The sequence below is a fragment of the Anthonomus grandis genome, chromosome 7 (assembly GCF_022605725.1).
Source record: "Anthonomus grandis grandis chromosome 7, icAntGran1.3, whole genome shotgun sequence".
NCBI classification, from domain to species: Eukaryota; Metazoa; Arthropoda; class Insecta; order Coleoptera; family Curculionidae; genus Anthonomus; species Anthonomus grandis.
The window spans coordinates 2,939,959-3,228,316 of NC_065552.1; the positions used below are offsets into that span (position 1 = coordinate 2,939,959).

The 288,358-nt window shown below is 34.1% G+C and overlaps 6 protein-coding genes and 2 long non-coding RNA genes across 19 annotated transcripts; 5 read left to right on the forward strand and 3 right to left on the reverse strand.

Annotated features, from left to right (window-relative positions):
* Positions 1-384: 384 nt before the first annotated feature.
* Positions 385-72,737, forward strand: LOC126739016 (fasciculation and elongation protein zeta-2). The gene is made up of 10 exons (XM_050444547.1): positions 385-602; positions 684-1,041; positions 11,122-11,420; positions 42,610-42,712; positions 54,457-54,588; positions 54,875-55,004; positions 55,072-55,322; positions 65,052-65,127; positions 65,181-65,246; positions 65,305-72,737. The coding sequence occupies exons 2-10, from the start codon at positions 877-879 to the stop codon at positions 65,319-65,321; spliced, it is 1,239 nt and encodes a 412-aa protein (XP_050300504.1). The 5' UTR covers positions 385-602; positions 684-876; the 3' UTR covers positions 65,322-72,737.
* Positions 37,941-54,565, reverse strand: LOC126739023 (uncharacterized). Of its 2 annotated transcripts, XR_007661524.1 has the most exons (4): positions 54,446-54,544; positions 38,790-38,892; positions 38,599-38,712; positions 37,941-38,549 (listed from the first exon to the last, which is right to left on the reverse strand). It is a non-coding gene; the product is annotated as an uncharacterized LOC126739023 (long non-coding RNA). The 2 variants fall into 2 exon arrangements; XR_007661525.1 differs by lacking the exons at positions 37,941-38,549; positions 38,599-38,712; positions 38,790-38,892 and adding exons at positions 52,200-53,087; positions 53,223-53,788 and having other exon boundaries at positions 54,446-54,565.
* Positions 72,738-74,002: 1,265 nt separating the features above from the next.
* Positions 74,003-133,809, reverse strand: LOC126739019 (dnaJ-like protein 60). Of its 5 annotated transcripts, XR_007661521.1 has the most exons (9): positions 133,628-133,809; positions 133,434-133,527; positions 133,151-133,377; positions 124,419-124,586; positions 124,226-124,291; positions 123,955-124,136; positions 94,442-94,528; positions 76,146-76,261; positions 74,003-74,473 (listed from the first exon to the last, which is right to left on the reverse strand). XR_007661521.1 is itself a non-coding variant. In XM_050444553.1 (6 exons), exons 1-6 carry the CDS (start codon positions 133,699-133,701, stop codon positions 123,956-123,958), a joined length of 810 nt encoding a protein of 269 aa, XP_050300510.1. In that variant the 5' UTR covers positions 133,702-133,809; the 3' UTR covers positions 123,909-123,955. The 5 variants fall into 5 exon arrangements, 3 of the variants coding, with proteins under 3 accessions (XP_050300510.1, XP_050300511.1, XP_050300512.1); XR_007661522.1 differs by lacking the exon at positions 94,442-94,528; XM_050444553.1 differs by lacking the exons at positions 74,003-74,473; positions 76,146-76,261; positions 94,442-94,528 and having other exon boundaries at positions 123,909-124,136.
* LOC126739014 (proton-coupled amino acid transporter-like protein pathetic) lies at positions 77,078-122,675 on the forward strand. Of its 5 annotated transcripts, XM_050444542.1 has the most exons (8): positions 77,140-77,210; positions 79,843-79,888; positions 96,492-96,749; positions 105,802-105,986; positions 106,038-106,160; positions 110,885-111,119; positions 116,284-116,465; positions 116,538-122,675. In XM_050444542.1, the coding sequence occupies exons 2-8, from the start codon at positions 79,850-79,852 to the stop codon at positions 116,956-116,958; spliced, it is 1,443 nt and encodes a 480-aa protein (XP_050300499.1). In that variant the 5' UTR covers positions 77,140-77,210; positions 79,843-79,849; the 3' UTR covers positions 116,959-122,675. The 5 variants fall into 5 exon arrangements, with proteins under 5 accessions (XP_050300501.1, XP_050300499.1, XP_050300500.1 ...); XM_050444544.1 differs by lacking the exon at positions 79,843-79,888 and having other exon boundaries at positions 77,078-77,210; XM_050444543.1 differs by lacking the exons at positions 77,140-77,210; positions 79,843-79,888 and adding an exon at positions 80,103-80,251.
* A 963-nt stretch (positions 133,810-134,772) lies between the features above and the next one.
* Positions 134,773-145,125, forward strand: LOC126739020 (ras-related protein Rab-30-like). 2 transcript variants are annotated; one of them, XM_050444557.1, is made up of 5 exons: positions 134,773-134,981; positions 135,048-135,318; positions 135,379-135,562; positions 139,035-139,186; positions 144,577-145,125. In XM_050444557.1, the coding sequence occupies exons 2-5, from the start codon at positions 135,142-135,144 to the stop codon at positions 144,670-144,672; spliced, it is 609 nt and encodes a 202-aa protein (XP_050300514.1). In that variant the 5' UTR covers positions 134,773-134,981; positions 135,048-135,141; the 3' UTR covers positions 144,673-145,125. The 2 variants fall into 2 exon arrangements, with proteins under 2 accessions (XP_050300514.1, XP_050300513.1); XM_050444556.1 differs by having other exon boundaries at positions 134,774-134,977.
* Positions 145,126-167,519: 22,394 nt separating this feature from the next.
* On the reverse strand, positions 167,520-271,658 carry LOC126739018 (activating transcription factor 3). Of its 2 annotated transcripts, none has more exons than XM_050444550.1 (6): positions 271,401-271,658; positions 192,762-193,222; positions 192,474-192,707; positions 174,803-175,011; positions 174,604-174,742; positions 167,520-169,023 (listed from the first exon to the last, which is right to left on the reverse strand). In XM_050444550.1, the coding sequence occupies exons 2-6, from the start codon at positions 192,999-193,001 to the stop codon at positions 168,781-168,783; spliced, it is 1,065 nt and encodes a 354-aa protein (XP_050300507.1). In that variant the 5' UTR covers positions 193,002-193,222; positions 271,401-271,658; the 3' UTR covers positions 167,520-168,780. The 2 variants fall into 2 exon arrangements, with proteins under 2 accessions (XP_050300507.1, XP_050300508.1); XM_050444551.1 differs by lacking the exon at positions 271,401-271,658 and adding an exon at positions 231,897-231,921.
* On the forward strand, positions 221,737-223,393 carry LOC126738697 (transmembrane protein 245-like; the record flags this gene model as incomplete). Its single annotated transcript, XM_050444136.1, is given in 3 exon segments — positions 221,737-222,046; positions 222,049-222,333; positions 222,336-223,393. Coding segments are annotated over 3 exon segments (1,548 nt in total), but the record flags the coding sequence as incomplete, so codon positions are not given.
* On the forward strand, positions 245,353-251,477 carry LOC126739022 (uncharacterized). Its single transcript, XR_007661523.1, has 4 exons — positions 245,353-246,994; positions 247,051-247,320; positions 247,524-249,752; positions 250,785-251,477. It is a non-coding gene; the product is annotated as an uncharacterized LOC126739022 (long non-coding RNA).
* Positions 271,659-288,358: the final 16,700 nt, after the last annotated feature.

Here is a 288,358-nt window from a genome sequence, read left to right on the forward strand (position 1 = left end):
CTGGGATATATATATACCTTTCTTTGTCTTACTCATTAACATTAATCTTTGACACATGTCATCTTTCAAGTGTTCATACTCATTGTACTGCAAATATTTGTACAATTCTCTTATTTTATTTACACCTGAAATATTATCTATTCAATATTAGCAGGTGGTTTCTTAATGAGTACCATACTACCATATTCTTCAGCCCAGCACCATAAATTTTCAGGTAAAATTATACCTTTTAAACCTTTTCACTCGGGGCAAGGACCACCCTGTATGCCTCGCGGGCATCTTATCGAGAATCGGAGATGCGGCTTTCGCACAGCATTCACCGCGCAAGAACATACAAAATGCTGCACTTGCGTCTGTCGTCGGTCCGCAAAAATATCGAACCGCACCGTGAAATTTATGAACAGCATATCGGTATTGTACTAGAAGTTGTACATATTTCGTTTAATTCATTACGTAAACAAATGAAAATTTCATAGTTATGTAGTTTATCTATTGATGTAAAAATGAAAGTTCTTGTGCCATCTTAGAAACACGACGTCGCCATTTTGTTTTGACAGTTGGAAGTGCAATTTTTACGTACTATCCAATTAACGGCTTAACAGGTATCTAACAATTTTTACTGGCTAGAACTTTTGTTCAAATTTTGTGAAAAAAATCACAAATAAATTATTAATTATTCTCAGGCACGGTAATAATTAAAAATAACTGGTTGTACAATTGCGAGCGCACTAGTACAATTGGCCTACCCTGCCCGAGGAGAATCCCACGGTCAAAATCGGGCGCCTCCACACTCGACAGTGAGAAAAATCAGTAAAGTGAAGACGCGCGTGTCATACGGTCCGACGAGTCGGTTCATACGCGTTTGTACATTTAAATATGCGGGACTTGGCCGCTAAAATGGCCGAATTAAAGTTTGAGGCGCCCCTCGCGCAATTCGAGGAGACCGACGAGTGGGGCTCAAGCGAGTTTCAATCGTACAAAAGTAACGAGAACGAAATTAATAACATAAATAGTAACAAAAAACTGAAGGATTTAAATCAGGTAAGTAAGTACAATTATAAATTGTACTAAATCGACTCATGGGGGATGAAAGCTTCCACCCTTAGTATGCCACTTTGTTTATCAAATTGTACTATTAAGTCAAATTTTTTTAAACAGTTTAGGGGCTACTATCCTTATTTTCTTTGTATATGCCTGTAGTAACACATAGGGAAACAAGAATAGAAATAATGAGATAAAAGGAAATATGCTTCTTCCTTATACCACGTTGGGTGCCACAAGCATCTTTAGTGCCAAACATTGTTTTTTTTCTCTTTTTTTTATAGTACTATTTGTCTAAAATAAAGTGTACAATTATAAATAAATCCAAGGGTTGGTGTTCCAATATCTTTATTTTAAAACTTCCTTCTTTAAAATAACAGTTTGAGGGTGAAAAATGTAACAAATAAAATTGTACTAATTTATTTTTGAGTCACACATTGGGCACCACAAACATTTTTTTGTACCTGGACATATTCTACTATATGTATATTTGTTTTAAAAAAAATTGTACACTTTTAAGTGTCAATTGTCAAAATTGTCAAATTTTGAGTATTTATCTTGCAAAAAAGAGCAAAGTTTGAATAGCAATAGACTAGACTTCACCTTCTTGGAATATTATTGTAACCAGTTTTCAAAATTTTATGATTTTTAATTTGATTTAATAAAAGATTCCACTAGTGACTTATAAATACTCATTATGCTACTCATTGACATGATTTGCCTTAAAATATAGAATTTATGCTTAAGTTTGCATAGTTTATTGCATACATATTTTGTATGGCAGTCCTATTTTAAGTGATTGGCCATTACAATTAAGATCATTGCCTATTATTGTATTGCCAGACCTGAAGGTAACAAATTGAGGTCAATGAAAATGAAAACATAGTTCTAATCACTCTATAATTATTATTACAAGCACTTGTCAAGAAGATTGTACTTACAACTAGTCAATCTAGGATTTTTTGTCAAAGTCAAAAATAGCTTTATTGTTATGTAACATCATCTGTTGTTAACAAAGCATTATATAAAATCTTAAAGATAGTTGACAACATAATGTTTTACAAAAATATAAAAATTTTAACAATTCTTACATACATAGAATATAGAACATACCCAAAAAAAGGGTAGTAAGAATTCACATTGCGCTGCGTAAAACTCTTCACTGTCAAAAAATTGTATTTAAAAACTCGTCTACAGAATAAAATGCTTTAGCAAGCAAGAGTTTCTTTATATTTTTCCTAAAACGTTTTTCACAATTTATTAGCCTTATATAAAGGGGTAGGTGGTTAAAAAGCCTTCTGCCCCCGTACACAAAAGAGGACTTAATCTGCTCACTTTTTGGGATAGGCAGAGGTAAAGAGAAGGTTGTTCGGAGATTGTAACCCGAGGAGGGAGGGCCAAGCTGATGGCCATATTTTTTGTGGATAAGACAAACAGTCTCTAAAATAAAAAGGCATGGCAATGTCAGGACAGAGTGTTTTAGAAATAATGGCCTATAGGGGCTACGAAAGGGAGCTGCACACATGTAGCGTATGGCTCTTTTTTGCAAAATAAATAGAGAGCTGAACAAATACTGAGAGCACACACCCCAAAACACAATACCGTATCTCAGATAAGACTCAATAAGAGCATGGTAGGCAATTTTGACCACATTAAGTCCCAGAGAATGTGTTATTACTCTAATAGCAAAACAGTTGGATGATAACTTCCCTAATAAAGAGGAGATATGATTTTCAAATTTTAATTGCTTATCAATCGTCAGGCCCAAAAATACATTTAAAAGTTAAAATATTAGTTTTAGAAATATTAAAAGTTAATCTATTAGATTCACACCATGACTTTAAATGAATTAAATCTTCATCAACGATATTCCTTAATCTCTTGGTGTCAGTGTCATGCCAAAGTAATGTTGTATCATCCGCAAAGATAGTAAATTTGCCCCTAATTGGAATTTGAGAGATATCATTGACATATAGCAGGAACAATATTGGTCCAAGAACAGAACCACATATTTCATCGTAATTTCATCTGTAAACACGCGCATTCTTACGCTCCGCGAATTTGCTTTATTTTACACGATTAGAAAGAGGTAGACTTCAGATTCTTACATATTTTCTGCTTCTTGGCATTGTCTTTGCAATATTCTGATCTGGTGCTGCTGGTGATTGGTGGTTCGTGAGTAATTGTGATTTTCAGTGGAAACAATAGAAATTCTCAGATAACAATACGTTTTTTTTTGTGCGTCTATGAGAATCAATACCTGAACATTCTTGGTATTTATTTTGCCGCTCTGCTTAAGCCAACGAGTTTGAAGAATTGGATTTGTTGACTTTAAATAATAATTTCCAAGTCAACGTGTTTTCGGATTTGGAGTTTTTGGGAGCCTGTTGAATTGCTATTTTGATCTATATCATGGCTTGCGGAAGGTGTGGTGCAAGTCTAACAGATAGAGAGGTAAAATATAAGATTGTTTGCGACTTCTGTAGTGTCGTGCATTGCTTATCATGTTCAAAATTTACTACATCAGAGGCTCAGGTCACTCAAATGAAGACTAGAGTCATGTGTTTTGTGTGTTCTGTGTGCAAACCCAGCTTGCGGATAACCAGCACGGACAACAGCTCCCCAACAAATGCTGCTATTTTTCTGGAAGCTCAAATGAAATCCTTTCAAAACACAATCACCAACCAAATTTCTTGTGGTTTTCATGATGCTAATATTGCATTCCAGGAGAGACTTATGAGATTGGTCGAGAAAGGAATCGGAGGAAAGAGCGTTTCCGCCTCAAACAGTGATTCTGAATTGTTAAAACTACTACAAGCAAAAAATGAAGCGCTAGAGGCCAGGTTGACAACACTGGAAGAGGATTTAAACATGCTCAAGGATCTTATTCCATCAAAGTCATCCTGCCCCCCAACTAATATAACTAATATAACTTCTCTAACATCTTTGTCTCCGGACAATACTGTGTCTTTGCCGATAGAAACAGAAACAGTAGCCCATACCTACGCAAAAAGGGTAGATCCAATCAGATCAAGGCCTAGTAGCTCTTCAATGGCTGGCGCCAATTCTGAAGCAAAATCACAGAATAGGTCGACACCACAATCAATCCATCGAACTAACCCTGGCAGACAAACAGTCATCATTGGGACTTCTTCTGAAGCTTCTTCACTGTCTGCAGCTGATAGACGTCAGTGGTTGTATTTGGGCAGATGCAATCCGGACACTACTGAGCAGCAGATTCTAAATTACCTTGAGAAGCAACTAAACATCTCAGATGTCAAATGTGCCATATTGGATAAGAATGAGGATGTTGTATCCTTTAGGATAGGGGTAAAAGAGTCCCTACTGAAGGGACTACTTGACCCGAACCTCTGGCCAGCCGGTATAGCGGTCAAGGAATTTCGTCCCAGGCGCACTCAGGGCCGAGGGGCGAATTTTCAGTTAGACCCAACACTGTCTCAGCGCCCACAGTAGACGATGTATCGTTCTTTTATCAGAACGTGAGGGGCTTAAAAACTAAACTAAAGGGATTTCTCTGTGCGGCCCAAGCAGAAGACTACCACATTCTTGCCCTAACTGAAACTTGGCTGGATCCTACAGTCAACGACGGTGAATTCCTTAGCTCCAACTACTGTGTGTATAGAACGGACCGCAACACTAGTAACAGTTCAAAAAGTAGAGGCGGGGGTGTGCTCCTAGCAGTGAGCAACACCCTAAAATCCCATCGTTTGCCAACTGCTGACAATTCACTTGAAGAAATCTGGATCTCTGTGCGTCTTGGTGATGGCGAGGATTATTGCATTGGCTGCATTTATGTTCCTCCATCCATGGATCTATCTGTGTATGCAGCGCATTGTGCCTCTGTTACCAAAGCTTGCGAGAGCTTTAATAATGTTCTTATTGTTGGTGACTTTAACCTTTCTAATATTTCATGGTTACCTAGTGATGATCATTATGGCTTAACCCCAAATAATGTTACATCTGATAAAGAAAATCTTTTATGTGACACATTCACTTTTCTAGGTTTAATGCAGCTCAATGCAGTGGTTAATGATCATGGAACAATTCTTGACCTTTGCTTTACAACTTTTCATTCCACTTTAACAACTAAATGTAATGGTTTAGTCGGGTCAGATCCTTACCATCCTGCTCTTGAGCTGCAACTACCCAATAGTAAGTCCAATTACCTGGAACTACCTATAACTTATTTTTACAACTTTAATCAAGCAGATTTTGTGTCTATAAATAACTACTTTTCTACATACAACTGGATGTCAATAATTGTTAACGATAACTTAAATACCACTGTTGCAAACTTCTATTCTGTTGTTTATGATTGTTTGAATCTGTTTGTGCCAATAAAAAAACACTCTCCCAAGAAACATTATCCACCATGGTTTTCTAGAGAACTAAAAAGTCTAGTTATTCAGAAAAAAATAGCACATAGAAGGTACAGACAGTCAGGATCAAATACTGATTACTTAAGTTTTAGTGTTCTGCGCTCAGAATGCCGTTCATTATCTAGTGAATGCTACAGACATTACATTGAAAGAGCCGAAAATGCAATAGAGAACGATAGCAAGACCTTTTGGAAATTTGTAAGACTTCAGTCCAATCAAAGCGATTCTACCGTTCCAGATGAGATGTTCCTTCATGATCTCAGGGCCGATACTGGTATTTCTATTGCAAATCTCTTTGCCACCCACTTTTTATCTGTATTTAACAAGAATACTAACCCTTCTAATGCCTCGGACGGTCTCGATACCTCATGTAAATTTAACCATATCAACCACATGTTCCTTAGTGCTACTACAATTGAAACAGCATTAGCTAAACTGGACAGCAGAAAGGGAGCGGGTCCCGATGGAATTCCAAACAGGCTTTTGAAAGAATGCAGCCATTCCCTTTTCCTTCCACTTTTTCATATTTTCAATTTGTCCCTAACTTCTGGAACTTTTCCAGAGAACTGGAAGCTATCTCATGTATGTCCTATTTATAAATCTGGGAATAAGAGTGACATAACTAACTATCGTCCCATTAGTATCCTCTCTGCAATTCCTAAGCTGTTCGAGCACTGTGTAGAGGTGGTTCTATCTGGCACATTTCGGGAAATAATTGGAGATCAGCAACATGGATTCACCAGAGGTCGTTCTGTGGATACAAACTTGTTTGTTTTTAGCAATTATATCTTCAAATCTTTTGCCGACGGTAATGAAACACATGCGATATACACGGACTTTAGTAAAGCCTTCGATAGGGTCAACCATAATATTCTTATCTCTCATATTTCAGATCTCGGCATCAGCGGATCTCTTCTACTTTGGATCAAGTCTTATCTGATGGATAGAGAGCAGCGTGTTAAAATTGGTGGTTTTTTGTCCAACCCATTTTTGACAACTTCAGGGGTCCCTCAGGGCTCCCATTTGGGACCATTGTTATTCAGTCTCTTTATCAATCACCTCGGCTCCCTACTGGAGTCTGAGTTTTTGCTCTTCGCTGATGATTTGAAAATTTTTCGGCGGATTTCCTCCTCTCAGGATCAGTTGGTGCTTCAGAGAGATATAAACAGAGTGTTTTCCTGGTGTAAGTCAAATGAAATGTCATTGAATGTTGAGAAATGTGGGTTTATGAGGTTTACTCGTTTAAGGGTCTCCCCTCCTTGTCAATATGTTATTGATGGTATCCCCTTGAAGGAGCTTGACTCGGTCAAGGATTTGGGTGTCTTTCTGGACCCGAGTCTTACTTTCTCCCACCACTTTGAAAATACTGTAAATAGAGCTAATAAACTGCTTGGTTTTATCAAAAGATCTTGCAAAGACTTTACTAATGTGTCAGCATTGAAGACACTATATATTTGCCTGGTGAGATCTCTTCTCGAATTCTCCAATATTGTTTGGTCACCTCATTTTCTGATTCACATTGAGAGGCTTGAAAATATCCAGCACAAGTTTATCAGGTTTGCCAGATATACTCTTATGAAGTCAGGCCTGGATCTTACCTGTTCAGAGACCATGTCCTACCTGAGCATAAACTCCTTATCAAGTAGAAGGCAGTTCTTTGATGTTTGCTTTGCGTTTAAGGTTCTGAATGGTATTGTTAGAAGTCCGGAATGTCTGTGCCTTTTCTCTTTGCATGTATCTTCTTACACAACACGAGGTCAGGCGCTTCTCCATATTCCCTTTTGCAGAACATCCTATCTACTAAACAGTCCTATAAATAGAATAGCTTCTACAGTGAATAGATTTGCAAAAGATCTTGATTTTTTCAGTACATCTTTAAATAAATTTAAGTCGTCAGCTAGGGCAACTATCTTGGGATAGTGCCCTACTCCCACTCTTTGGATTATGTTTAGTACAGTATTGTTTATTAGTATTATAGTTTTTACTTAAGACTACTGTTAATTATTAATAAGTACTTGAAATGTTATATACGTTGATGAATAAATAAATAAATAATAAATAAATAAAAAGAACCCTGGGGTACACCAGCGTCCATATCCAGACAGGATGACATATCATTGTCAAAGAATACTCTTTGTGTTCTTCCAGATAGGTAAGAACGAAACCAGTCGAGAGCAACTCCTCTGAATCCATAGGTTTCTAGCTTCTGTAGCAGTATTCTGTGACTTACACAGTCAAACGCCTTAGATAAGTCACAGAACACCGCCGCTGCACTCTCCCCAGCGTTCAACCCCATGTACAGACTCTCCAAAAAATTGAAAATAGCATTAGATGTACCCAGTTTCGTCTGGAATCCAAATTGCTAATGGTTAAGAACATTATGCCGTTTCCGAAATTCCATCATCCTAGTTTTTACCAATCTTTCTACAAGCTTGCCAAGCGTGGGAAGCAGGGCTATGGGTCTGAAATTTGATGGGTCATCATAGTTTCCACCCTTAAATAATGATATAATCAAGGCATCCTTGAGTAAATGTGGAAAGGACCCACTTGAAAGTGAAACATTTAACACCTCAGTCAAAGAATCAAGGGTTGGTAGCGGTAGCGCTGTTAGGACCTTTAGTGTCCCATCCAGAGGAGTTCTTATTTTTCATTGAGGATAGAGCTTCCATTATTTCACTAGAATCTGTTGGTCTAAAGAAAAATGTTTCAGGCACCTTAATGTTGTATAAGTATGAGCGCGGATCTCTAACAGACTGAGGCAATAATATTGATAGACCCAAAGCAACACCCTGGAAAAAATGATTGAGTGTTTCGGCCGACACCGTGCTATTAGATACAGAAGGGTTCCCACGTTCGCCTCGTAAGTCATTAACAATTTTCCAAGACTCTCTAGACTTATTTCTTGATTGGTTTATTTTACTTGAGTAGTATAAGTTTTTTGCCAATTTCACTGTATCGCAGTAAATTTTGCGATATCTATTAAAGTAGGATATGAATTTGGAGTTATCCAGGGCAATCTTTCGTATGGAGTGCAAACACCGAAGATTTTTACGAGAAACTAATAGACCCCTGCTATACCAGGGTCTTCTCCTTTTTTCCCTAATTGTCACCATGGGGAAAGTTGACTCAAAAACATCCACTAAAGTTGAATGGAAACTCTCAAAAGGATCACCGTTGTTAAATATGATACCATTCCAGTCTATTGAATTACGACATTCTTTAAACTTACAGAAATGTTTTCTAGTGAACAACCTTCCGCACTTTTTTTTTCTTGAGATACACTTTTTTTCACTTAGAAGAAAGGAACATAATAAGGCCTCATGATCAGACAACCCGGCATTTACAATTCTACATGCAACCTGCGTTTCACAGAGAGTAGAGCAAACATAATCTAAAAGTGATGCTGAATTAGTGAATTAGTGAAAAAGTGATGTCAACATGCAAACTTAAATTAAAAGATTTCAGCACTCTATGTATCGACAAATGATTGTTAGAGTTATTGCAGTCTAAAAAATTTACATTAATGTCACCTGTCAATATTAGTGATGCATTTACCGATATTTGGCTTAAAATGTTATATAATTTATCAATAAAACTACTAAAATTACTCGAGGGTGACCTGTAAAGGCCTAAAATGTACAAATTTAATTCTTTAGAATAAACAATGCAAAATTCAAAAGTTTTTTCTTCCAGGAGATACTCAAACTTGGTTATATCAACAAAGTTATATCTTTCTAAAAACTTATTCTCTATTAATATCAAAGTTCCACCATGATTATACTGAGTACGGGAATAGATGGATGCGAGAGCATAACTTTCTATAAAAAAAGGTTCACCCTGTTTGAGCCAATGTTCAATCAAAACAACAATGACAGGGTTATCTTCATATGCTAAAAATAAAGAGAGTTCATCAGATTTATTTCTGACTGACTGAATATTTAAAAGGGCTAAAGCAAAATGGACTCCGACTGAGTTTGGCCTAAAAAAGTTTTGTTGTGTTCCAGAGGTCCACTATTCCATGTTACATACAAGGTATAGTTTTTGATAGTATTCTTAAGGCAGAGTGAGTGGTAGATATATATAATGATAAAATATCACAAAGTGATTTCGGTGATAGCCGATGTGATGGCCCTTCAAAAGCATTAGTGATAACTCTCACAGATAGGTTTTTATTTCTTATGAATGAATTGATGTATTTAAGAGTCTTAAAGTAGAAGCGACTGTGACTGAAATTATACTTAATACACAAGATAAGATTAGTACTCTTTCCTATAAACAACAGATTATTTAGACTAGACAGTGTGACCTGCGTAAAACTTAAGTTAAGACATACAACTACATTATCTTTACTATTATAATTAATGACATTGCCAAAAAGGTCATTACTTAGTCTGTGAAAAGGGGCGCCAGTCATTACTTTTCCTGATATATCATAGCAAGCACCTGACAATTCCCTGAGAATAGATGATAGACGTCTGGCACTAGAGTCTCCATAAATAAAAACTCTGTATTTCTTAGGTAAAGAGAGGCGTGTTTTATTTGTATAGGAGCAGCTATGTTTATATGAAGATGGTTCTTTTGACTTGACAGAATTATTTGTTGGTTCCACCATATACATAGAGTTGGTATGTGGTTCAACATCATCAGAGTCTTGGATTACCATTGGAGTCTTTGAGATTTTAAAAGACAGTAAATTATTTCTAAGGGAAGCTATTTCACAAGAGTAAGAGTGATTTTCAGCCTCAAGAAGTCTAATAGAAGTGATAATATTTCTGCTAAGAGCATGTGTTTCCTCCAGGTCTTTTTGAAGTTGATTTATTTTTTCCTTCTGTTCTGAAATGAGCTTGTCAAAATCCTTCTCAGTCTGGGACATCCTGTCAATATCAGATCTCAACTTTAAAACTTCTTCTCTCTAGCAGTTTAATTCCACGACCATTTTTCTTTCCATGTCCAATATGTCTTCCTCAAATTCTTGAGTTTTTTTGCGCTGCTTTTTGAAGGCATTTTCCTTAGATTTCAATTCAGTATAAAGATTATCCATTTTTTTCTCCAGAGACAAAATTTCTTGGTTGTGTAAAGTTTCTAGCTGCTCAAAAAGAATCCTCTTGTCATTTACTATGGTTTCCAGCCTAGCAACCTGTTTAAGGGTCCTATCATGTTCTGTTGTAGATATCCAACTGGATGTGGAAGCTGATGCCTTACATGTGTCAGAGCAGTATATCTTTGCTTGTTCGAGTTTTTCATGGGTCCGAAAATCTCTTTCCAGGCAGCTGGGGTGAAAAAAACCCAAGCACTGAATGCATAAGTAGTTATTGAAGGTTTTATTTGCACAGCATCGAAATTTACTTTTGGGATCCATTACAAGATTATCAATCATCATTATCAAAGAAATTAATTCACCAAACAGCAACACAGCAAAAAAACCATGGTGGACGTCTTCACGCCTTACGCTATCGCTAACGCTAAATTTCAGGAGCTCTCTCCAGTTTAAAATCTACGGGAATGCGACATAACACGATAACCATACAGAGGAACCACGATCAAAAAAAAAGTTCACCTGCTGATAACACAATTGAACTTAAATTCTTACTATTGATAATTTACGACGGTCACACTTTTGCACTATAATTGATAGTTGTAGTCCTTTAGGTATTACTAAACATTAAAATTGCTCTTTCAGGTGTTAAACGACCTTAACGAAGACCTGACCAATAACTCTAACACCCTAAACATAATCTCTCCCAAATCCACCTTCTTGCTAAAAAACGAACAAAATCTGACCCAAAACAACCTGAACCAAGACCCCATTAACAACACCTCGGACGATAACTTCACAGAGACGTTTTCTGGCTCTTTGGAGGATCTGGTGAACACTTTCGACGAAAAAATCACAAAATGCTTCGGTAACTATGAGGAATCGGTGGAGAAGTTGGCTCCGGTACAGGTCAGGAGCCAGGAGGAGATCATGAATGAATGCCAGTAAGTGAACAAATTATTTTAATAAAAGTTTAGTAATTTAGAGACCGAAACTTACCTCATTAAGGATATTTAGTATCTTAACACTTCCTAATGCTTTAATAATAACTTTGACTAATCAATATAGTGTTCCTGGCACTAATCTTTCATATAAATCGTTTAGTATGATGGCATCGGTTTATTTTTTCTGCATGAAACATAGGGTATGATTTATAAATGTTAAAAATAAACTGTTGAGCCAAAATCTATTGAAATTATAGTTATCGTTCTAATGTCAGTAACATATCCCAGGAGTTTTACTGTGTAGTCACGTATAAATGATTACCAGAGTCTTATTTTCATTCCATACATCGCGAAACCACTGGGTCACAAGTTGAAATTAAAAATTTAGCAATTTTTTTAATTAGAAATTTTGGAAATTTGCATTAACAAATACAATAAACAAATCAAATAAAAAAAAAACCAAAAGTTGGGTTATAATACACTGACAGCTGACACATCAAACGACTAATGAGCCAATGGAACAGTCCATTATATGTAGCGCCCTCTGTATGTTGAGGTGTAGTACTAACAAAGTAGCGGGAAATTTAATTTTTGAGATTTAAAAGTGCTGTAAGTATGTATCACAATTTATTTATGAACATACAATTTTTATTGTATATTATCACCATCAGAAAGGCAATGTCTAAAATTGCAGTAAATAAATAACATTTTTCCAAAATTCGTAACCCATTGGTTAATATCGTCAATATTTTTCATAAATGATTGTATATTAATGATATTTCCTTCCAATTGAACTTTGAATTAACAAATACAATAAATCAACTGAGAACAATGCAAAAGTTAGGTTATAATACACTGACAGCTAACACGTCAAACGACTAATGAGCCAGTAGAACATTGTATAGTCGATTAAATGTTGCGCCCTCTGAATGTGGAGTATGTGTAGTTCTAACATAGTAGCGGGAAATTTAAAACTTGATTATGCTCCAAATTTACTCTACTATGCTAGGCGCTTAAAATTAGTGGGAAATGTGTGGCTCTTTCAGAAACTATAGTACGAAAATAGAAAAAGTCTTAATTTGGGACGTTTTTGTCTCCATATGAAATGCCATTTATCACTTTTTCTATTTGCATGCTATAATTTCAAAAAGATCCATAAATTTGCTACTAGATACATAGGTCTGGGGGTAGGAAATCAAACAAAAAATTTGCACAAACTGTATTACTATATTGTGAAAAGAAATTATAGTACAAAGTTATACAATACAAATTAACATTTATAGAAGTTTGAAAAACATTAAATAAAATATCAAAACCCGTTGTGTAAGCTCCCAACTTAATTTAAGTTCCTAAACTTTGCTGTATAAAGAATAAAGTTTAGAAAGTGTCCATAATTTATGTATATTGATGTTACCAAAGGTTATATTATAGTAAATGTATAATGTTAATAAAAATTTAATAAAATCACCAAGGAAATCTACTCAATTAACTTGATTAAGTCTTGTTGTCATTCCATACATCAAGTTATAGTGGAATATGAGCAGACCTAAGGTAATCCTGAGACTTTGAAAATTATTTAATTTCTAAAGTTTCCATCTATTCCCTTCTACTATATGCCAGCCGAAGGTGGGATACTAGAACTTTTCTTCCTCCAAAAGGTTGTGCCTAAATTCACATAATCTTTTCTTCAGAAATTTTACTTAAAAAAAAAAACAGATAATTTTATTGAATACCTGTGTTCTCGTGGGCAAAATTATTACCGAGCGGTTCTCCTTCGACCGATTTTTCCACGTTGTGTAATACACCCGACTCGTACTTCCATACATGGACATATTTATTTACATTACCTACATATTACGCTTATTATAATTTTTTTTTCGTGTCTTTTATGCACACGTTTGTTACAACTACAAAACGAAAATAGCACACGTTATTACATATATACATATTGATTTTACGACTTGTTTTGTTTATTTCGAAACGACCTTAAACTGGAAATGAGGTCGTATCTAAACTTATTACATTTTTCCTTAAAATGCACCCCAATACTATATGATTCATCCGGAGCGGAAAATATTGATTTTCCTTATATAGGAGGGATGTTAATGACCTTTGTGCTTCTTGTTCTAGCATGCGCCCTCCCTTTTGGGCCAATAGAATTTTGGAGTAAACAAAAGTAGGACCATTTTTTCTCTCAATTTATAGGACATGTGTCTCCATATTTCAGACAGAACACATTGTCTATACTATCTAAGAATGACCAGTACGAAAACCACTATGATCTTCACTCCTATACTCAATCTTCTTTTCATTATCTTTCCATTACAATTTACAAAATGAGTTAGTTACATTAAGGCCTTTGTTCCTGTACAGATTGCTAATAACTTCAATTTTCCATTCTGGGGATGCTCCTTCTCCTTTCAAGAATAAATTAAAGCCAATAATAGCTGAAATAGTTTATCAGGACCATTCCCAGGACATGTGTTTTGATTTTATTTACTGGTGTTATCTCAGTTTATTCGTAGTAGGATATATCACATTTTTCATTGTCAATATCTTGATATTCTGCTCGATCTTCTATGTCAGCATTTTACAATATGGAGTCACGTCTGTGTAAGTGGGATTTATCAATTAACCCATCAAAAACAGAGCATGTTGTGGGGAAAGATCACTCAATCAATAGTTTATTCATGTCAGTTACATAAAATATGTTTACACATGTCAAATAATATGGACAAATAGGTCCTAAAAGTAAACTATAATAAAGATTACAATTTAAAATATAAAATACACACGAACTGCTACATATTAAGACTAATACAAGAAAACAGATCTAGAACTATCACAATAAATTAAAATATTCTTCATGGGAGTAGAAAGCTTGACTAGTAACAAACCTTTTTATATGAGTTTTAAATAGAGACATTGGCAACTCGAGAATGATAATGAAGGAAGCTATTTAGAACTAAGAGACACACAAATCAAAAATACTGACAGCTATAAATATCTCAGTAAGCATTACAAATGATGGTCATAACACAAAATGAGTGTCAATGAGAATTGGACAAAATAATTCAGCAATAGGTCAACTAAATTATATACTCTAGAATAACCACATCACTCGGAACACAAAAATGAGAATATACAAAATTATAGACAATATTGATACATAATATGATAGAGCTTTATATAATGAGTAAAAAAGAATGAAAATGAACTGCTGAGGTAGATGTTGCTAACTAATCAGAAAAGACAGAATAAGGAATACTAAAATTAGAGTTTGTATGGGCAAAAAGCTGAAATGGTATGGTCATGTCGAAAAAAATGAATGATCAACAATGGCTAAAGCGAATGCTACAGTGGGTTCTCACCAACCACAGGAAAGGGTGTAGACCAAGAAGATCATGGTTGTTATATACATATAAATAATTGTCATATCTCGAAATTGTTGAATAAAATAATAGTTATGTCTATCTTGGGTCAAGTGTTTTATATTCAGAATTCAGATATAGAGTGTTTCCTATAATATGCTAAAAGAATAACAGGAATATGTGATATAGCTTGGAAGTTATAGGGAAAAATGTCCAGGAATAATAAAAATATTGAAGGTTTTCGAGTTTGTTCCCTAAACCCCAAATCAGATGGACACTGGGTCTCGGAGTCCACAACTGGGTATAGCTCAAAATGTATTACACTCAGAAAAGTGGTTTGTATATGAAATTATTGCTCAGAAAAAGCTTTTTCTTCAAGTGATAACCTCATTTAAGAACCTCAAAAAATTATCAAGTAATACTTAAAAATGTTCAGTAGGAAAAATTACACTGAAACAAAAATAGCTCTAGTTAAGCCAATTTTTAACCTAGAATCAAGTTTTTTGTATAGAATTAATCTGTCCAGTTATTCTTATAAGATGCTAAAAGAATAACAGGAATATCTTAAATAGATTGGAAATTATAAGGAATTTAGTTATAGGAAAACGTCCAGTAATAAATAAAATATTGAAAGTTTCGAGTTTGTTCCCAAAACCCCAAATCCAGTGGGCACTGGGTCTTGGAGGGCATTATTGGCCCTAACTCAGAAAGTATTTTACACAGAAAAATGGTTTATATATGAAATCGTTCCTCAGAACACGCTTTTGCTTTAAGTAAAAACCTCATTTAAGTACCACAAAAAATTTTTAAGTGTTCTTTGAAAAAGTTCAGCAGGAAAAATTACATTGAAACAAAAATTGCTCTAGTTAAGCCAATTTTTAACCTAGAATCGAGTTTTTTACAATTAATCTGTAGAGTTTTTTCTATATTATACTAAAAAATAATAGGAATATCTTTAATAGATTGGAAGTTATAAGGAAAAATGTTCAGGAATAAATCAAATATTGAAAGCTTCGAGTTTGTTCCCTAAACCCCAAAATCTGGTAGGCGCTGGGTCTTGGAGGGCATCAATGGCTCTAGCTCAGAAAGTATTTTACTCACAAAAGTGGTTTATATATGAAATTGTTCCTCAGAAAACGCTTTTTCTTTAGGTAAAAACCCCATTTAAGTACGTCAATAAATTATCAAATGAGGCATATAAGATCAAAACCCGCTAAATCCACTTTACTTAAATTTTCAGAAAAATCCAAAAACTATTTAACTAACTTTAAAATCAACTTTAGGATTAAAGTTTTGTTTATAGATTCTTCGATACTATTAGACTCTATTTAAGTAAAAGAAAATATCCTGAATTTTACCCGAAATTCAGAAAATGGAAATAAAAAATGGATTTAGTGGATTTTGAAACCAACCATTGGATTTGGTGGATTTTGATCGTAAATAAAAGTGTAGTTTGTGACGAAAAAAAGTTATAATAGAAAATTAAACCAAAGAAAATGTAACAGATATAACAAAAAGAAATATAGGACTACTTAAAGATGTGTTTTTAAAGTATCTTCAGATCACAAAAAGACACACTTCAAATAAAAAATCTAAACTACTAAATCCGGAACTATCTCTACTGGTTCACAGAGATCGTTTTGGTCGTCCACATCGATTTCATAATTTTCTTGCGGATAAGTCCCTCCTAGATATTTTTCTAACACTAGCTTATAATAATCTAGACTACCAAAATCTTTCCACTGGGCTCCATAATGTTTAATTAATAGCGATGACACATCCTGTAGTTTATTAATTTTTGGTGGTACTCCAGTTTCTATTGGCAAGGGATTTAAGGAATCTAGAGATTTTCCTTTTTTACAGAGAGATTTGCGCTGATTAAGGTCAGACATATAACTTTGTTCTCCCCTTATGGTCACGGTATTATTCCTCCCTCTTTTTAATATGAACCTTTTGGACATATTGAATTTAAAATTCCACTTAGATGGGGGATTTAAAACTTCCTGTGAAGCAGATTTCCAGTCCATAACTGGCACATCTTTACCCAGTTCAACAACTGTTTCATGTTGTCTAAATATATCCAGGTATTTTATAGGTTCTACTATCTGTTCAATATTTCTAATGGATTTCTCAATATCACCAAATACCCGGTCCGGAGGAATATACGAGTGTCCAACAATAGGAAAGACAAGCTCTAGTTCTTTTATAGGTGCAGTACTCAACCATTTAAAACACATTGCCAACATGATGCTGTTCTTATTTTGTCCTCCGCATCCATCAGCGACAAGACGAACTTTTTCAATACCATCAAAATTACTATGGTTTAAAGTATAAAAAACAGCAGATGCAATTTCATTTGCTCCTTTGCGATGTTTATCCTCAGTCCATGCATAAATCCGAACATTTTCTGGAGTAAGTGAAGAATGAGAGTCTCCTGTGACTGTTGTGAAGTTATACATATACAGTTGTCTGCTGTGGTATACACTCTGATCTGGAATTTTGGGCAGAGTTAAATTCTTTTGACAATCAAAACTTATTATTAGCACCCCTTCTTTTTTTTCTCTTAATTTTGCAAAAAAAGCTTTTGCTCTCAGTTTGTGAATTCGAAGTTCAATCATTATCTTGTTTTTCTCACTCGCATCTTTTTCCTCTTTTAGCTTTTCTCCAAGCTCCAAACATTTTGAACATACATCAGTACATGGAGATCCAAACCCTGTGTTAAAATGGGTATTAAAAATTGATCGGAAATAACTTTCTTTTACCTGAAGCTCCAGAGAAGCCTCGCTTTTGTATAATTTCCACAAACGCCGAATATTTAGGCTGCTGGGTAAATAAACTCGGCATGCTGTTTTGATGCGGCAGTAGTGAGACTCAATAGCCTTACATTTTTTTATAAAGCTAATTATTGCATGTCTTCTAGGCTGAAATAATCTTTCTCTTCTATTTCCACCTCGCCTTTCTTTTGCCATATTACGACTTGTGAAATGTCGATGCAAAACACCTTTTACTCTATCTGGGCGCAGGCAAAGTACACCTAAAAAACTTTCATGGCAAACTGGTACCAAATTATTATTTTGATTCTTTGGGATGAAATTCTTGCACGCAAATTGTCGACTGGATGTTCCCTTGTTATTTCGACGGCGACGTGGTACCTCTATCTGGGAGAACTTTATGATAAAGTTGTCTTGACCCACCTTAGTTTGGTTCTCGTAAAAAGCATTATGAAACTTTTTAATATCTAACATTGTCAAAGTACTGCATCTATAACTTTTAGTACAATGTTTACATTTTGAGTATTTTGGTAGAGTTACAGCAGAATATCTAAAAGAAGAACACACCTTATTTCTTAGCATACACATCCTTAGTTTTTCTTAACTTTAAAAATGTAAACAAAACTCATTACCTTCTGGTCTTTTCCACATTCCTTTTCCAATTTTCTGGAGCTCGCTGCCTCTTTCTAGCCTTATTTTGATTTACTACGACGATATCTTTCGTGTTATCGCACATTACTTTTATTATACTTTACTTTTTTAAATTAAATAAACTTTGAAAACATATTGATGTCAACCGCAAACGAGACGTTTCTGACAGCAATTCAAAATAATAATATCAACGGAATACTATTTTGACCACATGACCACCTAGCTGAGTATCTGATATCTGGCTAATTTGGATTTGGCGGTATTTGAAAATAAACCAAGTTGGATTTAAGGGAATTTGAAACTGAACCGAGTTTTTAAACTATATTTTATAGTGGATTAGATGGATTTTGTTACTGAATTTCTGTTCATGTGGATAGATATTTTTATGATGAATATATTCATGTATATAACATATTTTTGACTAAAATCGGATTTAGCGGGTTTTGATCCTATATGCCTCAAATGATCCTTGAAAAAGTTCAGTAGGACAAATTACAGTGAAACAAAAATTGGTCTAGTCAAGTCAGTTTTTAACTTAGAATCGAGTTTTTTACCTAAAATTAATCTATAGAGTGTTTCCTATAATATACAAAAAGAATAATAGGAATATCCTAAATAGATTGGAAAAATGTCCAGGAATAATTGAAATATTGAGTTTGTTCCCTAAATCTCAAATCTGGTGGGTACTGGGTCTCGGAGGACAAAACTGGTCCTAGCTCAAAATGTATTTTACTCAGAAAAGTGGTTTATATATGAAATAATGACTCAGAAAACGCTTTTCCTTAAAGTAAAAACCTCATTTAAGTACCTCAAAAAATTATCAAGGGTTCAGCAGAACAAATTACATTGAAACAAAAATTGCTCTAGTTAAGCCAATTTTTAACCAAAAATCAAGTTTTTTAGATAGAATTAATCTATAGAGTGTTTTCTTTATTATACTAAAAAATAATAGGATTATCTTTAATAGATTGGAAGTTATAGGGAAAAATGTTCAGGAATAATTAAAAGGTTTAGGTTTGTTTCCAAAATCCCAAATCTGGCGAGTGCTGGGTACTACACTAGGATATTCGATATACTGGATGAAATTTTGACATACCTGCTATTTAAATTTGAAGTCTATTAAAAAAGGATGATTTTATTAGTTTAGTACAAGGTAAAAAGAGAAAACATCTTGATTTCCAGTGGTACCAAAAATATGACTCTTTAAATTAGCACTCTTTTTAAGCAGTATAAGCTAGAGAGAGAAAACACCTTGTTTTTTGAGGTAGTACCATATATATAGATCTTTTTTAATCAGTACACTTGAGATTTTTTTTTTACTTCATATATTATGATCTTACCAATATGACATTAATTTTTTTTTTTAAATTATTTAATGGATTATTGGCAATAATAATTTTTTCTTTCAGAATAGAAAAAGGGTCTACAGCTATTTTTGTATAACGGTTTTCGAATCATTTAAATGCATATTTTAAACGATGATTGATTGATTAGTGGTCAATTATTGTTGTAGGTACCAATGGACACATTTTTGTTGACCTTCTTCCTGTATACCACAATTTTAACAGTTACAAAACAATTAGCCTAGCCTATATATAAAAACGATTTAAATTAAAATATAGACCACTTCCTTCAAATGTCGTTTTAAATTTCATATCGCATTTAATAAAATGTTCGACTATTTTTATAGATTTTTTGACCCACTTACCCCGTTTTTATTTATTTTTTCCAGTCAATGACCTCATGACGAGTGTTTGATTTGATATTGTTCATATTTTTACCCGTGGGGACAATGTTTATTAAATAGATACAGTGAAATCTCCCATTAGCGGACATTGACGGTACCAAGTTTATTGTCCGCTAATAGGAAGTGTCCGCTAATAAGAAAACCTAAATATGTAAATGTAGGTACATAATTTTTATTAACTAACATGTATTGATGAAAATTACAAGTATAAACAAACATAGGTACATTGCTACCTTAAATACCAGAAAAAGAAAACTGAAATTTAAAATCCTTAAAAATTTGTTGCAAATTTCAGATCTTATACCTTAAAAAAGTCAGATATTTTTGCCTGCTTCTTCTTTTTCATTTTTTCCTGAAAAAGGCAGGTTTGAAAATGCGATTCGATATTTTTATGGTGTTCAAAAGCGACAAAATCATTTTTTGTAAATTTTTTTAGATCATCAACACATTTTCAAGCTTCTTCCCTTTCTTCCTCTTCTTCCTTTTCTTCACTATCACTTTCCAGCAAAATTGTATTTTGTACCTCATCAGCAACAGGATTACCGGAATTAGTAAAATTCAACTTTTACTTAATTACATTTACTGATTTACTTAAACTTACTCACTTAATCATGTTCTTTTTTTTATTTTGAACCAACAACGTCGACAGTTTAATTTTCTTTTCTTGTTTTATTCATATTAATATTAAGGGTGTCGAGATTCGTTTCTGATGGTGGTTTCCGGTGGCATTTCAACAAATGGAGGGACACTAATGTTTTATGTGCATAAGTTTGTCAAAAGTTGACCATACGAGTTGTAAGCAATTATAGGCAAAAAGTTCAGTTAGGGTTGCCAATTCTACCAAAGAGAAATATTTACTTTATTACCTAATATCAAACATCTCAATAAGGCAGAACTCTGAGGAAGAAGTTATCTTTGCATAAGCATTTGATGCATAAATAACAAACAAGCAAAAAAAAAAATTAAAGCTAAGTGGTTTCTGTATAAACATGAAAAGGAAATACCTTGACCTCATATAACAAGAATTAAAAGCTGTCAATAATAGCGTTGATATATGTCTTAATGTTTATTAATTATTGTGACACATTTTTTGTTTTACAAAGGCATCTTCAGTGCATTAGGCTAACTATAGCAAATAAATTCGCCTTTCTAGTGGGAAGCTTGGGTCGTCATAGTTAAAGAGAAATAAATATGATACTATTAATTTGTGCTTATGCTTCTCATGATAATGCCAATGTGTCCATTTGTTTTCCTGGTATGGTTTTGTATTGTTTATTATTTGGTATGGTATTTGTTTATTGCATTTTTTTCATGGGGTGGAAATTTTAGTTGATTTTCAGTTTTTCTTGGATTGGAAATTTTCATGAAATATTTGAGTTCCCATGAAGAACATTTTGTCAAATTTTTGATTTTCATTTTTTTTGAAGTTTAGAATGGAAATTTTCACAAATTTGATATTTTTTCCATGCACGAGAAATATCCCAAAATTTGAAAGAAGTTCTTGCTTTTCCGAGAACGAATATCCTTTTACAAACATTAATAATAATTAACAAAATGTCGAGTTTCACTTTTTTTTTGTAACTCTCGAGAATTTTACAAAATTTAGATTTTTCTGATTTTCATATTTTTTTCAACAACATAAAAATTTCTACCAAATTTTCAACTTTTTCTTCGTTTTTTCCAAGCACCAAAAATTTCATTCGAAAATTTCAATGAATATTTTAGGTTTTTTTGATTTCTCCAGATGCAATTTTTTTTTAATTGACTAAATTTAGATTTTTATGAAATTTCGTATTTTTCCAGGTACAAAATTTAGATTTTAATTTTTTCCTGGACTGGACGTTTTCATTAAATTTTTTCACCTTTCATTGACTTTTTCTTTGGTACGAAAAGTTTTCCATAAATTATTATTATTATTTATATTGCTTATTTTTTTGTTGGATATAGGCCAAAAAGCTACTTCAGATATCAAAACGTCGACAAAACTACAGTGAAATCTCCCATTAGCGGACATTGACGGTACCAAGTTTATTGTCCGCTAATAGGAAGTGTCCGCTAATAAGAAAACCCAAATATGTAAATGTATGTACATAATTTTTATTAACTAACATATGTTTTATTAATAACATAATTTTTATTAACTAACATGTATTGATGAAAATTACAAGTATAAACAAAGGTACATTGGTATAGGTACATTGCTACCTTAAATACCAGAAAAAGAAAACTGAAATTTAAAATCCTTAAAAATTTGTTGCAAATTTCAGATCTTATACCTTAAAAAAGTCACGATATTTTTGCCTGCTTCTTCTTTTTCATTTTTTCCTGAAAAAGGCAGGTTTGAAAATGCGATTCGATATTTTTAAGGTGTTCAAAAGCGACAAAATTATTTTTTGTAATTTTTTTTAGATCATCAACATATTTTAATGCATCGGCATAAGAATTCACAGTACTCAAAGCTTCTTCCCTTTCTTCTGCTTCTTCCTTTTCTTCACTATCACTTTCCAGCAAAATTGTATTTTGTACCTCATCAGCAATGGTTTCTAGACCTCCTTCAAATGTTTCCTCCGTATGAAGTTCTTGGTCCAATATAATAAAGTCATTATCTAATGCCTTAGAAATTTGGCCAACTTCCTGACAGTTTTTCCAGAATTCCGCTAAAGTTGCCAAAGGTAAGTCATCTTCTGGATCGTAGTCTTCTGCTCGAGTATCTCCTCGAGGTGGTTTTTGGAAACCAGCTTTGACAAAACAATTTTGTATAGTGCGTGGGGTAACCTTTAATAAAATATAATGCCTCCAAAATGTTAATCGATTTTGATAAATCTGAAGCAGACGATACATCATCCGTTTTTGATAGGACGTGCTTTAAAATCTGGCTTCTATAAAATAATTAAAAATTTTGTATTATACCTTGGTCCATGGGCTGACATACAGAAGTTGTGTTGGGAGGTAAAAAAAGTATTTTGATATTTTTAAGGTCAAGTTCTCTTGGGTGTGAACCGGCATTATCAAGAAAAAGTAAAGTTTTTCGTTTTTGACAACCCATTCTTTTATCAATACCAAAAGCCAGTCTGTCATGATAATTCTTGTCATCCAAGCTTTTTTATTTGATGTCCATGTAGCCGGCAATTAAGTGGTAAATTTTTTAAGGCTCGTGGGCGCGCAGCTTTTCCAATAACCAAAAGCTTTTCTTTGTCACCAGCCATATTGGCGCAAAATAGTTGTTAATCGTTCTTTTGACATTTTGCCCCCTGTGCACTTCTCACCTTTAAACATTAAAGTTTTATCTGGGAAAGCTCTAAAAAATAAACCGCTCTCATCTGCGTTATAAATGTCCTCTGATCTATATCCTAGCAACATTCCTGGTAGCCTTTCTAAGAACTGTTTCACATCTTCTTGGTTTACATCTGCCGATTCCCCTGAGATGCACTTATATTATGCCTTCTTCTCTACTTATTCAGCCAACCATCAGATGCGCTGAAATTGCGATGATGCCCCAATTCAATTGCTACTTCTTTCGCCTTCGTTTTTATATATCTTAGGGGCCCTGAGATGGGAATTTTTTGATTTCTTTCGCGGGCAAACCACTCAAAACAAACTCGATCTATTTGGGCAGCTTCACCTTTCAATTTTGCTGATTTCTGATCTAAATTTTCTCCCGATTGCCATTGTCTTCGAATAATTTCTTTATTTTTTACAATCTCCGCCGCTTGACTTTTACTTATATTAAACCTAGAATAATATGTACATTGTGATCACAAAATACAAAAATTAAAATCCTACACCCATACCTTTCTCCCAGTTTACGGACATTTAAACTTTCCTGTTCTGCAATATTTACAACCTCCATTTTTTGCCTCAGCGTTAAAAAGTTTCTAACGGGCGCCATGTCACCTGCTTCAATTACAAGACGGTACTAAAACAATACATACGTGGATACTAAAGTGGCGTGATTTTTTTCCTGGAGTAATGTAAGGGTCATTTTTGTCCGCTTTCGGAGATCCGTGTCCGTTGTTGGGGAATTTTGCGCGTTTTAAACTTTTTGTCCTTGTCCGTCCGACAGAGCGCCCGCTAATGAGAATTTATTTAATAGGAAATTGTTCTTTAAGGCTCCGCATTACGGCCATGCGAAAATATCATTTTAAGGGTTTAGAAATCCGGGTATAATTTGAAAACCGTTAGACTTTTTGACTCCATTTTTTTTTTATTTTATGGATAAAGGATCAACACATGTCCGTAATTATATGAAAATCTAAGGATATGCCTAGAAATATATAAATTTGTTAATCAAACATTGTTAATATTCAAACGCCATTTAAGAGTAATTATAAATTTTAAATTAAGTTTAAACATAATTATAGACGTCGACCAAACCTTTGTCTAAAGGCTAGTCAAATTTAAAAAAAAAAAGTTAAACCATTGCTGAAATATTCGCGGATTTCGAGAGCCTTACAAGTGCATTTTTACTAGCAGCGACGTGGCGGCCTCTGCTGATTGTATGAGTACTTGATACTTGATGAGATGGGAGGTTTTCAGGTTCGTATTCTAAATATTTTATTTAAATTTAAATATAAGAGTCATATTGGAATCAGATCTATATGTTAGTCAAGGCATATTTGAATCAACTAGGTACCTACTATTTTTTAAGGAAAAAGTTATTTTTAATCATTATGATTTTATGAATATGGCAGTAAATTAATTTAATAAATGTATTAAATTAATTAATTGCGCTGATAATAAAAATTCAGATTACTAAAGCCTATTAAATTAAATCAACACTATTATTAAAATAGCCTAAAAAATACAGGATTATTCCAGTTTTCTATCAATCTCTCTTAAATTCCAAATTTCTTGGATGGTAAAAATTATATGAATTTAAGGGTTTTATTCTCTATTTGGCAATTCTTAAAAAGGAAGTGATTTAAAAAAAAGGAACTTATTGTAGTGATTAGGAATATTTAGGAATGGAATAATATACGGGGTGACAATTTAAAAACTTGAAATGACCATTTATATTAGGAACGAAAAACTGGAATAAAAAAACGCTCAAAACAGTTTCGATAACACGAAGGGGGAACAAAAAGAAGCATATTATCCCACCTTTATCTGCACCCCTTGGACAGGGTGAGATACACCCCTAAAATCTTAAATAGAAAGGGGGTCGAGTAATAGATCATCTTGAAGCTTTTGAAAAATGCTTTCCAATGATACCATAGAAAGCCACATTTCAGAAAATTGATGTCACTTAAGTGTAAAAAGAAACAACTTTTGTTAATAACTTTTTTTTATTTTTTTTTATAGTTAACAAAAAAACTGGTGTCCATTTAAGTGGAAATTGGGTCTTAATCCCTAGAAAAAATAGAATAAACAAAAACATTTTAAATTCTTAAAATAAGAAATACATGCTTCATTTTAAACTAACATTTTAAAAATAAAAATATAAAAATGTCAACATAGCTTAAGAATTCAGAAAATATTATATTTTTGCATACAACATTAAAAAAAATACAAGTTTTACTGAAAAAAAAACGAAAAATGCAGTTATTTCAAAATTGTTTAGAATGAAATTCTTTGAAACAGTTTCTATTGCTTGCTATGCATAAAAAAGTTTCGCAAGTATCACAATAAAATTTAGTTTTTCTATTACAATTTTTTAATTTGCATCTTACAGAATTTTTTATCTCAGAATCTATTTCAGGAAAATGTTCGCGTTTTTTTCTATTAGTTGAATTTGGAGATAAAGAGTCAACCATGATATTTCCTGCTGGGTTTTTTCTAGTAGCCATACTTCGTGGCATATCTATTGCAGCATCAGGCTGTCTTGTTAGCAAGTATGTGGCAATCTCTATTTTGAATTCAAGAAATTGCTGAACTTTTCGGGGATGTGTTTTAAAAAATTATTTATCTCTCCGATAAAGAACCCAAGAGTTTGCCATTGCCAAATCAAAAAAATGGAAATTTGTTCTTACTGTCCATTTTCTTGACCTTGCTTGAATTCTGTAGTAGCTGATCATTCTATCTATGAGATCAATTCCACCCATGCAGTCATTGTGTTTTGCCACAATTTCAGGTCTTGAGACTTGGAGTTATTTTCCATCTTTTTTAACCATCGCTTGCACTCATTGATTGGTTGACTTCCTAAAGCCGTAGATGCCATTAGAACAGATTTTAAATCATACCATTGCATAACAACCAACTTGCCATCCTCCCTTTTAAACTGTTACGAGGTTCCACGAGCCATTTTTGCCAACGTTTTGTCAGGTGTCAAGTGAACAGCTGCTGGTATACGTGACTTCATTATGGTACCAGTGCTATACAAATTCCGTTCATGGAGGTATTCAATCAAGAAGTGGAATGGTTGTAAAATATCTGTCGTGGTAAATATGTGATCCTGGAAGTAAGGTCTCTACCAACCGAACAACAGCAGACGGCCCAATGCCAAGATTTTTAGCTGTATTTTCCAAAAATGTATTTTTGCCTTGCGCCTTATCGCAAAAAATCTGTCTCTGACCATAACATCTGCAATCGCTGAAACTCTAGTTGTTTTGGCCCAGTACAGTCTAATCCTTGGATACTTTAAACAGGACATTAGGCATACTACGCCAAAAAATTGTTTTATCTCATTTAACGTTAAGTTTCAGAGATAATCCTTTTAATTCAACATATCTAGCATTTGTACAGTCACACATTGTTTGAAAAAGTTCATCATTAATATACATTGCGAGGTAGTCTTTTGCGGCCCATGTACTTCGACTTTCACAATCAGATTCAGCAGGAGAGGAATCTCCAAATTCCTGAGGTGAGAATACAGGATTTTTCTTCCAAACAGCTCTCCTTGAAGAAATTGGAACTTCATTGGAAGTTGTTAAATTATTTTTAACGACACTAAGAGGAAGGTTGTCCTCCTCATCTTCACTGCTAGACTCAACATTTTCAGCCTCATCTTCTTGCTGGTTGTTTTCAATATCCAGATCTTCAGTTTTCCCTTCGTCGTCGGACATTCCACAGTCTGAGTCGTCCTGGATAAGATTCAAAATTTTGTCTAACTTTTCGTCGTCTTCTCCAGGCCTCAAAAACTATTTTCGGCCGAATACACCTAAAACAAACAAAGACGGTAATAACAAATTGTGGTGATTAAGTCCCAATGTCTATTAAAATGGACAGGTAATGTTTAGGCAGATTAAAGAAAAAACAAAGGACTAATAAAAAAACTATTTACGTTAAATTGTTAAATAAACATGATATTTTAAATTTCTCTAAAATGAACAATGCGCACGTCATGATTCTGCCAACATAGTGCTTCGGTGCGGATCGTACTTTTTTTTATTTCTTACCAAAGAGCAATAGTAATTTAACGGAGATTAAAAATTATAATTATGAAATCAAAAAACATTGTAATTACATATATACTTACAATCTGTCCTTTTTTCGGACCTGGGCGTTTTCTAACTACATTTAACCTAAGTCGGCCTTTTAATCCTTTTCTTTTAGCATCCATATTTTACAAGTATTTCAAAAAAAATACTAATGAAAACACAGGAACACTTTTAAGTTTTTCAGTATGTAACCACCAAAATAAAATGCAAAAAATGATCGCAACGAAACCACACGGCTACATCCCGGAACTATCACGCACTAAACAAAAAAAAAACCAAAATGCATAATTATATAATAGCATTATTAGATAGTAATGCAGGTATATAATTATACTTGCATAACCTGCACCAAATTTATGTAGGCCAACCCTGAAATTACATCGGATCCCGGCGTAAGAGGGTGCCTGAAATTTTATCAACCGTTCTAAAATAGACATTTATTACTACCGCGTCTCTCACCGCTGCCCCTCAGCTGTGTGGCTAGAAGATAGGTAGCGGAGCCTTAAAATCTGGTGACAAAAAATAGGACAATTACATACAATAGGACAAGTCCAGTATTGAGAGCTGTCCGCTAAGAGGAATTTCACTGTATTAAGGAACGTGTTATGCCATATAGGTAAAGTTTCGTGTATTTCCGAATATGTATTCGAAGAAGATCGACTTATTTGATTTTTTATAGAGGCAGTCGTTTTTCTTCTTCTTGAGCTGGATGGCCTTAGCAAAATATCATTTTGATTTGACAGAAGTGACACTTTGAAAAAAAGGAGAAGAAGAACGACATTTGACATCCGTGGTTATTGCATTCTAGATACTGCTTGACAAAGATAGTGAGACCTTATGACGTAAGTCCCAAATATTTCATCTCTCTCAGCACTGCTTCCTCACTTTCCTAACACAAAATAACCGTAATTAATCCCGTTTTATTATGATTATAATCTACACATTATCCAACTTTTACAATTAAAATACAATATGTGCGTAAATAATTTCACTTTTTATGGTCGTTTCGAAAATGCAGATCCGGTAGTTGGCCACGTGAATTAATTAAATGCGGCCGATTATGTAAACCGATTGTTTTGCTTGGTCGACATTTATTCAGTTTCGCATAATAATAGTGCTGCTAAATTGCCCCTCTCCCCCTCGATGTCAAATTTATTTTAGAAATATAAATAAATAAATAAATAAATAAATAATGGCTTTATTTGTACTTTTCAATAGTGTACATAGGCGAAGTCTAGCCAAAGGCTAATCTACTTAACCTATTTAAAAAAAGTAAGCAAAATTATTTTAGATAGCACAACAGAAAGAAAAAAAATTAACATTTGTAATAGTAACACTAATATTAATATAAAAATAAACAGATATACACCCATTGGTCCATAAAAATCAAAAAATTATAAAATAAGAAATACCTACTGACAATTTAGCTATTCTGTTTTGTTAAAAAATGCAGCTTTAGTTTTTTCTTGAAACCCGCTACTGACATTTCTTTTATAGGATTCGGAACAAGGTCATTGTAAATTGCCACAGCATTATACAGAAAACTACGACGAAAGAAGGCTGTTCGATATCTAGGAATTGACAACTTATTTATAAATCTCAGATTTGCATCATGTAAATTTTTCCGAAAAGTAAGTTTTTTGCGGAGGTAGGGAGGAATAGACGACGCTAGCAGTCTATGCACAAAAACCGCCAATTGCAAAGAGAATAGATTTTCCACGCGCAGCCAACTAAGTTCACATAGCCTTGCAGAGACTCTATCATACTTTCTCAGTCCATAAATAAATCTGCAGCATTGATTTTGCAGCTTTTGCAATCGGTACGCAGTGATTTTGTCTAAACATGGATAATAAACAATATTGCAGTAATTCATAATAGGTAATACTAAAGACTCACACAGTTTTTTCCTTACCTTAAAATTAATTATATTTCTGTTTGCATACAATGGCTTTAAAGAATAGTATGACTTTTTAATAACATTAGAAACGTGTAACTTAAAGCGCAATTCATCATCCAGAAGCAATCCAGGTTTTTTTGCACATTTAACCATACTTAGCTGATTACCTCCCACAAAAAGCTTTAAACCGTTCAATGCTATTCTTTTTTTGTTCTTAGAAGTAAAGCACATAACACAACACTTTGAAGGATTGAGTTTTAAATTATTTTGAGAGGAAAAGAAGGAAATTCTAGAAAGATCGTCGTTTATTTTATTTGATGCCTCCAATACAGATTCAGCTTTAAAAGAATGATAAATTTGCATATCATCCGCGAACCCCTGGATCTGGCAGTGTTTTACAACTTTAAACAAATCCGAAACATACATTAGAAATAAGAGAGGTCCCAAAACAGATCCCTGAGGTACTCCAGATGTTATATATTTGATATTTGAAAAAGTCTGATCTTCCAAGACCACCATTTGCCTTCTGTTGGATAAGTAGGATTTAAAAAACATTTGGGAAACATTATCAAAGCCATAATAAGCCAATTTTGCCAAAAGCAAATGATGATCCAAGGTGTCAAATGCCTTGGAAAAATCAAGCATTATAAGTGCTGTGGAGTCTCCTCTATCCATTGCAGAAATTATCTCTTGGGTAACGTTTAGTAAGACAGATGTCGTGCTATGTTGTTTTCTAAACCCAGATTGCTTATGCGGAATAATATTATTGGAGGTGAGAAAGTCATAAATTTGCTGCTGTATAAACTTTTCCAAAACTTTAGCGATGACCGGGATAATTGAAATAGGTCTAAGGTCGCTGAAATTAGTTGGATTATTAATTTTAGCCAAAGGTGTTAAGAGAGAAATTTTCCACATACCCGGAAAATACCCAGTTTCTAGGCAACAGTTTATAATATGCGTAATATGTGGAGATAGCTTTGGAATACAGTGTTGCAACATTAACGCTGATATTGAATCACAACCGTGTGCATTTGATTTTAGGCTTAAGACTATTTTAGAAATTTCCTCAACTTTGGCTAATCGAAATGAAAAATTTAGATCATGTTTGAACTGTTTGTTCTGAAAATTAGCAACTTCTTCGGGGCAACTACCTAACGGGCTATAAATTGAAGCAAAATAGTCATTAATTTTGTTTGGATCTCGGAGATTTAAAGGAATAGAACGATTAGAGACATTTTTTAGACTTAGATTATTAATAGCTCTCCATAACTGTTTACTATCTCTGATGTTCTGATGAAATTGCAGATAATTTCTTTTTTCTCGCCTAATCATTCCCACCACAAGATTACGCATCTGTCTATAATATGCCCAATCAGTCAAATTTTTAGATTTTTTAAAACTTGACAATGCCTTATTTTTTCTTTTATAAAAAGCTGCACATTTGCAGTTATCCACGGGGTATAAGGCTTAGAAATTTTTGACGTCGTAAAGGGTGCATGTCTATCAAATAATGAGCAAATATTACTAGTAAGATACTGAATTTTTTCGTCTAGATTATTGATATAGTACACATTATCCCACACAATTTTATTCAGGTCCTTATAAAAATAATTTTTTTATTAAAATGTTTAAAATTACGATAGAGTTTTGTTTTTATCTCCCTACTCCGTGCCGCAATCTCGATACTGCAGAATATAGCTTGATGGTCACTAATTAGATCAGCGTTAAGTACTGCTGTACTTGTAACATTTGAGGGTTTATTAAAATAGATAACATCAATGAGTGTTTGTGCCATAGCAGCAATACGAGTAGGCTCATTTATTAACTGAGTAAAATCATAAGCTGTAAGACAATCAAGTAAAATATTATTTGTAAAATGATTAACATTAACATCACCCAGGATGATAATATTCTCATACTGTAGACATGCATGTGATAATATATCATCAAAACATTCAACACAACGCCCTAAATCTGACCTTGGTGGTCTATAGACTGTTCCAACAAGAAAAATTGTTTTGCCTATATTTACTTTAATAAATAAACACTCTAAATCATCAGAAAAGTCAATGTCAGCAAAAACCAAAGAGCTTTCAAAAATCTGTCGTACATAGACAGCCACGCCCCCACCCCTACCACGTCTATTCTTTACAAATAATTTGTAGTTCGGGATCAGAAAATTATCAGCCTCAGAATCGCTCAGCCAGCTTTCAGAAATACACATAATGTCAGTATTGGTTAACGTAATTAAATTTACAAAATGATCAAAACCTGTAAACAGTGATCGGACATTTAGATGCCCAAAATTAACATTTTTAACCGTATTAGCTTCCATATCAGTTTACCAAAAATACACAGCAGACCAACAAATTATAACAAAATAAAAGAAAAACAAATCAAATTAAAATAAAAAAAGGAAAAAAAACTTCTAAATTAGGTTAAATGGGCACAAGTATGAAATCTAAGAAAAAATAAACAAAAAGAAGAAAAAATAAACAAAAAGAAGTTTATCATAGGTTTAATAAAATATGTTGGCAATGTTCAAAATTTCTTGGCAAAAGTTCCGCGACATCCATGAAAAACGCCGATCGATAATGCAGACGTTAAATTATTGCAACCTTGGCCGAAAAGTTCATCACATAGTGCCAACACGATTAAAACGGATATAAGTAGGCGCTAGGACGTACGTTTTATGCCGTTTTAATGCCGGAAACAGACGTACGAATGTAAACGAGTTAAATCTCGAGGGCTTTGGCTTCTTTCCCCCCGCCATGAATTTAATATAAATAAAAACCGCGTGAAGGTGGTTTATTATTAGATGCCCCTCATGATTTATATCAAGCGTTTGGGGCATTAACTAGATTTGGATTTAAGAAAAATAGAATATATTACATGCCAAGAACAATACTGATGTTAAAAACTGTCAAAAATGAGAACAAAAAAATGAATATAAGAGTTATAAAGATTTAAATTTTCTACCAATCCGACAAAAAGTGGCCAATATAATTTATTTATTTGTCAAATCTAAAAGTTCATGGCATTCTATATAATGTCATTTTAAATAAAAAAGGCGTGGAGGTTACAATAGACAAAAGTCAGATCCTCCCAAATGAGAAGGAAAAGAAGAAGAAAATGACATTGTTGACATTTGACCACCATAACCAAAAATAACTGCTGCCTCGTAGCGGCCATTTTTATATTGGTTCTTAATAATAATCTTAAACAAATGCAAGAAAAATCTCAGAGCTAACGCAACTGTCTTAAATTCTTAACTAAATGTAACTCTCTATTTTGTTTTCGTAAAAATAACCTCCCAAAAATTACTAATTATTTTGTTTTTCTATAGTTGACGTCACTGATATTTGTCAGAGTGACCAACATAATCACGCAAAATGGCGGCCACCTAGTAGTGATCATTGACTTCTCAACGGATTGGCAGTCCATGTATATTTATGAAGTTCGTGTAAATAGTAACATTTCTGACAAAAAAAAAATCATAGAGAGAAGTGATTGCTTTTATGTCTTGTAGACAAAGTAAGAAGAAGAATACTGACATTGTTGACGTTTAGCTGTCGATTATGTCAATCATCCTGGCAAGGTGTATAAAGAAGAAGAAGGAAGAGAGGCTGTTGAAATTTTTGTTATTTTTTCACTAAAAATTTCTGTCAAAAAAAATCATATAATCATATCAGATATGGAGAAGAATACTGACATTGTTGACGTTTTATGGTTCTTAACATAAAGCCAATGCTAATCTGTTTACTATGCAGTTAAGTAAAAAATGTACTATAATACCATGAACTCTAGAATCCCAGGACGTTCAACGGGCACTGGTGGGGAAAGCTATAATCTTGCAGTTTTTAGCTTTAAAACCTGAAATATAGACTAATTATAATACATAATCGTAATACAAAAGGTTTGGAAAATTACAGCGGATTTTGGAAAATAACAAAAATATTTAAAATTACTGAAAAATTTCTGAATATGCGTTAAATTCCTGAATTGAATTGAAAATTTCCGTCAAATATCTGGAATGCGGTAAAATACGATTCCAAAAGTCTGTATGCCTAAGCATTTTGGAAAATTTAAAATTCCTGAAAGATTTTAAAAACATTATCTAGAATTCCATTACTAGTAATCATTTTTTTTTAATTACAAATTATGTTTAAAAATCCTCCCTATAGCAGAATACACTCTTCAATTCAGTTGTTTTCCAATATGGCGCCATTTTCAAATTTCAAAACTGTCTTATTTACGTCATATAATAATCATAATTTCTTTCTTGCTTTCAAGATCAAATTAAAATAGATAATAGCAACGTCACAAAACAAACAAAATTAAAATTTGATAACATCTACACAGTACATACTGCTAATAAAAATAGTAAGAACAAAAAGGTAATGTTGGACATAATAATGGGTGCATTACCTTACCACTTGTATCTCAAGTATGATACATTATGAAGATAAATAAATTAGTAAACAAATTTAATATTAATCATAATATACATTTAAAATAAATGGAAACTATAGATACACTTGCCCAACAGATACCTTGCAGTGTCTTTCCTAAACTTCATGATATTTTTCTCTTGCCTTAGGGCGAGAGGTAATCTATTATATGTTTTAATAGCAGCAAAAGCAGGAGATCTTTGAAAAAAGACAGAGTGATGAGTTGGGACACTAAGTTCAGCTCTCCCCCTTGTCACAATAGACATACACTCAGCATAATGATCTTCATTAGTTTGAAAAAGATGCAGGTGTTTCTTTGCAAAAATAGCTAACATAAGAATGTACAGAGCTGGAACAGTGAGTAGACCAAGCTTAGTAAAATAAGTCCTACAAGACGTTTGTGGTGTGAGTCTGAGCATGCATCTTATGATGCGTTTTTATGCTATAAAGACTGACACGGCGTCAGTTGAAGATCCCCAAAACATCACACTATAAGTGATTAAGAGATTGGACCGATGCATAGTAAAGTTGCTTCAGACAATTTAGGGAAAGCTCTTCTCGTAGACGCCTTATTAACGCGCAGAAACTATTTAGTTTTTTGCCAAGAGTGTCTATGTGTGGGACCCATGTGAGACAGGAGTCAATTTGTATACCAAGGAATTTTAAGGAAGCTACTTTCAAAGAGACTTTTTTTCAAACTTTACTAGTAGGGAATTTTGAGGTAAAATTTTGGAGAATGTCAGTAGCCCGGTTTTATCAGCATTTAGCTTCATAGCATGATTGTCACACCACTCCTGCATCCTCTCTACCACCTGAGAAGCTCTGACAGATAGTTCTTCAATCAGATGTTCGGACAAGATTATGGAAGTGTCATCAGCATATTGGTTGATAAAACACCCTGGAAAACACTCACTGAGACCATTTACATATAATATGAATAGTGCTGGGCCTAGAATTGAACCCTGAGGCACTCCCTGTACCACCAAGGATGACGCTGAGTAAACATATGTACCATTACCAGAGCCAAGGCAAACTGTTTGTTCCCTCTGATCTAAATAAGAGGCTATATAAGTCTGGCATAGTTTCCCCTCAGTCCATAATTTTCAAGGATTGACAGCAGTAGACCATGGTTGATTGTGTCGAATGCTTTCGATAAATCGAAAAAGAGTCCGGCAACTTTTTCTTTTTTGTCAACATTTTCAATCACAAAGAATATAAGCTTGAAAACTGCCAACTGGGTTGAATGATTGGGCCTATAAGTGAATAATTAGGTCCTATAAGTGAATAATTGGTCGATAGTTTTCTACATCCTGCTCATCACCCTTATTTTTAAAAATTGGAAGAACTTTCGCCTTTTTTAGTTTAGATGGAAAGATTCCCATGTGCAGACAGGCATTTATTATGTGAGCTAGAGGCACATTTATATGGTGACTATAGCTTTTTTGAGTATGTTTATTGGTATTTCATCAAGACCAGCAGAGTATTTATTTGGCAAGGCCGATAGAATATGCTGAACTTCCTTTGAATCTGTGGGAAAGAGGAAAATAGTAGGGATGTGACTTCCTTTAGGCAATTGACCAGAAAATGAAGGAGTAAGAGATGAAGCATTAAATTTCTTCAAAAATATGTTAGCTATCTCATCCAAATTTTCAATAATTTCATTATTGCTAGAATTTAGGGTGACAGGTTTAGATGACCTTGACTTATTTGAGCATTGATTGAAAATGGTCCAAGCAGTTTTAGTTTTATTATTTGAACAGATAATCTTGTTTTCATTTAAAGAACTTTTATAGTTAGAAATAAATTTTTTATATTCTTTTTTTCCTTTTTTATATTGATTATAAGCTGCCTCACTATTTGTGTCCTTGTACCATACATACAGATCTTTAATATGACTAGAATAATTTTTAATTTCAGAGTTTATCCATTTTTTATCAGGATCCTTTGTTCTATGGCTACTTAGAGGAAATGTTACATTAAAATAGTAATAGAAAATATTATAAAAACAATCTTCCCAGGATTCATGTGTTAAAAGATTAATAAACTTGTTAATGTTGTTTTCTGTGTATGAACGTTTCTTTATAAATACTGGTTTTTTACTCTCTTTAGGTATTTCTATATGGAGTTTCCGACCATAATGATCTGATATATCTGAGAATAATGTATTACTTGTTACCTGACATTTAGCCAAATTGCTGAAAATATTATCAATTTTAGAGCCAAATTGTCCTACCACCCTAGTTTTACCCTTGTATGTGTGGTGCTAAACCCTAGCTAGCTAATAATTGTTTGGTAAGAGAGGAGTTCTGATCGTTTACTAAAAAGTTAATGTTAAAATCTCCACAGACTACCAGATACCTGTTGGCCATGTATATAGTGTATAGCAACTCATCTAAAATGGACAAGAAAGTATTAACATTACCCGAGGGTGATCTGTACAGACAAACAAAATAATAAGACCTATTTAAAATAAAACACTGACAAACGCAAAATTCACACTGTCATTCAACACAAGCTGTTTTAACAATTAAAGGATGGAAAACTGTATTTGTTTTTGCAAGGATGGCAGTTCCTCCTCCTCTAAACTCAGTTCGAGATGAATAACAAATTGGTAGATAGTCCATTAGGGCCAAAAACTGTATATCATTGCCCTGTAGCCAATGCTCAGAGATACAAAAAATATCAGGCTCTTCTTTGGCCAAAAGCACTTCTAATTGAAGTGATTTATTATTAATGCTCCGGAAGTTCAATAAGTATATACTGTCCCTGTTTGGACCATCTGGCAATTTCTTGCTATCCTTTGAGTTTTTTAGGTTTATGGTGATTTGTTTACTTTTTGGTTTGGAAGATGTACAAATATCAGGTACTAACTTGTGATCAATTAACTTTGATGTTTGTCTAAAAAATTTCGCCCAAGAGAAAAATCAAACCTTTGAAAGCTCACCCCTTCTGGCCAGAATGACTCCCCATAAACAATAATCTTTTACATCTGGGTGTACGCCCACCATAAAACAATTAAATGTGGCATTCATGTTCTTTGCTTGGCACTGCTTAACCATAATGTCTTCAGATTTTAAATTACTTTTTTTAGAAACATAATCTTGAACTACATTTTCTGTTATTGTGTTTTTTACCACAATAACAGAAAATATTTTATAACGTTTCACTATCTTTGTCGCATGCGCATGCTCTATCCCTTTTTAATTAAAATTACATTTTCTAGAATGTTGAATCTCCTGAAAGATTTTAAAAATTACATGAAATGCCTCTGATTAAATAAAAAATAAAAAAATTGGAAAATTTCAAAGTTAAATTCAAATTTCTGGAATACATAATATTAAAATCAAAAATTACGTCAAATACCAGGAAGTCATGAAAAACTCGTCTTACGAAATCTCTGGAATATTTTAAAAATTACGTCAGGTTCCTGTTAGCAGAGAAATATGAAAAATGTTTTCGTAATTCTGGAAAACATGAAAGGTCATTTGTAATAGCCGGAAAAATAATTTTAAAGGCCTTACAGACGCTCAAAAATCACGTCACAAGCCTGGAAAACATTAAAAATTCTTTTAAACGCCTGGAAGATAATTAATAGAATGATAATCAAAGTCTGGAAAATATGAAAATACGTCAAATGCAAGGACTATTCAAAAAGAGAGTTGTAGTTGAGAATTCCTGAAAATGACAACAGCAAAATTTAGAAAGACCTGAAAAATTACTCCAAACGTCTCTAAATGAAAATGACCCCAGGAAGGCATTAAAATTTATTTGAAATTGTTTTATGCATAAAATGCACCTTTGAAGCTTCTTTGGAGAAATCATTCAACTTAAAAAAAAGTGCTAAATTGTAGGGAAAAAAATTTTACAATGAAAATGGTGTATATTCAGTATCAACTCCTACTGCACCATCAACGACCTACTATAGACTCGATGGTCATCTGAAGAACCTAAAGCAGCATCAAAAACCAGTTTCCTCATCTCGTTAAAAAAAATGCATTTGGTGCGTTATAATGACCGCATCAAAGAAGAACTATACCGGTTTTCTTTAATGACATAACGACGTCCGTTACGGCCTCTTGGTCAAATGGAAAGGATTTTTGAATACGATTTATTTTATCGATAAATACCTACCAGCAGTAGTGACTTTCTACTTTAGGAGAAATCATATTTTTCCTCTAAACAAGTGTAGAATGCTAGTCTAGAGTACGTTAGACAGGCTACTATAAGCTTGTTACTTTATTAAAAAAAACACTAAGTAACACAAAGAATAAAACATTTTATTTCACCATGTTTTTTTTAATACAACCTACAACCAGTCCAGACAAGAATCACACACTCACAAACTGTCAGTCACAGAACATAAATATAAAGAAATGCGTGTTGCCTAATGCATGTGCTCTCCTATTCTATCTAGAAACAAAAATGTTTAAGTAATGTGACGCGACCAGAGGATCTAGCACCCTCTGTAAAGCCGGAAGATAGCGAGCCCAGTGTTTTTCTTTTAAATACTCAGTCCTCAAGACGTAAAACCAACGATTTATTCCTTCTATTAGAAGAACTTAAATTTCCTGAAATTATCGCCATTGCCGAACATTGGTTAAACATAGATGAACCTATTTGTATTCAAAATTATGCTACAATTGCTAGGTTCAATAGAAGTATTTTTTCTCATGGCGGCACCTTAATTATGTCTACCAACAACGACTTTGTAGCGGTCACTAAGTTCGATATCTTATTATCTGAAAAAGAATTTTCCATCGTTCATAACGCTTTACTTGACCTTTACATTATTTGTATCAATCGATCACCGGACGCTAATGTGCTGATTTTCTGCCAAAAACTACTGAGCTTGCTGGAATCCCTACCTATAAAAAGTAAATTTATTTTATGTGGTGACTTTAACATTTACTTCACCAGTGTGTGTGCTGCTCAAGAGTCTCTGCAGTCAATTTTTGATTCATTGGGTTTAGAAATGCACATCAACTCTCCAACCAGAATAACTACTGATTTGTAGATTTTCTTTGGAATCTAAAAACAAAAATACTTTACGTCGATTAGGCCGTGTTTTTGGTGACAAGAATTTATTAAATTTCAAGAATCAGTACCTTGAGTGCAATTGAGATTTTCTTTCTGATGATATCGATGATGAGTTTTCTAGATTTACAAGGACTTTATCAAATATTTCAGATAAGTGCTTTCCTTTCAGGCCTATAAAAATTAAACATCATAAGCATTGGTCTAATTGTGGCTTACGTATATCAGCAAAAAACATGCGCTCATTATAGCATCTAAAAAAATTCTCCGTCAGCGACGTTTTCCACAATTACGTCATCGCCTGACGTAATTGTGGAAAACAGAGCGGACAGAGCTTATCACAAGACAATAAAAGCTGCAAAGGATGCCTATTATAACAAAAGGCTTACTGATTCTGGTAATGTGTCTAAAGAAACATGGTCTATTGTTAACGAATTGAGAAATAAATCTTCCTCGCCTAGCCCTATCACTACTTCACCGGAAGACCTTAACAATAATTACTTTGTAAATGTGGCTAAGAACCTAATGACCACCATATCACCTTCTCACGATCCACTTTCGTATCTTTTTAATGGTAATCTGCAAAGTTTCTTTTTCACCCCTGTATCATTCACCGACCTTCGAAGTACAATTAACGAAGTAAAAAATAAATCATCGTCTGGTACAGATGGCCTAACTCTCAAAATGTTTGCAAATCTGCCTGATTGCACCTTAAGTCACTTGGTGAACCTAATTAACATGTCATTTCAGAGGGGAATCTTTCCAAGCTGCCTTAAGACAGCAATTATTATTCCACTGCATAAAGGAGGGGATAAAGATCAAGCCTCAATAGCACTTTATCTAAGATTGTTGAAAGACTGGATAAAGAAAGGGTTTTGTAATTTTTGCTTAAATATAGAATTCTAACACCGAATCAATTTGGATTTTTGAGAAATAAATGCACCAGTGATGCTATGTTTTCGCTCCTAAATAGTGTTTATTCTAGCCTAAACAATCAACACTCCACAGCTACGGTTTTCTGCGATTTCTCAAAGGCATTTGATTGTGTTAATCATAATATTTTAATTAACAAACTGGAACACTATGGGTTTAGAGGATCTTCTCTCAAATGGTTTAAGTCATATCTTAGTTTGAGAAGTCAACTCGTGAACGTTGATACGACAACATCTTCATGCCAACCAATTGAATGTGGTGTGCCGCAAGGTTCAGTTTTGGGCCCTATTTTGTTTCTCCTATTTGTAAAACTCAAAAATAATTAAAACGATTTCTAAATAACACACGGATTTTATTACAATAAAATAAGATTAAGACAGAAGAGAATAAAAGAATAAAAAAATTAATATAAACGCAAGCGACTAAATTAAGCTAAAATAGGATTCTGTATCCGACAAGTGCACCCTTTTCAGGCCAAAACCCAAGTGTCCCTCATTTGGGTTCAAGTTGCCCTAGATCCATTTGTGTAACCCGAAAGCCAAAGAAATAGTCATCTTATTTATGGGTTCCTAATGGTTTTAAAGATTTTGCCTGGTTCTTGTCGTCAAGTAGTGATAACATATTTATTAATGACATGGCCAATCTGAATATCAGCGGCAAAATTTGTCTGTTCGCCGACGATACCAGCTTTACTTGGAGCACTCCAGATATCACGTCTCTGCATGCAACTATATCTAACGATTTACTTACCATTAAGTCCTGGTGCGATTCCAATCTTCTATGCCTTAATATCTCTAAAACCAAGGTTGTATCATATAAAAGTACCATTCAACCTTTTACTCTATAAAATACCAGTTTGGATATTGTTGAATCTGTCAAGTTCTTGGGACTAATTTTAGACAGCTCTCTAAAATGGGAATCTCATATCGACACCTTATCGACAAAGTTAAGCTCAGCATGTTTTGCCATAAGATCTATTTCCAAAGAATTAAGCTTTTTAACATCTAAATCAGTTTATTTTGCCCTTTTTGAGTCACTTCTTCGTTACGCCATTCCATTCTGGGGTTCATGCTGTGCCACTGAATTTGAGCGCGTATTCAAGTTACAAAAGAGAGCGATACGCTATTTACTGGGACTGGACAGTACAGCTCACTGCCAAGAATACTTTAAAAAACATAGAATATTAACTCTTCCTTCACTGTTTATATTTGAATCTCTTTGCTTAATCGGAAAGCATGTGTCAGAATTTCCAAAGAGGCCTTCTCATAACTATCCACTTAGAAAAGCAGAGCATGATATTTATCTGCCAACCCCACGGTCGGAATTAGTAAAAACTTCTATACTCTATAGAGCAAAAAAAATGCACAATCATCTTCCTTTTACGATTAAATCTATGACAACGTTTTCCTGTTTTCGCCACACCTTAAAAGCTTTACTATTGGAAAAGGCTTTATACACAGTAGAAGACTTTTTTAATCTTTCCTTTTAAATACCACACACACACTGGCCCTATTTACTTTATAGTCTCCATCCCTAGAATTAGTTATACCTATATTGTGATAATAGTCGTAATTTAACTTCAACTTATTTTGTATACTTCTTTTACCTAATTTACATTTTTGTATTGTTTTATATTCTTTTTAATATCAACTTCTGACTTTATAAACATTTAGTTGTATAAGTAATTTGACCATGTACAATAGGTTACCTATTTTGTATAAAATCTAAATGTCTTGTATGTTTTTATTTATTTATATTAGCTTTGTCTACAAAATTTATAATTTTTTGACAATAAAGCGATTGTATTGTATTGTATTGTATTGTAATGATCAGACAGAAATTCCATTGACGTTAACGACAAGGACGGGGGCGACCATCTTGGATGGTGTGTGGCGGGAAATTTAAACCTGATCTGTTGCGCGATTTTTGAAGTTATTCGCAGAATTACGGAAGTTGATGCGTTAACTGAAAAGTGATGAGAGATTTATTTAAAGTTTAAAAATACCCACATTTTATTAAAGTTGTTTATTTTTAATTTGAAAGAATACACCTCTAAATAAAAAAATCTGATTTTACTATTATGTAATTTAAAAAAATGACACATTTTATGGAAAGCAAATAAAAACAATATATAAATTCTAATAAAAAAACTTAACTTAATAATTTGAAATTACTAATTTTTATTGCAGGGATTTAAAGGAAAAAAATAAGTTTTCCAGGCATTGCGTGTTATTTTATTACATGTATTCCTGGAATATGTAATAATAAATTTCATTTCTTTTCCAAGCCCATAGACCCAGTTGTTTTTTTTTTATTAAACTCCAGATAAAATGACGTCATTTTTAAAGTCTCCCCTTCAATTTCTGTTTCTATATATGGAGACTATATCCTTCCTTCTCCCTCCTCCTTCATGAAAAATTCACAATAATTCATCCACCTCCTATGTATATCAACAGCAAAATAAAATTCATTCCTTAACGATTTCATGACGTTCTCTATATCCCTTGGCGCCAGGACGCTCGCACACTCACGGCCGTCGCGACGCCCTAAAGTCTGGACGCCCCTTTTTATATTTTGCTCCACGAAGGTAAAATTCTTTCTTCCCCCTTTTTATTATTTCCCATCCCTTTTCCTCTTGCTGATCTATGTAGAAGGAGCCAATAAGGAAAACAAGATTATATATTTTCTGTTCAATCATATTATTGCTCGATATGACAACAACGCTGTCGTTGCTATAGTTGCCTAGTCCATCTGATTTTTACAGGCAGCACAATTTCGTCTGTTTCTTTGAAGTTCTAATGATTATGTTTATCCCTGGTAAACATTTACCATTTAAACATAAAGGTGTATTGTTGCTTATCTAGTATAAACAAAGGTGAACCCAGTCTGTAATTTATTGGTCCTTTACCGCCGCCACTTTTTCCTTGTTTGTAAAGTTAAATTTGATTTTTTTTTCAGAATGTGGTGGACGATAACCGGCAATTTCGGAAATATTTTGCCGATCGATTGGTCCAAATCTTATGCCAGGAAGCTGCAGATCGACTCGTTACATTTAGAACAGGTAGGTTGCAAAAAACACGTGAAAATTCAAATTTCCCGCCATTCGCTCGTTCTTAAATGTTGATACGTCAAAGTTGTCAAATACGTTTGACGTTTAGCTGCATGAGTGGGACCGAGACGGACAATTAACTACATTTAAAACAAATTGTGGCGGCGAATGTCAAAATAACCCATCGAAGAATTTCGTCAGTAAAATGAACTGGAGAAACAAAATATCCAGTATTAATTTTATATGTAATTAATGATTATAAAAAATAATCCAAACAAAATTCAAATTACCCGCCATTCCTCGTTATGCCTCGTCAAAACTGGTTCAAAATGGGCTTAAAAGTTGATTGTCAAAGTTACGTTTAAAGTGTATGAACGGGACCGAGACGGTCGAATTTCCGTTTTAATTGGAGAAAATGTCGGAATTTAAAATTAATTGCAATCGTCTAAAAACTTCAACGGCCCAAAAAATTGACAAAAGAGACGTCTCTATAAAATTCAAATTTCTTGCGAAGTCTCGCCATTCCATGATACAACTCATAACTTGTCTTTCCAGCGATTATATGTTAAGCTGTCAAAGTTGTCAAACGACTTTTACATTTTGCTGCATGAGAGGGACGATTCTTCCGGTTAAGTAGGGTTATGATAGTAATCTAACTTAAAAAATTGTACAGGCAAGCAACCCATAACAAAGTAATACAAGAACAGAACTTCAAATTCCTTGCCAAATTTCGCCATTCTGAAATGAAATGTTATCTGTCAAAGTTGTCAAATATCTGTGAATCTGTGACATTTAGCTGCGTGAGTGGGACTGAGAGGGAAAATTTTCCCGCTCCAATTAGGGTAAATGATTACGGGAATCTAACCTAAAAAAATAAAAAAAATCTCTATGGCCAAGATTCCATAAATAAAGAAAAACATTTAATATAAATTCAAATTCCTTTCCAAACTCCGTCGTTCCATGATCTGACTCATAACTTGCCTTTCCAGCGCGTATATAATGAACTATCAAAGTTGTCAAACGCTTTTAACATTTAGCTACATAAGTGGTACGGAGAGAGACGATTTTTCCACTTTAATTGGGGAAAACTATTACAGTAATCTAACCTAAAAATTTTTTTAAATCTTTACAGATAAGCAAACCATGAATAAAGAAAAATGTTGAACAAAAATTAATTTTTCTTGCCAAATCCCGCCTTTCCATAATATGACTCATAACTTGTCCTTGTGCGTCTAAAATGTTAAGCTGTCACACTTGTCAGATACCTTTGACATTTGCCTGCATGAGTGGAAATGAGATTGTGGCTATTGCGACGAGCAATTAAGGCACACAGTTTTTCTTTTTAGGAAAACTATTTATTTATCCTAAACATACAAACTAAAAACTAGCGAAGATTAATAATTCGTCAAGTCGAGTAAATTGGGCGTGAAGAAGAAGTGAGTGACCGTTGACGGCCTTGACGTTGACAGTTCATTCCGGTCGCCGTGTTGCCGCATTTCTTCCGGAGCTGTGAACTGGTTGAACATGTTTGTGGCGGATGGTTGCAACATGCGCATCCGCCACAGGGCTTCCCCCCAGTGAGGATGCAATCATCCGCTGATGGTTGCGAGCGGTTTTGGTGACATGAGTTGAGCAGCAAACGGTTGGCGTAGGAATGTTCCTCCAATAGCCTATGGGATGCTGGAACATAGGCTGGTTTAAGGCGATCCATCGAGACTCGTTGTGGCACAGTCCCGACATCCACTGTCAGGAATTTGTCATGTCGATCCAAAACTTTGAAAGGCCCACTATATGGAGGTGTCAGCGGGGGCTTCACTTTGTCAGTCCGGATAAACACGTGTCGTAATATGCAGGTCCGGATGGGTGTAAGCGGTACGGTTGGAGTGGTTACTGGTCGCTGTTGGACGTAGAGCACCCATGGTTTTACGAAGTCTTTGGTCAAAGCTATGTTCAACAGGTGGAGCGGTGCTAGGGACCAGTAGCTGTCCAGGGAGTCGAACCGGCATACCATATACCAACTCTGAGGCAGTACATGAAAGGTCCTGCTTGAAGGTCTTGCGAAGACTTAACATGACTAGGGGAAGGGCTTCGGACCAAGACACTATACATCGGCGGCGATAAGAGCGGCTTTAAGATACACCCATTTGATTGTGGATGGTAGGCAGTCGTCTTAATGTGTTGGACGCCTAACGTCGTGTTAAGCTGGCGAAATAGCTGGCTCTCAAACTGTCTGCCACGGTCGGTAGTTACGGTTGTGGGCACACCAAAGCGGGATATCCACTTTCCAACAGCTTGGATGCGACCACTTCTGCGCTGATCTCTTTGATGGGGATAGCTTCAGGCCATCTTGTGAAACGGTCGATAATTGTGGCGATAGTCGTGGCTAGGTGGGAGTGGACCCACTATATCAATGTGGATGTGGGCGAATCGTTCATCAGGCATTCCCAATGGTGCCACTGGAGTGTGGGTGTGGCGTCCAACTTTGGCACGCTGGCATTGTAGGCACTCTCTCGACCGTTCCTTGATCTGACGCTTCATGTTATCCCACACATATCGTTCGGAAATTAGCCGCAGTGTGGCGGCGTATCCAGGATGGGACTGTGTATGCAGCTTGAGGAAGACATCCCGTTGGAAGGCGGCTGGCACGTACACACGTATCCGACCGTCTCGGACTTCGCAGTAGAGAGGTCGCTGAATACGCTGAAGGTGTAGGGAGCTAGCGGGGTCTTGTAAGACCTGCTGGAGGCCTTGATCGGTGGTCTGAGCGTCAGCAAGCTGGTCAAAATCGATGGTGATAGGGGCGGCAAGGGCGTCCACTTCAGGACGCGAGAAGCAGTCTGCGACGACGTTGGCTGCGCCCTTGACGTGTCGGATGTCTGTTGAGAACTGGCCAATAAATTCCAACTGGTGATTCTGTCTTGGAGATTGACAGTCATGTCGTTGCTGGAATGCGTACATCAGAGGCTTGTGGTCGGTGTAGATGTTGCTGTAGTTCTGCTCAGTTTTGGATAGATTTCGGGAGAAGAAAGCGATAGCAGCTTGTAGGTCCTGACCAACAAGCTGCTGCAAGACACCGCCGATAGCGGTATCCGAGGCGTCGACTGACATGCTCAATGGTGCTTGTGGTGCCGGGAAAACTAACTCAGCGGCGGTGGCTAGGAGTTCCTTAACTCTGGTGATAGCGCCAATTGTTGCTGGAGAAAGGTCTTGCTGTTTCTTCTTCTGATTGGCCAGGAGCTCAGTTGCTGCCCCTGGCAACCAACGTCGGTAGAAATTGACCATCCCCATGAAGCGACGTAACTGTCGGTAGGTTGTTGGTTGCGGAAACTCACGAATTGCGCTGACTTTGGTGGGCAATGGTTGAACATGTTTGTGGCGGATGGTTGCAACATGCGCATCCGCCACAAGATAATTATCCGCTTCAATTGGGAAAAAATATGACCATAAACGTCAAAATTGTTTAAAAAAAAATATTACTGTAATCTAACTTAAAATAGAAAAAAATCTCTATGTACAAGATATAAAGAAAAAAAGACATAAATAAAGAAAAACGTTAAATATAAATTCAAATTGCTTGCCAAATCCCTTCATTCCATAATATGACACATAACTTGTCCTTGTGCGACCGCAACGTTAAGTTGTCAAATGCCATTGACGTTTGCCTGCATGAATGGAAAGGAGCTAGATAATAATTATTCGCTCCAATGGGGGCAACTTATTACAGTAATGTAACCTACAAAATTTTAAAATTCTATAAAGAATCAGCCCATGATGAATAAAGAAAAACATTAAACAAAAATTCAAATTCCCTGCCAAATCCTGCCATTCTATAATATGACTCATAACTTGTCTTTCCAGTGCTTATACGTTAACCTGTCAAAGTTTTCAAATGACTTTGACATTTGGCTCCATGAGTGGGAGTGAGACAATTATCCGGTTCAGTTTTCAAGTAAAAATATGACGATAGACGTCAAAATGCCGGTTTTTATTTGTATTTTAAAGGTATAAAAGAGGCTACTTACCATTTCATATACAAGTTGAAAGACCAAGGTCTCTTTAATATTTAAAGACTTTACCGAGTCAATTAGAGCAATTGAGTGACTTACTTTTGAAATTGAAGTGTCAAATATTTGACATTTAGCTGCATGAGTAAGACTGAGAGGAACGATTGTTTTACTTCAGTTGGAAAAATTATTATAGTAATCTGACATAAAACATTTTTAAAAATCTATAGACAAACAAGCCACAAATAAAGCAATTCATTAAATAAAAATTCAAATTTCTTGCCAAATCTCACTATTGTACAACATGACTCATAACTTGGGCGACTGAAATGTGAAGCTGTCAAAGTTGTCAAATGCCTTTGACATTTGGCTGCATGAGTGGGAGTGAGACAGACATAAATGAGCCGCCATCCAGTTTTCCAAAAAAAAAATAAAACCATTTTTTAGAGAATTTTCTTGCTTTATTCTGGTTCCTGTTGAGCCTCTAGTTCTAATGAAAAAAGTGAAATTAGTATATGTATTTCTGACCGCATAATAAAAGCATTACGTCACGCAATTAGCTCTAATTTAACTTGATTATTTTAACAAATGTACGAGTCACCAGCTCGCATTATTACATATATGTACGTCTCCTTGGAATCGGGCTCTGTGTGGGATAAAATTACACAAAACAAAAAAAAACTGTTTATTTTGTATCGCGGCGCAACATCTGGGATTCGTTATTATTACAATAAAACAAGTGACAAATTAATAGGATCAACAGACTGAATCTTCCGTTATTTATTTTTTTACCAAGAAGAATCCCTATATAGAACTCTCCAAAAATTGGCTTCCCACTGTGCGGTTATATAACATATGAGTCAGAAACTTTTATTTCGACGGAGGCTTATATGACGGTTTTATTGCGTAAACGTATGGATTAGTAATCAGATCTGGAAAACAAAGGCAACATGATTCATTTTGTGGCATTGAGCTCTTTATCTGAACCTTTATAACATATTCATTACAAAACCATTTTAGATTAGGATCTAACATACTTTGTATTTTCTATTTAATCCTTACATTTACCTATTTGTTAGGAAACATTCGTTCCACCAAAAAACTTAAATTAATCCTAACCAAATCAATGCTTGCCTCTTTAATGATTCATTTGTGATTGGGCATTATTGGTAGGCAGCTGTGATCTGTGCCCATGATCAAGTTGGTCAAGAGATTGATGGTTTAAAAAATAGTAAAAGTATTAATTATATTGTTTTAAATATTCGACTTATAAAAATCATAAAATACCTGATTATAGTGCCGCTAACTAAGTTAATAAATTTGGCAATTTCATTAGGAGTTTTTCCTAATTGACTTAAAACTGCCAAGGTAAGAAGTCCTAAGTTAATTGTTGAAAATTATCACCCTATTTCTCTAATTCATACATTCGGACAGATCTAGAATTAAGCCACAGATTGAAGGGTATTTTGGACTTAATTCATTTATTTTTTATGAAAGGAAGTTGCATTCAACCAGCTCGGAAGTTGGCCAGCATAGATTTGTGCGAGAAGGTATTTGAGGGTGGCTTATATTCTTAGGTCACATTTTATAATTTATCGAGATTCTTTGATTGTGTTGAGCATATTCTTTTACAAAAAAAAATGTTTTACTTGAGGCTTACTTATGTTGTTGGATAGGTACCATCCACCTGTAATGTCACATTTAACCTTAGCTCATTTTTTCAACCAAAAAACACTGAACTTGTAGCTAACTGTTATTACAGAGACTAGTTTAGTAATTATGTTAGATAACTTTGTGTCCTCAAAAATTTTCAAAGTGACAATAGAGGCAATGTTATCCATGGACCTGAAACCACTAAGGTGTCTCTCAGGTCCAATTTGATGAATTTTTGAGGTTTGTTGGGTTATTTAATATATGGGATCAACTCCAGTACAAAAAAATCATATAACAAAAATGAAAATAAATAATTGAACACAATAACTTAGGTACTTATCCTGTAACGACAATCAACGCATTAATAAACGTTTTACATCAACTAGCAAACTAAATTCAAATTCCTTGCCAAAGCCCGCCATTCCATATTATTACTCATAACTTGTCCTTGTGCGACCGAAATGTTAAGCTGTCACAGGCCTTTGACATTTGCCTGCATGAGTGGAAATGAGATAGACAATAACTATCGGCTCCAATTGTGGAAAATTATTACAGTAATCTAACCTACACATTTTGAAAATTTCTGCAGGCAAAGAGCTTATGAATAAAGAAAAACATTTAATAAAAATTCAAATTCCTTGCCAAATCCCGCCATTCCATAATATGACTCAAAACTTCTCTTTGTGCAACTAAAATGTGAAGCTGTCAAAGTTGTCAAACACCTTTTAGTTACAACGAGAGACTACAGTAAAAAGCACAGGGACGTTTTGTTTTGATTGGTTAGAACAAGTGTCATAATTTCGCGCTCAATTCAAAACGGTTATCTTTTCTGTTCTATTCGCCTTTCGCAAAATAAAGGAATTTTGACAAAAATATGATTATTTTTAGCTGTTGTGATAATCAAAGTTTTAAATGCTCAGTATCTTATTACCTTGGTAACCTTGCTTAACCATTATTTATTTATTTATACTGTTTGAGAAAATTTTATTAAAACGTATTTTATCTGTCTTAGACAAATGAACTATTTTTTAATCTTTCTTGTCTTTCTCCCAGTTAAGCTATAAAAGTTAGCATATACTTAGTTCTAACACCAGATTAAACCATTTCAATCTAAAGTTGTTATTACTGCAATTAATGAAAAAAAAACCATTAAAACAAGTGTTTATCTTATATTCTCTCAATAAAAACATATTTTATTTTTCAATAATAATCAATTATATTGGTTATTGTATTAGTACTTTTGTCTCAAATCAGTCTCAAGATCCAGAGAAAATTTTTAAGGCTTATTGCTTACAAATTGAACACAACCGTTGAGTCCATCGATTATAATGATCTGATGAAGCTCTTAAATATGCAAACTTTAGCTCAACGAAGATACCAGATGGATTTGTGTATTTTATATGGAGTAGTGAATGGTTTGATCCAATCTCTAGAACTCTTGGCATCAATTGGCTTTAACGTTACTCGCTTAAATTCTAGACACGCTAGGTTGTTACATGTTAAACACCATCGAACTAACTATGGTTTTTATTCCTCCATTAGTAGATTTTCGAGATTGGCAAACTCTGTAATAACTAAATCAAATATTGATCTTTTCAACATTATTCTAGGTAGTTTTAAACGTAAAATAAAATGTATCTAAGTAGTATCTTGTTCCTTCTTTTTAAGCTATGTGATTGTGATATTTATTTTTTTTAAGAATGTTTGTTTGTAAGAAATTTTTTTTAAGGAAGATTTATAGTCAATAGTAAATATGAATATTCACCTATAAGCATAATATTGTAAAATGGCTTGTCCGTTAATAAAATTCTATTTTATTCTCAATAAGTATCTCTTTTTCATTTCGTTTTGGTAACTAGCTATGTATTAAAAATAAATCAAACAACTGTGTCAAAAACGTATATTTTCAAAAGTTTTACCACATAAAACAAATACATATATACAAACAAATACAAAATAATATTTATTCCTTAAAAACTACAAGACGCCATAGTAAAATAATACATTTTTCGGAACAACAAATGACTATTTTTATAAAGACGGATGAGTAACTAGACGCAATTGTTAACTGCGTTGGAGGAACCTGGAACCCCAGAACTCTAAAAGCTTTTACATATCTGGATGTATGAATAATAAAAAATTACACAACTTTAAAATAAAATAAAAATCTAACTCTAAAAATAGTCTTCTTTATACTTTCCCTTAGTTCTGAAAAAAAGAAGATAATTAAAATAATTTTTTGGAATATAACTATATATTTTAGAATATTTTACTTGTCGATGTCGTTTTGTTGGAAAGTACTCTTGTGTCTCCATTTTATGTTTGTTGGTAAATTTAAACTTTGCCTTGTCTGCTTGCTTCACCGCCCCTTGAATACTATCCATGAATTTGTCAAAAACATCATCATTTAATGATTCTGCCCATGTTTTGAAATGTGCCCATCTAACTTCCTTGTTATTTAAATCCCTTAATTTGTCTGCTTCTTGTAGTGTTCCTTGGAGAAAATTGTCAATTTCTTGTTTATGTTCGGTCTCAATTTTTTGAATTTTCAGCCAGTAGATTTGCTGTTTGATCTGCATACGCTCCTCATACATCCTGACCAAATGCACATGCTTACACAAGGTATTTTTTACCATATTCTCTGGGCAGTCACATTTATACCGATGTATACAAATTTTACACGCTCTACAATATAATGTTCTACAATTACTTTTACAAATTAGTGTCACATCTACATTGTAAAAATTACTTTCGGATTTTACTTGGAATTTTCCTAAATGCTCTGATACCACAATTACCTCAACCTTATTTTTAATTTTTTCAGCTTTTCTTTGTGCTCTGATAATAACTCTATCCTGGTAATTATTAGCATTTGGTCTTTCAATATCTGTTATTCGCTTCCACATCTTGATATCCACTAATTCTTCTATTCCATCCAGTAGTTTCTCTATTGTAACTCTAGCAGATCTTCTCAATTGATTGGTTTTTAGTACATTATTTAGGGATTCTATTCTATAGCCATATTGGTGTTAATGCCTGCATTCTTTCGGTAGCAATGGGCCCGCATCTATATTCTATCTTCATCTTGAAAATAATACCTAAAATAAATAATAAAGAGGTCAAGCAAATATTACTCCAATAATAAAAGTACTACATACTTCGCCAAATAGTTAACAAAATCAATTTCATTTGCTTCTTGCAACTTTGATAGGTATACATTGACTAGTTCCATAAATCTATCTTTATTTGTCTCATTGATTATTCTCTTCATCTCCTTTTTCATGTCCTTTCTCAGAGCATCATTCTTGATCTTCCTTTTGCCCTGGATATTCCAGTTTTTGACAACATGCCAAGTACATAAAAGTCTTTTTGGTCCATTTCCCATGACCTTCGTCCATGCATTAAAGTACTTTGAGTCATCAAAACTCATAAAGTAGTCAGCTGCAACAGTACCTTGTAATTTCTCTCTTAGTGCACTTAAATTTAAATAATCACTGTAAGTTATTAAACAATAATTCTTTGAGATTTTTTGAACAACCTAAAAAGACTTCCTGGGCCTGTTGATCCAATCTATTTGTTAAAAAAAATGCCACTGGAAATCCAGCATTTCTATCATCCTTAACCAAAACTATTGTTAAATCCATCCCCCTTCTATTAGTTCTATGAGTGCCATCCATGCAAATTATTTTTGAAAATTTTTTAAGCAAGCAAAATCTTCCTTCTTCAACACTTCATGCATGTTACCTATAATATATCCATCACTAAATAAATCTTCCACCTTTATAAATATCTAAGTACTTATGTTTATACCCAACAGTCATCTGTTTATTTAAACCTACAGATATACCACACCAACTACAATAAATCTAGGTAATACTTCTCTTGAACGAGAAAACTAATTTCTTAAAAATGTTTAAACAATATCCAAAGTCAATTGAATCAATATTGTTGGTCAGTCCCCTGTAAAAAAATGTAGTACTCATAACAATGACACCATATTCAGAGAGAAGCCAGCTGCAGAATGTATTGGTCCAATTGACTTTGGATACACTATATCTATACAAAAATCAAAATAAAAAGTATTACATGTACCAGCATATACATACAGTATCTATACATACATATATGTATAGATAGATCTAGGCATTCCATTTAAATATGCATAGGATCATTGACAACATGCAACAGTTTTTGTTTTGATTTTTGTATACCCATATATTCACATATTCCCCATCAATATATAACACATAAGTATTTATATAATTTTTTTTATGTATAATTACTTTACTTCTTGCTGGTAAATAAATGCAAAGTTTTTTCCACTGGCATTCCATTCTTCTCTTCATTCATTCTTCACCTTTAAAGCAGCAGCTATCATTTTGTTTTGATCCCTTTTATTATTGATTTTGTGTTTTCTTATCAAATATGTGATATTATTTTAATTTATCAAATTTATTCGATGCAGCTCAGTGGAGTCTATGTTCCTTGCATCTTTTAAAATTCTATCAGAAGATACACCAGCCTTCAATTTTTCAACAATAACATTTTTCTCTGAGGTGGAAAGATGTAGTCTATTTGGTTCAGTTATATGTCCAGCATGTGTCCTCCAAAACTTAACAGATACAATCCCATCAAAGTACAATCGACAAATCAACTGTGAAGGCACATTCCTCTAATTTTTATTGTTCCAGCTGCCTTCTCGGTTCTTTTATTATACTTCTCTTGATATCCTAAAAAGTAATTATTGCTAAAGAAAAGCTATTTTTACTACTTACTTAATTCGAACAAAAACATGTTTTTAATAATTTTATTTTTTATTTGAACTATTATTATTATCTAGAGCAATTATTTTACTTAAATATTACCTTTAAAATTACTCCTATTGCAGAAATATGTCACTTCCCTATGATCATTTCCTATATTTGTTCTACGTATTGAATAAGCAGTTTCAATTTTTTCGGTTTGTTTCCATGACTCGTAATTTTCTTTACTGTAAAACTGTAAAATTGATAATTCAATTTTCATTGCATGCTGCTTTTCAAAATGTTCGAGCAATAATCGATGACTTTGTAATACATTTTGTTCTTCACACACTGGACAAATAATTCGACATTCTCTGGGACTAGAAGCTATCTCAACTTTGTGTACACCTTTGGACATAAATTACATGGTTTTCCCTGTGAGGGTCCAGCCTTTGAATCCATTCTCAAAATATACACACAAACAAGGCACAAAGCTACAAAATATAAATATCAACGAAAACAAATAAATATTAACTAATTAATAACTAATAACCACTCTTCTTCTTCTTCCTGAAAAGAATTCGAGAGTCGAGAGCCGGCTGAATTCGAGGAGACGCCAGAGCCAAGACGCCTTCAAACCAATCAAATTACACGTCCCTGTGCTTTTTACTGTAGTCTTACAACGGGTACTGGATAAAATATTGATTTTTGTAGTTCTGTGTACAGTTTAATTTGGAAAAAATTGCTAGTTAAATGGTTAAATGGAATATGAAAATTCTTCTAAATTCCATAATGTATAAACTTACAACTTAATTTAATAAGGAACTTTTTTGTATGAAGAGCAATAGTGAATGTATGTACAAAGGTAATAAAAATTTTGTAAAATCAACAAGCAATTACCCCCTACTCGATTCACTAGTAGTATTCCTTGGTGAACATCATAAATTAAATAACTATCAAAAAATTCAGTAAATATGCTAAAAGTAAAATTTACAGGAGTTACCATTTTTCTATTTGCCTTTGAAAATTTGTGACTCCAAAAAAGTAAGGTCCCTAAATGTACATTGTAGATGACACATTTACCAGATATTTAAATTTGAATGGTATCAGGCACTCGATAATCTGCTTCATATACAGCAAAACCATATTTTTTGTTCAGGATGTCACTTAAAAAAATTATATTTTTAGGTGACCAAAAATCGAAATACAAACAATTGACAACCTTGAAATGTTGGTACGACTAGAATATGAAAGCGTTGGAAAATGTATGAATTGTAATTTGTCATATCGTATATTAATAAATTGATTTTTGGCATGAATAAATAAATAATAATAAGCCAACTTACTTCTTTTGTAGCAACCGCAAAGTCCAGACGACGACCTGGACCTCTCTTCAGAAGACGAGCAGGTGGCAAACGATTTGGACATGCACGCCCTCATTTTAGGCGGCCTCCAGCAAGACACTGAACCATTAAAGACTGCGGATGAGGTAAACTTAAAGAGTGGAGTGAATAATAAATTAGGAAAACGTTTTTTTAAAAGGAAATTTTTACTTCACAAAATAAATGCCTATCTTGTTTTAAAAACGACGCATTTTAATGAAACAACTCATTATCATCATCATCAGACTCATATTAAGTTGCTGATTAAAAACAAAAGACCGAGTGTGATGATGATGAGTTATCTCATTGAAATGCATCTTTTTTAATTAGTGGAGAAAGACTTCCTGTTAACAAAAGTCCTTATTATCATGCTTTCTATAATCCTTGATTTAGGTCATTCAAGAGATCGACGACATGATGCAAGAAGAAGAATCGTTCGAAGAGAACCCCAGGGACCCATTCGATAACAGCGAGGTGATGGAAAAAGCCAAAGAGGTGCTGGCCTCACCGTTATACGAAGACAGTGAGTTAACCATTAAAATTAAACACCCCAACTGTTCTTATTAACAAAAAAACAAAATTCATTGTAGAACTTCGCGATTTAAGTCTGTCACAGTTGAACGAGCTCTTTCTGGAGCTGGAAGTTCTGATCCGGGAGTTTTCGGAAACGCTGATCTCTGAGCTGGCGCTCAGGGACGAGCTGGAGTACGAGAAGGAGCTGAAGAACACGTTCATTTCGTTACTGTTGGCGGTGCAGAATAAAAGGAGGCAGTACCACGTGGAGAAGAAGAGGAGCTCGAAGGGGAGCGCCGTGAGGACACCGAACGGTTTGGATCCGAAAGTGAGTTGATGATATGCGTTTTTGTAGAATGATAGGGTAACAACACAATCCGGGAAAGTGAAATGGAATAAATAATAAACGTATTCGGTGTAAGAAAAATATTAATATCTGCCTGGCGCTTTCGCAAAAAACGTCAACAGGTTAAAATCATTAAAAATTATTCAATGTGAATTGATTATCGTGACCTCAGTTTATAAGTTTGCTTAATTTTATTTTTGTTGGATATAGGTCAAAAAACTACTTGAAACGATCAATTGTGTCCTCAGGACTCTAAAAGATACATAAAAACCAAATAAAATCATTAAGTTAAAAATCATTGAACCAATTTTATACAATTAAAATCACATTAAATAAAATTAATTATTTTGAAAATTTATTATAAAATTTAACCAAAATTCAAAAAAAAAATTAACATTACAATTTTTTAACCTTCCAAATTTTAAAACCAAAAGATCGCAATAGATAATATTAGGAAGATTTATCAAAAGGAATATTATTAAAGAGAAAAAATTGTATATACACTACAATATATGTAGATCGTCCTCATCAATAATAATAACTGTAATATCAAGTAATAGGGCTAAGGAGTCGTGGAGAATCGTAAATGCCTTGAGGGGTAAGGCTGGTCATTTTTCTCAGGTTTCGATTAAGCAATTTAAAAGCTGACAATTTAAAAAATTCATTTTACTGTACTATAGCTGATAACCTCTTAAAAAGTATACCACAGGCAGGAAAACCCCTGAAATATTTGTCACATGTGAGTGTACCTGAATCTTTTTTTCTTGCTACCACTGACGTTTTAGAAGTGAGGGAGATTCTTTATAGAATTAAATGTGTTTCCCTCATGCTTGAAGAAGGTTGTCATTATCCCTCTTCACAAGGGTGGAGATCCTAATGTTCCATCAAATTTCCGTCCCGTTGCGCTTCTGCCTACATTGGCAAAGGTTCTTGAAGGACTTGTTAAGGTGAGAGTTGTTTCATTTCTAAAGCGACATGATATTTTTAGTATTGAGCAGTTAGGATTTCGACAGGATGTTGGCACCGGGGACGCGATTTTCGCATTTTTTCAGGTCCTCTATGATAGGTTAAATGCCGGTGATGCTACTGTAGCGGTGTTTTGTGATTTATCGAAAGCTTTTGACTGCGTGAATCATGAAATACTGCTGGGAAAGTTAAACAAATACGGTTTCAGGGGTGTTTGTTTAGAGTGATTTAAGTCCTACCTGTCTGGCCGAGTCCAGGGAGTACTTTTCAATGATGAAATATCAAGGGACTTGTCTGTCAATGCTGGTGTTCCCCAGGGTTCAGTTTTGGGCCCACTGTTATTTCTTTTATATGTCAACGACCTTACCCAAATTTTTACTGAAGGGAAGTTCACTATGTTTGCCGATGATACAACTTCTTATGGCACGATGCAGATCCGTCTCAATTAAGTAGAAAAATAACTGCCGGTCTTCACAAAGTAAAAACCTGGTGTGACTCAGATTTGTTGAGTTTTAATGTTTCAAAGACTAATATTGTCAATTTTAAAGGTTCCATTAATAATATTCTTATGGACTCTGATTCTGTTGCAACCCAACAGTTTAATAAATTTTTGGGTTTAAGCATTGATGACACTTTAAAATTTGAGGAACACATCTCTCGTGTTTGCATTAAGGTCTCGTCTGGGTGTTATGCTCTTAGAGTGATAAAAATAATTTGGATTTTGCAATATCTTAAAATGCATATGATGCACTAATTGAGCCGTACCTTCGGTATAGTATCCCATTCTGGGGGTCCTGTCGTCATTTATTTTTTAAATGTAAAATTTTGACTTTATGGGACTTTACTACACGTTTAATTAAAGTTGTTAATTTTGAATTTAAAAGAAAAAAAATCATCCCTCATCACTTTCTTCAAGAATTAACACATCAACTAATATATAATTTGATTTCAATTTAATTCTCAAGAATTGCTTATTTAGGACATTCGAGTCTAGACTTTGAAGATTTTTAGATACAGATACTTACCAATAATTATAAAGTAACACTGTAGTTATGAAAGCAAATTTTACATAAAAAAGAAAACACCAATGTAAGCATGGTATCAATGAGACCTTTTATGTATGGATATATGGATATGGAGTTGTTACAGATAACAAGCATATTTTGCTTTCATTAAATTTCATAATTTCAGTTATTTCTGAACTTTCAGAAAAAATTACCTGCTTTTTTTAATTCCCATAAGTGTAGCGTAGCAAACACACTTGAAGAAAAAAAATTAAACATATGTATTTTTTAACCATATACAGGGTGTCCCATTAGTGCGATAACGGACGATAGCTTCTTATACAGTGATACAAAACAAAATTTTTTTATACAAAGTTACTTTACTGTCTAAGGTGCATAACATAAAAATATTTTTGGATATACAGGGTGATTCATAAATGTGATATGATTCACAACTTTCTTAATTTAAATGGAACACCCTATATTTTATTGCATTTTTGAATTGCTTTAAAAATTCTGCGTACCTTTTATCAAGCATTATCTATACCAAAACTTACCCGTTTGTGAGATATATATTTTTCTACACATTCGTAGTGCCCTGTAAATATTATGAAACAGTATTACTCATTTATAATACCTATACATAAATAAATATATTGTTCTATCTGTTATTTTTATTAATAATATTTTATATGTACATAATAGTTTTAAAGTAATAAGCTTTGGGTAAACTAGCTTATTCTTATTTTTTTCTCTTTGTAAAATTTTGAAGATATAACTTCTTCTGATTTATTTCTTTTAAGAATCATGGTTAACAGACCATTTCTAAACTTTATTTTTGTTTTTTATTCTTGGGAATTAACAATCAAGCACTTAGCTGTATTATCCTTTTATTTTTTTTTGTTGTATTAAATACCAATATACATACATTTTTGTTGGTTGTTTTTGCATATTGATCAATATTTTTGTGTAAACTTTTCGTATCATGATAATATAATAAGTCTATTTTAATTGATATTAATGTGTACGCAGCTATTCTAGTACGGTGGACGTTTCTTTTGTTTTTAGAAAGGGGTTAAATATTTAAAATAGTAATTCTTGGAGTTTAGGTTACATGTATATACCTATATTTTTTTTACGCTTTGGGGAGTGCTCGCAGAAAAGTAGTAATAAAATTTACATATCAATTACAATTTTATTTGTGTATCTTGATTTTTTTATATATTTGAAAGAGAAATATTGATAATAATCATTATTATAAGATTTGCGATGGATTGGTGCTGGGCATATTATTCTTTTTAGAGTATCTTGTTACTTTCTTACCCACATAACGATGCAGATTGCACACATAAACCTACAATCAATTAACACCGGATTTAATAATTTTAAAACTTTGGTCACTGATAATAATAATTTTGATGCAATCTTTGTAACCGAGACTTGGCTAAATAATAACCAGGATGCACAGGTATTTGAAATACCAGGCTACAGATTTTTTAACTCTAATAGGGAGTTTGGTAGAGGAGGTGGTGTAGGTGCTTATTTTAAAAACCATTTGAAGGTTGAAACGATTAAATTCAACTTTCCTATATCACATTCTTTAGAGAATATATGTTTTAAACTTCAAGTGGGAACTAAAGTAATAGCTTTTGCAAATTTTTATAAGCCACCCCATATAAATGCACATTCGCTTATCCCAGATTTTGATAATGTTTTGTCGGAATTGGCTGTACAATATGACACTGTAATATGTCTGGGGGACTTTAACGTGGATTTTTTTAATTTGGATAATCCAGTATTGCATTGCTTTGAATCATATAACTTATTTCAGATTTTGGATGAACCCACGCATATTACAGCTCATGGTGGTAAATTAATAGATCCTATTTTTGTCTCAGATAGGCAGATTGTTCTAACTTGTGGTACACAATCGGCGGATGAGTTTTCTGACCATAGATTGGTGTATGCAAATTTGAGGCTAGAGATAGAAAAAGCACAAACAAAATTTGTTACATATAGGTGCTATAAAAACTTTGATAATAACGCTTTTCTTTCTGACTTACAGTCATTACCGTGGCATAATATATTATACGAAAAGGTTATAGAGAAAAAGCTAGAATTATTTAATGAATTTTTATTAACAATATTTAATATTCATACACCAATAAGAACTGTAAGGGTTACAAAGCCTAGGGCTCCTTGGCTGACGCCAAATTTAAAATACCTCATGAAAGAAAGAGATAAAGCCCTGCAGAAATATAAGCTATCAAAATCGCCTGTTGATTGGTCTCGATATAAAGAATTACGTAACTATACACTTTCAATGGTCAGAGCTGAAAAGAGGGCTTATATTAACTTCATTTCTAATAGGAAATCGGACAAGGATTTATGGACCGCACTAAAAGATTTAAGTGTCTATAGTAGAAAAAAACAAAATATGGAGCTACCAGAGGAACTTTCAAATCCAGAAACAATTATTCAACACTTTGCGCAGTATATACAAAATGTCTCAAATTGTGATAATAAAATATTTTTTTATAATAATAATAAATTTAATTTTAGCGATTTTGCTTTCCAGTTATGCACAGTTGATGACATAAGTAAAGCACTTCAAAGCATTAAAACGAATGCCTGTGGGACTGATGGTGTAACAGCCAATATGATTAAGCAGTGTAGCCCTTTCATAGATCCTTTTATTACAAATATTGTAAATTGTTGTATTGAAAAGAGTTATTTTCCAACTTCTTGGAAAAATAGTGTAGGTTTGCCTTTACCAAAAAATAAAAATCCTACTACATATAATGATTTAAGAATTATATCTATATTACCGGCTATGTCAAAGATTTTGGAAAAAATATTACATCAACAAATGTATAATTACTTTAATTTAAATGCGATTATCCCAGACTTCCAAAATGGTTTTCGAAAAGCACACTCGACGGTTGGAGCTTTGGCAGTTGTTACACATTATATTATTCAAGCTTATGATGAAGGTTTAGAGAGCGTTCTAATACTTTTGGACTACTCAAAGGCATTCGATACGATTAATCACGAACTTCTAATCGCCAAGCTTAAATATTATGGATTCAGTGCTGATGCTCTGGCTCTTATGACAGCATACATTTCAAACAGAACACAGCGAGTTAAAGTGGGTGAAGAGTATTCAGAGGAGTGTAGAGTGTCATCCGGAGTGCCACAGGGGTCAATATTGGGTCCACTTTTATTTATCATTTACACTGCTGACGTCTTAAGATCTCCTCAGTATTGCAAAGTTCAAGCGTTCGCTGACGACACTCAGCTTTATTGTCATTTTAATATTAAAAATCATAACCAAACAATAGAAAACATAAACAGGGATCTGCAATTAATAACAAACATTTCAGAGGAACATTCATTAAAACTTAATTCATCAAAGTCTAAGCTTATGTTTTTTGGCCGAAAAAAAAGTAAAAATATATTTTCAGTTGTTAGTAATATAAAAATAAATGGTGAGAAGCTTGAATTCTGTGAAGAAGCACGTAATTTAGGGGTAGTAATAGATACTGAATTAAATTTTGAAAGCCATATTAAAAACCTTATTCAAAAAGCATATATATCATTAAAACAATTATATAATAGTCGTCAAATTTTAAGCGTCGAATTAAAAAGAAAGCTATGTGAAACCCTTGTTTTGTCTCACTTTAATTATGCAGACATAGTTTATGGCCCGTGCCTCAGACATTGTGACAAGTTTCGAATACAAAAAATCCAAAATATGTGTTGCCGTTTAATATTCAATATTGGAAAATATGATAGCATATCTTATAAAATTAATGAAACTAAATGGTTAAATATGACAAATCGAAGGCTATTACATCTTGGAATCTTTTTTCATGAACTTATAAATAAGCGCAAATATATTTCAACGTGCTTCATAGAAAAAATCAAGACCAATGACAGTGTACACTCTAGAAATACTAGAAATAAAACAAAGTTCGTGATTCCTAAACATAAAACAGCCTTTTTTCAAAAAAGTTCTTTGTATACCTCTGTTCATCTTTATAATTCTTTGCCCGATTATATGAAAGTATTTACAACAAAAAAATTTAAATCTGTGTTAAAGTCTATAATAATAAGTAAGCAAGTACAGGACTATAATTTGACCCACCGCTAGTCTGTTGCCTGCTGCCCGAAGCGTAAAAGATTTTCTCAGCAAAGTGACTATTTCTTTTTGATGTTTTTGTTTATTTATTTATTTTTTGTTGGGTGTATTACGGAAACATTTTCAGGTTCCTTTATATTTGCTTTTTTGAGCATTTTTTTTTCTTTAATTACTGTTAACTATAAGTTAAGATTACATTATTTAAAGTGCGTTTCAAGTGCATAATTATTTGGCACATGTGTGTTATTTAGCATTTTTTGAAATCTGTTAGAGGGTTGAGTTTGAATAGCCCTAGGCTAGACTTCGCCAACTGATAGGTTAAGGAACATATTATACAAATATTTTGTAATGAATTTTTGCAAATAAAAGTCGTTTATTATTATTATTATTATTATTTAATATTTTATCAAAAAATCGGCGTTTGCACGTCTCCACAAAAACAAAAATAATTCACTCATTTGGGATCCTACAAGCCAAATCTTTTGTAGGTTGTTAGTGCATACTTACACTTACTTTATGGTCCTATGAGAATTTGATAATATTCTACAGAGTGTTCGCAATACTCTATCCAAAACCAAAAAATGTAACCAACCATATCTTATTTTTTTCAAATGGAATGACCCATATTGTTTTATCTTAAAATGTTCACAATGTGATAAGCTTTCTTTTTTGTTAAGCATGTTCTATACCTATCTGTAATAGTTATCGAGTTTTTTACACTTTTTCCTAATTTCGCCCTTAAAATCCACAATAGTCGCGTTTTAATTTAAAAGAAGTTTGCTTGGTTGGCCATGGAAATAACAATTGCACAAAAATCAAGCAATTACTTTGACAGAAGATTTAGTGTTGTCAGTTTATCACTAAAGCAAAACATTTTTGCTTTAAAAATGAATTTTTCGAAAGAGGATATGGTGAAGATGATTTACTGTTTGGGTGCAAGTGAGAAAAATTGTTTACTGGCAAGCACAATTTATGCACAGAGATATCCGGATGCGGAACGACATCCAAATCGATTGGCATTTGAAAGACTAAAGGAGAGATTTGAAAGAACTGGAAATTTAAATTATGAAATGTCACAAAGACAAAAAACAGGGGCAAATCCACAAAATGAAATGCTTGTTATGCAAGCCCTAGTAGAAAATCCGCATGTCTCTTGTAGGCAAATTGAAAGGCAGTTGGACATTAAAAAATTCACTGTTAATAGAATCACCCGAAAACATAAATTTCATCCATATCATGTACAGCTTGTACAAGAATTAAGCGATCAAGATTTTGCTAATCGCCAAAACTTTTGCCGCTGGGCTTTGCATCAAATCCAACTGCAACAGGACTTTTTTGACTTTGTGTTGTTCACTGATGAAGCGACATTCCATAAAAATGAATTTGTAAACCGACACAACTTCCATTATTACAACGATGTAAATCCAAGGCATGTGATACCACTGGATCATCAACATAGATGGTCACTTAATGTATGGGCTGGTATCATTGGGACAAAGCTTCTTGGACCATATTTCTTTGATGGGGCAGTGAACGGTCAGAACTTTCTACATTTTTTGCAAAATGAATTCGAAGAAGAGCTGGATGATTTACCGTTACAAACAGTAAGACGAATGTGGCTACAATTAGATGGAGCGCCTCCTCATTTTAGCCGTGTTGTGAGGGCCCATCTAAATGACCATTTTCGAAATAAATGGATTGGCAGGAGAGGACCAGTTGCTTGGCCGGCCAGATCTCCTGACCTCACAAAACTCGATTTTTTCTTGTGGGGGTTTGTGAAAAATCGGGTTTATCAAAGGCCTGTTACCACCAAAAACGACATGAAGCAAAGAATTCGGAATGTTTTTCAAGAAGTAGCTAAAGAACTGTTACAGAAAGTAAGCAGTTCTTTTGTTAAACGAATTCGTTTGTGTGATCAACACCAAACTACATAAAAACATGTGATTCTGTTAACAGTGAATTTTTGAATTATCTAACTGTGCTTGCCAATAAACAGTAAAGTTACCTCAATTGCATCCAAACAGTTGAAACAGTAAATCATTTTCACCATATTATTATCCTCTTTCAAAAATTTCATTTTTAATGCAAAAATGTTTCGCTTTAGTGATAAACTGACAACACTAAATCTTCTGTCATTCCATTTGAAAAAAATAAGATATGGTTGTTTACATTTTTTGGTTTTGGATAGAGTATTGCGAACACCCTGTAGAATATTATCAAATTCTCATAGGACCATAAAGTAAGTGTAAGTATGCACTAACAACCTACAAAAGATTTGGCTTGTAGGATCCCAAATGAGTGAATTATTTTTGTTTTTGTGGAGACGTGCAAACGTCGATTTTTTGATAAAATATTAAATATCTCACAAACGGGTAAGTTTTGGTATAGACGATGCTTGATAAAAGGTATGTAGAATTTTTAAAGCAATCCAAAAATGCAATAAAATATAGGGTGTTTCATTTAAATTAAAAAAGTTGTGTATCATATCACATTTATGAATCACCCTGTATATCCAAAAATATATTTATGTTATGCACCTTAGACAGTAAAGTAACTTTGTATAAAAAAATTTTGTTTTGTATCACTGTATAAAGAGCTATCGTCCGTTATCGCACTAATGGGACACCCTGTATACTATAATAACAAATTAATATATATCCACATATTATGGAAAACAAGTTATGAATTCTTATAACAAAAACAGAAATTGAGTAATTATACTTTAATTATGCCTTTAAGTAATTATGCTCACTTTGCATTTCAATTCTTGTTGTTCAAGTTGGGACCAGAAAAGTGTTGGGAAAGATGGATTTAATGGAAATTAAAAATATCTATAATTTCTGTGAATGTCTGGGCAATTACTCATGTGAATAAAGGATATTTGCCCAAATATTAGGTTAAGATAAAGCCCAAGGACTGGGAAATACTAGAAATTTTGACCTTTATATTCCATTAAGGTCTAAGAAGTAGAATTGAATTGTAAGAATTCAGAACTGTCACATAGATATATCCAAACTAGGATTAAATCTATAATTATACCTTGGAAAATGATAAAATCTACATCAAAATGCATTTAAACATTGTTACAAAATACTTATGTTGAAAAATTTACCTGCTTAGCAATGGTTGGATGTTTTCATATTATATCATGAAATAATGGGATAATCCTTTAAAGGAATTCAGTAAAAGAAAGAGCATTTCTTAGCCAATAATTTGATATGAAAACGTTTTTTGTACTACAAAAAATTCCTATGCTAGAGACACACCAAATTTGAGGTTCCTTAAACCCCTATTGCAACATCAATGTTTTTATTCTTTAGCGTATATTTTTGATCATAACTTCGGATCTATTTAAAATATCTTCATAATTTCTTTAGATTATTGAAAAGTAATTCCTTAAGATTTTTTAAGAATTTAAGAGTAAGACTGTTATTCTATGTTAAATATTTAGGCAGCTACAGCTAAACAACTTTCTTTAAAATTTTGCGCCAAAATTTGGCGAGACTAATAATGAATCCCCTTGTGAACTCCCTAGTATAAATCATACCCTAAATTCAATGTGCCTGGAATGTTCATAAAACGTCTTCATTTTTGTTTCAGTACTTAACAACAGTGATTCCTTACCACATAGATAACGGAACGCCTGACAATCAGACTCTGCAAATATTAATCAAAAGTAAGTCTCGAACGTTATTATTTAATAGAGAATGTTTTAGTTTGTTTTTTTAGTCCTAAAAGCGATCAATGAAGACAGTCCAACAGTCCCCACTCTACTTACTGACTACATATTAAAAGGTAAAAAAAAAATCATATAAAAAATGCTTTTTAACCATTTTTTTTTTTAAATTTTCAGTCATATGTCCGACGTAAACGTTTAGGAGTTAAACACAAAAAAGAGAGAGAAAAATCAACTCTTTCTTCATGTTTTAGCATAATTAATAACGATATTCTAGGTTAAGGAAATAATTTGGTATTTACCAAGAAAGAACCATCTATCTATTTGTTTGACCAATTAATCAATGACGTATTTTCTTATGACCATCCGGAAATGGTCCTAAGAAAAAAATACAGAAGACTGGTGGAAAAGCGACGTTACTGGATGACGTCGTCAATTTCCGCCCGTGGTACCTTTTTTACGTTTCACTCATATCTCACCCGAAATCGATATTTTAAAAGCGGATATTTTGAATGTGTCATATCTGAATCTAGTCTATTTTCGGTTTATTAGACTTTTGTACCTTTTTAGTTATTATTATTGTATATTTTGTGTACGCGGTAATTTATTTAAGAGCTTTCTGTGATTTAATATTATATTGTGTGTTGTTTGTCAACTACTAAAGAGCACCCAGAGTTTATCGCCGGATTTTTTTTTTGTAATTACTAAATATCGCAAATGCGTACTGGCAATAATACCTCCCGTTCCTATAGAAAGGCTTGAGAGCTTAACACGTGATCTCATCATAAGTGAACTTTGAAGGTTTTCAGTTTAAGTAGAACTGTATTCGACCATAAACACATATTCAATAAACAGAAAACTATCTCAACAACAATGCTTAAACAGTAAACATTTTCCTTATTTATTTATATCATCTATTAGTGTTCACAAGTAAAAATTACTCTTACACAAGTCAAAAAAAAAAGGAAATTACATAAAAACCATTATCCTAAAAAAGAAAAAATATAATAAAACTTACTAAACATAGGTTATCTGCAAAAGGGTCAAGATTAAACTCATTACAGTTTACAGGTTCTCAGTTTTCTTATATATTAATATTTGCCTTAAAAGCTTAAGGACGAAAAAATGCTTTTTGTACTGCTTTAACAGTTTCCATATGAAAATAAGGCATAAAAGGGAGACCACACTACTGAGACAAAGTATTCAAGTTTATATCGAACCAATACGAGACGTAGATTCTATAGCCAGTATTCAGTATATTTTTATTTGCATAAACTTTTACAATATAATTGAGCAATTAACGTAATTGTACTTTAAAAAAAACAAAACTTGAAAAGCTCTATACCCTAAAAATTACAATAGAAGTAAAATAAATCACCCTAAAAACATTTAAGTATAGACACCTAATTAGGGGGTAAGAAGACATGTATTAAATATTGTTGAACCACTGGGTTTTGGGAAGTTTGGGTCTTAGTTAAAGACACAATAGACAGCTTAAAACCAGAGACAGACAACGAAACACGCAAGTCCACAGTAAATTATTATCCATATATCTATCCTTTTTTAGCGTCATCAAAGGTGAACGCAGATGGCGTTAGTAGTAGTTAGCGCGAAGTGTTTTGACAGAAACTGCCCGCGAAGTTTGAACTTTATTTTAAGGAATCAGCTGATTCATGGTGATTTGCGTATAGAGGGTACACGTTTTTTGTGCCAGGATTCTAATAGGTTAGTAGTAATAGTTAGTACTCTATTAGTTAGTAGTAATAGGTTATAGAAAAACTAAGTTTAAGACGAGAAGTTTAGGCCATTTCTAGATACAAGAGTATCTAAGTCTATCTAAGAAAAAAAAATTGTTTTTAAGCATATCATGAAAGCTACTTTTTTCAATTTTTCTTAAATTTGTCATGTTTATAATAATAATACACACTTTTTAACCAAAATGCATTTCCTATATTTATTTCAATTGCGTCGCAATATATATATATAAGAATTAGCAAAAAACTGGTACATCACTGCATTTTGTATACGACTGAATTTTTGTTTGATCTTTTCTGTATTTAACTTTGTTTTGAATACCTTGATTCGTTAAGATAGAAACATCTTAATTACATTTTAATTGTCATCTCAAAAATAATTGTACATATATCGTCCCCTTAATACTACAACTAGGTAACTCAAAAATTGTAATTTTTCAGGGGAGCAGTTTAAAGTTTTTAAAAATTAAAAATGTTGTATAATAGCGAATTGAATTTCTTTTTAATTATACCGAATGGACATTGAATAAATATATATACTTAATATTTTTAGAGATTGTCAGCTTTTTTTTCATTTCTTTTGGAATTAAAAAATGAGATATCTAGTTTTAACAACAAAAAATCAAAAAGAAAAAAGCAAATATCTAGTTGTTGACTGAGCAGTAAGAACAAGTTTTAATATCAAAAATACTTTTATTAATACTTACATTTCTGTCAAATGTAAAAAAACCCAAATACATAACTCATGATTACTTAAATACTATACTTCGTCACTCACTGTCACTTGAATCTGATTCAGGTACAACTTCTTCTGTTTGCTTAAATGGAAGGTTTTCAAAAAAAGGTTTATTTTCAATGGGAATTGCGGGAGGTTTAGTGTTAAATAATGACAAAAGATCAATGTATTTTTCCTTAGTTATAGGTATTCTGCTTTTATACAAAGATTTGGGCATTTTTCTATTAATTTGAGATGGTTTTCTTTTCCTTTTGCAGTTTAAACTCCTAAATTCATCATCGAATTTTTCTTTGAATTTTAATATAAAAGGTTCTGATTTAGAAAAGCGCATACAACATATTTTCTGCCAGGCAACTTGCTTTCCACTTTCGTCCTTGGTTCTGAAAATTAAAACTTTATCTGCATGATTTTTCCAATCAAATATTTGTTTGTGTGTAACATCATGAATGATGTAAGGTTTATCACCCTTTCTTCGGGAACATCTAGCTATTGTTTTCCAGTCTTGTGGTAAATAAGTTTTGCCTACTCTTTTAAATTCTGTTGAAATGGCAGAGTGCATGGAATCGCATTCCATTTCACTATGTCCCGACACTTAGAAGTTGAGTTCAATCGTTTCTAAATGTGCAATATTTTGAACGGCTGTTAAGCACATGCCAGATACAAATTTGTTTAAATTTTGTCCACCACATCTGTCACTAAAACACTGAACCTGATTTGTAGTTTCTGGATTTCAAAGATTTAAAATATTTATATAAACAGGTCGCAATCTCACAGCTACCTCGTTTGCCTTCAACTTCTGTCCACATAAAGCAATCACCTTGTTTGGAGACAGTATTATAAATGATAAAGTTAAATACTTTAAATATTTGCTTATAAAATAAAGCATTATTAGTTGGATCATTTGGCACCAGAAGCACTTGTTGCAAATCAAAATTGCAACTTATAAGTTTTCCGTTTGAATTTTCCGCCAACTGTCTGCTTAAACGCTTTTCATCGCGCACTCTATCCTTAGCTGCTATTTGAGCCAAATACTCCATTTTGATAGATGGTTTATCACTTAAAGGAGAATTGCAGGCCATACAAATCCGACACTGATCTTTGCGAGGTCGATAAAAACCAAGGTTATACTCCTCTGAGAATACCTTTCTATAAATGGCGGAGCTAGGTGGTGTTTTTTTTTTATTGCATTCTTTTTTATAAAGAGAGTACATAATTGTTATGTTTAAGTCAGAGGCCAAATATTTACGTTGCGTTTTTGAACGACAATAGTGTGAGCCGACTACTGGAAACTTCTCAATATGACTTTTAACACTATTCATTATTTCAGGAATTGTGACCTTTTTTTAAAATTTTCCGCGCTTGTCTTTCAAACTTGTGTTTTGTTCAGTTCTCGCTTTAATCGCAATAGCCACAACTCCCTTTCTAATTCCTAGGGTATTGATAAACATCGTTTTGCAAACCTGAATCCGGTTAGAATTTTTTGGCAAAAAGAAAAAAATGGTGTTTTGTCGTCTGGACTGTTCTTTGGTATGCCATTTTTTTTTTTCTGTATGACCGTGAATAAAGTCCCGCTTTCTTTCGTATGATTCTAAGTGATAATATCTTCAAAAAATCGACAATCGTTCATCATAAGAAAAAACTTCACTGCATTGTCTTTTGCACACACAGATCTTTCATTGCTACCCCCGGAACGTGTTTGCCTCTTGATGATATCTATGCCTCGCCACGTTGTTTTTTAATTTTGCAACATTCCTTTTCCAATTTTGTTCATTTCTTTTCCTTTTTCTCGACTTATCTGTCCTAACATGCAACTCTTCCATATCGTGTAATTCAATATTGTTTCTTTGTAATGTCCCAACTTGGGAATCCAAATCACTGCTAGAAGAATTTTCAGACTCTGGATTATATTCCGAGTGTTCAGGAGAATATGGCTCAAAGTCTGAATTTAAGTCATATAAATGCTGTTTTGAAGTGCCCGGAACCGGCTCAATATTTTCAACTGTAAAAGTTAGATATTATTAACACTAGAAAAATTAGATTTTAAAAACTTTTCTCACCGTTTAAACTTTCATTTCCAACAGTAAATTCTTGAAATGCCACAGTAGTATGATCACATGAATTATCTACGTATTTACAAGGTTCTTGCCCAATAATAATACAAAAATATTTTATAAAATAAACTTAAATAACAATTACTTGTAGGTTTTTCCGCTTTATTCTTTCCTTCCGTCGTATATTTTATGCGAGTATTTATCTCATTATCAGGTGACGACATGTCATCATCATCATTGACTGTCTCTATATTTGAAACTAAACATAATTTAAAAAATACTCCTATAACAATTGTTAAGATTAGGATAGATTTCGCAATAATACCAGAGGACATTATTTTTAATTTAAATTTGAGAAAATTATTAATTGATTTTCCTAACCTATAAATAAGCAGTCTTATTGTTTCCACAATATTTTCTTTATTAATTGCATTTAAATTCATTCACCTTTATTCTCTGTCAACTGGCTACGTGCTAAAGTTAATATGTATTTGGCTCTTGTAGACACTTTTGGCTTTTTTTTCGCCTTTTTTTTACAAAAACTGGAGGAACATACTTAATAATGTCACACTCGACATTTACTACAAACATAGGTATCTCGAAAAATATCTGTAAGGGGTAGCGAATAAGTCAAGTTAGTCGGGCGCACAACTAGGTAACTTAAACACTTGTTGCCCTACAAATTTTTGTAATCGCAGGCGCACAATTAGATAATTCAAGGTAGCTACTTTAAGCAGCAGGTATTTTTTTTAACTGTGAACATGACTAGTTTTTGTCACTGGATTCCCGTAAATTTGATTGGAGTTAAACTTACCTAGTTGTAGCATTAAAAAAAGGCGTAAAAGGTTATAAAGGAAAAAGTAGATAACTCAAAATCGTGAAAATTCGAGTTACCTAGTTGTAGTATTAAGGGGACGATATGTAAACTTGTCTTAAAACGAGTTTTTCTATATAACCTATTAAATGTAAATCTATTAAATCCTCAACGTGTTGCTACAAAAAACGTAGCCACCCTATACACAAATCACAACATGAATAAGGTGAACATTCTCGAGAACAAAAAATGGATGAAAAATTAACTAATTATTATTTTAAATAATTATATTATTAAAGCGTGTGTATACTCAAATAATAACAGGTTACAAATCAATATAAATAAATTTCATATCAAAAACAGACAAATGGGGTCATAAACTATCCTTCTTCAATAACTATACGAAAGATGAAGAAAGAAAATACTAATGGTAATAGATATATTTGAAAATGTATACATCTTGGCAATGTTCATTTAGTTACAGTGGCTCTATCTTTGTTTACCTTCTGTAATGCTAAAAAAGGATGTCGGTGTTAAAAATTTGGCACAGTTTCCTTATAACGACTGCAGCGATCCCTGAGCGCGTTCTTGAACTAACTGGACGTCAAAAAATGAGCGGAAGATTTAAATTTCCTCAGTGGCGGGATATTTAAATGTAACCTAAATAAATTTTGCAAAAGTTTGTATTTCTGAAGAAATATTTCTAAAATATTTGAAAGGAAACAGAAATATCCTTGCGAAGTTTTTACAACCTTTGAAAAAGTCAATTAAATAACTGAAATCAAAATTATATGGTACGAAATTAAGTAAATTACAAATGAGAAGTTAAAAATGTATCATAATATATTATGTATGTTTTACAAATGAATGTATGTATGTTTTGGACCATAATGGTCCAAAACAAACAAATTTTGATAACAAATATTAGGGCAATTTGGAGCCACACACATTTGCTACATAATAAAGTCCATCGCCACCAGACGAATTTGCTTTACCTAGAACTAAAAAGGATTAGTTATTTAATTTATATTGATGAAAAGGTAAGTGAAGCAAAAACCAAAAGGAATAAATTCTATCTGAAAAAAGAAGAAACTGTAGGTGCTGAAACCCCAATAACCTTGCAAATAACGACTGTACTTACAGTCTTGTGTACAGTGTAAATGTATTAGGTGATTCAAGATTTTTTACAAGCTTGGTAAACCAGTAGGAGAATCGACCTCAAATATTCAAGCACAACTAATAATGAGCAGACGTAAGCCGTCATGAATGGGTGGCAATTGTACATAGCAAAACTGTATCTTATTTTTATTTCTTTATGAAACAGGTACAGTAACAATAAGTATGCAAGTTGCCAGACATTATTGTATTAATTATAATAACAAAATACACAAAAAGGGCACAAGAAACGCGACACAAATTAGAAAGAAAAGTGAAAAGTAATAGCAGCAAATTTAAAAACTACGTATTTCTCTGTTCTTTGTATTTTCTTCCCTTTTTCACTTTTGCTAATGTCAACTGCCATAATCATCTGTGAACTATCACCTTGTGGCGCTTATTATTATATTATTATATGAGATCGTCTGCTTAAATATGCGATTGCTAAATATTTACTAAAACAGCATTAGAACTTAATTTAGATGATGTCATGCTTAATTCAAATTGAGCCCCTGGGTCTCTCTATAGGAGTATATACTTGCGCCGTTGCCATATATACGTACGCACGTTTAACCTCAAAATGTCGCATAATTAAATTGTCCGTTTCCATTCGCTTTATCAGTGGCGTGTCCCATTTTTTTTTTTGGACAAATGGTGTGTGTTTAATGGTACATTTTTTGCATATTTCCAAACCATCCTGTAACACCGTCCCACCTTTAAGCGCGCCACTGAAATAGTGTTTTCGTTTTAACTATATGGTGCGTGTGCACAAATAGGCTTAAATAAATGTGTAAATATATAAAAATAAACACTTTAAGATATATAATAAACTTAATTTATTTTTATTATTATAATAAAGCTTTCTTGCCGCATTCGCGCGTCTAATAATGATATTATAATTGTAAAACTGTTCCGTATTTTTAAATTATTGTTGTATCGTTAGCTTCGGACACTCTGTAGCGTAATTTAAAGGAAATAGTCGTAACAAATGTTTAGCTGCCATTTACAAATTAATGTACCCAGTTTGTTTCGGATCTCATCGGATAAAATGTTTGCGTTCAAAGTATGGAAGCCTCAATAATAAAGATATATAAAATCAATTTGTTGTTTTCTTTTGTCGTCTACATTGGTTTAAAGGTTCAGTACCTAGATCCATGACAGAATCTGAAAGTATTATTAGTTAAACGTTGCAGGAACATTAGATAATGGTTAATAAATATACCCTAGCATTCGGAAATTGCCTCGACTGAAGGAGCGGCATCTATGGACACCCGTCAAAGGTTGTCGAAACAGGGAACAAGGAGTCCTTGCCGGTAAGTATTGGTGCGACTTTTAAATCCGAATAAACATTTCTAGTAGTCAGTCATTTGTTTTTGTGTATTGAGTGTTAATCCACACCTAAACGCTACATCAGTAGTTTTAATTTCGTTCAGAAAGAGCAATGAGAATTCCCATAAATTGTTATAATTTCTTTGATTTGTTCCGCAGCTAGTTTTAAGATATATATACCAGATCTACAGCACCACAGAAACATTTAATAAAATGACAAAGGTTACATATTTTGCTTGACTAGAGCATCATCAGACCATAACAGACACCTAACATATAAATAAACAAAGCTTACAATCTAGTAGATTTTGTTTTTTTTACCTTTTATAAAATTGTATGACTGGCATCTTTGGGATAATGGATGAATTTTTCTAGTTATATATACCAGAGACTTCACTGCGCCTGCAAGAAATACACTGTTCTAAAAAGATTTTAATAGTTTTCTGATCATAATCAGTTTAACCTCTATCTATTGCTCGTTCTAGGTAGGTGAAAAAATTTGTTATTGTTCCTAGCTCTTAAGGTCGATCCTTTAAATTGTTTCTAATTTTTTTGAGGTTTTGAGGTCTAGAAAGAAAAACTTGAAATAAATGGGAAATAACTTCATCTTCCTACTAAAAGTTTAATTGCATTGTTTTGAAACTCCTTCAGAAAAATCATAAATGCCTCGACTAATTAATTGAAATAATACCCGAGTAATTTTTTTCAAATGGTTCAACTCCACTCTTTTAATATAATATAAATTATTTAGTGTTTTAAAGGAGGATAAAAAATAAATAATAATAGTTGAAAATGTTGTAAATAATTTCTTGTTACTTCTATGCGTATTATGTAATTTTTACAAGAGATGTTTGTTTAACTGCTTGAAATAGACTTGGAAAAACATTTTTGATTAAATACTCACATGCAAAAATTATAACTTTTAGTCTTTTTTCAGGCAGTTTATATTTATCAGCCACTTTAAAATATTCACATTAACATAAATAAAATAATCACTTTGACTTGACTTAACATTGTAATGGTCTATACACAAGTATATGGTTATAATTTAATCATAAAAACCAATTAAAATAATCACAATCAATTACACATAAAGTAGATTTTGTTGCTAAGTTCACATTTCCTCGGGTGGTATTCATGCTCTTAGAAACTAACCCATAATGTGGACTTAGGAGTTAATATCTTGGTTTGGCATCCTTATGGTACATGTAAACTGTAGTTTTTTCTGAGATTTACTCTAGTTAGTGCTGTTTTAGATAAGGTTTACGAGTGTACATATTATTGAGACTGCACTAGCGAGAGTAAATCTCGAATCTCGGTAGATCGATGTTAGTCTAGTTAGGGCTTTAGTGGACACAGTGTCGAGACTTGTTCTCTAGATCACTCTTGCTCTATTCATCTGGTTAAATAGATCAACAAAATCTAGCTATTATTGTCGTGTCTTGCTTTTTGGTTTGACTACGTTTTAAAAGCATATTATTTGGAAAGATGGCCTCTTTATTAACACCTACAAACCAACAGAAGCAAACAGTCTTTAAATGGGATAAAGTACTTTGAAGTTAATTAAGATGTACGAGAGGCAACCAGAACTTTGGAACTGCCTGTTAAAAGAGTATAGAGATCGTGATAAAAAGGCTAAAGCTATACAAAATATAGCCAATGTGTTAAATACGACTGAAGCGGAAGTTGGAAGAAAATGGCACAATTTGAGATGTCAAATGAATTCAGAATTAAAGAAAATCAAAAAAACCAAAAGTGGCGATGGAGCTAATGACAGAAAGTGAAAAAGTAATTGGGAGTTTTATGATGCATTACAGTTTATGGATGTTGGTGGACCAGGCGACTTCACCATGTTTGGTTACAAAATAATTTTTAAATTGCTCTCGTATTCCTTTTGCTGCTTTTAATGGATTTTTGACATGCGTTGTCTCTAAAGGATGCAAATTAGCTACAGGCATTCCTTCATCTCTCCAGGTTTCATTGATAAGATGCCCATCATTTTCAACATCAAATGTCCCATGTGGTGCATATGAATGTACAGAATTTTTTTGGGCGAGTAAAAAATTATGCAAAGCACATATTGCAAGTACAATTTTTTAATCTTTTCTGGGGGAAGTTCTACTGGTCGTCTAAGAACACGAAATCGAGCTGATATTAAGCCAAAAGCATTTTCAACAACACGCCTTGCTCTCGACAATCTGTAGTTAAAAACTCGATTAAATCCGGGTTGGTTTTTAAACGGAAAAGGTTTTATTAAATATGGTGTCATGGCAAAGGCATCATCTGCAATAACAACAAAAGATGCATCTTCAGATTCTCCCGGCAATGGCTTCGGCACAGGTATGTTTAAGAGGTTGTTTTCTAAAGCTCTAGACAGAGAACAGTTTGCATATACCCCACCGTCAGATATACGTCCATTACATCCAACATCCACATAAAGAAGTTCATATTTTGCATTAACTAATGATATGAGGACTATGCTATGAGTTCCTTTATAATTAAAATAAAGACTGCCTTTATTCTTTGGTGCTCTAATAACCACATGTTTGCCGTCTAGAGCGCCTATACAGTTTGGAAAATTCCAAGTGCTTTTAAACTCCTTTGCTACTTTATGCCATTCTTCCTGAGAGTTTGGCCTCTATGTAAAATAAGTTATACAAAAAGAAACTAAAAGCTGCACGACTACTTATACGCTTATTTTTTTGTTTACAGGTTTCCTCTGAAAACAAAAATTTTTCGAGAGAGTCAAGTTTTTCGAGAGTTTTAAGAGTCGCAGTCAGATAACGTAAATAAACCATTAATATCAAGTCAGACTCCTTCCAAAAAACTAAAATCCAAAGCGAAAAACACGGAAGTTGAATATGATGAAGCATTAAAGAAGGCACTAAACATACTAAATACAGAATCAGACGATTATACTGTGTTTGGAGAATATGTTGCTTGTGAATTACGGCAGCTACGCTTAGCTGAAAGAAAAAGAAGATTAAAACGTACAATCCAGAAGGCTATATTAGAAATGAGCAAGGAAGATGAATCGGAATTTTCTGGATTGGAAAATTCACCTAATGCTTTTTCATATCCATCCACTTCAAATTCTGTTGGAAGTTTTCAAGAGGTGCAGATAATAAATACAACCACAACCGTTCCTCCAATAACGCAGTATTATGAAAATTACTTACCCGAAGATAATCAGTTTTTAACACTGTAAACAACGCGTCACAAACCTCCGGCACAATTCTTGAAATTGTTGTGACTGGAATGCGAAAGAGGTATTGCAGGGAATGGTAACTGTCACCTACGATAAGGAAAGTGTTTTTATAGCAGTTAAACTAGTTTTTTCAAATGAAAAATGCATAAGTATATTTATTTAAATATCATTAGAAAAATGTATGGGTTTCTCTGTTAATAAATGTTAAAATGTGGCCGGATTCTGGTTAACACAAAGTAATGTTTTTTTTCTACATTATTTTATTTTGATGATTTTTAATATAAATTGGTGGTTCAAGAACATAAAAAAATATTTAAATATGCCCAACTAGCAATAATAGTCCCTGATTCTTGTTAAAAAGTATTAGCTACTAAAATATAGTTCCTGAATCCACTTTGCTACTTAAAATGTTACTTTATAGAACATAGTTACTTTAAAGTATAATTTAGAAGTCGCTGTCTGGTTCCTGCCACTAATATTTGTGGAAGATAAGCACCCATATATTAAGTGGCAACGGTTCACTTTCAAGTAGTATCTTGGAACTACCCGAATCTTTACAAATGCCGCGATAAAAAACCAGAAACTTTATAGTCACTTTTTATGGTAGCAGTTACTTATAAATGTTACTATAATGCCTCGAAATAGTTTTTGTTACTTTGTGGTAGCAATTTAAATTCCAGGGTAGTTCCGGCTACGACAATTAGGATCTTTAAAAACATAGTCGCACCTATAGTTCCAAGATAGTTATTCTTGATAATATGGCGAATAAATAGAGAGGTAGAAATCATCCCTAGAATAAATCGGACGCCCACGCGTCTGTGCCGAAATAAACTCTTCCAAGACATGATGACAATGTTCATCCTTTTCCAATTAATGCATATTGGTGAAACGGAACATAATATGAAATGAGAAAACTAACCTGTAATGTTTTTTTTTTGGAAGCATAAGTAGTAAGGTTCGTCATATGTTCCATATTATCTTGTTTTTTAATTAATAAAGTGAGTAAGGGGTTGTAAACAATTATTGTTCAAGAGTGGTAAGTTGTTTTTGATACTTATATTTAATTGACATATATGTGGAGCAATGATACACTTATTCAATGATCGTGAGAAAATGTATCGATTTTTTGTTTATATTGGCTGAAAATCTCAGTTTTCCAGCTTATTTTACGTTGACAACAGGTTTTTAATTTTTCCAAGGGTTCAGTAACCTGGATAATTTATTATGGAAATATCAAAATGATTTGGCCCTAAATTTATAAGCATTTAAAGAATACATTATGGAAATAGGGGGATATATACCCATCTCTGTCTGACATATGGTTGACTCATCATGTAAGACTCATTGTACTGTAAGAAATTGCCTGAAACTAAATATGTGTTCATCCTCATGTTTCTTTAGAATAATGAGTAAGACGAAGATAAACTTAGTAGGAAAATAATATGTGGAACAGAGAGGGAGGATGGCTTTTTCTAATTAAGTTGTGGGACAGAGAGATGAAAATTCAGGGTCGTATTTAAAAAAAATTAATTAAAGTGAAATTTTTTTCGATAGATAAAACTTCTGAAATTCTTCTTCTTAGTAAAACTTCCGCTTTTTAAATGGGACACCCTGTAATGAATAGTTGGATGTTACACAAAACTTTAAGCAATTTTGTCCAAAATACCAATAAATTTTTTTGGAATTTTACTTAGAATCTTTTTTTTTTTTTTTGGGGTCGGTTGAGAAATTCTTTATGAACACTGGTTACGCGGCGCCGCCCCCGGTAGTGTGGGACTCAGTGTCGAGTCTGTGTTGTCCTATACCCACTAAAACTCCACCGCTGGGTGGTGCCTTGTGGCTCCCTACACTGCGGTCTGCTAAGAAGCAGTCCTATTGTGTCCCATATGTTTAGTCCCACAGGTTCAATTCTGTAGCTTCAAGGAAGTCCAGGATTGTGCCCAGTGGTAGATTTCTTATACCCTCTGGTGAGGGTTTCTCTTCCCCCAGGAATGTTGCCCTGGTTTGATTAAATGCTTCACAGAAGCATAGTATGTGAAGAGTTGTTTCGTCCTCCTCACTGCATCCCCTACATAGCGAGGTAACTGATTTCCCTAGCGTATGCAGGTGTTTCCTGCTGGGTGCATGGCCTGTAAATAGCCCCGCGACCCTTCGCAGTTGTTGTCTGGAGAGGCCCAGTATGTTCTCACCCTTCTTGAAGGGTGGGCTGCCTATAAGTTGTTTGGATTGTTCCATCTTTGGCAGCTGTTCCCAGTAGAATTTGTTCTGGTTTGTTAGCCAGTTGCCGATTTCCCTCTTCCAGGTCTTATCGTTGACACAACATGTTGGTTCAGGGCCTACCAGGCTGCTGCTGGCTCCCTGGGTTGCAAGTTGGATAGCCCTTCTTGCAGCCTTATTGTTGCCCATATTCTCTGCTAGGATTATCGCTGGTCTATTTTGCGCTTCGGCGAGGTTCCTGAGATCCTCCCAGCAGCTTTGCACAGTCCTTGACTTAGTCTCGAACTGTTGTAGTGCAAATGTTGCAGCCTGGTCTCCTGTGAAAATTGCGAAGGTTTTGCCTCTTGGCAGCCCTTCTCTCATCAGTTGGACACAGGTTTGTATTCCTATTATGCTTGCCTGTAAATTTGTTGTTTCCAGGCCCAGGTTTAGCATGAGTTGTCTGCCCTGTTGTTCGTCCTCCACCATGCCCACAGCTGCCGCGATCTTGGATCGTTTGGTTGCCGTGTGCCATACTGAGTAACCTCTTTGCCTGAGCCTGTTCGCTTCTGCGTCCAGTGGTCCCCTTTTCTCTTTGATGACAAAAGGTTTGTCTAGGTATGTGACCTTGGTTCTGTCTGTTCTTAGGGCCAGGCGTCCAAGGTCCTGTATCTTGTCAAATAAGGCATTGTGCCCATCTTTCGATAGGGTTGTTGCGCCATTTGACAGCAGTCTTTTCGACCCCGATATAGCTTCAGCCCGTACCACTAAGTGTAGCGGGCTTAGTCCTATCAGGTTCTCTAGGGCAGCAGTCGGCGTTGTTGACATCGCTCCTGTTATGCCCAGACATGCTATTCGTTGTGTTTTGTTGAGTATCTGTATTACAGTCCTCTTTTCTGCCGCATGCCACCATATAGGTGCTGCCTATGTAATGATGGGTCTAACCATTGTCGTGTACATCCAATGTACCATTTTTGGTGACAGTCCCCATGATCTACCGAACATTCTCTTAAAACATAAGAGTTTTCGTGGCTTTATTTGTAGCCTGGATTACATGTTTCTTGAAGCTGAGTTTTTTTATCCAGGGTTATACCTAGATATTTGACCTCGTCTTCAAGTCGCAGATTTTTTCCATAAAATTTTATGTTTCTAATGGGCTCTAGTTTCCTTCTTTTGGTAAAGGAAACCAGAGTAGTTTTTGTGGGATTTACCCTTAGTTGTTCTTCCTCACACCAGTGCTCGACAGTACAGGTACAGTCAGGGCTCTTTGCATTTTTTCGAATACTTAGAATTATTATTACTTAGAATCTTAATAATCAATAATATATGAGATTTTCCATTTGTAATAACGAAGTTTCCATTCGCTTCCATTGTAAAAAGTAAAAATCAAATAACTAATAAACAATTAAAATTCCTATTTAGAAAAAAAACATCAAATTCTGATTTTCAATAGTAACTTTTACACATTCTAGCCGAAAAATGAGCGCACTTGGTGCAAATACCACCTCACCTCAAAACGTACGTATTATTTGCACGTTGACGAATTTCATCATTATATGCTCGCATGCATTTGCCAAACACCTCAGACAAGTTAAATTTTTGCATGCGTGGATTTCAGATAAATAAATATCCGTATTATCTGTTTTGTACTTGAAATGACATGCGCTTATCGTGAATTAATATTACATTTTTTTTTAGTGATAAATTTTTATTGACCCTGTCCATTTAACCTATCAATTTTTCACGATAATATCCGGTATTAAAACGTACGTTCTAATTATGTTAGGAAGTATAGGTTTTACAGTTTTTTTATGAGGAATACTTCGGAAAATCTTTATACGGAAAATCCTGAGTATATTGTCTTTAAGGGAGCACTCACAGGTACGAGTTAATTTTTTTTACAAATTTAGCTATTTTTTAGCACGTCTACTTTAACCGAAAAGTGTGGGCATTTGTATTTTGTATATAAATGCCCATACTATATATACATACATATACATTTATATTACTATATTTTTAAACCTTGTATATACAGAACATATGTAGGTATATAAAATAATGACATCCACCATAAATCAATATTATTGTGACATTATTGATTAAACAATTTTTTATATGATGTCATCTCCACGCGGCCGATTAGTGTGACGATTTCAAAATTTTCCATTCGGTTAATTACGGATCCAATAGGGTTGGTATAAGGTACTTCCAAGCAACACACGAGAGTTAAATAAACGTTTATTTTTGGTTTATACCTGATGTACATTTTGGTTAAGCTTACAACTATAAATGTTATTATATTATTAAGTTTTATGTTAAAAAAACCGAATTTCCACTTATTTGCGCTAAAAAATTGGCACACTTCTCATAGAAAAGTGTAAATACAAAAAAACTATAGAATTTTTTATCACCTATGATTTTCTTAAAAAACATTTTTTCTCAGGCACTTATTTTCTGCAAAAAAAAATGTTTTTTATTAACCCAAACCTTGCCCCCCCACCCACCCCACACAATTTACCAGTAAGAATTTTTTTGTAAAAATCATTGTCCAAAATAATACGCATGAACAACAGCTGGTTTCTTTGTTACTATCTAATTTAATACCACAGTTTGTTTATTTAAATTTATTATTATTATATTTATTATTATTATATTATATATATATATATATATATATATATATATATATATATATATATATATATATATACAGTGCTTTTCTTTGAAGCCCCCCCCCCCCCATTTATTTTTTGAACGGGTCAAAAAAATTTTTGAAACTTGGCATAAGTAAATTGGTCTATAGATACTATTTTTCACTGTAAACTAGGTAGTTGTAAATTCCAAGATGGCGGCTGGGCGACATCTTGAGAAAAAATTTTAAATAGAAAGGGGGGTCGTGTGGTACCTCATTTTAAAGGTCTCAATGAGTACTTAATAACCCTGAAATATTAGACCCATATCTTAACTCGTTTCAAAATGGCGGCCTAATAAAAAATTATTTTTTTTTATTTTAACGTTTTACATTTTTATGATTTTTGAATAGGTAAAAATCAATGTACGAAAATAAATGCGTCACTATTTTATTTTGACATAAAAACGACAGTTCTAAATGTCAAAATAACACATAAGCGCCATCTTGAATAAATGCATTAAATAGAAATCTTGTGTTACCTCATTTAAAAGGTTTTATTGAGTACTTTTAATATTTATTACATGGACTCGGTGGACTCCGTTTTGACCTGTCTAAAAGTAACAGCCAAAAAAATACATTGTTGCGATTTTATTAACGTTTTTAATAATAATATACAAATAATTTATAATTTTTGAATTTTGGATTTAAAGATTAACTTTTTGGTTTCTAAAGACTTACTGAACCGCCCTCGTATGTCACATTTCACATTTCACGTTTGGAATGTCTAAATAATGTTCAATAACCTTTAACGTTAGGCCGCCATTTTGAAACGAGTGATATGGGTCTAATATTTCAGGGTTATAAAGTACTCATTGAGACCTTTAAAATGAGGTACCACACGACCCCCCTTTCTATTCAAAATTTTTTCTCAAGATGTCGCCCAGCCGCCATCTTGGAATTTACAACTACCTAGTTTACAGTGAAAAATAGTATCTATAGACCAATTTACTTATGCCAAGTTTCAAAAATTTTTTTTGACCCGTTCAAAAAATAAATGGGGGGGGGGGGAGACTTCAAAGAAAAGCACTGTATATATATATTAACTAACTAACTAACTAACTAACTAATATATACCTTCGCTAACCGGCAGATCTTCCCAAAATTTCATACGATTTTGAGGAATGTGCGCTTTTAATTTGGATGTAAGATTATTTTTTCGAGCTAAAGCCACACAGCGACATACATTACGAGATTGCGGTTGCGTTAGCGTGCCCTTAACATACTTCATTATGAAAATGTCTTTCAAGTCAGTAAAATCGTTCTCAAATTCTGTTTTGTAAGAAAAAAAGTAATTTCCTCTTTTAAAAAGAAGACAAACCATATCTTTTAAGTAAACGCGAGAAATAAGCTTTTGTAACTTATATTTGGAGCTATAGTCGGTAAAGTTAAAAAATTGTGCAAGTTGCATTTTTATTACATTAACATTTGACGAATTGGCTTGTTTTACCACTTCACAAAAATCGTCAAAATCGTATACTTTTTTTTTCCTTTTGAGGGCAAACTCAACTTGGTGATGGAACGAATCGGCTGCCATAAAAGTATGGCCTGGCTCAAAAAACTTAATAGTTATGTTTTCTACAGCAACTTCTAAACTGTTAACCAAATACATAAAGAAACTAAAAAGGGACCAATTTTTGTTTTGGTTCGAACAATTATCAAGCCAAATTGTTATATCGCAGTTGTTTAATGTCCCTATTTGCCTGAAAAAACGCATAGAAAGTAGAAATGATATCGTCTTTGGATCTGCCAGCGATTCCCTCATGCCACAACACAGCCAAAGGCTACGTACTGGATTTCTTACCAAGAGAAACGAAGCTCTCATGAAAATAATTTCTTTGAATGTTTCCCATCGGGGAAGCATGATCACCTGAAAATTAACAAAACTGTGTTTAAGTAATTATATGGAAATTCTTAAATTAACATTTTACCTTTTGCAAATCAGCAGCTACATAAATTTCATCATCTTGTTTTATTTTCTCTGCATCTTCCTGATCCTTTTTTCTCGCGTTAGTGGCCTTTACTTTATGAATTTTCAATTTTTTGCACACATCACAGTTGGCAACGTTTTCCGCATCAGCTTAATGAGATGTGGCTTTTTTGTGTATATTAAATTCTTCGCAGTCCCAGCATTCTTCATTTCCTAAGTTCGCGAAGGATATATTTAGGTCATTAGTAACAATCTTTCGGTATAATTCGTAAGAAAATTCGGTATTTGGATATTTCTGTCGAAAATCCTTGTACATCAAGGTTATATTTATATCACTGGGAAGGTATTTTCTAAGAGGAGCGTGCTCTCTTCTGTAATGAAATATTGTGGGATTGAATGAATTAACATGCCCAATAATTGTGTCCCTGTCTACTTTGTGTGGGTGTGATCGTTTTCTTCCATCTTTTTTAGGTACTATCAATTTTGAATCCGTTTTACGAATATTTTTCAACATTCTGTCATTATCTTTCTCATAGTCCAATGTCGCTAACAAAAATATCTTGCAAGCACACACCTTTTCGGCTTTCTCTGATATTAAATTATATTTATAGGAATAAACTCTTGGTGAAGTTTGCTTTTTAGTTGTACTTCGTTTTTTTTACTTGGTTCTACGCAGCTCAAAACAAACTGCTTTTGTTGTTCTTTTGGCAATACCCAGTATTGTTTATTAATGTCTTTTTGCCTACTATACGAGATTTTTCTGGAGCTATTGAGTTTGCATTTACATGATCTTTTAACATGAGCTCTTACGTAACTCTCTATTTTTTGTTTCTTCCTTTCAACGAGTGGTTCTTCAAATTTTTTTCTTTTTCTTATTTCTCGAGTTTTTGTATAACATTTACACTCACCTTTATCAATGGCTTTATTTATAATATCTTGTAAAATATTGTCCCGAATGAAATCCTGAACAGAGTTAAGTTCGTTCTCTTCTGGTTCTATATTTGATAGATTCTCTTTACGTTCTTCTACTTCGATATTCGAATAACTTGAAGTATTTAAGGTTACCTGATTGGAATATACGGGGATAGCAAAACATTGGACAATATGCGTATTTTTTTACTTGGGGGGCTGTATTCGCAACTAGAATCCGACTTATTTTTACTTAAATTTTGGTCGTAATCATTGGACAGTCCTGGCACATAATCCGGATCTTTATCATCTTTTTTGGCTTTATTCTGTTTAGAAGTTTAGATTTTTTGACAACATTTAATTTTTCTTTGAGTTGGTTATTTAAAGCAAGAAATAGCATATATTGCTGTTCTGGATACCAGATGCACTACTGCTACTACAAACCAGAGTTACAATCAATTATTGCTTAAATATAAGGTGACATTGTTAAACTTACCCTGCATTCATTTCTCGCAATATTAGTTTGCTTAAAAATGCAAAAAAACTCACAAAGTCAATTGTTCAAAATTGTTCAAAAAAGTCAAAATCACAACTTTGACAAATAACTGTATAACAACACACCTTTTATTATCAATAATTTAAGGTTATGTTACACCAGGTGCTTCTGTCATGCTACGCTTAATTGTCCTTACTGATATCGTTTAACACAAAATGCTAGCTTAAATAGTCCTAACTGCATTTTTAAAGTAAAAACGGACATATTTTCTTAGTATATGTGAGATCGGACAATTTATCTTAGCAAACCTGGGAATTTATTCATTTAGGTCAAAACATTTAGGCATTAAATAAAGCACTTAAAACGCATATAGGACAATTTGACTTTGTACACGTATAAATAACTCGTTTACAAATACTATGAGCCAAAAAAGTGAATTTGCCAAATTTTGCAGATAGGACCTTTCTTGTTAGCAGGGCAGTATATACGGTTGATAAATATACCAAAACCAAAAATTTACTAAAAAATCATTAAATAAATTTATATTTACCGATAATAATACATAATGTGTTGTTTAGGTTTTAGCCACCCTTTATCATATTTTATGAATACCTTTGCCTTAATGCATATTTGATGGTTCAAGTAAATAGACCCTCGGCAAATAAATTTGAATGAAAAATGCCTAATGGTTTTTGGAAAGTTTCCTTTAAATTAAGAATGTGATTATGTCCGTCATATATAGCAAATATGTGTATATGTATGTACATTGTAAATAGAAGATTAGATTAGCTTAAGCCAATTGTTAAATTAAATGTTTTTTTTTTCAACCTACAAATTCGGCGGTATAAACTTTAGTCCAGGACCTCTGGGGAATAATTAACCATTTTTATCATAAGAATTCACCAAATTATACCCCTTGCGTCTGGACTATAAAATTTTATATGAATTCAGAAATCCGGCTCCTATCTATAATAATAATAGCCATAGAAAACGTCAAAAGAAAAACAAAAGTTCATATAAACATGGGTCCGGAAAAGCTTCCTCAGGGAGCTAGAGCTCTTTGAAAATAACCTTTAAAAACTAGTTTTTTTTAATAGCTCCGGAACTACTTTAGCTACCGCAACCAATTTTGGGAGGTAAATTATTGTTAGTACGTTTATTCTTTTGAACCTACTAAATAAAAAAAAAATATTTACCAGGGGCTTCAGAATCAGGGGGGTATTTGGTAAATTTAGGCCCATTTCTTTAAGACTTTAATTTCTGCCCGTTTGGGCATTAGATTATGATTTTCCTATGCTTTTTACATAAAAAAGGTGCTCAAAAAATACGTCTGGCTATGATGAACTTAATGTACGGTTATTTTTCAATTTACCTGATTCGATACTGGAGATACTTGTATCTGCAATTAATCATTCTTTCAATAATGGCCAATTTCCCAATTGTCTTAAGGTAGCCAGAATGATGCCTTTGTTTAAGGGGGGAGTTTCAGAATCACCCTCTTCTTACAGACCAATAGCATTGCTTTCCATCCTCTCAAAAATCATCGAGAAATTGGTTTAAAAGCGACTTATGTCATATTCAGCTGAAAAGCAAATTATAAGATCGGAGCAATTTGGATTTCAAAGTGCTAAGAGAACATCAGAGGCAATCTTTTCATTCTTTGAGTCCTTATTTTTGAGCTTGAACAGTGGTGATATTGCTGCAGCAGTGTTTTGTGGCAAAGCATTTGACTGTGTTAGTCACGAAATACTGCTGTGGAAGCTTGAACGGTATGGATTCAGAGGTCTGGCTCTTCAGTGGTTTGGGTATTATTTGCATACTAGAATGCAGAGTGTTTTTGTGGATGGTGCCCTTTCAAGGGAGCAGCTTGTGACTCATGGTATTTGCAGGGTTCAGTTCTTGGGCCACTTCCTATTCCTCATTTATATATTAATGACATGGCCAATCTTAGGATCTCAGGTAAATTCATTCCGTTTGTGGATGATTCAACAATTTTATGGCATGACACGAGTGCGATGAATCTAAATACCACAGAGATATTGTTGAAATCAAGAAATGGTGTGATTCCAACAAACTTTGTTTAAATATTTCAAAAACTAGTGTTATGAATTTTAAATGCCATTTAAATAATGTGTTTTCGGAAAATCACATTCTAAACAAGACGAAAATAAATTTTTAGGTTTATTTATTGATAATAAACTAAAATTTGAGGGCCATATCACGCAATTGTGTAGAAAAATATCAGCAAATTGTTATGCTCTTAAAGTGGTCGCAGGGGAGGTTGATTTTGACATGGCGAGAATTTTTTATTCTTCTTTAATTGAGTCCCATTTAAAGTATGGTTTGTGTTTCTGGGGTGCATGCACACGTTACTTATTTAATAGTGTTTTTGTTTTGCAAAAGAGAGCGATCCGACGCACAGTGTTGCAACCAATGGACAAAAATGCACAAATAAAGTATTTAATTTTTAAAACATTCTTGTTGTTATGTTTAGCAAAATACCCAAGTAAGATAAGGCAGGTACCTTTAACTTTTTTTATTCAGAAATTTTTGGATAATAAAAACATTTTATACCGATAAAGATTTGTGGTTATTTTTAGAAGTTTAGTTTAAAATAAAATTGTTGTAGTGTGCACTAGTGTTTTAAAGTTAATATATTTTTAATTTGTACACTTAAGTATGAACAACATTTTCGAAGGTAAGTTATCATTTTCATGTTAAGCCTTTTGCAGATATATAATTAAAAGTGTTAAAATACCCTTTTTCTCACTTTCATCAAGATTTACAAAAAGTAGTTTAAAGTTGTTTCATAAAATTTTTAGGATCAATCCTCCAAAGTGTTTGCTTTTAAATGACACCCATCACTTTTTGCGGAATAATGCGGAATTTTTGTTTTTTAGAAAAAACCATACCTAATACAATCCTGTATGAAAAATGGCTAAGTTGCGAAAAAAATAAAAAGGTATCAGGAATAATGGAAATAATTAAAACTTATTTTGCATTAAATAATTGTTCAACTGACATTGAAGCAAAGCTGCTAAATAGCAGCAAGCTATTTTCTGTTTCGTTAGAAAGAATGTGGAACAATTGTGGAAGACGCCGAGATGCTTTTCTTAAAAAACATTCGACATGGTTACAAAGCACTCATCATTTACCTTATCTTCAACCAATATCGACAATAAGTTGCATTTCGATGCTCATATTAACACGGTTGTTAATAAATGGATTTTGGGTTTTATAATTCGTAATGCCTGTAACTTTACTAATTTAAAGACCATTACTACTCTCTATAATGTCTATGTTCGCAGCATATTGGAATATGCCTCGATTGTTTGGTGTCCATTCTATTCGGTTTACGAACAAATGTTGGAAAAAGTTCAAAAAAGGTTTTTGCGGTATTTGTACTATAAAAAACATGGTGTGTATCTGATGGATATATCTTATGAAAATCTTTTGACAGAATTTAATTTAAAAAAACTTACTTCCAGAAGAACTGTGGCCTGCTTGTTTTTTACGCATAAGATCCTTCATAATAATATAGATTGTTCATTTCTTCTCGAAAAACTGCTTTTAACGGTAAATATTCATAACAATAGAGATTTAGGAACTTTTTATATAAAAAAAACAAGTACCAATTTAGGTAAAAAGTCGCCAATTTTTCGAATGTCCAGTGCCGCCAACCTACTATTTCATATTGACATATTTTACGAACCATTTGGGAAGTTTAAAAAAAATATATCTGATGTAGAATACTTTTAAGTTTTTTTCTTTTTAGTTTTTTTTTTTTTTTGAGTTACCTAATGTGTTATCTGGGGGGCAAAGAATCTATTTTTTTTCAATTTTGTAATATGTAGTGCTTACTGTGCTTATTAGTCATTAAGGACCAATTGTAATCATTTAATGGACTTTGTGTCTGTAGATTGCATAAATAAATAAATATTCCAACTGAAGCAACTGACATGGAAGTGGATCCTCAACCAAGACCTAATTGTGGAAGACCGCATATGCCTTTTGAAGCTGCATCAAAAAGAACCAAATTGCGCAGAGTACAAGAGTTGTTGACAAATTATACGCCAGAAGAAATATGTTTTGCGGCAGAGAGGATTAATTCTCAACGAAAGGAAATTCCTTCAGAGGCAAAAAAATTAACACCTTAGCACTTTACCACGACCTAAACCTTTCGGTTGAGAGATATAACATACTGCGTTCTAAGATTAATTATTTGCATACAAACTGTTTGCCGAGCTATCGCACTCTATTTGAATGTAAAAAAACATTTTTACCCTCGCAAATTATTGTGACTGACACTTCAGCTGAAGTTAATCTTCAAGAGCTTCTAAATAAAACTGCAGAGAGTATTTTAAAAATTCAGGATATTATAATACATTCTGACAAAAATTTTAAATTAATTTGCAAATGGGGGTTTGACGGTAGCTCGGGGCATAGTCTTTATAAGCAAAAATTTGAAGATAGTTTGTCAACAGATGAGTACATGTTTCTTGTCGCATTAGTTCCTCTTAGATTAATTGATAATGAAAATGGAGAAAGTATATGGTCTAACCCACGTTCATCATCAACAATGTATTGTCGACCAATTGCATTTAAATTTACAAAATAAACTTCAGATGTTGTTCGAACCGTTCATGGCGAAATTGAGTCATTAATAATTAATCTTAATAATTACCATCTTTTTATTTCAGAAAAAAATGTAAATGTTTCTTACGAAATGTTATTCACTATGTTTGACGGTAGTGTGGCCAATATCCTTTCAGAAACCTGTTCTACATCCAGGTGCATTATTTGTGGAGCCACACCAAAGCAAATGAACCAGGACTCAGTGCTTCAAAGAATTCTTCTTAGAATTTAAAGACAAATTGGGATTAATTGTCGATAAGCCAAAGCCCGGGTATGGTTCCGCAAATTATGGAAATACTGCCAGGACATTTTTTAGAAACGTAGAAATTAGCTCTGAAATAACAGGTATCGATTCAACTCTAATTAAAGACTTTCAATTAATTTTAAGAGTACTTTCTTCAGGTTCTCAGATTAACGTACCTAAATTTCATATTTAGGTACGTTATTTATTTACTTATTGATACTACGAGCATTTATTTAAATTTTTATGAATGGTACTACATGCCTAGTACTGTTCATAAAATTTTAACGCACGGTTGCGAAATTATTAGCTTTTTTGAACTCCCTGTAGGGCAGTGGCGTATCCAGGATTGATTCCTGGGGGGGCAACATGGTTTATCACCATTTAATATACAGTATACTTACATATGTATGTATGTGTATGTTAGTTAATTTTTTTGGCCTATCATCGGAGATATGGTATTTATTCATCAGGAAGGGAGAAATAATTACCATGTTTTTGAAATGCTTTTATTAATTTAAAAGCTACAAAAATAAAGAAAAATAAAAGATACTAATATAATATATGGATAGTAAAACAGGCACAAGGCAAACAAAAAATTATTCTAAAGTAACAAAAACAAATTGACTCCTAAAAAAACTAAACAAGATCAAAACTCAATTAGGTATCTATATAAAACACCAAAAAAAGCCAAATAAAACTAAATAACAATATCAAGTTTCCTCGATTTAAGCTGCATTTCGTTAAGTACTTCCTCGGCACTAACTGAGATTTCTGGATATACATACAGAAGAGTAAAACCATTTAATCTGTCTTCACTTATTGTATTTCGTAAATAAGTCTTTAACAATTTAAGTGTAGAAAATTTTCTTTCAGGGGTTGCTGTGCTTACAGGTAAAGTACAAAAAATCTTTAACAGTATAAATATATTGGAATATATCCTGATCACACATTACTAGGGCATCGAGAGCGGAGCTCGGATATTTTTCTGGTGCACAGGCTTCAAATTTTCTATACCAAAGTTTGAGTTCAGCAGAAACCATAGTAAATGAACAATTTTCTAAATCATTTTTATAAAAATTTACCAAATACTTAAGACTTTGAAGTTGATTTTCAAGTTTCTTATTTACTGATGGAATCTCAGACAGTTAAATGATTGTAATATATCTTTATGTTTAACAAATCTCTCTTCTAATTGTAATAAGACGCAATCTAAAAACGGAATAAATATTGATATTCTGAAATATTCTTCAGTTGTGTTAGTTTCAAAATTTGCCCTATTTTTTTGTCTGCTAGTTATGCGTGGTTTTGTTATTTCTAAACCAAATAATTTGTTTAAATTTTTTTTTGCCTCTGCAAAAATAGTTGCAAAACTATTATCTGCTTTATGACGTAAATCTTTAAGCTCTTTTAAGCAATCTTCAACCAGTAATATTGCTTTGCCTAAATCAATATTAACTGATTGCAGCAACTTTGATAACGGAGTGGTAAATGCAAAAACATGTTCAATTACATAAAGAGTAATGGGGAATTCTGATGTACTTAAGGTGTTTAATAACAACTTGCTACAAGTAGACTTTTCTTTGTCTGGCCACTCAGCTATTTCTTCTAAAGCCAATACCACAGAATTTAAAAGCTCTCTCAATACGCTTACTGAATCTTGTCTTTGAACCCATCTAGTAACACAAAGTTGTTTTAATCTGTCTCGTCTTGATCTCTCATTATCCGGCATTTCATTTACTTTTTTAGTTAAAATATTTTGACGTTTGGGAGTATTAAAAAAATTGTAAGCATTTTCAATAACACCCATGCAATTTTGTACAGCCTGGACAGAACATGCATCGGATATAGCAAGGTTAAGGGAGTGTGAGACGCAATGAACATATAAAGCTGTAGGATATTCCTTTCTTATAATAGCCTGTACCCCAGAAAACTGACCACTCATTGCCGCTGCCCCATCGTAACCCTGGCCTTTAAGATTATTTAAATCTAAACCCGTTTGTCAAATTTTCGATAATTGTTTTTGCTAAATTATGCCCAGTCGTTGAAGTTACCGGAATAAATTGAAGAAAGGACTCTTTAATAGATAAATTATCGCATACGTACCGAACGCAAAGAACAAACTCTATTTTGGCAATATCAGTTGTCTCATCTGCATCATATATTGCAGATTTTACTTCTGCTATTATTTTTCGTAAAATATTTGTGTTACATGCATTTATTATTTCGTTTTGTATTGTACTACTTAAATATGTTGCGTTATTAGCAGAACTCAATATATGTTTTTTCTCCCTAGCTTTTCTGGGGGGGGGCAAAGGGGGCAATTGCCCTGGATACGCCACTGCTGTAGGGCAGCTGGCAGAAGATGCTCTCGAAGCCAGACACAAAGAATTTAGAAAAATTCGTTTACATCACACACGAAAAGTATCGAGAATTCAAAGCAATACAGACCTCATTAGAACCCTTTTGATAACTTACGACCCTAAATTGGCTTATCTTAGAAATCTGTCAAAAAAACAAAACAAACCCATAACGTGGGATATGGATATTGTAGAATATTTAAATGACCATATAGAAACAGATTCGTTACTTTTAGAAAATGATAATGTACCCGAAGATGTTTAATGTTGTAAATAACTTCTTTTTCTTTCACCCTGTATAAAGACACCAATTTCTATTCAAACTATGTATAATTTGATAGGTTGTTGGTAAAAGTATTCATATATAAATAAAACAAAAAAAATGGTTACTTTAACTTATAGTTGAATAATGATTTTTGTCCTGATTTGTTTCACCCTGTATAGAGACACCAATGCATTTTTTTGTTTAAAATATGATTTAATGTTATTGGTTAAAGTGTCCATGTATAAATAAAAATTTAAAAGTGGTCAGTTTAACATTTATCTAGTGATAATGATTTTTGTCCTGATTTCCCTATAAGTTGCAATACTGTGCGCCGTCTGTGTAATGTGAGTATGGGAGAGTCTTGCAAACAGCTATTTATCACTCATAAAATCCTAACCCTTCCTGCCTTATTTATATTGGAATCTGTTTGCCTCGTTCATAAGAAATTTAGAAATGTGAACAAAACTAATAGGCAATATAGCAGTCGACGAGCTAATGATGTGCTCTTGCCTATGCCTACAAGTTCACTGATCAAAAGAACTTTTATATTTGATGGTAAAAAACTCTTTAATCTTCGTCCTGCAGATTTGAACGGTATAGGTAGCTAGAAACTTTTTAGAAAACGTGTTAAAAAACTCTTAGTTGCAAAGGGCTATTATGAAATAACTGAATTTTTGTCGGATTTTAGTCATTTTTACCTTTTTCTTGCAGGACTTTAGGTATATCCTTTATATTTTTTACACCATATCGTTTTGCCTAATTTATTTCTGTGATTCATTTTTTTTTACAGTTTTACATTTAATAAAATTGTATATTTCGGGAGTGAATAATATCTGTTTGTGTTATACATATTGATAATCTTGACATTACATTAGCTTTGTATGTTTTGGTTCAGAGTCTTGGAGGAGTATTTCTGAAGAATGGGGATGTTGTTTGTTTTACCGGTATAGGTAAACCATATTCATGGAAGCAGAATGCCTTTAGGATGATGGACCATAGCATGCTAAATAACCTTTTTACATGTTTATGTATATGTTTTTCTTTTTTACAGCTTTGTCAACACATTTAATTTTATGACAATAAAGCATATATTGATTGATTGATATATGTGGATAATAGCTTACGGTTTTTTCTAATCGTTTGGAACACCCTGTATTTCGTTTGCAACATTTTTAATGTAAATACTTTCCTGCTATAAACAAAATAACATACGTCCAATAACAACAAATTTTCGAAAAAAATTGACACACAAACATCGACATGTTATTACACACACAGAACATACGCGGCTGTTTGATCTTTTTCCTATCCAAGAATGTGCGATAGTAATAATTTCGTAACAATTTTAATTAGTGCATGTTTTTAATTAAGAATCCGTTTGATTCAAGCACGTTTAATTAATTAAATAAACTGCTGCATTCATGGCATAGAATGGCGTCTTTGTCATAGACCTTTCGACGCATGCGTGTAAAAGAAAAGCATTTTGCTGCATTGATTTTTTCAAAATCCAATAGAGTGCGGTAAAGTATAACTTGCCGCACGCACGCAAGTACGAAGAGAGCGTTGATATTTCCAACTTGAGCCACTTCAACATATTAGCAGTATAGAAAATAATAGAGTAGTGGGGATAAGTTCAACTTTTATCGGTCAAAAGCTATAAAGGCTGACCGTACGATAAACTCGCCAATAGATGTAGTGGTCTCCGTGGTGCGGCAGACATTCAGGCTCTCTCTCTTATCTTCTTTTAATATTATCGTATATAGTAAGTTGTTTGTGTTAATTTGGTGGAACTAAGCGAGATGGAAGGCAAAAAGTGCGGGTATGGGAGTTTCACGGAGTTTTACGTAAGTAATCAACGAACAGCTTATTTTTTTACAGAAACCTGTAATAGTTTTTGACAGTTGCTATTTGTAAGCGCTGTCAAACAAAGATGGCACACGGAAAGGAAGTTTTTTTTCGATTCGAGTCATAAAAATTAAAAATCAGTTATGTCCATTTATGTCAGTTTGAATAAATAAATAAAATGTAAATAATTGATTACAACAGAAATTGTAATATTTCTATTAATGACAAGTAAGCACCTTAAAATTTCAAAATTTCGTTGTTAGTCAAGGGGTGTTATGGAAATTATAACAGCCCTTGTACTATTACTATATAATTGCAATAAATAATAAAAGTATTCCACGCAGTAATATTTCTTGTCAATTAATAATGACAAGTAAGCGCGGACAAACAAAGCTGGTTTTCAAAAAAGATGTTTTTTTTTATTCATATCTTCAAAATTCCGTTAAGAGCCAAGGAGTGTTATAGAAGTTATATTTCTTTCTATTTAATAAATAATAAAAATACTCGACACAATATTTATTTATAATTTGACAACAAACTATGTATATATTTTTAACAGAAACCTGTAAAATTTGTTGTCAATTATTAATGACAAGTAAGCACTGTCAAACAAAGATGACGTACAAAAAAGATGCTTTTTTTATTCATGTTTTAAAAAATGATAGAGCCAAGAATCATATGGGAGTTATATTGACACAAACCTGTAATATTGCAGATTCTTTACTACAACTTATCAATTTCTCAAGTGGCAAGTGCGCTGGACCATTTTACTTTTAATGATTGTAGCCCTAGAAATTAAAAATTTCGTTGTAACTAAAGGGGTGTTGCAGAAATTTTATGTTTTTTAATTTAATGCATAATAACAGTACTCGACACAATATAAACTATAATTTAATAACAAACTATATATTTTTGACAGAAACTTGTAATATTTGTTGTCAATTATTAATGACAAGTAAGTAAGCGCTGTCAAACAAAGATGCCCTTCCAAAAACGATGTTTTTTTGTTTTCTATTCTAAAAATGAGAAATCCCATCAAATGTCAAGGGGTGTTATTGGGAGTTATTGACACAAGCCTTTAATATTATTGATTCCTTCCTATACTTTATCAATTTCGCAACTTTCAAATGTGCACGACAAGGTTACTTTTGACGATTCTAACCCTAAAATCCGTTTTGTCTGAAGTTACTATAATGAAAATTATACTTCGTTAAATGTAATAAATAATAAAAATACACCACACAATATTGGTTCATAATTTAACTAGAAACTATATATTTTAAACAGGAACCTGATAATTACTTATCAATTAATAATGACAAGTAAATGCTGACAAACAAAGATGGCGCCCAAAAAGGATGCTATTTCTGATTCCTAAAGAGTCCTAAAAATTTTAAATCGCGGTGTCGACTTAGGTCTTATCAAAATTAATTTTAATAAATTAATAACGTATAATTATTAAAGGATATAACATTAACTTCTATAAGTTCTTATAATTTATTAACAAACTATATATATTTTTGACAGAAACCTGTAATATTTCTTGTCAATGACAACTGTTACAACTTATCAATTTCTCAAATGTCAAATGTACAAGGTTGCTTTTAACGATTCTAACCCTGAAAGTCCGTTTTGTCCGAAAAATGATCCAACATATTTGACCGCTAGAGGGCACCCTACCCTGGTGATTTCGTTCTATATCCATACACCTAAATTCAAAATATTTAAAAAACAAATAATAATATTTTGGATTACCTTGACTGGTCAAAAAAGATCACACATGCCCTGATAATGTGTATTATTTATTGAAGTGCGATAAGGGGTAAAATAAACAGCGTCATTTTTTGTTTATTTGATAACCGTGCAAGGTTCACCGTTCCGTCGTAATCTTCCACTTTCAATGTTATTTTAGTACATTTTCTCTTTAGGAATCGTACTAAACACTTGTACAAGAATATTTTAAATTGTACAGTTGGCTATGATTGAAATATGGTATACCAATAAATTTCGTACCTTAAAATAGCCTTACATAGCCAAATGACCGTTTTAGGGACTTTGGAATATACGCATTGAGTCTATGAAAATTGTAATTCTATACCCGAAATGTTTTAACAAAGTTTGACGTTTATAGCTTAGTTTGTTCAAGAAAACGTCAAAGAAATTTGGCGGGAAATTTGAATTTTTCATCATGCTTCTGTCATTGGTCTAATCGAAGTTACCACGTTAAACATTTTAATTTTTCATTCTTTGAATGTCATCGGTTACGTTATAAGACCAATTAAATCTTATATTATTTCCAAGCTCCCAGTTCAGTAAACTTTTAAACCTATAACGGAATTTTCCCAATTTTTCACCCTCGATAACCGATAACCCTCTTACCTAAAAAAACAAACTCGTCTCATATTATGCAGACCTGAAAGTTTCCGTTGCAGCGATAACATTGCATCGTTATCGTTAACAGTTGGTTGGCAAACTGGCATATACAAATATTTAATAAATGAGTGGACATTTATTTATTTTATTCTCAAGCCACTCGGAGATAATGCCGCGGTCCAGTCTGGATTGCGTTATATATGTTAACCGGTTAAAGGCGGTTTTAAGGTCCAGTTATGCGTAGGTCATGCACGATAAATTATGTTGTAAATTTTATAAAATTGCATGCATTTGATTGATGATTTCAATCCTCCGTAATTTGTACGTCGCCATTCTTCTATAAAATATGAATCACACGAATTATTAACAACATTTTAGGACCCTTCGCCGCCCTTTAAACCGGCAAAAATGTCCACGAAAAGTGAGGAGAAAGTGCGTCTTTTGGACTCGGAACACCATCAAAACATCGGCAACTCGGTCGTGGACTTGGATAACGTGGTGTCTGACGATGACTTCCTTGGTAACCGAAACGTCGAGCATCCGACCAGCAATTTCGACACCATGGTGCACTTGCTGAAAGGGAACATCGGTACCGGGATTTTGGCCATGCCTGACGCTTTTAGGAATGCCGGATGGGTAAGTGTGGCAACATTGCATGAATGACACACATGACAAATGACATTTTTCTTAACCTAATAATATATTGGCAGGTTTAGGTTATGTTCTAGAAAATTGCAAATTTTATTTTAAAAACAAAACAAGTAGTTTTCGTATAACTTCCGCAAATTGTATTAAATATTAAATGGAGTCAAGCCATAATGGTTTTTAAAGGCAGCTCTCTAAACTATAACTTAAGAATAAACAATATCAATATAGAATAGGTAGAAACTTATATCTAGGGGTCATATTTGCGACAATCAATTAAAATGCACCAAACATTGAATGTCAGTCCGATTATAAAAGCTGTGAAAGGAATCAACATTATTAGCAAAGATTTGGTGTGGTGGTCGTGGAGAAAATAAAAAAAACATGCTTTATTGTTATTAACAAAGAAAAATTGTTCTAAACAAAGCTACCTTAAATTACTACCACTAAACTTAACCACTACACCCCATACACACTCGAGTTCCAAAACAAACATCAGAAAACAATACATAAGAACAGCAGAAAAAAATACATAAAAAGTAAATTAAATTCCACAATTATCCCCTCAAGTATAAGACAGCAAAGAATTCTAACCATACAAACAAATCAATTAAAATTCAAATACTGTTAACTTACACTTAGGGAAAATTAGAATGTGTCGACGTAGTATTCATCCAGTGAATAGTAACATTTTTCGGTCAAAAGTATTTTCAATTTACGTTTAAAAGTGTTTGCCTCCCTGATTCCACCTGGTAAACGATTGAAAATTTTGATTCCCTCGTAGAAAATAGATTTTTTAGCTAATGTGGAGGAGGGGATTGGAAGATTTAGATCGTTCACTTGACGCGTTAAGTATCTTGGATTTGGGGTTATAAATTTAAAGCGATTTGCAAAAAGTAAACAGACCACTTCCTGAATGTAGAGAGAAAAGACAGTGTGTATGCCCAGCCTCACAAATAATGGGCGACAGGAATCTCTTGGTTTAGCCCCACAGATGTAACGTACAGCACGCTTCTGTAAAACAAGCAGCATTTGTAGAAGGTAGGCAGCTGCATCACCCCAGAAGCAAATGGCATACCTAAGGTGGGATTCAATTAATGAAAAATATACAGATCTTCCAAACTCCATGCCAAGCTCCAGGGTAGCCACTCTGACTGCAAAACAACCTGCAGACACCTTTTTGCAAGTACCGAGGATATGCTCTTCAAATCTGAGTTCTCTGTCAATGAATATACCCAAAAATTTTGTATTATCAAACTGTTTTGTATTAGCATGTGGTCTAGAGCACACTTAAAACACAATAATTTGGTTTTTTGAGGATTTAGTGACAGCAAGTTTGATTCAAACCAGAGATTTACTGCCTGAAGATCAGTTGCTAATGTAGTTCGCAGAGTATCTGCGTTTGGGCTGTGCCAAAGAAGTGTGGTATCATCGGCAAATAGAGTAAATTTCCCCCGTACATTAAGATTGGCAAGATCATTTATGTATATAGGAGAAAAAGTATAGGCCCCAAAACTGAACCCTGAGGAACTCCCAAGGTGATAGGATGGTAATCAGAGTACTTAGATCCTACAAGCACTCGTTGTTGCCGATCTTGCAGATAGGAAGCAAACCAAGAAGATGAAACTCCCCGAAATCCATAATGATGAAGCTTCCGCAGCAGAATCCTATGGCAGACACAATCGAAAGCCTTCGACAAATCACAAAAAAACTGCCGCCAAAACTCCACCATCATTTATCTGGGAGTAAAGCTCATGAAAAAAATTAGATAGAAATAGATATCAGTAAAAGACCCATCTTTTTGTTAAAACCCTATAACAACCAATCTTGCCTTATATATATATATTTTTTTTACCCTTTCTATGATTTAGTAGAAAATATCTTTCACTTCATCTTTGTTCTTATCTTCATTTTGTAGGCTGTTCCATTGCCTTGTTGCCATCTTTTTCGGCTAAGGATATAAAATTCCCTAGCTTTTTCGCAACTTCTGATTTACTCTTCAAAAAATACTCATATTGATAGTTTGTAAAATCATACTTCAATAAAATAAAAGAATCTTGCTCCCCAGGTTCCTCCTCCATTGTTCCGCAAGCCTTAGTATGTACTAGCTCCAATAGTTCGGCAGCTATGGAAGTATGTACTGCTTCCCAGTTAAGCATTGCTCAAATACAAATCTTTCATTAGCAAATTCAACATTATTTTTCATACTCCACATGTTGGTGTATATTGAACTTGGGGAGAGGGGTAAAATAATCCCCCTAAGGAAAAAATACTTTAAAATGGGAAAATATTTTCTTTAAACTTCAGTTTGATAGAATAGGCCTATAAAAGAGTAATTTCTCTTAATAAAACCACACTTTTAACAAAAAAAAAATTATTTACTTTTTAAAAATTTAACAAAATCATAAAAGTCGCAAAGGGATCATTTTACCCGCGTACTGGGGGTAAAACGATCCCTTCTACAAAAAACTTAAAAAAAAAATACTCTGACAGTATAATACCGAGATAAACTGTATTTAAAACCTAAGCTTTCTCTGAACTTTTGCTAGTGCTAAAGGAACATCGGAGCAATGTTCGCAAATAAATTCATCCTCATCTTCTTCAATACCCGCACACAATTCGTGAGCCCATTCTAAACACTTTTTGCATTGAATCCAACCATTAACTGATGTAAAATATTCTTCACAGCAGTAAAGACAAGTTGGATTTGTCTCGTCTTCCGAATCCGAAGAGTTGGAAAGCTTTCTTTTATTTTATTTCCATTTTTCGGCGTCTTCTGCTTTAGTGTCTTCTTGTCATTTCTCTTTTTTGTTTTAATTGTGTTTTCTTTTACTTCCTTTTTCTTGATACTTTCTTCAAGCGCAGTTTTGTATGGCGTGCTGGTCAAGACTGCACTTCCGCAAGACTTTCTCTTTCTTGTGTTTCTCTTGCCTTGAATTTTTGGAAATGGTTGATATTTTTGTGGTGTCACTGAAAAAGATGAATTTATTTGTTCATCTCGTTTTGAGCTGGGCCCAGGCTCAGGATTCAAGTACGGATCGTTTGAATCACTAGCATCATTATCAGAAGCTATATTGGATATATCTGTCAATGGGTTACGTGGATTGGAAACTGGTGCCACATCTTCTACAGTTTCATCAGTCTCACTAGGTATTTGATCGGTTACTTCAGCGGCCAAAAAGTCAACATCTGAAAAAACCTCTGAGTCAACTGGAAATATGCCAGTTTTACGAAACCCGTTTATCCCATTTGATGGTATGCAAGCCTTTAAGTAGCCTTCGCAAAATATTTGACTTATTTGAAACACCGTCACGGTTCTACCAGGATGATGGTTTAACCATTTTTCCAATGCTTGGTCTAAATAAACACTAAGGGGACCCATAACAGCAACGTCAAACGGCTGCAGCTTGTGAGTACAGTGTGAAGGTAAACACAAGATGGTTACAAAGTTTTCTCTGGCACTTAAAATAAATTCGAGATTTCTTGTGTGCGATAAATGTCCATCTAATATAAGTAACACTGGCGCATCCTTACTCGGCTTGACGAAAGATACGAAGTGAGTAAACCACTGCTTAAAAACTTCGGTACGCATCCAACCACTTTCATTACACGCAAAAATGGTACCCGGAGGAGCTCCATCTGTTAGTTTGGCCTTCATTCGCTTTCTACTAAAAATAAGCATCGGTAGGACAAAACTTCCAGCAGCTGATACACAAACCACCGCTGTTGTCGAAACCCCACGCTCCGCTGATGTTACCCTTGCCACTTGTTTGAAACCTTTTCTCGTCTACGTTAAAAATTCGGTGAGGCGCATAAATATTTTTAGAGTAAATCTCTTTCAACAAATTGAAGAACTTTGTCACAACTGGTTTATTAAAGGCTCTTGCCCTATCAGCTGACGTCGCTTCAGAACACCTCAAGGAAATCTCTGGAGGTCTTCTTCTAAAACCGCTTAACCAATCTTTACCAGCAGCTTTTTCTACATGAGAAAACTTGTGGGGAATTTCGTTCTTTTTAACAAGATGATAAGCTAGTTGTCGCAAATCACGAGTTGTGAGTCCATACATCCTGCTGTCAAAATCTAGGTAACTATGAGTTACTAACTCTTGCTCTTGTTCCGGCGAAAATACAGGGTGGCAGCTCCCAAATGACTTTATCTTTAGCTTTGCTACCTTATTATTGTCCATTACACGCCGTTTAAGCGACATTCTTGGTACGTTAAAGATTCGGGCAGCGGTTTTCGCAGGCATTCCTTGCTTAACTTCTGCTATGTCATTTTTCATGTGCTCAGCATCCCAATTTTGCCTATTGGTTATTCGCTTACATGTTCGTGGCATCCTGTAAGAATACGACGTAAAATGAGTTTGTAAATAAAAATTAGGATTTACAACAATTTGGTAAGAACTAGGGGGTAAAATGATCCCCTTTTTAAAACGGGATCGTTTTGCCCCACGCTTAGAGGATCGTTTTACCCCAAAGTGACATGCAGTACCGCATTTGTTAAATGAAAATTAATTGACATATATTAATTGAAAACAAAAACCACAAATCAACTCAGCATCCCTTCCTCAACAAAACAACGCAAGAAGAAGATGGATCAGTCACATTGTTAAAAAAATAAATAAAACAAAACAAATACCTTTTGTGGTCTATTTATAACCTCTTCGCCCAGAACATTGTTGTCAATATTACGCTTATTTTGCATAAAATGGGAACTTTTAAATTGCGGGATCATTTCAACCCGCAGGGATCGTTTTACTCCCCTCTCCCCTACAATGTCAACTACTTAAAGTGTCTATTGTTTCAGCAGTACCATTCATACATTCTTTTCAAACAACCAGTTTCAAAGCTTTTCACATCCAAAGAACTTTCTGGAACTAAAATATTCCCAAAACTTTCCAGATTATTTTGTTGTGAAAACTGCATTTAATATAAGTTATTCTCTCTTGGTGTCTAATGCTATGGTCTCAACTTGACCATTTTTAACTACAAATTTACATTTTTCAATAATATAATGTACCCTTTGTTTCATGCACATCCTGCTATAATAATAGATGAAAATTAAATTCTGGCAAATTTGATAAACTTGAATTGATGATTGAATAGCATTATTCCTCACTAGAATTCTATTTTTTTCCTTATGTTTTCATTTCTTCCATTGCTGTTTTTCATAAGCCAGCACTATTGTATCAAACGACCTCTTTTTTGCAATGTGCACGTTCTTTTATTACCTTATTAGGTATTTTTTCTGAAAAAAAAAACAGTGTTTAACCACATGGCCAAATTTTTGACACACAGCATTTTAAATGTAGCTGTAGTTGCCTTTAAGGGTTTATATTCTTCCGAAAATGCTATAAGAACCTTTACTTCTATGATTTGTTCAGATAATTCCTCTCCTGTCTGTTTTAGTTTACTCCAGATCTTTTCAAGTTTTGAAATAAAAGAAGACACTGGTCTCATTCTTAAATTCAAATATAAAAAAAAAATATTTATTGAAGAAGGTAAATACTATAGCCTCTAAGTCTGTGTTACAATCATACGTTAATTTATTACACACATCTTTAGAATATTCACAAGGATGTATCTGTGTAATTAATTGGCCCTTGTTCCATCCTTGTAACAATTGTTTATTCTGTTTTTGCGTCCACAAAATCCCATTTCTTTTACCATTGTATTACTATACCAACAATGAGTGGCAAGTGAAGGTTGCTTGTTTCGATGCCTTAAGGCTTTTCCAGGAGTTCCACAAGGTTCGCATCTTGTTCTTCTCATGTTTAGAGTGATTAAGGGCGACAAATATGGAATACTTTCTTTAAACCTGCAAAATTATAAGAACTTTTTTTTATTTTTTTTACACAAAAATATTAAAAGTAATTAAAAAAACATGTTATATTAAGCTATTATAACTTGTATTTGTAAAAAATAAAAACCTTTCATAAATCGTAATAAATAAACTAAAATATTAATATTTCCCTTTTTTAAAAATAGGGTCACCAATATGGAATACTTAGAAAACTAAACTAAATACTAAATCTATTGGCAGAAATCGCAAATATAAATGCCAGATACATATGAGGTACATTGCAAATGACACCATGAGTTGCAGGATTTGCACTGTATCCACTGTTTCTCGGATTTTATGCTTTCCAAAAACTTTCCACCAGAAAACAAGCGCTCTGGATTATCAGAAGCATCCGGAACTTTTTCACCATTTTCGCCAGTACATAATGAATCATCTGAGTCATCATCTGCCACAGAGTCTTCTTCAGAGGAGCTACTTGATTTTTCTGAACTGTATCCCAAATTTTTTGTCTTACGCTTAGCTTGACTTCTTGATGCGATGGCTGTTGACGTGCTGGGAGTATCGGAATCAGTCAAGCATGTTTTACTCTGCCAAATTTGTTTTTTAACTTGAAGTTTTGATGTAGTTGAAACAGATGCTTTTGCGGATGATTCCAATTCTGTTTTGTAAGGTGACGCAGTTATTACGGCAGCTTTCCCTGCTTTTCGTCCTTGGTTGCTGGTTTTTTTAATAAATGATTGGGACAGGCGAGACCATCTCAGGAGTTACAATATTTGTTGGTGGCGTCGGATTTTCAGTATCTTGAGGTACTGGAAGAGGGACAACAGCATCAACTTCATCTTTTTTGATAGTTTCGGAGGTAAGAAAGTCAGATTCACGAAAGACATTTGGATTAAGGGGAAAAATTCCGGTGGCTTTAAAACCATTAACGCTGAACTCTTAAATAAGCCTTGCCGAAAATTTCCATCACATCAAATACAGTTACTGGTCCGGCATTTTGTCGTACCCACGTTCTTATCTCCTCACTGTAATGAGGTTTGAATGGTCCCATAAAAGATTTGTCAAGGGGCTGAAGTTTAGGTGTCGAATGTGGCGGTAAGCACACAATCGTAACACTATTTTCTGTGGCCATATTAATGACATCAATATTGCGAGTATGCGAGTTATGACCGTCTAATACGAGCAAAACTGGAGATTCAGGTGTAGGCTTTATTGTCGCTACAAAGTGTTCAAACCATTTTGTAAAAATGTTATTTTGTATTCACCCTAATGGATGACATTCGAACTTTCTCCCATGTGGAGCCCCCTTTGTAAGCTGCGGGCGTAAGTTTTTTTCTGGGGAATATAACTAAGGGTGGAACAAAATTGCCCCCTGCACTCATACAAAATACTACTGTAATTATTGAGCCTCGTCATGCTACCAATTCGTCGTTTACCTTTACGTGCAATTACTTCTGGTTGGTATCTTTGAAGGCACTATAGAGAGACCACTCTCGTCAACGTTGAAAACGCGGTCTGCTGAATAGTTATGTTTTTCATATTCATTCGTTAATATAGTAAAAAATGACTGAACGTTGGCTCTAGCAAAAGATGTGCCTGTAGGTCTTCTAAATGACAATGTATCTGAGTGCCGTCTCATAAACAGCCTTTTCCAGCTGTTTCTTGACCAAAAAGATTTGGCAGATTATTTTTAACAGCAAGCTGATATGCCATATTCCTTATGTCGTTTCTGGTTAAACCAAAATACTTACTTTCCATATAAAGTAAGTACCTTATAAGTTCAGCTTCTAGTTCTTTTGTAAGCACTGTTGGTCGACCTTCTGGATCTTCTTTTTTCGGACAGTGTCTAAAAAGGGTTGTTCTGGGAACGTTGTAAGTTTTGGCTGCCTGCAGGTACCCCATTTTCTGTTCCTTAATAGCACAAATTGCTTGTATCATATAATTTTTTTCGTAACATTTTCCTTTTCGACTACCTTTTGACGCCATACTGAAATAAAAAAAGTCACATAGTTTTATTTCATCATTTCAGGGTTCTAACGCAGAGCACAAGATTTAATAGGTTTACAATGGCCTCTTTTCTGCTATATTATTTAGTATAAAAGCAAATTTAGAAATGCTTTTATAGCAACAAAATATCACTATTTTAGTATTCTTAATGCGATACTAATATGGAATACTATTCCATATTTAAAAAATATATACTTAAAAAATTCCATATTAGTGACCCTCATAACCTAATCTTATAATATTCTAAAAAATATTTCTATGTTAAAAAACAAACTTACCTAAAAACTATTGTAAACTATGATGTTTGAACTATCACAAATGCAAAACAGTTTGAATAAAAAAATAAGTATTTTATCGCTAACACACGGAAACAGCAAGATCTGCAAAAAAAACGACTGTCCACGGTGAGCCAACAAAACAAACTAGAGACCGGTCGAAAAAAAAACCTTAGATGAATGGACTTCGACACTTTCAACGTGCAATTAATAGAGAGCGCTTGCTACTTTTTCTGGTTTACAACTATTCCATATTACTGACCTATTCCATATTTGTCGCCCTTACTCTAATATATTTATAAACGATCTCTTACTGTAGAGGCAAGTCTGATCTCCTTTAGATATTGAAATTCTTCAAAACGGCATTAATATAATCTTTTCTTGGTGCCAAGTAAATGGCATGTCTCTTAAATGTTAATTATACTACTAATCGTAAGATTCAGTAGAAAGAGGAGTCTGTGACCTGTAGAATACTCAATTAATAACGCAACGTTAGTTTCTATTTGGACATTAAGCTTCGTTTTTCTCATTATACACTCAAAAGCAAACAGAATGTTGAGCTTGGTAGAGAGCATTTAAGGATTTAGTAAAAGTCCTGTATTTAAATCTTATATATACATATATCTCTAGGCATCTTTATACTTTAATATGCCAATATCATAATAATATGGCCTCCTAACTATCAGATAAATATCAATAGGCTTGAAAATGTTTGGCACGGGTCTTATCAAGTTAATTATCAGCATCAGGTACATTTCTTTCTACTGATCAGACTACATCACACTATATAAATCCTCCTGTTGAACAACGTATTGTTTACAGGCTCCAGTCAACAGAGTTTCTTCAAGAATCAACAAGCATGATGCAAAAAAATCTTGATTTTTTCTGCTGCTCATTAAATTCTTTTAAAAAATCTGCCATTAAATTAATCTTAAGTTTACTTATAATTAATTTCTAGGTAATAGGACTGTTTGGAACGATGACAATGGGGGTAATCTGCACCCATTGCATGCACATGTTAGTCGAATGTTCCAGGGAACTCTGCAGGAGAACCCAGTCTCCATCGTTGAATTTCTCCGAGGTAGTCGAGGCAGCATTTCAAACTGGCCCCGAGTTTTTACAAAAATACGCCCGATTGGCAAAGTGAGTACTACGAATGTAAATTTAATTTAACATTACACTGTTTACTTATAGGAACTTAATAAACATTTTCCTCTTCATAACACAAATGGGCTTTTGCTGTGTATACTTCGTCTTTGTCGCTGCGAACCTTCAAGAGGTCATCAAACACTTTTACGTCGATATACCTGTTTACTGGTAAGTCCTACTGATGCCAATACTGCCGTCGTAAAAGAGAGTGCCGTATCTGCAAAATTTCTGTTTTGAGAAAACGGTTAAAACGCGTATTCCTCTATAATGGCGTGAATTATGTCCTAATTATTTCTAAAATATATTTTATTTGTTAATTTTGTGATAAAAAAATGAATAGAAATAATTTTAACATTCCTGAATTTTAACAGTAAGCTTAAAATGCACTTACGGCTTTTAAAGTTAATAAAGCAATATTTCTTAAGCCGCTCATTGTAACCAAAAAAGCTTAACTGCAAAACAAATTAGTTACGGTATTTAAAGGTACTATATTCTATAAAAACTAGAAATTATTTTAGCTTTAAATCTTTACTTGTAGTAAATATATATATTTTTTTGCACCAATGAAATAAAATAATTTGTCTTTTTTAAAGAAATGTATTTATGTTATGCTATAACGCCTATAACATAGAAAAAATACAGAGTCATTGTATAAACTTAACTCTTACAAATTTGCCAAACAAAAATAATAATCGTTTCTGAATACAAAAAAACAAACACTCTCATACAAAAAACAAACACATTCATTCTAAGTTTTAATATGGATATTAACAATCAGCTTTATTCAAAAGTTTCAATGAGGTAATTGGACGAATCAGAAATTGGAATATTCTCCCAAAATTTAAGTCTATCTTTGGGCATAACAGAAGACAAATTTTTTAATATATTATCACGTTTTAACGTAGGTATCCCCCGATTTTTTGTGTATTTTTCAGGTTCTGGCATTTGCTGCCTATTTTTAGCCAAAGAAACTTTTAAAAAATTTAGCTCTTTAAATTCCTCGTTCATAAAATGATCTTTGTATTTCAAGTGAAGACAGCCGCGTTTTGCAGCTACTACAAGATCTGCTATATACACTCTGGACCTCAATCTATTCACAACTGCCTTTGAGAAATGATCTTTTCAATTAAAAACAATCAGAAAAATCCATTGATTTTGTAATAACTTTTTCAGAGTTCGCTTTTGATACTGCAGTTTCAAACTCTCGAAAGTCGTATGTTTTTTTTTGCTTTTTTAAGGAATTTTCAACCTGGTGGTGAAAATGGTCCGCAGACATGAAAGTATGTCCAGGTTCAAAATATTTTAAGGTTATTCTTTCAGTTCTAACATGGTCTGAATTTATTAGGTACACTAGAAACGAAAACAACGCCCAGTTCTTGTTTTGTCCACTGCAATTGTCAAGCCAAAGCACAATGTCATTCTGATCCCGATGGTACAGAAAAAACTGAAAATAGGCGCTAATCATTTCCTCTTTTTTTCGGCCTGCAGTGACTTCATGCCATATTACTGCAAAAGGTTTTTGTCTAGAACTTTTTCCGATTGGCACAAAACTTTCATTAAAAGCAATAATTCGTTGAAGAACACTTTTGAACATGTCCAGCCTAGGTAACATTATCACTTTCTGTAAGTCTGCGAAAAAATATAATGTTGTAGACTCGATGAAATTTTGAACATCATTTCTATACATCTGACGGGCAATATTGGATTTTTTAATATGTTTGTCCCATTGTTGACAATTTTCGCAACCCAAACACAAATTTTCTTTTGAATGTGCTTCATTATGCAACTTAAAGCATTCACATATTCCACATTCCTCGTGGCCGAGATGTGCAAATTAAATATTTTTTTTGTTTAACCACATTTCTATAAAGTTCATATGAACATTCAATAGTGGGATTATTTTCAACAAAGTCAGAGTGCATTTGTTTAACTGTTATATCGGAGGGTAAGTATAATTTATTTGGGGCGTGTTCTCGCCTGTAGTGTGACACGCTTGGATGATATTTTTGAATATGATCATATATGGCTTGTCGATCAACTTTTTTGTGTTTTGGATGTAAGCCTCGTTTGTCTTTTTCTACTGACATAGCCGTGGAATTACACACTAGCTTTATAATTGTGTCATTATGACTGTTATACCCTAATGTTGACAAATAAAATGTCTTACATAATTGCAAAGAATCTCCTTTATCATCTTTCAGATAAAAGTTTATTGTTTTATTTCTCCTCGAGTCTTCTTTTAAGGTATTTGCCGTCCTTCTTTTTACATCTATTTTTTTAGTAGTGTGAAGAATAAATAACCTTCTTGCTATCAATTCTTGATTCCAAAATTCTTCGTTAATAACCTCTCGTCTAGCCGTAGTTATTTTTGTGGGACATTTTCTTTTGCAAGTATCTTTGCAGGGTGGTCTAACTTTATGCTTCTCTTTATTTTTTTGCTTTTTTTTGCACATACTACATCTTTTGTTTCCCTTGCTTACTTTATTTTCCGTTTTCGTGGTTTTCCTTTTTTTGTAACTTCCTTATTTTCTAAGTTGTTTTCATCTGCAATGTTTGCGTCTATTTGCAGTTCTTCATTTGTAGTTACATCTTCAGCTGTTTCAGTAACTTCCATATTTTCTACGTTGTTTCCATCACCGGTGTTTGCGTCTGATTGCAGTTCTTCTCCATTTGTAGCTAGATCTTCAGTTGTTTCAGTAAATACATCATTCGGTTCAGTTATTGCTTGAGTGTCTTATTTTTATAGTTGGCTTCGGAATTTTTATCAGAAATAGAGTCAAGGTCAAACAACATATTTGCTGATTCAACTTCCGAGTTTGAAAATCTCAATAATAATTGGTATAACTTCGTCATCTTGAAAATTTGATGACTTAATTGGTGAGAGCCCGGGTGAGAGTTGGGCCATAGCTTCCGGGTCACAGGTACTTAAAAACAGCGCTGATGGAGACATCACATTTTGCTCTTCAACAATTGGCAAGTTTGGAGGTACCGGTAATAATGTTTGAAATATCTGTGGCTCTGCTTCACTATCTGAATTAGCAGGCTCAATAGCGGATGATGCGTCTTAAATTTGATTAATTTTTCCTGGCCCAATGTTAGATCTATGCTTGACAATTGTCGTGTTTGAAAATTTAACATAAGAATTACCAGAAAGTTCCACTTGGTTTTCATTTGCGAGGCGTAGGGTCTTTTTAGTTCTCTGCATCTTTAAACGTCGCTGTCGTTGGTAACTGAAAAAAAACAACAGCATTAACTAATAGCTAATTACTTTTCTAGCATCATAACATATTATGGGGTGGTTCGTAATAAATGCGATTTAGAGCATTATATACGCGCAATAATAGATATAGTGAATAATTTACAAATCAAAAAATTGCAGCAAAAAAAGGGATTAGTGATGAATTCATTTCTAAGCAGTAAATAATTCATATTTAAGCAGTCCTAATTAAAATTGATTAACATTATCCTAAATAAAAACTAATGCCCTTTTTGCTGCAATTTTTTCATTTGTAAATTATCCACTATATCTATGGCACGTATAATAACTGGCGATTGTTTAAGTGAAAAAAAAAATGAGATTTGGCTAAATTTATATAATCCGAAAGTGACGATAGAAATATGTACTTACCGAGATACAGGGCGTCGAAACTTTTTAAAATTCTTAAATATAAATAGTTAATATTTTTATTAAATAATTTTTTTTATATCTGATATCTAAAAAGTTTAATATCTTATAAATGCACCCAAACCAAAAATTTTTGAAAAAAAAAGTTGCATCGATGCCGAAATTTGAAAATATCTCGAAAACGATCATATGTAGCTGGTTTAAAATTGGCTTGGGTTGGTACCTTTAAAAAAGATGTAGGAACGATAACAACTCATTAAAGATATCAAAAGATTACTGCCAAAAAAGTTAGAGCCAATTAAAAAGAAGAATATAGCGTACGTAGCGCCCTCTAAGTCTTACATGAAAATTTAGTCCAAATTATGATTTCTCACTTCAAAAAACCCCCAATAATTGTCAAATTTTGGGTACAAATTAATTTCGTGTTAATTTTACGTTAAAAATTCGAAAATAGAATTTCATTTTCAACTCCCTGTATCTCTGTAAGTATCGACTTTTGGATTATAAACTTAGCCAAGCCAAATCGATTTTTTTTAACTAGAAGAATCTCCCGAAACTCTATATGTCGCATTCATTACAAACCATCCTGTATACATAAATAGTTACTTACCAGCTAACTTTTGGTATTTATTATTGTTTTTAAAACAATCTGGCACAAAAACTTTGAATTTTTTTTCCAAATAACACAAAAAAATACAGATATATGTAGGTAACATATATCGAAAGCTGATTGCTGCACGTGGTTTTTCTATTATTATTATGATTGGAGACAACGTATGTATATCTGCACAGCTCGGTGGTCAAATTAATACTAAATAATTATCCAAATTATTCTATCACTGGTAAATATAAATAAGGAACTGTAGCATAAAAAACCGTAACTGTGTTGCGCCAATGCAGTTGCGGTTTTTTAAACTAGTAATCCGCGTTACGTCTTTCTAAGCTACAAACGTCTAATATATATTTGCGTTAACTGTAAAGTAAAAAGGTAAAAGTTTTAGATACGGGAATGTAAGCAACATTTGCTAGTTAGGGTTGTTTAAGTTATGAAATCGGAAAATTACTTCATTTTGTAGTAATCGTATGTACATTTAAGCAAACTTGCGATGCAGATACGCGTTTTTTAAGATACATCAATCGATTCCTCATGCCTCAAATACCCATATTATAGTTTTAACCAAATTTTAAAAAAAATGTAGATACGGCTCTCTTTCTTACGACGGCAGAATATCACTGACAATTTTTTTTTTAATATATATTTTCATAGGTACCTCGTAATGCTCCTGGTGCCACTGATCCTACTTAACTGGGTCAAAAGCCTTAAGTATTTGACCCCCGTGTCCCTACTGGCCTCAATAGTGATGTCCTCCGGACTAATTATCACCTTTTTTTACATATTACAAGGATTGCCCCCGGTGTCTGCCATAAACGCTTTTTCTAGCTGGGGACAGCTACCACTCTATTTTGGGACAGCCGTCTATGCTTTCGAAGGAATCGGAGTGGTAAGTAACAACTATAACACTTGTTTTCGTAAGACTTTTCTAATATGGCAATACTCTTACCATTGGTTTGCAACACAAAACACAAATATAGAGTCTATGTATATTTTATGTAAGACAAGTTTGTCTCTACTCGGCACAGAACACAAATATAGAAAAATGCGTGTGGCCTAATGAACAGACAGAAATTCTGTTGACAGCTTTATTGACGTTGTTGACAAAGACAGGGGCAACCATCTTGGGTGGCGTGTGGCGGGAAATTTAAGCCTGATCTATTGCCTGATATTTAGATTTGAAGTAATTTGCAGAATTACAAAAGTTGATGCGGATATCATGTGAATATCATTTCTACTCAAGAACCAGAAAAGTGTTTGGAGCAAACTCAATAATTGGTGACATTTTTAGTCGGACTTACATGACAGACAAGATTTTTGTAAGGATGGATTCAATGGAAATTAAAAAAATCTATTATGATTTCTGTGACTGTCTGGGCAATTCTTAATATACAAACTAGTAAATAAAGAATATTTGCATGAATATCTTAATCTAGATGAAGACAAGGAAAAGGAAATACTTGATATTTTCCCAGCGAAGGTTAAAGAATTAAAACTGAATCGTGAAAAAAAACTTAAATTGAGAACAGTGACATAGATATGTCCAAAATCGGATTAAATTTATAATTATATCCTGGAAAATAATAATAGAACAAGATACACCTAAACATTATTAGAAAACACTGCTCTATGTAGTTGCACGATGATTCGATGTTGGCACGTTTGTAAAATAATTTATCAACCCAGGACAAACCAAAAACACTACAAAAACCTATAAATTTACTTAAAAACTTTAAATTGGGAGATAATTATGAGGCTTGGCTTGTTTTCCACCCAAAGAAAACTTAAAAAAGACAATCGTCAAATACGACAGTTAAAATGTCATTAACGTCACTATTGTCGTATTTGATGTACGTCAAAAATTGGACAATCAAAATCGATCGGCCATCTTGGGTGGCAGACTATTCCGCCCCGCCACATTCAACCTTCATGCCGGTGCTACTCGCTAGGATTCTATTAGAACTTTCGCAGCACAAAACACAAAAGTATAGAAAAGTGTGGGTGTTTGCATACAAACTGATTCTGACAAGTCAGCTAGCGTCCTCTCGCTTGGCAACGGAAACTGTTGTAACTAACTTGACAGTTTGACGTGGCTAAATTAAGGCGGGAAATCAAATTTCATTTAATCTAATTGATAATCTTTTTATTTAATCCTAATATCTAAAGCAAACACCTATTCAAAAAGATTACTCATAGAAAAAATCCTTTTTGATTAGGTGTTAGCATCAGGTATTGATCAGAATAAAAATAATACTGTTATAAATGAATTAATTTACTGCAATAATTAATTAACAATAGTGTATCCCACATCACTACTTACAAAATGGAAATAAAATAATGTTTTTCTTTAATACATTTATTAGTTTATTATTAGTTACACAATAGTTTATTATAATAGACATTATATAAATTACAATTAATCTAAAAATGTTTAAAAGTATTTTGTTAACACTGAACTACCCTAATCAAACAGATTAGAAAGGGTTGTGAAGATGTTTGTTTTTGCAAACCTTATAAATAAATTATCTAAATGATTCATGTGAAAAATAATGACAAAACAATTAAATTTTTTGAAGAGAACTGATTAATTAATTCTATAGCTCAAAGTCTTAATAAAATTTACATTGCATATCAAAATTACACTCCATGTTTTGCATGTAATGAGGACTGAAGGAAATTTAAAAAATCTTTTATTATTGAACTATTTAAAGTATACTTACACATGAAGGATATTTACAGGAAAACCTTAATAAATTTTTTAATGGTGGAAATGAGAGGCCAGACCTTTTGTAATATGCATTTATAATAATCAAGTTAAAAATTAAATATTTGAAAGGTGAAACTTCTTCATTGAAACCAACTGAATTTGGATTTTATTAAAGACTAAAAATTGACAATACAAAAAGATAATAGTAATAAATAAAATCACATTTTCTTACCAGAAACCTGGAATTGCTGCAAACCAATTAAAACATTACTCCCGATATTGAAAGTGAACTTTTTAGGAAAAAACGCTATAAATTTAAAATACCATCTTTAAAACAATCCCAACCCACGCTTCCAGCATACATTGAAATGAAAAACAAACTCAAATATCAGTCAACAACGTCATTTCTGTCAATTTTGCCAAGCAAGATGGCCGACATACGATTCTAATTTTCACCATACAAGCTTGCTACATATTGTGCTTCACGGCTGAGGTGTGGATGATTAAAAACATCGAAGATACTTTTCACTTTTTTTATTGTAGAGTATAACTATGACAATGTTACCTTTACATTAATTATTCCGCGACAAATAGACTAAAAACGTGCGATAAACTAAACTTAACCTCACAAAGGCTTAAAGGCGAGAACCCACTCAGACGCCTGTCGACACTAGTTCAAAGTCTGCCGTTAGATGGCATCTGATACCGCAGTATTTTTGATCCAATTTACAACAGAACCAAAAGTCATAAAACTAATAAAATGCCTCAAATGCCTGGAATTCATACGAAGAAAAAGTCGTCCAGAAACGTTAAAAGAGAACATCAAATGTTTTCTTTAAGATTCAATCACTAAAAATTATTTCAATTCTCTAAGAACATATAAATATTAATTATAGAAGTCTATAATCTGTAAAACAAACATTTTGAATCCCTGATTAAATGATGAAGATTAAATATTACTACAGAAACGATGAAAAATTCATTCATATGTATGGAAGACACTTTAAAAACCATTAACATTATGAAGACATTAACATTAATAAAGGTCAAATATCTGGAATTCTTACAAAATTATATTGCGAATCCCTTGAATATTTAAAAATAATTCCAGGCTTCTAAAAAAGCCTGAAATACAAGGAAATCGAATTAAATTTTTGGGAATGTTAAATGCTTGGAAGACAGACAATTTATTTACAAGCTTAAAAAAAGATAAAGAAATATAATACAAAATACATTCTTAATACTGGAGCACAATTGACTTAAGTTCACCTTAACACAAAGAAATGGAAATAGGCATGGCAATATCAAAAAAAAATAGTTGTTAATGTTATTACAGTATTAACACAAAAAATTAGGATTAGGTGGAATTATAACACTATATGCAAAAAAGGAAATTATATGTCCGAAAAGAATAAAGCTAGCATACACAATTATTAAAAAACAAAGGAAACATGGGTATTATCACAGTCTAACATTGAAATCTATATATAACGTTGAAATCTATATACTTTGGTATTATGAAACGTGAAGTAGTGCCTAGTTGCCAGTTCTGGTTATTACTTTTCTCATCTTAGAAAAATACAAAATATATTAATGTATCCACCAGGTCACCGAGTGGACAATATCTTATTGGAGTCGGGTTGAAAAAAATAAATTTATGTTTGTATACTAAGGGAGGTGACGCCAATTGAATAACAATTTTAATTTATTCAAACAATACAGAAAGTTTTGAATTACTAAAATATCATCTAAATTATCTAATTTTTAAACCAAGATAGGGATATATAAATGAGAATTTGTCTAATCCACCTATTTTTTATATCATTGATTCATTTTCTAAATAGTGTTTGGATCGCCTGGAAATAGTGTTTTTCTCCCGTAATATGTCTAATTATACCCAAAAAACATCATTATATTCTCGTCCTCTTCTAATTTTTAGACTGAGGTAGGGATATATAAATAAGAATTCGATTTTTTGTTTGTAAAATTTTAACTACCAAAAAGTGTAAGAAGTCATCAAGAATTACCTGAAAGTTCTTTCCTCCATCCATGTTTGTTGGAGTGGTTGTCCACATATGTCACTATGGACCAATTCGCCAATAACTAGTGTTTTTCTCATTACTGTAAAAAGGTGATCTTGTAGCTTTTCCTTCTACACAAGATGAACATATATATGGTGTCTATTGTTTTTAGATACAACTGTGCCAAAGCATTACTGTTTGCATGGCCTAATCGACGATGCCATAAATTCTCAGCAATAATATGACAATTCTCTTTGTGTGTTTATTTTATCTAATACTAAAATAAACAATCTATTTCTTCTCTCACCGACTATTTATAAATTCTTTCCAGTTATGATGCTTCAGTTTCTCTCAGCAATTTTGTGCTCTCTAACAATAAGAGCCTATATATGAACCAGTTGTCCTTGACATAACCCAGTTAATGTACCACATCTATTTGTCCTTAAGATGCCAACATTTGCTATATGTATTTCTATGAAATGGGGTCATATTTTAATGTTATAGATAAATTTTTGCATACCTTCCTGTATGAAATGATTACTTGTTCCAGAATCTATTACAAAATTTACCATATTGAAATCTTCTTCATCACATAAATTTGCTGCGTACAGCACAACACCATGATTATCCTTTGCTTCATATCCCCTCTTATGTTGAGAAAAATTGTATATGAAGAGTACATCCACACGTAAAGCATCCCTTTTCACTCATAGATATACCTGCCTTAAAAACTGATTCAGTTGTTAAAAACATGCTTTAGTTCTTCATCTAACAACCGTGATTTCTCAAAATCCATCCTAACATCTGTTATTGTCTCTATAGCTGTAACCACCATATCATATTTTTGAGGTAAAGATAAAAGTAAATGACAAACTTGATCACTTTCATCTATGTGTGATCCCTGACCTTTTTACTCCCTAATAATTGTTTCGAATTTAGGAAAATGATCTTCTAACCTTTCATCTTGACCATGCCTTAGATTTAAAAGTTTTCTCCAAAGTGATAACTTGGTAAAACTATTTGCCTTAATAAAAATACCTAGTTTGTATGCTAAGGAACCTGGAAAACATCATTTTATTCCCATCCTCTTCTAATTTTTAGATTGAGACATTTTCAATATCATTATTACAATCTCAACCAATCAATCAAATCTGAAATGAAGATCTTTTAGGGCTGATCAAACAGATCAGCTTATACTATGGCTTTTACGCTATATTGTTGATATACTCATTTTCTTAAGACTGCCCTAAATAATCAAATCATTCTTTTAAAAGTGACGTTATCACCAAAACACATAGCAATATTCTTAATAAAAAACTTTCTAGGTGTTGCCTCTAGAGAATAACATGAAAAACCCTCAAGACTTTGGAGGTTGGAACGGTGTACTCAACAGAGGAATGATCATTGTAACAATCCTGTATACGGCCGTAGGATTTTTCGGTTATTTGAAGTATGGAGATAGGGCTGTACTTGGAAGTGTCACCTTACTGTTGCCACCAGACGAAGTGTAAGTGAATCTCGATTATATCGATTAATGATTAAGAAACTTTAAAATTGTATCTCTCTCTCGGGATTCTAGGCTGGCACAATCGGTTCGACTAATGATGGCGGTTGCGATTCTGCTCTCTTACGGACTCCAGTTCTACGTACCGTTCAACATAATCTGGCCAACGATCGAGTGTCATTTTAACGACGAAAAGTCACGTCGTTATGCGGAATACGTCACTCGGACCGCTTTGGTTTTCATCACGTTCGTATTCGCTGTGGCAATCCCCAACTTGGGTGCGGTGATTTCTTTAGTCGGTGCTTTTAGCAGCTCGGCTTTGGCGATGATTTTCCCACCACTGGTGGAAATTATCACTTTTTGGCCCGATAAGTTGGGCCGAAGCGATTGGGTGCTTTGGAAGGACGCCGCCATCGTAACAATCGGGTTTCTTGGGTTTTTAACCGGGAGCTACGTCAGTTTTTTGACTATTTTATATCCTGAAATCACTAGGTAAGTTCATGTATAGGTAAGGTGGTGTAACACCGTGAGATTTTTAGGGAAAAATCGATCCAAGTGAATATCTTTAGTTTTACTTCGATCTCTTTGTGTATTAAGATGCGCGTGAAAGCTAAATAAGAGTTCCAAAAGCGATTTTTTTGACATGTTTGGTGACGATTACAGCGAAAATTTTTGTGATTGAAGACGGTCCTGGGATATAAAATCACCGAAGATTGCTATCCTTAGTAAGTCATTCCAGGATGTTTTTTTCATGTCACAAGTTTTCTTGGTGCTCTGTCAAGGTTGTCGAACTTTATAGGAAGTCCAAAAATCTCGTCCATTATTCTCTAAGAGTCCAACATGCAACTTTACGCTTCACAACCACACACTTCAAAGTACATAAATAAACAATGGAGTTCATTCAAAATCATTGTTTATTTATGTACTGTGAAGTGTGTGTGTGGATGGCTTCTAAAGGCCTGATGATGCTCTAACTAGAACGAAACACTTGTAGCCTATTATATTACATGTTGTGAGACCGTGGCTTTGTGTTTTTCGTCAACTTTATAGGAAGATTCTGCCTAAGTTAAGTCTAATTAAACCTCAATCTTTCTAAATCACCCTTAGGTTCTAAAATAGAAAAAAATTTAAAAAAATAATCATCAAGGCAAAAAAGTAAACACAACTGAAACTGAGAACATTCAAAGACTAGAATTAGTAAACAACAACTTTGATTGAGTTCAAAATGTGCACAGGGGCAAGGGGAGGTGTTTTGCTTACAAACATATTCATCGATTCTCTGTTGTTAAGTTTACACGCATTTTCAGAAGAGGAAAATTTCATTTTCAGAAAAAAAAAACGCATTTCCAAAACTATAGGAGATACTATAGGGCGGTTAAATTTTTTATTCCCTTTAAAATGATGTATCTCATTCATATGTGTCCCAACGTTTCAACGTATTAAGACTCATCATCATCAAGAATTTCTCCTTAGTGCAGATCTGACTTTTTTAATTGCTAAAAACTTAAATACTTTTAAATGTTTATTCTTTTCCTTATGATTTAAAATTTAATTAATTAAAAAAGTTTAAGCATATTAAACTGGGGGTTATTTGTGTTCATTCCGATGAACCCTAACCTGAATGTTAAAAAATTATTTTAACATTCATTATTTTATCATAACATTTAAAATGTATTTTAACAATTATTAAGTTTTAAATTATGATACTTATTGATATTATCAATTTAGTTGGCCGTGACAGTAGTTGAAGTCTGCATTATCATGGTTACTAAACAAAAATAATATTTTTGACAGAAGTCATCAAGCTTCTTGGATTGGTAATAACGGTCCTATAAATTGGCCCGCAAGATCGCCTGATATAACACCCATGAATTTTTCCATATGGGGTTTTATTAAGAATCAGGTCTGTCAAATTACACCACAACATTTAGAGGACCTAAGTTTAAAAATAAGAGTGGCGTTCAATAAAATTTCAATTCAATCAACAATATTCAAAGAAAAATTGCAACCAGTGCGCGAAAATGCTTACAAAATAATGGTGGTCATTTGCAAACATTTAGATTAATAACAATTTATTTCATAATTATGTAGGGGAGACTGGCCTAAAATGACATACCACTTTATTTTTGCTTATTAATTTTTTATTCTTTTAATGTAAACATACAAAATCATTAGTAATTTATAATACTAAAGGTTTATAATAAGAATATAACCTATTTTTTTTAAATAAATGAATAATCCTGGCGAAAAAAATATAAAAAGACCAGCACACTCACAATGTGCCCATTTCGAGCACGATTGATATCTAACCCATGTTTCCTTGGACTTGGACATAGAGTACAAACTGTTACAATATAGGCAGGGTGGATCATCTTCGTCGTCTTCATCTTGAAACGGCTCTTCGTTATCAGAGTTTTCGTCCATTGGGACAAAGTGTTCGGATGCTACTATGGCAGCCTTACGTGTTATGCGGTTTTTACTTTCTTTGGCAACTTCTTTGATTTAAATAACTTCTTTTAAACTTTCGGGGCTTTCAACTAAATGAGTTAAATTTTTTTTGGTTCGTTTCGCGGCTTTGCGAAATTCAGCAGCTTGTTTTTCCGCTTCTCTAGCTTTAAGTTCCTCTAATATTGGGGTACTCGTAAGCACTTTGGTTCCTTCTACCTTCCGCTTTCTTAGGTTTGCTTGCAGTGGCGAAGCGTACGAGTAGACAAGGTAGACACTGTCTACCCAAAATTATCCAGTTATTTGTCATTAATTTATCACGTAATTATTTCATGTAATTGTTGAATTAAAATTTAAAAAAATAACACAGAACGTGGTCGTAGTCGCTATCCTTACTATTATTATATAGTATCTAAACATGATTAATCCGAAGGCGCGCCCCGCCTGCCGCACCGATTAAGATAAAAATACAGGGCTGACACCCAATTAATGTATACGAGCCCCAGGAAGACACATTGATATTTGTCTTCCGAAATTTGGAGCATATCGAACCAAAGCATCAAACAGGCTACAGAGGTCCGGCCGCATTCAGCCTATTACGTATGCAAAATTTACTCGCGGGGAAGACATTCGAGCTTTTGTCTATCGAAGTCGACCAGCTATTTTATTATGCTGTTGAGGGTTATTGTTTATGGACACGCTTGTTCTGGTCGGCCGCAATACATCTTCAGTTTTGTCTGCATTTGGTGGGGGCGCGTGCTATAGTAATTTAATAATTAGTATTTTTATTTTTGGGTGTATAGAAAAGGTTTTTTTAGTGGTTATTTATGAACGACTGTTCGATATGGCAATTGTATTTTAGTTGTGTTTTTTTGTAAGTAGTATTTATTTTTATCTATCTATCTTTTTATGCTAGTAGTAATTATTTATTTCTTTTTTATATCACTACATAATTTTCCTCTTTGAGTTAATATTTCATGCGCTTTCATTCTGTATTTCATTAAAGTGCATAATATTGAATACACATTTTTTCTAATTAACGATTTTTATTGTTTGTCTACCCGAAAAAAAAGTTCACCTTCGCCACTGTTTGCTTGTATCCCGGATGAACTTGGAATAGGGGAAATGTCTTGTGTGCGAATAACTGAAATATTGTTTATATTCAATGAATGGTTAGCCACTCAGTGTACACCATACAGAGTATCACCATCTTGATATCTATCTGTGACCATTGCAGGGTTAAACAGATAATCAGGAAATATATCTGGGTTTAGCGGCCATATTCCTGTTTTCATAAACCCACTTACAGCATTTTGATTTGTAGCTGCTTTTCCATATGCTGCAGCAAATAACCCGCCAATCTGATATGAAGAAACAGTTCTGCCTGGATGACATTTTAGCCATTTTGTAACTTCTTGATCATAAAATGTTTTTAGTGGCCCAAAAAAGCACACATCTAAAGGTTGCAGCCGGTGGGTGCAATGAGGTGGGAAACATATCATTTCTATTCCATTTTCTTTAGCAAATCTTGTAACATCTAGAGTTTTATGGCAAGCATGACCATCAACCAGAAGTAACACTTTGTTTGCCTTTGAAGGATTAGAATATTCTCTAAAATATTGCATCCATTTTAGAAAAATCTCGCCCGTCATCCAGCCTGTCTCCTGAGCTATTCCCAATGTATCTAAGGGAGCCTCGTCGGTCACTTCCTTTTTCCAGTTTTTTCTGGGAAAAATTAATGATGGGGGAATATAGGCTCCTGCTGCGCTCATGCAAACCACAGCTGTAATATGCTGCCCCTTTCAGCACTTGAAATTAAGCCAACTTGTTTTCGACCTTTGGTAGCAAGTATTCGGCTAGGTTTTTGGACAGTAGACAGGCCAGATTCGTCTACATTCAAATGCGCGTGGGGTTGATATGCTCTTTTTCAATTGTCTCTTGAAAAGTTCTTAAAAAATAAGCAATTTGCGGTTTTTTGAAGGATTGTGCTCTAGTAGAAAGTAGCTTCAGACTTTCTAAGAGATATATCGGGGTTTCTGGACCCAAATTCACGTAGCCAATTCCAACCAGCCATTTTAGTAGTTGAGTTGAACCTGTGTGCAATTCCATTTCTTTCTGCCAGTTGATACGCCAAGGAACGAACTTCATCGCATGATAAACCAAATAAACAAGATTCCAATAATTTGATATGTTAAACTGGGTCCCTCTTCAACTCTACGGAAAACGTGGTCTCGTATCGGCCTAGACCCTTATCAGTAGCTTTGACTTTTTTATTTTTGTCCGATGCTCGTCTTCTTAGCGTAGCCTGGGGTACGCCAAATGTTTTTGAAGCTTTGAGCCAGCCCATTTCTCCATTTTGTACTGCCGCAATAGCTTTTTGCATCTGTAACGGATCCCAAGACTGACGCCTGGTTTTTCTTGAGTAATTTCCAACCATCCTAAAAAAAATAAGAAGAAACAATTCATTTTGAGAAACTGTAAAAAAATAAGGGCAAAATGATATACTATGTCATTTTAGTCATATAGGTCCTATGTCATTTTACCCAACTTACACCACAAACAGATATTTATTTATAAGAATGTCTAACTCGATGGTACTTGAGTAGTTGAGCCTCCAATGGAATCTGCCTATCCGTTGCTAAAGCTGGTGCAAACTCCCAATCTTCAAAAATATCGGGATTAAAATGTGATGAATTCCCGTCTTTTTAAATGAATTTATTGCGTTAGATGGAATAGCACTTTTCAAAAAGGCTCGATTAAGAAGGCTCGCTATTTTATATTGTGTGACTGCCTTTCCTGGGTTTTGACGCAGCCATAATTGGATTTCCTGGTCAGAACAGGTGTGCAGAGGACGAAAGAATCCGACATCTAATGGTTGAACGTGATGGGAACAGTGCCCCGGAAAACAAAATACTACAACCCCGTTTTCTTTAGAAAACTGTCTAGAGACAAGGCTTTTATGGCTACTGTGGCCATCTAAAAGTAAAAGAACCTTGTTCTCATTAGATGCTTTTGAATACCTTACAAAGTGCTTTAGCCATTTACAAAAAATTTCAGTGTTCATCCATCCTTTTTTTGCACAAAAGCTATGCTACCAGCGGGAGCACCATTCATTCTTTGACGAGGATAAATAAGAGCAGGTGGAATATAAGTATCTATGGTATTCAGTGCAGTGTTGCCCCCGCTCTGCACTGCTGAGTGCCCCAACTTGCTTGCGTCCTTTTACAGCGTAAACTTTCTCACAGTTCTTTTGGACTGTGGTCAAACCTGACTCATCCATATTATATAATATGTTTTCCGGAAGAAAGTTAAACTGCTTGAAAATAGGCTTGAATATTTGGCTTGTTAAAAGCCTGGGCTCTGGCCAATGATCGCAAAGATATTCGTGGGTTACGTCTTAAAAATCCCCTAACCCACTTCCAACCTGCCATTTTTGTTTCCCGATTAAAATCATGTTTTATATTATTCCTCTCGGCTACTTCAAATACCATCCGTCGCAAATCTTTAGAAGTTAGTCCAAAAAATCGTTTTTCCATTTCAATAATATGTTCGGCAACCTCCTCTTCGAGGGCTTTGGAGAACGTTGCTTTTCATCCTCCCAAATATCCTTTAGAACAGTCCCGCTTAGCCAAACGTCTTCTTAAAGTTGTCTTCGGTACATTGAAGGTTTTGGCTGCTAACTTAAAGCCCATATTGCTATTTCTTACATTCTCAATAGCCTGCTGCATGTCATCCTCATTCCACTGTTGCCTTTTTTTGGATGCCATATTTAAATCTAAGAAGAAAAAATATATCTATAGAATAATTCAATTTGTATATTGTTGCCAATGACGGACCCCTGGTCCATCATAAGACAATTTCAAGGGGTCCGTCATAGGCTGTTTAGCACTAATCACATAAAAATAAAAAATTCTTTGCCATAACCTCAACTTTTTCCCGTTAGTTAAAACAAAACAGTTTTCCTAAACAGCAGTGAGAAAAACAGATTCTAGCAAATAATAAAACAAAAGTTATCTAACATTAGGTTAACCTACTTTGTTATATCAGTACTTACCAATTTTAACTTTTCTGTTTATTTTCATAAAATCACTTTATATTTGCACGAGTACATAATTATAAACAACTAAAGAAAAGCTTTAATCAACCTAACCAATGTATTTTGCGCGTTAAATTTAAATATTTAACTAGTGGTCCATCATGGGCAGGGATCCATTATAGGCATATTTCCCCTATTCGGTTATTATTACGTGTGATATGCACTTGATTTGCTAATGTAAACCTCTACCCCAAAGGTGTGCGTCCACAACAAAAACAGACTCCGTGAGTTACAGAATCCCCAACAAATCTGTACTGGATTAAAGCAAAATAAAGTTTTTCAGAGTGATGTGATTTTCAGACAAAATTTCTAACAACAGAACAATTTTGCCGGACCGTAGCGTAATATCTAATTTAAAACTCAGGCTCAAAAACGTATCAAAATCAATTAAAATCTGAATGTGAAAATCCAAGACGAAACGAGCATTTTATACCTGAATTATTTTGGAACTCTTATATTTAGCAACAAAATAAAGAATTCCTTCTTGGATCGTTTAACTTTTCTGTGATGGTACCGGCATATTATTGAATTTAGGGAACCGGGATCACTATTTAAATATCAGACAATAAACGACAATATTTTATCGATGTTAAGCGAAATTTTATATTTAGAAGAGGAAAAATATATTAGCATAAAATATGAGTGTCTAGTCAAAGCTTTTAACTCTTATTCCTTTATGTACATATTATAGACTTAAGCCTAATGTATTATTAGAAACTGTATATTTTATTATTAGTGAGATTCTTAAGAGCTTTGTTTGTGATAAGGTTTTTTAAATTATATTTATTGTTGCTCCACAGGGTGTTTGAAGACCTGTGTATAAGGTGGCTATTGTGTATAACAGAAATTATCAGTATTTATTTCTGTTGTGTTTGACTTCTGTTAACTATTTTTATATTAATAAATTATTATCAGTATATAGTGTTTTATTCAGTTAAAAAATATATTTACATCACTCTCTCCTTAAAGCACGCGACCTACTGTTCCTCTCGATTTCCTCAAATTGCTTCTTGTGAATCTCAATTTGTGCTTCTTTTCCATTCTTTTCTGCCCTCTCTTTGATTTCATTAAGGATCCTTTGGGTCGCCATCGTTCTTTGGTTCATTATTTCTTGCTGCTTGCTGTACGTATACCTAGAATTAAATAAAAGTGGAAAAAACACACACCCTAGGACACCAAATTATAGACTAAACATATTTTTTTATTATATAGTGAGATCTACCTAGCATTATTTAGTTCCCTCGCCTTATTACTCTCATACTCCCATCTCAAATCTCTAAAAAGAAAACTGCAATCAAAAACACCTTGTGAATATTAACCTCAACTATAAAAGGAAATCTGTATAGGGACACTTAGTATTATGTAATTTTAAATGTACTAGATAACAAGAATGAACTATAAATAAAAATTTTTACCTGAACGCCAACATTTCCAAGACAAACGCGACCAGGCCGAATATCAAAACCACAAACAGTACCGTCCCATTTGACTGTCTTTTTATTCCTTTTATTCCATAATAGGAATCATTATCCGATGAGTAAGAATAGGATTTGTTGGAATAGAAAGAAGGATCATCCCATGGACTAAAAGAAAATTGTTCTGTCCTTAATTCATTAAACTACAGAACAACTTTTCAGGTACACTATTATATACAGGGTGATTTTTATAAGAAGGTCATGCTTTTGGGGCATGATAGGGGACGTTCAAATATAACTTTTGATATAAGACACTATGGGTCGGAAATGCCTCAGAAGCAAAATACAGGGGGTTAAAGTTTTTAAAAAAATTAAGAAATTAATTTTTAGTTTTTTGACTGTTTAAGATATTGGTGTCAAATTTTCTCAATAAAGCTACCTAATACAGATGCTTTAAGTGTAAAAAGTAAATGTTTTAGTTTCAACCAGTGGCGTAGATCAGATAGGCATTAGAGTAATTTTTTAATAAAAAAAAAATAGTACGCCACTGATAATCAAAAATTTTAAGAATCCTTGGTTTATTTAACAGAAAAAAAGGTATCCTGCATCTTTTTTCCAAAAGGCACCATTTTATCAGAATTTAAAAATAAATAACTTTAACCCTTAATCGGGCAAGTTTTTAATTTCAATAAAAAATATTTTGGTATATTATTTTCTTTATTTGCATTATACAGAGTACAAAAAAAAGGAAAAAAAAAATTTTTTTTGCTTACATACAAAGAAAAATTACGTATCCTATGGGATACATTGACCGCTCAGGCATCTTTAACATTCTGTATCATATTCTGTCCTTGCACAAAACATAATCTTACATTACACTTTTGACAAGAAACCGTGGTTTGTCCATTAGTACACAGCCTACATCTTCCTTTCTGTGTAAATGTGGGAAAATGTCCAATTTGGTCATATCTGATATCATCAGTTGGTCTTGCCATTACTGGAACCCTAATCTTTTTTGCTGGCTGATCGTTTGCAAAGTTTTGGTCTTTTGCTCGGTTTTAAGCAACGATAAAGCCAAACTTACTCTGAATTCTTTCAAATGGTCATATTTCCGTTTAGTTATTAGGACTTCACTGTCTCGTCTGTGCAACAACCAAGCGTTATTTACACAAATATCAATAAGTTGTCCGAATATCCCCAAATACCAGCGCCGTGATTTATAGGGTGTCGTATAAAGAGCTATTAGCATGTCAGCTAAGTCTACACCACCCATGTGGGTATTGTATTGCTTTATAATTTGTGGACATACCACATCAACTTTTTTTTTTCCTCTTTGCTGTTTCGCTTTACTTGAAAAGTAGGAGTGTGTGATACGTACGAGCTGGCTAGGGTAACACATTTTACGACTGCAATGCCTGCATTATTATCGACTTTATAATCAAAAGTCCCCCTACCTTTCTTGAGTAAAGATTTATCTTGTTCTAATGAACAATCTTGCAATCGGTTACTTCGCACAGTACCTAAACTGTTTATGCCATAATCGTTTTTTAGTAAAATAATCAGATCTAAAGAAGTAAACCAATTATCAAAATATACATAAGTCTCAGTGGGGTTTGGAATCGTTTTACAAAGCTGTACAACTACTTTTCCGCCTGATCCCAAGTTCAGTTTCGGTTCCAGAAAAAATCATGTTGTCAAAAGTAGTAGTTCAGTATATATAAAAAAATCGTACACTATTCCAGATATCCCAGCTCTTACAAACATCTTGAAGCCCCATTTTTTAGTTTTTTTTGGCATATATTGTCTTAGATTTCCAGCTTTGGTCCCTTTATATGCTATCATCATTTCGTCAATCGAATAAAGGTTCACACCCTTGGTTTTTATACAGTTAGTCCTAATTCTTTCTAACAAAGGTCGTTTTGAAAAGACAATCTCTATGGGCATCAGCATTATTGTCTTGAAAATGAATAAGTCGTCTCAATTTTATAAATCTTTTTACCGGCATAGCATCAGCAATAAGGTTATATCGAAGATTTAGAGATCAGTAGTCTTCAAAGGACGGCATGCTTACAACTCCCATAAGAAGTTCCACGCCTAAAAAGGCTTTTATTTCACTAAGAGACGTGTTTATTGATATACCTGTTGTCAATGTTGAGTAGATATTGGTTTGCTCTACAATGTACTCAATAACAGAATCGTCCCAAAATTTTTGAAAATATTGAAGGGGAGTAAGTATATCATCTGGAGACTCGTGTTCAATCTCAATGGGCAATTGATAATACTCGGAATCTACCTATTCCCATTTGAAACTATGCCTTTTTATCTTTTTTTTTGTTTTTGTTTTTTAAATTCTCCGTAATAACGGATAATGGTATATCGTCATCAGAACTATCAAAATCATTAGATTGATCTACTGGTACACGTGGTGGATGAATTTCAGGATTATTCAAATCTAAAACATTTGTGTCCACCTCTTCATCATCTGATGAGGACTCAACATCGGAAATGTAGCAGTCTTCGGGTGGTAATAGCGAAAAAATAGTCCACTCCTCTATTTCTATGGCTATTGATACTGCTTAGAAACTGAAATAAATAAATAATGCAGTAAAACACCACGTAATTCTTTTTTTATATTTTTAAAAGACAGGTGCCTCTAATGGGCAATGTATCTTATCAAATACAAACAAAAATAACCTCAAATATAGACAAATAAACTTTAGATATTTCGCAACAAATGTTCAAAGACACTTTTTGGAAGCCCTAACTTTACATTGCAAAACACGCAATAACAAACATTTACAAAAAAGCTGCATAGTTTTACAAAAAACGACTTACCTCGTCAATATCTGTTTTGCCCGCCATCGCTCAAAACACTAACATGGTAAACGTTGCGCTTCGATCATCCCCACTACCGAATTGCCTTGCTACATGCTTTTGTATCTTTCAGTATACACTGCCCGTTTTCGCGATATTATTACGATATCTTTCTGAAAGCGTGTCAATACATACTAATGTATCCTGGTAGATACATTAGCCGATTAAGGGTTAATGAAAACTAATAATAATAATAATAATAATAATAATAATATGTCTTTATTAAAAAAAAGCAATATTAATCTTACAATATTACTTAATACTACATTGCCAAGAAGGCGAAGATTAGCTTAAAGCTACTCTTTAACTCTTAACCTTCCTAACATTCACAGTTTAAATGGAGAAAACGAGAAAAAAAAAACAAAAAAAGAAACAAGTATATATAAAGTATTTATCTTCTAGAACACTAGACTATATTTTGGATTGATTTAAAAACAAAAGTTTATAATATTTCCTATACACATTTAACGAAGTATTAAATATTGGTTTATAAGTATTAAAGAACTTAACGGCATTATAAGTAAAAGATCGCTCGAATAGAGCCGTGGAATGGTGCGGCATGGTCAAGATATTGTATCTAATATTTCGAGTGTGAACATGGTTTCTTGGTATTAACTTTTCAAAAAGATATTCAGGTCTTTGACTAACATATAATCGATAAAGAAAAGTAGAAGTGAAGAATTTGAATAGGTAAGGTAGCGTTAACCACCTCAACTGAAGTATAGAGTCTGATACATGATCAAACTTTCCGAGGTTAAAAATAAATCTACAGCAAGTATTCTGCACGCGTTGCAGGCGGTAACGATTTATTTGGTCTAAGCAAGGATAATAAACTATAAGGCAGTAATTTAGAATAGATAAAACAAGAGCCACTACAAGTTTTTTCCTAGTTTTAAAATTTAAAATGTGTTTATTGGTATAAAGCATACGCATGCGTAAATAACACCTCTGCAAAAGAGTATTAACATGTTCCTTAAACCTTAAAGAATTGTCTATTGTAAGTCCCAGAACCTTCACAGTATCAGAGAACAAAATAGTTTCGTTATCCAATTGAATGTGAACAGTTTCCATTATATTTTTATGTGATCCTCGGTTTGAAAACAAAACCATTTTTGTTTTATTAGGATTAATGACAAGGTTATGCTCTTTTGAAAATTGATTTATTACGTTCAGATCAGCGTTAATAGTATCAGCCACGTTATCAAAATTAGCAGAGTCAAAATAATGTATGTATTGAGTATCATCAGCATACTGATGTATTTCAGAATCTTCAACTAGACCGGGTAAATCTGAAGTATATATAAGAAATAATAATGGGCCTAGGATCGACCCTTGTGGGACACCAGAAATAATGTTTTTCGAAGCAGAATATTCATTATTCACCCTCACTTTCTGGGTTCTACGCCATAAGTAAGTTTTAAAAAAGGACAAAACGACCTCACTACAGCCATAATATTTCAGTTTCGCTACAAGCAAATCATGATCGATGACATCAAATGCTTTCGAGAAATCAAGGGCTATCATAATGGCTGAAATCTTTTTGTCAAGAGCTCGCATGATATTATCGGTGACGTTTAGAAGTGAACTAGCTGTACTATGATGTTTTCTAAAACCAGATTGATGGGAAGGGAGGATATTATTTGACATTAAAAATGATGACAGCTGCATATAGACTATTCTTTCGAGAACTTTGGAGATTACGGGAAGGAAAAAAAAAAAGGAAAATTACTAAGGAAAAAAAAATTATTGGATAACGTTAAAAAATACTAAATAATAATAATTAATAATTAATTTAAAAGGTGCTCAAAGTGGCCGCCATTTTGTTAGATACAGAGCCTGCAGCGTATTGTTAAATTGTCGTGAATTTTCTGAATAACTTCACCCCTATCTTTATTTTGCCTGCAGCTACTGCAATGCGAGCCAAAAGATCATGTTCAGGTGTAGAATAAATAAGTTGGTCCAAATGACCCCACAAATAAAAATCACAGGGATTAAAATCGGGGGAGCGCGCTGGCCAAGCCACTGGGCCTCCCCTCCCAATCCAACGTCTAGGATATCTTTGGTTCAAATATTCCCTGATAACGCGACCATAGTGTGCCGGACAACCATCATGTTGAAGCCACATTATTTGCCGAACATCTAATGGCACATCTTCTAAAAGTTCAGGCAGTACATCTCGAAGAAAAATCAAATAATTTCCTACAATGAGACGTCTTGGCAAAATGTAAGGACCAATCAAGTTCTCCCCTACAATGCCTGCCCAAACATTCACAGAGAATTTTTGTTGGTAGCCACAAATAAATTTAGCATGAGGGTTTTCATCAGCTTTTTATTTTCTTGGGTTGAAATGTCCCTCTCGGCAAAACGTTGATTCGTCACTAAACAAAATAGCTTGGCGAATGTCTGGGTGTTCAGCCCCTTGTTGAAGATACCAAGTGGCAAACGCGAACCTATTACCATAGTCTTGGGGCAACAGATGCTTAACCTTTTGTTTTTTAAATGGATAAAGGTGGTTATCATGCAAAACTTTCCAAACCAACGTTTGGGTTATCCTCAGGTCATCAGCAATTTTTCGGGTACTTGTATTTGGATCCTCTTCAATATTGTGAAGTATTTCCTTCTCAACATTATCACGAATAGGTCTTGCACGAACTCTTATGCCTGGGTTCACCTAAAACAAAAAGTACATGTTAATTTTTTGTTTTTTTTTTTTTTTAAGTACATATTTTTTCCTTAAAAAACAATTCCGCGCCTGGGATAGATACTATTAGCTCAAAATTTATAAAAAAATTTCATATTTACCTTATTGAACCATTGGTTCACATTATCAACCTAATATTTAAAACAGGAACAGTACCTACTCAATTTAAAGTATCAATAATCACTCCAATATATAAATCAGGTGATAAATGTGAAATAGGTAACTATCGTCCTATAAGTGTGATCAATAATTTTTCCAAGCTCTTCGAGAAATGTTTGAAAGATAGACTTATTGACTATTTACAAAAAAATAATGTATTAACACAAAATCAGTTTGGTTTCATTGGGGGGCTCAGCGCATCCGATGCTGTCTGCGAATTAACAAAGCGAGTGAATCAGGCTTTTGATGGTGATTGAAAGTGTTTGGCAGTGTTTCTGGACCTAGCAAGGGCCTTTGACACTGTACCGCATGAGCTTTTGCTAGATACTTTAAGATCTTATGGTATTAGAGGTCCAGTGTCAAGGGTCTTTGAAAGTTACTTGGGGGACAGAAAACACTCTTTAAAAATAAATAATGAGATTAGTGAACCATCTTATATAAAAATTGGAATTCCACAAGGAACAGTTATTGGACCTATACTCTTTATAACTTATATTAACGCTCTTACCAATCTTAAAATTCATGACGGGTCACTGATATCATATGCAGATGACACGGTTGCGGTGTTTCACGGAATTTCTTGGGGAGACACAAAAAACACTGCAGAACTTGGTCTAGCAACAGTCAAGAACTGGCTGGATTCTTTTAAATTAAGTCTCAATAGTCAAAAAACAAACTATATTGCATTTTCTATAACAGCTGCTAATCGCCCCAGCTTTCAACAAATTAAACTTGAATTAATTGATATCAAGGAAGTTTCATTTACTAAATATCTGGGTATCATTGTGGATAAACATTTAAAATGGGACCAACACATTCTAAAATTAACACAAAACATCCGTAAACTTATTTATCGATTTCATATTTTGAGAAATATCTTAAATGAAAAACTACTAATTTTAATTTATAAATCCTTGGTTGAGTCCTTGTTAAGGTATGGGGTGATTGTCTGGGGAGGTCTATACAAGAATTGTTTAAAACAACTTAATGTAGTACAAAACTTTATTTTAAAAGTTATATACAAAAAACAAAAAAGATTTCCTACACAACAATTATATTCTGAAGAAATTTTTAATATACGCTCAATTTACATATTGTCAACATGCATTTATACACATAAATCAGAAAAAATCAAGAATTATGTTAGTCATTCCTACACAACCCGAAATAATATAAACAGACACCTAAAAATACCAAACATAAAAAAACTATAGGGCAACGATTTTTAGGATACTTGTCCCCGAAATTTTATAACATCTTACCAAACAGCTTAAAAAATATAAATAATATTAAAAACTTTAGTAAGGTCTGTAGAAAATTTATTTATTCAAATATAGATAAATTTAATTTTTTTAAATAGTTTTGGGAAGGGAAATTTTATTGGAGAATTTTTGTTTAGTTGTAGATTATGGTTAATTATATTTTATATTATTACTAAAATTTTGTGATTTCTCAGCATACACAAACAGATGTTACAACATCTAGGTGTATGTTAAAAACAATGACTGTTAACTATTATTATTGAATATTAACTATTATTATTGAAATTAAGTAGGTACTTACTTGTAATTGTCCTCTCTCACGTAGACTCCTGTCGACCTTAAGAAAAAATCTTCTCTCTGGGACCATTCGATTGGGAAAATGTTCAGCATAAATCGCGCGAGCCAATACAGCATTTCCTCTGGATTCACCAAGGGTTAAATGCATATCTGCCAATTCATTCCACGTAAATCGCTCCATAACATTCAAAATAAAGCAACGGCAGAACAACTACCTTATTTAAATTAATCAGGAAGATGACGTTATAACAAAGTTTTGATTCGTATGTCAAAAATATCCTAGCAGCCGTCAAAGCTATTAGTTATTTTGTTATCATGTCCCTCTTTGCAATTTGCGTGGCATTGAGTTAGCGGATATGCACACTCGGCGAATCATAAGAAGTTATTCAGAAAATTCACGACAATTTAACATTACGCTGCAGGCTCTGTATCCAACAAAATGGCGGCCACTTTGAGCACCTTTTAAATTAATTATTAATTATTATTATTTAGTATTTTTTAACATTATCCAATAAATTTTTTTTTCCTTAGTTTTTATTAAAGTTATTTATTTTTAAATTCTGATAAAATGGTGGCTTTTGGAAAAAAGATGCAGGATACCTTTTTTTCTGTTAAATAAACCAAGGATTCTTAAAATTTTTGATTATCAGTGACGTACTATTTTTTTTTATTAAAAAATTACTCCAATGCCTATCTGATTTACACCACTGGTTAAAACTAAAACATTTACTTTCTACATTTAAAACATCTTTATTAGGTAGCTTTATTGAGAAAATTTGACACAGATATCTTAAACAGTCAAAAAACTAAAAATTAATTTCTTAATTTTTTTAAAAACTTTAACCCCCTGTATTTTGCTTCTGAGGCATTTCCAACCCATAGTGTCTTATATCAAAAGTTATATTTGAACGTCCCCTATCATGCCCCAAAAGCATGACCTTCTTATAAAAATCACCCTGTATAATCAATCTTGGGTCATATCTTATTTAAAAATTATATCTCCTCTCTTGTATGATCCTCACAGCTTAATCAACCCTCCCATTACTGAGTGGTGGAATGGATTAATTTAAATAAATTAACTATAAATGCTCGGAAAATAGTGATTCCATCTAATCTGTACATGTCAATTCTTAGAAGAATCTATTATGTTACTATTGATGACAATTTAAAGTGGCCTGTTCATATCAATCTGTCTAGTCAGTCTATCAAGTTATGTCAACAAACATACAAGTTATAATTTTTATTGCCATAATAAAGTAATTATAGTGCAACCCCTGTAACAAACCAAACCTCTGTGACCATGTGACTATACCATTCTGATTGGTTAGAAAACATGTTGCCATAGTAACTATGACATCCCCATTGTTTTGATTTGAACTTGACATGATATACCAGGGTCATTTGTGAAATGTAATGAATAAAGTGACAAAAAAACTTACTTTCTTGTATAAGTTTTGTATGGCCCAGAGCGATACTGATGCGGCCCTGTACTAGGTCTCTGATAAGTATAAGTAGTGCCAGTACTTTCATATTTGGATTGAAAAGGGTTATTTAGCCCCAAGTCATAATTTGCTCTCGAGTTGGGTTTGCTTAAAATATTATATGCCTCTTGAATTTTTAGGAATTCTTTGTGTGCACTAGGGTGCTTGTTTATATCGGGATGGTACTGGAAATTAAAGAGCCGTGTATATTTTAAGGCATAACACTCGGTGACTCTCCAACCTCCTTCGAAAGTTTCAGAAATGACTCTCGTATTTCCTTTCCTGTACAGTTGCTCTTCAGTTTCAGTGTTTCATAGTGGTTGTCTAATCTGGTTCTGTAACAATATCACCAAAAGAAACCATATTGGCATTTATTGTTTACAGATAAGTAGTGTTTATGTAACACTTATATACTTTCAGTTTCTTAGCAATTACCTGGTAGTATGAAAGAGATTTCGTAGGTTTATTGTTATGTGTCTTAGTAAGGGGCAACTGGAATTTTGATTCATGCCCAAATGGGACGAAATCACCGGAAAAATCCGGGGATTTTCATGGGGAAAAAAAATAAATGAAATTTGAATGTTTACGTCAATATTTTGAGTGACGTCACCCGTCACCGCCGACGGATCAGCTGGCTCGAAAAGATGCGCTTTCTTGTTGCGCAAATCATATTATTTGAACTGTCACTGGTTAAAGTCTCTTTTGCAAGTATTTTAGTGAATTATGCATTATTCGCTTATGTAGTGTAGACGTGCCTTTAAGTAAAAGTGTCAATTTGACAGGTGTTACTGAATATAAAAAAATGATTTAAATTATTTCAGGCATTAAAAAATTGAGTCAGTTCTCTGGAAAAGAAGGATCGTGATCAGTATCACGAATGTCCGGCAAACGTTAAAAATTACTTTTTTTTTTGTCTATTATAAACACGCGCTCTTAACTACGTAATCCTATATTGACAGGTGACTTTTGACTGACATCTGTCACTCAATATAAAATGTCAAAAATGTTCTAAATAAAAAGAAAACTAAAAAATATTAACAACTGCTCCAAAATCTGGAAAATAAGACAAATGATTTTAAATGCCTGGATAGGAAAACATGAAAAATTCCTCCAAAATGCTGGAAAACAAAAAAGATTATTTCAGATTCAAAGTCATAAAAATAATTTAGATTATTCCAGGCATTAAAAATATTAATCAATACCTCTGGAAAAGAAGTAAAATTATCCCAAATGCCTGAAAAACGTTAAAAATTACTCGTTTTTCGATATTTTACTGTACACGCGCCCTTAACTAAAACTGAATTTATCAATAAATTTTGATAAGTGACAGTTGGATGACACCTGTCACTCAATATGAAATGTCAAAAATGTTCTAAATAATAAGAACATTGGAAAATATGAAATTGCTACAACGTTTGGAAAAAAACACGTCTCTGGAAAAGGAGTATACGACCTTAAATTCCTGAAAAACGTTAAAAATTACTCGTTTTTCACTATCTTAGTGTACACGTGCCCTTAATTAAAACGGTCACTTGTCACTTCACTTTGACAGGTGACAACTGTCACTTTAATACGAAATGTCAAAAATGTTCTAAATAAAAATTTTGCAATAACAAAACAGCTGTGAAGGTTCTTTAAACGAAATTTTTACCATTCCTGGCGTCTGAGTCATGAAAACTGGCAATTAACGTGACCCATGTAAAACAGGAACACTTTCAAATCATCTAACCCAATGTTACATATCTCGCAAAAGGTACAATACTACACCCCGATGAATTTAAACAGGTAGGTGTGTTCATTAACCATGAAAAAGTTGGAATTTGTTTTTTAAATTTCCTCTTTCTTCATGTTTCAGAGGCACGATATTGTAAAGATTTTATGCTTTATTGATGATGAACTGTATTTTTGCGCTGGCAGTACTATTTTGAACAAATCGCGTAAATTTCTAAATGAAAATGGACGACTACAAGTTTCTATTTAAAGTAGTTTTAGTAGGTAACGCGGGGGTGGGAAAAACTTGTCTTGTACGTAGGTTCACCCAAGGCCTATTCCCCCCTGGACAAGGGGCAACTATTGGGGTCGACTTTATGATTAAAACCGTTGAAGTTGGAAATGAGAAAATCAAGGTAATGAGTTTAATTCAATTACAGTTGTTCATTGTAATCATCTTTAATTATTTATTTCAGCTTCAAATATGGGATACCGCAGGTCAGGAAAGGTTTAGGTCAATTACTCAGAGTTACTACAGGTCGGCACATGCTTTGATTTTAGTGTATGATATTTCATGCCAACCCACCTTTGACTGTCTGCCCGATTGGTTAAGGGAAATTGAGGAATATGCTAGTAGTAAAGTTCTTAGGGTATTAGTAGGTAAGTTGGATATATTTTGGAAATTACAGTATATTATTTCATTATGTGGATTAAGTATTATTTGTTTGTAAGAATAACAAACATTAAGAGGTAGTGTTAATCAACTGAAGTGACTGGCATAGTCCTTGCTTGGATCCACTTCTCAAGGTTTTTTTTATAGTCCTATCTGTTTACAAATCATCAATCAATCTTATAAGGTAGATATACTAATGTGATGCTAATAAGAGTCACTGAGTTAACTTTATGCCATTAGTAGAATTAGTTTGCTTGACTTTTTTCTTTATATACCACCTTTTTGGCAATTTCAACAGCATGAAGTTGCATATTTTAATTGAATTGAATTGCATATTATTGTGAATTAAAAATGCATTATTTTATGGTCTCATAATATGGTCCTTAAGTTTAATGTTACAGGTTAAGTTTTTATTCATCACAACATGATCTATGATAGTTATTCTTGTTGCATTATGTGGTATTAAACCATTTTGGATTTTAAAAGCATTCATTTCAATCGAGTTTTTGTAGTTGATAATAGTTGAAAGAATATTTCAAGAGGTCCAAATTAAAGTCTCCAATTAGGATAGATGTTTTTTTCTGTTGTTCGAGTAGCTCATCAAAGTATATGTTGAAAACTTGCCCATTACTTTGTGGAGGTTTGTATACACCTAAGACAAACAGGTTATATTGTAGTAAGTAAACATATATGCAATTTTGCAATCCTCTATCTAATTTTTATATTTATCATTTTGCACAAATTGCAATTTGTCTCTTATGTAAACACTACAGCCTCCCCCTCAAGTGTCTCTGCAGTTATGTACCTCTACATATTTTTTTATGTTTAAGTAGTTTATCTCTTATGAATAAAGCAATGTCTCTGTAAGTATTATTAAATGGATAGTTGCAGAGCATTGTAATATGAAGTCTTGTTTTATAACTACCAATATTAGAAGATACTCCGGTCCCTCTTACAGGTGCATCATTTTCTCCTTTCTTAACCCATATTTTTCCATTAGCCCCATATGCAGCAAAAAGTCTATTATTCTTTTTATGTTCTCTGGCTTTTTTAAAGAGGTATGGGTTCTTGTAAGTGTCTTCTTTGTAAGGTCATCATTAAAGTAGATGTTTCTGCTTTCTTCCGCTAGCCTCAGATCCTCTTTGTTTTCAGTTCCTTTACTTTTTCAAGAATCTGCTGTTTTGGCATTTTTCACCCAGCAGTTTTCACATTTAGCAAGGCTAGATAATATTTCTCTAAAAAAAATTTATATTTTAAATAACATGTAATCCAAAGTCTATCTGTTCTGGGTATGCCGGAGAATGTGTTCTCTTTCTCTCCTGTATCATTCGTAGAAGTAAGAGAGATTATTGATGGCTTAAAAAATAAGACTAGTCAAGACATCTATGGGCTAAATGTCAAATTAATTAAGTCTGTTAAAAACATTATCATAGCTCCAGTAACAAAACTAATAAACAGTTGCTTCAGGGAGAACACTCTTCCAGGTGTGCTCGGATCAGCCAGGGTAATACCTATTTTTAAAAAGGGTGATCCTGATAGGCCCGAGAACTACCGTCCTATCTCCTTGCTGCCCATAATCTCAAAAATCTTTGAAAAATGTATTGCTGCTCAACTTGTGAAATTTTTTGAGGGTAACAATCTTTTTGCATCCAGCCAGTTTGGTTTCAGGAAGGGTAAAAGTACCACTGCTCTGTTCTTGTCGTCACCTCAATTTCACTTTATTGATTAGTTTAATACTTAGTTTGATTTAGTTTAGTTCTATAAGTTATATTCTTAAGTGCATTCAAAGTATCACTTCTTGCTGTTAATATTTTTTTGTTTTACATAATGAATGTTGAGATTTGCCTTATTTCCTCGCCTCTCCCTATAATATTTCCTTACTTGCTATTCTTTACTTTTATTACAAACCTGGTACATACCCAAATAATACGTTACACGCAAGTACCGAAAAGACTGACGCGGGGAATCGAGGTGAAAGACACTCTAAGTCAGCAGGCTGTGGTGTATAACCGTCCAAAGGTACATGAACCATCGCAACCTATAAATTTCACAGTCTATAGGGCCTCAATTGATTAGAACCCTTTTCTAATCAATGGCACCCTATTAAACAACCACTATGGCCATTTTAGACTTAGTTGATTACTTGTTAAATGCTTTTAATAACTTGCAATATGGCAGTGTCTTGTTCTGCGATCTGAGCAAGGCATTCGACTGTGTTCCCCATAACACATTGCTACAAAAACTTTCAAAATATGGACAACAGTGTTAAACTTCTCGCTTCCTATCTGGCCAATAGAGATCAGATGGTAAGTGTTGGTGAGGGTGTCATCAGCAAAAAGTGGGATGACCATAGGTGTTCCCCAAGGATCTGTTTTGGGGCCTATCCTCTTTTTGATCTATATAAATGACCTACCATTAACTGAACCATCTGGTAAATTCACCATTTTTGCTGATGACACAACAGTGGCATGTGCCGAAGATACTCTTGAGACCATAGAGAGGAAATTGAGAGTATTGCAGGGGGGAATTCAGGAATAGCCGATTGCATCAAAGTTATTTTTACTCTGAGACCAGCTGACATATCAAAGGATTTTTCTATTAAGTTTCTGGGAGTTTTATTGGATCCTCTACTTCACTGGCATTAATATTGTTGCATTAATATTGTTGCCGGAAGGCTAAAAACATCTATATATGCCCTTCGTCGCCTAGCTGGATGTTTATCTGAATCTGGGTCAAGAACAGCCTATTTTGGCACCTTCCTTCCCATAGCCACATATGCTATTCTAGCATGGGGTCATGCCCCACAAACAAAAAGGTTGTTTTCACTACAAAGAAGGGCAATCAGAATTTTGGGTAGGTTGGGTTGCAGGGAGGATTGTAGATCTGTTTTCTCTATGAAGGGAATACTTATCCTATCTTCCGTATATATATTGGAAAATCTTTTATGAGTACACAGGAATAGGGATCGGTATAAAGTACATGGTGATATACACAACTATGGTACTAGAAACATAAAGAGTGGTCCCGGATTTCTAGCTATTAAGTTATATAATAAACTTCCTACCGACTATGTGGATTTAGATTTGGAACGTTTTAAGAATAAAATAAAACAAATTATAGTTTCTAATGCCTTCTATTCAACTGAAGAGTTTTTAAATTTCACATTCTATCTGTGATATTGAGTACCTACCTATATATTGCATTTTATTTAAGATATATTGTGATTGTGTGTTATTCATAGTATGTATATCAATCATTGTGTTTTGGTTTTAATGAGTTTTATGTAGTGTTTTAGGAAAACTTTTATTATCAATTTTTATAAACAATCACCCTATTTTTTAACTTTGTAATTCTTGACTTGTGTGAATACTACTTTGTATATTGGCTTTAATAAATTGATTGATTGATTAAACAGACTTTAAATACTACTTAAAAAAATAAATATAAACTTAATTACAGGTAACAAAATAGACAGGGATGACCGAGAGATTCCCACTCAAGTAGGTGAAGAGTTTGCAGAAAGACACAATATGTATTTCCTTGAAACTTCAGCAAAAGAATCGGACAACGTCGAGAGGCTGTTCATGCAAATTGCCGAGGACCTTATGAAGGTGATATTCTTTAAAACAATATTAAATCAAATCAGATATGCTTTATTTTCACATAACATAAAAATGTTGTTGACAAAACTGACTTAAATGTAGAGTAAACAAACATACAATGAAAGAAACAAATGGGAACACATAAAAAATAAATTGATCAATAAAATTAAAATATCACATAATAGAAACCTTTAAAGTAGTAGTAACTAAAATTGGTCAAAATCTGTGTCATAATTATTCATCTTGCAATACTGTGATAACCACCTTAAAACAACTTTTTTCTATTTTTTCTTGTTTTTTTTGTGGTTCATATATGGCACATTATGCTTTAAAACAACATTTAAACTGATACTAAACTAACTTTAAGTGGTGAAAAAGATTACATTTCTCGCATTTTACAAAGCTTTTTGCGCCACAGGGATATTTGCATCTTTGCCTCTCATTACAGCATAATGGAAAATGATCATATCTATCTGTTCTAACATCTTGCATTGGAAAATCGGTTGCTGGACCCCTTCTTTTCTTGTTTTGCAAATTTTCCATAACTCCACTTGGACGACTTCGCTTTCTAGTAGAACCGGCTTTATTAACTTTGCACAAACACTTCCATTTTGAAATCCACCTTTTCACCTCTTCAAAAAATCCATGCATTGACAGTCATTAGATCAATAATATGAAAGAATATAGGCATGTACCATTTCTTGGATCCGAGTTTGATCCTGTAGTATCCTAGCATCGAATCCAGGAGGTCGACACCTCTCATATTTTAAATCGTTAAAACTCTTGGACATGGAACCATTGTGTCTTATCTTTTTTTGAAAATCGTTTTACCTCGACTGTTGGCATACTTCCAGCATATGTTGATAAAAGGTTGACTAATTTGTTGTCATACTTTGCAACAACTGTACTATAGCTCCTCGTATCTATATCCTCCTTTTCTGTACTATAGCTCCTCGGCTGTTCTTTTTTAGTTCAGACTCTTTTGGCATATTACTGTTTGGCACTCTATTTATTTTAACTGTTCCTAGTGGTAACAGACCCTGTTTCATAAGATAAATTTGCAATGAAAGCAATTATCGAAAAATATCTTATGATTTATATGCCTGGGTACTGTTTGTTTGTGCCGCAGAACCACGTTTGAACTCACCACCAGATCAGGAAAATCATCGGGTAAAATATTGGTTTGACTTCCAGCAAAAATTTCATAATAGTAGGAAAATCCGCTGACTCCACTAAGAACAAACGCCTTATATCCCCATTTGTGGGGTTTTTGCGGATTATTTATTTTTAGCAGTACAGCCCAACAGTATAAACCATTTACAAAGCTAAAGGTTACAATAATGTTCTAATAATTTTTAAGATATAGTAAAAACATACATAAACCAATACATTCTCCGCAACATCACAGTATAAACTATATTTCAATAATTTATAGTAATAATCCCAAACTTATATAAAAATAAGTAACCACAAATGATTAACCCTAAAAAAGAATATATATTTGTATACCTAAATCTTAATGAGCGAAAATTGGTAATTTATCTTGGCTGACTCTACATTCAGCACTACAACACACCAAATCTAACAGCCTATTACTTATATATCAATTTAACATATTGCTTTAACTCAAAAAATTACAAAAAGTTAATTAACATAGGTGCTCTTTCTATCCCGCTGGCCTTGATTACTTACATAATTGAGCACATCGAAATCGCCAATTATTAAAAACTCGCCAGTTATGTTTAATTGTAATAGCCTATCAAAGGATCTTTCAAACTTCTCATAGGTTATTTTTGGAGGTATATATAATACAAGCACAAACAGTGGTTTATAATAAAGTAAACATTTACACAGAATAAAATCTTTATAAGAAAAACTATTAAAGATGTGACTAGTGTATATTGTTGAGCATACTATTGGGTTTTTGACAGCCAGAGGAACTGTCGACCTCCCCACCTAGCCATGTTTTTGTTAATGCGACAATGTCGTACTCACAATCGCTTGAAGAAAAGGATGTATCGATTTTGGAATTTAAGCCGCGCACATTTTGATAATAACGTGATGGACTGTTATTCTCGAACATGTTGGGTTGTTTTGAAAGTTGTATCTTGTGTTTGTAGTTTTCGTTTCAGGAACTGACGTTTTTCCCTTCGATGAACGTTGTTTCAATGGATTGGCAAGCAAGATTGTCTTACTGGCAACTGGTGGGGCTTTAGGCAGTGCAATTTCAATTGGTGGTAGGTCAGGGCTTGAATCAGATGGTTCAGAATTTTGTGGAACAAGCTTTTGCAGCTCTTTCAGGCGCCATGTTTTATTATCAATTATTAGGCAGTCTTTTTTCAACTTAACGGAGTACCCTTGGTTTTTGGCAGACTTCTTATAAAATAGGAACTTTTTCTTTAAATTAAGTAGCTCTCAGTGTTTTTTAGTTTATACGCCACTTTTAACAGGGAACGAGCGGCAGAGTTCGTTACAAACTTAATTAATATTGGTCTTACTCTATTATTATTTTTAGATCTTCCAATCCGAAAGGCCTCATCAATGTCTTGGGATATAATATGTAGCATGGTCTGTGCAAATTCCGATAATATAGCATCAAGATCTTTATGAATAGTTTCCTTAATTCCAAACAGGACTAGGTTTTTAGAACGAGTCAAATATTCTAATTGCTGAACTATGTCTCTGAGTGCTTTATTCTCCTCGAGTTTTTTAACAGATTGCATATTTTCGTTTAGTTTTGTGCCAAGGTCTTGTATTATTTCATCTTCATATTTTGGGTTAGTAAAGCTAATAGCTGCTTATTTATTAGATCTTCCATTTTGCACAATTATCGGGAATATAGTCCCAACACAGGTAAACAAATTCAATACTGTAGAACTGTTTGCAGTAAATTTTATAATTAGGTTTAATTAAAATAACAGTTTATACATCTGCAGGAAGAGTGGTCAAGAAACTGTTTACTTGCAAGTACTCACAGCAACTTTATTTATTTTTTTAATTTATTTATTTAATCAATCAATTACATATTAATTTATAATTACTATGAGATGTAATATGCATACAATGGACGTAATGTGTCTGTGTGTATGCTCATGAACAATTAGTTCATAATGAACTTCAACCTAACACTAATGATAGTAACATATACCTGCTTAAATAATATTATCAAATTCAGAAATATTAAATTGACTAAATACTAATTAGTTATAATTTAATGGAAGTTAATGGCGCGCTTGATGGAATTTATGTTATCTTTAATCCATGAGTACAATTTTTTCTTTACAATATAATATTTTTTGTTTTTAAATTGTTCCGGCAAAATATTTAATAATTTGGGAGCTATATATGTTAGACATTTTCAAGTTACACTAAAATGGGGGATGGGTATTATTAGATGTTGATGTGTATTTGCTCTAGTATTGAACTAACTAACATTATAAAGTTGGGTAACAGTAAATATTCCAGATTGTTCAAATAAAAGGTTGGAGGGAAACAAACAGTCTGGATTTAAATAAAATAACTTTTAAAAGATATTTCTGTACAATATTAATATTATTTAAAGTTTCATTGTAGGCAGCACCCCAACATGTTATACCATAGCTTAGGCATGTTTCAGCTAGTGCTTTGTACACATTTATTATTATTTTTTTACTGAGTATATTACGTAACTCATAAAATTTATATATTAGTTTGTTTTGAATATAATCACTATGATGCTGCCAGAACAAGTACAGTCAATATTCATTTGTCAATCTGGGGTATGAATCCTAGGAACATGCTTGCTTGGTAATCCCACTATACTCATTGAAAAACACATAAAGTTAGTTTTCTTGACATTTACTGTCAGTGAGTTAACATCCATCCATGTTTGAACACTACACATTGCACTTTTAGCCTTTAAAAAAGCTTCATCCCAACAATCCCCTTTACATAACAGAACTGTGTCATCAGCGAAACATACCACTTTTACCTTCGGAAGTACATGTGGAAGATCGTTAATGTAGATTAAGAAGAGTATTGGGCCAAGCACTGTACCCTGTGGAACACCACAACCCACACTTACATAAAAACTTGAAACTGATTTCAGATTTACCTTTTGAGATCTGTTTGTAAGATATGACTTAAACTTATTCGACTCATAAAACAGTCCACTCAGTCCTAAGAGACAGCTTGTTAAACTCGGAGCACACAATTCACGTGCACACACCTGCGATGATACGTTTAGAATGTGTGTATTATATTGTTTTATGAACGAACGCGCTTTTGTAGGAATTATCTGCTCATCTATTGCTAAAAACTTCTCTTTTGAAACTTTAAGTAGCTGCTTTCGTAGTTTACTTAGAAGCGGTCGGATTTGGAAAGGTTTTTGAGGTTTTTTTTTCTACTGATTTGATAAACTATATAATTGATGATTTCATCTGTTAGAAAAAATTTGAAAAATGCGTAATGGGAATCTGCTGAGAAATATTATATCTTTATCTGATGTTACCAAATGACCTCGCTTCCAAGTGGGATAATTTTTACCTCTATTCTTTATTAGACTACGCCGTAATTCGTTCAAGGAAATCATCTTCGCTGTCTGAACCGCTTTCTGAATCTGTTTCTGGGATAATCATTTTTGATTCATTATTTTCTATTGTATCGTCTTCAGAGTCTGACTATAGGAGGAATATCATCATCTGATAGTCGTTCGCCTTCACTACCATCAGATAAATCCATAACCACAAGTTTTTTTTAAGCCCTAGAAGTTTTTCGGATCCGTTTTCCTAAAATACCTAGTTCAGAAAGCATGTTGTGCCACATATGTCCATGACAGTTTTGCACAAAACTGCATATTGTCGCATATATGGCACAAACAATTTTTTAGTAAAAAAATACCAAAATATAAGGAAATACTTGAAAATACTCACAGGATCACTTTCTTGAAGGCCTCACCTTTATGTGGATATTTTTTTTGAATGAAAATATTTAATAGAAACTCCGATGATTGAAGATCAAATTTCACTATTCTTAGAAGCACCCATTACAATACAACGACGATTTGCAAAATTTCATAAAACTCCAACTTGCTGTTTTGAAATGGCGTCACATGACCGGTTATGTGACATTTTTGCCATATATGAACATATCATGCATAAATACTTTGGATTGAGGTTTGGTTTATAAGGGTGAGGCTTAGGAACAGTAATTGTGCCATATATGACCCGCTATGCGGTAAGGGTTCAAAAGTATCAAGCAAACAGTCTCCAGTATAAATAAAGATGGAAGAGTCAAGATTTTCTGGATAATAAAGTGAGCTTTGTACGACTCATGATTTTTAAGAAGACATAAATGTCTTAGGGCACACTTTTGCAGCACAAACTAAAAAAATGTAAATAAACCTTTAACCTGAATTTTAGCAAGCGAGACAAACCAACGTACCCAGATACGACCCGAACAGTTACAATGTGGACTCGAAAGGTCAAGACTCCGGCTGCTGCAGTAGACTAACCTAAGTAAGTTAATTTTTTTAATATTAATTTCCTCAGGTACGATTTTTGTTTAGGGGTTGTGCAAAAAAAATGTAACATTCCAACTTGCCTTTTATTTGTTATTTCTTCTTGTAAACGTAGGTTGTAAGTGTTGATTATATCATTTATTTGTTGTTATTTTTGTTGCCTACTGGCATCCGATTATTAGTAATGTTTCTACTATATTGTGGTGCTACTTTAAGTTGAACTTATAAAGCCTTATAGGTGGTGCACGAATAAAAATATTGCAACCTGTATGGCATTATAAACTTAAGTATTGATTGTCCGTACTTAGTTTTTTTTTTAATTGTTAATAGGAACTAATTTATTACCGTGGTGTAGGTGTTTAGCCTTATTTTTTAAATACTTTAACACAATTGTCATATTAATACAATTTAAGCCAAAGAATTATTGACTAAAATAAAGCGCTAAAATTGTTTTATGGAGTTTTTATCGCACACAATATTATTACGGATGTTTGGATCACGTTAAGGGAGTCATGTGGAAATTAGTTTTACTTAGTGGACTAATATAGTCTGGTTTTTTTTTGTAATTTTTAATATACAGGGTGTCAAAATGTTTCTATAGGATTACTTAAGGGACGTTATCAGCTACAGATTAAAATTTAAAACGTTCAGTCAGAATTACATTAAAATTTATAGTATGAAACAAAATATACTGTATAGTACACACAAGAATTTCTCTGATTCATGCATGTCATGTTGAAAAACAGGGATTTTGCAGAAGAATTTTTTACTGGCGAGTTGTTTGGGGTGGGTGGGGGGTGTAAGGGTAGTGTTAATGAAAAACGTTTTTATTGCATAAAATAATTGCCTTAAAAGAAAAAAAAAATCATTAAATAATTTACTCTCTCAGATTACACCAAATTAACTATAATTTATATTTTTCTTTATTTCTAATCATTTATATGCATGGAAAGCTTTGCATAGTTTTTATCAAATGAATCTTTTTAAATTTCCTTAATTAATTACAAAGTTTTTCCTCTAAGGTAATTATTTTCTGCAAAAAAACCATTCCAAGAAATAGTCCATCTTTTCTCAAAGAGACCGGCTTACATTAAGAAGCTATAAAAGCAAAACCAGACATTTGACATACAGTCTGAGCCATTTGTTTTCGGGCCACCCTGATAAAAAGTTTATTTTTGGTGCGATTTTGCTCGGGTTTTTTTAAAATGTTAGGTCCAGAAAAACTGCATCATTACAACAAAAAAAAATTCTGCCATGCAAATTCCAAGGCCTACTAATGTCCATGCTAGGCATTTTTTTTAGCAATAAATTGTGCACACCACTGGATTCGGGAGCCCCCAAAACGGCCTTATACCAAATTTCACCAAAAAATATTAAATAATAACAATTTTATGATAAAAAAAAAGAAATGCGCTTTACTTCTAAATTGTCTTTAAAAATTATTGAAATATTGAATTGCCACATTTGACATCCAACTGTCACAAGTGGTAATAGAACGTGTTTAGATAGTATTAGTAATGATGGAAAATTTAAATTTAAGAGAAAAAATTGAAATTGTTCGTCTTGTTGGTGGTAACACGCGTTCGATGAGAGAAGCTGCCAGAGAATTTAATATTAGGCATCCTAATAGACCAGTAAGTCTAAGTACTGTGCAACGTGTTAATAAAATTTTCAATGAAACAGGATCTGTTTCGAAAAATCTACTTAAAAATAGACATAATGGACGGTGTGAGCTCAGAAGAAATGAAAATTACATTTTGGAATATTTTAACAGCAATCCTCGAAGTAGTGTCAGAATGGCTAGTTTGGTCCTTAACATCCCCAGAGAAAGTATAAGAAGATGTTTGCAAAAAAATAATATAAAAGCATTTAAGCCAAAATTTTTGCACACCTTAGAGGATGGTGACCAGGCAAGAAGATTAGAGTTTTGCTATTGGCTTCAGGGAGAATATTTAAACAACAGAAACTTTCTAGATGAAATCCTTTTTAGCGATGAAGCCGCTTTTACCACAAATGGCGTAGTCTCCAGTCAAAGTTGCCGCCACTGGTCCGTGCAGAATCCAGAGTTTATAATAAATGCAAGGAGACAGTATTCGCAAAAAATTACCGTTTGGTGTGGAATACTAAGTGACAAAATTATTGGCCCTTTTTTCTTTAATGGTAATTTGAATACAATTGAATTTTCTTGAGAATTAATTTTCGAACGCATTAGAAGATTTATCCTTAAGATATCACCTTAATTTGAAGTTTCAATTAGATGGTTGTCCTGTCCATAATGCTCGTTTAGTAAGAGACTGGTTAAATCAACATTTTGAAAACTGTTGGTTAGGACGAAACAGTCCTTTCGTTGAGTGGCCACCGAGATTCCCTGACTTAACGCCACTCGATTTTTTTCTCTGGGGTTTACTTAAAGAAAAAGTATACAAATCAAGACCTCAAAATTTAGAAGATCTACAAGTCAGAATAATCCAGGTTTGTTCAGAAATTACTCCAGAGCACGTCCGTAAAGTTATTTTAAATGTAGTCAAAAGGAATGTAAAATGCATAGAAAACAATGGTGGATTAGTAGAAATTTCAAAAATTTAGTAGCGGTTAATTTTTAATTTTTTTGTTTGTTGTTTTTATTTTTGTTAGTTTATTGTTTGTTTTTATTTGTATTTAGTTTGGAATTGTTATTTGCTTGTATTATCTTTGTTCAATTTGTTTTTTTCATGGCTATCTACACATTTTTAAATGTAAATAAATGCATTATTTCCCTTTTTATTTTTTGTTATAAAATTGTTATTACTTAATATTTTTTGGTGAAATTTGGTATACGGCCGTTTTCGGAGATGCCGAATCCAGTGGTGTACACAATTTTTTGCTAAAAAAATGCCTAACATGGTTTCTTAAAATTTGGCCCTTTTGCATGGCAGAATTTTTTTTGTTATAATGATGCAGTTTTTCTGGACCTAACATTTAAAAAAAACCGAGCAAAATCGCACTAGAAATAAACTTTTTATCATGATGACCCGAAAACAAATGGGTCACACTGTATAAGCCATTTTGAGAAAAACCTGCCAAAATCATAATTTTTACCCAATTAACTTCCGGTTTTGAATAAAATATTTGAAATTTTGATAGCTAATAATATTGTATCACTTATAAAAATATAGCTTAGCTTATCAGTAAAAAGATATCTTGATAAAAAAATGGATATGTCTGGTTTTGAACCTTAGACCAGCAAATATCTGCTTTTGCATCTTATTTTTTATAACTGTTAAAAGTAAACAGTTATAACTGTGTAAAGTGATTATTTTCTTAATGAGACTAGAGAATAAAATTTAAAAAAAAGGTTCCTTAATATTATAAAATTTATAATAAAAAAATATTTTATGGTGTCAAAAAATAATAAGCCTTTGCAATAAAACAAAAACGAACTTTAAAGGTAATGCTTTTATTAAAGAAAATAACAAAAATTAAATTCTTAAATCTTCATCCTCATTATCAGAGATAATCTCCTCCTCAGGGTCCTCTAGATGATCTACATACGTCATGAGGGTTTTCTAAATCAAATGCCTGTTTGAAAAAATTAAGGTGTTCGTCAGTCGCCCAATCTTCCTCATAGTGCTTAGCTAATAAAGCAGATATGCTTTTGATTTTATCAGGTTTTAAGCTTCTGCCTACCCTTAATTGTTGCAAATTAATTTGAGAGATTTTCTTTCCCCTTTTACAAAGACTCTTGGCATCAGAAATATTATTTTTATAAAATGGTTCACCTTTCACCAAAACTAACCCATTACTGTTTTTTAAAAATATTAGTCTTTTCGATGGTTGAAACCGAAAATGCCAGGTTGCAGGAGTTTTAACCACTTTTTGTACTTCAGTCTTTCAGTCGAAAACTAAGTAATCTTCTCCCATCTTGTAACACTGTGGAATATTTTTTTCTAATATTGATGTAGGTTTCTGGATCAATAATAGTGAAACATTTTTTTACCTTTCTTTCAATTTAAGCAAATACTCGGTCAGGGGGGAGAAAAGAATGACCAACAATGAGAACAGCATTGCAGCCAGTATTGAATCATCCCAACCATTGTGGTATTCTTATTTTGCCCCCCACAACCATCGGCTACTAAACGTACTTCCTCGATCTCTTAATTAAAACTGAAATGTTTAAGAGTGTTAAAAACGGCAGAAACTATCTCATTGGAGCTTCTTTGTCGATCATTCTCTGTACAGTAAAATTATAGAGGTTTATCTGCATACTAAAATAACAAACTTGGTCTGGAATTTTCGGCAGCGGTAAATTATTTTGGCAGTCAAACGAAAATATTGCAATTCTGGGATTTGTATCTCTTAGCAAGTCATTTTATGCTTTGCTGCGTAGTTTGTGTACGCACTGTTCTGTTATTGCCTTTACCTTTTCGTGTGGATCGGTGATTTTTTTTAATTTTCTCCGAAAATTTTAGACATTTGGAACAAACATCAACTTTTGGTGATCCAAAGCCAATGTTGTACTTTCGTACAAAAATATGTCTGAAAAAACACTGTTTGACTTTTAACTGTTTGTTCACTTTTGAATTATACATCTGCCACAATTTCACTATGTTCAGTTCACAAGGTAAGTATCTTATAATAACTGTTTTATTCCGTAATGAGTCTCACAACAAGTTATGGATTTAATAAAATGCTGTACGGCCTGTTTTTTATGGTCTCCTCCCCTTCTTTCAACTAGAAAAACACCTGTCTCGTGATATTGTTTCTGTATTCTTTCAAATTGATTTTTTCCCAGTATAGCCACAAATGCCTTTTTACAAACAGAAATTTGTCCTTTTGGAATGATAATTTTGTACTGCACACTGACTGTCTTTGGTTTGTTTCGAACATTTTCTTTAATTTTGGTACCAGGTCTTTTTGGTTTATTCATTGATTCATGATTTGGATGCCTGATGATAAAACTTTTCATTAAATTTTCTTATTTCGGTCATAGTTAGCGACAAACATTGAAGCTTTTTTTGTTTTATGACCACACGTGGGAAATTTAGGAAGGCGCTTTCGTGAATATCTAAAAACGAAAATTGTTTAACTTTTTATTTTGGCTTTTTCTCTTTTCCATTCCTGCTTATTAACCAGTCTTTTTCGACCCTTGCCTGCTGGACTAGGCTCAATAGTAATGTCACTATCCATGTCGTCATGTACTTTTTTTACTAAATAATTTTTTTTCGCTGGAAAAATCTTACAAAATTATTTTATTATACTCTTTGTCGTACCACGTTTTACCTCAAACTGATTAATTTAGAAAAATAATGGCGCCACGCTGCTTGCAGGTTCACGTGACTAGACAAAGTCACGCTTTGATTGGCTAAAAAGCAAATGTCTGCTTTTGCACCTAGGGGGCTCACATAAATGTCTGCTTTTGCATCTAATGGTAGATTTAAATCATGAAGAAAGGCATTAAAATGTCTACTTATGCACCTGATGGTGACAAAATCATATTGTCAACAACTGTTCTATATAAAATGCATCTTTAACTAATTTTTTTGGAAAATGTCAAATGTCTGGTTTTGCTTTTATACGCTTCAAATAGTAATGAAATAAACTCTTACTCACTGTAAAAAGAAACAGAAATAATAAGCTTCATGAAAACTTACCAACTAAACCTAATTTAATTCTTCTTCCCCATTTTGTAAACCTAATTTACACTAAAATTACAAGCTAGTAACTTCCTACCTTGTATATTCACTAATAAAAAGAAAGAAAAAAAGAAGCAGAGGATAACACTACACGATACAAGTCAAGGGTCTAGAAATTTGGCAAAATCAGACGGAGACTATTTACTACATATTAAAATTATATAAACAAACAAATGAGTTAGGTTTAAAGGCAAAGGTACGCATAGGAGATAGTAAACAAACAGATATTTTACATTATATCATAGTGAGTTAGAGTAAGAAGAAAGGCTTAATACAGCGAAGCCACGTGTATTAGTTTTCGTCCAGGGGTCTAGGTTAAATAATGCGACTGTTTTATGAAAATTGCTTATCCTTTAAGGTTTTTTCCGGCGTTTTACCATAAGAAAAACCATCAGCATTTGTATTTTTAACTCCCTGAAAAAATGGCTCAATTTTCTGGAAAAAAACTAGAAATTACTTAAAATTCCTGGAAAAAATAATAAATCACTTTTTTAGTAGTTAGACCCTATGGGCTCGGACTAAGGAAGCGGCAAACAAAGAGAGCGTTAAATTATAGTGCCTTAGAGTGAGCCGACGCAGCGTGGCCAAATCTGTTATTTGTAGTCCGAGGGTCTGTGTTAAAAAACCGAATGTGTTTCTACAAATTCCTGTTTGTTTGTACATTGGTGACATTTATCATGCTTTTCATGGCAGTTTTCAACATTTTGGCCCTCTTGGAATAAGGAAACATGAATTTTTCCAGGGAATTTTAGTCCTGAACTGCCTGGATTGCTTTTGTCAATTTTTTTTCTATTTTGATACTGTGTCTCTTAAAGCCTCTAGACCACATATAAATTATCCCAAATTTTAGTTTAAGTTGATGTCGAAAAAGCCATTTTTTGTCTCATTGACTAAGAGTCAAATGTGGACGTTATGATAAGGACGAACCCCTAGTTTGCCTACAATCGTTTTTAGGATTTTTCCAGGCATTTGATCATAATTTTTAGGATGAAAATTGAACCAGTACTCCTTGAAAAACTTATTTTATTTCTTACGGGCACTTGAGACTCAAACCCTGTTTAACTGCCTGGAATCTTTAAAAATGTATTCCAGGCAGTTCAATGTAGTTACCTCTGATACCCGTAGTCAGAACGCCTGATATAAAATAGATATTTTGCCTACTAATTCGACACTATACGCCTGCACTAACGAAGAAAAAACAAACAGATATATTACATTATATCATAGTGCATTAGAGTGAGAAGAAAGCGTTAATACAGCGAAGCCTCCTTGAAATCCCTGGAAAAATTAGGAAATTACTTTTTTAGTAGTTAGACCCTATGGGCATGGACTAAGGAAGCAACAAACAAAGAGAGCCTTAAATTACAGTGCTTCAAAGTGAGACAGTACGAGGGACGAGCAAACGGAGGATGGCCAAATTTGTAGTCCGGGGGCTGTGCTAAGAAACCGATTGTTTTTCAACAAATTTCTGTTTGTAAATTGTTTCTCCTAGAATAAGGAAACATTATTTTTTTGCAAGAAGTTATAGTCCTGGATTGTTTTTGTCATTTTTTCTTTGTTTTTTAAATGGTTGCAACTGTGACTCTCAAAACATTTAAACCACATATAAGTTATCCCAAATTTTAGTTTAAGTTGATGTGAAAAGTAATTTTTTGACTTTCTGACTGGGTGTAAACCTTGGACGTTACGATAAGAACGAACTACAATAGTTTTGCTACAATCGTGTTTGGAATTATTCCAGACATTTGACACTAGTGACCCTTATTTTTAAGATGAAAATTGAACCAGTACCACTTCAAAAACTTCATCATATTTCTTACAGGCAGTTGAAACTGAAACAGACAAATGAAAAATATTTAACAATTGCCTGGAATCTTTAAAAATATATTCTAGGCAGCTGAATGCAGTTACTCCTGTTTTTTGCCTATTAATTCGACACTATACTCCTGGACTAAGAAAGAAAAAACAAACAGGGACACCGTTATATCGTAGTGCATTAAAGTGAGACAATGGGAGGAGGTCTATACATTTTTGTAGTGAATTTCCTGTGTACCAAGATATGGTTTTGTTCCATATATATAATCAGCTTATTATATTACTTGACACTAATTGTTATATTAGTTTGCCGCTAAGTGTTAATTATTTAGCGGAGATTATTCGTTTAATGTAGTTTTATGCAAGAGCAAATTGTTTTGCCACGATTTAGCAATTTTTTAACGACAAACTGTACATAACAATTAAATAACAATTTCTTTTAATAAGACAGAGTGCTGAATAAATTGTGTAATTTTAAGGGAGAAATTTGGTCGAAAATTTTATTTTGTATAAATTCCTTTTAAATAATATCTTAATTCGACAACATACGCCTGGACTAAGGATGCGACAAAACATGACAACGTTGCAACGTAGTTCTTTTACTTTGAAACTGACATTTATTTAACATATGTTACAGGTTAATCTAAAAGATTCATGCCTATTTGCCTAACTAGAGTATTTCTTAAAATTAAGGAAATGGCTACTTTATGCAAAGTGCAGAAGGCCTTTGCGTGGAGTGTGGTGGGTTTTCTCAGGCTCCCACGGGATGTATGCTCTGCAGCAGCATTTGGAACTGCTGCTGCATTGAGGCGAAGAACGCTTGTAGCATGGCGTCAGGATCTGCTTGGGATTTCTAGGGCATCCCAGGTAGTTGGCTGTATGTGGGTCTCCACAGTTGGCACATGTGGCCGGCTGGTCGCGTGGCTTTGTGCACTCTCCTGCACTTGTTTCTTTGGGCTTCTACCCTTATCTTCACGCCGCGCACCTCTTAAGTGAGAAGATCGACTTTTCTTCTCTCGAGAGCTGCACCAGGACCAGTGATGTGGGCTGCCTGTTCCTGTTAAAGTACCGTGCCGCTGAGTGAGAAGCCTAGCTTCCTCAGGTCCTCCAAGATGCTATCGGCCGACCAGTGCTCGAAGGGACCTCGGAGAACGATGTATAGCCTTCTCTCCTCTGGCAGGGAAGGAATGGAACGGCACTTTTGAGAATTCCAGATAGTCCTGGGTAACTCTGTAGTCTGTGACGGTCTGAGGGTGGATTTTTATTCCGTCGCGGGTGTTAACAACATGGCCATGTTGTACTCCTTTTGACTTCAGGACGGCGGCGACTTCCTCGAATTTTGTCTTTTCCCTTATGACGATCGGAGGGATCTTGGTCCTGCGGTTTGGTGGAGCTGGCTCGGGTTTGGGCTCAGGAGGAGTGTTTCTGAACCCAGCCCTATAGGTGGAGGTGGTAGCAGCGGGAGCTTGGTCGGGTGGCGCGATGGTTGGCGTCTTCCTCGGGACCGTCTCCGGGTCCGAAGTCTTCCTCCTGCTGACGACAGGTTGGAACCCGTCGTCTTGGTCCTGGAGACCTGCTGGAGTCGCAGTGCAGGTGCTAGGCTCCTGTGCTGGGAGTTCGGCCATCTCGATGGACTCCACAGTTGTTTCCAGGGTGGCAGGGGGGCTTCGACTGCGGGACTGGCCTGTACCGCAGCGGAAGCGGACGGCAAGGCGGACTCGAGATCCTTTATCCGGCTCTTGAGCGCCTTGGTCGTCTTGTGGAAGATCTGGCGGAGGGCGTTCATCTCCTGCTCGTGTTTTCTCTTCGCGCTTCTCATCAGGACTTCGTAGAAGTATGTTAACTCTCCTGGTTTGACGGGGTGGTCTGTAGAACGGCCAAATCCGCTTTCAGTTTGGCCTCGTCTTGTGGTGTTTCCTCTTCCTCGTCCGTGTTACAGAACTCCGAGAAATCCTCGTCGTCCTCCAACAGGAAGGAAGAATTTACGTCTAGTTTATGAGCCATGGTAGACTCGATCGTCGGGTAGAAGGACAGCGAGGTCGGTCGTACTGGTGCACTCGGTACAGCGAAACTGGTTCAGAGAACACTTCGACGTTAAGTGCAGGTGATCTGCACTCAACGGAGGACGAACTCTGTATGCAACGTAGTGCGTTAGAGTGAGAAGAAAGCCTTGATACAGCGGAGCCACACCTATTAAGAGTACATAGTCCGAGAGTCTATATTAAAGATAGCAATAAAAATTGCCATTTCTCTTCCATGTTTCTTCATGGCGTTTCACCATCATCAGGAACGTTAAAAAGGGCAGTATATGTAAAAAAAAAACAAACAAATAAAATTTGAAAATAAGACTTCATTTTAGTGGAAAAAGCTAAAAATTACTTCGAATTTCTGGAAAAAATAAAAAATTACTTCCAGGTAAAAAAAAAAAAAATTTAAACCCCCTGAAAAAAGTGACAAATCATGTAACTTAACAATTTTCTGGAAAATGTACATTTCTTTTTAAATAATAAAAAAAAATTATTTGTTGTTAATTCGATAATATACGCCTGGACTAAAGGAAGCAACAAACAAAGACAATGTTACATCATAGTGCCTCAAAGTGAGAGGAAAGCAGTGATACAGCGTAGTCACATCTCTAAGTCTTAGTCCGGAGATCTATGTTAAAAAAACGACTGTGAAAAACCATCATCAGGATTATTTCAACTTTCTAGAAAAAATTAGGAATTGACTCACTTCCTGTCAAACATAAAAATATTACCTTAAATTCATGCAAAAAAAAAGAAATAAAATAAATTATTTGTTATTAAATCAATAATATACGCCTGGACTAAAGGAAGCAGCAAACAAAGACAACATTATATTATGTCTATAGTTACTAACACACTATAATGTAACATCACGAGACGGAAGTTCCGATATAACGTAGCCTCCTCACTTCTTAAACCTAGTCCGGGAATTTATGTTAAAAAAAAGCAATAAAAACTAGACCATTATTTTCTTGAATTAATATTGAACATCGAGGAATTTTCCCATTTGCGTAGAAAAAATATTTTATTTATTCCAGTCAGTCACTTGAAGCGCATGTTTAACTACCTGGATAAAAATGAAAATATAAATTGTACACTGGAATCTTTAAAATGTATTCCAGAAATAAAATGGATTTTATTTCTACTTATTCGACAGTATACGCCTGGACTAACGAAGAAAAAACAGAGACATCATTATGTCATAGTGCGTAAGAGTGAGCCAATAAAATGGGAGAGGCCAACGCAGCTTGGCCATGTCTGTTATTTGTAGTCCGGGGTTCTATGCCAAAAAATCAAACGTTTTTATACAAATTCTCTCTTTCTTCACAAATGATGTGCGCATTTATTAGTTTCGACAAAGAAAAAATCATCATCAGGATTTTTTCTCAGTATAGCCTTTGATAATACAGAATATTGTATAAATTGTGGAATTTGTGGGGAAAAATTTTGAAAGCGTTGAGACTGGGTGCTCATCTCTTAAGCAAAGTCCGGGAGTCTGTTAAAGATGAAATGAAAATTGCTATTCCTTTGTTTTCTTTCCCGTGACGTTTCACCATCATCAGGAACGGCGGATTTATTAAAAAAAAAACAAATAAAATTTAAAAACAAATACTTCAATTTAGTGTAAAAGAAGAATTCCTGGAAGTAATAAGAAATTACTTCCAGGCAATTTTCCTCTGCTTGGAAAAAAGTGAAAATAACTACAATTTCCTAAAAAAGGGTACATTCCTTTTCAAATGATAAAATAAACTATTTGTTGTTAATTCGATAATATACGCCCGGACTAAAGAAAACGACAAACAAAGACAACTTTACATCATAGCGCATTAGTGCAAGAGAGAAATGTAGCCACATCTCTTATGCGTAATCTGGGGGTCTATTAAGACAAAAATTTACTAATAAATCTAAGGAAGCATCGAACAAAGACAACGTTATATCATAGCGTATTAGAGTGAGAGAGTAGGAGGCAAGAGCCGACGTAGCGTAACCGCATCTGTCATTTGTAGTCCGGGAGTCTATGTAAAAAAACAAGTGTTCCTAGGCAAATTTCAAATTCTCTGTATAATGGATCTATCGCATTCGTAAGTATGAACCTGATTTGGTGTAAAATGAAAAAAACCACAAAAAAAATTAAAAATCAGAATGTTGAATAAATTGTAGAATTTTTAGGGCAAATTTTGAAAACGTTATAATTGGCTTTGAAAAATTTTATTCTGTATAAATTCCTCTCAAATAATAATTTTTTGTTTCTAATTCGACAATATACGCCTGGACTAATGAAGAAAAAACAGAGACATCATTATGTCATAGTGCGTAAGAGTGAGACAATAAAATGGGAGAAGCCAACGCAGCTTGGCCATGTCTGTTATTTGTAGTCCGGGGTTCTATGCCAAAAAATCAAACATTTTTATACAAATTCTCATTTTCTGTAAAATGATGTGCGCATTTATTAGTTTCGACAAAGAAATAATCATCATCAGGATTTTTTCTCAGTATAGCCTTTGATAATACAGAATATTGTATAAATTGTGGAATTTGTGGGGAGAAATGTTGAAAGCGTTGAGACTGGGTGCTCATCTCTTAAGCATAGTCCGGGAGTCTGTTAAAGATCAAATGAAAATTGCTATTCCGTTGTTTTCTTTCCCGTGACGTTTCACCATCATCAGGAAAGGCGATTTATTAAAAAAAAAAACAAATAATTCAATTTAGTGTAAAAGAAGAATTCCTGGAAGTAAATAAGAAATTACTTCCAGGCAGTTGCAAATTCAATTTTCTCTGCTTGGAAAAAAGTACCAAATAACTACAATTTCCTAGAAAAGGGTACATTCCTTTTCAAATGATAAAATAAACTATTTGTTGTTAATTCGATAATATACGCCCGGACTAAAGGAAGCAACAAACAAAGACAACTTTACATCATAGCGCATTAGTGCAAGAGAGAAATGTAGCCACATCTCTTATGCGTAATCTGGGGGTCTATTAAGAAAAAATTTTACTAATAAATCTAAGGAAGCATCGAACAAAGACAACGTTATATCATAGATTAGAGTGAGAGAGTAGGAGGCAAGAGTCGGCGTAGCGTAACCGCATCTGTCATTTGTAGTCCAGGAGTCTACGTAAAAAACACGAGTGTTTCTATACAAATTTCAAATTCTCTGTATAATGGATCTATCACATTTGTAAGTATGAACCTGATTTGGTGTAAAATGAGAAAAACCACAAAAAAAAATCAGAATGTTGAATAAATTGTAGAATTTTGAGGGCAAATTTTGAAAACGTTATAATTAGGTTTGAAAAATTTTATTCTGTATAAATTCCTCTCAAATAATAATTTTTTGTTTCTAATTCGACAATATGCGCCTGGACTAAGGACGCAACACACAAAGACAAACCTAACGTTGTCTTATATAAATAGTGCGTTAGAGTGAGAGGAAAGCTCTTTGATACAGCATAGGCATCTCTTATTCTTAGTCCGGGAGTCTGTTCAAAAAAAAATGAAGTTGAGCAGTTGAAAAATGGCTTCAACTCACTGAAAAAAAAGTGAGAAATGACTTCAATTTCCTGGAAAAAATTACATTCCTTTGAAATAATAAAATAGGCTATTTGTTGGTTATTCGATAATATACGCCTGGACTAAAAGAAGCAACAAACAAAGACAACTTTCCATCATAGTGCGTTAGTTGATACAGCATAGCCATTTCTTATTCTTAGTCCGGGAGTCTATGTCACGAAAAGCAACCTGTTCTGATAAAAATTGATAATTGTTCCCGGCGTTTTGCCGTAAAAATAACCATCATCAGGAACGTTAAAAAGGACGTTTTAATAATTAAAAAAAAACAAATTAAATTTAAAATCAGTTATACTTTAATAATATAAAATCTTTTCAAAATAAAATACGATGGTAGCATATAAACCGACAAAACAGTTGACATGTACAATTACGTTATAATTAATATATAATAAAAATAAATCTGTTTTCAAGGCACATAGTTCACACAGCTTAACCCGTACGTCAATTCTCACACAGGTAACTTTGTTGGATGTGGTGGTTATTTTTGATTTTAAAAATAGAAAAATATAAAGTAAACAAAAACGTGATGGCACAGCGCAAGAACCGATTCAAAATTATACAGAAACAAGCTTAAATTTAAAAATACACTTTTATAGATGCGCGACATCTCTTATCACAAAATTAAGTAGGATTCTGTCTTTTTTTTTTTTTAACACGTTAAGCCCCATGGAATGTGTACTGTTGTAAAATTCACGTGGAATATATTTTGAGGTTACGTTGTTCGGTTGACACGTCATATACCTATAAACTCCAATACTGATAACATCCCATTACCAGTGTGAACAAATTTTGAAGCCAAGAAAGAGAGTAAGTAATATCAAGCAGCATGTTAATTTGGCATAAGTCTATCTCGTAGTGGAAAACTCGCTGATGCGCATGAGTCATGTGTGATTTCCTATTGGTTGGTCCATCATCCCGAAACAAGGATTATCTATGGTTCAAGATTTGGCCAATCAACGATGAGAATTTTTAATCATGCGCAGATCGCCAAATCCCACTTAGAAATAGTTACTTTTGCGTTATAGCGTGGTCCTCTATATACATGTCGCTTTTTCTTGGCTTCACTACTTTTGTCGCGATGTTACCAGTATTGAGTTTATATGTATATAGGTTGACAGTAAAATACTGTTATGTAAAAAAGTAGGTGGTTTATTTTGATTGATTTATTTATTTTAAAAGGGTGAAATGTCGCGTAAGCATCGACTGACGAAGCATTTTGCCGTATATTGGAAGAAAGTCATTTTTGGTGACCTTAGTAACAGTTTCACGACTCTGGTGTATGAAGTAACGGTCTTTAAGCAATTTAGTACTTAGCGATTTTCCGGAAAAAAATTATTTATTTAAAAGTGTACAAAAAAATCAATTAAACATATTACATAGTAAAATAAATCATATTACATTATTTCAATAATTACATAGTAATTATTGAAATAATTACTCTATTTAATTTTTTTAAATTTAAAACTGCATATGTAAAATTTAAAAAATTGAGTTGGGGTCTGATAAGTTTTCAAATAAATTAGACCCTCTAACCCGAAACCTGCAGTCATCAGTTTGACTCTTCTAAATATTGAACCGATTCCAAGCGATCTATCGGTAATTACCGTTCCTAAATGGTATTAACCAAACACGTCCAAGCGGTTATAGTTCTGTACCCCAGAGCCAAACTATGCCAAGTCCAAAATTGGCAAAAATGAGTTAAATATGCCATTAATATTGCGGTCCCAAATACATTGCAAATATTTCCGCTTCAATATATACGCTAGTTCAAAAGATAGCCTAAATAGGAAGAATAATGTCAAGTCCATCATTTATCAAGAGCATATATAAGCCAAGTCCAGTAAGCTTAGTTTACCTTAAATTTGATTACAGCTGCACATTATGACAAGTCCGCGAGTCCGCCAAATAACCGCCTTTCATAACCACAAATAATATTATTATAGTTTGGTGTGATCTTTCGTTAAAGCCGGTTGAGGTGCCTTATAACAAACGCAAATTTTGTAAAAATATAAATGTTATAAAATGTCGGAGAGAACAAAAAAAATCTTTGGACTGTTAGATGGTAATAAGGAAAAGCTTAGTGAATTTACAAGTGCAAAAAATACCCAATCACTGGAAAGAGAAAACAGTAAGTAACTATATTCCTTTAGTTGTATTTTAGAACTCCAGTTTTTAATGTTTTTTCTTTATTAGGGGTATATTCTTATCATTTTAATACGTTAGGGTGGACTTAGCATATTTAAATACTACCTAAAGAAGGGACTTGGCATTTTTTAAGCTAAGCAATTTTATGTATTTTGTGCTCTTGAATAAAAATTGTTAGCAAATTAAAATTATAAATAGACGCATTGATAGTCATTTATACGAGTTATTGTTCCACAATTATATCATTTTTAACATATTTACAATGATTCCTTTTTGTTTTAGCATTAGAACCCCCAAATAGCCATAAACTAGGAGCTACATTTTTTAAATCAACTAGTGAAAATCAAAAAACCTCTGGGGATCATTTTCGTTCCAATCCTGTCGAACCTTCTATGACATTGACGCCTGAAGAGCTTCCCACAATGCGTCAAGTACCTGAAAAGTTGCTTTCTAAAAAAATTCAATTTTTTTTTAAATCCTCAGAAGAATCCGTTATACAAAATAGACAAATCATTTCTAAAATATCTTCAATAATTCCTTTTTGTTTTAGCTTTGGACAACCAAAATAGCCAAGATCTAGGAACTACGTTAAACTCATTCAATCATTCAACAAGTGAAAATCAATCCATCCCCGAGAATAATTTTTGTTCCAACCCCGTTCAAACTTCTATAAGATTGATGCCTGAGGAACTTTCGCCAATTCGTCAAGTTTCTAAAAAGTTGCCTTCTACAACTGTTCGACAAATTTTTTGTAAATCCCCAGACGTATCCGAGGAAATTTTAAATGATGGTATTGGCAATAGAAAAGAAATAAATAATCATACTTCAAAAAATGATACATTAGGAGAAAACTCACATATTACTGCTGACCATCCCTTCCAAGGATCTTCACGCGACATTTCCCAAAATGACCAAACCTTAATGGATTTTGACGGTGATGATGTATGTAGCTGTTCCCATATACGAGAGGCCAGTGAATGAAAATGATGAGTCTAAAAGTACATCTGATTCTAGTGGGGAGGAAGCGGGCAATCGACGAAAGGGAAGAAAGAGGCGTAGTAACCCCGAGCTGTGGAAGAAAAATACAAAGAAAACTGGAAAACATGCTGGACTTGAATATGTTACAGAAAGCAACAGACTTGTTAAGGTGAAGGCAATAAAACCTTTATGCAGTGATAGTTGTAAGCTGAAATGCAAGACAAAAATTTCTGAACAAAAAAGATAGAATATCCATACCAAGGAATTTTGAAACCAGAAAACAGTTCATCGCGTCGCATGTTGAACAAGTACCAATACAAAGACTGGCAGACAGACAGAGAAACGGTCAAAGAAAGCACATGAACAAATATCATTTTGAAGTGAACGGTTCAAAAGTAGTTGTCTGCAAAACATACTTCTTAAATACTTTAATTCATCAGTCAGTCGACACCGCTATTTCAAAAAAAAAAGAAGGCGGAAAACTCACACCAGACAAAAGGTGTAAGCATACTCCCGTAAACAAAATACCGGAAGAGGTGCGAAATAGTGTAAGAGATCATATCTCGAAATTTCCTGTTCATGAGTCACATTATAGTCGAGAAAAAACAACACGGAAATACTTGGGCAATCCATATATCACGAATGTATGCTCTTTACCAAGAAGACTGCAAAAATCTGAAAATAGATAATATAGCAAAAGAATGGCTTTACGCCGAAATATTTAACTATGAATTTAATTATGCTTTTAAGAGTCCTGACACTGACTGACACGTGATATTCGCGACAGATTAAAATTACAACTGCAAGAGGCAAGTATAGAGCAAAGGCAAATAATTCGAGCCAATTATGAAGACCATTTAAAAGATTCTGGCAATAGATATAGCCTTAAGAAGACTGATAAAATAAGAGCTAGGGAAAATAATACTGAAAAGGTTGTGATGATCGATCTCCAAGAGTGCCTTCCAACTCTATTTAACATATAACTACAATTTAACAATTCATGACTCAACTGCTGAAAATGCATTTTGTCTAATGTGGGACGAAAGTATATCCGGAAGAGGTGGCAATGAGGTTGCTTCTTGTCTTACCAAATGGGCTATCGAAAATATAACTGATCAGACCCAAGAAGTCACAATATGGTCTGATAATTGCCCTAGTCAGAATCGTAACTAAATCATGGTTATGAGCTATTTTTGGATACTACATCTCAAGCCCAATATTAAAATAATTAACCACAAATATCTTGTAAGAGGTCACACCCATCTCGAAGCAGATGGAGACGTTGATTGAAAGAGAGAGAAAAAAATACCACAGTTTGAAATAATGACTCCCTGGGACTGGCAGCAAATGGTTCGCTTGTGCGGCTTAAAGAAAAAGTTAAATGTTGTTAACATGGAAGTAGTCGATTTTAAACAATTTCATGAGGGCAGGGCAGCTCCTTATGTTGCAAACAAAAAATCTGAAAATGAAATGGATTTTCTTATTTCAAATTCGGTCCAATTACAGGTTCGAAGATATAGCCCTGGTGTACTATTTTACAAAACCAATTTTGACGAAGAAAATTTCTTGAACGTTGATTTAAACAGAAAAACCAGACGGTTAAATTCCATTGCAGACGCAGGAGGTATTTTAGCAATAAGAACTGGACCCAAGCCAATATCGACCAATAAATACACTCACCTCCAGAAACTGCTTCAATGGGTACCTACCAGATTTCACGACTGTTATAAAAATTTACAACATGGTTCGAACGAATCAGAAGATTAAATTTTTGGTTTCAGTTGTAGTACGTATGTATGCTGATTTTATGTAGTTCCTATAAAGTTGCTAAAGTAATTTTGAAACAATGTACCTCTTAAAGCTACTATTGTTCTATTAAAATAAGTGCCAATAATTAAAAAAAAATCGTTATTCCTATGTTCATAAATACACACCACTTTTCTATTCTTATTGTTAATACTCAGCTATTGCGAATACTCACCAAAAACTGTTTTAAGTGTGTTTTTTATTTTATTTTTAAGGTGGAAAAATAAACGTTTTGACTCTAGTGACTTATTTTTTTAGTATCAAGGTAAAAATATAAAACAACATTAATATTTTAAAATATTTCAAGTCCAGTTATAATATTTATTTATTGGACTTGGAATAAGTCAAGTCCAATAAACATTTTTTTTAATGCTAAGTCCATTTTTGAAAAAAATTAACTACTAATTTTTAAAAGCTTTAGGTTCTTATAAAGTACACTATTAAAGAATACTATTACACCAAATTTATAAAAATTCCCTAATAAACAAAGTAGTTATAATATTAGTACATCATTTAAAAACTTCAAATGCGCCTCCTGCAAAATTAGGTTTTTGGACTTGGCATAGTGTGGCTCTGGGGTACAGATATATACTTACTTATACATACATTCAATACATGGCAATACAAAATGGCCTTAACTAGCCAAAAGTATGATCTACAAGAATAATTCAATTGATAAAACTAATACAAACCAATAAAATATATTTGGAAGAAATAAGACAAATCTCAAGAGAAATATATGAACAGCTCTCCGATATCTTCTTTATCAATTTAAAGAGTGTAAGAAAGGAATAAACTCAATTATCGGGCAGATTGTAGCGCACATTTCTCTAAACTGAAAATATTGACTGTTCGCAGCTTTATTTTCAAAGACTTTTAATAACAATCATATACATATTGCATTTCATAGAATTCATCCCATTACTATTCTATAATAAAATGAAAGTTTAGCAGAAAATTAAAGGAACACCTTGTATCTATAAAAGTTCTTTTAGTAATAAATATCTAAGCCATAATTTTATGGATCTTATAAGTTATAAGTTATTTAAAGCTTTAATTTTGACTTGTGTAAACTCTGTTGTGTATAATAAACATCTTTGTCTTATAAGTTATGCCCAGCTAGTACAAGGTCTTATAAACTGTCCTTTCTTGTTCAATTAGAAAATAATAAATAATAAGTGTCACCAAGTATGCACAGTAGAAAAACTACTATATGATATAAGAAAAAATCCCCAATTATTCCAGAAATGTTTAAATCAACTGCAAATTCAGTGGATTTATTGATAGTATCTGAAATTAATTGAAATTTCTTAATTCCCTGAAACTCGTCAATTTTGACGATATTTCTTGCACAAAATCCCTAAAAAACTCCAAGAATTCTCTTAATTCTGACAGTTTCTAAAATTTATCGAAATATTTTTAAATCTAGTAAGTAATGACTCCAGGCAGTCGAAAAATTAGTTTTCCACCTTCTGGACCAAAGTGAAAAATGACTTTATTTTTTTGCAAAAATTAACAAATTACTTCAATTAGAATAGAAATTTATTACAAATAAATATACCAGGCAATTGAAACTGCTTTTCTAGATATTTGAAGTCGTTTTTCACTCATGCAAATTGGTTTTCCACCCTTATTCCAGGTAGGTAGGGTCGTTTTTCATTGTTTTCCAGACAGTAAGAAGGAGTTCGTTTTTTGGATCTTTAAAGTAGTTTTTCTATTGAAGAATTGAGACATTGAACAAACCAAGTATTTCAATTATCTACTAGGAATAAAAAATATTTATGCGGTTAAATTACTTAAACTTTCTGGAAAAAAATACAAATCACTGTAAAACCATCGTTTTAAATTTCTAGACAAATTCCTTATCCGTTTAAAAAATTGGAATGTCTGGAAAAAATAAGAAACCTGCTTCAACTTGCAGGAAAAATTAGACCTGTTTTTTAATTCCTGGAAAAACAATAGAAATTACTTAGAATTGCTGGAAGGAATAGGGATTTACTTCTGAAAAAGTACTTCTTTTTAAAATAGATAGAATGACTTTAACTTCATGGGAAAAAGTGAGAAATTACTTCAACATTTGGGGATAAATTGCAATTTTCTGGAGAATAAGCGCTTGGACTACACCAATTCTAGAAAGGCAAGTGATACCTAGCCAATTTAAATATCCTGCACTATATTCCCGTGGAAAACGTCATAAACATGGTATACAACTTTAACAACCATTAACCTTCCATTTATGTATTCCAGGGCTTAACGTGTTAATATATACATTTTTTTTTAAATTGAACTCAACTAGCACCATTTTCTTACAAATGGGACAGTGTGGCAAAACGAAGCAATTTTAACATCTTAAAGCGCAAATTACTTAAAAATAATTGGCTCAAGCGACAGTGAAACACTTAAGACAGACCGTGGTACCTAAGGTACCACCCCTGTATAATAAATTAGTGTTTCGGTTAACAACCCAAAAATAATAAAAAAAACTATACATAGTTAGAAAATATTTCTTACCTTACGTAACAATAAAAAGTGTTTTATAAAAAATATAAATTTTATACAACTAACAATACATACAAGTATAGAAAAAATTAGCAATAAATAGTATACAGACAAATAACACAGAATGATGTAGAATTTCGCAAAGTACAACAAGCATTTATATATATATATATATTTTATATATGTATATAAATGGGGAAGGGGGGAGCGTAAGAAGTAGAAAAATATATATATATAGAAAAATACACACTACTCGACTCATTTAGTGGAATGCTGCTGAAAGAAATATATAATATTAAATTAGTTAACAAATTAAATAAAAAAAAAAAATAAAAATACATCACCGCCTGTGATCATCGTGGTCGTTTTTAGTTAACATTAATAGGCTCAGATCTTTAAACAAAAGTATAACAATAACATATTTTACGCGTGCGTAGTCAGGGGATAGGGTGTTAAATTAATACTGGCCAGAAATGGCTTCGATTCGTCTGAAAAAAGTTGAAATTACTTCGGTTTTCTATAAGGGAATTTTGATTTTTCTAGTAATTTCAATTCCTGGAAAAAACCTTTTTCCAGGCATTTATAAAGTCGTTTTTTTTTATCTAGGCAATCGATGCCACTTTTCGCACAATTTATGGTGTTTTGAATTTCTCAGATAAGAATTTACTTCCAGGTAGTTAAAAAAGGAAAAAATCACGAACTACTTCAGTTAATTGAATCAAAGCCTATATATATTTCAACTGAAATGTATAGACTTTTTATAAGTTGAAATGAGCAGTTTTCTGGGTAACAAGCGCCCGGACTACACAAATTTCAGAGAGAAAAGTGAACCCTAATTCGTAAAAACAGTTTCAAAAGTTCATAAACGCCCGGACTATCATTTACGTGTAGTTTGAGCATCTGGAGCAAGATGGAAGGCAAGATCCAGGGATCGCCACTTAAAAATGCTTCTTATGATAGTGTGGGTTAGGTTGGGTTGGGTTGGTAAAAAATTATGTTTTTTTTATATTACGCCTCGACTGACTATTATAGCAAATAAAGACAAAATTATCACTGAATGTCTTAACATTGGGAGGGAGAAAGATACAGCAACATATTTTATAGTCCAGGGGTCTGTGATATAAAAAAACGTATTTTTCAACTTAGTTTTCTAATTTAATTATAGTGTGGCCCTATAAGTCCAAATGATCATTTTCAATTGATAAATAAAATAATTTATTCACATTACGCCTGGACTATTAAAGTAAACAAAGACAAATTTATCACTGAATGTCTTGACATCGGGAGGGAGAAAGATACAGCAACATATTTTATAGTCCAGGGGTCTGTGGTATAAAAAACGTGTTTTCAGCTTATTTTTCTAATTTAATTATAGTGTGGCCCTATAAGTCCAAATGATCATTTTCAATTGATAAATAAAATAATTTATTCACAATACGCCTGGACCATCAAAGTAAACAAAGACAAACTTATCACTGAATGTCTTGACATCGGGAGGGAGAAAGATACAGCAACATATTTTATAGTCCAGGGGTCTGTGACATAAAAAAATGTGTTTTTCAGCTTAGTTTTCTAATTTAATTATAGTGTGGCCGTAAAAGTCCAAATGATCATTTTCCATTGATAAATAAAATAATTTATTCACAAAACGCCTGGACTATTAAAGTAAACAAGGACAAACTTATCACTTAATGCCTTGACATTGGAAGCGAGAAAGATACAGCAACATATTTTATAGTCCAGGGGTCTGTGACATAAAAAAATGTGTTTTTCAGCTTAGTTTTCTAATTTAATTATAGTGTCGCCGTAAAAGTCCAAATGATCATTTCCAATTGATAAATAAAATCATTGATTCACAATACGCCTGGACTATTAAAGTAAACAAGGACAAACTTATCACAGAATGCCTTGACATTGGGAGGGAGAAAAATACATTAACATATTTTATAGTCCACGGGTCTGTGACATAAAAAAATGTGTTTTTCAGCTTAGTTTTTTAATTTAATTATAGTGTGGGCGTAAAAGTCTAAATGATTATTTTCTATTGATAATTAAAATAATTTATTTACAATACGCCTGGACTATTAAAGTAAACAAAGACAACCTTATCACAGAATGCCTTGACATCAGGAGGGAGAAAGATACAGCAACATATTTTATAGTCCAGGGGTCTGTGATATGAAAAAACGTGTTTTTTCAGCTTAGTTTTCTAATTTAATTATAGTGTGGCCGTAAAAGTCCAAATGGTCATTTCCAACTGATAAATAAAATAATTTATTTACAATACGCCTGGACTATTAAATTAACCAAAGACACCCTTATCACAGAATGCCTTGACATTGGGAGGGAGAAACATACATCAACATATTTTATAGTCCAGGGGTCTGTGATATGAAAAAACGTGTTTTCAGCTTATTTTTCTAATTTAATTATAGTGTGGGCGTAAGAGTTCAAATGATAATTTTCAATTGATAAATAAAATCATTTATTCACAATACGCCTGGACTATCAAAATTATCCAAAGACAAACTTATCACAGAATGCCTTGACGTTGGGAGGGGAAAGAGATGCACAGTACCAACATGTTTTATAGCCCGAGGGTCTGTGATATAAAAAAAAATTGTTTTTCAGTTTATCTTATTTAGGCATAATGTGACAGTAAAAGTGTAAAATAATAGTGGTTTCCAACGAATACGTTTCCTCTCATATACGCCTGGACTAATATGGCAACCAACAAAGACGAACTTATCACAGAACGCCTTGACGTTGGGAGGCAGAGAGAAACACAGTACCAATATATTTTTAGTCCAGGGTCCTATGATATAAAAAGTGTTTTTCAGCTTATTTAACTTAGGCATAGTGCAAGAGCAAAAGTGCAAATAGTGGTTTTTACCGAATACGTTACCTTCCATGTACTCCTGGACTAATATAGTAGCAAGGACTAATCACAGAATGCCTTGACGTTGGTAGCGAGAAAGATGCAATGTAGTAACATCTTGGTATTTTACAGTCTGTTAAAAATTGGCCATTTTAACCCACGTTTTTTTTTAAATATTAAACTGCATGTCACTTAGGGACGAAACTGGAGTGTCCTTTTTGCACTTAATAGTCAGAAAACTGCTTTTACAATTTCATGAATAAATAAAATACGTAATAGGCCAGCGATAGCAACTTACAATGTAAAAAAGAATTTGGAAGTAAACTTACTCCTTATCCCTAATAAGGATCAAAACCTACGCTATAAATACTAACCTACCATTAAAAATCTAACCTTGATATATCTATATTTATATGAACACTTAAAATACTAAAATTAGCTCTTACTATATTAAAAATAAAAGAATTTTTAAGGAAGATATCAATATTGGGATTTCTAGTTGCTTTGGAGCGTAAAATTGACAAAGGAGACACGAAGATTGGAAAAATATCACCACTCCCTCACCCTATTTAATATGTCAGCGAGGAAAGAAAACTGGGTTAAAACAGAGAGTCACCATGCTAGAAATTCTTTAAGCATGTCAATTCTCTCCTCTCTACTTAAAACCAAAAAAAAAAAAACAGTTGCCGACTTGTGTGCAATATTTCCGTACCGACTACGCCATACACCCGTTATCCATCCCCTGACTGTTACCGTAACCCTGACTCGCCCCCCCGGTATAATTACAGGGCGAGGAGGCGTAGTAAGGGTTTATGCTGTCCAGGTTGATGAACTGCTGACTGTCGTAGTCCTCCATTTCCTCCACGACTATGCTGGGCGGTTTGCTGAAGTTTAAGGTCGATCTGGTGTAAGTCAGTTGGTGGCTGGATACGGTGATTTGGTTGGGTCGTGTATAAATCTGTGAAAAAACAAATTTATTAGGCGCCATCTAGAGCAGAAAGGATTTGACAAGAGTGACAGAACGACCTGCTGGAATAACCTAATCTAGTGCATTATTAAATAGAAACAAAATAACCATTTAAACATTATAACTACTGTATGTACGAGTTATTACGAAATGACTGAACTAAAAAGGCAACGCTTGGCTTAAAGCTATTACTATCGCGAAATACATTTGACAAGAATGGCAGAAGAAGAGTATTACGCGGGACATGCCTAATGTAAACTTTATATTTCGCTCCATCTAGGATAAAAAGGCAGAACTAAAAAAATCATTTTGATTGGCGGTTTTACTGTCAAGAAATATTTAAAATATGACAAGAAAACACAGAAGCCTGAAGGTTGCTTAGGGCTTATATACTAAAGTTAGTACATTATACATGGTTATGAAATACGTGTAACATGAGAATTGGCAAACAAGGCAAACAGACATCTGCAAGGATGCCTAAAATATTTTTAAGGCCATCTAGGGCAAAAAACCGAACTAAAAGAACCCCTTGATTAGCGCTTTTACTGTCGCGAATCGCATGCGCCAGATAATGTTTGACAAGGCAGACAAGAGGATGCTTAAAGTACTTTTTTATTTAAATTACAATGGTAGCGCCATCTATTACTAAATGACCAAAATAAAGAAGCAACGCTTAATACTGTCGCGAAATATATGTGACAGATGACGTTTGACAAAAATGACAAGAGCCAACAGTTGTTGATACGTTATAAGCTACTCTTGATTTAGGGTAATTGCACGAAAATTTCAAATATAAACTTAATTTTTAATTATTATTAGTCGCGCCATCTAGGACAAAAATAGAACGAAAAAATATTTTTTTGAACAGAGTTTTAGCTGTCGCGAGATGACTTTAACAGATGACACAAGTTTAGTTTTTGCGGGAAATTCTCAAGTACTTTAAGAGGCTTTTTTTTATTCTCGAAGCAATTGTAATCGCCGACTAATAACGGCCAGGCATGAATTATACTGTAGTGAAATATATGTGACAGATGACACTTAACTAGGAAGACAGAAATCTGCAAGGAAGCTTAAAATATTTTTCATTTTAAATGCAATTAAACCGCCATCTATCCCAAAAGAGAGAACTAAAAAGCCAAGGTGCTAAAACATTCTAAGCTAATCTTGAATCAGGATTATTGCACGCGTACAAATCCAAATGTTAACTTTATTTCTTAATTATCCTTATTGGCGCCATCTAGGAAAAAAAGTAGAACTAAAAAACATCTTGATTAGCGGTTTTTTTGTCTGAAAAATAGAAGTCTGAAGGTTGCATACTGCATAGTGCTTAGAATAAAGTTGGTAAATTACTGTCGAGAGATATCTAACATGATGTTTGACAAGGCAACCGGAAACCTGCAAGGATGCCTAAGATATTCCTTATTTAGATAGAAATTGTAGCGCTATCTAGAACAAAAGGGCATAACTAAAAGAACCCTTTGATTAGCGCTTTTATTGTCGCAAGATATGTGTGATCTGACATTTGACAAGAATGACAGCAACCAATAAGGTGTTAATACATTATAAACTAAATTTGATTCAGGATTTTCGCGCGGAAAGTTTGAAATGTAAACTTTATTTTTGATTGTCATTATAGCACCATCTAGAACAAAAAGGCAGAACTAAAAAAAGCGCTTTTGATACTGTCACGACATATACTTGACAGATGACATATAACGCTCCAAAATTAGCTCTGTTGCGCGGGAGATTTAAAATTCGATCCACCCTTTAAGAACTTTTAAAAATATAATTGGAATAATAGCGCTTTTGCAATTATTGTAGCGCCATCTTGTGCAAAAAGACAGTGCTAATAGAAAACGCAACGCATGAGAGTTCAAGAAGCCATTACGTTTGATGATATTTGACAAATATGACAGAAGTCTGTAATCTTGGTTATTGCGCGGGAAATTTTAAATGTAAACTACTGTATGTACGAGTTATTACGAAATGACTGAACTAAAGAGGCAACGCTTGGCTTCAAGCTATTACTATCGCGAAATTCATTTGACAAGAATGGCAGAAGAAGAGTATTACGCGGGACATGCCTAATGTAAACTTTATATTTCGCTCCATCTAGGACAAAAAGGCAGAACTAAAAAAATCATTTTGATTGGCGGTTTTACTGTCAAGAAATATTTAAAATATGACAAGAAAAAGCAGAAGCCTGAAGGTTGCTTAGGGCTTTTATACTAAAGTTAGTACATTATACATGGTTATGAAATACGTGTAACATGAGAATTGGCAAACAAAGCAAACAGATCTGCAAGGATGGCCTAAAATATTTTTACTTTAATTGCAATTATTGTAAGGCCATCTAGGACAAAAAACCGAACTAAAAGAACCCCTTGATTAGCGCTTTTACTGTCGCGAATCGCATGCGCCAGATAATGTTTGACAAGGCAGACAAGAGGATGCTTAAAATATGTTTTTTTATTTAAATTACAATGGTAGCGCCATCTATTACTAAATGACCAAAATAAAGAAGCAACGCTTAATATTGTCGCGAAATATATGTGACAGATGACGTTTGACAAAAATGACAAGAGCCAACAGTTGTTGATACGTTATAAGCTACTCTTGATTTAGGATAATTGCACGAAAATTTCAAATATAAACTTAATTTTTAATTATTATTAGTCGCGCCATCGAGGACAAAAATACAACAAAAAAATATATTTTTTTAAAAGCGTTTTAGCTGTCGCGAGATGACTTTAACAGATGACACAAGTTTAGTTTTCGCGGGAAATTCAAAGTACTTTAAGAGGCTTTTTTTTATTCTCGCAACGATTGTAATCGCCGACTAATAACGGCCAGGCATGAATTATACTGTAGTGAAATATATGTGACAGATGACACTTAACTAGGAAGACAGAAATCTGCAAGGAAGCTTAAAATATTTTTTATTTTAAATGCAATTACAGCGCCGTCTATCCCAAAAGACAGAACTGAAAAGACAAGGTGCTAAAACATTCTAAGCTAATCTTGAATCAGGATTATTGCACGCGTACAAATCCAAATGTTAACTTTATTTCTTAATTATCCTTATTGGCGCCATCTAGGAAAAAAAGTAGAACTAAAAAACATCTTGATTAGCGGTTTTTTGTCTGAAAAATAGAAGTCTGAAGGTTGCATACTGCATAGTGCTTAGAAGAAAGTTGGTAAATTACTGTCGAGAGATATCTAACATGAGATTTGACAAGGCAACCGGAAACGTGCACAGATGTCTAAGATATTTCTTATTTACAAGAATGACAGGAACCAACAAGGTGTTAATACATTATAAACTAAACTTTATTCAGGATTTTCGCGCGCAAAGTTTGAAATGTAAACTTTATTTTTGATTGTCATTATAGCACCATCTAGAACAAAAAGGCAGAACTAAAAAAAGCGCTTTTGATACTGTCACGACATATCCTTGACAGATGACATATAACGCTCCAAAATTAGCTCTGTTGCGCGGGAGATTTAAAATTCGATCCACCCTTTAAGAACTTTTAAAAATATTATTGGAATAATAACGCTTTTGCAATTATTGTAGCGCCATCTTGCGCAAAAAGAGAATACTAATATAAAACGCAACGCATGAGAGTTCAAGAAGCAATTACGTTTGATGATATGTGATAGATAAGATTTGACAAATATGACAGAAGTCTGTAATCTTGGTTATTGCGCGGGAGATTTGAAGTTTTTAGTATGTTTTTGTATATAAATCTTTAGAGAACGTAATCTAATTTCCGATACGCAGTGTGTGATAACATGGAGATCCGAGAACGGGCAACAACTACAGCCTACATCAATAGTGGCAACACTGGAAGATTTTAGCTGATATTCGGCGACGTTGTCATTTTCAAGTTCAACGTTGCCAAATATTAGGTCCAAGCAATTTTTGTGATGTTAAGGACTTGCTTGCCATTAGTCCGCATTACTCATAATTTATATCAACTTATACAGGAATTTGACCTTGGGATTATATAACTAATTGTCAAATTAAAAAGTGCTGCGCCATCTATTACTAACAAAGCCAATCTTTGTCTGAGGTTTATTACTATTTTGAGCTACGTATGACATTTGACAAGAATGACAGAAGCCAAGGTGTTAAAACATAAACAAACGCGCCGGAAATTTGAATTGTAAACTTTATTTTCTGATCGCTCCACCTAGGAAAAAAACGCAGAACTAAAATAAAACATTTTGATTAGTGCTTTTACTGTCGCGAGATATGTGTAACATATGACAAAGGAAGACAGAAACCTGTAAGCATTATTAAAATATTTTTTATTTTAATTGCAATTGAAGCGCCATCTACTAGCAAATGACCTAAAGGAGCAATTCTTAGAGTCGTACTGTCGCGAGATTCGCTTGATGTTTGCCAGATGACATTTGACAAGAATGACAGAAGTTAATACTTTCTTACCTAGAATACTACAACAACAGACTGGGACACTAGATAAGAAAGAAATTTGCCTTAAATATATTCTGAGGTAAGTTGCAACAAATGTTAAGTTTATTTTTGTATTTTATCATTATACCGCTATCTAGGACAAAAAGTCAACTTGGATTATCGGTTTTACTGTCGCCAGATATCTGTGACAGTTGACTTTTGACAGGAAAGACTAAAGCTGGCATATCGCTTAGAATAGAATTGATATATTACTGTCACGAGATACATGTGACCTGTAATTCTAAACCAGTTCAAAACTAACTCTGTTTTCACCGCAAATTTTAAATTTAAATTACCCTTTAAAGATTTGAATGATTGCAATCATTGTTGTTCTGTGATTAATGCAATCTGGTATATAAAGACAGTACTAAAATAAGGATGAAAGCCGACTGCCTGCAAAAATGTCTCAATTATTATTTGTATTTACTGACTGGAATTGCGACAGTTACGCCATCTATTGTCGAGAAACAGAACTTAAGGGCAACGCTTTGCTTAGAGCTATTGTTGCCGCGAGATTCAGATGACAGGTGACATCTGACAAGAAAGACAGAATCCTGCAAAATTGCCGAAAAATTTGAAATTATTAATCTGCAATGTTTCTGTACATAAATCTTCATAGGACGTAAACTTATTCCAACAACGTGGAAATCTGGACTTCATCTACGACCAACCACAGTCAATAATAGTGGGAACACTGGAAGGTGTATAAGAATTTCGGCGACGTTGTCGTCGTCCAATTGAAATAATATAAGTTTAAGGAGGCCAAATTAACGAACTGAAGTCGTTGGCATTGATTACAAAGGTTACAGACCCAATTTATATCAGAATATACAGGGTGTTCAATTATAATTCCACTACGCGAACAACTCGTCTTTAATTTGACCTTTAGGTCATGACTGTAGCTTAATTGTTAAATAATCTGAAAAGGGCAACGCCATCTATTACGAAAAAAACACTTTTTGGCTGAGATATGTCACTGTTTTTTTGACAAGAAAGACAGACGCCTGCAACGTTGCCGAACAGGTTTCAAATGTTACCGGGAAATTTTGGTAAAATGAAACCATATAAAGACATTAAAAAAGAGTGAATACCTCTGGGTTTTGATTCCTATAGAGGGGATTCACCGAAGAAGGCCTACTATAAGAGTGCTGCTCCATCACTGAGGATACAGGTGGTAGCTTGTAAAGGCTCTCTTTTGTCGCCGGCCCTATGTTGTGTTGACATTGAGGCCTGAAGATTAAGAATTTTCTTTTTAATATAAATTAATTTAAAAAGTCCGTTTTTTAATACCTGTGCGAGGACAGTACGTCCATCAACATCCTCTCTTGGTTCTTCAGCTCCTGTAGTTGATTCTTCAGGTCGACATTTTGAGTTTCCAACGTTTCCGACTCGTGGATCAGGTTGGCGGTGCGTTCGCGTTTCTTCAGGCGACACTTGGTCGCCGCGATTTTGTTTCGTTCACGTCGGCGTCGGCGTCGTTCTTCGTCTTCGGGCGTCAACTGGAAAAGGACAGAATCACTTAAAAATAAACATTTTAAGCGTTTTATCAATACACGTTATGGCGAACACACTCTAACGTGTTCGCCCACACGAACATCACATTATTCGGCGCATTTAACGGATCTTCGAGAGATCCTATTCGGATGCTAATGTACGCTATTTTTTCGCCAAGCCGGTTTCTCGATTATCATTTTGACCTCTGCGGGGACCGTTTTGCCAATTTGTTTTTTCTTCTTCACCACAACAGCATTAAAAAAAAATAGCTGTAGAAAAAGCAACCGTAGGTGTGCAATAACCGCTCGAAGTAAGCAAAAGAACTTTCTAAAGGAAGTCGTCCCGATAAAAACGATAATAATTTGTCGAGTTTATTACTCCGTATGTCAGTCAAATGGGGCGATTTCTTCTCGTTACTTATTTTTTGCGATACTATATACAAAACTGGGTATTAATTCGTAGAAAACGCGTAAGTAAGTTTTGCCCACATTGATTAGGCCCAAATAGTGTTGTTACCAACCCACGTCGTCAAGGCTCTATCTCTATTTGTCCTGGAATTGTACCAGTGTTTTTTCCTTGCAATGTTGGTATGTATTACTGTCCCGAGATAATGATGATGTGACAGATGACAGTTGACAAGAAAGATATAACCATTAATTTTTTTGACAAGTGACGTAGTAGTACAGGTAGTGATGTTACCAATTGAGGGTGTCCATCTCTTAATGTAAATTTATGTTAACGCAGTATGAAAGACAGATTTCTGAAATTTCAATTACTTCTTGAGGCTTCTTCATCTACTTTAAAAAGGAAGAACTAACAAAGCGTAAATTACTATCTAAAGATTCATGTGACAGATAATATTTGACAACAAAAATAAAAACCTGGAATGTGACAAAAATTGGTTTGATTTGGTTGCAATTTCTGCGCCATCTATCGCCAAATGACAGAACTAGGAGGCAACAGTAATGTTTTCTTCCAATGCGCTTTGGAGGAGAGATGTGTGACATTTTTGACAGTTGGTAAGAATCATGAATTTTTTGACAAATGATAGATTTTTTCCTGGCATAACGCGATTGATAGCACTGTTGTCAGATAGGGTGTCCCTCTTTTAATGTCAATGCATGACAACTAAGCATGTGGATAAGGTCAAATTTTACTTCTTATTTATTGGAAAAAAGATAGAAGGGGCCTTAAATTACTGTGGCTAAATTTATATGACAGATGACATTTGACAGAAACCTGCAGTTTGTGACATTTGACAGAACTAAGAAAGCAACGCCTGGTTTAAGGCACTTACTGACACGAGCTTTGTATGAAAGATGACATCTGATAATAAAGACAGAAGCCTGCAATGTTCTCTAATAGATTCTTAACTAATCTTGATTTATTACGCAAGATAAGATTTCATATTTCTGGAAGAACTTCTTATAGATGCAAGGTTTAAATGTTTTTGAATAGTGGCAACACTAATGTATAAGATTTGTTTGTTTAAAGTTGCAAAATGAAATTGTTATTTTAGTTTACTCCTAGCCCAAATGATGTTGTCACATCAACCCACGTCGTCAGGGTTTTACATTTATCCTTCCTGCAAGTGTACGAGTATAATTCCTTTGCAATGTTGTTCTATGGAGAAATGATGTATATTACTGTCATGAGACATGTATGACAGTTGATAAGAATGACAGAACCATGCATTTTTTAACAAATTACTTATTCCTGGCACAACATTGTTGGTAGTACTGGTGCCATTTAAGGGTCTGAATCTCTCTAACTCGGACTTTACCTTTCTTTACCTTATTTAAAAAAAAAGTGACAAAGGTATTTAAAACGTGAGGATTTATTGCATTGAAATTACTTCTTGGAGTTCCATCTAGTTCAGAAAGGAAGGAACTAAAAAAAGCGTAAATTAGTGTCACGAAATGCATATGACAGATGAAATTTGACAAGATTTTTGACATTTAACAGAAACCTACAAAGTGTCAATAATATATGACTTAATATCAATTGCAGCGCCATCTATTCTCAAGTGACAGAACTAAAAGAGCAACGTCTGCTTTCTGCGTTAAATATGTGATATTTGTGTGCGAAATGACGTTTAACAAGAAAGACAGATGCCTGCAATGTTATCTAATAAACTCTTCTGGTTTGTTGCGCGGGATATTTCAAATTTTTTTTATTATTGCGAGTTTGCAATGTTTATGTGTTGTTTGGCCGAAGTTGACAACACTGGAATTGTTATGTTAGTCTAATTCTAGCTCAAATAATGTTATCACATCAACCCACGCCATCGAGTTTCTATCTCTATTTGTCCTTAATATGAACGAGTATTTCTGTTTGCAATGTTGGTATTTGTATGACAAATGTGTATTACTGTGGCGAGATATATGTGTGACAGACCACAGTTGACAGAAGTAACAGAATCGTGATTTGTTTTGACAAATGACGGAGTAGTAAAGGAGCGATAGTGCCAATTGGAGGTGTCATTCTCCTAATGTTAATGCATCACTTATTATAGTTACTATAGTTAGTATTAGACAGGAAAGAACTAAAAAATAGAAAAGAAATATAAATTACTGCCGCGTGATCCATGACAGATGACAGATGACATTTGACAAGGCGGACAGAAATCTGTAAGGCCAAAACTTTTTGATTTCATTACAACTGCAGCGCCATCAATCATCAAATGACACAACTAAGAAGGCAACGCCTGGTTTAGGGCTGATACTGTCACGAGATTGGTGCGAAAAATGACAGCTGACAAGAATAACAGAAACCTCAAAAGTCGTCTAATAAACTGTTAACTAATCTGGGTTTAATCCGCGGGAGATTTCGAATTCCTTGCAGGAAGTTTAATATAATATAACCACACAATAGTGGCAACATTGAAATCGTGAAATATGTGTAAATAAGATTATTTTGTTTAGGGTTGGCAACACCGGAATAATTATTTTAACTAGTTTCAGCCTAAATAATCTTGGGTCAAATCAACCCACGTCGTCGAGGTACTGTCTCTCTCCGTCCTGGGATTGTACGAGTAATTTTTCCTTGCAATGTACTTTGGAGGAGAAATGCGCATTAATTACTGTCGCGAGATATGTATGTCAATTGACAGTTGACAAGAATGACAGAATCATTAATTTTTTCCAAACACAACACAGAGTTGGTAGCACTGTTGTCAGTTGTGACTCTGAATTTCTTATATATTAACACGTTCGCTGCCAGTGACGCATATGTTGCGTCATGGCCTTCTCCCACCAAAAGCCGATGACGAGACATTTGCGTCCAGTGCAATTATAATTTTAAATAGACAGTAATATTCCGGCTTTTGAGGCAGACTGTTGCGCTCACGTCGGCAATTTTGGCGCCATTAAGCACGTGTTTTTGCATTGTCGGTTTTGGGAATTTTTGTCAAGTTAGAGTGTTATGGATAACGAAATTCCGGGGCCTTCAGGCCCGAAAAAATTACGTAGTGATTGGGAAAGAAGGAGACCTCTAAGGTATGATGAACTGCTGCAGCACGCTAACGATTCAGAAAGTGAGGAAGAACCATTCATGGATAGTGGCAGTGAATATGAGCCTTCCAGTAGTGACGAAAGTTCAGGGCCGGACGAGGAAAATTTTCAACTGCCTGCCTCTCCTGCTCCAGTACAAAGCGACGATAATTTGCCGACTATTAGTTGGACTGACACACTTTGCTTGAAAAAAAATCCATTCTCAGGTAATTCTGGCCTACAAGTAGATGTATTAGACGACTCTGTTTATGGATTTTTTAATTTATTATTTACGGACGAACTTTTGCTACATATCGTAGACGAAACAAATCGATATGCGGAAGAACTTTTTCTAAATGAGAAAACTAGTGAAAAATCCCGAATTACGACTTGGAAACCACTTACGGTTTGCGAACTGAAAATTTTCTTTGCTTTACTGCTTCATATGGGTCACATCCAAATAAAGAGAACCCAGGACTATTGGAAGACAGATCAGCTTTACAACTTGCCTTTTTTTACACACTATATGAGCCGAAATAGATTTTTGATCATAATGCGTTGTTTGCATTTTTCAAAAAATCCCAATAGAGGAGAAGCTGAATTTGGGGATCGTTTGCATAAAATAAGATATATTCAAGATTTTCTAAATAACAAAATGGATGAAATTTATTATCCTGGTAAAAATTTATCCCTGGACGAGTCAATGGTGTCATGGCGAGGACGATTGCGGTTTCGCCAGTATATTAAAAACAAGAGACACAAGTATGGAATGAAATTATATATCCTGAGCGAACCCAACGGGCTAGTTTTGAAAGTTAGAGTATACACTGGTGCAGAAGATGATATGTCAGGGAAAGGACATGCTACAAATGTTGTATTGGCATTGATGCAAAACTTTTTAGGCAAGGGGCATAGTGTGTTTCTTGACAATTTTTACAATAGTTATACCCTCGCCAAAGAACTATTACAATGCAAGACTTTTGTCACTGGAACACTAAGAAAAGATAGGAAAGAAAATCCCAAAGATGTAGTTGAGGCAAAGCTCAAGAAGGGGGAAGTACTAACAAAATGTTCTGAAAATATAGTGATTGGAAAGTGGCTAGATAAAAGAGAAGTTTTGTTTATTTCAACGGAGTTTGGCGGTAATTTGGAAAATGTCGAAAATAGAAGAGGTGAAAGAAAACTAAAACCTAAGGCAATAATAGAATATAATAAAAATATGTCGGGAATAGACCGTCAAGACCAAATGCGGTCTTATTATTGTTCCGAAAGAAAAACTCTAAGATGGTATAAGAAGTTGTTTGTCCACTTTTTGTCAGTTGCTACATTGAATAGTTTTCTATTGTGTAATAGATATTCTTCTAAAGGAAAACTCGATTATTATGATTTTCGACACACTCTTGTAAAACAACTTCTTTCTGAAGCAAATGAAACCAATAAACAGGTAACTATACCTAAAAGCAATGTTGCAAGTGAACATCTTCCTTTGAAATTCCAGAAAGATGGAAATGGAAAGCAAATTAGAAAAAGATGCAGAATGTGTTACGTTCACAAAATTAGAAAAGATACGGTATTTTACTGTCCAACCTGCCCAGATACCCCTGGACTTTGCTTAGGAGACTGTTTTAAAAATTTTCACAATCGTAAATAAATTTAAAAAAATAAGTATTTGGTGTTTTTTATATTAGTTATTATTTTTTAGCATTTCTGTCTTTTGTTTTATATTAGTAAGTGCTTATATGTCAATCTTATAATAAAAAAATTTCAAAAAATAAAAATATTTTTTTAAGTAACCATGACGCACGTGTGGCGTCATCGGCTTTTCAGAGGTAATTTTTTTGCGCCAAGCCGATGACGCAACCCTTGCGTCATGGGATCATGTCACTGTCAATGTCACAAATCTGTCTAAGTGACAGGTAAAATTATACAAAATCATTTTAAAATGGCTTTCTTGAACGTTTTAAAAAAAAAAATTCTTCGGTTTTTTAGAGTGTTGTTAAAAAAAAATTTGGCAGCGAACGTGTTAAAGCATAACAAGTATGATTATACCTTTTACTTATTAAAAAAATAAATAAGTGACAAGGGGCTCTAAACGTGAGATTTCTTTTGCTGAAACAACATGGACAGAAGTCTGCAAAGGGTTAAAAATATTTTTGATATAATCGCAATTGCAAGGCCATCTATCACCAAATTACAAAACTAACAATACAATAGTACTCTGTTTGCAAAGTGCTTTGAAGGAGAGATATGTATTACTGTTGCGAAACATGCATGGAAGTTGATAAAGGACGGAATCTTAATTTTATTAACGAAAGTTAACAGAAATTAGCGGAATCTTTGACGTAGTAGTAGACAAGACAATTAAAAATATTGTTTTGTCCTTTTATCTATCACATTGAAAAAAGAATCATTGCAATATGGTAACGCCATCTAATACCAGATAGCCAGAACTAAAAAGGGTTGGGGTTAAAGATGTTATTATTGTCTTGAAGTACATGTGACAGACGACAAGAATGACAGAAGTGTGCAAACGGGGGAATAAAGCAATCATTATCCTTCAACACAACAAGAAATTATGAATGAATTATTAAAACTAATGTGTCGTGACAAAAAAAGTTGGCAAACACCAGCGTATATCCGGCGAGTTTATATTAAGAGAATAAAAAGTAATACGGTGGCTTATTCAGATACATATTCGACAACCCACAAGAAAACGTGTGTGTGAATTTTAAATTATATGTTGTTTTGCATTCGACGATGTTTGTTTTGTACCGGGGTGATATAGAAACGAGTCGTCCCATTTATAAGTGTTAGTTTTTAAAGGCGCCCTCTACCTTCGGTTTTTTTTAATTAATCAAGCAAAACTAGTCTTTGAAACTTTACAAGAGGTGGCGCTGCACGTCGATTGTGTATAAAAACACGAACTGTCATACGTCACATATTTTGACACCAGGGTCGTTAAAAGCTTTAGAAATATTTACCTTGGAGGTTTTTACTCTAAATGTGTTTTCCCTGAGTCAAAGTCACGCTATGTTATGAAAGAGCTCTTATATAACTCCCAAAAGTCATACAACAGTAATTAATCGACTATTGATTTTGACAACATTGTATTCCTGATTTTTTCCTCTTGTCAAACTTGTCTCGGCATGAAACTCCTTCCATCTGTCATCTGTCAAAATGTTTAAGGTCCACATAGACAATCGTGCATAAGAATTGTCACATGTGAATTTTTTAACGTCAACTGTCAAATTATTAAGCTCGTTCCGGATTAATCTGTGTGAAGTTCGTAATTTGTTTAATTGGAGAAAATTTGCATAAAGTAGAACAAAGGAATAAAGGCCATTTTGTTTGCTAATATATGACAACCCTTTAATATATATATACAAACAGAAATCGCCAAATATCCGTTTTTGATTTCGACCACATCGTATTCTTGGTTTTCAGTCTAAGTTTACCCCCTTCCTTGAAATTCCTTGCTCATCTGTCACCTGTCAAAATTTAAATCAAGGACAAAAATCCTTTTGCCAAGTTGACTCTCAAAGTTCTGACCTTGTGTAAAAAACTAGATCTGAAATCTGTCAATAAATAAATAAAGTTTTCAATTCAACAAAAGATGGCGCTGTACGCGGCTTGTTTCTGAACTGTCACTTGTTATAAAGAGATTGGCAGGTGGATTTGAAACAATTAAAAACATCAAAATTTATCTGTCATCACCTGTCATTGGTCAAAACTGAATAAAATCTGATTTTTGACGTTATTATTAGCCTCGGCTATTTTAAACTATCACTTTTCTCCATAAATTCAACGCTCATTTGTCACCAACTATTTTTAAACTTGACAACAATGCATTCCCGGTTTTTACTCTTAACTGACTGTCATTTTTCATCAAGTGACTGATTAAGCTGAATACAGACGAGTTATTAGCGTAAAAGTTTTCACATGTCTAATAGGTACCGCCATATTTTTTTTCCATACGCATAGAGATCTATACTTGGTGGAAAATAACGTATACCGTTAAATTCTTATTAATTTAATATTCGCATAAGTTTCAAAAGGTGACGATCAAAAGGAACACGACCTATTTTTCTACATAAATTGGACTGTCACTTGTCACAAACTATTGCCTTCCTGGTTTTAATAATTAAGCCTTTTTCAGACGAGTCTCAGATGCGTAAAATTGTGACGTTCATGCCGAAGTCATGTATTTTTTTTATACCAATTAAACGCTTAAGGGCATTAAACTAACATAACCCAAAGCATAAATTACTGTTTCTTTAATATTTGCGTACGCCATCAAAAGATGGCGCTTAACTCGACCTATTTTTTCTACATAAATTGGACTGTCACTTGTCACAAACTAAAGCCTCTTTGGTTTTCACTCCTAACTGTCATATGTCAAGTAATTAAGCTTATTTTAGACGAATAAGAAGTGGGTAAAAATGTGACGCTCATGGGGACGCCACATTGTTTTTTCTCCAATAATGAAACCCTTATGGTCCTTGAAAATATCGTAAAGCGTTAAATTGTTGCTTTTTTAATAATTGCGTAAGCTGTCAAAATATGAAAAAAGTGTAAACCTTCGCAGAACATCAGCAAAGAAGAGGAAACAGCTCTCAGGAATCTCAAAAGTGAAAAGAACATCAAAATTCTTCCTGCAGATAAGGGCAATGCAACTGTGGTTATGAACCTACGAAAACAAGGTTGAGGAAGTTTTGAACAAAGGCGAATACAGGCTACTATCTAAGGATCCGACGACAACTATAGAAGGTCGAATTTACAGAGCACTTAAGAAGTACTCCTCAACATTGTCGGATGCGGTACGCTCTAGGCTGACACCACATTATAGCAAACCTCCACACCTATACGGATTACGCAAGATTCATAAGGAGCAAATGCCTCTGCGGCCCATCACGAGTTCTAAAAATTCGCCGACATCAGAACTCTCAAAATTCCTTTTGGAGATCATTAGAGGTCATCACATAGGAGAGTCTCTTAACATCATCCGAGACAAACTAAGCAAGGATGCAGCTTTCTCAACTCGGACCACACTGCCTCTGGACGGGGTGATGGAACTGTTGCGAGATCTGTCTTCGTAATTCTTACTTTCAGGTCAAGGATAGATTCTACGCCCAAGACGAAGGAGGAGACTTCCATCTCTTTCCCCAGTAATAGCAAACATCTTCATGGAATGGTTCGAGGAACATGCAATAGATGCCTCCCATTGCAAACCCAAGCTCTAGCTTCGATATGTGGACGACACCTTCATCATCTGGGACAAAGAGGAAAAAGCACTTCAGGAGTTTCTGCTTCACCTCAACAACTTCAGACCAACAATCAAGTTCACGATGCAGACAGAGAAGGACTCAGCTCTACCTTTCCTAGATGTCCTCGCTAAAAAGGTCGGTGGAAATCTACGAACTTCAGTTTATAAAAAACCAACACACACGGGCCAGTATCTGCACTATGAGTCCAACCATCCTGCAACCACCAAAGTAGGCATCATAAGATCCCTCTACAATAGAGCTCGAACTATCTGTAGAAGCGACGAGGATCTCAAGACTGAAGTGGATACCATCTACAAAGACCTACAACAGAATGGATATCCAAAGAAGCTAATAAGTAGGACCATCCAAAGGACGCGTCCAAATCAAATCAGAGACGAGGCCACCACGACAACCAGACTTCTACCCATACCTTACATTAGGGGTACATCGGAACAAATCCGACGCATTGCCAGCAAGTACAATACTAGAACTGCCTTTAGCTCTAGCACCACTATCAGAAGCGTGGTATCAAAGACCAAACCAGATGGCCTGTTTGATACCAAAAATTGCGTCTACCAGATCCCATGTGAGTGCGGTGACTCATACATAGGTGAAACGAAGCGCCCCCTAGAAGTCAGAGCGAAGGAACATCGCAGCTGGACCCAAAGAGGAGAGGTTTCCAAATCCGGAATAGCAGAGCACGCGTGGCATAACAGACACAATATCCATTGGTCAGAAGCCAAGATTCTGCACAAGGAACAGCACTGGCGGAAGTTCGTAGAGGCAGTTTTCATTTCACAGAATCAGGGGATCTTCAGCCAGCCAAGCGTCGATGTACCCTGGAATCTGGAAGCCTCTACTCTCAGGACAGTGTAGGATCTAGAGAGAGGCGTATCCTCCCCCCAACTCTTTTCACGGATGACTTTCCTTTCCACATCGCTGCACATATCTAGTATATAAGCCTATAGAATAGTAGTTTACTGTCAGTTTACACTTGATAACGGTTGGAGATACTTACCAACCGAAACGGCATGTTACATTAAATAAATAAGACAATGCAAGTTCGACAAGATGTTTTCACTGTACCATTGTCTACCACCTTACCCGGTTTATTTTTCTAGATAAACTAAACTGTCTTGTCACAAACTGATTTTTACTCCTAATTGTCAAGTTCTTAAGCCTATTTTAGACGAATCTCATGTGCGTAAAATTGTGACGTTTATTGCTGACGTTCTTGTTACGCTTATGGGCATTAAACAAATATAAACGTTAAATTATTGTTTCTTTAGTATTTGCGTAGGCCATCAAAAAATGGCGCGGACCTCGATCTTTTTCTACGTAAATTGAACTACTCCTTGGTTTTCACTCCTGACTGTCAGCGACAAATAATTAAGCTTATATTAGACGAATAAAAAGTGGGTAAAAATGTGACGCTCATGGGGAAAGCCTCACTTTTTTAATTGTTTTTTCTAAAACAATTAAACTAAAGTTTAATTGTTTTTTCTAAAACAATTAAACTTAAGTGCTAAATTGTTGCTTTTTTAATAATCGCGTAAGCTATATAAAAGATGGCGCTGAATCCGGTTCACTTTTCTACTGAATCGTCACTTGTCACTACAACCCCCTGGATTCTACTTCTAACTGTCATAACTGTCAAGTTATTAAGCCTGTTTCCGACGAATCTCAGGTGCTTAAAAAATATGTCGCTTACGGTGACGCTCTATTGCTTTGTCATACCAATGAAATCCTTATGGCTCTTGAAAGTAACATACAACAACAGTTCCTTAAAATCTTATGGCGTGACTCCGGTATCGTTAGCCCATTATCATATTGTGTTCGTCTAACGAAAAAATAAAATAAAAACACCCGCGCGGAGGGCGGAGGGGGGGATACCAAGGCGAGGATGAAAAATACGGCGATTTATTATGTAAAACAGGTTTTCCGAATCTTAATTTATTCGAGGTTTTATTGTCAGTCTGGGCTTTGGCCCGGGTCCAGCGGTTCGCAACATATGCGCGAAATCCGATAGGGAATTTTTTATTTGCGGAACCGATGCCAAAAATCGCGGAATCGAGGCGCTCGCATAACTCTCCGCTATTGATTGATCGATCGTTATTACGATTTTCCTAGTAAATTATTTGACTTACGGAACTGGGGAATTCGTTGTTTATGCCTTAGAACGAATATTAATTGCCTTATGTATATATACAAATGACGCCCTCTAAACTGGTTGTTTAATAGTTTTTTGCTAGAAATAAAACGTCGTTCTCACCCTTGAGGTCGAAATGTGGAACAACACGTACAAACAAAAGTAATGGCTTAGATGCCATAAAGACAATGCAAATGGAAATTTTAATGGAGAAATATGGGCGCCGCCCGACAATAAAAAGCGCTCGTTTCGGCGGGATAAAGTTTTAATATCGATTTTTGCGAAGAAAAATGTCAGATCGCTATCTTACGCTCATAAAAACGAAAAGAACCAGCTACGTTTTTATGGTTTTACGGTGTTACTTTGTATGTAGCTTATTAATGGGGTCGCAGGGCATATGACATCACAGTAGGTGTGACAGTTTTGACAGTCTACCTGACAAGTGGCATTTGAACTGTCGTTAGGTAAGAACCATACCGACTGTCAACGTCAACCTTATCAAGAGCATTTTCTCTTTGTTAAATCATAGAACTGTCACCAAAAAATTGTTTTGGATTCTGCACCAATTACTGTTCGGAATTGTTTGACTTTTATTGAAACTTAAAATAGTTAAATGGATTAGTATGGACCCAACCTAATGTCAACGTCACATGAAAAAGTTAATTTTACTGCTAATGGTAGATCCCCATGGTCATGAAAAGCGCAACGGAATCTAAAATTAGAACGAATCCAAGGTTTCAATTGGTTAAAATCGTAGCAGCTTTGTCAAATTGTTTGGGGCGCTTCTTTGAAATATCCACATTCAAATCCTTAACCCTACTGGACTGTTTTCGATAATAGATCGCTCTGTATAGACAGGCACGCAGATAAAAATTGTGATTTAAGCAACGGTCTGATCAACTCAGGTCCTGAATACAATACAGGCACAAGCACAGATGACAGTAACAACATATGACGTGTTGAAGTATTCGTAGTCTCTTTAGGCTGATAAATGACAGTGATGATATTCGAAGACCAAATCTTAAGACAGCTTCGTAACAAACCAACTGATAAGGATTTCCCTGATATTCAGTTGGAAAACGATGTTGGTTAATTAATTAATAAACTATAAATTGTATGTTCGTTTATGTACTATGGTACCCCAAAAATTGAAAAATGTGTAGAATGTGAAAATCACTTTAGGTGTTCCCGAGAACTAAAAAAATGTACAGGGTAAGTGATTTTTTTTCATATTCGAGACCATAGATCTTGCTCAAGAGTTTTCGATAGGTCATCGTGTATAGAGAAGAAAACATTGATTGGAATATCAGTATTGATTGCAAGCCTAACTTGACCGGTCTGGTCAAGTCAGGTCTTGAGTGCGACTTGGTACACGTTGCTGCTTATAGATGTGCATAGATACTTGAAGTGTGTAGTCTAGAAGAGATCACACTCAAAGAATATTCAGAGAAGAGTATGAGGAATGTTTGTCACCATATTGTTTGGCACCATATTGCTTGATTTTTTGTTGTAACCCTATTTCAAGAGTACAACTACTTCCCGGAGATTTTCCATAAGGTGTGACGTTTTCCAAAGCATTTCACAAATTTTATTTACAATTATGTGTGAAATGCCATTTTTACTTGTTCCACTAGTTTACTAACACACAAGTCCAAACCTACTAAATGATGACTCATTTTAGTCTATGTAGTTTTCTATTTGTTTTACTAGTACAAATGACATGCACTTTCCCTCTTGCTTTAGATTGTTAACCAAAGTAGCTACTTGGTCTATTGTTCTTTACAGAGAGAGATAAGCTGACGTAGAGTAAGCTTATTTTATTGTATGCGCAGTCACCGATTATCGTTGAAGTTATCAGGTTAAAATAGCTGTGACTGTATTTATTAAATATGTTAATGTCAACCTTGTTAAAAGTATCGCGCTTTTTCTTCGCTACCCTAGTGTGTAAGTTCGGGCAATATATATATGGCTTACTGGTTCATTTAGTGTTGTGTATGGACAATACCTAATCTCAACGACATTAAACGTTTAACTAACTATGCCAGATCATACGCAGCACCTATATGGTGGCATGCGGCAGAAAAGAGGACTGTAATACAGATACTCAACAAAACACAACGAATAGCATGTCTGGGCATAACAGGAGCGATGTCAACAACGCCGACTGCTGCCCTAGAGAACCTGATAGGACTAAGCCCGCTACACTTAGTGGTACGGGCTGAAGCTATATCGGGGGCGAAAAGACTGCTGTCAAATGGCGCAACAATCCTATCGAAAGATGGGCACAATGCCTTATTTGACAAGATATAGGACCTTGGGCGCCTGGCCCTAAGAACAAACAGAACCAAAGTCACATACCTAGACAAACCTATTGTCATCAAAGAGAAAAGGGGACCACTGGACGCAGAAGCGGACAGGCTCAGGCAAAGAGGTTACTCAGTATGGCACACGGCAACCAAACGATCCAAGATCGGGGTAGCTGTGGGCATGGTGGAGGACGAACAACAGGGCAGACAATTAATGCTAAACCTGAGCCTGGAAACAACAAATTTACAGGCAAGCATAATAAGAATACAAACCTGTGTCCAACTGATGAGAGAAGGGCTGCCAAGAGGCAAAACCTTCGCAATTTTCATAGGAGACCAGGCTGCAACACTTGCACTACAACAGTTCGAGACTGAGTCAAGGACTGTGCAAAGCTGCTGGGAGGATCTCAGGAACCTCGCCGAAGCGCAAAATAGGCCAGAGATAATCCTAGCAGAGAATATGGGCAACAATAAGGCTGCAAGAAGGGCTATCCAACTTGCAACCCAGGGAGCCAGCAACAGCCTGGTAGGCCCTGAACCAACGTGTTGTGTCAACGATAAGACCTGGAAGAGGGAAATCGGCAACTGGCTAACAAACCAGAACAAATTCTACTGGGAACGGCTGCCAAAGATGGGACAATCCAGACAACTTATAGGCAGCCCACCCTTCAAGAAGGGTGAGAACATACTGGGCCTCTCCAGACAACAACTGCTTCTGCTTTTACAGGCCATGCGCCCAGCAGGAAACACCTGCATACGCTAGGGAAATCAGTTACCTCGCTATGTAGGGGATGCAGTGAGGAATACGAAACAACTCTTCACATACTGTGCTTCTGTGAAGCATTTAATCAAACCAGGGCAACATTCCTGGGGGAAGAGAAACCCTCACCAGAGGGTATAAGAAATCTACCACTGGGCACAATCCTGGACTTCCTTGAAGCTACAGAATTGAACCTGTGGGACTAAACATATGGGACACAATAAGACTGCTTCTTAGCAGACCGCAGTGTAGGGAGCCACAAGGCACCACCCAGCGGTGGAGTTTTAGTGGGGATAGGACGAAACAGACTCGACACTGAGTCCCACACTACTGGGGGCGGCGCCGCGTAACCAGTGTTCATAAAGAATTTCTCCACCGACCCCAAAAAAAAAAAAAAAAAAAAAAAACTATACCAGATGACAGTAGCTGTGACATTTGTTGACAGTTATACCATTAAATCCACGTTGGCAATGATATATCCGTTAAACAGATGTACTTTATCTCTAGAATCTCTTTATCTCTGAACGTAAACATAAATGTAATCAAGTACAAATCATACTTATATTGACAAAATTATAGTATTTTCCCTTTGCTACCGTAGCGTAAATTTCAGCAGAAACTTGTAATAGATTCTTCATCAATTATTGGCTTATTTTGGAGCTGTTTTAAGACAACCCCTAATATCAACGTATTATTTGAAAGGTATTGACGTTTTCCACTTGTTTTAGAATGTCACAAGACAACCCTCATCTAGCCCCTTAGTTACATATTAAATAAGATAAAACTGAACCACTTAAACAAGACATAGAAACCTGGTTAAGTACGAGCAATATCAACGTCATTCTTGTCAAAATTTAATGCCGTTTTCCAATTGTTCTGTAAAGCTAAGCCAAAAGTTTTAATAAAATTCCCCGCCAATTACCGGGTAATTTTAATGTCGCCTTTAGGCAAACCCTAATACCAACGTACTTTTTGACAAAAAATATTGATGTCCACTTGATCTATTATGTCACAAGATAACCTTCGTCTACTTCCTTAGTCACGTATTAAGCTGAATAAAACTGTATTACTGTAAGAAGACAGAAAAACGTCATTTTTGTCACTTGTTCTATTAGTTTCCGTGGCGAGATACCCTTTATTGCAAACAATTGCTTTGGTCCTAGTATTTTCCCTTTGTTACGCTAGCGTCTCGATCGGTGTGGTAGCGTTGAATAGGAATAAAACGTTGTTAATTTAATGGCATTTTCTATTTGTTTTACTAGATACCAGGTGACACTACCTGTGACATTTGTGACAGTTATATTATTGAATTTTTTGACAAAGGATATCTCCGTTGAACAAATGCATTTGACTGTATCTTTGTAATTTTTTTGCCTCTATCTTTAACCGGAAACAGAAGTACAATCAAGTGCGAGATATACTTATTGAATATGTCAACGCCAACCTTGACATAAGTATAACTATCCTAGGGTAAAATTGAACAAAAATTTGTAATACACCAGAACAGCTGCTGACTCTTTATAAGGCTCAAATACGCCCTTCCCTCGAGTATTGCTCGCATGTCTGGAGCTCTGCACCCAAGCATAGTTTAAACCTGCTGGATTCTATACAGAAGAGAGCTATTCGTCTTATCGACAAACCAGAACTGACAAAGAGTCTGGATAGTCTGGAGCACAGGAGAATGGTGGCTGATCTCTGTTTATTCTACCGTTATTATCACGGTAAGTGCTCCTCTGAGCTGGCAGGCCTGATTCCACCCAGGGCTGTTCCGGCAAGAAGGACGCGTCTAGCAGTTGCGGCTCATCAACATCGAGTCCACCTGCCTACCCCAAGGACGTCGCTGTATCGGGACTCATTCATCTGGAGAACATCTTCTTTGTGGAATGGGCTTCCACCTCACATATTTCCCGACGCATACAACCTGCAGCGATTTAAGATAAATGCTCACAAATATCTTCGCGCAAGCACCACTCCAAGAGTGACAAAGGACTTTCCTCTTGTGCTTGTGTTTACCATAAAAAAAAAATACATTCCTCGTCAATTATTGGGTAATTTTAGTGTTGAGTTAACCCTTAATATCAATGTATTGTTTTACAAGAATTATTGGGGTTCTTCACTTGTTTTAGTATGTCACAGGATAACCCTAATCAATCGCCTTAGTTACCTATTAAGTCAGAAAAAGCTGTAATACTGAAACAAGACATAGAAACCCGGTTAGGTACAAGTCATACCAACGTCATTCTTGTCAAAGTTTAATGAGGTTTTCGTGACTAGATACCCTTAAGTGAAAAAACTGCTTTGGTCCTAGCATTTTCCCTTTGTTACGCTAGCGTAAATCTGGGCAAAACTTGTAATAGATTCTTCGCGTTACTGCGGTATATTTTAGCGTTGAGTACAGACGATACATGTTGGCAACGTTTATCTTGTAAAAGTTTAATGGCCTTTTCCACTTGTTCTACTAGTTACCACAAAACACTTTTTGTTGACACATCCTTGTTGATACACTATGTTAAATAGATGTGTTTTGCTCAATCTCCGGCTTCTAATTATCTCTATCTCCAACTGGAAAGAAAATGTGCCAGAATCAATCAAGTATGAACTATACTTATTAAATTTTCAACGTCAACCTTGTCGAAAGCGTAAATCTGAGTAAAAACTTGTACTAGACTCTTCGTCAATTACTGTATTAGTTTAATGTTGAGTTCAGACAACCTCTAATCTCAACGCAATTTTTTACAAGAACTATTGGCGGTTTTCACTTCATTTTTGATGTCACAAGATAACCTTAGTTACCTACCCCTGAGTTGTATTACTTAAACAAGACCCAGAAACACGGTTATATACGAGCCATACCAAAGTAATTGTTGTCAAAATTTAATGGCGTTTTCGACTTGTTCTGTTAGTCTCCGTGGCGAGATACCCTTTGTTGCAAACAATTGCTTTGGTCCAAGCATTTACCCTTTGTTACGCTAGCGTCTCGATCGGTGTGGTAGCGTTGAATACAAATAAAACGTTGTTAATTTAATGGCATTTTCTATTTGTTTTACTAGATACCAGGTGACAGTACCTGTGACATTTGTTGCAGTTATATTATTGAATTTTTTGACAAAGGATACCTCTGGTAAACAGATGTATTTGACTCTATCTTTAACCGGAAACAGTAGTGCAATCAAGTGCGAGCCATGTCAACGTCAACCTCGTCAAAACTATAGCATTTCTCCTTTGCTACCTTCAATTTGAATAAAAACTTGTTATAGATCCCTAACCAAAGACTGGGCGAGGAGTCAACCAATAATTTTTCGAAAAAAATTATTGGCGCTCTCCACGTTTTCTAGTATGTCACAACATAACCTTAATCTACCCCCTTAGTCACGTATAAAGTCAGTCAGAGCTGTATTACTGAAACAAGACACAGAAAGACGGTTAAGTACTTAATGTATTATTCCATTTGTTTTACTAGCACAAACGAACGATTCATGAATATAGTTAATACTCACTCCGCTTGGTTCCCGCTTGATCTTGTCCTCCTCACTCTCGCTACACTCGATGTTCCTCTTAAACCTCTTCCTGCTAACGGTGTCGAGGTCGAGGAAGTCATCGCCGTCACTACCCGCCTGCTGATGGACGTTCTGCTTCCGTTTCTGCTCGATGGTGAGTTTGAGTCCAGCCTTGATCAGTTGCGAGCAGGTGTGCTGCACGGACGGAGGGTTGTTCCCTACTGGAGACTCCACCTGTGGGGCAAATTTATGCAATATGGCGTCTCCCGGACTGATCTGAACACATACCTGACTACTACTGGAGCTATTACTATCGCTACTAGTACTGGTGTTACTAGCGGCCGCCGGTACGTCGCTAACGATCTTAGGCGCGTCATCGCCGAATTGATAGTTGTCCAAAGGGTTCGTCATCGCGATCAGCGAGTTTAAGATCTCCGGGGTTCTCGGGGTGGTTCCCCCGCTCTCGACCAATAAGGTGCTGGCGGCCGAGGCGGCGGTAACCGCCAAGTTCACGTTTAAATTGTGCATGTTCGTTAACTAAGGTTTAATATCACTGTAAGTCTACTTTATAAGCTAAGCAAAAAAAATCACAGAATGCTTCTTGTTTTGTTTTATCAGGTATCGGTATACGGTTACTTTTCTCTCACTAACAGAGTCTAATAATAGTCAATGGAACTGAGGCCGGAGATGGGGGCTACGCCTGCCTGAGTTCTTTGGAGGTGATGGGGCTCCTGGGTGATTGCCTGAAACTGAAAAGAACAATTTTTTTTTAGGTTTGGTTGCTAAAACTCTTTTCACACAACAAAAGTTTAAGTGCCATTTCAAATTGGTTGCGCCTTAAAATGACTCACTACACAAATATTGTTTTTATACATACATGTACGGTTTTCAGTATAATTCAATTGTTTGTAAATTTTTTTCGCGTTTCAGATGTTTACACTTCGTTAAGGTATTAAAATAATAATTGTTAAAGCGAGCACGTGCAAGATTTACTTGGGCCACGCAAATAATAATAAATTATTTATTTATTACCATAACGTAATGGTTGCCTTGTTTATTTTTAAAATAGATTCTTTTGATTAAAGACAAATCTTTAGAACCCCAGTGACGTCATTAGTTCATGGGTGTACACAAACGCACAGAGATGTCGCTCTAGGCGGAGTCATCTTAACCAAATACAGGTGTGACGCAAGGCTAATAGACTCAACTCAACAAGACTCTTGAGTTTATTAGCCTTGGGTGTGACGTGAGTGGTTCAGAACCTTGGGATCAAAAATCCTATTATTTAATCGGCCATGGTTTGTCCAACTTTCGATCGGTAAAACAGAGTTCTTATTTACTTAAATAAAATATGACAAATGACAGATATATTTTCGTTTATTCGTCTCACCTTCCCGCTTAATTCTTGGGATTATTTAAAAAACACTAAATAGACGTGTAAGGAGCGAGCTACAGAAATCCAATGCGCAAATCCTCGCTTTCGTTAAAAGCGCATTCAGTTTTGACAGCGCCGTTATCGGCTGGTAATACAGAGTTCTTTTTTGACGTTTGAAGTATAACAGCTGATATCTGACATTTGACAGAATTAACCTTCAACTGATGACAGTTAGAACAAATTGCGCATAGTGCGTCAATTTTTATAAGTTGACATTTGTCAGTTTCCAGTTATATTTTAAACATATTCCCAAAAAAAAGATGTCCATAATAGAAAGTCCTCTAAAAAAAAGAACTAATACGCAATACGCATACAAGATTGCCAAATCGTTTTACAAAATGCAAGGAGGATATGTAAAATCTTACAACGCTGCATGATATTGTCATTAACGCAGAATATTGAAATTACGTTATGTCACGTACAAATCCAGCTTAAAAAGAAAATGGTGGAACAGTACGTAGATGGGCGTTAATGTGTGTGTGTGTGTAACGAAGATGGCTAACTTTTATTTTTTGCTTTCCGTCCTTTGATGCGAATCGCAGTTTTTCGGTCGGTAGAGCAGATTCCTATGATTCGTATATTTTTATGGTTTTTGATTGACATATGACAGTATATACACATGTGCAAACGAACAGCATTTCTGCATATGAAATTCGACTTTTGGAGTTGAGTGAGGAATATCAACGCCCTCTTTTTCTCTTAATGTTCACTCGTGACGTTGACGTGTAGACAAATGATGACGTTGACACCGAGAAGAGTTTACTCAGTTAATAGAGAGTTTAAGTGCAGCAAATCCTACGTGCGTAAGGATGCCGCGCCTGCGCATTTCATTAATTTTCACGTTTCGGTCGAAATTGCTCGGTAAAACAGAACTCTGCATACAATATTCATACATGTGCAAACTGAAATTTGAAAAATAGGATGAAAGAATGTCGGCGCGCTTTTTTTATCTTGACGTTGACTCTAGATCCCGACGTGTGGAACTTTTTTGTAACTATTTCCAGCCGGTAAAACAGAGTTCTTACTAGCTTTTAACGGATGACAGCTGAAGTTTAGTGATTTTCTTTTAGGTTAATGTTTCCGTCTAACGAAATTAATGTTTTTGGTAACAGTATTCGCGCAAGTGCAAGCTGAAAGATGAAAAATAGGGTTAAGAAATGTCAGGACCAACTTTCTATTGGTGTTGATTCCTGATGCTGACGTGTAGTATTTTTTATGATACCCAGAACAGTCTACTCAGTTAATTTATATATTGACATAACGGTAAGTGAAAATGATCAACTCCAATTGACTCGCTGTTTTTTGGTCGATAAAACAGAATTCTTCGTACAGTATTTTTTTCACGCAAGCACAAATTGAAACGTGGAAAGTGGACTTAAGAAATGTTAGCGCACTATTTTCTCTTGACGTTGACGTGTAGAAACTTCTTTGTAACACTAATTGGAAAGGCATCTGACAAACTCGAATAAAAAATGTACTATTTTTCAGTTAGTAAAACAGAGTTCTTACCAGGGCTTTGAAGGATGACAGTTGAAGTCTATAGCTTAACGGTTTTGTTCTTATTGATAATCTACTGAACTATTTAAGCATGAACAACATAGAAACGTGAAAAGTGATATTAAGGAATGTCAGCGCTCCCTTTTTCTTTCTTAGGCTGACGTGTAGAAACTGTACTGTAACAGTAAGTAGGAGTGTATCCAACCAACTCGAATCTATTCTGCTGTTTTTCAGTCGGTAAAACAGAGTTCTTACTAAATCTTTAATAAATGACAGCTGAAGTTTACTGTTTTTGTTTAAGGTTCTTGCTTTCGTTGATTTCGGTCGGTAAAACAGAATCCCTCATACAGCTTTGTGTGTGTGTTTTTTTTTCAATAGACAGGAGTCACGCATGCGCAGATTAAAATGTGAAAAGTAGGGTTAGAGATTTTTTTCTTGATATTCACTCTTAAGGAGTGGCGTGTGGAAACATTTTTGGCGTTGAATTCTAGAAGACTCAATTAATTTATATATTGACGTAACGGTAACTGGAAATTACTAACTCCGATTAACTCGCGGTTTTTGGGTCGAGAAAACGGAATTATTCATAGCGTTTTTTTTTAATTTTTAACAGTATTCACATAAGTTCAAACTGAAACGTCAAAAGTGGAGTTAGGGATTTCAGTGCACCCTTTTTCTCTTGATGTTCACTCTTGAGGATGACGTGTAGAAAATTTTTTGTAACAGTAAGTGAAAATTTTTCGGTCGGTAAAACAGAGTTTATATTAGAACTTTGACGGATGACAGCATTATATTCTTGACATTACATTGACATTATTCACACAAGCTATAACGTGAAAAGTGGGGTTAAATAATGTCAGCGCACTGTTTCTCTTAATGCTGACGTGTAGAATTTTTTATAACGTTGACATCCAGAAGAGGCCACTCAGTTCATTTGTATGTTGACGTATAGAAAAAGAAGATTGCATCCGACCCACTCAAATCAACTCTGCTGTTTTTTGCTCGGTAAAATAGAACTCTGCATACAATATTCATACATGTGCAAACTGAAATTTGAAAAATAGGATGAAAGAATGTCGGCGCGCTCTTTTTATCTTGACGTTGACTCTTGATCCTGACGTGTGGAAATTTTTTTGTAACTGTAAGTTGGAGTATATCCAACCAACTAGAATTAAGTCTGCTGTTTTCCAGTCGGTAAAACAGAGTTCTTACTAGCTTTTAACGGATGACAGCTGAAGTTTAGTGATTTTCTTTTAGGTTAATGTTTCCGTCTAACGAAATTAATGTTTTTGGTAACAGTATTCGCGCAAGTGCAAGCTGAAAAATAGGGTTAAGAAATGTCAGGGCCAACTTTCTATTGGTGTTGATTCTTGATGCTGACGTGTAGAATTTTTTATGATACCCAGAACAGTGTACTCAGTTAATTTATATAATTGACATAACGGTAAGTGAAAATGATCAACTCCAATTGACTCGCTGTTTTTTGGTCGATAAAACAGAATTCTTCGTACAGTATTTTTTTGACGCAAGCACAAATTGAAACGTGGAAAGTGGGCTTAAGAAATGTCAGCGCACTATTTTCTCTTGACGTTGACGTGTAGAAACTTCTTTGTAACACTAATTGGAAATGCATCTGACAAACTCGACTAAAAAGTGCACTATTTTTGAGTTGGTAAAACAGAGTTCTTACCAGGACTTTGAAGGATGACAGTTGAAGTCTATAGCTTAACGGTTTTGTTCTTATTGATAATCTACTGAACTATTTAAGCATAAACAACATAGAAACGTGAAAAGTGATATTAAGGAATGTCAGCGCTCCCTTTTTCTCTCTTACGCTGACGTGTAGAAACTGTAGCAGTAAGTAGGAGTGTATCGGACCAACTCAAATCTAGTCTGCTGTTTTTTAGTCGGTAAAACAGAGTTCTTACTAAATCTTTAATAAATGACAGCTGAAGTTTACTGCTTTCGTTTAATTAAATTAATGGTTTTTGTCGGTAAAAAAGATATTTTCATACAGACAGTATTTACGTAAGCAAAGTTGAAATGTTAAGAAAGGATTGTCAATGGTCATCTTTTTTATGCTGAAGTGTAGAATCTCTTAAGGCGCTGACACCGTAAAGAGTTTACACAGTTAATTTATATGTTGACATAACCGTAACTCGTTGATTTCGGTCGGTAAAACAGGATCCCTCATATAGCTTTGTGTGTGTGTGTGTGGTTTTTTCAATAGACAGGATTCACGCATGCGCAGATTAAAATGTGAAAAGTAGGGTTAGAGATTTTTTTCTTGATATTCACTCTTAAGGAGTGGCGTGTGGAAACATTTTTGGCGTTGAATTCTAGAAGACTCAATTAATTTATATATTAACGTAACGGTAACTGGAAATTACTAACTCCGATTAACTCGCGGTTTTTGGGTCGAGAAAACAGAATTATTCATAACGTTTTTTTAAATTTTTAACAGTATTCACATAAGTTCAAACTGAAACGTCAAAAGTCGAGTTAGGGATTTCAGTGCACCCTTTTTCTCTTGATGTTCACTCTTGAGGATGACGTGTAGAAAATTTTTTGTAACAGTAAGTGAAAATTTTTCGGTCGGTAAAACAGAGTTCATATTAGAACTTTGACGGATGACAGCATTATATTCTTGACATTACATTGACATTATTCACACAAGCTATAACGTGAAAAGTGGGGTTAAATAATGTTAGCGCACTGTTTCTCTTAATGCTGACGTGTAGAATTTTTTATAACGTTGACACCCAGAAGAGGCTACTCAGTTCATTTGTATGTTGACGTATAGAAAAAGGAGATTGCATCCGACCCACTCAAATCAACTCTGCTGTTTTTTGGTCGGTAAAACAGAACTCTGCATACAATATTCATACATGTGCAAACTGAAATTTGAAATATAGGATGACGGAATGTCGGCGCGCTCTTTTTATCTTGACGTTGACTCTAGATCCTGACGTGTGGTAACTGTTTTGTAACTGTAAGTCGGAGTATATCCAACCAACTAGAATTAAGTCTGCTGTTTTCCAGTCGGTAAAACAGAGTTCTTACTAGCTTTTAACGGATGACAGCTGAAGTTTAGTGATTTTCTTTTAGGTTAATGTTTCCGTCTAACGAAATTATTGTTTTTGGTAACAGTATTCGCGCAAGTGCAAGCTGAAAGATGAAAAATAGGGTTAAGAAATGTCAGGGCCAACTTTCTATTGGTGTTGATTCTTGATGCTGACGTGTAGAATTTTTTATGATACCCAGAACAGTGTACCCAGTTAATTTGTATAATTGACATAACGGTAAGTGAAAATGATCAACTCCAATTGACTCGCTGTTTTTTGGTCGATAAAACAGAATTCTTCGTACAGTTTTTTTGACGCAAGCACAAATTGAAACGTGGAAAGTGTGCTTAAGAAATGTCAGGGCGCTATTTTCTCTTGACGTTGACGTGTAGAAACTTCTTTGTAACACTACTAATTGGAAAGGCATCTGACAAACTCGAATAAAAAATGTACTATTTTTCAGTTGGTAAAACAGAGTTCTTACCAGGACTTTGAAGGATGACAGTTGAAGTCTATAGCTTAACGGTTTTGTTCTTATTGATAATCTACTGAACTATTTAAGCATGAACAACATAGAAACGTGAAAAGTGATATTAAGGAATGTCAGCGCTCCCTTTTTCTCTCTTACGCTGACGTGTAGAAACTGTAACAGTAAGTAGGAGTGTATATGACCAACTCGAATCTAGTCTGCTGTTTTTCAGTCGGTAAAACAGAGTTCTTACTAGCTTTTAACGGATGACAGCTGAAGTTTAGTGATTTTCTTTTATGTTAATGTTTTCGTCTAATCAAATTAATGTTTTTGGTCGGTGCAAGTCGAGTCGAGTGAAGTGAAAGCTGAAAGATGGGAAATAGGGTTAAGAAATGTCAGGACCAACTTTCTATTGGTGTTGATTCCCGATGCTGACGTGTAGAATTTTTTATGATACCCAGAACAGTATACTCAGTTAATTTATAATATATTGACATAACGGTAAATGAAAATGACCAACTCCAATTGACTCGCTGTTTTTTGGTCGATAAAACAGAATTATTCATAACGTTTTTTTTTAATTTTTAACAGTATTCACATAAGTTCAAACTGAAACATCAAAAGTGGAGTTAGGGATTTCAGTGCACCCTTTTTCTCTTGATGTTCACTCTTGAGGATGACGTCTAGAAAATTTTTTGTAACAGTAAGTGAAAATTTTTCGGTCGATAAAACAGAGTTCATATTAGAACTTTGACGGATGACAGCAATATATTCTTGACATTACATTGACATTATTCACACAAGCTATAACGTGAAAAGTGGGGTTAAATAATGTCAGCGCACTGTTTCTCTTAATGCTGACGTGTAGAATTTTTTATAACGTTTACACCCAGAACAGGCTACTCGGTTCATTTGTATGTTGACGTATAGAAAAAGGAGATTGCATCCAACCCACTCGGATCAACTCTGGCTGTTTTTTGGTCGGTAAAACAGAACCCTTCATACAGTATTCATACATGTGCAAACTGAAATTTGAAAAATAGGATGAAAGAATGTCGGCGCGCTCTTTTTATCTTGACGTTGACTCTAGATCCTGACGTGTGGTAACTGTTTTGTAACTGTAAGTCGGAGTATATCCAACCAACTAGAATTAAGTCTGCTGTTTTCCAGTCGGTAAAACAGAGTTCTTACTAGCTTTTAACGGATGACAGCTGAAGTTTAGTGATTTTCTTTTAGGTTAATGTTTCCGTCTAACGAAATTAATGTTTTTGGTAACAGTATTCGCGCAAGTGCAAGCTGAAAGATGAAAAATAGGGTTAAGAAATGTCAGGGCCAACTTTCTATTGGTGTTGATTCTTGATGCTGACGTGTAGAATTTTTTATGATACCCAGAACAGTGTACTCAGTTAATTTATATAATTGACATAACGGTAAGTGAAAATGATCAACTCCAATTGACTCGCTGTTTTTTGGTCGATAAAACAGAATTCTTCGTACAGTATTTTTTTCACGCAAGCACAAATTGAAACGTGAAAAGTGGGCTTAAGAAATGTCAGCGCACTATTTTCTCTTGACGTTGACGTGTAGAAACTTCTTTGTAACACTACTAATTGGAAAGGCATCTGACAAACTCGAATAAAAAATGTACTATTTTTCAGTTGGTAAAACAGAGTTCTTACCAGGGCTTTGAAGGATGACAGTTGAAGTCTATAGCTTAACGGTTTTGTTCTTATTGATAATCTACTGAACTATTTAAGCATGAACAACATAGAAACGTGAAAAGTGATATTAAGGAATGTCAGCGCTCCCTTTTTCTCTCTTACGCTGACGTGTAGAAACTGTAACAGTAAGTAGGAGTGTATCGGACCAACTCGAATCTAGTCTGCTGTTTTTCAGTCGGTAAAACAGAGTTCTTACTAGCTTTTAACGGATGACAGCTGAAGTTTAGTGATTTTCTTTTATGTTAATGTTTTCGTCTAATCAAATTAATGTTTTTGGTCGGTGCAAGTCGAGTCGAGTGAAGTGCAAGCTGAAAGATGGGAAATAGGGTTAAGAAATGTCAGGACCAACTTTCTATTGGTGTTGATTCCTGATGCTGACGTGTAGAATTTTTTATGATACCCAGAACAGTGTACTCAGTTAATTTATATATTGACATAACGGTAAGTGAAAATGATCAACTCCAATTAACTCGCTGTTTTTTGGTCGATAAAACAGAATTCTTCGTACAGTGTTTTTTTCACGCAAGTCCAAATTGAAACGTGGAAAGTGGGCTTAAGAAATATCAGCGCACTATTTTCTCTTGACGTTGACGTGTAGAAACTTCTTTGTAACACTACTAATTGGAAATGCATCTGACAAACTCGACTAAAAAGTGTACTATTTTTCAGTTGGTAAAACAGAGTTCTTACCAGGGCTTTGAAGGATGACAGTTGAAGTCTATAGCTTAACGATTTTGTTCTTATTGATAATCTACTGAACTATTTAAGCATGAACAACATAGAAACGTGAAAAGTGATATTAAGGAATGTCAGCTCTCCCTTTTTCTCTCTTAGGCTGACGTGTAGAAACTGTAACAGTAAGTAGGAGTGTATCAAACCAACTCAAATCTAATCTGCTATTTTTCAGTCGGTAAAACAGAGTTCTTACTACGTCTTTAATAAATGACAGCTCAAGTTTACTGTTTTTGTTTTAAGTTCTTGCTTTCGTTTAATTAAAACAATGTTTTTGTTGGTAAAAAAAATATTTTCATACAGACAGTATTTACGTAAGCAAAGTTAAAATGTTAAGAAAGGAATGTCAATGTCATCTTTTTGATGCTGACGTGTAGAATATCTTGAGGCGTTGACACCGGAAAGATATTACCCAGTTAATTTATATATTGCCGTAACGGTTACTCGTTGATTTGGGTCGGTAAAACAGAATCCCTCGTACAGCTTTGTGTGTGTGTGTGTGTGGTTTTTTCAATAGACAGGAGTCACGCATGCGCAGATTAACATGTGGAAATTAGAGTTAGAGATTTCAGCGCATTTTTTTGTCATTTGATATTCACTCTTGAGAAGTGGCGTGTTTATGGCGTTGACTTCTAGAAGATTGAATTAATTTATATATTGACGTAACGGTAAGTAGGTAACCAATTAACTTGTAATTTTTTTATCTATGAAACGGAATTTTTCATACAGTATCTTTTAATTAATAGTATTCAGGCAGGAGCAAACTGAAACTCAAAAGTGGAATTAGGGATTTCAGCGCACCCTTTTTCTCTCGATGTTCCCTCTTGAGGATGACGTGTAGAAAATTTTTTGTAACAGTAAGTGAAACTTTTTCGGTCGGTAAAACAGATTTCATATTAAAACTTTGACGGATGACAGCATTATATTCTTTAAAAGAATTTTATATTCATTAACAATCCTATTTACGCACGCGCAAAACGAAAACCTCGTATGAAACGATTCATTTATTATTCTTGTGATGTTATATTGCGAGTACAATAATCATAACAAACTTTTGCCTGGTTTTCTTTTGACGTTCAAATTGACGTTTTTAGTAGGTAAAACAGATTCCTCTAATCATGATTTCTTTTGACAATTCACTCTTACATGCACAAAGGGTACGTTTACAGACATGCGCAATTGTATCCTTAATAAAATCTTAACATGTTTGTAAGTAACAATACGATATTTCTTATGCGAGGTCATAACTGAAAATAAACGTAAACCGTGCTAATTATAAAAGTTTGTTTAATTCGTTTGGCCGCTTAATTTATTCCTGCAATTTTTCGGTGGGTGCCAAAATAACCTAGAGGCACGTAAATGTTGCGCAACACTTGTTGCCTATGAGAACAAATTTAATTTACCTTGGCAATCAATTAATGAATTACAGACATAGGAGCAAAGTAAGGGGGCATCAGAAGAGAGCTGGAAAGGAAACTTCTGCTACAATAGAGACAAAACCGCGATCTTTGGTTAAATTAACATAATACAGTTATAAAAATTCGTATGCTGGTTAAATTATGTATGTTAGTTCATTGACCGTGCGTTAAACATTCATTTAAATTAAAAACGAGTTTGATGAGCGATTTTTTGCACACATTCAATTACATGCCTCAAGTATGGCTACTTTCACCCAATTTAACCTACGTATATTGTACGCGGATAATGATCTTAATTAGAAATCGATTGGGTCGAACTTAAGTACATCTTATAGCGTCATTATTTTTTTAGTGGAGGGAGAAGGGGAGGAAATGACGTGCAGAAAAATACACAGTTGACAAATGCGAGTTCAGTCGTGCCAATCTAAAGACTCATCAAACGTTTCGTATTTACTCGTCAATCATCACCATTTATTTGATCATAATACTTTACTACTTAAACAAAAAAACTACTTAAACAGTCTAATATAAACGTGCTCTTATATACTTTACACATATTTATATGTACATAACAATACATAATTTATTTGACTTGTAACTCCATATACGGGGCACGACTTTCCCATAAATATCAATATTAATTTGGCTTATGGATGGCGGGCTTTCGTTTTAATTATGTTTAGACTGTCGAAATTGTTTCGGGCCATTAATAAAAAAAAATAATCATTTTTAAACAGAACGTGAAGGTCTTTATGGTGGTTTAGGTTTGACCTAAAATACCCTCTTTGTACCGTAATATGTCCCCAGAAGCATGCGAAATTGGGCCTGGAGTTATTGAGTAAAATAAGTAAGTAGGAGTTTATATAAATATATGTAGGGGTACCTAATAAAATATAACAGATATATAAAAGAATTGCTGTGTCTGCTTTCATTTAATGTTTATTTTCTTATAGTGTAGACTCACTCAATCTTTTTGTTCAGCTACTTAACAGTATTTCTCATAATCCTAAAGTAAAAAATACGTTAGCCAGCAGTAAGAAAAATCAATTCCCTAGTTCAAAAACAAGTATCACTAAGGATAATATGCCACAGGTAATTTTCTTTCATGAATATATTGATATTTTTCAGTTCATAGGTGAAACACATCTTAAAAGAAAATCACAAATCAATGATATTTCCACCCTAACAAGCATTTTAAATTTATCTCCGCTGCCGATTGCTTCTACACCATCAGTAATGTCATGGGTTCAGAGAAAGCCTAATATGTCACTAGACTTTTCTACAACTAGTTTTGCAAGTTGCAGTGTTGCGGTACCAGAAGTTTCCCACGAAAATATTCTTATTGAAGATCACCTGAATGTGCTTATAGGCCTCCCAGGTTGTTACATAGGGGCTGAGGAGTTGAAAGATTGAGAGAACTTTTAGGTAGGGAAGTAATTACTTTTTTTGGGTCTAAAGTGTTGCGATTTGTTTAATTTTCAGTATACTAATTTTCAGTTATACACAATCATGTTTTTTTTCAATTTATCATATTTTAATATGCATCATCTTCAGATTTTAAAAGCTGCTGCTAATCATTTATTTTTTAATTTAAGTTTAAAATATAAGTATTGTCTTAAAGTCAAAAGTGGTTTTAAAATCAATGATAATGTTCCACTGTCTTGTAAAGCAAATATTGCCCTTAGCAAGTCACTACTCTATGATCCAGAGGTTTATGATATATTATATAAAGAGGATTGTGATATATTATATAAAGGGGTTATCACTATAAGGTCTATAAGGCATCAGAAGTGACGAAAAATGCTAGGAAAACGTATGTTAAAAATTACGTGTGCTTTACTCATAAGCCTGGAAGACCTGAAAATTGATCACAAAGGTCTTTAAAATAAACCAAGAAATTAAATCAAATGCTTAGAATATTTTTATAAATTGCGTCAAGAACTGCCAGGAATAAAATAAAATATAACCTCAAAAACAGAGCATAAGTTGAAATATATTCAAAAAAATTAGGAACCTGAATTGCTTGAAAAACAAAAGTCTTCATACAGTTTAAACAGCTTCATTTCAAATTTCCCGCTCAACAGTTTTAAACGGTGATAAGAATTTGTTAGGCAACGTTGCAGACTTCTACCGTTATCGTCAAATGTCATCAGTGTCACGTAACTCGCGACAGAAATAGACTTAACTCGGTGACTGTCTTTCTTTGTAATAGATGGCGCTGCTTATTAAGCTACGCGGTCTGCACCGTCAGTTATATGAGCCCAAGGTCAAATTTTAAGGTCAGTGATCGCGTGGTTGGATTAAAATGAAACGCCCTGTATATTCTGACATTATGTAATAGAGACTCTAGCTTTAGTGATTAATGGCTTAAACTAGAAAAAAATTATTAGCCGTCATATTTGGCAACGTTAAACTTGAAAATGACAACGTCGCCGAAAACTATACTTTTGCCCCTATTGATGGCTATTAGTTATAAACTTATTAGCTGGATTACTAAAGAATTTATTAGACAACCTTACAGGCTTCTCTTTTAGTTCCATCGTTTGGTGATAGGTGGCGTTGGCATCCTTGCAGATGTGAGAATTGTCGCCACTCTCTTTCCGTTTTGTATTTCTCCCTGCTTGACATTTTTGACTGTTGACAGTTAAACAGGAGGAAAGAAGAGAGACACACGTTAAGTTCACGATAATTTTTACTTTGCTGATCTTGGCTATTTTTATGTGGAAATAAAGTGCTAGTTAGGTTTCCCGGTGTATTATTTGATACAACAACGTGGAGACAACCCTTTGGACCCCACACAGGCTTGTCATCTGTCACACAAAGTCTAGTTCAAGCAATTTTGATTGTCGAATGTTTGCTGTGACACGCGTATCTCGTGACCGTAATATACTCATAATCTCTGATACGTTGTCTTTTATTTTAGTACTGCCTTTCTTACAATAACAAATGACCCTTGTCATTCTTGTCAAATGTCATCTGTCACATGTATTTCGTTACAGTAAGATCGATGCATTGTTTTTTATTTTAGTGCTGCCGTTCCCTGCAAGATGGCGCTATAACAATGGACATTCTATAAGGGATTTATAATAATTGCAAGACATTTCAATATTTTAAATCTTTAGAAGTAATTTATATTTGAAATTCCCCGCGTAACAGAAGCGGTTATAATGCATCACCTTGGCTTCTGTAAGCAAAATCGCAATCGTATTTACAAATCAATAAAGGATAATTTAAATTTATAATCTCCCGCGCAACGGAGCTAGTTTCGAATTGTCAAATGTCACATGTATATCTTGACGGTAAGCAAGACGTCGCTTTTTTAGTTCTGACATTTGGTGACAGATGGTAGTGAATCGGTTAATTAAAGGGTTGCTTTTTTAGTGCTGGTTTTTTTTGTCCTAGATGGAGCTACAATTGTAATAATAGAATCTAGATTAGTTTAGAATATATTTAGCAGACTTATTTGATATTACCTGTAGCGCATTTATGTCGCGGCAGTAATAACTTCCTAATTTCTCAGTGGCTGCCTTTTATTTTAGTACTACCATTCTGTACAAGACGGCGCTTCAATAAATCCACATTCTTTAGGGAATTTAAAATAACTACGGGAGATTCATAATTTTAAAAATCATCAAGAAGTAATTTAAATTTGAATTTTCCCGCGTAACGAATTTTGGATTAGATTATAAATGTTTTAGCACCCTGTTGGCTTCTGTAATTTTTGTCACATATATCTTGTGACAGTAAAAGCGCTAATTATAGGGTCGCTTATGTTAGTTCCGCCTTTTTACCCCAGATGGAGCTATGATTATATAATCTTAAATCTAGATTTAATTAAAATATATTAAGCAGATTCTTATGTTGCTTGTCAACGTCACCTGTCACATATATCTCGCGATAGTAATAGCTTCTTGACTTCTCACTCTTTGCATTTTATTTTAGTACTGTCGTTCTACGTAAAGTTACACTACAATAAATGCACAATTTAGCAATTCATAATAATAAACGCGGGAGATTTCAGTCATTTAAAAAGTCTTCAAAAAGTGATTCAAATTTGAAATTTCCCGCGTAATGTCACTAATTTTGGATTAGTTTATAAGGTATGAGCACCTTGTTCCACGTTCTGTCATTCTTGTCACATGTCATGATAGTAAAAGCGCTAATTAAAGCCGCTTTTTTTGGTTGATTTGGTTTGGATGATAATCAAAAAATAAGGATTTATATTTAAAATTTCCCTCCTCACACATATCTCGCAACGGTAATAGCTCTTTAATTTCTAGTACTGCCTTTCGGTACTAGATGGCATATGTAATGTAATAGTTGCGAGACGGCAATTATTGCAGTCTATTGCATTGTATTAAAAGGCGGCGTAGTCCTGCTCATTTGCCGCTTTTCCGACGTCTAATGCGCTTTCTTGATTGGTCACTTTTAGCATCTTAGAAAAGTACTTAAAAAAAAAACCTCACATCAGAATGAGTTGAAAATGGGTCATAGTGTTTCTTATTCGATTCCGCACAGATTCACTATTTTGTTTTGTGATATTCGATCTGGTTATCTTAAAATTTAATAAACTGTAAATAAAATACCATCGGTAAACCTGGCAACGATGTGAAAACGCCCGACCAAGATGCAAGCCAGCCTGAACAGCTGACAAGGGAAGCCAATAATAGCAAATCACAAAATGTAAATTATAACGGATCGCCAAACAAAATAGTGAATCTGAGCGGAATCGAATAAGAAACACTTTAACCAAATTTCAATTCATTCTGATGTGAGGTTTTTTTTTAAAGTACTTTTCTAAGATGCTAAAAGTGACCAATCACGAGAGCGGATTAGACGTCGGAAAAGCGGCAAATGAGCAGGACTACGCCGCCTTAGGATAATTTAAATTTGAAATCTCCCGCGCAAGGCAACAATTTCGCATTGTTAAATGTCAACTGTCACATGTATCTTATCTATGTATTTTAGTTCTGCCGTTAACTGATGGATGGCGCTATGGTCTTAATTAATGTACAAATATTTTAGGCATCATTGCAGGCTTCTATCTGTCCTGTCAAATGTCATGTGTCATACATGTCTCGCCACAGTAAAATTTCAGAAAAAAAGGGTCTCAATTGCCTGGAAGAAAATGACTTAGAAAGTCTAAAAATCTTGTAAAATAATTGGAAATTGATAAAATAAATGCCTGAAATAAATTTCCGAATGCCTTAAAAAAAAAGAAAATTCCTTGAATCATAGTGCTAGAATAAAATGAACAATTAGCCTAAAACCATATTTTTTATTGCCCACATAAAACCCCAGTTAAAATTGGTAAAAGCATATTAAAAAAAAAAATTATTCAAGGTTATGTAAGCTATCGCCTGGATGTATGTATGTATGTATGTATATCATCATAAATACTTAAGCTAAATTGGGTTGGTTCCACTCAAATATTTGCCTATAAGTCATTATTAAGTGCTTAAGTCAGGGGCGTCACTAAAAAAAACGCTACGGAATAATTAATTAATCCGAATATTATTAATTTAATCAGTAGTTAAAAACGTCAAATATCAAGGGTCCGGATTAAAAATCAACAATAGCAGATTAAATTTCAATGGTGTTTAGTTTGATAACGTTGCGAGGAGCGTGTTTGTAGGTATTTATTCAATTAAATCCATCAATATCGATATATACAAAATTTATTGGTTTTAGATAAAAATGACGATGTTAGTATTAATTTCGTCATAAAATGTTGACGTGACGGTTTTCATATAACCAGATTATTTGACGTTATCTAGAGATTAAGTTATTTAGGAAAACTTGCACTTGAGCTTTCGATTTTCAATTGAATATTTACCTTTTTGTATTTTTCAAAATAATGTATTTCTAGTATAAAGTATTTGTCTATGTGAGTATCTAATTTCAGTATTAGACCGTGAGGCCAGGGGACAAAAATGGTTCATGGTAGAATACTATGTGCCAATTGGATATATGAATATTATGTATGTAAGAATTAATTTATTTTTAAAACTATACTTCCCCCCTGAGCTTTTCTCGGAAAACCAAATGAAAAGTTGTATGAAAATTTGTTGTTTTTTCACGGTAGTATACCATGTGCCTATGTTCGTAAAAGAAAGTTTTCAATAAACAAATGCCGGAAAATCATCGGCACACGTGCAGGACTGCCCCTAAGGGGTCTAACGGATCCCTTAACTTGTTAAAAAAATTACCATTTTTTCATGGCAGTATACCGTGTGCCTTTACAAAATATTGAATAATTTTGACACAAAATGCACGTATACCAAATGGCACAGTGATCGGCCGACCCAAATTTTTTTTAACCTTATAAACATTTGTTAAAAATTTAGGTTAAGTTTTCATGGTAGTATACCGTAAAAAAACTTGTTAAAATAAAACTTCAGATCGTGTATAAACTATGTATAAAAAGGCACAAGGTTCTCGTGGAGCATTACCCTAAAAATGAATTTAAATAACTTTATTAATAAGCAAAAAATGATTATATACAAGATTTTCAACACTTTTTATTCATACTTTATGTTTAGGGAAGTAAATTAATTAAAACTAATTTATTACTGCCCTATAAATTAAACAAAAATTATTTCTCCATCATCAGCTTCATCATCTGCATCATTTTCTCTACTGTCCAGATCATCATCACTAATGTCATAATTAATTTCTTCCTGTTCCTCACTTCCTTCTCCTTCACTGTCATCATCTAAATCGTCATCATCTTCTTTCGATATTTCTAAAATTTTTTTATTTATTAGTGCTAGCATTAATTCAGTTTGCTTTTCAATGTATTGTATACGTTATTAACTGCTTAATTTTTTTAATTATAGGTAATTCGTTATTAGGTACTTGATAAAATTGTATTTACCTCCTTCGGCAGCAATTTCAGCAGCGATTGCAGCATCACGATGTTCGGGAGTTTCATAAGCTGAAAGTATTTTTGTTTATGTAATAATTATTGCTATTTTTGCATGGTAACAATTTACACCAAAACGTTAACTTACTTTTTTCAATCGATGGCTCTAATAAGACGTCTTTATTTGTTTCTAAAAATTGAAAGGTGAATTTAAAATCAACGTTAACTTATAGTGTGTAAGTTCATTACCTTCTTCAACTGATGCATTTAAAATATCAATAACGTTGCCTCGCATTTGGTCCCCTTTAAACCATTCAATACCGTACTGTTGTTCGCTTTTCAATATCCATCCGTAATCAAGTGGATTTAATATGGTGGGTGCGTATTCGGTGGGTCTACACTAGGGCTGGCAAAAACCGGCCAAAATCGAAACCGATAAACCGGTTTTTAAAAAAACTCGAGAACGGTTATTCCAAACCAGAAACGGTTTTTAAAATCGAAAAACCAAAAATGTTGATACACATCCCAGTTATGAAATAAAACCCAAATACGGAGTTCTGTATAATATAATTTGTTTGGTAATTCCCCAACGCGACTTCGACTTCCCTCTGTTTCTCTGCTCAACGCAAATAAAATAAAAAATATATGTATTAATTTAATCAATTTATGGAGTTTTATTTAAGTTGTCCAAAGTCAATTTCCAATAAATATTCTAGAATCCTACAACCCAAACTGCTCACTGCTAACCAAAATTCGACTTAACAAAGCCGTTTTTTCTTTTTGATTTGGTCGGTTTACCTTTAAAATCACGGTCATACTCAACCAACAATCCATTAACCACCTAATCGGTTTTTGGTTTTGGTCAAAAGTTCAAAAACGAAAATTGATTATTCGGTATTTGATTTACTCGAAAACCGATTTGCTTTTTAATTAACCAAAACTGTGGTTAACCGAAAACCGATTAATCGATTTCGGTTGCCAATACTACTCTACACCACATGCTACTTATATACATTGTACGCAATAAATGTTGCTGCAGCTCACTTTGACATGGAGGTATCATACTTGGCTCGAAGTTGGTCACTGTTGATTTAAATAATTCGGTGTTGTGACTTATGGCAAAGTTCCACTGGAACAAAGACTTACGAGCGGCATGCACCGAGTTGCACTTAATCAAACCATTTTTTTTTGTGGCGTACATCTCGCACACAAATTTTTCCATGATTTTTAAGCAGGACAAGGCATCAATGTATACTTCGTTACCTTGAAAAATTTTCCATGGCTTTGCTTTACCCATCCTGAAAAACGACGAAGTAAAATCACGCCCAGTAAATGCATAAAAAGCGGGTAAAGCTTTACACATCTTATCTTCGAGAATTTCGTGTATCTTATTTACATTGACGTATTGCCGGTTATTTCCAACCCCAAGCAAGATCCAAATTTGTAAGTCTTGTGCGAATCGTGTGAAATTACTTAGCAGAATAATAAGTATATCAGTGTCGGAGCATTGAACAACAACGGTTTTGCAGTCTTGCAGTTTCTTTATAATAAAAGCAACTTTTATATCAGCTTTTTCGTGTCGATCACACTGTAGATCTTGCAAAATTTGAACGATGACCTTTCCATGTTGCACAGAGTATGAAAAGCATTTATTATAACAAATTATAGCGGTTTTGTCTCCAATTACGCTACATGCTTCTGTCGAAGACCAATGATCGATTAGGAACAATACCAAAGCACTTTTAAAGGCAGTATTCTTAAGTTCAGCTCTGCAATCATTGGGTCTGCTTTGTTCTGGACCTGTTAATATAATTTTTTAATTAGACACCTACTTCTAGGACAACATTTTATACCAATATGCTACATTTCTTTAAATAAAAATTTAACGTACCTGTTATGCAAAAATCACGAACAAAGTTGTCCCGAAAGACATGTTCACAGTCCTTTATTGAAGGAGTCTTGTATTCGTCAAATGCGATGTATATCTTCTTTGCATCATACCTAACCAATGTTTTAAGGATTTTAAGAGATACGTCGCCGAACGTCCGAACGAACGGCACGGCACAATTCGACCTCTTGGGACCCTTGACTTTTTCAAAGTTTAGAATTCATTTTCAGGGTTATGCTTAAAGAGAACATTGTGCCTTTTTAAAAAACACTTTATTTTTCATTATCTAATAGCAAACAAGATGGCACAAGGTATACTACCATGAAAACCTAACTTAAATTTTTGGCAACTTTAATGTTCATTTTTGAGGTTATGCTCCATGAGAACCTTGTGCCTTTTTAAAAACGACTTTATTTCATCATTATTTAATAGCTACCAAGATGGCATAAGGCATACTGCCATGAAAACATAACCTCAATTTTTGACCGGTTTGTTTACCTATGGCACTACTTAAGAACAGTATGATCGATGTGCCAATACAGCATATGATTAATAAATTTTTATTTTGTATGTTCTTAAAATGGCATATGGTATAATACTACCATGAAAGCTTAACCTAAATTTTTAACAAATGTTTATAAGGTTAAAAAATATTCGGCTCGGCTCGGCTCGGCTCGGCCGATCACTGTGCCATTTGGTATACGTGCATTTTGTGTCAAAATTATTCAATATTTTGTGCCATGAAAAAATGGTAATTTTTTTAACAAGTTAAGGGTTCCGTTAGACCCCTTAGGGGCAGTCCTGCACGTGTGCCGATGATTTTCCGGCATTTGACTTTCTTTTACGAACCTAGGCACAGGGTATACTACCGTGAAAAAACAACAAATTTTCATACAACTTTTCATTTGGTTTTCCGAGAAAAGCTCAGGCGGGGGAGTGTAGTTTTAAAAATAAATTAATTCTTACATACATAATATTCATATATCCAAATGGCACATTATGGTATTCTACCATGAACCATTTTTGTTCCCTGGCCTCACGGTCTATATTATTTTGTATTCAAATGGTTCCGTAAAATGTCTATGGGATTAAGATCTGTAAAGGATTTTTTATTTTATTTTATTTTTCTGTAGTAGCCGAGTGTTTTTTAAATAAGAATTTTTTTATAGACAAATGGAATATTTATATTCTTGTAGATTCTTGGAATAATTTTCAAGCACTTAATTAATTAATTAATTTTGTTTTCTAATTAATTACTTCCTGTAGACGTAAGAAATCCTTTTTATATACACTCAAGATATTGGAATAATTTAGAATTTTTTATAGGCAAGTGATATATTTTATATTTTTTTCTTCATTATTAATTAATTTTTTACTTCCAGGTAGTTGGAGCTTTTTTTTACTGACAATGAATATATTTCAATTTTTTATTCATTACTTCTACCTATACACCACGGAATCTTCTCATTCTTCCAGGTTTGTGGAATAATACTTATCTTATTCCAGGCAATTCAATTAATTTTAATAATTAATTAACTTCTTTCTATTAATAGACAAATGGAATCATTTTTATATACTTCCAAGAACCTGGAATAATTTTTTATAGGCAGTAAATTAATTTCAACTTTAGTTTAACCAATAAATAACATATTCTATTCCAGGCACTTAGTGACTCAAATTCCTGCAATAAATACTCTTAAACTACTTAAGAATTCTAGGTAACAAAGTCCTCAAACAAAACCTCATATGTATGCAATAAAAGGAAACTTCCCTGAGTTTTACAGCTTCCTTATGCTTAAAACTGTATTTATATATACCACGACAATTTATATAATTTACTCCCTATAAGTTCAGCCTAGAAGAGTCAGAATCTTAATATTTCACAGCTATATATTATAATTCCAATGATATTTCGTTAATAACTTAAATAAATACAACCTTTTAAAAAATATTTGCATATTAAATTATCGCGTTATACGGAAACCACTTTGACAAACACGTTTTACGACTTCCAAACTTAATATCGTGCAAATTTGTTTTTAGGGTGGACGTCACCAGTTAGATCCGGAAACTACACGTTTCTGGACGACGTAACGAACCGAACAGAGTTGACCAGACCGGTATACACTCACCCGCTTGATTTAGCACGGAGGGATTCTTATTAGAGAGTTTTAATAGAAAATTAATGTTGTAAGGCATCAAATACAGTTAAGATTACATCCTCACTTCTCCTCTAAAAGATCCTCAAGTTTATTAATTGATTTCGGCACTACAGATCTGAGTTTGCCAGACTTGTATAAGAGCGAAATAAGAAGAAAATGCCACAGAGTATAAAAGAACACTTCATTTAGCCTTTGTCGGACTCTGTGGAACCTTGGGTCATTCTGGAATCCCTAGACAACGCAAGGATCGACTCTAGATACACACACACCTTATTAAACAATGTCTATAACAACCCTTCCATTCACGTAAAAATAGATCATTCCAATCAACAGAGGAGTAATGCAGCAGAGTGACACTATTTGAACAAAATTTTTTACCCTTGCCTTGAAGAAAATCAATCCCTTAAAATCAGAAGAAGAATAGGCCTCTCCTGGCTAGCTTTTGACCATCTAGGATTTATCCTTAAGTCTCATGAATTTCCTATAAACTTGAAAAGGAAAGTGCTTACATATGGACTCGAGACAACGACAATTACCTGAAAATTTTCCAATAGGCTTCAAAGCACCCGTTGGGAGAGGGCTATGATAGGAATCACTTTAAGGAATAAAGTTCGCCACGAAAATTCGTAGAAGAACTAAAGTGACTGATGTATTAAGGCTTGTGGCATAATTAAAATGGAGATGGGATGGTCATATAGCAAGGTAAGGTGACCAAAGATCGGCACATAGAAAATTCATTTTGCGTCCAAGAGAGACCAATCGGAGCATCGTTAAACCCAAGAGATGATGGCGATACGGTATTCAAAATGTTGCAGGAATTAATTGGATCTAGAATAGGACTGCTATAGGGATAGAAGAGCGTGGAAAGATCTGAAAGAGGCCTACATCCAAGAAGCCAAGTTATAAAGGCAAAGACTAATGTAAAAGAGAGAACGCTATTGCTCAAAGGATTAAAAAGAAGGATTATTGCTTGCAAAATGTACCCGGGACCAGGGATTTTACATTAAATTTGAATTTAATCTTTCCAGATACAACAGGCTTCGTCAGACAGTAAAATCTCAAGCCCGTGAGGCCTATAACTCATTTGTGACCCAAGCCGAGGAGAACATTGTCACTGATCCCTCATCGTTTTGGTCTTTTAGTAGAGTTAAAAAAGGTCACTCTTCACTTCCGTCTATCATGTGCGATGCCAATGGTAATTCTTTTCAAGGAACAGAAAATATTGTGCCAGCTTTTGCCAAACTTTTTCAGAATGCCTATAAAGATCCAATCAACCTCGCAGAAACCTATCCTCCTTCTAATTCCTCAGACCTCATTGACATTCCTCCATCAATTACCACTGAGGAAATTATTGCTGCTAGTCGGAGGCTAAAAAACAAGTTGACAGCGGGTTCAGATGGTGTTCCAAGTTTTATGGCTAAAGACTGCATGTTTGTCCTTTGTCAGCCTTTATGTCATATTTTTAACCTTATTTTGAAACCTGGCAAATTTCCAGGCGTCTGGAAATATGCTAAAGTAATACCAATTTACAAAAAAGACGATAAAAAACAGAATCGACAACTACCGACCTATCTCCATACTTTTGAAACTATTGTTTATAACAGAATTCTTCCCCAAGTTCAATCACTACTCTCTATAGATCAGCACGGTTTTATTCCTAAAAGGTCGTGCATCACTAACCTCTGTAATGTAACTCATTTTATTTCTTCAGCCCTCGATAGAAAAAGTCAGGTTGATGTGGTGTATACTGATTTCAGTAAGACTTTCGATCAGATAAATCATAGCATTCTGCTGGAAAAATTGAACAAGCAATTCAACTTCTCAGAAAGGCTAATTTCGTTGCGTTCGTCATACCTTATTGACCGTCTACAGTTTGTTGAGGTGGAAGGTTGCAGATCTAATACCTTTGTTTCAACTTCTGGAGTCCCACAGGGATCCAATCTCGGCCCACTTCTTTTTATCTTTTATATTAATGATCTTATAGAATTGATTTCCTGCCTTAGACTAGCTTATGCTGATGATCTGAAAATATTCTGGTGTATCAATAGTATCTTGGACTGCTTGTTCTTACAGAGTAACTTGAACCTGATTAGGGGGTGGTGCAGTCGAAATCAGTTATGTCTTAACATCTCGAAATGTTGTGTGATCTCCTTTCACCGAACCAAGGATCCTGTTTTGTTTAATTACAATATAGACAATCAAATCCTCTGTAGAAGTACTTCTATTAAAGATATTAAGAACCCCTAGGGGTTGTATTCGACGATAGGCTCACATTTGTGCCACATATTGAACAAACAGTGACCTCCTCGTTGAAACGTCTGGGTTTTGTCATTCGAAATAGCCGACTCTTTAACAACTCAAACTCAATAAAACTATTGTACTTTTCCTTTGTTAGATCAAGACTGGAATACGGTTCCTTGGTGTGGTGTCCTTTCTATGAATGCCATGTTGGCTACATCTAGAGTGTTCAGAGAAGGGTTTTAAAGTTTCTTATGTTTCGTGAGGATGACATATATCCTGTTAGGGGACATGATCATGATCTGATGTTAGGTAGATTTAATCTGCAATCTCTGGCCATGAGGAGAACAATTCCTTTTGTAACATTCTTATGGAAGTTGGTCAATAATCAAATAAATTCTCCTCCTCTCTTGAACGATATTCTATTTCATATACCACGATTTGCTTCTAGAGCAAATATCACTTTTGCTTTAGATCGCGCCAGAACTAACATTAGGTTTCAGGATCCCGTATATCAAATGTGCAGAATTTTTAATTCAGTATCATCAACCTGTGACATATTTGTATGCTCCATAAAGGATCTAGGTTTGTCTCTGACAAACCAACAGCTACCACAATTCCTTTTCTCTTCCTTTTTTCCCTTGTCCCGTGAATCCCTTTCTTTGTTCATTCTAATGTTAATTTACGCCTCCTTTAATTTTGATATATACATGATGTTACTATAGTAATTTAATACTTGTTTACACTTTCAAAACATTAATTGTAGATTTTCCTGTAACTGGGCTTTGCCTATTGCAAATAAACTGCTAAATAAATAAATAAATAAATTCCCTTACAGTCGTTCCTCTACTTGGATTTGATATGGAAAATAACCATTCTAAATACTACTATAAGTATACACTAAGCAGCAGACTTAAGTCTTAAACACTCGATTCTTTAGCCACCAAGATCACTTGGTTTGTTAATCCTTGATCCTGGTGTCAAAGAGGAGATCAAACGCGCCAATGTCAAGTTTCCCGTATCACTATACCCTAAAAAACACAGAGACTGATATAAAAAAATCTTTAAATGTTAATGCAACCTTTTGTATAATATGTATCAGTGCCGCACCGATTGATCTGTCTTGTCTGTATTATGTATATTAATCGTTGTGGCATTCACTTTCGCGTGTGCATGTGCATGTCAATTTGAAGTACAGTTGGTTTGCACTTGAAAAGCCACACACATATCGCGATGCAATGCGTTTAATGTGCGCATTTCCTAACGCTCCTTCGTCTTTGGACGTGCTTTGAAGTTGTTCCGATGCGATGGGGTGTTTATCGGCGGTACGTGATCAAAGGGTATTATGATATATTATGTAATAGGGGTTATGTGGGGCGTTCTTGTATCTTGGAGCAGGAATTCCTTGAAGAAATTATCATAAAAATATTGCAAATTTACGCGGTTAGAAAGTTTGATCTGTTTATATCGAGCGACATCGATAAAATCCTTGATTTCAATTGAAATGCGGCGATAAGGCGAACGATTAGGGTTATTTAGTGATATTCCTACAGCTTTAAGTGTTTTATTTAAATATTCGCTGAACGGTGGAAAATCATCTATTCCTTATCAGAATAAATGATCAGGAAAGGCCCGTTAGTCATATTTATAGTACGGAATCCTAAATTTGACAAAATGAGTATATATATCAAAAAATAATTAATTCAGATGTCTGGCATAGTAAATGGCATTCATTCCTTAAAAAAAAAATTGAAACTGATTCAGCTGCTTGGAATAAGATCAAAATTATTCCAATAATCTGGAAAAATTAAAATATTAAATTCACGCATACCCATCACCTCTGTTCAGAGACGACTCGTTCTTCACTAATTCATATCCAGAGATGTGAAATCCTTTTAGCTATAGGTGGCATGAGTATCTGATAGTAATAGCATGTGAATATCTTTATTCATAAGCTTCCAAATATACAAAAATTATACTAGAAAATTGTCTATGTACTAGTTATATACATGCGTTTCCTGTCTCTCTTAAGAATCTGCTCCTTAGACTATTTAATTAATTTATTACCTGTAAATGGTCCTTATAGTTTTAGATATTAATGTATACGTAGCTTAAGCTGAAGCAAATTACGTCTGTCATGTCAATGTCTTCAGGTCAAGCAAATCTCATAGAATTTAATTTAATAGACGATCAACATGTGCTAGAATTTTACTTTGGTGCTTCCTCCTTGCACGAGGTTTTAAATAAAGATGTTTTTTATGTATAAAATATCTTTCAATCAAAAAATAAAACAGTAAAGAGTGCCTAATTGAAAATACCTTTTTTCTATTACTCCTTATTTATTAGTATCTGACAATAATACTAGCACGTGAATATCTACTTCATAAGCTTCCAAATATACGAAATATTGTACTAGAAAATTGTCTATGTGCTAGTTATACAGTGCTTTTCTTTGAAGTCCCCCCCCCCCCCCCCCCCATTTATTTTTTGAACGAGTCAAAAAAATTTTTTGAAACTTGGCATAAGTAAATTGGTCTATAGATACTATTTTTCACTGTAAACTAGGTAGTTGTAAATTCCAAGATGGCGGCTGGGCGACATCTTGAGAAAAAATTTTAAATAGAAAGGGGGGTCGTGTGGTACCTCATTTTAAAGGTCTCAATGAGTACTTTATAACCCTGAAATATTAGACCCATATCTTAACTCGTTTCAAAATGGCGGCCTAATAAAAAAGTATTTTTTTTATTTTAACGTTTTACATTTTTATGATTTTTGAATAGGTAAAAATCAGTGTACGAAAATAAATGCGTCACTATTTTATTTTGACATAAAAACGAGAGTTCTAAATGTCAAAATAACACATAAGCGCCATCTTGAATAAATGCATTAAATAGAAATCTTGTGTTACCTCATATAAAAGGTTTTATTGAGTATTTTTAATATTTATTACATGGACTCGGTGGACTCCGTTTTGACCTGTCTAAAAGTAACAGCCAAAAAAATACACTGTTGCGATTTTATTAACGTTTTTAATAGAATACAATGAAATACTAATTTACAATTAGCAAATAAACAATTTATCAAAAGAAAAACAATATTTAATTTAAAAGATGCTGGAAATGATTTTCTTGTACCTCTTGACACATAAATAACCTATCTGAAAATTCACGTCGAACATTTTCAAATACATCTGCCTCAATATTTTGACAAATGTTAGTGATTCTTTGTCGTAGCTCAAAAATTGAGGCAGGTTCTGTTTCGTATACTTTTTGCTTTAGGTATCCCCACAAAAAAAAGTCTAGCGGCGTTAAATCTGGTGACCGAGCTGGCCATTCAATAGGACCCCGACGACCTATCCAACGACCAAAATAATTATCATTTAAATAATTTCTCACATTCCTGGCAAAATGCGGAGGAGCACCATCTTGTTGAAATGTAATTTCCATGTCAAATTCATGTACATTAGCCTCAACAATTTCTGTTATGAGAGGATCGATACCATTTTCCAGCATATTTAAGTACAATTCACCTGTTAAATTTTCTTCTAAAAACAGCGGCCCTACGATATGATTCCCTAATATTCCTGCCCATACATTGATTTTTTGCGGATACTGAGATCGGGTTTCACGAAAAATGTGTGGATTGGTATCACTCCAATATCGACAATTTTGTCTGTGGACATTACCATTTAAAAAAAAGTACATTCGTCGCTAAAACAAATGTTGCGCACGTACGTACGTTGCCTTTCTACTCTCTCTGCCATAATTTCACAGAATTGCACTCTTCGGTCAGGATCATCTTCAGTCAGTTGATGGACCATTTGGATCTTGTATGGGTGAAACTTATTTTTTTTTAAAACTCTCCATGCCGTCGAAGTTGAAACTTCACAGGAGTAGAATGTTGGGGATTTTCTATTATTTCGCCAATTATTTGGACTTGCTTTTCTTCTGAAATAGACATATGGCCTGGGCGTTTTTTATCCTGGACAGTACCAGTAGTTGTAAATTTATTTACAAGTTCCCTTAAATATTTACGGCAAATAGGACGATCAGGAAAACGTTCGTTGAAAACCCTTTCAGTCTCATGAAAATTACGCGTTGCTCCATAAATAAAAATTGCTTCTACTTTTTCCTCCAATGGACGAGAATTAACCATTTTGAAAAAAACAATAAATTCAAACTGCCAAACACACTAAACAATATCTAACAATGACCGATACAAGAGTAATTTACCGGTTAAGGAAAAATATTTTTTTCGAGTTTTTTTAATAGCTATTTGGTTTTTGGAATGTCTAAATAATGTTCAATAACCTTCAATAACTCCGTGAAATGTGACATACGAGGGCGGTTCAGTAAGTCTTTAGAAACCAAAAAGTTAATCTTTAAATCCAAAATTCAAAAATTATAAATTATTTGTATATTATTATTAAAAACGTTAATAAAATCGCAACAGTGTATTTTTTTGGCTGTTACTTTTAGACAGGTCAAAACGGAGTCCACCGAGTCCATGTAATAAATATTAAAAATACTCAATAAAACCTTTTAAATGAGGTAACACAAGATTTCTATTTAATGCATTTATTCAAGATGGCGCTTATGTGTTATTTTGACATTTAGAACTGTCGTTTTTATGTCAAAATAAAATAGTGACGCATTTATTTTCGTACACTGATTTTTACCTATTCAAAAATCATAAAAATGTAAAACGTTAAAATAAAAAAAAATACTTTTTTATTAGGCCGCCATTTTGAAACGAGTTAAGATATGGGTCTAATATTTCAGGGTTATAAAGTACTCATTGAGACCTTTAAAATTAGGTACCACGACCCCCCTTTCTATTTAAAATTTTTTCTCAAGATGTCGCCCAGCCGCCATCTTGGAATTTACAACTACCTAGTTTACCGTGAAAAATAGTATCTATAGACCAATTTACTTATGCCAAGTTTCAAAAATTTTTTTTGACCCGTGTAAAAAATAAATGGGGGGGAGGCTTAAAAGAAAAGCACTGTATATGTGTTCCTTGTCTCTCTTAAGAATCTGCCTCCTACTGTATTTAAGGCCAAAATTAAAGAGTACCTGATTAAAATGTCTTTTACTTGAGTAGTACCTCCGGTGAAATTTTGCTGACCTTTGAACAATTATGTCAACTATTATGTCAGTGTGTGTGACATTGTGACAGATGCGAATGTCACATGCGAAAGTGTGGTTGTGTTTTTGTTGCAGATTGTTTATATTTTTTATTTTTTATTTCTACTAAAAACATAGCCAGTGAAGAGTTGGACCCTTATTTACTCATTATTAAGGCAAATATTGTTAATTTTTATTTAATATCATTCTAAACAAATACACTGGGATTATTAGCTATTTGCTATACATTCTAAATAATTTTTATATTACCAGCTTTGGAAACTGATGCCAAAGATTCTTCAATTGAGCCAAAATCCTCTACTCCACAAGTGAAATTTAAGGATCCATTAGATGATCCTGTAACTAATGATGCCAAAGGTGACACAGCAAGCCTCTCCAGAATAGAATCGCCCTCAGGCTCAGAAGACCCTTGGACTCTGGAACTTTTCAGTGATTCCAAACAAACTTCACAAATAGAGAGTCCAGAGCCTGCCACTGGGGTACTTATTACCAATCATGGAATCCATTTGGTTCAAACTCCTGCCAAAAGTAAAAAGAAAATGAGACCCACATTTCAGAGATCTTTGAGTCAACCTCAGTTCATGTCAGGCAGGTTTAAAAACTCGAATTTTTAAAATATTATATATGTTAGCAGGAAGATAAGTTTGAAGAACTCCAACCCAAAACTGGAAAGTAATGTTACTTATGAAAGTACTTTTTACTTATATTCAGTTATGTGGCTCTGCCTGGTAATGCTGTTTTGGAAAAACATAATGCTTATGCCCTTACTGCCCTTGCCAATACTCTACTACATAATAAAACATTTGGGCACCTACTTGGGTGTTTGGCATTATATTTTTGAGAAATCTTGTGATATTTTTGATAAAGTGAGTGACTGGTGCGTTGAGAGGCATGATGCTTTAGTTCCAGTGCCTATAAGGGGATTGTATAAGTTTGTCATAAGATAAATGTTACAGCAAAGGGTTGTATCAAGGGCAGTATCGACACAGTTGCTAGCATTGTCGTTATTGTTGGATTAATTGTCTTTTTGATTACTGCCTCTATATTTACTGCTATTCAGATTTATGCTGAAGCTATATTGCTTTTGCAAATGATATCCAATGCCATAAACCAAACAGTGGTACAAAATCCAGAGTTGCACCAACTTTTACCACCAACTTGGAATGAAAATATGGACTCTTTATTAGATAACGCTTATCAGTATGGACGAGAAGGCATATCTAAGCCGTAAAAAGTATAGTAAAAGACGCCGATTCAGCTCAATCAGAAAAATTGGAAAAACAAATTTTGGAACTGTGGGACCGTATATATCAATCGTGGATGATGAAAAACGATAGTATGGGACCCAAAGTTACGGAAGACGCAGTTATGACGTCGTGGCAAGCGTTTGTTAACGACATACAGAAATCGCCAGAAATCTTTAACATCAATGGAATAGTCGTCTTTGCCAAACAAAACGTGGGCACTCTGATGTCACTTCTCGAATCGATATGGAAAATACTTATAGGAAACTTAAGTTTAGTGGTACGCTCGTTTACTACATGCGTATCGATCGTGTTAGGTGGTGGAACTGCCGTTCTTGATTTCATATTGAATTTGGTAGTGTTCTTAACAACCATTTTCTACTTATTAAACTCGAGCGAAAACAACTACAAACCGGTGGAGCTAATGACGAGATTCTCTCCAAGTGGCAAACGATTTGGACACGCCCTAGAAGATGCCATAAACAGCGTTTTCTCAGCGTCTCTTAAAATGGCAGCCTTTTATGGCATGTGGACTTGGTTTATACATAATTTATTTGGGGTACAAATCGTTTACTTGTCTTCAGCATTTGCCACAATTTTGGGCGCCATTCCGTTTTTGGGCACCTACTGGGCCTGCGTTCCAGGAATATTGGACTTATGGCTGTCTCAAGACAGGTGGATAGCCGCAATTTTGTTTGCTGGATTCCAGTTTTTACCCACCTCTATAGTGGACACTACGATTTATAGTGCAATAAAGGAAGGTCCTCCATACCTAACAGGCCTTGCTATAGCAGGCGGTATATTCTGCCTAGGAGTAGAGGGAGCTCTAATAGGCCCTCTATTACTTTGTGGTCTCTATGTAGCTATAGATTTATCTTCCAACCTATTCAAAGAATCCCCTACAGATGAAACATTGAACTTGGGATTGCATTAGAGATTTATTTTCTTTTTAAATCCTGTTGTGCACTCTGTGATTTAGTTTTTTGATACTTGTAAGAAATGAGGCTGTATTTCAAATAAAACTTTTTAAAACTTGAAACATTCTTAACTGTAAATTTATTGGTTTAATTATTTATAATTTGAAATTACTAGGCTAGCGTAAGGTTATTTATTTCTTTATTCTGTTAGTTACTTTTTTGTATTTTTGTATGTGAGTAATGAAAGCTTTATTAACTGTTGCTGAATAAAATAAAACAATAAAACAGCAAGGATGTTAGGTACAAATTTGCAAAATCTTTGTCTTGATAACAAAATAAGCAGACTTTAAACTTAAGTGCACTGCAGGTAAGTACCTTTAAACTCTATAAAATAATTGAATCCCAAAGAGCACAAAAATGTAATAGAGCCAAACTGAGAAACCAGAGAATTAAATAAGTCTAGAACTGAGGAAATGAGTCTTTAATGAACCAAATTCAACTGGGCTACAGTTTTTAGGGGTTTCTATTGATCAAACGCTGACAAGGTGTGCACATGTCGATTATATTTTATCAAACTTGTCATCGAATGCAGTTGTGCTGCTTATCTCTCGAAATATCTCAAGATCAATTTTAATGATGACATGTTATGCACTAATCTCGAGGGTTTGCCCTTCAATACTGGGCAATAAAGAATGAATTGTAGGCATATTACAGTCTGAGAGTTTTGACAAACGAATGTCCTTATATGTTTGTGTAACAGGCCACTCTGTATAATGTAACCACAGACCACTGTATATAAATATGAGAGAAACCCGAGAATGGAATGCTGAGTCATCTGCGGGGAATAGGCAGAAATGCTTTTGGGAATTAAGGGTTTTTTTTTGGAGAGTGACGATCATTGTAAAGTGGAGCATTCAAAAATATATCTCGTGCATAGAAACTGGTGTCTATTTTAAAGTATTTCAGTTAGTAGTTAATAAGTTATTTCGTCTAAATTTATTTTTTGTTGTGTTAATTTTTTTTTTGAAAAAGACTAAAATATGTGTTAGTCCCATAGGCGTAGACGTGCTTCTAGTAGTTCAAGCTCTGCTAGCAGTGACCGTCGCGATCGCGTTCTCGCGTAAGAAAAATTGAAAAGCTACTAACGAAAAGCGTCACTATTAGTGAGGATTGTCGCAGTAATGTGTCAAGGGCAAGGTCAAGGAGACAGTTACGTAGGTCAACTCAAAATCGTTCTAGTCCTCCCCGAAGTGTTACGATTTAAACGATTCAATAAACACTGTCAGTACTTCTAATCCTAGGTTGTCTGAGAAACAGACATATGAAGATAGGATTAAAACTCTGGAAAACACAATTAAAACGATGCAAAGCCAGTATAAGACCCAAGAAGTACGTAGATTCGTAGTTAATAATGACTGCGTTCCTGAATTCTTTCCGGAGAATGAAAACCCATCTGCTAATAAATGGTTGGAGAAAATTGACCAACTCAGGAATATGAATGGTTGGGATGAGACTACTACTATTTATAACATGCAATCTCGCTTAGCAGGTATGGCTAAAACATGGTTTCATAGTCTACCTACAGTTGATTATGCATGGCCGGAGTGGAAACACCTTGTAGCCAGAACTTTTCCAGACCATGTTGATTTTGCAAAAGCATTACGGAAAATGTTGGAACGAACAAAACTACCTAATGAGTCAATGACCTGGGATACTCGATCCTTCTATCCAGAATGCTGCAAGGGCTGGTCGTTACGCGACACCTGAAGCATTGTTTGAGGAGTACTTAGCAATGTTGCGTGAAGAAAGCAGCAGCACCTCAAACGACTTTTCCAACTGAGACAAAGTTAAGGTGGAGTTACGAAATTCACAAATGGAAAGGCGTTTTAAACCATATGTGCGCTTGGAGAAAAATCCTTTGGAAAATGTTAAGTGCTTCAATTGTAAGGCCAAGGGGCACTACCAGTCAAAATGCCCTAAGCCAAAAGTTGAATGTTCAAAGTGCCATTTGTTGGGACATTATGCACAACACTGTCGAGTAAAACCAAGCAGCTTCTTGAATAAGGGGAAGTCAGAACCTATTTTAGCCCTTTGTTCCAATGCTAATTTAAATAGTTGCTATTTTATTGATTGCATTATAAATAATGTGCCATTACGGGGTTATGTTGACTCGGGTTGTTCAGCCGTTACAATTCGTGACTCAAATGCAAAAGATCTGGGTTTGTTAAGCAAACATGTTACGCATCTAGTACGTTTACGTAGTTACGCGGGAGGATCGGTAACTGTTTATTTTAAAACTGAAGTTAAGTTAACAGTAGATCTTGCTACTTCTACTGTAGAGGCACTTATATAGTACCCGATCAAGTTCAATCCATTCCCGTTATAGTAGGGCAACCATTTGTAAATAACCCCAATATTACTGTTTTGTTAAGAAGCAACCAAATTAGACTTTATAATCAGGATGCACATAATTCTCTTGACCAAATTAATAATCTTTTATCTCGTAAAATAAAGTTATATGCAAAAGAAACTACGGTTATACCACCTAATTTTATGGGTCATATTTTGGTGGAAAATAATGAATGTAATGATGACATTTTTATTGATTATCAGCAACGTAATTGGTGCAATAATATGCATATTTTATTGCCATGTGTTATTACTCTAACTGATAGCTGTTCTATTCCAATTTTAAATTTGTCCAATACTCCTTTACGTTACGAGAAAGGAAGAGTTATTGTAAGAGGTTTTACATGTTACGAAAATTATTCCAAAGATCCAGAAGTTAAAGAATGTCTTAGTACTGAAATCTTAAAACTTGATCCTATAACTGTAAAGCAAATAAAAAATCAAATTGATTCATGTTTAAATGAAAATCAGTGTTCAAAACTAGTCAAGCTTCTCAATAAGTACCGCACCTGTTTTGCAAATTCTTTACGAGAACTTGGTAAAACAGATGTAGTGAAAATGTCAATAACCTTGACAGATAATGAGCCGGTTACGTATCGTCCTTATCGTTTGCCTTACGCAAAACGCGAAATAGTTAGAGAAATTGTAAAAGACCTAACTGATAATAATATTGTTTGAGAGTCAGAGTCCGCATATGCTAGTCCTATTCTACTTGTCAAAAAAAAGTCTAGAGAAGAACGCCTGTGTGTTGGACAATTTGGAAGGCAATCAATTTTATAGTACTCTGGATGTGGCTTCAGGTTATCACCAGATTCCCCTAGACGATGATGCTATACCCAAAACAGCGTTCCTTACGCCTGATGGCCATTATGAATACCTCAGAATGCCATTTGGATTAGTAAATGCTCCTGCTGTTTTCCAAAGGACAATTAATAAAATATTAGGTTTTCTTCGAGTTGACAAGGCTATGGCATATATTGACGATATTTTGATACCATCTGTGTCATTTGAGCAAGGCCTTGAAAGGCTGGAAATGGTGCTGCAAGCATTTGAAAAAGCTGGCATGACATTTAAACTTAATAAATGTCGTTTTCTGCAAACGAAAATTCAGTACTTGGGACACGAGATTACTGGCGAAGGAATAAAACCTGGATATGACAAAATAAAAGCAGTTTCTGAATTTCCAACACCAAAAGATGTCCATGAAGTTAGACGTTTTTTAGGTCTAGCCAGTTACTTTCGAAAATTTGTTTGTGGATTTGCATCGATTGCTAAACCTTTGACTACCCTTACGCAGAAGGACTGTGGTTTTTATTGGAATCAGGAGCAGGAATTATCCCTTCAGACATTAAAAACAAAGCTTATCGAAAGACAACACAGAAGTTCATTGTGACGCAAGTAAACTGGGCTTAGGAGCAATTCTGTTTCAAGAACAATCTGATAAAACCCTCAAGCCAGTTCAGTATTTTAGTAGATCGACAAGTAAAGAAGAGCAAAACTACAACTCTTATGAACTTGAAACCTTGGCTGTTGTATGCGCTCTTAAGAAATTTAGGCTATATTTAATAGGTATACAATTTAAGATTGTTACCAACTGTAACTCATTACGTCACACCCTTTTAAAGCGTGTCTTCTATTGAATAAGTAGCACTTTAACCGAGACAACAAAGTTCTATTAATCCCAAACAGCTTAAGCTTATGAAGCAACATGTTGTGTGGTCAACTCTATCAAATGCCTCTTAATTTAAAATGTTTTATAACACTATGAATTTGATTTGTGACCTACTTTGCATGTTCATCCCAATATTACAAATGGTCTGTCTTAAGACCTTCCTTTTTTCATATATGGTTTGTACAGCTACATTGTGCTGACATGCCAATTATCAATTATTTGACATTTCACTAAACAGAACATGATACAACCTGAAAGTCAATTATCATATGTCAAAGTTGTCATGGTTCTTCTTTATTGATTATTTATCAAAAGCACTCTTGATTTAACGTCCTTGGAAAAAATTAATGTCATATTTGTCAACTCATATTCTATTCTTATTTATCTGTCAATGTTATTAGGTATCAAAGGTGCATGGCTAATAGTGACGTCATTATTTGACAGGTTATTAAACACAACAGATACAATCCGAAAGACAACTGTCATATGTCAAAATGCGCATGTCGTCGTCATTATACGGATGCGTGAAAAGTCTTGACAATCTTGACTTAATTGACTCATCTTGACAAATGAGTTTGTCACTTTATTTACCTTAACCTAAAACTCAATTGCCATATGTCAAAATCGTTCACATGAAGATGGTAGGTAACTACATACAACTAAAATCCTATTAAAATGAGTGTAATATAGTGAAATCCGACTAAAAAGGTCGTTCGGTTGAGGGTGTTGATGCTTGGGCCACCCTATATGCTATAAAAATTGTCAAACAAACATGAAATCGTAAGAAAATATTCAAATCTCCTATTTTTAATGTGTTCTAGTTTCCAAAACATCATCTGGCGGCTGTCGATCTATAAAGCAAACAACAAAAAAAACAATTTCATAGCAGCAGATGTTTTCGAAACTGTTTATAAAATGATTAACCGGCGATATTATTTTTGTTTTTTTCTCCGCGGATGATTTAAAGCTTTTCCTTGGGTCTATTTTTGTGAGGGAATAGTAACGTAGCAACAACTAGTGGTCATCTCCCTGTTTTCTTGTATAAATTTTCGGCACCACACTTAAGCCATCCATCTAGGCTAGTCTAGAGGATAAGAAGAAGAAACGTCGTATTCAAATTTCCTTCTATTTTAGCCAATATTTTCACAATTGAAATAATATTCATTTTACATATGGCTTAGGATCTAGGCCTTGACTATTATATTTCCTGTCCTTACGGCCCACCCTGCATTTATCAGAATTAATGACCAGAGACGAGCGTTGTTGATGACCTACATTTACACAATTTTTCACGATTATATGAATGAGATTCTTAATTAGTCGCTTCATTATGGCACTATTTTTTTATACATAAAATAATTTAACCTTGATTTTGAAAAAATATATTTTTTTGTTGCTGGTGCTGCTATTAATGATGTTTTTATTACCGTCATAAAGCCAGAAAAAATGCCTCTTAATTTTTCAATCATCAAGGCACAATGCGTAATTTAAAAAAAAAAGAAAAAACAAACCTAGCAAGGTTACACAAAACATCATTAATTCTGTTTTGTTGTTTAGTTACGAAAATTAGGATTTTTCATTTCCCTCATTGATACGACCTCCAAGACCAAGGTTACCGATTCGTCTTCAGGAGGTCTTCTTGAAAGGTATAATTAATAAAAAGTATTAATTGGTATTTGTAATGAAGAGGTTTTAATGGGTGTGTTATGTCATGAATCTAAGAGCTTTCGTTTCTTAAGAAGATTTTATTGGGATCTTCACAATTCAATGAGCAATGTGAAGAAGTGTGAATGAATAAATTAGCCATAAGAACTATAGAGTACTTATCTTTTAAGGTGTTTGACGTATCCATATAATCACGACGACATGCGCACTTGATATCTCCATTTTGACATATGACAGTTGTTTTTCGGATTATCTGTTGTGTTTAATAATCTGTCAATGACGACAATTAGCCTTGCACTTTTGATACTAATAACATTGACAGATAAATAAGAATAGAATATGAGTTGAAGAATATGACATTGATTTTTCCAAGGACGTTAAATCAAGAGTGCTTTTGATAAATAATCAACAAAGAAGAACCATGACAACTTTGACATATGATAATTGACTTGCAGGTTTTATCATGTTCTGTTTAGTGAAATGTCAAATAATGATGTTTCACTGAATGCGCAGTTGGTATCTTTATTTTGACATATTACAATTCTCTTTTGGATTATATCTGTTGTCTCTTATGAACTGTCAAATAATGACGTCACGATGAGCGGTGCATCTTTGATACTTACCGTATTCAATAACATTGACAGATAATAATAAATGAAGGTTGACAAGTATGATAATTAATTTTCCAAGAGCGTTAAAGTAATATGACAGTTGAGTTGTAGGTTAAGGTTGAAAAAGTGACAAACGCATTTGTCAACTGTCAAAAGTTATCTGGTAACTAAATAATTCTTAAACTAGTAAAAGATTCATTTCATTAGGATTTTTGACGCACCCCTATTATAATCGTGACCACATGCGCAGTTTATATCTTCATGTTGACAACTTTGACATATGACAAGTAACTTTCAGGTTATATCTATCATATTCTGTTCAATAAACTGTCAAATAATGACGTCACAATGAGCCATGCACCTTTGATACACTAACATTGACAGATAATAATTAGTATGATAAGATTGACAAGTATGATAATTGATTTTTTCAATTGCGTTGAATGATTAGTAATATCGATAAATTATTAGTAGGAAAGTGAAGGGCTGAGTTTTAGGTTATGGTTGTTAAAGTAACAAATTAATTTGTCAACTGATTTCATGTAAAATTACTAAAAGAGTTACTTTATGAAGATCTCTGACGCATCCATAAAATCATGACAACATGCGCAGTTGATATCTGTTCGGTTTAAGGAACTGTCAATTAATGACGCCACAATGAGCGGTCCATGTAATGTTACTGATCGCACTCAATCAACATCGACCGGTAATTACAGGTGACAATTGATTTTTAAGTTATATCAGGTTCTGTTCAATGAACTGTCAAATAATGACGTCAGAATGAGCCCTGCTCCGACACAATAAACTTTGATACCAATCGTATTTAATTAACATTAACAGATAAATATGACAATTGATTTTTCCAATGGAGTTAAATCAAGAACGCTATCAATGAATTATTAGTAAAGAAGTATGGCAACTTTGACATATGACAGTTGAGTTTTAGGTTTCAGATTCATACAAGTGACACAATTATTTGACAACCGTCTGCTAACTAATATAATGTTAAAGATTCATTTCTTTGACGCATTCGTATAATCTTGATGCCATGCGCAGTTAGACACAATTAGCCGCCATCCACCTTCGATACATCGTATTCAATTATCGTTGGCAGATAATAATATATGACAGTTGACAAGTATGATAATTCATTTTTTCAAGGGAGCTAAGTCAAGAGTGCTGCTGACGTATAATTAGTAAAGAAATAAAAAATATGATATATGACACTTGAGTTTTAGGTTATGATTGACAAAGTGAAAAGTTGATTTGTTAACAGTTTTGGAGGCATCCCTATAATCATGACGCAATGCGCAGTTGATATCTCACAGTTGACAACTTTGACATGTGACTTTTAGGTTAAGGTTGTCTGAAACTGCTTTTCAACTGTCAAAAGTTGTCCGCTAACCGTTTAATTGTTAAACGGTCAAGAATAATGCACGAAATACCCAACAACGCGCAAATAAAACTTAAAACAGGTCAAAAACATTAATCTCCATTATTTATACGTTACGAAAACCTACGCGACATCGAGCAATAAAACGTTTCAAAGACAAACATATAGAAAACGCTGTTTACCTATTTTTTTTTATAGGTATTTTCTTCGCCTCGTGTTAGCATTCTGTTTTCCTACACGCCGGCTAATATAAATTTAATTTTGTATGTTAATGAGGTTCCTTATATTATAGAAGTTTAATAACAACAACAAGTTGTTTCTTATTAATTCATAATTCCGCAGTTATATTATGTGTAGAAGACGACCTCTAGTGGTGGAAATTACAAATTTTTAAAACTATCACACTGACAGTAATGACAGCGCATTCGCATGTGGGTGTGGTTCGAATTTAACCTTATTCCTGGTTTCCTCACCGCTGATCATTTTTTTTGACAGATGTCACTCAAATAGTTTTGTGGCTGTTGCGGCGAGCAATTAAGGCACACAGTTTTTCTTTTTAGGAAAACTATTTATTTATCCTAGACATACAAACTAAAAACTAGCAAAAGTTAAAAATTCGTCAAATCGAGTAAATTGGGCGTGAAGCAGTGAGTGACCGTTGACGGCCCTGACGTTGACAGTTCACTTCTTTACTCTGACAGATTTAATGAAAGACGAAGATCTTTCATTATTTAGGTTCTCATTATTCGAAAATATCTTGAGGTGAGATATGCAATGATTTACGTAGTTAAAGCTCCTCTAGATGGCGCATTTATCTAATGTTAGTGCTGAATTAGACTAGATTTAGGGCATACAGTTAATAATAAAATACTTACGAATGATGGTATAATAAGATTGAAGATTGTTGGTGAGTAGTCACAGTACATACCTGAAAAGAAAAAAATTATCAATAAAATTAACGTTAAAAATCTTTTTTATGGGTATTGCTTTGATTTTTGACAAATCTGTAAATGGTTTGTTGTTGATTATACATATAATAAAATTATTATTCACAGTACCAAAGTGAATATTCAAGGATTTCACTGTTCTTAACTATAGACGAATAAAGAATCCGTTCAAGTTCCAGTTTAAACCGAAAATGTCAAACCGCGAGGCAATAAATAAACGTGGCCTAATTCTCCTCTACAAAGAAAAGAAATTTAATTTAATTCTGTTCGCATTAATCTTCGTCCTATGACTGTTTTAATTTAATTGCCTGCCTTATTATTCTGACATGGATAGCCTAGCCTCTAAAGAATTTTAATCCTCACGGGTTGCCTATCTGCTCGCTGTCAGAAGCGATTGACTTTGACAGCTGTCAAACTAAAACTAAAGGGTCATACGTCAAAGTTGACATTGACAGCCATCACCTGGAAGCAGTGTTGTCAAAGCTAGTTTGTCGTTGACAGTGACAGCTGTCAATAGGAAATGTTGACGTTAGGGAAATTTTAAGTTAACAAGGTCCTTCATGATCCTAAATGAGAAAACGAAGAATGAAGAGAGTGCCTTGGATTGCTTAGTATATTTTTTTACAGAGCCAAGTGGGAGCAATGTTGTCTACTGACATTTACAGCTGTCACTTGTCATTGGAAGATAACATTGAGCGGGAAGTTCAAATTGAAAACTCGACCCTGACGGCAGGCCCAACTTCTTCATTTTTATTATCAATTTGTCCAAAAAACATGATAAAAATAAGCTTCCTGCGGTACTATTCGTAAATTTCAACACGTTTATTTATCTCCAGTTTTATTGGTGTCAATTTGTCTGTGACCTTTTTGCATGTAATTTTTTATCGATTAAATTATCGGGTTGTAAATATCGATAAATTTATGAAAAGTGAGGCCCGATCGTATAATAACTTTCACGATTTTATATTCCTTAAGGACTTTCCGAGTAATGAATACGATAAACATTCAATAGGCATCAATCGATCAACGCGAAGGCGTTAAAATCTTTTTATTTGTTCAACGGCAAAATAAATAAATAATAAATTAAAATTGATCAAGGTCGCTGATGTACAGGGTGTTTCGTTACCAGAAAAACTAGATACATAAAAATAGTTCCTGACTTCGAATGCCTGGAATCAAATTTGAAATATCTTCTTTTAAATAAAATTAATTCTAACAAGTCTGAACTATAAAAGACAATGAATTCAGATGAATTCAATATATATATATTAAAATCTAAAATGACTTCAAAATAAAATTTAAAATACCTTAAAATGCATAGAATAAAAATGTATGAGTCTAAAAAAACTATGGGAAAAGTTTATAATTATTCCTGGTCTAAATATGTCAATGCCTGGAATAGATAGAAAAATTACTTTAAATGATATGAAAGAAGTTATATTAAACAACTAGTCCGTGGGGACCAGTTTGGAACCTTTAGAACCTTATCTGTGAATGGCTATAAAGGAGTTCTTAAAAAAAAACAAAAATTATCAGGTGTACTTAAGTCTGGTCAGTCGGGGGAAGCCAAAGCTTATATGCTAAGGAAAGTGAGGACCAGTTGTTGGGGTATCATGCTTCAAAGAACCATAATGTGTTATATAGTCGCGTTGTCTGTCAATATAATGTGTTATGTGTCAAATATCTATCAACATCTATTATATAGGTATTAATTGCATCCTAAATAAACTCCAAACACCAAATTTCAACCCAATCGGACGAATAGGAAAAAAGTTATGATGGTCACGTGACCCTAAAATCTATTTTAAAAATTAAATAATTATATCCTCAATAAATCTCAAATACTAAAAATGCATAACATCCTAAAACTCACCTATAATAATATTATAATACCTAAATCCATATTCTACATTAAATAAATCAATAATTGAAATGTGTGGAAAATGCGGCATTTTTTGAAGATGTCAAACACTTTGCCGAATTTTCCTGGCCGCAATATACAATTTCCCCAAATAATATGCACATATTCGGAAAGCTCAGAGTTTTTCTGATTAGACGGTACCTTTAATTGACAGGTTCCAGGTAATTTTCATTGAAAATTTAACGAAACCGTGACACCCTTCCGAAAAATAACATGCCGAGATACCTGCTGTTGGCGGCCATATTGGATCATTTCACCCACAACGGTTAAAGAAAAAATCGGAGAAAATTGACTTGTTTGAGAAAAATGTTTTTTTTTCGGTACTTCTAATGTACCTCGGATGCTGACATTTTAGTATGTGTTGTAAAACAGAATTTGGGATCTTATAGATGACGTTTTATTTTCTAATAATGTACAGGGACGCTGCAAATGAATAAAACGCAAAAATGCAAATATCTCAAAAACTATTAATGTTAGAAAAATTCTAATTACACGTCAATAATCGGCTTATTATATTGTTTAATACCTGAAAATATGAATGGTCCAGGTGGCGCCACTAGAAAGTTATTAAAGAAAATATGATTTTTGGGTCGGACCTTCATGGGAAAAACTAATTATTGCTCGCCCTGTATATTTCACAAAAATTTCGTTTATATGGCATTTGAAGGAGAAATAATAAAGGTTTTTTTTCGTAGAAACTATTTTTTCAAAATAAGTACCGTTTAGCGTAAAATTCCAAAAAACTGAAAATGCCATTTTTTTCAAAAAAATGCTCCAAATATGTCATTTCTTATATAAAACTAAGCATTTTCGCCGAAACACTTTTTTTATTTAAATTATAGTTTAGCTTCTGAAACAGTTTAAATTTTTTTTTTACTCACTTTTACTCGCTTATATTTACTCACCCTGTATACGGATCTTGCCCAAAAAGTATACAGTTCTTAAGCCCTCAATAACCTTTATGTCCTAAAAATTTCAAGTCGTTTAAAGGCTTTAAATTTGAGTTCTCGCCGGAGAAAGGAATTTCACACGTTTTTTTACCAATTTTTACTTTAAGTTAGTACCGCTCCCTTAGTGGCTACCGAAAAAAAAAAATATTTACTGATCCATAATTGTCAATGTATTAGGAGCTGACATGCCGAATTTCGTCGTTTCGCTACTCATACAGCCAAAGATATGAATTTTTATTTGCCAAAAAACACGATTTTTGAGTCGGAGAGCAGGGACATAATATACTCGCTGACGCTCCTATAATATAAAAATGACTCTAAATATAAAAAAAGCACTCAAAAATGACTTTAACTGCCAATAAGAAACCGATTAGGATATAGAAGAAAAAATAACTTTAAATGTCTGAAAGATGTGAAAAATCATTTTAAATATGAGATAATCAAAAGAAAGTGACTTCAATGGATACTTATGGCGAAAGGAAAAATGACCACGAATGCCTGGAATAAACTTTGAAATAACTATAAATATTTGAAATAAAAAGACAAATGACTTTAATAAATGCCTGGAATAAAAAAATTAAATTACTCGAAATGTCTGGAATATTTAAAAAAAATTACTTTAAATGCTCAAAACACAATTGAAATGCCTTATGAATAAAATTGAAATATTGACTCCGAATGTCTGGATTATTCAAAAAATGACTTTGACTACCTAAGGATATATAACAAATAAAACAAACCAAGAATAAAAATGACATACAAGAGTAATCTTAACAGAAACAAAAAATGTCTTCGAATGGCATGAAATGCCTGAAATAAAACTTAAAATTGCTTCAAATATCAGGAACATTATTCAAAGAAATTACTTCGAATTCGTGAAATAATTCATTCAAAATTCAAGGCTTCAAATGCCTGGAATAAAATAAAAAATTATTTTAAATATCAAGAGCATAGAAAATATGGCATTCAAAATGTCTGGAATATGAAAGATAACGGTTTCGTTAAATTTAATTTGAAAAACAGGATGCCTGGATTTTTCTTTCTTTGGTACTGGTTAAATCAACTGACCAGCATCTCTCTTTATAATAAAGTAGGAAAAAAGTCAGTTCAAATATTATTTGTCCAATTAGGCAAATTATCACCTTTTAGGTACATAATCCTCTTAACCTATTTTTTCGGCACTATATTTGAGTTTTGTACATTTTCCAGAATTTATAATTTATTTTTAACCCAATTTTTGACCTTATTAAATCATAAGAAAAATTAGGTTACATTAATAAATAATAATATATAAGTATAAAAAAGTATTTCCTTAAGAAAAATATTAGTGCCCTTTAAAATAATAGCCAATATTACATTAAAAACAAAAAATGTTTTTAAGCCGCTGGTCACAGACGTCCAAACCGGTACTCAATATAAATAGTGAATAATACGGCGATAAGGAATTCATTGTTTAACTGGTCCACTTATACCCCGAGATAATCCGTTATGTGTTAGGGTAAAAGGAGCCGACTATAATCGTGTATCATCTTTATTCTAGTACAATATTTTTTTATTATTTTTTTTTTAATTATATTATTTGTAATTTTTTTATTTATTTTGATTATTAAGTCTACATTTTTAAATTTAATCAAAACATTTTTGATCATAATTCCGTAACCAGCAGAGCAATTTTAAAAATTTTTTGTAAAAAGACTTCATATTTTATGTAGATTCGTATTTAAGAATAAAAAACACGTCATTCCATTTAAAATAAGGAAGTGACCCTCCCCTCCTCTTAGGGGGGTGAAGGGACAAATGTCAAAAATATCACAAAAAGTGCCCCCCGGTATACTTGAAATGTCACCAAAATGTCAAAAAAAAATTCGCAGCCGTTTTTGACATATCGCATTGTAACACTTTAAAAAACTCACCCTGTATAAGCTTAATGCCTGGAATTAAAAGTGTGCAATTATTTTATACATAAATATATTGCTAGTTTTAAAACAAAAAATTACTTTACATGCCATGGAAGAAATTTTAAATTACTGTAAGTACTTAAATGGATTAAACTGCCTGGAATAAAAAAATAACAATTTTATCCATGAACATAATAAGTGACAAAAATGGGCATAAAATGCCTGGAATCAAAGGGATGCCTGGACTAATAAAATTAAATTGGCTCCAGAAGAATATTGACTTTACATACATGACATATTTAAAAAACCTCAAAACCTCTGGAAATGTTAACAAAAGCCTATTTAAACTGACTTTCCTATACTTCTACTGAAAAATGAAGTGCACATATTATTTCTATATAACATAAAACTATTTTTATGAGGAGATTAAACGCACTTCAGGCTCATCGGAAATTTATTTTTAAACGGAAAGATCAAACGGATTTTCTGTCGCAATAAAAATATTAAATTCGTGTTGTTTTCCACGATAAAATTGACGAAAGTTTACGAAATCATTTTAAGCCCATTAATATTATTATTATTATAAGTATAAATTATACATCTTTTAGACGTTTTTTGCTCCCTTTTTTATACTTGCACATTTTACAGTCAATTTTTTTATTACATTCCTGAGTGGCTCGCTGAAAGGGCCGCTTCTTTTGGGGAGTTTTCGCAGGACATCGGGACTCGTCGGATAAAAGTGCCTGTAACTTTAATTCTATTTGGGGTAGAGAAATGACGTTTACCTTTTTATAATCTAGAAATATGGGGCTACAACTTGACAGTTTACAAATTTTGATTTGTTTTTTTGTTTAGCCTTCAAAGTCAAAAAAAAAAATTTTGTCCCATTTTTTCAATGGGAATTCGATACAGGTCGCAACGGTCTTTGAATCTTACGTGAAGTTTTTTTTTTTTAACGTCCAAAGTTTTAGACATGTGTGATATTTTAGCCCTCTGACGGTTAAACGGTTTCTTTGCGGAAATAATGACTCACAGAAAATATGTGCGCCTCCTCGAAAACTACAATTTTTATTAAGGGTTGTTTTAAAAAAAAAAATTTTTTTTTGAAGAAAAATCAAAAAAACTTTAAAAATTGACTTTTTTTAGTTTTTTCTGTGTAAAATTTTTATGGTGCAAAATTTAGAAAAACTTAATTGGGATTAATTAAACCTGCATTCTTTCCGAATAAAACGACGTATTAAGTTTAACGCTATCATTTATACAGGGTGAGCACTGTTCATTTGAAAATACCCTTTTTCACACTTTTCTTTTTCTACTTTCAATAACTTTTTAGTGGCGCCACCTAGAGCCAAATGGCTTATGGACGGTTTGTAGCGTATGATAAGGAGAATGTTTTGCAATATCAACCGTACTTCTAAGTAAACCTGTTTTTGAGTTATGAATTTTTTAACATTTTTTCACTTTGGAAATTAATTGTGCGCACCTTGTATGTGATAGATCAACCAAAGCTAATCGAGCAGATACGCAATTCATTTTACTATAACATACTAAAATTTAATTTTTTCACTATTTTTACAAGTACCTTCAAAGTAATTTTTTCCAAAAAAGTAACAACAGCGAAAAATCGGTAAAAATCACCCTGCACATTAATGAATCTCAAAGCCACTCATGGCCGCCGCGCCGCGTCTCCATGGCAACGAAAACGGCGAAAAAAGACTCTTTTTATAATCGAAATTTAACTACTAAAACCAATTGGAATTGGTCCAGAATTGATCTTAATCTGTTGCTAAGGCTTTATTCTATTTTTCCATATACAAATCATAAGGTAAAAACCTTTTTTTATACCCTAAAACATCGTCTGAAAATGGTAGATTTTGACGTCTACGCGCCATTTTAATGGCGTCTTTTACGGCGGTTTTGACAACATGGCGGCAAAGTGGATGAATCGGCTCGGACTTGCTTCCTAATTTCATTGATAAAATCCTTAAAAGAGCTCAAAACTTTCCGGAATTGGTATGGAAATATTCAAGAGACTCTGGACAATCCGAATATGGGCATATCTTTTATCAAATCGGGTTCTTTTAGCCGTGATAATTCGGCAAGAATTTGACGTTTTAAGAATTTACCGTGTTTTATTAAAATACTGATGCGACACAGTGGTCTATACAAGGCATTTTGCTAGACAAAAATGACAATACAGTGGGTCCTAATGATAAAAAAAAATCTAATCGGGATTTAATGTATTATTATTTTATGTGGGATTATTTTTTTTTTTAAGAAACCCTTTTGTTATTTGCCTAACTCGAACGAAATTTGGTGTTTGGGGTTGAATTAGGGTATAATTATAAATTTTTGAAATATTGAGTTTTCAGGTCACGTGACTATTAAACCTTTTCCTATTGGTCCGATTTGATTAAAATTTGGTATTTGGTGTTTGTTTGGGATAAAATTCTTCAAATTTTACAAAGTTTTGAAAATTTACATAAATCTGCAGATATTATGTATTAAAGCATACTTAAATTAGATCAGAGTTCTTATCACATCAAGGTTCTCTGAAGCATGATACTCCGAAAATCGTAAATTCAAAACTTGTAAGACATATAACGTGGTCAGTAGCGTTGCCGGAGCAAGTGCTCAACAATCTTCAATGGATTTTTCGACTTTAATTGTATTTAAAAAAACTTTCCACTGATGAAAATCAAGGAAAACTTCTACTGGTCCCAACTGATCAAAGTACTTGTTTAATCCAGGCATTAAGAAATAACCCTACAACAACCTTTCTGTCGTCAAGATGTACACTTGCGTGCATAGAAATCAGCCCACTGTAAACTTTTGACTTTAAATATATTTTTTTTTTAAATTATCCATCAGATGAAAAAAAGAAGTTTGAAAGACAATTTAATATCCTTTAATATGAGTATAAATTTATGAAAACTTATTTGAACATCCTATCTTTAACATAGTGAAATTAATGCATTAAGAAAATTAGGCTTTTTTATTATTAACATAAATAGAGTTATTGACAATTTAAAACTTAACACTTCATTTTTTAATAATGAGTATGACCTCCTCTTGCCCTAATAACATCTCTCATACGATTAGGCATAGATCTAATCAAGTTTGCTATTGTTTCTTGTGAGATGAGAGGAGCTCTGGGATCGAATTTGTGGTACGAAGTCTAGCTCGAATTCTTCGTTTTAGCTCATTCCATAAATGTTCGATCGGATTTAGGTCAGGACTGTCTGCTGGCCACTCCATAACCCGAAAACCGACTTCTGCAATGTAATCTTGCACGATTCTTGCGTTGTCATGCATAAAGGTAAATTCATCTTCAATGTAGTCGACGTAAGGTACCACATGAATTGCTAAAATATCCTCGATATACCTAGCAGCCGTTAAACCTCTTCTTCCGTGAACACGGTCGCTTCTATGAATGAACTGAAGGTCGGTTCGTGCTTCTATAGAAATTGCACCCCAGATCATGCAGGAACCACCTTCATAGCAGCGCAATCTGCAAATCGCTCTCTTGGTCTTCGGTACACTTTCCTTCTTGAGTCGCTACCATGGAGGCATATTCTGGACTCATCTGAGAACAGAACAGATCCCCATTGTTCCAACGTCCAATTCAGATGATCCCTTGCAAAACGCAGGCGTGCTTGCCGATGAGCTGGAGTAAGTTTTGGACCAATCGCAGGTGTTTTAGGGGTCAGGTTATTTTCCGGCAGTCTTCGTCTTACTGTCCACTGACTAATAGGCACTCCTCGCACCTCACGGAGCTGTCGTTACACTTGAACGGCATTAAGGTGACGATTTCTTAATATTGTTGACACAATAAAGCGGTCATCACGAGCGGTTGTAAATCGCTTCCTACCTGTTCCAGGTCGCCTATGAAAGGATCCAGTCTCCTCATAACGTTGGCACACTCTTCGAACCGCTGCGCGAGTCATATCCAATTGTCTAGCAACAGCTCGCTGACTAAGTCCATTTTCGATTAAAGCAATAACTTGGGCGGCTTTTTGTGGTGTAGTATGCATTAAATTAACACAGTTGAACACTATTGAGGTTATGAAAAACGAATAATATGCAAATTTCAGTTGTAAACGCAATAATTTTATTATTTGACAAATTTGTTATATTCGTTACAATCACCACATAAACACGGTTCATTTCGTCCCACCAATGCCAAAACCGCGAATGTGCAAATTTGTAGTTTTGAGAAAACCTCCATGTAATATTGGAATGAGCACTAAAAATACATCCTTTCTTTTAGAGTACTTAGAGTAATTAGGATTGGTCACTGTTCGAGTTGCAAATTAAATTTATATTGATTTTTAATTGTCTTATTTATTTTCTTTAAGAGAGCACATTCGTTGTTTTGGCATATAGGCGAAAAATTGAAAATTTGCACATTCGTGGTTTTGGCATTGAGGGGACGATGTGTTTACCGGTTGCTACGCATATAAACGATAAGCCTTCTTGATAAATTTCTACTCACATTAAAGGATATTAAATTGTCTTTCAAACAGCATATTTCTTTTTTTGATCTGATGGATAATTTTTTAAAAAAATATATTTAAAGTCAAAAGTTTACAGTGGGCCGATTTCTATGCACGCAAGTTTATTTATCCTTATTTGGTTTATGTTCACAATTTTAAGGACATCATAAAAAAAGGGTCTTTATCTTTACACTCTTGGTGACTTAGTGAAGGTCCTTAAATGCCCTCATACTCTGAGCCCAGTTAAAACCTAACTTTATAAGTAGAAATGTCTAGTTATGAGTTCGGTCGTCGTATATTGACACGAGGTTACAGTACTGAACCCATTGTGATTAGAGTATACCTAATATATATAATAAATAGCATGATTGTTCCTAGTTAGTAAGAAGTGAGTGAAGTTACCTGCTAAGAAGCAAAAGTGAGTCTAAATAAGTCTGTTCATAGTTTACATCTGCCATACTGAACAACGGTTCCGTTTTACTATCTTTAGTTCAAATAAATGAGCCTATCTTTTATTGTATAAGTCTGCTTCATTTATTAGGTTAATGGGTTCAGAGCCATATAAGCTGTGGTCCTTCGATGAAGATAAAAGGTAAATAAATACAGTCCACTAGTACTCTCCAGTGGCACAATTAAACACTCGTGTTCTCCTCTATTTGGGGCAGGTAATAACGCAGACATTTCTCAGTAATTTAACGGTTTTCAGTGACAGTTGAAGTTATTTGAACCTTCTGGACATTTAAAGAAATCCGTGCTAAAGAATTTTTAACTTTATTCCAGAGAATTGTAGCAATACTATAAATTCCTTCCATATCTTAGACTTTTGGACTAATTTTTAATTCGATTCCAAGCAATTGAAGTCGTTTTACGTCAAGAATGTCAAACTTTAATTCATTGGACTTTTAAACGTTTAAAATTAGACCGTATTGTCCTTGCTATTTACTATATTTTAAAATAAACTTATCGATACGCGCTTAAAGGCGGTCGCTGCACGAAAACCTATTAATTAAGCCGTCCATTAAATTTGACAAAACAAATAAATAAAAACCGTTAAAACAGCGAGTTCTCGTTCAAATTTTGGATCCGGGCCAAACCTAAGGCCACGCAGGCTCCGTGTCCAATGTTTTTTTATCGAACACGTGGAACGCGACCAATAAGATAAATCAACTAAAAAATCTGACACTAAACAAGCATTTATTGCTTCGTCCCACACACCTGATTTTTTAAGTGGCTCAAAAGCCGCAACAAACGAGATTTTTTTTTACGTTAATTACACTTTCAATTACTGCTATGTGTGATTAGTCGCGTTTGCCGCTAGTGGGCGTACGTTTAATAAAAATCATATTAATTGGGCGTGGTCCGTAGCGACAGCTAAACCTCAAAAGGTGACAGTTGTAAGTTGTTTTTTTCGCGTATGCCCTTCTTCATAATGTGTTAGAGTAAGAGAGACATTGATGTCAAATGCACTATGTAAGACAAAGAAATATATGTCTGAAAAGGTTGTATGTACTTTTATGTTATTAATAACAACAAATTTAAATGCACATGTTTCTATTTTTTCTTTTGTGATAACGTTAACCGCGCATTGCAATGATGTGATGAAGATAAATTATTAAATGAAGAGGGTAAATTTCTCATAGGATTTAATTATGCCATATTACGGCCCAAAACCTGAGGCAAGTATTATAAAAATATAATTAAATTACAATATAATTTCAGCTGACGAAATAATTACTTAAATAAATACTAAATAATTGAAAGCGAACCTACACAGTACGCCTATGAGACGAGGTGTTGACAAACCGAATGTCAAACCTTTGACAACGTCGATATAACATAACCTTAAATTTATATAACCTATATTTTTGTGTTTATGTTATTTTTATGTTTTGTGCCTAAAATCTCCCTCATGAAAGTTTACTTGAAATATTCGTTTTCTACAGCAAATGTAAAATGTTCCCCAAAAAAATCTTGAACTCACATTAGTCATGTTACCTTGCATATACCTAGAAACTCACTTTCCAGTGCAAAAATATATGAGGAAAAGTCACGGCTAAAAGCTGAAGTTCTAGACTAAACAAAACCGGTAGAAATATGTGCATCTAACAATTTAATATTAATTTTGGCAAAAAGTTGTGTATGGTGATTAAGATACCTGTGGTCCTTACTTTCTTTATGCCCTTGTTAACAACTAGATAGACAGGGGGCCCACTTGGTGTGTTTCAGGAAGAACAGCATGTTTTCAGTGATGGCAGTTATCCTAAGAACTAAAAACTATGAAGTGTGTTTGATGAGGCTTAGACTAAAAGTACGTCGAATTAGAAAGTGTATAAACGAGGCATGAAATGGTAGGTTAATAGTTACAGGGGTAGTTTAAGGGCTGAAATGGAAACCACTTGCCACCGAGGGATTTTTCAAGTAAGCAAAACAATTTTTCTTTACATTCAAAATTCAAAGTATATATTAGAGTTGATAAATACATAGAGCATTTTTATTGTCAGAAAGGAATACAATTATTTCATAACTAAATACATTATATAATTATTAAGTACAAACAATAAGCGGATATTAAATACAAATTAATTATTATTTAAATACAAGATATAACATTTAAGATACAATACCTATTAGTCAGTGCTAATCTAGTAAATTTACTTAAAAAGAAAAATAACAAAAAGGCAGATTGATACTCGATATCACAGAAAAGGAAGCATCAAGGAATTCATCAACGCTAAAGAATGCTTCAAGTGAAATTTTATTTAAATTTTTAAAAGGAAAATTTTTGATTGCAGTTGATAGTTACAATACCAGGTGGACAGTAATAATTTGTAGAAACTCTTGACCTTTGAAGTACATGAAAAGGTATTCTAAACTTGTCTCCAAGTTCATTATTGTAAGTTATGTCTGCAAAGTAAAGTAATTATATTTAGTTCAACGAAGCTCTTTCTGATCCCATTGTTATATCCCACCATTCCCACCCTTGCTATAATACAAACAGATTTTCATTATAATTGTTGAATGACCCGAGACCATCATGGCATATCCAGTGACTGATTGAAATACAGCATGGGAGAATTACAGCAGGGCATCCATGGGCAGGATACAAGAAAGACTTCTAAGAAGAAAGATATTGCCTCTCAGTTGACCAGCAATATAGTTAACATGACCCTCATACTTTAGCTGTGGGTCAATATGGATGGACAACAAGGATTTACATGGAGAATTTCACAAAGTCCAAACAGTCATATTAACCGGCTTTGCTATTATCGAGGGTCTGTTTAAATTAAAACATATTTTAAGGTCATTAAGTCTTCTGAATAATATGGTCTAAAATAGTCCATAAATAATGGTCCCAAAATGGACTCCTGAGGTACCCAATGGAGTCATGGATCATGAGTGATCACCATGGACAACAATTAGTAGGGTCATTTCAATCCCAATTTTTATGTATTGGTATGGTTTTGGCATTCTAAAGATAACCAAGAAACTTATTTTTCCTAATAAATAAATTAATTAGTTACACAACCATAGAAAACAAAAATTGTCAATAATTCCTCGGGTGTCAACTGCTTTTATTTAAAAGTTACACTAGAAAGTTGGATGCCTTTATAAAGCTTAAATTAAAAAATCATGAATTACTAGTTGATTATGTGTAGACTTGTTGGAAGTATATAGTATAAAGTTGGAATGTGCTCTTTTAAACACAGAAAAAAACCTAAAAATTGGTTCATTTGGTTCTTTAAAAATGCCATATGACATAAATGACTATAAATGAAATTCATACAAAAAATCAGACCTAAAGAGGGTTTTCTTTTAAGAATCCAAAGATAGTATTGTAAGATCTAAATAAATAAATCTGCCTTTGTTTTCACCCACTTACAGAAATTACAAAAATTTATGAATTTGTTCTTTACCTAGTGAAGACATTTCTAATATAATAAACCATTTATTAATTGTCTCATGAAAAAAATCAATATTTAGGCAGTTCAGATTCTTTATTAATGTCAATATAACAAAAGAAATTTAACACATGTCAAATAGCATAAAGTTGAAGGTATACACATCTAAAACTCTTAAACAAAATAAAATTCACTTAGCACTATTAAAAAACAGCTTAAAAATACTGATCAAATTTAAAATTCATCAACTCTATAATATAGAATACATTTTCTCGGTAACCTACAACATGAAGCAACCATATTCTCCCTCAGTCCGGTGTCATAATCATGGATGTTACCATGATGTTCTTTAGATGTCTCGAGAATATACCAAACACTTGAATAAATATACAGAATAAAAGTTTACAATATTTTAGCAGGCTTGCCTACACGCATCCATATAGCCTGGTCTCCTGTGAAGGGTAAAAATCCTACCTGCACAAGCTGCCCTTTCCCCACACCAATCATCCCTTTTAAAGAACATTATTGTTTGTCAAATGTATATCCTAAGGTAAACAGTCCTTTCTTTTGACTCTTATTTCATTCTTCTTTTTTTCTTCTTCTTCTTCTTTGGGTTCTAAAACTAGTTTCTTTCTTTTTTTGTGAGGGCTCCTCGACGTCATTATCATAAATCCTTCAAGACCAAGAGAGATGGCATATATATATACTTCAATGTCGACCTGAGGTCTGGTATAAGACCCCCTTTTAAAATTTGGAAGAGTGGAAATGGAATATTGTTCCAAATACATACCGTACATATTCCATTCACAACACAGAGATAAATAGGGAGAAACATCTGGAAAAAATTAATACAGACAGTTGATTCAAACCTTTCTTCTCTTCGTTCTTCTTCAAGAATGTGGAAGAAATTAGTGATCTCTTACAGGCAGTTGAGCCAAACGTTTCTTCTCTTCTTTTTCTTCTCCTTCTTCTCAGCTGCCTTTAAAAAATCAATAATTTATTTCAGGTAGCTGAGCTTGTTTCTTTTCTTCTTCTTCCTTTTTTTATGTCAAAAACCTTGAAAAAAATATTGATATCTTACATACAGTTGAGTCAAACGTTTCTTCTTCCTCCTCTTTTTTTCTTCTTGTTCTTCTTTAAGCATGTCAAAAGAAGAAGAGGAAGATAAAAAACGTTTAACTCAGCTGCCTATGAAAAAACAATAACTTCTCAGCTGAGCTAATTGTTTCTTGCCATCCTCATCTTCTCTTTTTTCTAAAGAAGTCAAACACTTGGCAAAAATTAATGACTTTTTACAGGCACTTGAGTCAAACGTTTCTTCTTCTTTCTACTGATGTTAAATAAGGCATTGCAGCTTGAAATAGGACATTTTTATGGTATGAGTAGTACTCACAAAACCTTCCAAATTCCTAAGAAGATAGACATAGGACGCGGCTTTCTTTGTCAAACGTGAGTTTTAAATTTGTAATGCCTACCTGAAGACCTACCAGGGAAAAGGTTTGTGTTGTTTCTGTTTAAAAGCAATTTATTGGATGCAAACCAAAGCTCAGCCGTTACAGTATACCATGTACATACAACGTGGCCATACAAGTAGACCATTATGTAAATTTAAAAAATGTGTACTCCAGGATAGATCTCTGGGGTACACAAATTTACTAACAATATTACACCAATCCTGACTCCTTGCATACAACTCGTATAAGAGGAATTATAACATGGCAGCTTGGTCAGGAGATGGTTATGGGACACCCAGTCAAAAGCCTTGCTAAGGAACACAGTAGAGAAAAGATAGGCATAGATCCACCAAACTTATGATAGCTTGTGTAGTATCCTTCCTAGCCCTACAACCATATTGACACCTGGTAAACAACTTATTTTTTAAGTATTGGACATTTTTCCAAGACTTATGATATTGTAGGTAAAATAGTTTGAAGTGTCTTCTTTATTCCCGGACTCAGAAATTGGTGGGACTATTGCCTGTTTAAGTTGTGAAAGAAAGACACTCTCCTAGAGGCGTAGATTTGTAAGAGGATGAATTATTTGCTTTTTAATCGATTTAAGAATGGGAGTGTCTTTTAAATCTTAATGAAAATTACCTCCTAGATAGAAAAATGTAGTGAGGCACCATTAAGGAGGGTCATGTAAGGGATTGAAATAATTTCAGGTATATCCCTCACAAGATTTGCAGGTATGGTAGAAATGAACTCATTAAACTCTGTTTGAATTTTAGCTTTTTGTTGGATTCTTTGACTGTTTATTATATTACGCATGCTCTTGATTGGATCTCCTCCCAATTGTCAAAAAATATATATAAAAAGAAAGAGCGTTCAATTTTGCTTAAACCAATCATTGTAAATCTCACACTTACTGAAATCTTATTTGAATTTTCAGATCAACACTGGCTGAGGCAAACCAAGTGACCCAAGTATCTGCAAATGCAAAACCCTTGAACCACATCAAGAGCATCAACTTATTCCACATTACTAGACCTTTCAAAACACTTATTTGGACATACGAGCTTAAGGTGTGATCTGTCGTTTTTGTCATTTGTCAACTTATTTACTTGAACTGTACCCAATATTATGGTAGACTGCGCGACGATCATCCCATGCCAAGAAAAACAAATACACTCAAAATAGTCATTCAGCATTGACCGAAGAATTCAACAATGACGCAATTATTAGTGATCTGAGCATGAAATCGGCGGTTTTCTTAGAAGTGTGCCCCGCTCGACCGATTACTCACGAATTAAAAGCGAATTTGCATTTTTGCACTCTACTATGTAATTCTTATGAATAATTATGTTAGATTGTTGTTGATTTGCGGTTTTACTCATTTCTGCTGTGCGATTTATTACTATATTCAATAATGACGTACTCTGTAATCATCAATCCGTCTTAGTTATTACGTAGTAATTTTTTATATGAATCACTTTAAACGTCGATTATCACCATAAAAATAAACAAAGTATATGTTATTGTTTATCAAAAATAATGCATAGGGCTTAAATAAGTTCTTTCCAGCCATTAGTCCCTATGTGAATTAGATTTTCTTCGAACTAGGAATGTTTGCCAAATGAAGATCGTTGGTAAGTATAACTCTTCAAGCTTTCTTAATTTTAATGAGCTTGAGATATTTTCGTTATTTAATTCTACATTCATCTCGAAAATTCCATCCAGACAAGTAGTAAAAACCTTCTCAGCTATTATTGCAAAATATTAGGTTGTTTTTTTGACGATACTTACGGGAGATAAGCACGACGTCATCAAAACCATTAGAATTCTAGGAAGCCAGATTAAAAAAATAATATTTTATTATAAGATAGTGTCAAATTGTCAATCGTCCAGGTACATACAATGATGATAATAAAATCGGTTTTCACAATAATTACGATACACGTCAACGTTTACCATGTCAATGCCATTAACCACTTACCCAGTTCGAGAAAATCAAATATTCACCATGTATGTGTGTGTCTGTCGGTGTGTGGGTGTGAGGTATTTTTTGCGCAATCCCATAAATGAATACTAGCATTTTCTTAAAAGTACAATGTTAATTGTATCGCTAAGTTCACAGGGAGTGACTCGGGTTTTAAACTATCGCGCATTTAATGGGATTGAATAATGTTCGTCTTAAGGACGTAGAGAATATTGAAAAAGTTTTTCAAAGAGAATAACAAATACTTTAAGAATATTCTCATATCAGGCATATAGTGCTTGAAATCGGTTCGAATGTCTGGAATAAAATTGAAATTAGTTTTTAATAATTTGACACTATACGCCCGGACTATGGAAGCATCAAACAAAGACGCCGTTAGATCGTAGTGCATTAGAGCGAGAAAGCTCAGTCGATGCAATCTAGCCACACCCTTTATTTGTAGTACGGGAATGTATGTAAAAAAACGCCTATTCTTGCAAGATTTACTTTATTAAAATGTTCAGCTGTATAGGTTGGGCTATGCCACTATCGCCATCAATGTATAGATGGCGATAATTATAATTTTCAAACGCATTTTTTATTCCCGTAAAAAAAACATATTTCTGCATAAGAATAATCATCATCAGGAAGTTTTCCACCTTATTCATAAAAAATTACGTTTTTTATTTTTATAACCTCATCAAATTTGAAAACTTAAAAGCCGATTCACGTCACCGCCCACAAAAAAAAAACAAACGAGGTAATGAACAGCCTCCATCAGAACCAACGTAACGACGAGTGTCTGATGATTAGTGTGTCATTACCGAAACGTCGAGATACAAACAAAAAGTGTTTTTAATGGTAATAAAGAGGCCTCTAAAATATTGAAGATGATGATTATTAAACCGAAACGTCGTACGAAGTATTCAAATAACAAGAATATCCTCATAACTTGGTTTCAATGCCTCGAATAAAATTGTAATTATTATTTAATAATTTGACGCTATACGCCCGGACTATGGAATCATTGAACAAAAACGCTGCTTAATCGTAGTGCGGTAGAACGAGAGAGCACAGTCGATCTAGCGTAGTCACACCCGTTATTTGTAGTACGGGGGTGTATGTAAAAAAAACGTCTATTTTTGCAAGATTTACTTCATTAAATTATTCAGCATAGGGTGGGTATTTTGATTATATATACAGGTAAGGCTATGCCGCCATCTAGATTATGATTATCAAAAGCATTTTTTATTTCCGTTAAAAAGAACATATTTCAGCATAGGAATAATCATCATCAGGAATTTCACCACATTTTAAAACTCAAAAATTTGGCAAGAATAGCCGATTCACGTCACAGTTGTTAATGGCAATAGAAAGACCTTTAAACTGAAGATATTAAACCGAAACGTCGTACGAAGTACTCAAATAACAAGAATATGCTCATATCAGTCTGAATAAAGTACTTGAAATCGGTTTAAATGCCTGGAATAAAGTTGAAATTATTATTTAATAATTTGACACTATACGCCCGGACTATGGAATCATCGAACAAAGACGCTGCTTAATCGTAGTGCGTTAGAACGAGAGGGCACAGTCGATGAAGCGTATCTACACCCGTTAATTGTTTGTAGTACGGGGGTCTATATAAAAAAAATCTCTATTTTTGTAAGATTTACTTCATTAAATTATTCAGCATAGGGTGGGTATTTTGATTAAATATACAGGTTGGGTTATGCCGCCGTTTAGATTATGAGTGTCATAAGCATTTTTTAATCCCGATCAAAAGTTTGGCATAGAAAAAATCATCATCAGGAATTTCTCCACATTTTAAAACTCAAAAATTTGGCAAGAATAGCCGATTTAGGTCACAGTTGTTAATGGTAATAGAAAGACCTTTAAAATATTGAAGATATTAAACCAAAACGTCGTACGAAGTACTCAAATAACGAGAATATCCTCATACCAGTCTGAATAAAGTACTTGAAACCTGTTTAAATGCCTGGAATAAAATTGAAATGATTATTTAATAATTTGACACTATACGCCCGGACTATGGGATCATTAAACAAAAACGCTGCTTAATCGTAGTGAGTTAGAACGAGAGAGCACAGTCGATCTAGCGTAGCCACACCCGTTATTTGTAGTACGGGGGTGTATGTAAAAAACGTCTATTTTTGTAAGATTTATTTCATTAAATTATTCAGCATAGGGTGGGTATTTTGATTATATATACAGGTAAGGCTATGCCGCCATCTAGATTATGATTATCAAAAGCATTTTTTATTCCCGTTAAAAAGAACATATTTCGGCATAGGAATAATCATCATCAGGAATTTCACCACATTTTAAAACTCAAAAATTTGGCAAGAATAGCCGATTCACGTCACAGTTGTTAATGGCAATAGAAAGACCTTTAAAATATTGAAGATATTAAACCGAAACGTCGTACGAAGTACTCAAATAACAAAAATATCTTCATATCAGTCTAAATAAAGTACGTGAAATCAGTTTAAATGCCTGGAATAAAATTGAAATCATTATTTAATAATTTGACACTATACGCCCGGACTATGGAAGCATTGAACAAAAACGCTGCCTAATCGTAGTGCGTTAGAACGAGAGAGCACAGTCGATCTAGCGTAGCCACACCCGTCATTTGTAGTACGGGGGTCTATGTAAAAAAACGACTATTTTTGCAAGATTTACTCCAGCGATATATCCTCAAAAACGAATATTTTTTCTTTTCTTAGACTTTGATTTTTCTGTTATGTTAAGTATATTTCAATGTTTCCATTTAATTTTAATTATTATTTTCAAATTTTATTGTTGATTTCTATCTCTATGTTTTAAAGATGTATTTAAGTAGGAATTAAAATAGTCATTGAATAATATGATAGTTTAGTTTTTATATACTTTTATTGTTTTTAATGTATTTTAATTGTTAATAATTGTTTTCTACTAAGTTTTTTTTTTATTTTGTGTAATACGCCCGGACTATGGAAGCATTAAACAAAGACGCCGCTTGATCGTAGTGCATTAGAGCGAGAGGACACAGTCGATGCATCGTAGCCACTCTCGTTAGTTGTAGTACGGGGGTGTATGTAAAAAAAAGTCTTTTTTGGCAAGATTACTTCATTAAAATGTTCAGCTATATATAGGGTGGGTATTTTTATTATATATATATAGGTTAGGCTATGCCGCTATCGCCATCTAGATTATTATTTTCAAAAGCACATTTTAAAAGCATTTTTATTCCCGTTAAGAAGAACATATTTCGGCATAAGAATAACCATCATCAGGAATTTTTTCCAACTTATTAAAAATCCCTAAAGTTTGGCAACAAAGGCCGATTCACGTCATCGCCTACAAAATGACAAATAAACAACCTCCAAAGAGACCAACATTTTGTAGAGTGTTTGATGTTTCAATACTGAAGCGTCGAAATACAAATAATTTTTTTTTCAAGGGTAATGAAAAATTCGAGAATTTTTACAGTTTATCAAACTTCAATTTACAGACATCTTATATCAATGGCCAGGTAATGAAACGTCTTTTAAAATAATGAAGATTATGACGTTAAAACCGAAACGTCGTACGAAGTACTCAAATGACAAAAGCGTCCCCATTTCAAGATGAAGTAAGATTAAAATCGCTTCGATAAAATTGAAATAATTTAATACTAGCCGCCCGGACTATAGTAGCATGAGACAAAGACACCGCTTGATCGTACTGTGTTAGAATGAGAGAGCAAAGTCGGTGCAAAGTAGTAGGGGGGTGTACGTTAAAAAAGCAACTGTCAATTTTGTAAGAAAATTTGACAACAACGGCCGATTTACGTCACCGAGGGAATAACAAAACCGAGGACTAACATAAGGTTTGTTCTCACTGCAAAGTTTGGAAACTGTTTGCAAACTATTCTTGATGCGCATGCGTAAAAGATTACAACTTCTGATCGATTTGAAACCGTCTGTACGAACCTCAAACACGGGTTGAGTGGAGTCCAATTTCAAAGAAGAAGAGCAAGAAAAATAACCTTACTTTTGTTTGCCAATGAAAAATGGGAAAATAAACAAAACAAACAACTTTAAATTAGTTGAATATTATTAATAGAGTTTAAAATTGTGTAATTGTTTGCTACTTCAAGGCTTACTCTAAAATGGTCGAGAAATTCTATTCTAATTCTATTATATTGGGACACAGTTTCATCTAGATAGTTTTGATTCTTGGTACTTATGTGTTCTTCAAGTAAAACTACTAAGTCTGTGTCGGAATCAGAAAATTCAGATTCTTCCAACGATTTAAAGTCACTCATTTCCTTAATGTGTATTTTTAGACTATACCAACAATTTAAACTACAATTTCAAAACGAATATTAGGGCTTATACAAAACACAAACAATAATTTAGAGGTTATGTTTACATTTTACTCTATTGCGCATGTTTATTTATCGTTAACTTGTTGCTTACTACTGAGAACAAACCTATAATGAAGAGTGTCTGATTATGAATATTCCAATACCGAAACAAAGGGAATAAAAAATCCTTTAAAAGAATGGAGAAACCGAAATCTCGTAGAAAGTACTCAGATGACAAGCATGTCACCATCTCAGGATAAAGAACATGAAATCACTTCGAATGCCTGGAATAAAATTAGAATTATTTTTTAATAATTCGACACTATAGGCCCGGACTATGGAAGTACTGAACAAAGACGCCGCTTAATCGTAGTGCGTTAGAACGAGAGGGCACAGATGATGCACCGTGGCCACACCCCTTATTTTTAGTACGAGAGTTTGAGCTAAAAAAGTAACTATATTTGTAAGATATTCGATTTAACTATATGGTGGGTATCTTAAGGGGTATTTTGATTATATACACAGGGTTGCTTGTGCCACTTTGCTATCGCAACAACACCCGATTAACGTCACCTCCCACAAAAAAAAAAAAAAAACAAACGAGGAAACAAACAACCAGCGACCTCCATATAAGAATTAACTAATAATTTGAATTAACAAATTAACCATCAAACATTTCGTATTCACGCACGTTTAGCGATTTCCTACGCCTGCGATCTCCGAAATTTAAATACGGGAAGCGCGACCGGTTTAATTTATGTACGATGTCAGAACGAACAAAACAAAGTTAAAAAAAATAAATAGCGCATTTTTCAGCTGATGTTATCTAACCGTCCGGTTAAAAAAAAATCGCGTTTTGCTTACATAAAACCGATAAAATTGTTGGCATTGTAAGTACGTCGTTGTGGTGGCCTCGTTCTGTAAGGATTTTCACAAATGTTTGTAGTATTTAGTAGGAGAAATTTTAGAAATAGAGCTGATGAACATTAGCAGTATAAACAAAAACGTTTCAAATGCCTCACAACATTAATTCTTTTTAACGAGGCAGAGAGAGAGAGAGATCTCCGGCATTGTCTACTGTTAAGGCCAAACCAACCGTTTTTTTTTTTCGCTGCCTTGTTTTTTAACGACTTTAGGAACTGACATTAAAACGCCTTTGCAGTTTTTTCTTTTTTAATTTCCACTTCATTTTATACCTGCGTCAAAAAGGTACCTAATTTGACTCATCAAAAGCATGCCTTAACCGATTGACAGATGACACTAATGACATGTCTTATTTTGCCATGACAGTTGACACTTTTACATTTATATACAAGTGAGTGGGTGTCTGTTAGTGACCTTTGCCATGCCTTCGACTGTATCACCGAAGCGCGCTTATATCATAAGTCAATAATATAAGTTAATTGTCGTTTATATATGCACAATTATCTCGGACAATGTATGATTTGTGCACACATGGGAAGAAAGGTGGAGCGCATTAAATTCAATTAAATTGTTGTTTCTTATAATTGAAATGCAACAAAAAAAAAGGAAAGTTGCATATACTAGTTGCTTCTATTTATAGTGATTATTCGTTGGGTTGGCTAAGTTGAGGTATCAGTCATCTTGGCAACTGACAAAGATTTTGGACGAAGTTTTATACAGGAATTGAAGAGTGAATCGAATTCAGATCGGTTGGATTAAACCAGATTTAAATAGGGCTTTTAATAGCCTTTTCATTGATGTATCACACTTGCATGCTCAATAACTACTTTAGGGGCTAATTTTCAAAGACAAATGGATTAATAAATGGTTAGAAAAAGATAGGTTTATGGTATAAATAATGTGTAAGACAGAGATGAATGATAAGGAGTGTGTGTATGAGTCGATTTTTCAATGAAAGTAATGAAAAAATAAAACAAAATGTCCAGGGATGGTTCTAAATCATAAAAATCGAGGACATTCTTTTAAACAAATCAAATTGATGATGATTCTTATGAAATAAACGAGCGTAAAATAATGACATGCTTATCTCTGTTTAACACATTGTGTTCCCCACAAGTTTATCTCTGTCAGACTTATGGTGCACTATGACGACGTGTTGATTCTACTTCACTTTCATATAACGAGTCACGTTCATACAAAGAGAAGCTTATGTCTAAACTTACATGCGCGATAGAGACGGGTATATGATTTCCATTAAATTATATTTTTTGGTAGGAAAAATTAGAGAGATATATGATGGAGTTGAAGGAAAGCAAAAGTCACAAAAAAATCAAACAAGCTTAAAACAATGATATGCCCATCTCCGTCTGACACACCATGGTGTTTATCGTAAGTTCATCTTTGTTAGACTCATTATATACGGCTCTTTTTGAACCATCTGCAAATTGACTACCCAAGCGCAGAAATCGTCGTCATGGGTGATTTTAACGTTCACAATATCAACTGGCTGCGCTTCTACAACAAGAACGACGATAAAGGACGAGAAGCTGAGCTATTTGCCACCATATGCGGGTTTACGCAGCTTGTGGAGGAACCTACCAGAATCCCCGATCGAGACGGCGAATTTGCGAGTCTCCTCCTACCCTGACTCGTACACTGTATCAGTACATGCCCCCCTAGTAACATCGGACCACAAATTGATAACAGTCTCTTGCCAGTTGAAGCTTAAAACGCAGGATCCTCCGATGCCGCGGAAGGTATGGCACTATAAATCAGCAGAGTGGAACCATCTTCGGGAATTTTACCGCTCATTCCCTTGGAAAGAAGTCTGCTTTAGAAACAATAACATCTCAGAATGTGCAAACCAAATTACAGAGACGATCTTGGCAGGAATGGAAGCTTATATCCCTTTTTCTACTAAATGCGGATCAAACAACAAGCAATGGTTCAACCTGAATTGCAAAAAGGCAGTAAACACTAAAAACGCAGCATATCGCAAATGGCGTCAACATCCTTCCATCGAAAATCGGAGGAACTTTTTAGCCTCCAGAAATAGCTGCAAGCGAATTATTGATGAATGCAAAGAGAGTCACAACAACAGGATCAAAAACAAACTGCTAAACTGCCCAAATGGAACAAGATCTTTCTGGTCGGTATCGAAAGCCGTTAGTCAAGGATTTGCTAACAATAGATCACCCCTAATAATAGATGAAGCTTTGCGGACGATAGCACACTTATTTCCACATTTAAGTCCGCCAAACCAACGACAGCCGCAAGTTCTCAGAATCTTAGACAGCAACAAGTAGCTTCAACCAACAACTTATGGTCAATTTTAACGCTAAAAAAACGCAGGCTGCAGTATTTACGATGAAGACTAACCTTGGTGGCACGGAGCTGGTTATGGCAGGGAAAACATTGCCAATGAAATCATCTTTACATCTTCTAGGAGTCGAGGTCACCAACAGTGTATCCTGGCATGACCACGTTGCTGAGGTTGTTACAAGTTTAGTCTCCAACAGATATATTGACTGATTTATTAATTTTTTTTTTGCCAAGATAAAGTAAATCTCAACCATAGTTTCATAAAATAATTTATTTAAAAATCATACATAAATATACATACTACACAGATACATATAATACACCGTTAAGATGGTCCCTCCTAACATACCCGATCTGAAACGCAAGGAAAACCATTATTGGATGAGGAAAGTAAATAATAATATGGGATATTGTTTCTTTGTTTTGTTGATTGAATAGAATTAAGAACTGCCATTGATTTTGCATTGATTTTACCTTGCAGGTCAATTTGGCCTATTTTAGATTTTAATGAATACTGAGCACATATTAACTATTTGTTTATTTTGTTCAAATCATAAGGATCAATAATGATAAGAATGTTAATGTCAATCTGGTCTGTCAGTTTTTTTGTAAATCATTGTTGCTAAACCATGGCCTCAAGTTATAGATTGCTCCATAGTTGCAAATTACTTAAACCAATGTTGGTACCAGATAGTACCCAGTAGTTAAACCCAGCATGTCAACACCTAGGTACTTGACAGATAAATGTATTCCTTAAAATCTGGGGGAAACTGACAATCCTATTTTTAATAGATTCATTCTTTATCTGGTTCTAGAGTATGACAGATAGTTTCGCTTAATGCGGATGTGAAAAGGTAGACCCTATCTTAGCCTAATTTTTTTTTGTAGTTACTAGTATGTGCTAGGATAGCTTAATTGCTGATTTTCTAAGTAGGCCTAAGAGTTTATAGGGCTCCTTGTTTTTGTTGTGTTAAATAAACCCCAGAAAAGGCCACATTCCATCTTCGGTAAGTTAGCACATGTTACATGCCTAAGTCATTTTCCTATTTTTTTCATCTAATTAATTTCTTATTTGCATGCTTTTCGGTTTAACTCAAAAGAACATCAATGCATCCAACTTTTCAGAGAGCAATTTTATAAGGTTTAATTTACTTACCCACACAAAAATGTCATAAAATTGACAGCCATGTCGAACCTCATGTGTGGTCCCCATTTTTAGGCCTTCCTGTACCTTCTGCTTATCCTCTGCTTCTGCTTTTGCTGCATTTTTATTGTTACTGCTTCCACCTCACTTGCTATTCCACGTGTTACCACATCAAGTCGCTTAAATCATCACCTCCGGAACCTGCATTCCTCCCAATCTGCTACACCTAATACCGATTGCCTTCCACTACCTGCTAGACATTCTGGAAGCATCCTAACTGGTCGATCTGCTGCTGCCTCTTTTGACCCAAACGTATAGCTGCCAACAAAGGAGCCCCATTCAGATCAGGTGGGCCCTGCTACCCGCCGGAGAGACTCAGAATTTCAGGTATTGATTTATCGGCTCGTTGCAATTTATAGATTATTTTTTTTTGGAATTAATATGGAGAAATGATCACAGATTTTAAATTTAATTTAGCAAAATTGTTTATATAGCCACCATCACTGATTTGATTTGAAATTGGGAACTGAGTATATACGTATATGCGAGGTATTATCAGATGTACAATTGAATAAGTATTCAGTGCTAAATTTTACTTTATTTTCTTTCTCATAATTTTAACTTAAGTATTAGAGCATTACTGTCTTTGTATTTATTTTTTTTTGAATTGAGGTTATAGATTAAATTAGTTGTCAATTATGACATTGATTTATCTTTCAATACTAAAGCTGGGTTTAACGAAAAAACTGTATACACCAGAACAGCTGCTGACTCTTTATAAGGCTCAAATACGCCCTTCCCTCGAGTATTGCTCGCATGTCTGGAGCTCTGCACCCAAGCATAGTTTAAACCTGCTGGATGCTATAAAGAAGAGAGCTATTCGTCTTATCGACAAACCAGAACTGACAAAGAGTCTGGATAGTCTGGAGCATAGGAGAAAGGTGGCCGATCTATCGTTATTATCACGGTAAGTGCTCCTCTGAGCTGGCAGACCTGATTCCACCCAAGGCTGTTACGGCAAGAAGGACGCGTCTAGCAGTTGCGGCTCATCAACATCGAGTCCACCTGTCTACCCCAAGGACGTCGCTGTATCGGAACTCATTCATCTGAAGAACATCTTCTTTGTGGAACGGGCTTCCACCTCACATATTTCCCGACGCATACAACCTACAGCGATTCAAGATAAATGCCCACAAAAATTTTTGCGCAAGCACCACTCCAAGAGTGACATAGGACTTTCCTCTTGTGCTTGTGTTTACCATAAAAAAAAAAAAAAAAATTATAACAAACACGTGTTTTTTGCGATACTTCGCGTTCACATAACGGGTTAGACAAAGAGAAACTTGTGGCTAAAATCACATGCGCGAAAGAGATGGACACATTTTTTATAAATTGTGTTTTTGGTATATGATATATAATAAATAAGGTTTAAGGAAGGCAAAAGTTACAAAAAAAACGCCTGTTTTAGAGGATAAAATGGCGCACCTAAGAATGGCAAACCATCTTAAAATAATGATATGCCCCTCTCCGTCTGACACATGGTGTTTATCTTTGTCAGACTCATTATACTATAACAAACACGTGTTAGCAATATTTCGCGTTCATATAACGAGTTAGACAAAGAGAAACTTGTGGCTAAAATCACATGCGCGATAGAGATGGGTACATGATTTGGAATTATGTAATGGAGTTAAAGGAAGGCAATGGTTACAATAAAATAAAACTGATGATGGTTCCTAAAAGACGAAACTTCACTTATTAAACTTACAAAAAAAACGCCAGTTTATATACAGAGAATATAATGACATACACAAGGCCGTATCTAGGGGGGGGTTTTGGGGGTTCAAACCCCCCCCCCCCCCCGAAAATCTTATAACGTAAAATAAAATTGAAACGACTGGTAACTATAACTCTTTTTTTTTAATTTACTTTTTAAAGTTTTAAAGGTGTCCAGGCTATAATTAGAGAAAAATATCCAGCAGCAATATATGTGCACTGTAGTGCTCATTCTTTAAATTTAGCTCTTGCCCATTCCTGTAAGGTTCAGAGTATCAGAAATTGTATTGGAACAATAAAATCTATTGCAAATTTTATAAAAATATCAGTTATGCGCACTGAGATATTAAAAAATAAAATTAAAGAACATGTTCCAAATAGTAAATGGAGTAAGTTAACATTCATGTGTGAAACTCGGTGGGTGGAAAATCATGATGGACTAATTAGGTTAACTGAAGTTTTTAAACCTATTATTGACACATTAGAAGAACTAAAACAAGTAAGAGACATCGAAACTTCTTCAAAAGCTTTGCAGTTCCTTCGAGCTATTATGACCAGTGATTTTATTATCAGTATGTTAACAGCGTCCACTTTTGCTTTTACTCTACCGTTATGTAGAATTCTCCAGACTGTGGATTTTGATCTATTTAGCGCTGTTGAGCATGTGAATACTGTTATTAGTCAGGTCAGGAATATGAGACTGAATATAGATCAAGAATTCAAAAATATTTGTAAAAAATTTGAAGCTATTATAAAGTCTATAGATGATGAAGAATGCATAAAAATACCTAGAATAGTTTCACGACAGCAGAATCGTTCTAATGCCATGGTAGCTACTGCAGAGGAATATTTTCGAATCACAGTTCCAATTCCTTTTTTTGATCAATTTATAGAAGAACTATCTGCAAGATTTGCAAATCACGAAAAATCACTTTCATTGTTATATTGTCTAGTACCAAATATGTGCGAAGCACACATAGTAAAAATGGAAGACTTGTTACCATATGAGGAATTTTTGGACCTAGATACGTTATCTGCAGAACTACAGTTGTGGAAACAAAAATGGATTAAGCTGCCTCAAGCAGAAAGGCCAAAAAATGCTCTTGATGCATTATCAGCATGTAATCCATCTTTGTTTCCCAATATTCATACTCTGTTGCAAATTCTGGCTACGTTACCTGTATCTACAGCCTCATCAGAACGATCATTTTCATCGCTAAGGCGTTTAAAAGACTATTTGCGCAATTTAACTGGTCAGGAGCGGCTAACAGGACTTGCCCTTTTAAGCGTGCATAGAAATATCATAATTGATACCGCAGAGGTCTTAAATCGTTTTGCGAGGGAAAAGCAAAGAAATATTCAGTTGTTATTATAATTACTATTTTTAAAATTTTAACGTTGTTAAATGTGTTTTTTAGTTTAAACTGGTATCTTCTTTTAGTAAAACCTATTTATAAATTAAAGTTTTTTTTATCCCTAATATCTCAAATGTCACTGGCCTAACCCCCCCCCCAAAATTTTGGTCCAGATACGGCCCTGGACATACATATGAAAATATGTTCAAAATAATGATATGTCGATCTCAGTCTGACATATGGTGTTTGCCATAAGTTCATCTTTGTCAGACTCATTCTGCTGTAACAAACACGTGTTATTTGCAATACTTCGCGTTCATATAACGGGTTAGACAAAGAGAAACTTATGGCGAAAATCATAGGTTCACCTGAAGTGTATCTCTATCAGACTCATACTGTACGTTAAGAAATATATTTAAAATTTTGAAAATAAAATTTTGCGTGAAAAATCCTTTTAGGGCGTAGTCCACCATTTTTTTGTTAGATTCTTGACATTTAAATCAGCTGATTTTTATTTTCGACAGATACGCAAATTTTGACTGCACGTCATTCCCGATTTTGCTCAATTATAAGGGATAATACGTCTTCTCTACACATTCTTCTCACTTTTCTCGTTCTTTCTTTGGTCAGGTTTAAAATGTCCCTGCAGCTTGCAGAAATAATCATAAAAAAACATCAACCAGGCTGATCATCTGTCAAACACATGACACTGGTTAACAATCCTTGCAGTTGGCGACTGTGAGCATGACACTAGAATAGTCAGGTGTCAATGTCAAGCAGGTTTTTCAAGACAAAAGTTATCCGAGTTTCGGATTATTAATAACCTTAAAAACAAAGTGTCCAATTGAACCGATTTTTTTTGAGGGACTCTTGGGCTTGACATCATTATCGATTTTTCCTCCCTTTGCATAGAATTGAAATTGTCCTGCAGTTGGCAACACTAATCATGTCAACCGGGTTGTCGTCATCTGTCAAACTTTAAATAATTATCCCGACAGTTGGCAACACTGAGTAAAATAGTCATTGAATGTTCGAAAAATTAGAGCTGTGCTCGAATTAATTTAGTAAAAAATCCCATAGTGTATGTCCTTTCATACGATCATCCTCCTTTAGACTTAGAGGCGTGCGTTCCACTTTTTTAAAGATTTATGAAAAAATCGTGGTTTGAATGGTATGAGATGATTACACAGTGAATATCGCGGAGTGAAGGTCTAAACGTTCTAGTCGACGATTGTTTTTGCATTTTTAGCAATTTTTTTTAAATTTGTTTCATAGAGGATAATTTTCTTGGAGAAGAACAATTGCCCGTCTGACCCCAATCTTCGAATAAAAATCAATCGTGACAAGGTCAAGATCGACAACAATTAATCAAAGAATATTCTGAAAATGTACGCGGTAAAATATATTTTACCGCCCACTCACGCAATTAACAACTTCTAATGAACGTTAAATTAATTCAATGCCGAATGTTTTAAATTCGTTTTGCCATGTGTGCATTGACTAGAGTGATAACAATAGGAACCATTGATGGAGGAATCGTATATTATGCAATGAAGGTGTTTTTTTTATTAGCACTAATGAAATGAAGGCGGATATAGTTAGGAACAAAATGGCGATTGTTTGTCACCAGATTGGCTTCTACCCTAAGCGTTATCAAGCAAGCATTTGTATGACGAAAACATCTTGTCGGACTTGCATTGTCTTATTTATTTAATGTAACACGACGTTTCGGTTGGTAAGTATCTCCAACCATTATCAAGTGTAAACTGACGGATATGGTTGGAGATACTTACCAACCGAAACGTCGTGTTACATTAAATAAATAAGACAATGCAAGTCCGACAAGATGTTTTCACTGTACCATTGTCTACCACCTTCAAAAACATTTGTATGACGTCACAGGCGCTGGGGAGGGGACAATAATGACTTATCGACGTCTTGGTCATATAAACAAAAGGCTAATAAATAAATGTTCGACGTTTGACCACGATCGGTACAACGTTTATTTTTAAATAACAATGCATACATTTTTAACGTAATTATGGTCATAAATACTATAGTGCTTTTTTCCTTTTGTTACTTCGATATTTCGCGGTTTCTGAGCGAACCGCTAAGCAGCGTTTTTAAACAAATCGTGCAATGACAAAACCCACCTGTTGGGCGCCAAAAGTGTCATTTTAAGGTTACAATCCGTCAACTTCAGGATATTAAAAAAAAATTAAATGAAGTCAAACGAATACTAATTAATTAAAAAGTGATCCTACAGTAAGCCTATGATGCAACGCGTGACAAGTCGAATGTCAACCGTTATTGGGCAAATCAGCATTCTGTCAAAATAAATACAAAATGGCCGCCTGTAGGCACACCTTGTCTTTGTTCTGCTTTGTTTACATTGCAGTTTAAAACGAAAATTTCTATTTTTTGCACTTATTTGCTTTTTTATTAGAAATATCTGGTCATTATCAACAGTTGACAGCGTAAGGAGTTTATTTTGGTTTTGATTTAAATAGTATTTCATGCGATTGTTTTATTTTGGTGAGGAAAATGCCAACGACTTGTGTTGTGAATTGTCGTAGCAGAGGTGACAAAGATCTAATTAAGTTTTATAAGATTTCCAAAGAACTAAGTTTCAAGCATAGACTAGACCTTAATGAACTCTCCAAAAAGAGACACCAACAATGGATAAATGTAATTAAAAGACTTGACTTATCAGAAAGTTTGTTAGTTTGGGCTCAAACCTAACTTAACCTTTTGTGGTTATACTCTATTTCAGAAGTGTGTAGAGCAATAAAACCTCATTAGGTATGCAAAAGTGGTACCTGGTGATCCACCAATATTTAATGCCACTACCTTAGTTGGGTATTAGTTTCAATGTAAAATTCTTTCTTTTCGTTGATTGCAGGTAGTGCCACCCGGTTTTGGGTCAATTTATGAGTTTTGCCCATTGTTACCCACTGATAAACATTGAAAACGGTTCGCCAAAGGCGTGCAACTGGGACTTGTTTTTTACCTTATAATTAATGTACTTAAATGCTATTTTATTTTAGAAAGTTACTTTTGTTTAAATGGAATAATAGATTTTTTTCACAAATTTATTGAACATAATATGTAGAGTAAAACAGTTGAAAATGTCACTTTTGGATCTGGCACTTTTTGAACAGTGTATAACAATTTTAAATTATAATAGATTGTAGTCTTCTTCGTCATCTGACGAACTGTCATCACCTCTTGACATTATAATTAAAGGATCGACTGTCTGATCGATGAGGTTGTCAAGATCCCACATTTTGTCCTCTTGCTTAATTACATGCTGGACTGCTTTTCGCCAATTCTCTGGTGTCGCTTCCGTAATGGCTTGATCAAACAGTAGCTTAACATCTTTCATTTTAAAAGTCGTGTTTTGTCTTGCTACAAATCCTTTTACCTGCGCCCATATTAGTTCTATAGGACTTAGTTCGCAATGATATAGCGGTAAGCGCAGTACAGTTATATTATATTTTTCGGCTATATCTTCCACGGCGTATTTCATGAAACGAGTTTTGTGTAAGTTTGCTATTGCCAGCAGTTCTTTTTTTATCAAATTTGCTTCAAACGCAATACCTTTTGCAGTTAGCCAATCAATAATTTCTTGCTTTCTCCAACTTGAAGTTGGCGTCTTCTCTATTCGCCGTGAATGATAGCTTGCGTTATCCATAACCACCACCGAATTAGCCGGAAGAAATTTTATCATTTCACCAAAATAGTCCTCGAAAACGTCTGAGTTCATGTCTTCATGGTAATCTCCTGTGCGAGTCGACTCAAAGGTTAGCAGACCTTCTTTTAAAAATCCCTCTTCGCTTCCAATATGTGTGATTATAAGTCTTTTTCCTTTTCCCGAAGGTACTTTAATACCCGTAGACAGGCCTTCTATGAAAGCTTGGCGAGCACTGGTTATATTTTTGTCTTGCCACATTTTTGGACTATATAACCTTCGTTAATCCACGTCTCATCAAGATAAAAAACTTTCTTTTGCTCCCTGCGGTACTGCTTGATACTTCTCAAGTATTGTCGTCTCCAACAAATAATTTCGTCGCTCTCTAGTAAAAGTGCTTTGCGGTTATGCTTTTCCCAGGCAAAATCCATATTTTTTAAAGTTTTCCATAAAAGTTTTCTACTTATCAACGGAATACTGTGATCTCGGCCAAGCTCCATTAAAATTTTGTCTAGGGTGGGTATTTCCTTTTTAAAATAAAAAGAGTGAACTTTTTTTCGAATTATACATTTAGCATTTTCATCAAGGACTTTTGTAGGTCGTCCTGGCTTTTGCTTGGGAGATTCCACTTGACCTGCTACTTTTCTTTCCCGCAACAATTTGAAAATGGTGGACTTTCCAATTCCACTCATTCGAGAACATTTTTCAACAATTTCTTGCACAGTAAAACTAGGGTAATCGTGTTTTATGCAATCATGTACATTTAAAATAATAACTTTTTCACTCAGCGATAGTGGAGAATTTTTAGTACACCTTGTAGTTGGACTGAATACCTCCATTTTTTAAATATTGGGATAATAATATTGTGATTACACTACAGCGTAGCAGTGACTACTAACGTTTAAAATATGATTTAAAAGTATTTATAGTCTGTATATATTACCTGACCCCATTTTTGCATGTCACAAAGCGTTAAAAGATAGGTACCTATACAAAAGGATTAAAAGTATTTATTTAGTATTTAATCTCTTTCAAAATAAAGGCATTTAATCCGTGAAAATTAAATTCATAAATATTATAAGTACCTGCGCCTATGAACTACCACGAAATGTAGCCAAACAGAACGGAATTCCCCAGTTTATTGCTCTATACACTTCTGAAATAGAGTATAGAGTCTTGTACACGGAGTGTCAACGACATTATTATCATTGACAGAATAGCGATTGCAGGAATTTGGATTAAATCTTGTTTTATTCCAGGACATTGAATCAACTATCACGTCTTCTAACTATTTCAAGTAATTTTTCTTTTAATTTTAATGTCTTGGGATAAGTTTCAATTTTTTTTTGTTTTCAATTTTTAATTTTAAAATTTTCCAAATTTTTTGGGTATTTTTATATTATTCGAGGCATTTGTAATAAAAGCTAGTTTTATCCCAGGACTTTGAAATCATTTTTCACGTATTTCAGTTATTTCAAATTACTTTTCTTTTAATTTTTGGTTTTTATTAATTTAATAATTGATTTTAACAGTTTCCAGAACTTTTTACAGTAAAAGTGTTATTAGAATGTATAATAGGGACGAAATCATCTATTCTTAATGTCACTTTTTAAATTATAGTCAAAAGTATCTATACTGTGGTACTATATTAAATCTTATCCGAAAATTCCACTTTTAGACTATTCTAGATCCGCTTCGTGTAAATCGAGTCTAACTCAGAGAATTCTTGAGCTACAAAAATTGTTCATATATGAAAATGTTCCTTATGAATTTCCTCAACTTTATGTGAATACCTCGTTAAAATGCTTGGAACAGTTTTTGAATTATCAATGATAGAAGTTAGACTTTTACGGGAAAAAGTGCTATAAACCAAAATTGCTGTTCAAAGAATTTTAACTGTAAAAACGTATTTTATGCAGAAAATCGAACCTTAGGAATTTATTTTTTAGAAAATTCTCAAAAATAGTGATTTTGAAGAAGAGTTTTTTAATAGATAAATGTGTGGGGTGGGTGGGGGGGCAAGGGTTGTGTTAAAAAAAAACGTTTTTTTTTTTTTTTTAAGAAAAGTAAAAAAGAGTATTATAAATTATAGTTAACATTATGTAACTTGAAAAAAGTGAACTATTCAATAAATTAATTTTTTTTTTGTAAATATTTTCTGCAAAAAAAAAAATTTCAATAATAATACCCTTGCCCCCCCCCCACCCACCCCACACTTTTACCCAGTAAGAAATTGTTCTGCAAAATCACTGTTTTTCAAATTAATATGCATAAACAAGAAATGACTTTGCTGTAATATTCAATCAACCATAATATCCAATAATATAAAAACTAATATAATTGGAAAATGAATTTTAGGCATTCGTGTAATAATATTACTAATTACTGTTTTAAATATTTTCTAAAATTCTTGGCGCTTACAGAGATAGTGATAGACTCGTACAGAGACCAACTTATTATAACAAGCTCAACATAACCTAAAATGTCCCTCATAAAAATTGACTGAAAAAGATCCCTTGGGTGTACGATCATCTAAAAACCAGATTTTGAACAGAACAACCGTGCCGAACGAGACCCGTCTATTTTCAAGGCTGACGAACGTCTCATCTTCATTCTTTGCAAATTAGCCATTAAAAGAAAAAGAAAAAAAATTTTAAGGATGTTCTATGATGGTTTTATGTTTCGCGGCAAATGAATATGAAAAAAAAAACAATAACACAACCGCCATAATTCCCATACGGAGGAGCGGATAGGCCGGGCGGCCATAAAAATTTAATGCATTCGTCTAATTATTGTAATTACCGCGTTGTTTATTCGATGGTTTAATAATTTTAATGGGTTACACGTGGCTCTCGGTTAAGGACAAACGCCGAACGGTGGGAATTTAGTCGTATAATATGTATGTGCGCTGGTTGTTATCTTCTTTGAAGGTTACACTTTGTCTTTGTAATATTATAAATTAAATTTGGCAACACGGTGGAGATCAACCGTTGACATATCAATCAAAAAATGCTCAAGTGTCCAATCTAGCATGCCATGACTTGGTTAAGATCATTAATTTTTAAACAGGGCAAACTCTAAAAATTCTCGCATCGAGCGAATTCTGATTCTACCATATGATTTCATTAAAATGATTTTTAAATTTTTAATCCAGAGGGCGTGGAAAACATAAATTAGTATTTTAACGAAATCAGGGCATGCGTAGTTGAATTAAATATGTTTTGACAGATGCGTCAAAAGGTTGATATAGTAGGCCTTGACAGTACTATCCACGCCTCATATCAAAAGATTGATAAATTCCACACGGAATGCGAGTTACCCATAAGCCTTTGAAACTACTTGTCCACACCTCCCTGATTAAGAATTGATAATGTTAGTCAAGTCGTGGCACACTAGACTGATTTTTAAACGTTCAGACCCTAACTCGTACACAGTATCAGTACCGTCAAACGGGGTTAAGTGAATCATAGTGGGTAAAATGAATTAATCGGGTATTTCCGCAAAAAAGTCGATCCCGTCGCAGACCTGCCCCATATAGTGACATTATTGCATCGAGATGACCTCGTTAGTATGTCTTTGTATGTGGTAGGGTGTGTTTCGCTGCTCAAAAAAATACACGTGAGAAATACTTCATTGCACGTGCATTATTAAGCGTCATCACATTCATCACACTTGTATTCTTTGTCTGCAGCAACACTATAGGGAACATTATAGAATTCCGTACATTTTTTGTGAAACCATTTTGCGCAATAGTCATAACCAATGTTTTTATGATCTTCTTCTTCCGTGTCACTATTAAGAGTTTCTTTACACATATCACATGGTATCTTTTCTTTGGCTTTTGTTTCTTCTAAATCCGGTTTTCTCTTATTTTGTTTTTTATTGATTTTCTCAATTTTTGTTTCTTTCTTCCTTTCCTTTATTCTCCTTCTTTCTTCTTTTCTTTTTTCAATTTCAGCCTTTTTAAATTCTTTTTCCTGATCTTTTTTTTTTAAATATTCCCTCCATTTGTCACTGCTAATTGCACTTGGTGCTCTTTCATTTTTCGGTAGGTTTGTATTTTTGCTACGTTTAACTGGTTCAAGATATACTAGATGTTCGGAAAATGCACCATGCATTCTATCAATGTTTTCAGTACCTTGAACCGCAGTTTTTTCGTCTTTCTGGTTCTTTCCATCTTCTTTTGAAATTTTTCCTTCTGATTTATTTTGTTGAAAACTATTGTTTTCACCTTTATTTTCGTTGATATTTCTCTCCGACAGTATTCTTTTGTCTTTTTCCTCGTGGCACCGTTTTTCTTTAATCTTTGAACTACCTTTTTTGATTATGTCAAGATTATTAGTAATATTTTCATTACCACATACGACGTTTGGGACATTTCCTACTTCAGTTTCAAAAATATCATCATTAATTGTTTTACCGCGTGTAGGAGCCGCTAAAATTTCAGAAATATCAATCAATGGAAGATCATCATCTTGATCATCTTTACCATTATTTAGAAAGGAGCTGGTCATAATATTTTGAATTTTTACGCTGTCAATATTCAAATTATTATCAACAAAAGATAACAAATTTACCTGCTGATTTTCGGAAAATTCAGTCTCCATGTGAATTATCTCCACGTTTTCAGAAAAGTGTGTATCTTTATCAGGAATATTGAGATCTGAGTTGAGATCAAATATTAATTTGTCAGTATCAAGGTTGTTGTTTTGAATAATAATATCTGATTGATTTTTGTCATCAATGTTAAGCACACCTTTGCTTACATCTATTAATAGTTCTAAACTGGCTTCTGATTTATTACTCTTATTTTCGTTATCTTTTTTCGAGGTTGAAGAACATTGTGGTTCAAGTAAGTTAATTTCGCTTAACACTACGTCCACATTTATACCGTAGGATGTTAAATTGTCTTTTATTTTATCAATAACTTTTTTGCAAGAAGTTATGTCACGCTTCGTTATATTTTCGATTGATTTTCTTTTACTTTTATTTATCGCTACTGCTTCATCAGCCACACATTTCCTGTAATCTACGGCATCGGGATTTAATGGAAATAGTCCCGATTTCCTGAAACCATTTTTTACTGAAGTTTCGAATCTCTCTGGTTCAAAGAGTATCTCGTTAAACAGGCTACAAAAATTAATTTTGGTTACAGAGCAGTTCAGATTTTCTGGTTTTCTTTGCCAATTATGAACAGTTTTTTTCCACTCCGATTTCATTGGCTTAAACACGCTAACATCAGCCGGCTGGAGCATGTGCGTAGCGTAAAAAGACATCCGTTGTCATCCACCCTTTTTCAGACTTTCCCAAAACCCATCCATATTGTCAATGACAATATGGCATATTGTCAATGACAGACCTAGGTGGTCTTACATATGGGAATAGAACAGGGGGGGGGGAATTTCCATTAGCGTTGAGTTAGAAATTATTAATACAGTAATGTTTTCTTTTTCATTTCCTTGTTTAACAGTCAGCAAATTACGAAAACCTTTAGGACCCAAAACTTTGCCACTGGATGGACACAGTGCGAATCCCGACTCATCACCATTAAAAATCCTCCTTGGATCATTCATTATGTAAGACAAATTATTACTCTCTAAATACTCGTTGAGGTCATGAAACCATTTTCTTACGGATTGTTCTGTAACTGCAGCTCTGGCTTTATTTATTCCCTCAGCTTCTCTGAGGGATATCTCGGGATTTCTTTTTAAGAAATTTGAGTACCACGTTTGTTTTGGTACACCTTTCTTAAATAAACACTTACCAGAATCAGCGTTAATTTTTGACACTGTATCAAAAAGCATCTGCTTCGTAATAGGGAAACCGTATTTTGCCAGATTAACAATCCAATTTTTAATTTTTTCTTCACTATCAACAGTTGATAGAGGAGGTGGTCCGGGTTTTCTCCGGGTACTCTCCCTTTTATCCTATCTTGGATGGTCGTCCTGGAAACACCAAATATTCGACTTGCCTCCCTTATTGGTGTTTTGTTTTCTCTAATTTCAGAAGTGCATTTTTCAAATTCTCTTTACTGTACTTAAACAATTTCCTTCGAACCTTCGATGGATTGGGTCGAATAACCTTGGTATTAGTGGTTCTTTTTTTCTTCGATCTAGCCACTGAAAAAAAAGTTAGAATCAAAACTTTTAGAATTGCGTTTAGGCCGAGAACCGAAATGACTTAACTCTACAATGATTTTAATTCTCGGCCCCCGCAATATTAACAATTGCCGAAAAATGCCAGACCTCGGCCCTTATCTTTCAGGATAATTTTATCATTAAAATAAACACCATCTTCAATTTAATTTGCAGGCCGCAATCTAATACCAGAAAAGAAGCATTGTTAATCTAAATGTAAAAACTAACAAAGGCCGTATAACACTTATTTTTTACAGTTTTATTTAAAAATGAAAAATAACCTTTTAAACTAATTTTCGGCCTCTCTGGCCGAGAACTAAAAAAGTTAACTTTTTTTAAACCGGATCGCGGCCACTTAATATTTTAATTGTAAAACCATTTTTTGCTAAATTTTAGTAATAAATTTACATGTTTTAACCCTTCCCTTATAATCTAATGTATATTACATTCACCTAAAACAAAAAAATTGTAAGAGACTTACTATTTATTTGGTTCACAACACTAAGCAAAATTGCACTTTTCACACACGTGTGGTCTGTTGCTTGGAAGGTCGACAACTAAATGATTTTTCGCGCGCTTGTCATTTGCAATGTCATCTTAAGCCCCGGCGTTTTTGACAGAAAAAAGATGCGGGAAACGATTTTATCATTCAGAGTAGGCCAATAGCAATAAATTTCCTTAATATTTGGCTTTTAGTCACAAAAAGGCTGAGAACTAGTGATGGCCGGATAACCGGTGAACTGACCCTATAAGGTCTGTTTTAAATTCCTGTATAAAAAGGTGGTCGGAAATTAACACAAAATTGATCGAAAATTGCGGCGGGAAAAATGCAAAATGTTGCATTTAAGTATGTATAAACTGTAAAAAACGTACAAATAATAAATTCCAAATAATCAGGCTATTAGAAAAGGTAGACTTTATCACCATAGTTATATTTTTTCCAGGGACTTGAAGTTGAATTTTCAGTTAGGTGGTCGATAACCAGCACAATTACCCTATAGTGTTAATGTTTAGTTCATTCCCTTAAGGTTCCGAACTGATTTCCGATGTCTGCGCTATGAAATAAATACTTTTTAAGCACACCCGGTATTAAAATATTCGCTCGCAAATTCAAAATTAACGCACAACAAAAAGGAAGTAAAACGTACCTGTCGTCGAACCACCTGTAGCAAATCCTACGGTCGCCACTACCAACAACAACCAATAACAATAATCCACAGTAAAGTCCAACAAATTTAGCCGAAAAACGATCGGGATACTGAATAGTCGCGGCGATTTTATTCATAATATTATTAACATCGGACCGGATTCATTCGATTCGCGTAAATTACGGCGGGATACGGTGCGACGGGATCCGCACGACGATCGACGCTCAGACAAACTCAAACAAACAACAAAATGCGAAAACATTATGCGCCAGTTCGTATAAATCGCTTCTTATTTTTAGGTATTATGTCACGAGCGCGCGCTCCGATTGGTCGGACGTGACAACATCGCGTGCGCGATTGGTCCGCGGGGTCCGCTGGGGATCGTGACTGCCTGCTGGCTGTTTATATCGCGCGCCCAGCCGCCTAGATTGACTATAATAATGTTAATTCATCTGTCGAGTTTTTTTTTCTTTTTGCAATTATTTATTTATTTATGTGTTTATATACAGGGTGTCCCACAATCAATGACGCAGGCTGTAATTTTTTTATGTTTAAATATAAAAATTGTTGAATACGTCCAGCGAGAGGAAGGAGGGAATTCTCCCGGGCCCGAATCAAATCAAAAGTATTTAGGTACATTTTCTGACAAACTTCCAAATTTTTGTGATCTTCATTTGTGAGAAAGTACTTTCTTGAAAAGTTTCTTCGACTAGGTTTAATTTGCTTATCAGCTGATTTTCTTTGTCGTTCACTAAATTTTGCACATTCCTTAACAGTTTCCGCTATAAACTGATCTTGACCATGCCTTGATAAATGGTAGAAATCTCTAAATAGATTCTGCCTTTGGACATCTTCAATTTTCTGCCAACATTTTAGTTTACATTCGCATGGCTCCTTTAGCTCTTTTGCTCTTTGTAGGATTCCTTTTTTTGTCTTATATTCTTTTCCTTTTTCTTTGCGATCCTTTCTTTCATTTTCCATCCAAGTTTTTTCATTCCTTACACGTTTTTTAGTTTTTTGTCAGTCATCTCTGCAAAATTTCCAGGGTCCTTTTGCTCATTTTGATAATTTAACGTTATTCAAACACAGAACACAGTTTATTTATAATATAATAAATTACACTAAAAATTTGAGGTTATAAAAACTAGGTACGCATTAAAATCTTAAGGCCAATCTTCTAAATAAAATAATACAAAAGGGCCAATGTCCATATTATGGACTTTGGCCATTTAATTTATTCTTCTATTGTATTGAAAATGCTCAAGTCCAGAGATTGGCCTTTTTTCTATTAACTAGAATTAGACATAGGCCTTTGTGTATTTTGTTTATTTCGCTAAAACACAAGTATTTTGGACTTTGGCCTTTTCAATAATGTTAAGTCATTAATAAACTAACTTCCTATGCCTATAACTGAAATATGGGAAATTTGGACATTGGCCCTTTTTCTACCAAGGTACAGAGATATACTCAAAGGTGGATTGGAAATAGGGGTCCTATTAGGTGGCCAGCCCACTCTCCAGATATGACCCCAATGGATTTTTTAGTCTGAGCTTATTTAAAGAATATCGTTCATTTAATTAAATAATAGACTGAAATTTTGTAAAACAGATTAATATGATGTTAAAATATTGTATAATAAATAAAGTGAATTTAAAAAGAAATTTGCTATTTTAATTTTTGCAACAGAAACATTAATAATTTTTTATAAAAACTCTTTTTATAAAATTGAATTAATAATTTCACAAGAAATCCAACGTTAGAAGAATTAATGGTGGTGCCATTTCAAAAATAAAGGATGAATTTGTCAGGGGTAGTTTTTTAAGTAATTTTGGGTAGTGGTCTTATAACTATTAAAAATACATCTTCTTAAAAATTTTTATATTTAAAAATTAAAAAGTTGATTGATTGTGGGACACCATGTATACATGGGCGATAGTGTTTTTCTCTTTTATTAATTATTGGTGGGGTGCCTTTTTACTCCGCTTGGTCATGGTTTATGATGGTGTGCTAGAAATTATATTTTGGTGTGGATTTTAATTGACTTATAAAAAGGCACTTACATATAATTGGTGTTGAATTTTTCTATAGTTGGATTCGGTCAATAAAGTAACGAATATATTAAAAAGTTGTTTTTATATTATCATTTCATATTTATGCGATATACCGGGTGTTTGTTGAATATTATTATAATTTTTTTTAAAGATTCGCTTTCACAAAGTAAATATGTCGCAAAGATATCCTAAAGAGATCCAGCACATTTTTAAATGTGAGAAATTATTTGAATAATCGGTACCCAAATAAGTGAATAGGTAGGTGATTAATTGTAGAGAAAGATAGAATGTAAGAAATGATTAATTAAATTAAAAGTGTGAGGTTATGTTTTACTAACTTTTTTGTCATCGGTGTGTGATTTTATTGAAACTTGGTGTTTAGGATTTACTTAAAACACAGTTAATGAATTCTGATATAATTTTGACATAACCAGATTTTCTGAGAGTGGGTTTCTAGTAAATGTTAGTGGTTAAGGTAGATGTCAATTGTTATCCTTGCTATTAAGCTGATTTGAGTATAACTTGATATTTAAGGTAAACTTAAGATGCAATTTAAGCATTTTTATCTAATGTTGTTTTTAAGCTTGTAATCTTGTATGTGCTAAATGTATGTAGGGAAGACCGAGGATACAATGGACACCAGGATAGAATGGACATGTTTAAAACTCCCGCTTAATATGTACTTGAAGCGCCCTCATATGGTAAATTAATGCAATAACTACCGAACAATCGTTTGACATTCGCAAGGTAGCAAGCATTGAGTGTGGTTATTTTTATCGATATTTTCCTGTTTCAGCCAGTCTGTTTGTAACTTTTACGGTAAGTAATGTAACCATTTATTATTTTCTATGCTACACTTTTTAATATCTAATTAATTTAGTGGTGATGTGCATTATAGAATATGGTTATAAGAAACAAATAATTGAAATTGCTTGTTTAGTTTTCTAGGAAAAAGAATAATTTTACTATAAGGTCAATGGGGGATACAATGGACGGATGTCCATAGTGTCCCCTATTGTCCAATGTATCCCCAGAATGTTTTTTTTTAATTTATTTTTTTATTTCAGATGGTGAGAGAGTATAAAAAGAAAACCGACAGGGAATTCCCTTGAAGGAGATCGAAGAAGAGCTGTAGAGGATGTCTTAAATAATATTGGTAGCTTGCGAAAAGTTTCGGAGAGGTATAATGTTTAGCTATTTATGTGAAAAGGGCTAGAGAACAGGAGATAGAAAATATATCTTTAAAACCAAATTTTAAACATCGTCAAATTTTTTCTCCAGAAATGGAACAAGCATTAGCTGAATATTTACTCAAATGTTCATCTATGTTCTATGGATTAACTCCAAAAAAAAACTAGACAACTAGCATTTCAGTTTGCGTCTCGAAATAAGCTTTTAATCCCGGATTCTTGGGCAACACGAGCAATGGCTGGCGAGGAGTGGTTTGCCGGTTTTTTGAGGAGAAATCCAGAACTCTCAATTCGAAAACCGGAAGCAACATCTCTTGCTCGTATGACGGCGTTTAACAAAACAGTTGTTGGGGAATTCTTTGGCAAGCTCAAAACAGCCGGCATAACTATGAGGCAAGCCAAATTTTTAATTTAGACGAAACAGGGGCTACTACAGTACCGCCTGTTGAAAAAATTGTAGGAAAAAAGGGAGAAAAGCAAATAGGGCAAGTAACATCTAGAGAACGCGGTGAGCTAGTAACCCAAGTTGGAATAATTTGTGCAAATGGAAATGCATTACCACCAGTATGGATTTTTCCCAGAATACGTTTTGACGAGCACCGCACGATGTCTGGAGCTATGCAAGGATCTATGGGTCTTGTGAATAAATCTGGCTGGATGACAACAGATAATTTTATTAAAGTTCTTCAGTTTTTTTCAACGAAATATCAGATGTAGTAAAAATAACCCCGTGTTACTGATATTCGATATCCATGAATCCCATTTAAGTGATGATGGCATAACATTTTGCAAAGAAAATGGTATTGAAGTTTTGACCTTACCTCCGCATACATCAAATAAATTACAACCTCTTGACCGATCTGTTTTTGGACCTTTCAAGAGATATTTTTCCGAAGCTGCCAATTCTTGGATGATGACTTATCCAAATAAAACTCTTTCTATTTACTCACTTGCGGAGCTATGCTCAAAGGCCTGAGATCGTGCTGCTACACCAGAAAATATAAAGTCTGGCTTTCGTAAAAGTGGAATTTTTCCTTTTGATCGGGACATATTTCAAGAACATGAGTTTTTGTGTTCGTCAGTTTCAGATCGACCTGCTCCAGATCAATCTGGTGGAAGCTGTATTTTCGCCGAAACAGAAAACCTAGATGAAAACCTAATTCCAGCCACTGACGGAAATCGCGCTGCCGATGAAACCTCAATTCCTAGCACTAGCGTTACTGGGACTGCTAAAAGTCCTTTAAATATATCTAACTTTATTACACCAGACAAAATAAGTCCTTATCCAAAGGCGGAACCCCGAAAACCTATGAGAAAAGGAAGAAAACGAGGAAAATGTATGATAGTTACTGACACTCCAGAAAAAGAAGAATTATTGGCAAGAAAGAAGCCTCCTCCAAAAAAGGTTAAGGAGATTAAGAGAAAAGTTATAGTAGAAAGTGACTCTAGTGATGAAGAGATAAATGAAGAACTAACAAAAGATTCCTCCTCAGAGTGGGAGGAAAAGAAGAGACAGTTTAGGATACCCACGATGTAGAAAAAGGCGGTTTCATTGTTGTCAAAGTTCCGGGAAAAACACCATTTTCTGGAAGAAATTATGTTGCTCGGGTAGAACGAAAACTTCGACGCATTTCAGGTTCGATTTTTTAAAAGAATGATTCCATCAAATCGCTTCAAAATTACAGAAGAAGAATCTTTTGTAACATTCGGAGAAGTAATAGCTGTGCTTCCAAAAGGTATTGAAGACAGGCGTCCTCGTTTCAAAGATTCGATTTATTTCAACGCAGATTTGACAGAATTTAGTTTAACTTAAATAAAAGTTGAAAATTTGTTGCTTCTTAAATAAATATTTACTCTAAGACTTTTTGTCTTTATTAGTAAATGAATGTCCAAAATATCCCCATATCATGTCCATTATTACCCCAGAGCAGGGGATACATTGGACAACTGACCAAAAATTTTTGATCCCGGTTTAAAAATATTTTTAAATTTATTTGGATAATGCTATGTAGTAATATATTATATTATTTACAAAAGTTTGTTTATTACATTAATAAAACCTTATGGATAGAGATTTCTTGGAAAAAAAGTTAGAGATCATTTAATCAAATTTGTCCCATGTATCCTCGGTCTCCCCTATTAAAGGCCAAATTAGTTTACGCATTAGTGCGTAAGAAACAACGTCATTAAAATGTTTGACAAATTATAAATTAAATGCCAATAAACGTCAAATTACGTGATAGTACGTACGTAAAAAGACTTTTTTAGGCACTAGTGGGTAAAAAGTGAAACCTTATAAACCCTAGGAAGTGAGTACTTTACGCACAGTAGTAGAAAAACATATTTTTTGGTTATGCGTAGCGCTATTTGACCTGCACTCTGGGTGTGGTCCGTTATTAACTATTTTAATGATATACCTTAGCGTCAATTTAATTTTTTTATTATAAATATTCCAGTAGTGAATACACGTGAAATCTGTGCTGTGAGTTTCCTAGACAATAGATTTAACATAACAGCACTGTCATATATCGGCGGTGCTGCAAAGTGTATGCAAGGCATACATGGCCAAAAGATGTCATTTTGATTAATATCTTTCAAGTGATCCGCTAACTTACGAGGGCGGGTCAATAAGTCCGTGACTTTTTGAATTTCCCGCCCTTTAATGGAAATGGCAACTCTGCTCCTGTCAACAGAGAACTGTCAAAATTTGAACCAGCTGCGTTATTTAGTTTGTGTTTGACAGCTGTTGATAGCAGACTACCACTCGTTTTGAGAAGAAAATGGAAAAAAGTGAATTTCGTGTGCTCATTAAGAATTATTTTTTACGGAAAAAATCATCACTCAAACCAGGGCTAAGCTTGATAAATATTATGGGGACTCTGCACCATCCATTTCCATGGAAAAGAAGTGGTTTACTGAATTTCGATGTGGCCGTACAAGCACGGAAGATGCCGAACGTTCTGGACGCCCAGTCGAGGTCTCTACATCCAAAACAATCGAAAAAATTCACGATATGGTTTTAGCCGATTGGAGATTGAAAGTGAGAGAGATTGTGGAAGCCATAGGCATCTCACATGGTTCAGTAGTTTCAATTTGACAACTGTGTGACAATTTCCCAGGAGTGTTTGGCGTTATTCAACCGCAATATGGACGAATTTTTGCGTCGTTTCGTTACCGTGGACGAAACGTGGATCCACCACAACACGCCGAAGACCAAACAGCAGTCAAAACAGTGGATTTCTCGGGGTGAATCGGCGTCCAAGAAGGCAAAGGTGGGTTTCTCAGCCTATAAAGTCATGGCGACCGTTTTTTGGGATGCACGCGGTATAATCCACATTGACTATCTTCAAAAGGGGAAAACAATCAATGGAGAATATTATACCAACTTATTGGATAGATTCAATGAGAAACTAAAAGAAAAAACACCACATTTGGCCAAAAAAAAAAGTTCTTTTCCACCAGGACAATGCAAGAGTCCACACATGTGCAGTTTCCAAGTCAAAAATCCATGAACAAGGTAACGAATTACTTTCTCATCCGCCCTATTCTCCAGATTTAGCCCCCAGTGACTATTTCCTATTCCCAAACTTAAAGAAATGGCTCCAACGACGAAATCATCTCTCAAACAAATGCCTATATTGATGACCTCGACAAATCATATTTTTCTGAAGGGATAAAAAAATTGGAGAAACGTTGGACTAAGTGTATAGAACTCAAAGGAGACTATGTTGAAAAATAAAATAACTTTTTATATAAAAACCTGTCTTTTATCCAAAAAGTCACGGACTTATTGACCCGCCCTCGTATATTGATTTTATTTACGAGATTTGTATAAGTTAGTACAAGGTTGTCAATGGAAACGTACTATAGCAACCCTGGTTGAGCTGTCAGTGTCAACTTGATAGAAGTACGGAAGATACTTTGAGTGTGGTCCGCTGTTAACCATTTTTGACAGACAGAGAGTGCACACACAATTTAACTCCAGGGTTATTAATCCTCTAATTGTAATTCTTTTAATAAAGTATTCGCGTGCAACAAAAATAGTTATTTAAAAACGAAACCTTTAACATTTTTATTAACGTTAAATGTTGGTTTAATGTACCGGTTGCGTTTACTCTTAATGCTCAAACAGATGGTTTTCGCATGCCGAAAATTGATATAAATGATAGTTTTGGCCGGGGGCCAGCGGATTTACGATTCTGGGAACCGCAAAACGTAAAATTATTATTGTGGGTCGACTCGCTCTGTGTCATGTTAAGTGCATCGGCGACATACATTTTGTTACGACCAATTTCAAACATTAAAAATAGTTTATTATGCTTTACATATCTAGTAAAGCATAATAACAGTTCCCCCTCGGGGGAACCTGTAACCCCTAGAGGGCGCGTCCCCAGGTGGCGGATAAGGGAATGCCTTCCAGATATGGGTGGTAGGAGGGAAATCAAATACCTCCCGCGGACCAAACAGGTGTGGGTGTCTGACTACAGAGGAGCGACCCAAAACAGTGTCTGACCCAAAGTGGGCCAGTGGCTTTTAATGCCAAAACCCTGTCAATGTTGAGTTCTAAAACAGATATACCCCAGGCGAGTAGAGTGAAAAACTCGGAATCTCGCACTGTTAAGTCAGGCCGCCTCATGGATTCTGGGGGAGGCAAAAACTCAATAAACCCAAACATCAACCCCGCTTCCAAGATCGAAATCAAAATTGCTACGTATAACACCTGCACTATGAGATCAAAGGAACACCTTGAGATCCTGGAAAACGAACTAGAGCATATCAAATGGGATATAATTGGCCTAAGTGAAACTAGACGTCAAGGAGAGAGTGTGACCACCCTTACGTCTGGACACCTATTATATCAGAAGAACGCTGACACAAACTCACATATTGGTGGAGTGGCGATTATGATAAACAAAAAACTAAAACACCTAGTCACTAAAACGAAGGCTGCTTCAAACAGAGTAATATACATTATATTAAAGATCAATAAAAGATGCTCCATGCAAGTAATCCAAGTATACGCCCCTAAAAGCTCCTCTCCAGACCAAGAAGTCGAACAATTTTATGAAGACATCGAGACAGCTCAAAGGTCGGAAAACGCCAAGTTTCAAATCAGTATGGGTGTATACGCAACTTTTGCACATATTAAATTATTTTTCGTCTTTTAACTACGTAATTTCAAATTTACATTAACCATACAAAGTCAAGCTTGGCGCCGACGTCGAATGGTCTATCAAGAGTTTGCGTACAAAGAAGCAAACCGGCAACTTCAGCTTTTGCCGTTGCCATGATCGAGGCTCCAGACTTCGTCTAAAAAGTGCTTCTATAATTTCCCCTAATTTTTCATTACACACCACTCATACCAAGTCTAATGTGTTTGTGCCGAATATAAGTGCGGGCCCGCCAGAAGAAACTCATTTATTCCATTCAAGTACTCCAAGAGATCAAGGTAGGTGCCATTTTTAATCTTGGTGCTGTATGGTTCGGTTGAAAATTTTATTTTGGAAATTAATGTTAAATTTACGAAAATGAACCCTTGCCTATATAAGTAATACAGTCCACTCAATCGTCGTAATATAACAACAACCGTACAATGGGAGATTTTAACGCGAAAATCGGCCGGAAAAACGAAGACGATCCACCAAATATAAGATCATATAGTACAGGAAACCGAAACGACAGAGGAGAAATGCTACTAGAATACCTCCAACACCAAAATCTATACTGTTTGAACACCTTTTACAAAAAACCCCCCCCCAGAGAAAGTGGACTTGAAGAAGCCCGGACGGACAAATAAAAAACGAAATAGACTACATAATTTCCAACAGACGAGACATATGCCAAGATGTGTCTGTATTAAACTCTTTCGATACAGGCAGCGACCACCGATTGGTCCGAACAAGATAAATCAACAACATCAACACTAAAGCTGAAAGGAGAAAGATGGTTCAAAAAGGAAACTATCCAACCACTGAAACATTGATGTCAAAGGTAGACGAATACCAAACTATTCTAGAAGCCAAACTTCACAACTTAAATTACCTGAAGAAAATGGAACTGGACGAGCTATCAACAACCATAACGAGCAGTATCCAGGTAGCAACAAAGAAAATTTGCTGTAAGTACAACGTAAAAAAACCATCCAAACTAAGCCCAATAGACCAAAGGAAAAGAACTGCCAGAGACTCAAATGAATACAGGCAGATAAGTAAAACAATAAACAAAGAATGTCGAAAAGACCTAAGATCTCATAATAATCAGCTAATAGAAAGAGCTATTGAAAAAAAGTCAAACATGAAAGTACTCAGGTCAAATATGTCTGGAGGAAGGAAAACACTTTTTAAAATAAAAAATAAAAATGGGGAAACGGTTACAGATAGACAAGGTGTAATAAATGTCATTCAAGACTTCTACAAGGACTTGTATACATCAACCCTGCCTAAACCAAACATCGCCTGGCAAGAAATTCGGAAGTTGGATCCGAAGATATACCAGAAGTAAACAGAAGCGAACTAAGAAAGGCCCTGAAACAAATGAAAAATAGGAAAGCACCTGGAGAAGACCGCGTTACCGCTGAGATGCTAAAAATGGGAGAAGCAGCGCTTGAGCATGCCCTTTATCTCCTTTTAGAAGAGAAAATACCGGAATCTTGGCAAAATGCCGAGGTTGTTTTAATCTTCAAAAAAGGGGACAACACCAATATTGCAAACTATCGACCGATCAGTCTTCTTTCACACTTGTACAAGCTTCTCACAAAAGTTTTGACCAACCGGCTGACAAATAAACTTGACTTCTATCAACCAGTCGAGCAAGCAGGATTCAGAAAGGAATTTAGTACAAATGACCATCTACAAACCGTCCGTACTCTAATAGAGAAATGCTCCGAGTATAACATAACTCTGCACATGGCGTTCGTCGATTACGAGAAGGCGTTCGATTCTGTCGAGACCTGGGCTGTCCTGAACGCAATGGACGAGGCAACAATTGACACAAGATACTCCAAACTTATAAAACACATCTATAAGTGACCATCAACGAAGAAGCATCAACAAATAAGATCAAGATAGAAAAGGGGGTTCGCCATGGAAATACCATATCCATATGCCATGGGGAAATAAAGGTATCAACGTAGATGGAGCTCGACTAAGTCACCTTCAATTTGCTGATAATATTGTTGTCATTAGTGATGACATCAACGAGCTAAAAGATATGTTGGAAGAACTGCAAGAAACATCAAAACAAATCGGACTCAAGATGAATCTAAACAAAACCAAAATAATGACCAACAAACAAACAGTAATAACTATAGAAGGCCACGCTCTCGAAAACGTCGAGGAATACATATACCTGGGCCACGCTGTCAGACTGGGAAAACAAAACCAATCAGCCGAAATATCCCGGAGAACAAGACTTAGCTGGATAGCATTCGGAAGACTAGGATACATTTTAAAATCCCAATTAATCTTAAGCGGAAAGTCTACGAGGCTGGCATATTACCCGTGATAACGTATGGACTCGAGACGATGACACTGACAAAGAGGAGCGCAGAAAGACTCAGAACAACCCAGAGAGCCATGGAGCGCGCCATGCTGGGAACTAGCTTAAGAGACCACATTAGAAACGATGAGATTCGAAGAAGGACAAAGGTAACGGATGTTACGAGAAGAGTAGCCGAACTAAAATGGAGATGGGCAGGTCACGTTGCAAGGCAAGAGTCATCTAGATGGACTAACAAAATCATGCAATGGCGCCCAAGAGCCACAAAAAGAAATGCGGGAGACCACCAACGCGGTGGCGGGACGACATCCAACGAATAGCAGGGAGAAACTGGCTCCAAACTGCCCTAGATAGACAAACATGGCAAGCACTGGAAGAGGCCTACATTCTACATTCAGGAGTGGATAGATACAGGCTAGAGAAGAAGAAGACATATCTAGTTCATAAAGTGACATACTCATTCGGATCAACTCTTAAATTTCCGACATAATCTTATATTCTCAGCCAAAGAATCTGAAAATTTATGGATATAATTTATGGGATCACCCTCCCTATATGTAAAAACTCCTTTTAGGCACGCACTTTTGAATGACCGAAAGTGGAATTAGGGTTGTCCAAGGCCATAGAACTATTGATTTGTCCTATATATTATGTAGGTGTATAGCGATATTAAAATATAGTGCTTTTAGAGATAACCCTGAGGGAACAAGGAATTTTTTTATACATTATTTAAAGTTCCATTCAAAATAATTTATTTTCCACATGTGTCGCCTACAAAGCTATATGAACAAAAAATATGTTTTACATCATACAGTACAATACCTGCAACGCATTAGAATGTTTTACGATCTCTGTATTGTTTTCAGTTTCATTCGTCATTAATTTTGGTACGAGGGTCAACCAAGGAGCAGGAGGTTTGCTTACTCACTTCGTCTTTAGGGTGTTGTGAAGTATCAAAAAAAAGAGGATTTTGTAGGGATCCGCTCTGTAAAACATCGCTATCGTTGTTTAATTATGTTTTCCTCTCTCTGCTGACGTGATGTTAGAATTTGTTAAGTCGAGTAGACAGTAGTGACAGATTGTACTCTGGCGCTCTGGTGTAAGCATTAGTATGACTTCCTATGACGCATCGATTGCTTATATTCGATCAATTTTCTTGCCTTAATTTCATATTTGACACTAAAATACCTTTAAAATATATTTCTCCGACATTTTATCTAATTCCTTTTCTTATTATATTTCTATTTAAATAAGGTTTTAAGGGATTACCGCCTTATCTGCACCTGATAGTTTATACCAAAAAAAAATTACTTCTACTATCTCAAGTGAGTACACAATTCACTAAAACCTTCTAGGAACAAAAATAATAAAACCCACACAAATCTTTATAGTAAACTTTATTAAAATCTAATAAATATATCAATGTTAGTTACCTTCTAAAGGCCAAAAAACATTTTTTTTCGTATAATAATGATAATAATAGAGATTTAAATAAATAAAAAGGCACTATACAAACTGTAAAAATTAAAATAAAAAAAACGGCGAATCTTTCCGTATCCATATAGAAAAATAAAGTATATCACATTCCTTTACATCACTCGGTACATTCCAAACATACTTTACTAGATCTGGTAACCATAATATAATTATTATTAACGTAATAGAAAAACCATGATAAAAATCGTCACACTGTGACGTGACATTTTCATGGCATTTTTCTCACCCGTACGATTCAGCGAGTGTCGAACACCTCCTTATTTTGAATATATCATAATGGGCTATAATAATATAAAATTTATAATAATATGAATAACGTTTTATATATATGTATATAATATTCCTAAATATCTATAAGGCTCTGTTACATTTTTTAAATATAAATATCTAGTTGTTTTTTTTTCTTTTTTGGTCGATGTGTTAAGGCCCTACAAAGTGGGTAGTTCTTGACGTCCAGATGTTTGCGATATGTTGAAGTTAAATTTAAGGCTAAGATTAAAGAAACTGTTCTCAACAATTATTGTTTAGGGTTCACACTAATCCAAGCTATAATTTTTAAGATATTCAACTTTTTGTCCAGTGATGTCAAAAAAATCAATTTGATTTTTAAGGTGATTGCTCACTTTAAAGTCCAAAATGTCAAAAACTAGTGAAAGAATTATATACATGAAATAAAAGGCATTAGATTAGGAAAAGTATTTACAACAACTATTATTTAACCCATGCGTTCCCATTGTACTAATATGAGTACAGTGAACAAAAAGACCTAGTGCTGACATCTATTTTTGAATTTTGAAATTTTCGTGAAATATATGGATCTGTAAAAAAAGTATAATTTCATGTAGACGTTTAAAAATGTGGTTATCGCGATGCAGAATTTTGTTGTTGTTGATTTCGATAGTCAGTGTCCAACTAGTGTTAAAATCCTGTGACTGCCCAACGTAAGTTATTGTTTTTTGTTACCATTTGATAAATCACTAGGTTTCATTGTTGATTATAATGGTCTTAAAATTCTGTTGTCACAAAATGGCCCACCGAACCTTACCGTACTTATTTGAGTACAGTGGGCACTCAGTGTCTATTTTAGGATAAATGTTTTAGGTCCTAATTTTTATAAAGTAAAAAAATTTATATGTGATAAAATATGGTCTAATAAATTGTTTACAAAAAAACATAGACACATTTTCTATGTGGTTCTGTCGCCTAACAATATTTTTTTTATTGCTAGAACTGATAACAAAAAATGGATTTTGATGACGATGCCTGCATGTGCCAATTCCCACCTCAAATTTTTATGGTAAAAGGTATCAAAGGCTTGGAGCTGCCCTAGAAGATATCTGTTCCACAAATAAGAACGTTCCAGCTGATATCATTATAATACCACCTGATCCTGACAGTCAGACTGACGAAGTGGATATAGATGATGATTTGATTGAAGAGAATGAAGTAAGCCTGTTTCCTAGGGATATCCCAGGTCAAATTGAGGTACACTATGTGGATGAGAATGAAGATACTAGTGATGAAGAAATGGATATGCCGTTATCTGTTTTACGCCAAAATTTACTAAAAGGCTCTGCAGCTATCAAACTAGAAGATGCTGGTCAATCATTGCGAAAAAAAGAAAAATCCAGTGAACCCAGATGGACTGAAAATATGATTGATATATCTTTACCATCAACGCCTGGGGCCGCTGATCGGTTAGAAATAGTCAAAAGCGACTTACAGGATTGTACTCCAATTGAAATCTTTGAAAAAATATTTGATGACAAGATTGTAGACCATATTGTACATGAAACAAACTTATATTCCTCTCAAAAAAATAATCATGCCTTTTTCGTTTCTAGAGCTGACATAAAACTGTTCCTTGCAATTTTGTTATTTACTGGATATCACAAGCTTTCCCGTGAGCGTCTCTATTGGAGCCTTGATGAAGACGTTGGCGTGCCCTTTATAGCAAATTCCATGTCTAGAAATCGTTTTCAAGATATAAAGAGATATATTCATTTGGCCAATAATAATAATTTGCACGGGAATGACAAACTAGCAAAATTGCGCCCTTTGATAGATCTTCTAAATCAAAATTTTTTGCAATGGGGCATCTTTCACGAGGAGCTCTCAATAGATGAAGCTATGGTGAAATATTTTGGGCACCATCCCTCAAAACAATTTATAAAAGGCAAGCCTACCCGTTTTGGTTATAAGGACTGGATGTTGACCAGCTTTACAAGATATTGTTATTCCTTTGATACGTATTGCGGTGCCAAATCCCGCTTTAGCTTCAAAATTACCCTTAGGATCAACGGTAGTATTAGACCTCTTAGAAAACATTGCAGTCCCTTCGGACCATACTGTGTTCTTTGACAACTACTTTACTAGTTTTGACCTTCTAAAAACACTTAGGGAAAAAGGCCAGAGGGCCACAGGCCCTGTTAGGGAAAATAGAACCAAAAAATGTCCACTGACGAACAACAAACTATTTCAGAAAAAGGAACGTGGTTCAAATGAATATAGATATGATAGTGATTCTCATGTTTTATTTGTAAGATGGAAGGATAATAGCGTTGTAACTTTAGTAACAAATTATGACAAATTTGAACCTTCATCAAGAGTCAAATGTTGGTCAACTGCTGCAAAAGAAAAAAATGTTCCTCAGCCATTTTTATTTCAAACTTACAACCAACATATGGGAGGCGTCGATCTACACGACCAAGCAGTCAGCAATTACCGAATCAATATTCGCGGTAAAAAGTGGTGGTGGTGCCTGTTTACTCATATGGTGAATATGTCAGTTGTAAATTCATGGAGATTACATCAATTAGCCTCAGCAGAGAAAATGGATTTGCTTGGATTCCAAAGACAAATTGTGTTGCATTACTTGAATTGCTTTGGCAAATCACGGTTTGTGAAACAGAGACCAGCGCTCAAGTTCTTCAAACGATTAGACAACACGAAGGTGGTCACTTCCCACGCAAACTGGAAAAGCAATTAAGGTGCGCACTGTGTGTCATCAAAGAGCTAGATGGGCTTGCATAAAATGTCAAGTAACACTTTGTTTGGAAAACGAAACTGTTTTATAATGTATCACTCTCATTCAAATAAGTTTTCTTTTGTAAAATAAAAAAGTTGTTTTGTCTGCCAAGTTACCATTGTACTCATTTGAGTACATATCTATATCTAAGTTATCTTTAGAATTAGAATATAGGTTTTATATATCGTTTTGTTGAGAATATAGATATTATCACAATGACGTGTATTTTTTTGACTAAAAGGTACCGTGGGATCTAATGGGTTAAGGTCCATACTAGTTTAAGCTATAATTTTTAAGATATTGAACCTTTTATCCAGTAATGTCAAAAAATTCAATTTGTTTTTCAAAGTGATCACTCACTTTAAAGTTTAATATCTCAAATACTAGTGGAAGAATTTGCATGAAATAAAAAGCATTAGATTAAGGAAAGTGTTCTCAATAATTATGGTTTACGGTCCACATTAGTCCAAGCTATAATTTTTAAGATATTCAACTTTTTATCTAGTGATGTCAAAAAAATCAGTTTGCTGTTCAAGGTAATCACTCACTTTAAAGTCCAACATTTCAAAAACTAGTGGAAGAATTAAATGAAATAAAAGGCATTAGATTAAGAAAAGTGTTCTCAACAGCTGTTATCTAAGGTCCATACTAGTAGTGCTAGCGGTATAACGGCAATTCTTGCAAAATACTGCATTTTGTGATACCAAGGTGCCACTTGGTACAGATGTTCTTTAGAACCATTTAAAAGATTTGGCCCGAAGAACACTCGAAATTTTCCGTGTGGGTAGATTTTAGAGGGGGTGGGTGGTTAAAATTTAAAAAAAAAATAAAATTTACCCTAGAGGCGAGGTCTGGGTGTCAATTTCATATAATTTGAACCGAAGGAATTTAATGGTAATAACAAAAATGCCATACAGATGCTGGCAGTATGTCAAAAGCCGCAATTTTTAAAAAATGGCCGACTTTTCATTGAATTTTATCTTTAACGTAAACCGGGTCGTGTAAGGTGTCTAGACTTATGTTTTTGAGGTCAGGAAATTCATTTATGGCATTAAAAATAACCTACGGTTATCGAAAATGGACGCTATGTACCATAAGCGATGTTCAGCTAGATAACTCATGCATTATAACCAATGCAAAATGTTAAATTTTATCACGAGGAGTCAAACCCCGGTAAAATTTCCCGCGAAACGGCCGAAAAATCAAATTAACTTTTATAAATATATTAATTTATATGGGTCTTTTCTGAACAATTTCCTTCAAATGTTGACGGGGTTATTATTAAGTATATAGTACACTCGAAGTGACATTAAAACTTTTAATGACTACGCAGAACAGATTGAGGCCTACATTCGATCTTCATTTATTGCCAATCATGGTGTGAGACGCGTGTATATTGCATGGGATTTGTACCTACAGAATAGCCTAAAACATGCCATCCGTTCTGCTCGTGGTATTGGAGTGCGCCGTGTAAATCTTCCCGAAAAGGGTAAATAAACAAACTTTATATAAAAGATTCCGGCCTTAAAGTTTTCTAAAAAATAAGGTTCAAATTTTTTATCTCTTCATAGATAAACTGCCTTCTGACTGGACAGACTATTTACGCAACGATACTAATAAGGAAGATCTATTTCTATTTTTGAGTCGTACACTTCTCATCAAATTTAAAGACATTCAGCTTGTGACGAATGTTGA

What these genes read in the sequence shown, in the direction of transcription:
- LOC126739016 (XM_050444547.1), top strand. Translation starts at nt 877, where the DNA reads ATGCGGGACTTGGCCGCTAAAATGGCCGAATTAAAGTTTGAGGCGCCC. An exon ending in ACTCGTTACATTTAGAACAG is followed by an intron (nt 42,713 to 54,456) that starts GTAGGTTGCAAA and finishes CTTCTTTTGTAG; the next exon opens with CAACCGCAAAGTCCAGACGA. An exon ending in CTCACCGTTATACGAAGACA is followed by an intron (nt 55,005 to 55,071) that starts GTGAGTTAACCA and finishes AATTCATTGTAG; the next exon opens with AACTTCGCGATTTAAGTCTG.
- LOC126739014 (XM_050444541.1), top strand. Translation starts at nt 93,695, where the DNA reads ATGGAAGGCAAAAAGTGCGGGTATGGGAGTTTCACGGAGTTTTAC. An exon ending in CTTTTAGGAATGCCGGATGG is followed by an intron (nt 96,750 to 105,801) that starts GTAAGTGTGGCA and finishes ATTAATTTCTAG; the next exon opens with GTAATAGGACTGTTTGGAAC. An exon ending in CTTTCGAAGGAATCGGAGTG is followed by an intron (nt 111,120 to 116,283) that starts GTAAGTAACAAC and finishes AAAACTTTCTAG; the next exon opens with GTGTTGCCTCTAGAGAATAA.
- LOC126739019 (XM_050444553.1), bottom strand. Translation starts at nt 133,701, where the DNA reads ATGAATCAAAATTCCAGTTGCCCCTTACTAAGACACATAACAATAAAC. An exon ending in TTCTGAAACTTTCGAAGGAG is followed by an intron (nt 133,378 to 133,433) that starts GTTGGAGAGTCA and finishes TTTAATTTCCAG; the next exon opens with TACCATCCCGATATAAACAA. An exon ending in AGGGAACTAAATAATGCTAG is followed by an intron (nt 124,137 to 124,225) that starts GTAGATCTCACT and finishes ATTTAATTCTAG; the next exon opens with GTATACGTACAGCAAGCAGC.
- LOC126739020 (XM_050444557.1), top strand. Translation starts at nt 135,142, where the DNA reads ATGAAAATGGACGACTACAAGTTTCTATTTAAAGTAGTTTTAGTAGGT. An exon ending in AGTTCTTAGGGTATTAGTAG is followed by an intron (nt 135,563 to 139,034) that starts GTAAGTTGGATA and finishes ACTTAATTACAG; the next exon opens with GTAACAAAATAGACAGGGAT. An exon ending in TTGCCGAGGACCTTATGAAG is followed by an intron (nt 139,187 to 144,576) that starts GTGATATTCTTT and finishes CCTGAATTTTAG; the next exon opens with CAAGCGAGACAAACCAACGT.
- LOC126739018 (XM_050444550.1), bottom strand. Translation starts at nt 193,001, where the DNA reads ATGCACAATTTAAACGTGAACTTGGCGGTTACCGCCGCCTCGGCCGCC. An exon ending in TCAAGCGGGAACCAAGCGGA is followed by an intron (nt 175,012 to 192,473) that starts GTGAGTATTAAC and finishes GTCCTTTTCCAG; the next exon opens with TTGACGCCCGAAGACGAAGA. An exon ending in GACGTACTGTCCTCGCACAG is followed by an intron (nt 174,743 to 174,802) that starts GTATTAAAAAAC and finishes CTTAATCTTCAG; the next exon opens with GCCTCAATGTCAACACAACA.